The following is a 288,358-nucleotide window of genomic DNA, read 5'->3' on the forward strand; positions in this document are numbered from 1 at the left end:
TAGTGAAATTATTGCTGGCCGTTTCTAAGTAGCCGTGGCTTCCAGCAATATTCTTATTGTCCACATCCCCTGACCCCTTGCATGGTGAGAGGTAGGAATGTGTTTCAGGTACCCATTACTGGAACCAGGCATTTTTGGCCTTTTTTCTTCATAGAAAGATGTGCAAAATGCTCTAATTTATTTTTTATTTTGGAGGGGATGCCCTGACATTCATCAGATCATTGAATACCTAAAAGTTTTACTGATGTGGTGGGTTCCTGAATTTTCATAGGGTGTATCTCCCACCCTTCAGCGTACCTTGCCGTAGCTAGGCCTGCAATGCACTAGCTACCTCTTGCTCATCCAATACAATGTTATCACTATGATGGATCAGTGTAATGTTCTATGGGATGTTTAACCAGTCTAGTTTTTTTTGGACTATATTATGATAATAAATGACAGAAGGTGGGCAAATTGATATAGTCCTCATCCCAGAGTGTCAATATACACTGTTATCTATTTCTGATCCTCTTTTTTGATAGGGATGGAAAATAATGCATTTGCCAGATCAGTAGCTGCATTTCATGTACCCAAGGCCATGTGCACCTGCTCTAACATAGACACTACATCTGGTACAGCAGCTGCATTGGTCTTGGTTGAGTAGCAGTCATTTACCATCATCTTTTAGGATCTGTCTAGTTTTTGCAGGGGCCAGAATGAAATAGAGGTAAGGTTCATCAACCTTGCATTAGGGTATTTTTTATCTGTCATTCTCCCAGGAAGCGATATTGCTTTTGATTTATTGGAACTGGGTTTGAGAGGACTGCAGTTTTAGAAGTTCCCACTTGGCTTTTCGCACAGACCAATGAATTAATGTGGGCAAATGTGCCTTCAATTGTACATTTGAGGACTGTGGAAATGACCATTGGATGTGTCCATGGATCCAGTGGGCTCAGTGTGAGCCATACCTGGGCCAGGCTACCCCCATTTATTACATGGAATCCTTATGTCTTCACTCTAACAAGAGGGCCATGTTGATGCTTTGAGTCTTCAGTAATCAATATCAAGCTAGACATTGTGTTTAACAGACCTCAAAATGTTTGGGTATTCCTGTTTCGTAGGTATACCCATGGCAAATGGCCTCATATGTCTTTGGGGAAGAACTGGAGGGATCATTACTCAGTACACCTGTCATAATATTACAGGGTCCTTCCTCTAAGAGAGCCAACCCCTGGTTCGATTATTAGGTTCCAAGTTTATAAAACTTGCTCATATCTGGAAACTGTGTAAGGAATCATGGCTTTTTATGGGGTGACAACTCTCAGTCTCCTGATTATTCATCCTGGTTTTTTTTCTGATTGAGTAATATCCTTACTGGGTACCCATTAATTTTGTCTTAGGAATGTTAACCCTTAATAGAGAAAAGTGGGATTCTTCTGTAATCTCAGAGGATCACAAATCTTTTCTGAAACATTCTAGTTTCTTTTCTGTGCTTGTTTATAAGATTACCTTTGGGACAAAGACAGGTCACACTGAGTCTAAGTGTTTTCTGAGGATCACTCAGAATTGGGCTTCTTGACTAGGCTCTGGGACAGTCCAACTATTCTGTGCATTCCTGTGCCCATCACCAAAAAAGTCCCTTACTTCATCCTTCTGTTCCTGAGGACGGTGATACTCACGTGGGTCAGTGACAGAAATTTGCTTTGGTGCTGGGGGTGGAGTTTCTGGTGGGAAAGGTAAAAGGTTCAAATACTCTGACTTCTACATAGTTGTTTATTTATTCTCCTCCTTTCTCTTTGACCTACTTTTTACCTGGTTCCATCTCTGCCCTGCAAAGGCCAAGCAGAATCAGATTGGGAGCTCTGGGCAGGACGCTAACCCCCAGAGCCTGGGCTTTGGGGACAAATGTACTCTCTTCTTTCCACTCTTTGCTCAGCCCTCTCACCACTGCAGGGCCAAGACCACTGTGTTGCCGGGAGGAGGGCCAGGAGGCAGACCAGTCTGCCTTTGGTACTGGTTGCTTACACCGCCTAATTTCAAGAATATCAAGTGGTCAACCTCAGCTGGGAGGTTCCACACGAAGCCACAGGCCTGATTGAAGAGGTCACACACTGGCTTCCCAGAGACACTCGCAGCCCACATAAAACAAAAATTAGTTGTCCGTGTTTAAAAATGGAAGATTTCATGTGAAATTCCAGATCTGTTTTCTCCTGAGAAGTAAAATGTCCTGTCAGTGTGGGACTCATATTAGCATGGCACACATTGGCAGAAGGCAAGTCATGGCTCCTCATTCAGATGTTGTCATGGGCTAAATTTGTGCTCACCCCCCACCCCCCAATTTATGTGTTGAAGTCTTAACCACCAGTACCATGGAATATGACTGTATTTGGAGATAAGGTCCTTCAATGAAGTTAAGATGAGGCCCTAAGGTGGGTACTAATCCAATATGACGGGCTCCTTATAAGAAAGAAGAGCAGATGAGGACATGGGCAGCCACAGACAATTATGTGAGGGCACAGCGAAAAGACCGCTTTCTACAAAACAGAGAGGCACCAGGAGAAACCAAATGTCAACTCACTGATCTGGACTTCTAGCCTCCAGAATGGTGAGAAGATAAATTTCTATTCTTTAAGCCACCAGGTTGGGGTACTCTGTTATGGCAGCCCTAGCAAATGAATACAGATGGGAATACTCTCCAGTGGGTTGCGGTTCCCACCACTGCTTTCTGGCCCACTTTGTCCATTTCCATCACCTGTCTGATCCCTGGAGACGTCGTTTGTAACCCATTCCTCACAGGAACAGAGAGGGTGCTTTCCCTGATTGAGATGAAGTGGTCTCCATCTACTTTTCTCATCTTAAAGTTGAGAGATGCTAAATCTTGGCCAACAATCTATACATCTCATCCCAAATAACTCATCTAGATACTTAGGATTCATTTATATTCAAAATGATCTTGGAGAACGTGGTCAAAATTTATCCTTTCTAGACAGGGGATTCTGGGACTTCTGACCAGGTCTGAGACTTAGGAACATGAGCTGGTGTGGAGGAAGGTAAGGGGACTCTCAGGAGGCAGATCATGGAATCAAGGAAAATCTGACATGAGGGCCAAGCAGAGACTCCACATGAAGCATTAATATGAAGAGGCAAGGAAGTATGCTCCCAAACTAGGTCTGAGGCCACAAGGCAGAGCACAGAGATGCACTCAGTGTGCGGGAGCAGAGCAGGGTCTGGAGCGCTGGCCTGAGCCGGAGACAAGCCACCGGGTCTTTGGTAGAGTTGCCTGCGCTTTGCCCATGGGGTGGATGGGAGCTGTTGGATATCCAGGAGAGAGCCATACTGCCCTGTGTTCTCTTCTTTGCTTCTTAGTATAAATGACAAAGTTTCCAGGCCTATATTTGGGAGGCATAAGCCAGTGAAAGTCTGCAAAGTTCACAAAGGGCAGACATCCTCACGTACCCCAGTATCCTAAGACCGCGGCAATCCATACACACAGGAATAACGGGGAACTGGCATTATGGTAATAACGTACACCCCCACCATGTTGCTTTTTTCTAGAATACAATATTTTTATTTTGATACCTTCTCTGAGAAAGAGTAGGGAAATTCCTCCTTCTGAGGTTTCTGCAGGGGTGGTTTGGTTTATGCTAGTGGAGGAAAAGCTGAGCTTTTGAGCAATATGTGGAATAAAGGCCAGCCTTTGACCAAGGTGGAGCAGACCAGGCCAATGATTGTCCTTGTTGCCATTTTATAGATTTATCAGTGCTCATAAAGCAATGTTGGCACCAGGACTTTCTTATTTATGGGGAGAATAAATCATTTTTGTCCTCTCTGCAACATAACTTTATACACTGAAAGACTCCTGGCTCCCCTTAATCTCCTTCCTTACAAACCAAACATAGGCCATCTTATTTGTATTTTCTCATAAGACCTATTTTTCAAAAATTCTATCATTCTCGTTTTCCTCTGAAACTTCTTTGATTGTTCTACATTGATTTTGAAATTTGGAACTCGAAGAAGAATACACTTAATATCCCCACTGGGCTCATCCTCGGTGAAGGCCAAATCAAGAGTAATAAACACATGCCTATTTGACTTTGGAGTGAGGTCCCTGCACCTCGGCCTGACACTCTGTTGGTGCAGGGTCCTCTGTGGACTTGCAGACCATTTATTACCCGTGCTCAGCTGTCCTGAAGTCCCAATTCTCAGCTTGCGCCATATTTGTTCATGTGGGAACCACTTTATTTTTCTTTATTGAGTCTCATTTTATTGATCTGAGCGTAATCTCTAATTCTGAGATATGTTTTATTATTCTCTCTCACACAATAGGCCATCGTTTTCAGTGCCCTGATACTTCATAAAAAATGTTTTGGTCTGACAAGAATCACATCTTTCGAAATTCACAAAATAGAATTCCAAACTATAAAATAAATGTACCAAGTGTCTTATAATCAATCCCCTGGCCATGTTTATTTTATGAAATGAAGCATGTATTTCATAAAATAAATATTAAGATGTATTCTAACACTCCAAAGAAAGAATCACATCTTCCAAGTATATATTAAATTGGCTAAAGAAAAAATGTACTGATTTATTTGCACTTTTAGTGATTATTGAGATCCCACTATGTGCAAGGACATGGAGAATATAATGGGGGATGAGACAAGTCTGCTCTGGCCTGAGGGAGCAGGCTCCTCCTTTCAACTGGCCATGACTGGCGACAGGAAGTGAGCCTATGTTTTCTCCTCTTCTTGGACACAATTCAAATCCAGAGTACTCAGTGCAGTTTGTTCTGTAACTGAGCATAGTGGATTGACTGCTTCCATTAGACAGCCCCTGCTCCATTCTGTCTCCCATATCCACACCCCCTCCCTGTTTGCCTCTCATCTAATGCCTGGGGGGTTTCATTTTGTAACTGGGAGCAGGAAAAAAGATGAGGGAGGTGGAGAAATAACACAGTATTTGTCCCCACTCAGCCCAAGGAACAGGTGCATGCTGAGATTGGGAGGTGGAGGTTAGGGACCTACGGAACCATACAGATTGTGGACATAGCTCAGGTCACAAAGCCTGGCCCGGAGGTGGGAGAAAGGGCCATTCTCCCAGCCACAGGTTGTTCTGAAGCTCTGAAGATTGGACAAGTTGAATCATTATAAGGTAACACCCTTGACGAGGGCTTCAGGTTCTCGTGGTGTGTGGCCATTCGAAGCGTACAGGAGAGGCTAATTATTGCTAACTTTGCTCCCCTCCTGAGAATTCCTAATAAATGTAGAAAATGGAGGTGTGACAACTAGCTTGAAGATTAGATGAGAAGTATTTGAGATAAAAATAGAAGATTCCTAGCTATAGTGGTCTGATTCTCAGGGGGATATAACTAAGGAACAAGGGCCCAGGTGTGTGACCAGCCTATAAGTTTGGAGGTTAACCTGTGGAAAAATGATCTGATGTAATAATATCTTTTTGTATTTTGGTGTATTTTATTTGGAGGGGGAGGCTGATAAATAGATAATTTGAAGGTTATAGTTATATTGCCCTTTAGAAGACTAACTACTCGTGTATCTAATTAAGCAACCTTATTTCAATATTCTTTTCTCAGACTGACTATATAGATCCTTTTATTTGGATGCTTTTTCAATCAGCTCTTTTCTTTCTTCTGGCTTCCTCATTAATAAGCTGACCAAAGCATTCCCACATGCTCAGAAAACACTTGAAGAACTTTGCTTTTGCATATATCAGATCATGGTGAGTGCTGTGGAGAGACATGAGACCACAGGGGGACAGTGGTGGTGGGGTGTGTGACTCTAGTGTGGTCAGAGAAGGCTTCATGGAAAAGGTGAGGGATCGGCCTGCAGGAATCCAGGGGAAGAATGTTCCAAGAAAGGAAAAAGCAAGTAAGCATGTCCTATGCCTGGCATTCTCAATGTACAGCAGGAAGTTCGAGGACGTGCAGGGAGTCCTGTCAGGCTGGCCGATGGAGAGGGAGGAGGAGGACTAGGTGAGATGAGACAGGTGAGGGGTGGAATGTGTTACAGAGCAGAGGGCCTTTTAGGACTTCGGCTTTTATTGGGGGAGATGGAGAGCTTTTGAGCTGAGGTGTGACATGATCTGACTTGTATTTTTAAAGGCTCCCTCTGTGGTCTACAGCAGGGACTACAGGAGAGCAAGGGTAGAAGCAGGGAGACCAATCAAGAGACACAATAATCCACATGAGGGCTGATGGCGTCCCCCAAAGGGTGAGAATGAGCTAGAGTCTCTGTATTTTGGAGGTAAAGTCAAAAGGATTAGGTGGATTGGCTGTGGGATGAGTCCAAGCTGGCCTGACTGGAGGCTTGGTCTACAGAGAGAAAGGGGAACATGGCTGTCCTCGGAGCACAGCTTCGGGACCATGCACCGGAGGCAGAACCGTCTACGCCAGCTCTTCCCCACGGGCTGGAGTTTCTTCTCTACTCTGCGGGAGTTTTTCTGAACCCTGACACAGAAGATAGCAAGCTTTGCATAGTTCAAGTTAGTCATGGTTCCCTCTTCTTGGTGGACAGTCCTCTCCCCTGCTTGTAGCAATTCATAACACCTTTCTCATTCACCTATTTCCAGCGCTGAATATTCTCCTAGTGTCATGGTTTGGATTTGATTATCATTTTTGTTTTAATTTCCCCCTGTACATTGCATTTTCCACATTGTATTATGGGCATATGCGGTGTATTGCACACCGTGCATGTTATTGGACATCTTTTGAGGTATCTTCCCAGGCCACGATCTCCTCCTTCTGGGAAGTGTTTCCCTCAGTCTCGGGTGGGGGCCTTATCTGCCATGTAATTCTTTAGGGTCATCCTGTGTAATCTTTAAAAAAGAAATAATTGCTCCCTAATTTTATCAATTGATAAACCTGCATTTTCTTATGAAGGCTTTGCCTGTCAGTGGGATAAAAGTTCTTACTAATAAATACCCACAAGAACATTGCCTTCATATTAGTAAATATATATATATATTCACATCTGAATTATGTATATCATGTATAACATGCATGTTTATTACACATATTTCTGTTTACACATTTACTTGTTTACGCTGTCAAAATTTAAGATAGGAGTACCACAAATAATTCTCCGTTAGGGTCCTGAACCCTCTCAGTTGCTTGATTTTAGAAGGAGAAAGAAGGCGGGGAGGGGGGGAAACAAGGGGAAGAAACATTTGTTGTTTCACTTATTTATGCATTCATTGGTTGATTTTTATGCACCCTGACCCAGTATGCAACCCGCAACCTTGGTGTATCAGGATGATGCTCTCACCAACTGAGATACCCCTCCAGGGCCCCCTCTCAGTTTTAATACAAGTTCCCACTCAAGTCCTTTTGAGTACTTTATTATCACAAGGGGAGGCTGGACTCACACTAGAGAGATGAGGAGTTGCCAACCTGAGCTCTGTGATTGCTCAGGCACAGGGTGATAATCTCATCTCATCTCTTTTCTTCTTACATTCAAGCTCGGGTTTGTTTCTACTACAGCGATGCCTCCTAAGCTATTTGAGCATGAACCACCAGCCTACCTTGCTAAGTGCTTAACTGAAAGTGACAGAAACGCAGCTGAAACTGACTTAAGCACCAAAGGGAATTCATTGGCTCATGTAACTGAAGTGTCAAGAGCAGCCAAGCTTTAGAAACGGCTGAGCTCAGGCACTCGCATTACATGATTAGGAATCCGTAGCTCTCCATCTCCTGGCCGGTTTCCTCCATGTTCTCAGACAAGCTCTCCTGACCTCAGGAGCCCCCCCAGCTCCAGGCTTCCATCCCACTGGCTGGAAACTTCAGTGAAAGGAGAGCCGAGTCCAGCAACTGGGTCGCACTGCGATGACCTTTGTTCATATTCCCAACACAGTGGACACTGGAACACGATAGCCTTTGCTCTGTGGAATGGGAGTGGGTAAGGAATAGCTGTCTGATAGGAAAGTACCAGGACAAGGGTACCTGGACGCCAGACCACTTCATCAGCAGGTGCCCTCTCTTAGATTGAAATGTCCTTTCTGCTCCCTTGAGCTCTATCCTCAGTGGACAAGCATCTCATATTGGGGCCTGAGTTACCAGTGCCCACTGAATTCCCAACTCGAGACAGAAAGTGCCTTTTTTGAAAGTGAAACAATGAGATTGTTTCTCAAGGAACTTTAAAGAGAATACTTCCTCCTCCACTCCCTTGAATTTAATCTTTTATATTTCCATCAGAAATAATTTCTAGTGTTCTTTCATCTGCAAATAAGCGCTGGTGTTGTCTTTGTCTGCATGTATTATTTATCATTCAATTCATAGTGTGTCTCTTGTCGATCAGCCTGTGGGTGTATGTGCCTGAATTTAAATGAGAATTTATCTGTGTAGTCAAAGAAGTCCTTTAGGAAGTCAGCTCCCAGAAAGATGCTGGGAAGGCAGCGGCTTGGCTTGTGCTGGGCAGGGAGCAGGAAACCTGCTTTGGAGCAGTTGGGTCTACAGGGGGCAGGGAGCCCTTCTCAGCTCTCAGATCTCCAGGCACGTGGATCTGGAAGCACCGAGGGCATTTCACAGACCTCATGCAGCTTCAAGTCAGCCCCTTGAAGAGTTTCTACATTACATGATGGCAGTGCCACAGAGCAGATGGGTACCTTGCATTTCACAACTGATGAGAATTCACTGCCCATTTTGCCCATTCACCTGCTTCCCTCACAAGAGACAACTGCACACACGCGCGTGCGTACACACATGGAGCTGAAACATAGTTCATTCATTCCCTTTAACTCTTAAGTGGTTATAGATTTTCAGTGTGTTGGTAGAAATTATAGGCGCTACTTGCAAAACAATAATTCTTTCCTACATGTAGCCAGTGGCTGAAAATAATTGTTCTCCCCCAGCCTAAAGAGCCAGCGTCCCCATGGCAACAGTTAAACTCTCGGATATAAGTCAGAGTCACAAACACTTTGGAGACCTTTTGCTCACTCAGTGGACCTTGGGCTCAGTTTTGGTCCTCCGGGAAATGTCAGCAGGGTCAGCAGCTAAGGCCCTGGAGCCGCAGGTTGAATGTGGAGGAGAACAACTTGATCTTGATAAATCCCTGAGTGCAGACGTCCCATTCTGGTGCACTTTTAGAGAGATTTTATTAAAAGACTAGATGCTTTTTTTTTTTTTTAAGTTACAAGTTGGGAAATTTCCCTTAGAGTTTTTAAAAAGTCATTTTTAGGCAAATTTTCGCAAAGGGGTTTTTCTTCCTTTTTCTTCCTTTCCCTCTCCAAGTATATTCAACGAGTGATTTAAATAAGAGGCACAGCAGCCGCCAACCTGGAGAGACAAGACTTGAACATGAATAAATACAACATGTGTCACACATGCCAACTGCTGCTGCCCTGTGGCACACATGGGATTCACACAGGTCACTGTGGTCTAATCAACTCGAAGGAATGTCACACAACAATACTGTCCTTTGTGAATCTCATGTAAGAAACGATTCCCACATCAAACAAATCCTTCAAGTGTCCTGTGTTGTGTGTGATCTTAGAGAAGCTGTCCCTATAAACTCCGCTGGAGCCTGTGCTGCATGAGAATTACGACTCCCTCCCCTTCTCCCTTTTGTTTTCCTTCCTCTCCAGTCCCTCCCCTCTTTCATTAGCTTTTTATAGAGTCTCTCTTTAGTCCCTAACTTCATGGTGACTTATGTTCCCTCCTGAGGGGAATATCCTCCCCTTACATTGCACAACCTTGTAGAAATGTGGACCTTAACTTGCAGGTTTCATTACCATTCATTCATTCCCTCCAGCTGGGTGTGGAGTTTCTACACTCTTAATGGAAATCCTCTCTAGGCACTTGAGTTGCTTATTATCCTTTTACTTTTTGGGGACAGAGTTCAAATACAACCTTTTCTTTGCTCCGCAAACACAATTTTTCTTTAATACCAGATGGAGTCCAACTTGGTGCCCCTTCAGAGCCCGCCTCAGATGCGACAGGGCTGTGGTGAATGCAAACCCTGAAGCCAGACTACTTGGGTTTATATTGTCTCCCTGCCACTTACCCTGTGGGTTACTTCAGCGAATCACTGAATCTCTCGATGCCTTCATTTGCTCTTCTTTCAAATGGGGACAGCAGTACTCAGTGTTATGAAAATTAAATGAGTTAAGTGTACACCTGAAACTAATATAAGACTGTATGTCAATCATACTTCAATAAAAAGAAAACTATTCTAAAAAATTAAATGAGTTAACTTATATAAAGCTCTTAGTACTTGGCACTGGGTCAACTACACACGCAGTCTAGCTGTTATCATTGAGAGAGTGGTAAAACAGTGGCTGACATCTGGATGTTTACTAGGAACAAAGCTTTCCTCTAAGGGTTTCATATGAGTTAGCACATCTAATCTGCATACAACCTGATGGAAATATACTACTATTACCTTGGTCTTATGGATGAGACAACTTGTAGACACACGTCACTCAGTCGAAAAGTAACAGAAACAGGTTACTAACCCGGTTCTGCATGGTACTGAAGCACACACCTAAGTACCAGGCTGAGCTGTGAGTATGAGTTTTTGGTTTGTTTTCTTGGCGGTGCCAGGCAGGTGTGGGTAGGAAAAGGCAACCCTTTCAAAGAGACATTTTTGTCTCATGAGTAACTCACTTGGATTTGAGTAACTAATTCTGTGGAGATCACGTTGAACCAACAAGGTTCCAGTTGGACCCCTTCCCGAACATCTCGGTGAGCACACACCTCTCAGAGTCTCAGGAGATGATACGTGGCCTGGGGAAAGCTGGGCCCACTTCAGAGACGGATTCAACGCTGGATAAAGGAACGGGCGTTGGCAGTGACGAGGGGCACCTGAGTGGGCTTCTCCTCCTTGAAAACACCATCCCTAATAGGTCAATAATAAACTGATAAAACTACTATTTATTAAAACATATTAAAATATATTTATTAACTTACTGTAATTATTCTGGTTGTCACGTTGGAGAGAGCTAAAAAGTTGCGTCTAGGACACAATTCTGATGAGAGCAAGAAGGGGCAGTGGGGGAGGCCATCCGGGGGGGAGGCCGTCCGGGGGGGGGAGGCCGTCCAGGGCGGAGGCCTGGGCAGCTGGGATTACTTGAGGGTGGCAGGCCCTGGGGTTGTTTGGAAGCTCCAGAATGAAAAAGGTGTCAGTCGAAAGAACTACTGAGGATAACTTTTTTAAAAATTATTTTATTGCTTATTTATTTTCTTATAATTTGGCCTGTGAGGATGGCATTTATTTTACAACTTTGCCTGGATCTGGTCAGGGTAGTCCATTAATGTTCTGGAAACCCACAGCTATTGCCCTCATATGCCGAATCTCAGCTTCACACACAGCATTTATTCTTCGGGAGAATTTAGTACTGGCACTGTGTTTAATTTCACCTTGCTAAAATAACTGCCGTCATTAAAAAAATCTTCCTGTGCATATGGGCTGGGGGAAACCTGAAGCTGCCTTTTGTTCTTCTTCTTTAATGTGCATATTCCATCTGCTGATAACCAAGCCCAGCCTCCTGCCATAAACTGAGCGGAATGCTGTCCAGACAGGAATGTCCCTGTATTTACAAGGTGTCTTCTACAAGGGGCGAGTGCCTACCCCACACCTCCTATGCCGTTTGTGGCTCTGTCTCGATTCACGAAGGAAGCATTTCATTTTCTTTTTCTAATGGAGAATTTTAAAGGATGTCGGCTCCTGCCAAAGCATTTTCGGAGGCAGGGCAATGAAGCAGGTTGGTTTCTGGGCACCGGGCATCTCCCCAACGCCCTGGCTCCATCCTTCTTGGTGAACTGCAGGCATCTCACCTCCGTAGCAGGCGCTCTAGCTGCCATGCTCTGCATTCACCTGTGATTCTGTGAGAATGGCAGGAAGCTGTGTGGCTTCCCCGAGCCTCATTTTCCCCAACTGTCAGAGGAGACTAACAGAAGTCACCGCTTCCCAGGACTCCTGTGAGGATCAAATAACAACACACACAAAGTGTAAGCACTCAATGAATGATGGCCGTGTTATCCCTCGTCTTGTTGGAGCCCTGTCTTGTGTCCTCTTAAGTGTCACAGTTATAAAAAGGTAACTATACTACCCTGGTGTCTTCTAGAATCTTATGAGAGTACTTTATAACCTTTCTTGAACAAACTCCTTGCAAGCTGGTGCTAATTTACGTGTGCCTCTTTTTATTAGCATTAAATTAATGTCTCACACTTGCTCAAACCTAGAATTAAAATTAGAGGCTACATTCACTGCCCTCAGTTATATGAGGAATAAATAAACTTTCCTGAGAGATTTGGAAACTTGCCTAGTTCAAGGTTAATTAGCTTTATTATCTCCGGAGTGTGTGCATAATGGTGCATGGCTCCCACCAACTTAGAAACCTTGTTATTTAAAGACGTTCCAGTGCTTGGGAGGGGGCCCATAGCAGCATATCTTGAAGGGTCAAGGCACCTCGGCTTGTGCTCTGGGCTTGGGGGAGGGTGTGGTCCACCTGACCACAGTGATCAGGGTTTGAACTCCAGGGACAAACCTTCTGTGGGAAGTTTTCAGGACAAAGTGAGCCTTAGCAATAGTAAGAAGGACTCACAAGATAGACTTTGGATGAACCAGTCAAGTAAAGTCTTTGGCATCCATCCTATCTTTATTGGCTACTAGCATTCCAGTTAGAGCAGTTCCAATGGTGGTTCTCTCTGCTGTTCTGGAAGTCAGGGCAGCTAAATGACTCTTTTCAGTAGTGCCTCCCAGGACAAAGCACCTTGAAAAGTTGTCAGTGAGTGCTGTCTCCAGGTCCCTTCTCCCACTGTTTCCTGAGACTTCTCCCATCAGATTTTTGTCCTCACCGCTGCATTCAAACTGCTCTTGTCAAGATGGAGTGAGCTCCACGTTGCTAAACCCAGTGATCTGAGATCTCATTTTATTGGACCTTTCAATGCATTTGACACAGTCGACAACTCTCTGCTGTTTCAGAAACGTCCTTTGCTTGTTTCTCAGAAGCCTTCCAGTTTTCCTCTGTCCTCTCCTTCTCTGTTTCCTTTGCTGATTTCTCCCAATATCCCGGACCTCTAAACACTGGAGGGCCCCATGTTTTGGACATCTTTTTCTGCAAGCATTCCCCAGGTGGTTCAGTATCAAGACAGCAAATACTGCCCGCATGCTGATGAGGCATAGATCTATACTTTCAGCTTGTAGCTCTTCCCAGACTCATAGGAAATTGCTTGTGCAATATCTTCTCTCGGATCTTTGTGGTAGGCTGAATAATGGCTCCAGAAAGATATCACGTCCTAGTGCCTGTCACCTATGTATGTTACCTTTAAATGGCAAAGGGGCCCGGCCAGTGAGGCCCAGGTTGTGGGTCCAATCCCTAGTGAGGGGCATGCAGGAGGTGGCCAATTGATGTTCTCTCTCATCGATGTTTCTATCTCTTTCTCCTTCTCCTTTCCTCTCTCTCTAAAATCAATAAAGAAAAAAAATTTTTTTTTTTAAATGGCAAAGGGGACTTTGCAGATGTGATTATGTTAAGGATCTTGAGATGAAGAGATGACCCTGGTTCATCTGGTTGGACCCTAAATGCAATCACATGTAACCTTAACAGAGAGGCATAGAGAGATCTGACACACAGATGGGGAGAAGACAAGATGACCAGAGGCGGAGATTGAAGTGATTCGTCCACAAGCCAAGGAATGCCAGCAGCCATCAGGAGCTGAAAGCCCCCAGAGGGGATATGGCCCTTCTGACACTTTGATCTCAACCCAGTGAAACTGATTTGGACTTCTGGCCTCTAGAATTGTGAGAAAATGCACTTTTGTTGTTTTTAGCCATCGAGTTTGTGGTAATTTCTTATAGCAGCCATAGAAAACCAATACCATACCCAACAGGTGTCTCAAACCCTATGCACCCAGAACCACACTCCCAAGATTCCTTGCAAACCTGCTCTTCCCATAGCATTCCCAGTCGCAGAAAAATGAAAACGGTTCTTCTAGTTGCTCAGGCCAAAAACCCTAGAATTATCCATAACTCCTCTCTTTCTTATTTTACCTCTGATGTAGTGAATCCTGCTTGCTTTACCTTTAAAATATATCCAGAATCACCATCATTGTCACTAACATTCTGGCCAAGCCACTGTCATTTCTTGTTCGAGTGAAAAAGCCTCTAACTTGCTTCCTTGGGTTCTCCCTGGCCCCTGACCCAGGCAAGAAGAGCCCACGCAACACAGATCCTTCCTATGCCTGCCATGGCCCTGACAGCAGAAGCGAAGTTCTTCTTATGACTTCAAGGCCTGCTCTGACTTGGCCCTGTTAGCTCCCTCACTTCATCTCCATCTCGTACTCCTCACCCTCTCTCAGTCCATCCACCATTGCCTTCTTCCTGTTCTTTGAATACTCCTGCCACAGAGCATTTGCACTTACTGTTGCTTCTCCCTGGAATGCTCTTCTCCCACATATCTGATGGCTCACTTCTTTTAGGTATTTCAAATGCCATCTTCTCAATTAGACCTCCCTGATATGCTAGCTAAAATTGCACCCCCAATGTAGATCATTATACATACCCCTACTTCATTTTCTTTTTTGCGTTTATGACTCTCTGACATAGTGTATATTTTACTTGTTTATTGTGTTGACTGTCTTTCTCTCTCACAAAAATATGAATTCTATGAAGGCATAGATTTTTGTTTTAGTTCTATCCATTGCCATATCCCTAATGCCTAAAACAGCACCTAGCACATAGTAAGTGCTCAATAAATATTTGTTGAGTGACTGATCAAATGAATTTCCTGGTTATCATTTTGGCCAGGAGAATGTACATATTTATGCTTTCCCAAAGTACCTGTGCAACCCATATACATTTAAATTAAGGTTCATTAATGACCTAACAGCAGTCATCCACCAGTTAGTAAGTGGCAGAGCTAGAACTGAACCCAGTTCTGTGCTGTTGACACCAAAACATGCTATGTCCTATGCATGGACAGAGTACAGTAAAAATGGTGGTGGTGAGGGTGGGGTGGGGTACTAAATACTTGGACTATGATAGTTACAGTTATTGCCATTATATTGTACTCAGGGTATTATTTGCCCTCATTTTTATGTCAAAAAAACAAAAACAAAAACAAAAACAAAAAAACCCACAAAGCAAAACATAGAAGAATAAAACTAGAAGATGTTTTACAAGTTTTATAATAATATCTGCATGCTTTCTTTTACTATTTTATTGTACTTCTGGCATTTTTGATGTTTCTTTTCTGAGATTTTAGGATGTTACATTGAAATGCCCTGGAGTAAAAGGCAGGGGTGGGTGGGCATGATTCTCTCTACCCCATGACTGGCCTGAAGGCCAGTGCCTTATTTTTGCATGAATTAATCAGTAAATAATTATTGAGCCCTCCTATTGTGCTTGGTGGTGCGTCTGGGCACTGGAGTAACCTATGGCCACGTCAGACATAGATGTACCCTCAGCGCTCAGCCGTTAGTAAACAATGTGGACGGACGCTGTGCAGGGGAGCGCGGCAGGTCAAGGAAGTCCCAGGTCAACAACTACGCAAGGAAGGTGGTGCTGAAGAACCAACTTTTAATGTGAGCCAACATCAAGTCAATTTATGAAAAATCCTGAATTTATTTCCGTATCATAAAGGAAACAATACTGCTATTATATGCATATAGCATTTAGAGTGCGTTCCTATTACGGAACAATGAAAAAAATTAAAAGGAGAAGGAGTGAGGTAAAATCAGAATTAACTACGTCCTCAGAATGTGACCTCATTTGGAAACATGGCTGTTGGCAGGTGTTGCTTTTCTGTGTCTCTTGAATTGTGCTTTTCTGTGTCAAGTCTCTCCTACCTTCACCCCTAGCAACCTACATGATGGTTGGTGTCAAAGATCAAGTGGAAAACAAGTCACTGGTCAGTTAACAGTTACACGGGCAGCACCAGGAGTCTTGTTTCTGCTCAGGGCAGGTCCATGTTCCAAACACCAGAAATCACTCTTTCCACCACACTCTCCCTTTCTACCATTTTACTGAAGGGCACAGTGGTACAGCGCATGCTACCCAGCACCGCGCTCTCGGCGGAGAGAGTGCGAGAAGCCTGGCAAGAGGCCAAAACAGGTGCCAATGGACAGAGGAGGGGCAGCCAAGACAGGAGAGAAACCTGAGGACATCAAACAAATTTTCATTAGTTCCCAAATGATCAAGGGGTGGAATTGTGTCTCATATCCCAGTGCATACCATCACCTGAACTTGCGTGTTTAGAGATCTCTAAGTCAGCTGTATTGGCAACATGCATGTGGTTCTCATTCCAATGTACTGGTCCAGTCTCCTCCTAGCAAATACTTTGGGTATGTCCTTGATTAAAGAACCTTCCCTGCTGTCACCCTATCTAATAATTCAAATCTATTCAGGGGTCAGAGTGGCAAAATTCAGATAGCCACACTCCTTCCAGAATGGAGCTTACCCAAGACGTACTTCATTCAGTCTGAGCCTATTACATGTTACATCCTCATTACACAGAGGAGCTGTGTCTGGGTTTTTAATGCCCATAGCACCAAACATTGTACATGGCGGGCATTAAATAAATATACAAAAATCAGTATGTTAAAATATGTTGAATTCAATTACATATACTAACATTATCAGCAAACCCTGCATGTTTTGGGCAGGGATTTTCAGTCACCCTGTTCTATTTAGGTCCACAGGGCTACCCAGGCCTATGCATTCTGACTGCCTAACCACATCTTACTGTGCTTGGATACTTGCAACCATGCGCTTGCAAAAGCAGTCGACTCTACTGAAGTCACAAGTGATATAAGACCACCCAGGTTAATGTTGGGAAATGGCCACCAGAGTAGCAGACCTGTCATTGGTGAAGCAGGGTGAGCTGAGATTACCCTTCCTTTATGTAGACGAGGGCATGTACCAAAAGCAGCTGTCATAGGAAGTCACATTCCAACTGGAGTTACATTGGATCTGTCATCTTTAGAGGCAAGGCATTAGATACGCAGAGTAAACATCCCCACTTAAAGGACACAGCAATAGGTGTAGATTTTAGTTCTTCGTGAAAGGGTCAGAGGACTACCACCCTCCCAGCAGGAGCTTTTAGTATCATGTGTCTGGGTTGGGAATTCCCAAGTGGTAGGGTGGTTACTGTCCTCCAAAAGGCAAAATCAGAAGATCTGAGCTTCAATCTGCCTTTGTCTCTCCTCCCTCTTCTTCCTTATCCCCTCCCGATTGCACCCAGCCCTCAGAACTCATTTTACAAAAGTGTGGCTTGTGAGGGAGTAATGGGCTTTGGATTTGAATTAATGTATATATCTAGAAGTCTCTGTTGGGAACTCCTTCCTTTATACTGGCCAAATGAGGTGCAAACCACCTGCTGTGACTGAGAACTTGGGATGCAGAGAGGCCACAGGCTTACACCGGTGTTACAGGGTTGTTCAGTCACAAAGAGAACACGAAAGCATGGGGCCTTCATGGAAAGGCCTAGCTTCCTACCGCTTGAGTCTCATACTGAGGGCAAGGGAAGGACTATTGTAGAAATGCCTTGCTGTTTTTAACTGCTCTGAGATTAAGAGCAGTTAAGACAAATTTAAGGGAAAGAAATTTAAGGGAACTATGGCCAGAATCATGCTACCCGTTGTGTGTGACAGGCTCCACTCGCCACTGCCCTCTTGGACAACCCTTCCCGCCAGGACTCATTGCAGAAAACTGGTCCTTTAAGACAATGACCTTGGCCCAAGTAGACTTTCTTGTTATTATGTTTGAATTATTAAGGTTGGGCTAGTACACAAAGTGGAAGTGTCCCTAGGACTGGTCTGAGGGTCAGATAAATGTGCCATGGTTTATGTTCAGAAAGAAGGCAGGAGGAGTGGTAGGAGAGAACTCCCAGATGACCACAGTTTTATTCCAGAGGGATTCAGATGAGCTCTTCTCTGCTGAAGTTTGCTCGGAAGCATCCTCCATGAATTAGTCCACTTTTCATCTGAAAGATATTCCTGTTTAAGATTCAGAGACCATCTGATTTACTCCTTACTATACAGATTTCTACACCTTCTATGTCTTTGATGAGCAAGATGAGCAAGCTATACTAGAAAGGATTTTAGGGTTAGGAAGGCACAAGGAATCACGGCCTCGAAGACTTAGTGGTCAGTATGGACTGTCCTTCAGAGAAGTGGCCTGTTCAGCAGGGATGCAGCTGGTGTGTTGGTGAATCTGCCTCCCAAGCCTCCATGTTCTCTGAGGCTGCTATTCCTGGGGCCATTCTTGGATGGGAGGAGAACTTGGCAATCACAGTGGCTTCTTTCCTCTTTCACACATAATTTCTCTGTTATTCAGTAATTAGTGGGGAGTGCTCATTAGCAAGCACTGTTCTCTTGCAGCTCTCCTGTTTCCAAGTGATCACACTGATTCGGGGAGCCAAAAGTCACTGTCTTTAGGAAAAGGTTAGACCTCTATCCATCCATGATCTGAAAATAATTTTACAAAGATCTAAATATCATACTTTGTGTTTTGACACATTGACACCCAGGACTCATTGATTTAGAGAAGATGACTGTGTCCTGGGTCTGGGATAATATGCTCATTTAAAATCATCCATGCATGCATGCATTCAGTAGATTTTGATATCTTCCGTGCCTCCAGATTATAATTAAAGCTTCTGACCTAACCTCCTCCCTCTTCAGGCTGTTTTGTAATATGGCCCCGTCCTATTTATCTGATCCTATTTCCCATTCAGATATAACCTCTTTCCCTGTCTACACACAAGGGTATATCACAGTGTTCTGCAGCAAATCAGCATGCAGTGTTGGTTATCGGCCAAGCCAGTACCCATGATACTTATTATTGGTCCTCATCACATCACCTTACCATGAGAACACCAAGATCGTCAATAAGTGTTTGGCTCATTGGCTCATCTGTGGAGCCACAATCTTTGAACATTCGTAATACCATCCACACGGAATATCTTGAGCTGCCTGGTGCAGCAGAAAAGAGATATTTTGAGAAATAAGAATCTAGGGCAGTTTCTGCTTTGAATTTGGGACCAAAGCTAATTTAAAGGGCTGCCAGGAATCTGGAACCACTTTGTTGCCTGGAAGTTGTTGACGAAAGCACGAAGAAGAGTGTTTCCTTTTTCTTGAGGCCAGTTTATAACATCCTGGAAACAGTCCTTGGCCCATCGGTCTCTCCTCTCTGTTCTCAAATGCTTTCGTTGGGCCCCGCATCCTTTTCGCTGGGCTGTCCTCTCCCCCAGACTGAAATCAACCTCATTACTTTCCTTTAAGTGTTGCCCGTTTTCCCACCCTCATATTTAGGCCAGCGTCTTTAAGCTTCTCCTTTCTTCTGGCTTCTGGAATTCATTACCATCCTTTCCCTCTTCTCCAGAGAGGACCTAAAATCTCACCAACATCAAAACTATCCTCCTCCAAAGGATTTATTAAGTGACTTTCTGCATGCCGGGCTGGGCAGAGCACCAAGTGAGTCCATGCCCCTCGAGTGTGCCGTCCTTCCATAAACACCATCAGGGATGGATGCTCGGGGCTTTGGGTCAGTTAATAAATACTTCTTTTTCCCCCCTTTATTCTTTCTTTTGCATTATTCTTATTTTTTGTCTGTAAAATGGGATTAAAATAAGTTACCTCAAAGAGCTGTTTAGAGAAATAAATAAGGTAATTTACCCAAAAGTCCTCTGACAACGGCAAGCTCCATGTACATGCTTGTTATCTCCATCGCCTGGCTTAATGCCTGGTACCTTGGGTTCTTCGTAATTGTTTCTTGAAAGATTCAGTGAATGAATGAGCATAGGAAATAGTTAATAATGTTGTAATAACTATGTATGGTACCTGCTAGGTACTGGAAATATCAAGGGGAACACTTTGTAAAATATATGTTTGTCTAACCACTATGCTGTACCCCTGAAATTAATACAATATAACAATGTAGACTGTAATTTTTAAAAATTTAACTTAATAAAATTAATTGAAAAAAATTGCCTCTGTTACGGAAAAAAATCATATTCTCTGCACTGTGCTTAGCATCAGGTTGGGAAGAAGCTACACACACTCATGAAATAGCATGAGAACAATGTATGACATTGCCTCACTAATTGAGATGATCTTCTGGGGCAACAGTCATTATCTGGAACATTGTTAAAAACCAGTGCCCCCAGGTCAGCCAAAAAAATGTCCCTAAACACATGCACCAAAGTGCATGCACTTTATTCATTAAGAAGGTCTTCAAAGAGAATCTATTTATTCTTAGGATGTTGTTCATTCTCCTAACAAACATGCTTCTCTGGGGTCCCGGCCTCACAGCAACATTTTAGAATAAATGAAAGGCAGAATTTATCGTGGGCCCTAGAGGTATCACTGTGACACTGCCTACTGTCATAACTGATGTTTTTAATAATGATAATTTGTGATCCAGTAAAGTCTAAAGTACATTTAGTATCCTCTGAAATCATCTGTTAAATAATACATTTTAGAAATGTTAGAAGAAATTTACTTTTTTTTTTTCCTCACCCAAGGACACTTTTGCATTTATTTTCAGATAGAGTGGGAGGGAGAGAGGGAGGAAGAGAGAGAAACATCAATGTGAGAGAGACAGATTGAGTGGCTGCCACCCACATGACCCCAACCAGGGCCAGTGATAAACTGCAACGGAGGTACGTGCCCTTAATGGGAACCGAACCCGGGACTCTCTGATCTGCGGGCTGACGCTCTAACTGCTGAGCCAAACCAGCCAGGGTGAGAAGAAATCTGTATACTTAAAATATTAATGCCAGTGGTCAGAAAGATGCAGAGTGAGTGTAGCGTGAGGGTCACCAGATGCTGAAGGATGCTGTCCAGGTTAGACGCACAGTGCTGAGAAGAGCAAGCGGAGGCTGTTCATGGTGACTGCCTCCTACAGCAGAGGATTTGGGCAGTAACAGCAGATGTGGTATCAGGTGCCTTACTCTGTGCTCAGTGATATGCTAAGTGCTTTTTATCTGCATTAACACATTAAATCCTCACAAGTCTATGAGGTAGCCTTGCTAGTACCATCCTTTCGCAGATGAAGGAACTGAGACACAGAGAGGTGAGGTAACTTGGCCAAGGCCACACAACAGTGAAAGGAGGCGAGTCTGGCCCCCATCTCCATGCAACTCATCATTGTGCTAATTGCTTCCCCAGGTTTTTTTTAGACTTTTTTTTTTTTTTTTAATCCTCACCCGAGGACATTTTTCCATTTTTTGTTCAGATAGAGTGGGAGGGAGAGAGAGGGAGAGAGAGAGAGAGAGAGAGAGAGAGAGAGAGAGAGAGAGAGAGAGAAACATCGATATGAAAGGGACACATTGATTGGCTGCCTCCCACATGACCCCACCAGGGCCAGGGCCAGGGACAAACTGCAACCGAGGTATGTGCCTTTAGTGGGAAGCGAACCCGGGTCTCTCTGGACCGCAGGCCGACGCTCTAACTGCTGAGCCAAACCGGCCAGGGCACCCCAGGTTTTTAAAGAGAAGAATAAGCCCAGCCAGTGTGGCTCAGTGGTTGAGCACTGACCCATAAACCAAGAGGTCACCAGTTCAATTCCTGGTCAGGGCACATGCCCAGGTTGTGGGCCAAATCCCCAGTGGGGGGCATGCAGGAGGCGGCCAATCGATGCTCTCTCTCATTGATGTTTCTAGCTCTCTCTCCCTCTCCCTTCCTCTCTAAAATCAATAAAGAAGAAAAAATAAAATAAAGAGAAGAACAAAATTCATTGAAAAGGAGAAGAGAAACAGGAATGATACACTGAGTGGGGATAATGAAGAAAAATGAATGATTAGAATGGTACTTGAAAATAGTGAGATCAGAGAAAAGCTGCCATTTATTTTTCTTTGTTAAAGAAATGTCCACGAAAAAAAAAAAGGTGTGGTTTAGGGAATTGTCTGAATGACGCATTTGAAGAGTCTATCATTCAAAAACAGGCCACATCCTATATCGTGGGGGTGACTATAATTTCATAAAGCTCTTGTTTGCGTTGTTTGTGTGTGCGTGTGAGTTGGAATGTGAAGGAAAATATTTTTCTCACTGAGAGTTACAGTCCAGAGACTTTGCAAGCCCTCAGTGGAGTGTGGTGACCACCAGGACGGAGCTAGCTGGAGTGGGCCAGCAATGAGGACCAGAGTTGCTGTCTCATTGTCCCTCAGCCTCTTATGACCTAATAGTTCCATCTATGTTGCCTGCTCATATTTCCAAAGGGAGGGACCATCGTGACTGACCTGCTTGGGGAGCATCCAGAGAGCAGTTACCTTCACGAGGGGCCCTCCTTGGAGCCTGTTTCCTCAGGTAGAGCATAAGAAGATGATGCAGGCAGTAAACAAACACAGACCAAGCGCCTCCCGAGTGGAGGGCCCTGTGCTAGGCACCTGGCGTTCTGTCAATTGTAGTTTAACAAGTACGTGTGTGATGTAAATTTTAAAACCAGCAGAGAGAAAAATGTGTTTTGAAACAGGAGAAAGGAAATGAAGTCCTTCCCCTGGATATCTCTGTAGCTGGACAAGCTTTCGTCTAAGTGTTGGCTTTCACTCTGTTTTCATTTCCAGTGGATACGCTTCGAGTTGGCACACAAATTCAATGTGCGAATGACGTGGGAGTGGAGAAAGTTGCATTGCCATTTCTCTTCTTAAAATTAACAGTGGAATCCTTATGAGAGCAGTGTAGGCTCCGGAATGCGCCACGCACAGCTCTCCAACGGCATAATTAGGGAGTTCTCCATAATAAAATAGTCCTCATTCTTGCCAAAATTGGTACCCCCTCCTCCGCAGCCTCCTCTGAGAGGCAGCTGGCAGACAGTTGCTCTGCAGGTTTCTCTAGGTCCTAGAATTTTGCTGTCAACATGGTAACCACATCCTGGCCATTAGGGCTTCTCAGGTGAGGGTTGCAGATGGGCCTGCCTGCTCTGCAGTCCTTTTGCCCTTAGCTTCCTGACTATTCTGAATCACCATGGATACCTCAGTGATCTGCAATATGTGAACACACTCCCAGGCATGGTCAGTCCCCACTGGCTCACTGCTACCTTGATAGGGAAGAGCCTTTTACACAAACATAGTCATCATGGGAGCTTGTTAGAAATGCAGAATCTCGGGCCCCACACCAGTCCTGCTGGATCAGAATCGGCATCTCAACAAGACCCACCTCCCCCAGGTGATTCGTGTGCACACAGAAGTTCGAGGAGCTCTGGGGTGGACAGGTGCGAGCGAGCAGGTCAGAGCAGCTCAGGAGGCAGCCTAGATTTCTGTACAGAGTCTCGGCCAACAAACAAACTGATCATCCAGTCAATACCTACCTTTCTATGAGACATCTACCACATTTACCATGATAACCAGTATGCATGATTACCTCAGGGAGAGTCAGAGTAATAAAAAAGTGCAGTCCTTGGTTTTCCCAAGTGAAAACTTCCCTCATCGTGGTTGCAGGATCCAAGGCGACCATTTGGCCCAGGAGGGCAGTCAAGTGGGAGGCATCTGGTAATTCTGTGCTCCCAGCAGATGCAGAAGTTGGAATCGGCTCAGGCTCTGCAGTTTACCGATTGTGACCACATCATGTTGTGTGGTCAGTGCTGGCCGTAGAGGGAAACTGATTTTGATGAAGGTAGGCACTGCGTCCAGTTGTGGCTTAACACCTGTTCAAAAAATCCATCAACCAGAAGTTTGTAGTGATGGAAGGTTATAAAACCACTCCTCAGGGATACACCCATGGCATATTTAAAGTGTTCAAGTTCTTTTTTTTTTTTTATCCTCACCCGAGGACACTTTTTCATTCTTTGTTCAGATAGAGCAGGAGGGAGAGAGAGAGAGAGAGAGAGAGAGAGAGAGAGAGAGAGAGAGAGAGAAACATCGATGTGAAAGGGACACATCGAGTGGCTGCCACCCACACGACCAACCAGGGCCGGGGACAAACTGCAACCAAGGTACATGCCCTTAGTGGGAACCGAACCCGGGTCTCTCCGGACCACAAGCCGACGCTTTAACCGCTGAGCCAAACCGGCCAGGGCTAAAGTGTTCAAGTTCTTAAAGCCATGTTTGACCTTCATTTTCCTACTGTCCCAATGTACACCATGCCTCCAGGTTATTAATTCTTCTAGAAATGCTTTTACATTCACTTCTTCCCCTCACTTCCTGTGCTAGACTTATATTCTAGCCTCTTATAGCTTCTGGTTATAAACAGCTGTTAGGTGACTTTCTTGTTTCCAAAATATTTCCCCAAACGCATTTTGAAAATTCCTTTAGCTGCCCTGGCTGGTTAGGCTCAGCGGTTAGAGCGTTGGCCTGCGGTCCAGAGAGACCCGGGTTCGGTTCCCGCTAAGGGCACGTACCTCGGTTGCAGTTTGTCCCCGGCCCTGGTTGGTTGTGCGGGTGGCAACCACTCGATGTGTCCCTTTCACGTTGAGAGAGGAAGAGAGAGAAAGAGAAACATCGATGTGAAAGGAACACATAGAGTGGCTGCCACCCAGGGCCGAGGACAAACTGCAACCGAGGTACGTGCCCTTAGCGGGAATCAAACCCGGGTCTCTCTGTACTGCAGGCCGACGCTCCAACCGCTGAGCCAAACCGGCCAGGGCCCGCAACCCTTTTATACAGTTCCTCATGTTGTAGTGACCCCCAACCATAAAATTATTTTTGTTGCTATTTCATTACTGTAATTTTGCTACTATTGTGAATCACCATAAAAAATATGTGTTTTCTGATGGTCGTAGGCAACCCCTGTGAAAGGGTTGTTTGACCCCCAAAGGAGTCATGACCCACAGGTTGAGAACCGCAGATCTAGATTGTTACACATTTATACTTTCAGGCTGACTATGGAAAAAAAGATTTTAAAAAATCATCTCATTGGGAAAATTAGCTATGACCTTATGAGGAAGCTTTGTATTTGTATACACTTGGTATTCTCACACCGCTGTATTCAGGCTGGCCCTCTCAGGGCCCTCACACCACGCCCACCCTTTCACAGCCCACCCCACTCTTTCCTGTGGTTAGGCTCTGCTTCATGCTGCCTTTTCTGCTCTGTTGCATCAAAATCTTACTAATTCTTTAAGCTCTTCAAGGAAGGTACCACTTCCTCCACAAAGACCCCTTACCTTTAGTATCCTCTCTTACTATTCTTTCATTTTTCAAGTGAAATTAGATTCCAAAATGGTGGCAGAGTGAATGGAATCTACACAGACTGTCTCCCAGGACAAAACTGGAATTACAACTAAAATAAAGACAAATAATTGGGAAAAAGCAACAGAAAAGCAGCTAGAGAGGACCACATAACAGGGACATTGAATCAAGCCTGGTTGGTTTGCGGAGGCACGAGATGGGTGCTGGGAGCCCACGAGCAGCAGTCTTAGCTGTGAGCAGCGCCTTCGGGTTAAAATCCCAAGCCAGCTCTACAGCGCAGAGGGCTGGGATGGAGCACTAAATTAACCACAGCCACTCACCATGAACTCTGGCAGAGGGAGGGCAGACTGGACTGGAACTGTGTGGGGACACTCAGGAGTTGGAGGGTGCTCAGAGCTTTTGTTGAGTTGTGGCCACACAGGACTATGGCCAACTTGCTCCTTCCTGGAGCTCTGGGGAGAAGCAGCAGCCCCACCCTCAGAGATTTAACCCCACCCAACTGGGCCAGAGAAATGCAAATTGAGGTTCATTAACAACCAGCATCTGCCCCATCCTCTGGATATCCTCTTACTCTGAACACCTGAGGGAGTTTTTTTATTCAACTGAGAACCCAAGGCTCTTCAAGTAACCGAGACTAATAGCCTCCAGGCAAAAAGTTAGAGGATAACTGAACCTTTCCTGGGCTTGAAAATCTACCCAGGAAAGTAAGACTTGACAGTGGTGTTTAACGTGGGTCCTCCCACGCTCATCTAAACCCAGTAGAGGGAGCCACAAACAGCAGAACACCAACACCTACAGAGAAAATTTGGCAGGCTTCAAAACCCACTGAGACAGCTAAAATGGTGAAACAAAGACACAAATCCCAAATGAAAGAACAAGAGACCTCTACCGAAGATGAGATAAATGAAATGCAGTTAAGCAAGTTATCAGAGGTACAGTTCAGAGCCATGATCTTGATAAAGCACAACAGCATGAGTAAGGACCGCAACACCATGAGAAAATATATAAAAGCATTGAAAACCAACCAAGTATAAATGAAGAATGACATAGCAGAAATAAAAAAAACACATTGGAAGGACTAACCAGCAGAGTAGAAGAAGCTGAGGACTAGATCAGTGAATTAGAAGACAGGGTGGAAAAAAATCAACCAATCAGAATAACAAAAGGAAAAAAACAATTAAAAAACAGGAAGACAGCTTAAGAGAACTGTGGGACAACTGAAAACGTAATAACATTCGCATCATAGGAGTCTCCGAAGAAGAAGAAAATAAGCAAGGGCTAGAGAATATATTTGAAGAAATAGTGACAGAAAACTTTCCTAACTTGGTGAAGAAAGAAGGCATTCAAGTTCAAGAAGCACAGAGAGCCCCAAATAAGAAGAACCCTAACAGGCCCACACCAAGACACATAGTAATTAAAATGCCAAAAATTAATGACAAAGAGAGAATCCTAAAAGCAGCAATAGATAAGCAACAGGTTACCTACAAAGGAACCCTCTTAAGGCTCTCAGCTGACTTCTCAACAGAAACACTACAGGCCAGAAGAGAATGGCATGAAGTAATCAAGGTCATAAAAAACAAGGATCTGAATCCAAGCAAGGCTATCATTCAAAATAGAAGGTCAAATAACGAGCTTCCCAGACAAAAAAAAAAAAAAAGGCTAAGGAAATACATTAGCACCAAACCAGCACTACAAGAAATATTAAAAGGACTGCTGTAATTAGTAGAAGAAATAGGAAGAAAAATATAACCACACTAAACAAAAATGGCAATAAATAAGTACATATCAATAATCACCTTAAGTGTAAATGAATTAAATGTTCCAATAAAAAGACACAGAGCAGCTGTTTGGATAAGAAAGCATGACTCATATATGTGTTGTTTACAAGAGACCCACCTCACAACAAAAGACTCACATACGTTGAAAGTGAAGGGATGGAAAAAAATCTTCCAAGCAAATGAAAAGGAAAGAAAAGATGGGGTAGCAATACTCACATCTGATAAAATAGATTTCAAAATCAAGGCCATAACTGGAGACAAGGAAGGCCACTACATAATATTGAAAGGATCTATCCAACAGGAAGCTATAACCTTGGTAAACATATATACACCCAATATAGGAGCACCCAATAAAAATCTTCTGGAGGACTTCAAAGGAGAAATCAACAGCAATATAATCATAGCAGGGGACTTAAGCACCCCACTGACATCACTGAATAGATCCTCTAGTCAAAATATTAACAAGAAAACAGAGACTTTAAATGATGCACTAGATCAAATGGATTTAATTACACCCTAGGCTGCACAATTCACATTCTTATCAAGTGCACATGGGACATTCTCAAAGATAGACCACATTGTAGGGCACAAACTAAGTCTGTACAAGTTCAAGAAGATTGAAATCATATCAAGCATCTTCTCAGATCACAATGGCATGAAACTAGAAATCAATTGCAACAAGAACATGCAAAGACATTTGAACACATGGAGGCTAAATAGCATGTTATTAAACAATGAATGAGTTACCAAGGAGATCAAGGAAGAAATTAAAAACTTCCTGGAAACCAATGAAAACGAACACACGAAAACACAAAACCTATGGGATGCAGCAAAAGCAGTTCTGAAAGGGAAGTTCATAGCACTACAGGCCTACCTCAAGAAGCATGAAAAATTTCCAATAGACTATCTAACCTCACAACTTAAAGAACTAGAAAGCAAACAAAAGAGCAAGTAGAGAAAAGAAAGAATAAAGATCAGAGCAGAATATATGACTTGGAGACAAAAAACAAAAAACAATTCAAAGGATCAATGAAACAAAGAGCTGGTTCTTTGAAAAGATAAACAAGATCGATGAACTCTTAGCTAGACTCACCAAGAAACAGAGAGAACCCAAATGCACAAAATCAGAAACAAAAGAGAAGTAACAACTACACCACAGAAATACAAAGGATTGTTAACAAATACTGTGAACAATTATACAGCAACCAATTGGACAGTCTAAGTAAAATGGACAAATTCCGAAAAACACATAGTCTCCCAAAACTGAACTGGGAAGAGATAGAAAACTTGAACAGACCAATAACAACTAAGGAAATTGAAGATGTAATCAAGACTCTCTCAGCAAACAAAAGCCTAGGCCCAGACAGCTTTGGGGTGGGGGTGGGGTGGTTATTAAACATTCAAAGAAGAACACCCATTCTCCACAAACTATTTCAAAAACTTCAAGAAGAAGGAACACTTCCAAACTCATTTTATGAGTCCAGCATAATTCTAATTCCCAAACCAGAAAAAGATACTACCAAGAAAGAAAACTACAGACAAATATCCCTGATGAACATAGATGCCAAAATCCTGAACAAAATACTAGCAAATTGAATACAGCAATACATTAAAAAATTATTCACCATGACCAGGTAGGATTCATCCCAGGGATGCAAGGCTGGTACAATATTTGCAAATCAATAAATATGATACACCACATAAACAAAATGAAAGCTAAAAACCATATGATCATATCAATAGACGCTGAAAAAACATTTATCAAAATTCAGCACCCATTTCTGATAAAAACGCTCAGCAATGTGGGAATACAGGGATCATATCTCACATAATAAAGGCCATATATGAAAGACCTACAGCCAACATCATACTCAATGGGCAGAAATTAAAAGCATTTCCCTTAAGAACAGGAACAAGACAAGGATGCCCACTTTCGCCACTCTTATTTAACATAGTACTGGAAGTCTTAGCCATAACAATCAGACAGGAAGAAAAAATAAAAGGGATCCAAATAGGAAAGGAGAAAGTGAAACTGTCATTATTCGCAGATGACAAGATATTATACATAGAAAACCCTAAAGACTTCATCAAAAATCTGCTAGATTTAATAAATAAATTTGGCAAGGTAGCAGGATACAAAATTAACATCAAGAAATCGATGGCATTCTTATACACCAAGAATAAACTCACAGAAAGAGAAACTTAAAAAAAAATCCCATTTACCACTGTGGCAAAAAAATTAAGATACCTAGGAATGAACATAACCAAAGAAATAAAGAACATATTCACAGAAAACTACAGGACATTAAAAAAAAAAAAAATAGAGGAAGATATAAAAAAGTGGAAGCACATACCCTGTTCATGGATTGGAAGGATTAACAACATTAAAATGTCCGTACTACCCAAAGCAATCTATAGATTCAATGCAATCCCCATCAAAATACCAACGACATATTTCACAGAATTAGAACAAATACTTCAAAAGTTTTTGAAACCAAAAAAGACCCCAAATAGCCACAGCAATCTTGAAAAAGAAGGACAAAGCAGGTGGGATCACAATACCGGATATCAAGTTATACTACAAAGCTACTGTAATTAAAACAGCCTGGTACTGGCACAAGAACAGGCATATAGATCAATGGAATAGAACAGAGAACCCAGAAATTGACCCAAAACATTATGCTCAGTTAATATTTGACAAAGGTGGCAAGAGCATACTATGTAGTAAAGACAGCCTTTTTAATAAACGGCATTGGAAAAATCGGACAGCTACATGCAAAAAAACAAAAATGAAACTAGACCATCAACTTACACCATACACAAGAATAAACTCAAGATGCATAAAAGACTTAAATGTGACTTGTGAATCCATAAAAATCATAGAAGAAAATGTAGGCAACAAAATTTCAGATATCATACGCAGCAGAATTTTCACTGATACATCACCTAAGGCAACAGAAACAAAGGAGAAAATGAACACATGGGACTACATCAAACTAAAAAGCTTCTGCACAGCAAAAGAAACCATCAAATGGAGAGGGAGCCCACTGTACAGGAGAGCATAATCGCCAAGGATACATCAGATAAGGGGTTAATTTCCAAAATATATAGAGTGCTCATACAACTCAACAAAAGGAAGACAAAATCCAAATAAAAATGGGCAGAGGACCTAAATAGATACCTCTCCAAAAAGAACATACAAATGGCCAGGAGACATATGAAGAAATGTTCAACGTCACTACTCATCAGAGAGATGGAAATTAAAGCAACTATGATGTATCACCTTGCACCTGCCAGAATGGCTGCCATCAACAAATCATCAAACAACAAGTGTTGGCGAGGGTGTGGAGAAAAGGGGACTCTAGTACACTGCTGGTGGGAATGCAGACTGGTGCAGCCACTATGGAAAACAGTATGGTGTTTCCCCCCAAAATTAAAAATTGAATTGCCATTTGACCCAGTGATCCCACTTCTAGGAATATATCCTAAGAAGTCCGAAACACCAATCAGAAAGAATACATGTAGCCCTATGTTCATAGCAGCACTATTTACAATCACTAAGATTTGGAAATAGCCCAAGTGTCCATCAATAGATTAGTTGATAAAAAAGCTGTGGTACATATACACAATGGAATACTATGCAGCTGTAAGAAAAAAAGATTTCTTATCCTTTGAGACAACATGGAGGGACCTTGAGAGTATCATGCTAAGCGAAATAAGCCAATCAGGGGAAGACAAATACTACATGATCTCGCTTATTTGTGGAATATAATGAACAAGGTGGGCTGATTAACAAAATAAACCCAGAGACATAGAAAGGAGTATGGTTCACCTCAGAGTAGGTGGGCGGGGGGTATGGATGAAATGAACCAAAGAACTTATATGCATGTATGCATAATTAATGGACCTAGACAACAATACTAGGGGGGTGTGAGGGGGGGGTGAGATGGGGAAGAGGGTGTCCAGGAGGGAAAAAGGAGAAACATCTATAACAAAAATAAATTAATAAAAATTGGAAAAATTAATAAATAATAATATGAGAAAAAAATATATATATAATTTTTTTTTTAAAAAGTAAAATAAAATTTTAACAAGACAACTCAATTAAGCACAACTATTCTCTAATTGTTTCATGTACACCAGATACCCAATTCCTACTTCCTAGTACCTGATACAACACTTAGCATAAGGTACTTACCCATAAAACCCTTGTCAGGTGAGTATAACACATCATGATAATGTCAATATTAAAAATATTAGAAAACTTACCCAGGAAAGTTTAAAATTTAAATTATACCCTGCAGCAGTATATTTCAAAGTCTGTTTCCTGAATTTTTTTTTTTTTTTTTTTTAGTTTTTATGGTCAAATTTATGTGGAAAATGTTGTATGCCATATCTTCTTGTTGGGGATGAGCACATGGGCCTGTTAAATAATAAAAAGATCTGAGGAGTCCTAAAAGTAAATAATTCCAGTTGACTTTATTTAGCCCCAATTACTTTATAAAAATACATTTATTTATTTTTTTTGAAAATAGCATCGTTTAGCATCCCTGTGGAATCTGTGTTGTGCAGAAGAGATTCTGGGAACCGTGCCCTGGCAGATGCGAGGTCTGTGTCGGCTCTGAGAACACAGATAGGCCACGGTGCAGAGGGATGGACTCTGCGTGGCAAACGGGCTGATGGCTGCTATCCCCAGACCAGCAGGGGAACTTGGCCGCACGGGCGGGTGGAGAGCAGTTCCAGTCCCAGCACAGGCGGTCAGTAGAAAGAGCAGTGCGAGGTCGAGCTGGCCGTTCACACCAGTGACTCAGTAAAAGCTCTCTCTGGACAGCCAGTCTCAACTCTGGCCGCACATCAGAATCATCAGGGGGAGCATTACAACGTCCTGATGCCTGGAGATGCTGATGCCATTGGTCTGAGGTGGGTCCTGGGCACTGGGATAGTGAAAACAACCCAAGTGATTCTAATTGCAGCCAAAGCTGAGAGTCACTGCTTCAGGGAAATGAAAATGGGAGTACGTAGAATTCTTTTTTTCCTCTATACTCTAGGTTTCGTTTACTGAGTGTATCTGCTATGCCAGAAACTGCTCTGGGAATTTGTCAGCCACTGCTACGCACATAACTATCTGTGTTGCTCACCTGGGAGCCCGAGCCTCCTACTCCAGTTGGGGTCTGAGGACCACAGCACTGACACCACCCCAGAGCTGACCAGAAAAGCAGAATTTCAGGCCCCACCCAGGTCCTGAATCACGATCCCTGCACAATTTTTGTGTTTGAGAAGCTGTGATCTCGTTAGATTGTCCTGTGAAAGCAGCTCCAGTCCACTTAACACCTGTGATCGGGCATGTCTACCCGTGTGGCTGCGTCTTAATTCATTTCAATGTCAAAGGCACATCTCCCCCCAGAAGTCACCTTGGCCTCCTATACTCAGTCCTGCCACCCTGGAGGGTGACTGCCTACCTCCTGAAGGAGCCTCCAGGGTCCTCAAACTGAACTTTTCAAAGACCAGTTAGTCAATATTGTAAGTAAGGCAACCCCAAATTGGGAAAACACACCTAGCTGCTTTCCTCTGATGTGGTCAAAGCAGAAACAACCAGGAATCTATTTTTATTTATATAGATGAAAAACGGTGTCGGAAATGGTTATTTTCTTCTTTGTTTTGGATTAAATAAAGAACAGGGGAACATCAGAAATCAGGCCCTAAGAGATTGGTCAGGCCATCAGCATGAACACTGGCCAGGTCCAGAACTGTCTGCTTATCCAGTTGCTCCTGGGAGCTAAGCAGGAGGAATGAAGACAGGAGTTAAGTAAAACCTCTCACGTGCCAGGGGAACTCTTCACTATAGAGGGTTGTGTTAACACGTCTGACTCCACCATCCCACATGACCCCAATGCCCCATCTATGGCTGTCTTACAGCTTGAGTCAAAGTCTCCCGCTGGGGTGCTTGTTACCTTAACAAAAGGATTTAATTGTGAATTTTCCTCACAATGAAAAACAAACAGACCAAAAAAAGTCTCATACTTTTGTAATGAGAAAATGTTCTGGATCATCAGCCCTGCTCTTTCTTTCTCCGTTACTGTGCTCATGGACAGTCTGTCATTCTGCAGGCGGGGGACAAATGGCTGACCCCTCATTCCACTCTGGTAGGGTGTTGATGCATTGACTCATTAATTGGCTCCCTTATTCACTTGTTCAACAAACACCTTAGGCACTGGGTATACATGCCCTCGTCCACCTAAAATTCAGAGAAGAACCCATCGTGGATAAACAGTTGGAAAAAAGTTTCCAGGAAGAACTTGATGCAAAACTATACTATAATACTTTATCAATGGAGAATACAAATGTATTAATTTAAATGATAAGATTGTCATAAGATGTTCTGGCATGTCCATGTGACAACTTTCATTCTGAAGACAACTTACTCTTCTCCCTCCAGAGTACTTCGCCAGCCTCAGACCTGATACTGGTGACTTGGGAAGCAATGCAGTATGTCTGGTACAGTGTCCTTCTGAAAGAGCGTTCAATTCACCCAGCCCAGGTCACATATTGACACGGTAGCAGCCAAACAGAGAAAAGTGTCATTTGGCAGCCGTCAGCTCCCGGAGTAGGAGATAGGCCCTGTCTCCCACCAGGAGGCATAGTCTGGAAGGTTTATTCTCAAATAAGAAAAGGATGTTAGTGCTGGGCAGCCAAAAACATGGCAAATGTTCACTAAAGATAGTAGCTTTAGGTGGTGTCCCTCTGAGTCCCCCTGTTCATGCCCCTTGCTTGTGGTAAGAGACCGCGGAGAGGTTAGCGCTCCTGGCCTTCTCCACAGGGAAGAGGACATGTTAGGTTTCCAAACAAAATGGTGAACGACTTAGAGCTCTGCTGGATACAGTTACCAGAAACTCAACCCAAATTAGCTAAAGGGAAACAGTAACATTATTTTAATACCCGGGAGGAGTGTGTGTCATGGAGCCCAGGGGCTGATAATTGCTAAGACTTTGGCAGTGACACAAATCCAGTGACTAGAATGCTGCTGGAATTCTGCCCCTGATATTATTGGAATTAATAGGAATATCTGCGGAGCACTTATTATGTCCTTGCATTTATATTTTACAACATCTCAATGAAATCAAAACTAAAATCACTCCTGATCTGCAGAGGAAGAGGTCTGGATAAGGCAGGGTGTGTGACCAGTGCCACATAACCAGTGAGTAAGAGCAGGTGCAGACCCAGAGCTGCTCCTGCCTCCGCGCAGACCACTGTCCTTGCGCTCAGTCCACGGACCCTGAATTTCACATCTGCTGTCCATCAGCCCAGGGTGAGATCACACCTTCCTATGTCCCAAGTCTGGTCTCTCAAAGAAATGACTGTGATTGGCCAGCCGCTGCCATTAGGTTAGGTGCCAGGAGTAGGGTCACCGCAAGCGGCTCTGCCATAACCAAGCAGGAGAGATTTGGGGAGGGGGAGGGGGAGGGGGCGTCAGGGGCAGGTCAATCGTTTCCAGAAAATAAGGGCTGCTCACAGCCAAACAATTGTTAACTACAAATCTCAACCTTGCCTCCTGTGTGACTTTCCATTTTTGCCTTACGTCCAGCAATTTAGAAGTAAATTCAATTTCTAAAGGCAGTGACTAACTCATTCCATGTGTCTAGGAACATCTATTTCTCTGCTCTCTTTTACAGAACTGCTTTCTCCTCCTCCTCCTCCTCCTCCTCCTCCTCCTCCTCCTCCTCCTCCTCCTTCTTCTTCTTCTATTATTATTAAACTTTTCAATTTTCCTAGTTCATGTTGTGCTTGATTTTTTGGAAGGAAGTGAGGTATAAATCATAGCTTAATAGAGAAAATGACTACAGAGTTGTGTTGTTCAACATGCTAGCCCCCAGCCATGTATGGCTATTTAAATTTAATTAATTAAAATAAAACAAAATTTAAAATTTATGTCTTACTTGCACTAGCCATATTTTAAGTGTTCAAGAGCAAGCACAATAACTATATATTATGGAGTAAATAATTTTCATCATCACAGAGCATTCTACTGGGCAGAGTTGCTGCAGAGGCCTTCCACAATGGTGTGAACTGTCTTCTGAAATAATGAGCTCCCCAAAGGAAACGGGCTCTGACCTGGAATGCCCTCCAACTCCCAGGGGCTGTGAGCTCCTGTTCTCTTTCCCACCGCTGTGCTTCCTGCTCACCACGTTTTTACTTGCTTCATATTTGTTTTCTCAAAGCCCCCATCGCATCACAGAAAAACTTGAGATACTTGTTTTCTATAGTAAAAAAAAAAAAAAAAAAGGTATGCAACTGTAATAGGCATTTTTGGGGCTGGAGGGACATTTGTTGCTGATACTGAAAATTTAATGCACTTGCTTAATTAGAGGTGGGACTGAAGCAATGTATGAACTGCAAATGCTGGTTAATAAAATGAAATGTTTAGATGTGGAAATGCTTCAACAGCCCAACAGCAGAAACCCCATGTTCCGCCCCTCCTCTTTTTATAACTGTCCAGAAAAGACAGAATATTCTTGATCAAAGCCACTTTGAATCTTTAACATTACCTTATCCCCATTAGAACAAAACTTATTTCCGTGTAGTGCCAATCCAAAACTCTACCACTCCTTGGTTCTGAGGAGTTGGTGAGCATGAGAGGGTGTAGTTGTCACTGTTTACAGTGAAATTTTCCTTGGAGTGGGAGCGGAAAGAGGCGCTTCTTTGGAAGCAGCTAGGAAGTGAGGGAGAGATTCCCTCCATGACGGACAGGTCAGAGGTCTTGTGATGGTGTGAGCATCTCACTATTCCTTCCTTGGCTGTGTGCTGGGGAGATGGCAGGACGTCCTTAGGGCTGACCCTGGTCAGAGAGATTGGACTCCACATCTCACCAGGACCTCCCAAGTCACCAATGATTCCCATGCCCAAAGAGAGGTACAGGAATAGCAGAGGTTCCAACCTAAAGGAACCATGGGGTCAGGGACAATGCGGCTCCTGGGCTGCAGGAACCTGGAACCCTGACACAAGCCAGGATGGAGCAGTTTTCCAATAATGATTAAGATTCAACTGCCCATGAGCTCAGTAGAAGTGGGACCTGGAGTCACATTTAACTTAATTTTTTTTTTTTTTTATCCTCACCCGAGGATATTTTTCCATTTTTTGTACAGATAGAGTGGGAGGGAGAGAGAGGAAGGAGAGAGAGAGAGAAACATTGACGTGAAGGGACACATGGAGTGGCTGCCACCCGCACGACCAACCAGGGCCGGGGACAAACTGCAACCGAAGTACGTGCCCTTAGCGGGAACCGAACCCGGGTCTCTCCGGACCGCAGGCCGACGCTCTAACGGCTGAGCCAAACTGGCCAGGGCACATTTAACTTAATTTAAGGAATTCTAAAAATATATATATTCCTGTGCACCTGAGTTTCAAAACTAAAACTCTTGTTTGCTACAATTGGATATAGCAAGTTTGGACATAAAATCTGAGGGGCTAGTGAGGACAATGTCTGTGTGACTGGCCCAGGTCACTGGTGGCATGCCAGCAGCCAGCATCCAGGACTGAAGAGTTGCTTTCCACACTCTGAAATGTTGACTCACTTTGGGGATGGGCCTCATCAACTGTCAGCCCCAGTGAGTGTGAGAGTGAGCTCAGTTTTGTTCTGCGAGGTCAAAGTTAGGATGGCCCATGATTTAGCAATTGATTCCATTATATTGCCTGTGGATTTGGCTAAGTGGTGGATTTGTACATATTTGTATTGGTTTTTTGAAAAATGATAATTACTTTTCTGAATTCAAGTAGAAGCTCTCTAATTGGCCACATTAACTAACTCTCCATTTTGTGTGTGAAATATACTGATTGTAATGGACTGGATGTTTATATTCCTAAAAATTCATTTGTTGAAACCATCACCCCCAATATGATGATTCTAGGGATCCCAGAGAGTTCTCTTGTCCTCTTTTCAACAAATGAGAGTACAGAGAAAAGACTGTCTTTGAACCAGGAGGTGGGCTCTCACCAGAACCTGACCATGACTCTGATCTCAGATTTTCAGTCTTCAGAACTGTGAGAAATACATTTCTTTTGCATATAACTCACCCAGTCTATGGTTCTCTTACAGCAGCCAAAGCTAAGACACCGAAGCCCATAGCCCACTGAGGCTGGTGGCTGCTACCACAGGAGACTAGTGTTGTTTGCTTTCCTAAGTGTTCATTTCACTTGATTGTATTTTGATAATTACACAATTTGACCAAATAGTATTAAAACCAGTGATACCCAAGTACACAAAGAAAGAGGGATGTGTTACCGTTGAAAATCAGGTGAAATGCTTGGGAAAGACTCAATGAAGGAAAGTCACTTTAAAAGGTGTTGTTGAATTATATTTGATGGTTATCAATCTAAAAGGATTCTTGAGTCAAGAAGCTTTGCACTGTCTTTAAAGTTTAATTTCACTAAGGAAACCCAATGAAACAACAGAGGATGCATTATGTGTGTGGTGTGTAAAGAAAGAGAATGATACAGCACTCTAATAGGAAAATCCATATTCAAAGAAGAGATATTGACCTAATAAAAGGATTGGTGAGTGAGCATACATTTTAAGTTCCCTGTTACAATAAAATGTTTGCGGTATCTCTGTATCTTTTGTGTGATTCCTTTTTTGTTTGAATGGATTATCGCCCTCTGCTGGCCAGGAGGGAGGGATGCCACCCATGGATCCCATGGAATCCCCACCCAGGGTTTAGCTTCAGAGCATCGATTTATTTTGTTAGGATGTGCAGATTTACAGTTACACTGCAGGCTGAAAATGTACCCATGGTTAAATCAATATAATGAAATTATTTTACATCCAAAGTATTTTCATCTATTTATATAAGAATGTTTTATGATTGGGTGATGAACATCCTCACCCCACCCCACACTATTTTATTGTCTTTTAATTACACTCGGTAATATTTTTAAATAGATGTGGATTTGAAAAGGTCGTGGATTTCAAAAGGACAGCTGCTATTCTTTGGTGCCGTTATTCACAATGACAATGTGAAATAAAAATGATTCTGACTATTGAAAGGTCCGATCTTTCTATGAATGAACGAAACAATGTGTGCAGCAGAGAGTGCTCTCACATCAAAGGGCTTCGCAGAGACGGAAAGCATCTCGGAGCGACGCTCCCGAGGCTGCAGGAGACGGCGAGATGGCGGCGGCTCCTCCCACCTCTGCGGCAGCGTCACAATCAATAATGCAGGGCTCTGCGGCAGAACCGCTTTTCTTCCCGAGCGCCGGCGCCGGGAAGGGAAGGCCGGTGCGCTAGTCCATTGCGCCACCTAGAGTCCGCCTGTGTTCACTGTAGGTTGGATCGGGAAAGTCAGAAACTGCAATCTAGATTGTGCAGTGGGGCAACCCTTAGCCCCCTAAAGTAGATCTAATGTGAAAAGGCAGAGAAAAGGTGAGTGAAATGTTTATTCATTTTCCTGTAAAATGAATCATTTTAAGGCTAGAAACTCCAAGGGCCACTCATGTAAAGTAAATAAAAATTATCAAGTACCTGCCAGTCATTTTGTGGGGACCAAGGCTATACCAACAGGTCTCATGGTCTCCACTGTCATGTGACCCAGTCTAGTGGGGGAAATCCAGATATACATATGCCCAGTTAAATTGAGTTTCAGGTTAACAACAAATTATCTTTTAGTGTACGTATGTCTGCTATATACTAAAAAATTTAACTAGGCATCTTATCCTTACCATTATCACTTTTTTATTGATTTCTAGAGAGAGAAAGGGAGAAGAAGAGAGAGTGAGAAACATCGATGAGAGAGAACATCGACTGGCCGCCTCCTGCATGCCCCCCACTGGGGATCTGGCCTACAACCTGGGCATGTGCTTTGACCGGGAATCAAACCAGTGACCTCTTGGTGCATGGGTCGACAATCAACCACTGAGCCACATTGGCCAGGCCCATTATCGTTTTTATTAGCTAAACCAGGTAATCCTCCATGGAGACGCATGATTGCAGTATAGGTTTTACAAGGCCCAGCGGTGGTGCACAAAGGGCTTGAGGAACTTTGCTGGGGTGCTGGTTGAAAGAATCCTCCCAGGATGGTTCACAGGACCACAGACCAGTGGGCAGGGTTCCCCTGGTAGAACAGCACAAGCCAAGGCAAGAGGCTGGGGAACTCACAGCATAGCAGTGCTGTGCCGCTAGAGCGCAGGGGTGAGGAGGGGAGAGGTCCAAGGGGAGGTCGCTTCATCACACAGGACCTTCTACCATGCCACCCAGGAGCTGGATTTTATTCCACATTCAAGGGGGAGTGAAAGAAAGGTTTTGAATAGGAGGGGGATGTCAGGTTTGTGTCAAAGGAAGATGAATCTGGCAGCAGTGTCGAGGACTGGAGAGGTGAAGCAGCCTGGAGGTGGGGCGACCTGGAGGAGACTGTCCAAGGTCAGTGAGCTCCTAACTAGCAGAGCTTGGATGTAAACTGGGTCCTTCTGGCTCCAAGTCCAGCATGCTTGTTACCCTGCCAAGGGCCTGTCCATCTGATCAGATTATGCTTCACACATGCCATCATTTCTAAGATCAGGAACGACACAACACATTATGCATGCTTCTCCTTCCCTGAAAGATGAACTCCACCCACATTTAGAAATACAGAAAATACCTTGTCCTCCTCTTCTCTCCCTTCCTGCTTCTCCCGTGGCTGTTCTCAGCGCCTGCATCTGATTAACTCAGCCCTCTTTCCCACACAGGGCTCCCCCTGCAAACCAGACTAACAGGGCCAAGTGACAAACTGAATTAGACCCCTCTGAGGTATTTGGCCTTGTTTTCCTTGGGCCACAGCCTGACTTTTTGATGCCCTGGGAATGAGGGCACCTGTTTCTTTTCAAGGAGACTCTGTTGTGAGGCCCACGCAGATGGCAGGGCCGGGCGTTCGCGGTTGTCAGGGGCTGCTCGTTCTTGGACCTGGTTCACTGAACGCTGGCTGGGAGGCCACGCAGAGCTGGCAGCTCCTCCAGCCCTCCCTCTGAAGTGGGGCATTGGCAGCCTGAGCACGCACAGTGCCGCCCCTCGGAGAAGCGCAGGTGCTGGTACACTAGGCGTGTGTGCGTTCCTGGAGGAAGAAGAGAGGATGCACCTACGCTCTCACGCCTGTAGCACAAACATCACGTCGCGGTCTTGAGGCTAGAGCTTTGTAAAAAAAAAATTGGAGATGTATTTAACGGAAGATACACATAGAGGAAAAAGGTAAGTGAAAAGTGCAATACTTGGTAATAGAAAACGGGCACAGAAGGATGTGTTGGATAAATAAATGGATGCAAAATTAGAGACACGCTTGGCTCTGGTAGTTATGGGGTGATTTTAAAGGAGTCATTTAAAATCACCAACAAGCTTTTATTGAACAGCTGCCACGCAAACGTCCTTCAGCACTGCTGGGCCTGCAGTAACCACCGGGCTGCGAGAATCCCGGGTTCTCAGCGATCTGGTTGCAGGCCCTGATGGAAGCCAGAGCCAGCGTTGATGGGACAGAGGGCCCCAGCGCTGGTTTTGGTTCTGATGCTGTGATTTTGTTTTTTCCCAGGGGAGAGCATACACTCAAAGAGAATGGTGATTTTGTGAAACTTACGGTATTTTGTAGCAAGTAGAACTGTGACTCCACAAATTCAAGAGTATAAGAAATATCTATTTCTTCTCATTAAAGTGAAAATTATAATTAATTAATTTTTAATTAAAATAAAAGGTAAAATGAAATCTTGCTCTGAGCCATCCTCCCCCATCTCCATCTGCAGATACATTTATTCTAAGCTCTCCTTGGTGCATTCCCCCTGATACCACCCTCAACACCATCAGAGGTTGAACCATAACCCAGGAGGCCTTGCTGGTGCCCAGGAAAGGGCCAGGCCTCTCTGGTCTTTACTTTCTGCCCACACCCTGACAGACATGTGAGCAAGAACCAAAGGCTTTGCATGCACACAGGGTCCCTCGGGCACTTGCCACTGCTGAACCCTGGCACTGGGTCGGTTTCCTGGGAGTACTTGGGCATGCTGGTCCCTCTAGGCTTTGCTACTGCCATGGGGACAGCTGAGTGTCCAGTCCTCACTCAGCCACGCCTTCACTCACTAACTCCTCCTCTTGGCTACCTCACATTCCCTCCCCTCTCTGCTCTCCCAGCATCACCTTTTCAGTGAGATCCGTTTCCCTAAAAGACAAGAGAAAGCATGCCAGCAGCTTCCTTTTTCTGCTTAGAGGATGGATGGAGGGAAATGTAAAAGGCCTCACTACTTAAGATTGAAGAAGGGAGCAGGAGGAAGAAAAACCCTGAGAACACAATGCAGATTAGTAACATAAATCACCCTGCTACAGAGCGTGAAGTAAACGGTAGACCCTGCAGGAGGCAGCAGAGCCTGGGGATTAAAGTGCTTAGAATCTTGGTTCTCCTTCCTGTCCATGTGGCCTTGCCTCAGTTCCCTCATTAATAAAACAAAGATGGTAGTAACAGTCATGCCTGGCGGTGTTGCTGTGAGGTTCCAATGAGGCAACACAGACACAGCACGTAGCGCCATGGAGGGGCTGTTATCACTACAGCACCCGTCTCGGGGATGCAGACAACCACCCTCCCTCATAGCACACCCTCAGGGCATCAGGACACCAACACTGTCCGTCTCTTCTCAGGGCAAGCAATACCTCTGTCTCTACAACCAATAAGAGGAAAAGAAGGAAAAGGGGCCAGAAAAGGCAACCTCGTCTTGTGCTAAGTGCGCTGATAGAAGGGGTGGCTTCTGATCTCTGCTCCAAATGGCCGATCCAACCAGGAGGGGGGATGTTCTGGCTGTGAGGATGTTCCTCACAGAGTGACTTCAGGAATCTGTGGGAAGGGCAGTGGGATGTGCCCTTTGCAGGGAGCTCGGCACCATCAGAGGTGGGCACTTGGCCAGTGGAAAGAGCGCTAGACCAGTAGTCCTTGCCACCTCTGCCACTGGCTTCCTCTCTCAACTCTCTGTGACGTTTCCTCATAGATGTCCTCTGTGGCCCCTCATCTCAACTAGTTCCTATATGTCTTTCTCTCTCACAGTTTCTCGTTCTTTATTATTAGCCTTTATTCAATTTACTTCTTGGTGTCTTTGTTCATGTCTTCTCACCCAGTAGATTACATAGCTCTAGAGGGCAGGGATTAAGTGTTTTATTGACCAAGTACAATCACTTAACTTCAAGTTTTTAATCTGTTAAATGAAGGAGGTAATACTGCCTTTGCCTACCTCACTGAGCTGTGAAATTAAAAAAAAAGATAATACATATGAAACTTCCTTGTAAATCATAAAACATGATGTAAATATTAGTTATGCTCAGTACCATGTCTATCTGAAGGTACCCCAACAAGCTGAACACTTGTGAAATGAGCTCCTCTGCAGATGAGCTTCTGTTAAGTGAGGTTGCGGAGGACAGTGCTGAGAACAGGAGGCGCACTGAGGACGCTCGTGTTGTCCAGTCAAAGATGGCAGTCCAGCCTCCGAAAGTATCACGCGCACGTGGCCCCCCCGCCCTGGGCTTGGGGTGGTTTAATGAGAGCACGCCTATGGCTGGAGATGCCTAAACACGCGTGACAGCAAACAACCCAGCAATTCTGTGCCCTGGGGGAGGTTTTACAAGTTGGTTCTCAGCTAAGATGGTCCTTTTCTGCCACGAGGCGAGGATGGTGGGTATGACACCTCCCCCTGCCTGTGGCACAGACAAAGCAGAGGGAGGGAAGCTGTTCCCAGGACAGAGGCTGCTGCTCGTTTCCCAGAGAGCGAGGAGAGCAGCGTGCATCTCCTCAGTTCAGATGGTGCACCGATGTGTGCAGCCTCACATTTGGAACAGCGAGGGCTGGCAGGAGGGACGCAGGTGATGAAGACACGAGTCCGGGGCTGAGACGCTTCTGCGTTTGATGGACCAGCAAGGAAGTGAGAAATGATCCATCCTCGTGAACAGGGTGGTGCCTGAATCGCAGAGGCTGGGAACCTAACAGTCAAATGGTGTTAAACCAGAAAGAAATTGATCAGATTGGATCAAAACAGACACATTTTGCTTCATTAGGCCATTCTTGGGTTTTATCCTATTTAATAGGGAGGCAGGATGCGGAGTTGACACCATAAAACTACACTGGATAGTCTTTGTTGTTTGGTCTGTATAATCATGGTTTAATTAACAACGTAGTTAGCTGCCTAAAGTGTGTTTGCCTGTTTTGTGGAGTCGTTGGCTCCCCAAGGACCCCAGATTCCCTGTTGTTGGCAGAAAGCCCAGTTTTCCCCAGACCCTCGGCACAGGCCTGAGGGAGCTTTTCTTACTGTCTTTATACAGCCAACTGCCTGGGACAGAAACAAAGGTGGGCAGTGTGTCCAGGAGAGCTCAGGTAACAGGAAAAGGTATGATGGGTAACAGGTCAAAGGGAGAGAAATAGGTGCTGGGAGGGGGTGGAAAGGGACCAGAAACTCGATCCACAAGAAGACAAAGTCCTATCACAGATGTACATCAAGATGCTCGAACGAGAAGCAAGGTTGCCTAAGTGGGGTGAGCAAAGGTCGCACATGGCTAGACACAGGAGAAGATGGGGTGGCCCACATGCCAGGGAGGAGAGAATTAGAAGGAGAAGGGGTACAAATCTGTCATAAATTTTTAAAAATCCTAATTTATTAAATGAACGGTTGCTATTAGCATATTGTTTTATCTTAGCCCCCAAAAGAGTGGGGTTAACTTTACTCCTAGCTATCTTGGGACTGTGGCCACAGAAAGGGGACTTTCTCAGGCCAGGTTCTATAGGTGCCCCCCTTCCTGTTCTATCTACATTTCCATCTGGTGTGAGAAATGTGCTGGGATAAAGGTGGGTCCAGGGCACTGGGGGGCAGCAGGGGGAGAATCAGAAGCTGGAGGAGTCAGGGAAGTTTGGAAACCTGCTGTTGATGTGAGGGGAGAACCTGGAGCAGGCGCTGTGGGCAGGGGCCAGGCGGCACCCAGTGCTGGAGGGCACGGGGGTGGGGGTGGGGGGCAGGGCAGGGCAAACCCAGACCCCGGAGGCTGCGGGTAAGGAAGCTGGAAGCATCCTCACCATTCGCCCACAAGCAGACTCTGATCCGTAGGAACAGGTAGAACCTTCACTGAAAGAAAAGTCACCTTTGTCCCGGGAGGAAAATGCTCCTGCCCTCATGACACTCCAGGAGCAGAGGCAAATATGAGAAGAGTCCTATGAAAACAAACAAGGTATTAGAGCAGATGTGTGAAGGGAGCGGAGCCTGAGAGCATGGGCCGGGCAGCAGCGGGGAGGTGGAGGCGCGCAGTCCTCCTGCCGGGGAGACAGAGGGGAGCTTTGTGCGGCCGCCCCAGGGCCTGGCCCCATCTCTGGTCCTGCCGCAGTCCTGGGAACATGCAGGGGCTCCTCCTCCGCACCTTTCTCCTCGCGGCTCTGGCGCAGGTGAGCTCTCTCCCCTTCCTCCTTCCCTTCGGGAGACTCCAGCAGCTCTTATTTTTTTCAGATCAAAAACAGGAAAGAAGAAGATGGGGGAAGAGGAGAGGGTAAATGCCTCATGAGAAATAGGGAGCCATTTTCCTCTCCAAATAAAGTTCTGTTTCGGTTTATTAGCTTCAGCAAAGAAGTGGAAAACATTTCTCCCTTTCAGGTAATGGCACTTAATTCGACTTTCGATATGTTTGAACAGCTCCAAAACTTGAGCCATGTAGATGTTTTTGTTGGAATATAACACACAGCGCGCACGGGGAGGCCGCGGCCCTGCGGCGCGGTGGGGTGAACCATGCTGCTTCATGTGGGCTCCAGGCGCGGCTCAGCTTCCCGTGGCTGTGTGCAGAACGGGCAGGGAGCCACTGGAAAAAATGATTTTGATCACTTTCTTCAGTATAGTCTGTTCTTGTTTAAAAGGAGCACTTTGGAACAAACATTTATCTTTTGAAAACATTCTATGACTTTGTCTCTTCTCAACCCATGTGTTTCTCACTTGTCATGAAAGGGAATCAGTCCATCGAGACTTTGGAATATTTCAAGCAACAGACCAAAGGGAAGTTTAATTTAGTATGACCAATTCATTGCCTTCGTGTTATTTAATACGAAGATTAAAACAGGGTGAATTGCTTGTGGGTTTATTTACATAGTGACGGTTTGTGCTTGGGCAGAAGACAGAGCTTTTGAAATCTGGTGATTTAGCAAACAGACGTCTGTGATTTAACACTTGACTGGGGTGGTAAGGAGAAGATGTACCTCAGAAAACAAGGGGTTGAAAATCATTATATTACATAGGGAGAGATTTAAGATCTGAAAGGCATCATGACGAGCATCTCAGTGGTAGTTTGTCCAGTGGCAGCGTTCTGAAAAGGGGCACATTCTCCAGCAGTGAGATGGGCTACCTGTCTCCCACCCCACCATTCTTGAGAAAAGTACTGCCGTTACTGTGGATTGAGAGCTACAACACAGATGTAGCCCAAACAAAAAACAAAAACAAATGTAAAGAGGTGTTATAGACAGAGCAAGAGGGAAGTATTATTTTGCTATTATAAATTTTTGATGGCTCTGATGATACCTACCATTTATTGAACATCTCTTCTGTGCCAACCACTCTGCTAGGTACTTTAGTCGTTGTCTCAATCCTCAAGCTAACCTGATAGGGTGGTTATTATTAATCCCATTTTACAGAGGAGGACTGAGGCTCAAAGATTAAATAAATGGGAGAAGTTATCTGAGATCACAGAGCTCTCCCGAAGCTCAGCTTTGCTGTCAACTCTCCTTCTACTGCCCCTTCTGATGACTGTGGTTTTGAGATTTTCATTTTGAAAACAACCAATGCCTGAAGAGAAAAAAAATATACAGTTCTCTATATTTACCCACATATTTGTCATTTCCGAGACTTTATTTTTCCCTGTATTTCTGAATTACTATCTATTGTCATTTCCCTTCAGACTGAAGCTCTTCCTTTAGCATCTCTTGCAAGGTAGGCATGTTCGCAAACATTTCTCAGTTTTTGTTTATCTGGAAATGTCTTTGATTTCATCTTCATTTTTGAAAGGTAGTTTCACTGGAGACAGAATTCCAGGGTGACAGTTATTTTATTTTTTTTCTTTCAGTATTGTCTCTGGGCATTTTGTTCTTCTTTTCTTCCTCCTCCTCCTCCTTTATTTTATTTTATTTTATTTCTTTGTTAAAGACAATTGTGTGTGTGTGTGTGTGTGTGTGTGTGTGTGTGTGTGTATTTTACGGCAGTTTTAAGGTCACAGAAAATTTGAGAGGAAAGTACAGAGATTTTGCATATACCCCCTGCCTGTACACATACATAGTCTTCCCCACTATTAACATCCCCCCACAATCAACATTCCCCCCAACTATCAACACCCTCCCACTAACAAATCCTCCCACTATTAACATCCCCCCATAATCAACATTCCCCCCACTATCAACATGCCCCCCCACTATCATCATCCCCACTATCAACATTTCCCCACCACATTTATTATAACTGATAAGCCTACATTGATACATCATTACCCAAAGCCCACAGTTATTTAGGGTTCACTTTTGGTGGTGTACATCCTGTAGGTTTAGACAAATGATTAATGACATATATGCACCATTATAGTATTATACAGAGTATTTTCACTGCCCCCAAATCCTCTGTGCTTCACCTATTTACCCCTTCCCTCAACCTCTGGCAATCACTGATCTTTTTACTGTCCCCATAGTTTTGCCCTTTCCAGAATGTCATTTAGTTGGAATCATACCATATGTAGAATTTTCAGGTTGGCTTCTTTCACTTAGTAATATGCATGTTTTTTTTCATGGCTTGATAGCTCATTTCTTTTTAGCACTGAATAATATTCCATTGGCTAGCTGTACCACAGTTTATCCTACTGAAGGACACCTTGGTCTTCTTTTGATGAGAAGTCAGATCTCATTCTTATTATTCTCTTGTATATAATGCTTTCCTTTTCTCAGGCTGCTTTCAAGATTTTCTCTCTATCCTTGGTTTTCAGTAGTGTTACGTTGTGTCCTCAGAGATTATATAGAAATGTTTCAAGACTGGAAAGACAAACAGGTGTTCCCAGGTGGGCAGTTTGAGGAATGGGCTTTTCATTAAAAGGAGCAATATGAAGAAAACCATACAGGAGAAAACCAACTAGTGAGTCCAGTAAGCTGCAAGTCATAGGAGGAGAGTGCATTGAGAGCTAAGGCTAGAGAGAAAGGCATGCACCGGCATAGACAGGGCTTTAGAGACCATTCTCAGAAGTTTGGACTATATGCGTAGACAGTGAGGAACCGCTGATGGGCTTTAGGGAGAGGAATAGTAAAATCAGATATGCTTTCTTTTCTTTTCTTTTCTTTTTTTATTTAATTAATTATTTTTGTTACAGATGTTTCTCCTTTCCCCCCCACTGATTCCCCCCCTCCTCCTCTCTCCCTACCCTGTCCCCAGCTTTGTTGTCCATGCCCACTGTTCATGCATACATGCATGTAAGTTCTGTGGTTTATCTCTCCCCCACCACCCCCTCTTCTGGGGATTATCAGTCTGTACCCCACTTTTACATCTCTGGGACTACCCCGTTCCTCAGACTGTTATGTGATATTTGTTTTTTTCTGCTTGGCTTGTTTCACTTAGGAAAATACTCTCCAGATCCCCCCACGTCATCACAAAGGATAAGAGATCTTTCTTTCTTACAGCTGCGTAGTACTCCATTGTGTATATGTACCACTGCTTTTTTATCCATTTGTCTACTGATGGACATTTGGGCTATTTCCAGATCTTAGCTATTGTAAATAGTGCTGCTATGAACATGGGGGTACATATATTCTTCCTGATTGGTGTGTCAGGCTTCTTAGGTTATAGTCCTAGAAGTGGGATCACTGGGTCAAATGGAAGTTCAATTTTTAATTTTTTGAGGTAACACCATATTGTTTTCTATAGTGGCTGCACCAGTCTGCACTCCCACCAGCAGTGTACTAGAGTCCCCTTTTCTCCACACCCTCGCCAACACTTGTTGTTTGATGATTTGTTGTTGGTGGCCATTCTGACAGTTGTGAGGTGATACCTCATTGTTGTTTAAATTTGCATCTCTCTGTAAAATCAGATATGCTTTTAAAGAGCTCCCTCTAGCAGCGATGTGGCAGATTTATCTTAGAACTTATTCTTGAGATAGATCAGTTAAGAACTTATTGCAACAGTACTTAGTAGCAGTAAAAATGGGGGAAGAGTGAGAAGTTCTAGGGATAGGAGGACAATAAGCAGGATTCGTTACTGAATGGTTATGGGAGGTGAGGGAGAGGAAGATGACCTGGATGACTCTCAGCTCCCTAACTCTAAACTTGGGAGAAGCTGTCTGGGGGTGGAAGAGGGGATGATAAGTTTTGGACATGAGTTTTTCCTGTAGGATAGTCCAGTGGAGATGTCCAGGAGACAGTCAGCTACGTGGGTCTAGACCTCAGTGGAGAAATCCTGGATGAAAATTTAGTTTCGAAGCTTGCACAGGGTGGAAATTGAAGGCAAGGGCGGTGGACAAGATTGCCAGGAGACAGTGTGCAGAGTGAAAAAAGCAATACGTTAAGGTCATGAAACACCAATAAATCTAAATCTAGATCGAATTCAGGGTAACAGGAGCCTGCAAAGGATATTGTAAGGTCGGCGGGCTCCGAGGAGTCACATGACTCCGGAGAAAGAGGTGGCCCGAGGAGAAATCAAAACCTAACTTAGGACTTTCTAGCCTACCCGAATGCAGCTGATGCAGAATCACCCACCTTACCCCTCGACCAATCAAATACCTCCCTCTCTTTGTTCCTTTACCTCCTCTATAAAACATTCCTGGGCGGACAAAACAGCATGACTTCCTTGGCCCGAACCCTGGACCAGCGAACCTCGCCCAGGAGTGCTCCAATAAAACGTTCTTGCGGATCTGTTTCTCTTTCTTCCTCAGCGAGAAACTTTACAGATATTCAGAAAGTTTTTTGAGAGGCAGAGGTAGAACTGGTAGGGCCTGGTGTCATGAAAGCCATGAACAGAGAAAATAAAATACAAAAGTGGAGAAGGGAGTAGAAATAGTGAGGCTAGAAATAGGGAGTGCCTACTTCTCAAGTTTGCACAGGGTCTGCCATGGTCCCTAGGGACTCTCAGCCAGGCTTCTGTTCATGGAGTCTCTGGGTCCTCCCCTTGCCCCCTCTCTAAGGCATTTGACTCTTTAATCCTCATCTCTTTCATTAGGACATAAACATCTTTGAGGGGATCATTATCGTGGTTATCACACAGAGATAATAACTACACCTTACTGTTGTTGTAAAGATTAAATGATATAAACATGTAAGGTACTTGGCATACAGACAAGTTCCATGCTCTTTCATTCAATACATATTTGTTACCAACAACAAGACAGACATTAGGCAAAGAGCTTGCCCCAAGAAGCCAAAATTCTTGATGTGTGGCTCAGAAAATAAACAATTAAAATATATAGGTAATGAAATAGGTAGTTAGAAGGTCCCTGGGGAAAAGGCTAGGGTAGAGTGTTATTTTATGAAGGGTGGTCAAGAAGGGCCTCACTGATACATTTGAACACAGTTAAAGGAAGGAAAGAGAGAGCTAGGAAGATATCTGGGGGAAGGACATAGCTGGAATAGTCCAAGAACAAGGAGGCCAGTGTGGCTGGAGTGAAGCCAGCGATGGGGTGAGTGGTTGTGGGCAAAGTAAAACGGAGTGGAGACAAGAGGCCACAGGGCCTTGGAGGGTAGTTAGGATTTTACATTGAAATGGAAAGCCACAAGCAAGGAATGACATGAATTGAGGTATGATTGACATGTAAAAAGATGTACGTATTTAATGTATACAATTTGATGATTTTGGGGATAAGTATATACTTGTAAAACAATCACCACCATCAAGGCCATAAACATATCTATCACCTCCCAAAGTCTCCTCTGTCCCCTTTATTATTAATTTTATGTGTGTGGTAAGAACATTTAACATAAGCTCTCTCTCTTAGCAAACTTTAAGTATACAATACTGCATTGTTAGTGACAGGCACTATGCTATGTAGATCTCCAGAACTTATTTATCCTGCATAACTAAAACTTCATCCCCTCTGACTATCTATCACCTTCCCATTTCCTGCACCTCAGATGCTGGCAACCACGATTCTACTCTTAGCTTCTGAGTTTGACTATTTTAGATTCTACATATAAGTGAGATTATACAGTATTTGTCTTTCTGTATGTGCCTTATTTCACTTAGATAATGTCCTTCAGACCCATTCATGATGTTGATTTTCTTCTCTTTTAAGGCTGAATAATATTGCATTTTATGTATATATCACATTTTCTTTATTTATTCATACATGAATGGACATTTAGGTTTCCATATTTTGGCTATTGTGAATAATGCTGCAATGAACATGGAAATACAGAGTACAGGTATCTCTTTGCGATCCTGATTTCAATTTCTTTGGATAATACCCATAGTGAAATCTTGGATCACATGATAGTTCTATTTTTAGTTGTTTTTTGAGGAAGCTCCATATTATTTTCTGTAATGGCTGTACCAATTTATATTCCCACCAACAGTATATCAGGGTTTTCTTTTCTCTACATACTAACACTTACCTATTTACCTTTTTTTTTTTTTTAATTAATAGTCATCCTAACAGGTGTGAGGTGATATCTTGGTGTGGTTTTGATTGACATTTCCCTGATGATTAGTTGATTACATTTTCATGTATTGAAGTCCATTTGTGTGTCTTCTTTATAGTAATGTCTATTCAGATCCATTGCCCATTTTTAATTGGTTTATTATTTTTTGCCATTGAGTTGTATGAATTCCTGATATATTAGATATATAGTTTGCAAATATTTTCTCCCTTTATGTAGGTTGCCCTTTCATTTGTTGTTTATTTCCTTTGCTGTGTAGAGCTTTTTAATTTGATGTAATTTCACTTATTTATTTTTGCTCGTCTAAAAAAAAGAACAACACTTCTGGGTGGAGAATATAGAAGACAAAAGGGGAACACGAAGAATCTTTAGGAGCCTATTATAATCTAAGTGAAAAATAATGGTGGCTTGGGTCACTGTGGTAGCAGTGGGGTTATTAAGAAATAATTAGAGCGGGTATATTTTGAAGATATAATTAACAGGATATACTGATGAGTTTGGAAGAGTAAAGAATGACCTAACTCCAAGGTATTTTGGAAAAATGAAATTGGCATTTGCTCAGATAGGGGTGTGTGGAAGAGTAGATTGGAAGGGAAATTGGGAGCTTGTTTTTGGTCATGTTAAATTTGCTGTGCCTATCAAACATCTAAGTGGAGATCTGTGAGGCAGGCAGTTTGAGTCAGTTCAGAAGAGAGGTCAGGGTGGGCGATAGCAGATATGGTTAGGGGACTCCGATGTTTAGAAATGAAGAGGATGAGAAGAAACCAGCAGAGGAGCCTGGGAAGGAGCAGTCAGTGAGACAGGAGGAGTGAGAAAGTGATGTGCTGGGAGCTGAGTGAAGATTTAGGGTGACGGTGACTGTGTCAAATACTGAGATGTTATTATCATCATTCACCGCACTGTGTTCTACCAATCTGGGGGACATCTATTTCTATCAAACCTCTGAAACTGGTTTGCGGAATCACTTCTAACTTCCTCTTTATTATCAAATGAAGTTCTGCGGCAGGGCACAGGGCCCTGGGCTGTTAGCTGTGGCTCCCGAAGGAAGGCCTGGAGAAGTGTCAGAAGTGCATCGCCGTCAACAGTTCTGTCACTGGCCCTGTACGTGCCCTCGGAAGCCCAGCTGCCCTCCTGGAGTGAGTTTGGTGAGGGATGGCTGTGGATGCTGTAAAATCTGTGCCAAGCAACCGGGGGACATCTGCAATGAAGCTGACCTCTGCGACCCACACAAAGGGCTGTACTGTGACTACTCAGCAGACAGGCCTAGGTACGAGACTGGAGTGTGTGCATGTAAGTGTCTTCTTCTGGACCTGCTGGATATTTTTTCTGCAACTGTTAATTTGGAATAATCAGCTAACTGTAAGGTGGTTTTGGTTTTCACGCACCAACGGGACCGGCTTTGTCATTTTAGACAACATGTGAAATTAACAGATGTTTACACACGTTCAGAAACTAGTTACTTTAATTGTATTGAAATGATCTTGCAGTTCTTCTCAGGTAATTGCTTTTAATGATTAAAATACAAGAAATTATGTAAATGGAGTCTGATTTCTTAAAGTGCCACAAAATGACAGCTTTTGTTATAGTGCCAGAAGACTCTGAATTCAGCCTTTTCTATAACTAAAAAGTAATCTTGCTTAAAATGTAAGGTTGTGTATCTAGTATTCAGACATACTGCTTTAATCTCAGCCTTCCCAAGTAACCATCGGGTTACTGCACTTCTTACTGGAGCAGATTTGTAGAAAAGAAGGAAGGGACACCCCAAATCATAACCTGATCCTCAGCTTTACGGGTCTTAGCTCTGGAGTCTGATTGAGACCATCTAAACCTACAACATCTTGACAGTAATTCAGGATGTCGACTTACTTAGGGTTAAGAAATAAGATTTCTAAGGGAGAAGAAATATTCACCTTAGCTGGACAGTTTAGTCACTGTAGAAAAAAGCCCAAGTGGGAAGACAAACGACTCCCAGAACTTTGGTCACGAGCATGGAATGAGAGCACATCTTAAGAGACAGGCTGAATGTATAGAGCCATTTGAGTCTGACCGCCTGATGCCCCTGTCGGCTCTATGTTATATTAGTTAAGATGTAGGCTGTGGGTTCAAATCTGAACTCTATCTGCTGGGTGACCTTGATCATGTTTAACCTCTCTGTGCTTCAGTTACATGATTATTTACTTCCTACCTTATAGAGTTGCTAGGAAGATCAAATGAGAATAATGATACAAAACCCAAAACACCTAGCCCAATATCTGATATGCAGCAGACTCTCAAAAATGTTAGTTACTACTCGTGGAAACTTGACAGGGAAAACATGACCTATCAGACTCTGGCATTCAGGATACCTCTTTCTTCCAAACAGCACTGGGTAAGTTATTTAATTAACCTAACAAACATTTTGTGACCAGCAGCTGGGAACACAGAGGGTGGGGTGGGGTGGGGTGGGGGAAGATTCAGGCCCGGCCCTCACAGAGTCCAAGTTTATTATCTCAGACAAATCTTTCCACAAATAATTTCACATACTGTGATGGATATTTTAACAGAGCATAGCCATGAGGTTGGGCATGGGGATGAGCTATAACTAGGCTCACAAACTATGGCTCTGATCAATGATATCGATAAATGTTTTTTTTAAATTTTTTGTCCAAGGATCCCTTTAGTCTTAGAAATTAAAGAGGAGACCCAAAGAGCTTCTGCTTGAATTATCTTTACTGGTATTTAATAGATTAGAAATTTAAACATTTTGCTAATTTATTTGAAAATAACAAAAACAGCTCTGGCTGGTTTGGCTCAGTGGTTTAGAGCATGGCCCAGTGACTGAAGAGGTGCGGGTTTGATTCCCCAGTCAAGGGCACAAACCTCGGTTGCAGGTTTGGTCCCTGGCCCCAAGGCAACCAACTGATGTCTCTTTCTCACATGGATGCTTCTCTTTCTCCCTTCCCCCATCCCCCCACATTCTATGTGAAAATCAATGGAAAAATATCCTCTGAGTGAGGATTTTTTAAAAAGTGTAAATTAATAGGAATATATATAATTTATGAAAAAAATTATTTTCCATGACAAAGAAACATTTAGTGAGAAGAGTGGGATTGTTTTACATTTTTGCAAATCTAATGGCTAGCTTAACAGAAGATAGCTAGATTCTCCCATCTGCGTGTGCTTCCAGTCTATGGCTACCTGATGTTTTGGATGAAATATATGAAGGGAATCCAGCCTCACACAGATATATTATTGGAAAAGGAAGAAATATATATTTTAATTCTCACCCGAGGACTTTTTTTTTTTTTTTTTGCATTTATCTTCAGATAGAGCAGGAGGGAGAGGGAGAGGAAGAGAAAGAGAGAGAAACATTGATGTGAGAGAGACACATCGAGCGTCTGCCACCCACACGACCCCAACTGGAGCTGGGGACAAACTGCAACCAAGGTACATGCCCTTAGCTGGAAATGAACCCAGGACCCTCTGGTCCTCGGGCTGACGTTCTAACCGCTGAATCATACTGGCCAGGGCAAGGGAAAAATATTTTAACAGTATTTTCAGATAATTGTGAATATTAATTTTTAATATTATATTAAAACTTGAAAAGTGGTAGTTTCTTAAAAATTAGCTACATCATGGAATCTGAAACCACATCAGTGAATCACCTCAGAGTCAGTCTGTGACATTAAAATACATTGGTCCGTCCAAGACCTGCTGGGAATGGGTCTTTTGCTCATGCATAATTCTGTACTGGGCATTGGTTATTTGGAAAATGTCAGTTTGGAACAATGGGTTATATAGATGTTCCAAATGATACACGTAATTATATATTTTAAAAATCACATAATCTTAATTTTATCAGTAAAGTCTATATATTGGGTAGCTATAAAATTCTGAGAAGTAAATACAAGTTTTTAAAAATTCTAATTTTGCTTGAAAGCTTGAATTCTATCATTGGCAATAAATACTGTCAGTTGTTTTCCTTGACGTGACAGCCTCACTTTGCTGATTTTCAAGAAAATGTCTGCTGAATACCCAGTCTGAATGAGCACAGATTGTCTGTCAGTCATTTCTTCAGGTGAAATTCCCACTAAAAGTGGTTAGTTTGGCCCACAACTCAGACAGCAGCATAGGTGCTTTCCCTAAGATGACTATTGTACTTGGTACAATGCCTACAGAGATGTTCTGTGTATACTTCCTATTTTGTCACAAAAAAAATATTAAAATGACATGTATTCGATGGTTAAGATTTAATGACATTTGCAATATTTACTGTGTCATCAAGGACATTCTTAAGTAAAAGTAGCTTTTTTTTTTTTTTTTATCCTCACCCGAGGATATTTTTCCATTTTTTGTACAGATAGAGTATGGGAGGGAGAGAGACAGAGAAACATCGACGTGAAGGGACACATCGAGTGGCTGCCACCCGCACGACCAACCAGGGCCGGGGACAAACTGCAACCGAAGTACGTGCCCTTAGTGGGAACCGAACCCGGTTCTCTCCGGACCGCAGGCCGACGCTCTAACCACTGAGCCAAACCGGCCAGGGCTAAAAGTAGCTTTTTTTTTATTGTTCAAGTGCATTTATGTACAAGTGCAGGCAAGGAAAAATACAGTGATTAGTGCACTTAGTGTGAATATCAACAGAGTGAAAACATCAGTCACAGCGCAGTACTACTCTGAGAGTTCTCACCCTGCAGATCATCTGAAAGGGCCTCAGGCATTGCCTCAGTGTGCGTGGGCTACACGCTGAAAACTGCCCATCCAGGTCAAGAATCTCACTCCGAGCAAGTGAACGTTTCCTTTAGTTCTCTTAACAAAAAAATCAGTTACCATGCAGCACTGTAGTTAAACCAATTATAATTGTTTTAGCTATTCACATGTCTTAACTTCCTAAGAATATATCCTAGCCTGTGGCTGGACACCTGGGAAACCTCAGTCTCACCAGCCCTCCGCTCATCTCTCAGATTTACAATCTTGATCTCACTGCTATACTCATAGTGATTTTTTATTAACTTTACTCCAGAACAGGGCCCGTACTTGGGTCTTAATTCTAGAAGAGACCATTTGAGGCTGAGAGCCTACAGTGTAAGGATAATGTCTCATTTTCACCTTTTACAGATGCTGTGAAGGAGGTTCCAAATGGGGTCCGAGAAACCGAGAACTATGCTTTGTAAAGGAGATAGCTGTTTCCCCTATGGCTTGTACTGGGAGGGCTAGACTATCAATCACGGCTTCTTTGGTGATTCTGCTTTCTTCTTTTTTCAGACCTTGTAGCTGTGGGATGCGAGTTCAACAGGGTACATTATCATAACGGCCAAATGTTCCAGCCTAACCCCCTGTTTAGCTGCCTCTGTGTGAGCGGGGCCATTGGATGCACACCTCTGTTCATACCAAAGCTGGCTGACAGCCACTGTGTTGGGGCTAAAGGTGGAAAGAAATCAGATCAACCCAACTGTGGCCTGGGACCATTACAACAGCAGCTCTCAACAGCCCACAAAACAATGCCAGGTGCTCATAAGTAGAACTGTTTTTCATGTATGACCTTACAGCTTTACTTCACATTCCTTTTATCGGTCCTAGGTACTCAGTAAGTACTTCCTGATTGGCGGTCAGTGTGATTTAGTGAGTGTGCTATCAGTCTCTGTTTCAGGCAGGTATGTTCTAAGTATCTGAAAAGGAAAGTTTGTAATGTTTTTGTTTTTTTTCCAATAAAATATTCTAGTTTTAAAAAGCTCTACTAGGTCAAGAAAACTCTTACTCTGCTTATTCCCACTCAACCTCTTCTCAGGAAAACTGACCAAATGTTCATATGTTCTCTGGAAAAACTTTTATTTGTATTGTTATATCATGGGCAAGAAGTGTGAACCATCCAGTTCCAAAAAATTTCCAAGGCGACTTTTCTAGATGAGAAAAGCAGAAATGGATGGCTACTGATGAAAAATATTTGAGGACATGTTTTCAATTTATAAATGTTACTTCTAAAAATAGGCAACTACTGATTTAAAAATTTTCTAGGCTTGCTTAAGTAGGTTGCCCAGGTATGTATGTAGTCAGGAACATGTAATGAGATTCTCTGTTTCTCATCTTGAACACCTGGCCATTTAGTGTCGGTATATTCACAAACTTGGTGTTCTGGTCGGCTCTAAGATAGCATCTTATTTCAATGCTGGGGTATTTTGGGGATGGGAGTTTCGAAAGCACCAGCAGATGAAGCACAGATAAGGAAGGACTTAGAAAGTGCAAAACTGACGGCTGGTTACTAGTCACATAAGGGCTTTTATCCAGAAATCAGCACCTTTTTCTTATTTAGAGCTTAGTGAATGAAAGGAGCCAAGGAAATATTTATGCTAAAAACTCCTAAGTTCACTTATATTATGTGGATATTTAATAAAAGCAACTCTAACCAGAGAAATGAATTTTAGAAATTTAAAAACCATCTATATGAAAAGAACATCCTCAGGGATTCCAATTATGCTCATTAATTTGAAAAATATTTAATAGGCTGTAGTAAATTTGCATTTAGCATACATAGTTATGTATGCATGACACTACTAGTGCTCTCAAAGTTCTAAAATTATAAGCTAAATTATTCTGTTTCAGAAAGTACAAGAACAGTTGGTTTTCTGCATTGTGTCTGAGCGACTCGATACAAGTTCTTAGAACCTTTTTGGAGAGAGCCCACCTTAGAGCAGCAATTTGCCACAAGTACAGACCTTTGGATAGACTTCAAGCTGGTCACATTGGTAGAGTGAGCAGTTTCAGTGGATTCGCTTGGAGCCGGGTTGGAGGTGTCAGAGAGTCACTCTTAGTGGTTAGTGCTTTGATACAAAAACAAAAGAAAACAAAAAACCTTGAGAAAATCTCTCTGGTGATTGAGTGCTGGACCTAGATCTGTCAAAGGAAGTGTATGTTCTAATACCTCTCCTCTGCTTAGCTGTGAAACTATACTTGGGGGCCCAAACAGGAGTTTGGCTTTTAAAATTAAGCACAGTGACAAACACCCACTTTAAAGTATAATTGTGATAGTTCTTTATATACATAGTTAATTCCAGGTGGTTTATGATTAGACTCTAGCTTTTGCTTGGTCAGTCTGAAGCATGCAATGACATGATGCCCCATGCTTTTCTCCACTGCTTCACCAAACACTAAACTTTTACTTTAAAAATCTCTTCTCGTTTTCTTGCTTTTTAACGAATGTTAAGCACATTCCTGAACTGCAGCTCTTGGCTGAACTTTAAGTGGGGTGATCAGCAATACAATACCTAACCTACCTTTATTTATTGCAGATGCGTGCCAGGCTTTTAATTTGCTTCCTGCATTGAGGTCTTTAAACTGTTGTCTACCTGCCAGGTATCTTCGCGTTTCTGCTTCCTCTGCCTCAGTTCTGTGTGCAGTTGCAAGATGCCATTGTAATAACACCAGAAACAGTATCACAGTATCATTTTATTCAAAGATAGCACATACTTCCGTGACTGGTGTTTCCTATCAAGAAGGCATTTGGAGGGGGTGTCTTTTTCAAGTTTGAAATTTACAATTTGAAATAATGTAGCCAGAATTTTGCAGTGTTCAACTGCAAACTCACATCACAACTTTATTCCCAAAACATCTATTTTAGGATGCATATTAACCTTCAGAAAATGCTTTGAGACAATAAACCAATCTATAGTTTGCTTAAAATCAACCAAGGTCCAGGTTCATTCATGAGTAGAACATGAAGCTCCCAATAGATTTGCAAGGAGATGGAAGAATATTATGCCCTCTTTATATTTTTTATATTCTCACTATTCACCCCCCCTCCTTTGTTTCTCCTAAGGAACAGGCAGTGGAGGGGGCTCAATCTATCTACACACACACCCACCCATCCATAAATTCATCCATCCGTTCATTCTGCATGTCTTCCTATAAGTGATTTGAAATGGCTAGCCAATGGAGAGAATACCATAGGCCTCACACCACAGAGAATGAATAAAATAGATTACACATTTGCCATGACTTAGCATATGAGTATTTAGATTAGTTTAGTGTAATGTATTTTCTAAAAGACAAGATTAAAATAAGTGGAGGAAAAATACCAAGAGTTTACTTCTCAAATATAACTTTTATATTTTAACATATGAAATTTAACATTAAAAGCACATCATTCTGATTGATATCTTCAATTCCCTAATCCTACTAATGCCTATTTCAGTGTCTGTTGGCAATATCAAGCATGAGGCAAGAACCAGAGAAAAGGCAGATATCCATCAGAACATAAGCTTTGGCACCCAGAGGATGGGCTAAGCAGAAAGAAGCAAATGGGTATATCTACTCAGTTTTTCAAAGTTAAAGAGTTTTACTTCCTAAAAAATTGGACTTTAACACTTGATTGAAAAGTAATTTGGAGAGTGGGAGAATGATGAATTATATCATAAGCTTATTTTATCCTGAGTTACATTATATAAAAATAGAGGTTCAGAACTATTAACTATTATTAGCTTAAAATATTTAAAAATTATTTATCTACATGAGTACATATATATGAGTACATTTATTTTAGCTTTTAGGAATCTCCCACTTACTTGGAAAAGAAGATGTCTTGTGCAAGCAACAAAGTGGACCCCTTGCTCCAGAACATGTGGGATGGGAATTTCTAATAGGGTAACCAATGAAAATAACAACTGTCAAATGAGAAAAGAGAAAAGACTGTGTTATATTCAGCCTTGTGACAGTACTATATTAAAGACAGTCAAGGTAAGTTTAATTAGATTTAACTTCATTATAATTCACTATTAATTCTGAAAAATATGTGTAGGTGTATGTGTTTTGGAGGGATGAATAGTGTTTGGTTTTCATAAAAATAAAATCACTTTATTAAAACTCTTAAAGTCAAACTATCTCAGCAGAAAGCAGGTCTTAACTCTAACTGCACTTTGTGGGGGTAATTGTACCAAGCAGAGAGGTAATATTAACCTGTTAGATACTCTAACAGCTTAATAGTGTGGATCATGATCAGCCTGAATTGCTATGGAGCAGCAGGGAGGGAGAGAGACATCAATGTGACAGACAAATCAATTGGTTGCCTCCTGCATGCACCCTGACCAAAGTCGGGGATCAAACTTACAACCCAGGACATAATGTTGTTTTTGTTTTAATATATTTTTTTCTCTTTATTGATTTGAGAGGTAGAGGAAGGGAGAGAGAGAGATATAAACATAGAAAGAGAACATTGATTGGCTGCCTCCTGCCTGCCCCCCACTGGGGATTGGGCCCACAACCTGGGCATGTGCCCTGACTGGGAATCGAACTGGCACCCTCTTGGTGCATGGGTCAACACTCAACCAGTGAGCCACACCGTCCAGGCCATAATGTTGTTTTTTAAGAGTAGATCCTTTTTAGATTCTAACTTTTTTTTCTATACTAATTTTATGTAGTGAAATCAAAATGAATGAAAGATTTTGGTTGTTACATAATTATGAAAACAGACTTTATAGACATCATGGAGGTTTTGATCTTAGTTATATATAATCCACTTGGAGGGGAAACCACACCATTTCCAAAATGCTTTGTGCTTAGATTTGTCAGACGACAATGATAAAATGTTCTAAGATTATTTGTTATAGACTTGGTCCTACTTCTAGAACTATACAAGATGATTGTCTCAAGAGTAATTTTTACAAATGCTACAAAACCCTTCTCATCCCCAAATTATTCACTATTAGAAGTTAATAACTCAATTTTAAAGGGATTAAGATGTTTATTCACGTATTCATCCACTCAAAATGGTCTGAGTTGTGTAAGCGAATTTGCTAATTATAAGTAAACAAACATTTAATAATACATGGCTCTTGATAGTAAATGAAACAGATGTTCATTTATTGTGGAAGTAGGTAAAAGGCAGATAGCAAAAATTATTGGGGAGTGATTCCTGTAACATGATGGAGTAAGAACAGGGAGGACAGCCTGGCAAGTGTGGCTCAGTGGTCGGAGTGTCGGCCTGCGGACCAGAGAGTCCCGGGTTTGGTTCCCACTAGGGGCATGTACCGAAAAAATTGTTCTGTTTAGTATCACTTCTCTAAACTATTATAATCAAATGTAAAGAATGGCTTCTTAATGTTATGTATCTTTTTAGATCCCCAAAGGAAAAACGTGTCAACCTACCTTTCAACTCTTCAAAGCTGAAAAATTCGTCTTTTCTGGATGTTCAAGCACTCAGAGTTATAAACCCACTTTCTGTGGAATATGTTTGGATAAGAGATGCTGTGTTCCTAATAAGTCTAAAATGATTACCATTCAATTTGATTGCCCAGGTGAAGGGTCATTTAAATGGAAGATGCTGTGGATCACATCTTGTGTATGTCAGAGAAACTGCAGAGATCCAGGAGATATATTTTCTGAACTCAAGATTCTATAAAGCCAAGCACATGGGGGACAACTTAAGGTTAGTCAATCATGTCATTACATCAGAAAGTTAGCATGGTTTTAAAAAGGTGGTAAAACTACCTTACTGGTTTAAAATAGTAAGAATGCCTAGCTATTCTCAGATGACTATATTTAAGGCATTAGATTTTAAAATGGTTCTCCTACAAATATATGTAAATTTTGAAAACCTTAAAATTGAACCTTTACTTTAAAATGTATCTTGCAATTATATATACACAGATACTTTGTTACACCTACATTTTCCATATATAATGGAAAAACGACAGAATTTATAAGGAAACAGTTTATTCTATAAAATAATCTGGAATACTTTGCTGAAGATGTGTAAAAAGCATTTTAAAACTTTATTTGCACTTTGATAATGCAGCCTAGATTTCATTTAGATGGTAATCATTATAGAGTGAGCGAGATTCTAGATTAATTCTTAAATAGGAATAAGGTTAAACTGTAAACATATTTATAATTTCCACTGCCCTATCCTGACTAAGATTTCTTTGGGAAGGAGAAGATGGAATTTCACTGGCTGCTGTTGACCATTGTAATTTAAAGTTTTATACCAAATACCACAAAAACCAAAATTTCCAAGATAAAGACCAAGAGCAGTATCCTCACTCTGAAAATGAAAGGAACTTAAAAAATGTAACACTAAAGAAAGTACACAACAAATTATGTCAGTCTGAATATAATTTGTTCTTAAAAATTATTTCCTGAAATGATAAATCCACATATGGATTTGAAATATAAATTATAATTAAAGATAAATAAATGTTAAAGATTATAACTGGAGATGATAGTAACTAGAACACGTTCAACTAGACTATGACAGCCATTTACTGTAAAGTTTAGATGACAGCAAGCTTTATAATGTCTGTAAAAATGGTGACAAGCAAAAACAATAACAAGTAGCAATGTTTAAAAATATGGACTTTTATTATTACAAAATCAATTAGTTTGATAAAAAAGCATTATACTTAAAAATAATTTAATACAAATACATATTAAAATAAATGTAAATTGTGAGTCTTTTGAATGCAAACAAGGTTATCAAAAGAAGGAACAAAACTTCATCAGTTGTAATAAAACCTATCCCTGAAGTCAGTGAACATTCCACTAACTTCAGAAATATTTATACTGTGGTCTTCAACACCCTGTACTTATTTTTAAAGAATCAGAGGAATTTAAACAATATTAAAACATCAATTATAAGTAAATATAAAAATATAGCTGTATAAAATTTTTATTGAAGACTTGATTCTCATTGTATAAATGCCTAAATATGAGTATAAACCAAGCAAAATGCTGAAGAACTCTATTCTCTCACTTTTAGAAAAAGGGAATTTTCTGAAGAAAATGTTTGAAGTTAAGGTACTAGGACTTGACTAATTTCACATACTGGTATTATCAACATGGTGATTTAATGGAACTACTCTTTCAAACAAAAATATTTCCTATATGAGAAACACAAACTGGGCTTTCTGAATCACAAAAATTCTGAAGCAGAAAAGTAAGATGACAAAGAACAATGTGAAGTTCAGAAAAGTAAAAGCATTTTGGGTTCTGTTTACACAGCCACGCTCAGTCGAGGTAAGTCTTCCACAGGCATGCTTTGTGTGGCGTCCAGCTGGCTGTATTCCTGTATGAGTGCTGACAATGAAGACACGGCTTCTGTGAAACAGCTGTCCTCCATCCCTTCAATTTGCAGATAGTGATGAAGATGAGCCTGTAAATTAAAAAATGGAATAATGTTAACTATTTGCAAGAAATACAATACATGCAACTATAATGTAAACATTCTTTATTATAATGATAGTGCACTCAGCTTTACAAGAGGAATGAGAACTCAAATCTGATGAACTCATGAGATGTCTCATTGAGTAGCCCGAGGAAGCCTCTGTCCTTAAGTTATAATCAGTATAATGAATACAGCAGACAGGACCACCCTGATTTGTAATTGTATAATTCTTGGGAATACATCTTAAATAGCCAAAATAAACACACGCAGTTACCAAGGTTTACTGATAATTACCTTTTTCTTGTAAAGCCTCATGAATCTTTCTCTCAGTTCCATGAAGGTAGGCTTCACACATGTGTTATTTGCTAAAGCTAGCAATGAATGGGAATGGCCCACAGGAGGTACTGAACACAGGCTGGTCTTCCAGCCTTCTTGATTCCAGGAGACAAAGCGGAGAGAAGGTTTTAATCTGAGATACAAAAACTCAGGGTAAGAATTAAGGTACTAAAAATTTCTGCCATAATAAAAAGCCCACATTAGTTAAACTAGGACATTACTGCATTACTGATAGTACCATTAGTTTATAATGTAAGTTATCTATTTTTTACTATTAGGAGTATGGTGGTACAGTCTGACAGGGAACTAAGGGACATTTAGTAAAAGGACATTAGATTAGATGTAATGGTGATTAAAAAAGCTAAAAACACATTCCTTAACATTAAAAATCTAGAAATGAAAATAAATGAAAGTATTATAATTTTCTTTACTTTGTAATTCAAGAGAGTATTTTTTCTAAAAATAGAATTGATAGAAGTTAATAACTAAGTAGTAAAACATATTAGAAGTAGTGTAGTGTGGCAGTGATGGTAATAAACATAAGTTAAATTTTCTGAACACTTTCAGGAAATAAAACATATACCATTTAGTACTTGTAAATAGCAACTCTGTTCTACTAATTTTATTTTATATTTGAGGACAATAAGGCTCAGCGAGGCTAAGTAGCTTGCTCAAGGTCACACTTTACTTAAATGGCAATGCTAAAATTTGAAGAGAGAATATCCTAACTACCGTGCTACACTGTCACAAGCAGTACACATAACAAATTATCTTGAAAAAGTATACAATCAAACCTTTCAATATTTCTGCGAAGATCTGAAATCTGGACATTTCCTCTAACCATGAGGGCACAGGCGAGGTAGAGACTATGTTTGGGGTTGGCCCGAATTAGCTGGTGATCTTTACTAAAGGCATCTGAAAACATTTGATCCAACCTAGAACAATGAGAGTCACTGTTTACACAAAATATTACATCTTTCTTCTATGTATAACTATAAAATGAAAAGATAGTCATCTATATAGGTAAATAAATTTTAAACACAAATATTTTCTAAATGTCCACTCTAATTTTCTCAAAGCAACCTTTATGGAATACAAGAACAGAAGAAATCTTTTTTTTTTTTTTTTAGAATAAAAAACTTCTGCAACATATTGGTGGTTTTAGGTAACTACAAAATGTTAACTATCATTAGTGGGCTCTATGAAGTACTGATTTCAGAAGCTTGTGTCATTATTACTTATTTCATTATACTCATCATAGTATCAGAACTATAAAAACTAATGAAAAGCCTACAACTTTAAGAGAAAATTACTTTGTCACTGTAAAATATATCATAAATTAGTTAGGGATAATCAAGAGGAAACTACCAAAGAACAATGTCAGGCTCTCCTATAAAAGATGAAATGCTATAGTAGTGGTTCCTGAAAAGGGAGACTTAAGTGAAGTAAGTCTTTTAACTTCATTCTTTAATCCTTTAAAGAGGGAAAGATAAGGGTGACTGACAAAGTTTATATCTAACAGTACACAGCCTTATAGGCCCTTAATCTGTTCCCACTTAATTCAATACAAATATAATTAGGTTCCTTAGCTAACTCTAGCCAGGGCTATGTGTGCTGAATCTGCAGAAAGGCTGGGAAGAGCTACAGAAATCACACTATGCTGCCTATTCATTCAACAGATATTTACTAAATGCCTACTATGTGCCAGGCATGATTCTAAGTGCAAGAGACCCAGCAGTGAACACCAACAAAAACTTCCCACTCTAATGGAGCCTATATTCTATCCTGATTATCCTACATCAAAAAGGATAGAGGACTCCCTTAGGAGACGGTGAGCGTTGGGGGATTCATGACTCCTCTGCTACTATACTCAAAATTTTGGTGGGCCTGTGCTTTCCGGAATTTTTATGGAGTCAAGGAAACCCAGAAAAGGTTAAGAATTGCTAAACAAGTGGTCAAACTCATTCTTTACTTATCCTTTGCCACTAAATATAAAAACTAGTAAGCAAGTATTTATAATTGTTGGGACACTTACCTTTATTTACATCAGAAATATGAAATTTCAAAAAACGTCCAGACTCATGTGCTCATTGTTTTCATTTGATAAAAATGAACTAGGCACAGAACTAACATTTATTATTTAATATACCCAATAGGCGTTTGAGGTAGGTGCCAACTCTCATTTTTACAGATGAGAAAAACTAAAAGAGAAGTAGGAGCAAATTTGCTACCTAGTGAGAGAATTAGGATTCAGACTTCAAAGTATGTCAAACTTCAAAGCCCTTAATTCTTATACCTTGATTCATTTTCATAAACTTAAAAATTTAGTTATTAGATTTGATTTCAAATAGTTCAATATTGATAGTTTTTAAACAATGACTTCTAAATAAAGAAGCATTCATATAATGGAAAAATGGCTGTCATTAAGTGTATTTTATATACTTCTCACAAAGAAAATGATATAAAGAAATAGTTACTATATAATTTTTTTCTTAAATTTTTTTTTTTTTAAAAGGTAATGCAAGTTCTCAAGAAATTGGAATAAAGTTACTTCAGCTTACCTTCGAGGAGGAATGTTAACATCTGCCAGTGTATACAGAGGTGTTAGGCTTGACATCAGATAATGCAGTTGAGGAAAAGGAACTAAATTCATGATGATTTCATTAAGGTCCATATTAAGGGATCCTTCAAACCTAGCAGAACTAAAACATTAACATAAAGCATGAGAAAAAATTTTAATTTTAAAATTATATGCTTTAAATGTAGCTTGATTTATTCAGCAGGGATTTTATTACATCCTTTCATCCTGTTCTTCATAGAGGATATACACTCTTTTTCCCTCTGTATTAGTAAAATTTAGTATCATAAACATGAGATATATAAAGATAATTAAAATATAACATAAAATCGATAACAATTCTTATTTCTGGCTTATCTGAAGTGTAACCAACACATTATTATTAGAGCTGCTTATTACATATATAAAAATATCTTTTTTTTTTTTTTGTTCAGGTAGAGTGGGAGGGAGAGAGAGGAACAGAGAGAGAGAGAGAGAAACATCGATGCGAAAGGAACACATTGAGTGGCTGCCACCCGCACAACCGACCAGGGCTGGGGACAAACTGCAACCGAGGTACGCGCCCTTAGCGGGAACCGAATTGGGTCTCTCGGGACCGCAGGCCGACGCTCTAACCGCTGAGCCAAACCGGCCAGGGCATAAAAATATCTTAAAACAGAGTTAAGATGGAGTCAAACAGATATAGATCAATAATTATTTATTTATCCTATAAGCTTTATTAAATTCCACTGCTTAATAAGCTCTATAATTTGAAATATAATAATGCCAAAGCAACCTTTTAGATCAAAGTCAAGGAAATATTTTCAATCAGCTAATGAGAAATTTATAGATTAGCTGGTTTTAAAGATTAAGACATTCTATAGCAAAAAAAATATTTACTTTTGTATCCCCAAGTGTTTCTCAAGTATACTATCACAAAACCTTTTATTATTTTAACACCTATTAATATTCCATGAAATAGACCTGGGGAAATGCTCCTTTGGAATTATAGAAATTAAAATTCTGGTATATTACTCCAAGATTTGAAACTACTAGAAAAATATAATAAAAACAAAATAAGCTCCGACAAAGTAGATAGAATAACTAAAAAAAAAAATTATTACAAACATCAGTAGAAGTACCATGAAATTTTTAAACTGTCCTTATGTATATACCACCCTTAGGATTACCTTGTTAGGTTGAGTAGCAAATTTGCCACGATGTTGTTCATTGCATCAAAGGGCTTTTCCTGTCGCTTTTTAAAAGTCCCAGCATTTGAAGTAACCAGACTCTTCGGCTTTACAGCTGTACCCAACTTTCCAGAATTCACCACGAGGTCAATTTTGCTAATGATGTCAAATAAAGACTTTTAAGAGAGAAATATTGGGAGAGAAGCTATTAAAAAGAGTGGACATAGATGACATTCTATCAGGAAAGAAAGAAGAGAAAAACAACTTAAACTTATTTTTTCTCTTAACTGGGAAGGCTGAAAAGTAAAGAATGTTTCATATAAACATATAAGCATAACACAGGAATGACTGTATTTACATGCAATATGTCCATAAATTACACTGTCATTTCTTACTTGGTTGTCAATGGGCAACACACAGTCTGCATGCTCGTTAAGTTCCTTCATTGCCAAGATGCTATTATATGGTGAAGTAATGACATCATCTTCAGCAGAAGGATAAATCGAAGTCACAAATCTGTATACTTCTGGGAATTCATCCGCAAGCACCTTTAAAAGAAATGTGCCAAGTCCAGATCCTGTTCCTGAGGATTAAATTTCAAAAAGAAAACACAGATGGTTCAGAATATAATTGTGAGAAACTTGGAATTTTATGTTTTTTTTGTAGAAATATATATTAAGAACTTTTAATTGCAACTTATTCTTGTGATTACATATTAGCTCATTTAATTTCAGATAAAGAAATGAAGACAACATGAGTATTGAGGCTTAAAGTTCTGAATTCAATCTGGCTCTTACTATGAGGTCGGGGGGGCTTTCTATAGTTCACTCTTTTTCACATTTAAGTTACATCTGTATGATTGATGTCAAAAGAACTGACTGAAGGATAAAAAATTCAATTGAGACAGCATTCAGTCTACACTTGATATTAAGGAACTTAAAAAAATGAAATTATCTTAACATCTTTGGCTCAGCTGGTTATACTGCTGTCTCCATATGCCAAGGTTAATCCTTGGTCAGGGCACAGACAAGAATCAATCAATGAAGGCATAAATAAGTGGAACAACAAATCGATGTCTGTCTGTCTGTCTCTCCCCTCTCCCTCTCTTTCTCTAAAAAGCTATTAAAATTAATTTTTTAAAAAGGCGACGATGTTAAAAATACTAGATGAAAGTGAGGGAGATTTCTTTTTTGTTAATCTTTAGTGAGAAGGACTTTCCAATCATTATACAAAACCAAAGCTATTAAAGACAAAAGTTTTTATTCCATGAAAAATAAAGAAAACTTCTATACATATATAAAAAACCCATAAACTAATAAGAAGGCAAACTAAGAAAAAAAATCTTCAACACAAATGATGGAGAACTAAATTTCTTTAATAAAGTGGTCTCACAAATCAACAACCAAAAAAATAAGAATGCACTAGAAAAATGGGCTAAGTATATAAATATTTAATTCAAAATAAACCAAGTGAAAAAAAGGATATGAAAATGCTCAACCTATCTTCTAATTAAAGAAATCCAATTTAAAACAATTGAATTTTGAACATATATTTATGTCTCATAATATTCAGTGTTGGTGATAGTGTTGGGGATAAACTTTTACAAATTGTTGCTAATAATATGAGTTGGTGCAATAATGTAAGAAGATATTTAGTAATCAATCAAAATTTACAATGTACATGTTCTCTGGTCTCACTGTCCTTTCTAGGAATACTGCCTACAGCCATAGTAGCACAGGTGAAGAGAGATGTGTGTACCAGATGTTCACTGGGGATTGATTGTTTATAATAACTAAACACCGTAAACAATGTAACATCCATCACTAAGGATTGACTTTAAAAATTATTGCCTATTTACACAATTGAAATCTATGAGACAACTGATTATATAAAAACATTTGGGAAAAATATAAAGTGGAAAAATTACAGAATAATATGTATTGATTGCTATGATCTTGCTTATGCACACACATGCACACGCACACACACACACACACACACACTTTTAATAGGCAGAGAAAATGTCTGGAAGGATGACATTGGCAAACTTAATTACCTGTGAGGAGAGACTGGGGATTAAATGTGGGAAAGGAGACTTTAATTTTTAACTTTCAGTATTGTTTAAATTATTTTTGTTCTTTTCAGTGAATTATGAATTACAATCTGAGATTTTGAGTAATAAAGGGATTAAAAGGCACCATAATGAACTATAAAGGAAACTGTTTTTTAAAAAACTTACTCCAAGTTGCATGTTAATTATACCAGTAGAAAGAAAATTTGTTTAATTATTATGATGGTCTTTTACAGGCACGGTTACACAGCAATTATGACTTTTATTTTAAAATGCTATCACACTGAACAATAAATATGTATAAAAATCTGCTGAATATAACTCTTAATCTCAAATTGGAGAAAAAAATGTAGCAAATTTTCTTTTAAAATTGGCTAATACTATTATGAAATTAACAGGTTATGATCTGTTTCTATTTCTTGGAACAGGGAAGCAAAATACTTCACTTGCAAGGTACAGGCTCCCCTGGGGAAAGAGAGCAATGCAGACTATTTATTCTAGGTCAGGGTGATTAATTACCACTCAAGAAATGATTAAAGGAGCTGATTAAAATGATTTCTTTTACTTATTTCTCTTATTGAACACAACAAAGGTTTGAAGGTGATTAGAGAAAGGATTCTAATATAGTGTGTGTGTGTGTGTGTGTATCTCACCTGAGGATATGTTTGATTTTAGAAAGGTAGGGAGAGAGGAAGTGAGGGAGAGAGGGAGAGAAACATTGATCGGTTGTCCCCCTTCCATGACCTGACCAAGATTGAACCCGAAACCTAGGCATGTGTCCTGACTGGGAATCAAAACCACAACCTTTTGGTATATAGGATGACACTTCAATCAACTGAGCAATCTGGCTGAGGTAGATTCTGATATTCTTTTATAAGCATACCTATGAACATGAAAATACTTAACTCTAGCTAGTACAAGGGACTGCACACAAGCAAACTCTTAGGAGCAAGTCAGCATTCCCTAAAAGCTCATATATACTGAAATGTAGCTAGGAATATTGTAGAAGAAACTAAAGGTAGAAGAAAAAAATTTCAGATTCCATTCCATTGACTCTTAAAAGGATTTATTTATTTTTAAATGGTAATAGTGATACACTTTGATAAACAGTTAAGATAAAAAGCAGTTATGTACATACATAGTACTCTTAATAGTACTATTTTATGAAGCATAGAACTGAAAACAAGACTAATGTTTGCAAATGAATTCCCACTTACACTTTCACATTGTTATAGGCAAATGAATGAATAACTTTACCTCCTCCCATGGAATGTATTATAAAAAAACACTGCAAACAATCACAGTGCTCTGCCGACTTTCTGAGTTTCTCTAAAATCTGTTCTTGATAAAGACTGCCAAAAACTTTGTGCCCCACAGCCCTGAAAAAAAAGAATATAGATTAAAAAAAATTCCTTGCATTTATTATTTCAAGATTTCTGATCTAAATGAAAAAATTATAAAAAAATTGAAAAAGTATTTTTACTGTCTTAAGTAAATCCTATCCCTGTTTCTTATCAACAATACACCTCAGACACTAGGTAGAAAATTTAGTAAATAATATATATGTAGATATATAGATATATATATTCCTCAGTATCCTGTTAAGATAGATCATTATCAATAGATATTAAACTATGGTATTCTAAATTTATCTTTTCTTATGTTTTTCTTAAAGTATAATTACAACAAAACAAGATTTCAAGTAAACTCTAATTGCAGTGAATTTTATATATTCAAAAGCAGAATGTGGTGAAATGGAAAGACAAAAAAGTTTAAACTATTTTGGTTTAAAATATGAGAAAAACATTAGTCACATAATGCTATTAGATGAAACAACATAGTACAAACATATTCATGGGGATCTGTAAGGCTTTTTACCTGTCCAAGTTTGCAAGTTCACTATGATGAATTAAAAAGTAATCATGATTTCCCCAGAACACGCAGTCAGATACAACTCAAAAGTTACAGAATAAGTTATTCAACAATTAAAGTCAGTTGGGTGGTCAGGTGTATTCACTTATTTAGTGATTGGGTCTCCCAAAATCACTCTCCCAGAATACAAAATTCAAATTCATGCTTTATTAAAATTATACATCACTACATATCACATTATGAACCTGAGGGATTGACTGCAAATAATTAAAATAACAAGTATTATTAGATTTGCAAACAGAGAAGAGCTACTTAATTTTTTTAAAGTAAATTTAAAAAATTTTTTTAACTGATATTTAGAGAGAGAGGAAGGGGGAGAGAGCGAGAGAAAGAAAGAAAGAAACATTGATGTGAGAGGGAAACATCAACTGGCTGCTTCCTGCATGCCCACTACTGGGTATTGAGCCAGTGACCCAGGTACATACCCTAACTGGGGCAACCTTTTGATGCACAGGTTGACATCCAACCAACTGAGCCACACTGGCCAAGGCTCAGTGTAAGTTGTTAAATGATCACTGTTGGAGCTTTTTCCCCACTAAGGAGAAGCAACCATTATAATTTAAAGGCTAAACAGAGCCTCAGGCTGAACTTAAATGCTGGGACACTGGTCTGGCTTACATCTCTGTATCAATTCTATTAAATCTGAAGAACTTGATAGAGTAAAATAACATAGGTAAGAGAACAGTTTAAAAAAATACTTAAAACTTTTGTCACTATTTAGTATTATGCAAGAATCAATTTACAAGAAATTTAGTAAATCAATTTTTCATGATTCATTTTTTTCTTAGAAAACATGAGAAAGAACTAGGGTATCTGTGGCTTCTAAGAATTATGAAACACCATCATTTATCAAAGATGATGGCTGAAAGCCCTAGAGCTAGATATGGCAGCAGGACCTATTTGATTTCCTGTCAGCAGGACCTATTTGAATGAAGAAAAGATTGCTCATATTTTTCAGATGACATTTCCACTTTCATGTTCAGCATATTCTCACCAATTATTCCCTGAGCCAGAAATATCAGTGATGAGCTGCTTGCTATCAAATACATCTCTCAAAGGTCCCTGCAGAATTTCATTTACTACCCCTTCCTCCATGTCAATCAAGACAGCCTGAGAAAGAAATAAAATGGAATTAACGTTTCTTTAGTCATTCTGTAAGTAAAAATAATTTATGAGCTAAAAGTTACATTGTTCTTTTTATAACTTAAGCTTAACCAAATCTTTATTTAATCTTTATGTAGACTCTGATATAAGAATTAAAAAATAATTCACTCTGCTTAAAAGGTGGACTCCAATAAAAAATGGATTCTAAACTCTTAACCTACTTCAAATTACCAAGTGGGGGGGGGGAAGGGATTAAATAATCCTGTCAATTGATTTTCCAACTATTCTTTTATTCATGTGTCCATGTCACCATAAATTTCTTGAGAGCAAGGTCTCAGAAATCTAGACGGCAACCTCAACCACAGAAAATTCTCAGCACAGGGTACATTAATGCATTTGCTCACTAGAAGCAACCATGCTGCTCTTTGTGAATCACAGCCAAAAAAATGTCCAATTCAAGCCAGTAGACTTACTATTACGTACAAAGCCAAAGCACTAGATAGATATCAAAGATGACAACAGGGTCCCTCCACCAAGTAACTCACAATCTAATTCATTACCACAAACTTTACTGACATAGGAGATAATCTCTATTATTAACACCAGAATATGCCCTGGCCAGTTTTGCTCAACGGTTAGAGCATCGGCCTGTGGATCAGAGAGTCCTGGGTTTGGTTCCCGCTAAGGGCACGTACCTCGGTTGCAGTTTGTCCCCAGTTGGGGTCATGTGGGTGGCAACCCCTTGATGTGTCTCTTTCACGTCAATGTTTCTCTCTCTCTCTTCCCCCCTCTCTCCCTCCTGCTCTATCTGAAGATAGTCAATGATTGGTTGCAGCTTCCCTCCATAGCACTTTTTTTCAAACAGTATTTGAAAAAACTGCGATAGAGTGAAGCCGCGAAAGTCTAAGTGCCAAGTGGCAAGGGACGACTGTATAAATAAAGAATCCTACTTTGGGGATATTCATTTATCACGGCAGAGTCTGGAAATGATTAACCGTGATAAATGAGGGCTGACTGTAAATGCAAAAATGTCCTCGGGTGAGGATTAAAAAAAAAAAAAAAGAACACCAGAATATAAAACATAAAATTAACTATGGAAAGAAACAGAGAAGACTAGAAGCAAAATGTAAGCAGGGTTAACTTGGCAGCAGGATTATATACCCCCACTGTCTTATGTTTGATTGCCGTATTTTCTATAGTGAGGGAAAAGAGTGGAAAAGTTAAATAGAGCAAAGCTGAAAAAAAAATTCTGAAATAACCTTAGGGTACAGTATAAAGTTATTAATCCATTCAGTGTCACAAGAAAGTGCTTGTTTTATGGGGTTAAGTTCTTGTGACCATGTAATGTTAAGCACTTACTACATATGCCACTGTTCTAAGTGTTTATATGTATCATCCCATTTAAGCCTCTCAACCCTGTATGTAGGTACTGCAATTATCCCTACTTTACACATTGAGGAAACTGAGGCCTGGTAAGTTACATAACCTGGCTATGATCATCCAGCTAGTAAGTGGTAGAGCTGAGATTCAAACCTGGCTAGCCTGGGTGCAGAATACTGACTCTTAACTCCCGAACTATATGCTCCTACCATCTTATTGAAGGGAGACAGTCAAGTTTGATGTTTATAGACAACTGACCCCAGTGGAGTTACAATTTGTGAATTCAGTTGTTTATGTTGTTAAAATGAACTATGCTATTATAAGCTGGCAATTAAAACAGTATTACACAGTATATTAGAAACATATTTTAACGTATAATAGCATGATCCAGTGTTATATGCAGTATTATACACAGTATTATAGCAGTATATTAGAAAGAGTAAAGCCCTGGCCAGTGCAGTTCAGTTGGTGAGTCCCATGCATTGAGAAGTCAATGGTTTGATTCCCAGTCAGGGCGCATGCCCAGGTTGCAGGCTCGATCCCCAGTAGGGCATGTGCAGGAGGCAGCTGACAGATGTTTTTCTCCTTCTCCCCCTCTCTCTAAAACAAAACAAAAATCTCCCCAAAAAACCATTAAAAAAAAGACTATAAAATTATGTTTACAAATGTGTTCCTTTACATACAGCAACAAATATACATATATTCTACATAGACAAGACCATACAGAATTATTTACTAGTAATTTTAGGGATTTTTAAGAATATGCAATTTTTACTACCTACTGGTCTTGTTTCAAAATAGATTTATTGAAATGATTTGTAGAACATTAAACTTTTTTTTGGTTTGAAGAAAAACCATTTAGTTACTGTCTCCAAAATGGTGAATCAGATTAAACATGTTTAAATTGTATTCTCCGTTTCCCTGCAATATGGCGAAAGCAGCAGCAAGCAGAAAACTGACATTTGAGCACCTCCCTCAGGTCAGTTTTGATAGCACTGTCAGTCACTTGGCATTAGAACCTTGACACGGTGTATAACTCTTCCAATTTCTCCTTAGTCACATCAGGCCTTTGATTTGTTTTTTCTCTTGGAAATTAATTGAAATTAGAAGAAATTATTCTGGGTTCCTCACATACCAACATCTGGTATCACAACTGTTTCAGGATTTGATGTTCATTATCTTCTTCCAGAGCCACCTGGTGATAGCTTTCTGGCCTTTGAGCTTTCCCTTAATTGTAATATAGAATTTACAAATTTCTGAGTATTTGTCTATTAACTTCTGATACCAGACACAGTAGAGGGATTCAACCACAGAATTATCCTAGTAGCTTAGACTCTTAGTGATCAAAGCCATATAATACCAAGACTCCTAAGGAGAAATGAGAGTACTTTCTAAGGCATATCAAATGCTACAGAAACACAGATTTATTCTTTTCCAGTAGTGTTTCCTTCATCTTGCCTACTGATACAGTGGTGGAAAAGAGCTCAAATTGGGAGTGGTCTAGGAAATGTCAACATTTCTTTTTCTATGTGTAAGATTTGGATTGGGACATGAGCAATGTCTATGGCATGGAGTATATCAAGTGTTAATCAATTATCCTAATGGCCTACAAGCACATGGTTGCTATTCTAAATTCTGTTTTCTAAGGATATCGAAGATCAGATACAAAATGGTTCCCAGGTACCACAACACTATTGCTCTTCACTCTTTCGGCCAGTACTCCAGGTCTGATCCTTATCATCTCAATCACTCCCACAGCATCTACACTGCCATTTTTTGTTAAAGTCAAAGGTTACTGATCAATTGGAGAAAGCATTTTGTTGCAGACAATCACAGAAGAGAAGTGTTGTTGAAATGGCATTACGACTAATATGGGCTACTACCTCAGAATATTTTTGTTCAGGTCTTACATGGTTATGGTACTTATTCACTATAATGTGACTGAACCCATTTTTTTGTAAAAGGAATAAATCTTCCATTATCTTCAAATGACAAATTAAATTGCATTAGTATGTATTTCAGGCTTAGAGTTAAGAAAGATCCTATCACTTATCTAGATGTGTATTTCCCTTGAAAGATTCAGGAAAAAAATGGCAAATATGCAGTGTTTTTTACTTTAAGCACAAAATATTCCCCCTAGTTTCAGATAGACACAAATGTCTGTTTAATTACATTTATATTAAATATGGCTTAGTAAATAGTTTTTTAATTTGAAAAGTTAAATTTAAATTGTCATGATAGTTACAGAGTATAGTTATTTTATTATTTTGTTCTTTTAAATATGTTTTGTTGATTTGAGAGAGAGAGGGGGAGAGAGAGAGAGAAATACTAGTTGGCTGCCTCCCGAATGCTCCCTACTGGGGATGGAGCCCACAACCTGGGCATGTGCCCCAACCGGAAATCTAACTGGCAACCTCTTAGTGCATGGGACAATGCTCAACCGAGCCACACTAGCCAGGGAAGAAATATAGTTATTTTAAAAACACATGAGATATAAGAATCCATGTGTATATATCTTACCCGTGCTTTTAAAGAACAAATTTTCCCCTTGGAAATACTGCCACCATCACCAACCACTCTGAAAGATAAAAAATAATTTAAAAAATCATAAGCTCTTCCATGGCTATTGGTGCTGTCAGGTAATAAAGTGAACTTGCATTTATATAATAAAGCTACTTACAAGCCAGGTGAGACAGACACAAAAGATAACAAAGGAGCCACCATTCCTAATCTTCTCCATTGTCTACCTCCCATTAGGCTAAAAGAGTGAGGTACTTATTTCCCTGGCTTTCTTTGTAGTGAGTGCTGGCCATGTAATCCAGTTCTGGCTAATGAGATAAGAGAGAGGTTATTTTGGGAAGCTTTTCTGATAAAAGGAACCAGATGCAGTTGGTGCCAATTCTTGTTTTCCTACCTTGAACATGAATGTGGATGTGATTCCATTTCACAGTTATGAAGTAATAAACCTGAAGACAACAAGTCAACACACTAAGGATAATGAAATGATAGACAGTATCTTTGGTCTTTAAGGTACTACTCTGAAACTAGAACATCCAATTTCCTGATTTATTTGTATCTGAGACTACTGGATACCTTTATTGCTTAAGCCATCATCAATGAGGTTTCCTATTATAGCTATCTATACACATATCAACAAATGTACTAGTTATATACCATTGACTATCTAAGGGTGTTCCTAGAATTTCATGTTGAACAGTTATCAAAGTAAATAATCTAGGACCAAACAGTGAATGAGTCAACATAGTTTACAAAAGAAAGAATATATGAGGGGAAAATAATTGAGCAGAAAATGCTATAGGTTAAAGGTTGGTAAACTGCAGTGCTCTGACCAAATCTGAGCAGCTACTTGTTCTCTTGGTTTTATTGGAACACAACCACACTCGTTTGTTTATGTGCTACCTGCATTCACACTGTAATGACAGAGTTGAATAGATGTGACACAGACCATATAAGGTCTGCAAAACCTAAAATATTTACTATCTGGTCCTTTACAGAAAAGGTTTGCCAATCCCTGATATAGGTAAATTCCTATCATGCTGTTAAAAAGGTATGATCATCTCCTCAAATAGATAGTATATGAAGAAGTTGTCTTGTTTTCAAAAAATTTTTTTATCCTCACTGGAGGACATTTTTCCATTTTTTTGTTCAGATAGAGTGGGAGGGAGAGAGAAAGACAGAAACATTGACGTGAAAGGGACACTTGGAGTGGTGGCCACCCGCACGACCCAACCAGGGCCGGGAACAAACTGCAACCGAAGTACGTGCCCTTAGCGGGGACTGAACCCGGGTCTCTCTGGACTGCAGGCCAACGCTCTAACTGCTAAACCAAACCGGCTAGGGCCAAAATAATTTTTTTATACTAACTTATGGAACAGATGCTACATGTGTTGATAGGACATGGGAAGAACAAGATGCCAAGCCCCTTCTCCCCAAACCTGATACTGGGGAAATAAGAATGCGCTCAGGTTAAATTATTAAACTGATTACAGTATAGTTATGTGAAGTCACCTTATTAAGAGGGAATAGCTCCCAGGCTGAGTCTCAACTATGTAATACCCAATGAAAAGACTGGCCATCAAGAATAGAGGAAATGGGAGTAGAAATTTAGTTAGAAGTACCTAAAAGAAAGTATTACAAAGGCAAATTTGAGTCAACTTTGAGTCTCTTAATTGTATTTAGGGGAAAGGATGTTCTAGTTTACAAACAAGACAGAATCTAGTCTATGTGATAGATAGATCCATATAATGAAGATAAATGACACCAGCCATTAGGGTAAGCTACTGAACGTCTCTTGGTCTGATTCTATGGTCACCAAGCAACCTTCTATTACTTAGCTTTTCAGGTAGATTTCCTATAGAAGACAATGTATTTTTGAAGGGAAATGAGTGTCTAGTCTTCTTGAGTTATAGTTTCTACAGTCAACTGACAAAATGACTTTTTGCTTTTAGTTTTCAAGGTGTCAACAAGGTCTCTGAGTTTGCAAGCCTAAGTGTCAGACTGAAATCCACCAAGAAGTAAAGACTATTTAGTCTTCCCCAAGAGATAACAGCCTCAAACACCTAACCAACTAATTCAAATTAGAACTGGAATTTTTATTGAATAAGATTAAAACTGGATTTTAAGTATGTATTTTTCAATTCAAGCCCACCACAGTTTAGCTTGAATTGTTTTGAAAATGCATGAACTGAATAATTTAACATTAAAAGCTTATAGAAAAACCTTGAATGTCAAATTACTCTTTCAAATAAAAGATTACTTGATTATATATACCCTTTATTAAATAAACAAAGGTAATCTGACAATTGCTTTTCTCCCTTTCAGCACAGTCTATTCATAGAGCAAGTATTCCTGACCACAAATAACAGAAATTTAAACAATATATTTTCTTTCAAAAGTCAGCCGTTATTGGATGCATCAACAAGATACCCTAAGAGCATTTTCAGCATTCCTTTAAGGGGAACTTTACAGGTCAAGTTAAAAGAAGGTATATTAAAGGTTCTTTTTATTTAGTTTTAAAAGAAAACCCGTTGTCCTACTCTGAAGAATAAGAGAATATTAATTACATGAGAATAGTGAAAAATATGCTTCTAATGAGAAAAACAAACCAAAAAGCCAGGCAACTTCTTTACAGTTAACGGTTTTTATTGTCCTTTGAAGAATTCTCTTCCAATCTGTTGACATGAAAAGTAATCATTATGCTATGTGACAGACTTTACTCTCATCTTACCTGGTATCCACATTTCTAAAGAAGCTGCTTATTGCCTCATCATAAATTCCTTTCTAAAAAGAGAAAAAACATACACAGCACTTGGTTAAGTTTTGCCTTTTCCCCAAATGAAGTCCTTTCAATTTAATAGTCCCCAAATACTGTAATAGCTGGTATGTGGCTATGATAAGAAAAAGTAAATCATCACAAAATGCTTCGATTGAGTCCTCCAATCTGGGGAAGGGCCAATGCCCTGAGACCTATGGGTAAGTTCAAGGAAGGGTGCTCAAGTCTCCACAGGCCTGTAGAGTCAAATGAGAGCTTTCTCTGAATTCTTGGTGGTCATTTAAAAAGCCGACTGGTTAAATCAAGGAATGAACTACTACACGTGACCTATTTTACAAAATATTTTCACATATGCTATCTTATTGGTCTTCACAAGAATCCTGATAAAGATGAGACCCTGAGAAGGAGGGGAAACTTAAGACCAAGGTCTATGGCCAGTTTCGTTTGATCCATTATGTCTAACGCCAATTTACGTTTAAAAACGTAAATCTCTACTGACAAGATCCCGTACAACGTATATCGGCCAGAGAACGGCTCAGGGGAGCACACCCTGCTCCCCGGTCGGAAGGGCCTGGTGACAGGTGAGGGCCCCCCGGGGGGCGGGGCCGGTACCTGGTTGACCGCGGCGTGCTCCCTCAGCGCCAAGTCCCAGAAGCAGCAGCCGACCTGGTTTCCGCACTGGCCCACTGCGATCAGGGGGAGGAAGGAAAGGGAACAGACATTAGGCGGCTGACAAGGCCCTGGGCTCCGTGCCGACAGGGTTCTCCTGCCCCCGGAACAGCTTACCCTGCACGACCACCGACTGGGTCATGCTGCAGCGCGGCCCGCCCAGGGCCCTCCGGAGCCCGCGCCTGCTTTCTACTCCCCCGCCCACTGACCGCTCCGAGGGGCGGGGCGACCGTAAGTCACGCTGCCGCCGTAAGTCGCTGCCGTCGCTACGCTCTTTCTAGGTTCTGGCTAAGAGTTTCCGTCAAAAGGCTGCCAAGTGCGCCTGCGTCTCACTGTTACCATGGCGACTGTGCCTCGGAACCTCAGATCCTAGCTGCCTGGTCAACATCTTTTAGCTTCGGCAACACCCAAGGCCAGGGTAACTGGCGGGTAATTAGGCTTTGGAGTGGGATTTTAAGCCTTGTGTCGTTAGACTGTTAGTGGGCCCTCCTTAGAGGTGTAGTCTTCGTTCACAGCCTCAACACCTGGGCGATGGGTCAAATTCCGTTTATTCGGATTCCTCGGGACGCTGCGTTAGTGTCTCTATCCAACAAGCCCTTTGTTGTCATAGAAAACGAAGAATGTCGATGAGCACAAAGAAACCTCAGAGCCACTGGCGTGGCAAGGTGCAACGGAAGCGAGGTGGTCCTGCACTTGGACAAAATGGCCTTGAGTCACCCAACGGGTTGTGGAAGCCGTTTGCTTGCACCCTGAACTGCTAGGCCCTCTGGAGGATTCAAAAGAAATTAAGACATAGATCCCCAATTTCCAGAAACGTACAGTCTAGTAGAAGATACACACGAAATGCTCAAGTTATTGTGAGTTAAAATATTGTGTAATGCTGACTGTAAGTGCAATAGGATTCAGTGGCCGGGTAAATTGAAGGCTGATGGAAGAAATGAAATTAAAACTAGGCATCTGATTATGTACAGTGTTTAGATGGGAGAAAGGAGGAAAAGGTTGAAAATCAGGCATACCTTAAAATTACCAACTCCTTAAAATTGTCAAACATTGAATATTTTAAACCCTTATTGATCACCTTAGACCAGATTTTAATGAACAACTCAAGCACTTTGTAAATGAAATTATTATTTTTCACAAGAGTTCGGAGGAGTAAAGGAGAAACATCTGTAACAAAAATGAATTAATTAAAAAAAATAGTTTTGGGGAGCTACAAAATTCTAGGAAGATGTCTCCATTAAAAAAAGTTAAATTATATGTGCAATTAATGTGCGGTAATAGGAACACCTGATTCTTCCACCCAGACAAATAGTAGTTTTTATTACTTTTTTCTGATAGTGGTAAGTTTGAAGTTGCAGTGGGTGGTTCACTGTGCTGAGGCTTTTCCACATTTTCATTTGGATGTTTTTCATCTTAGTACTTATATCTCTTGGGATTAATAGGCAACTTTTTTTTTTTTTATCCTCACCCGAGGACATTTTTTCATTTTTTGTTCAGATAGAGTGGGAGGGAGAGAGAGGAAGGGAGAGAGAGAAACATCGACGTGAAAGGGACACATCGAGTGGTTGCCACCCGCACAACCTAACCAGGGCCGGGGACAAACTGCAACCAAGCTACCTGCCCTTAGTGGGAACCGAACCCGGGTCTCTCTGAAGCGCAAGCAGAAGCTCCAACTGCTGAGCCAAACTGGTAGGGCTTAATAGGCAACTTTTAATCAATTGTTTGCGATTGCTGGATTTTACTCTTAACCACTTATTAGTGAGAATGGAGTCAGTGGTGGAGGTATAGTCTGGAATGCCCAACACTTCACTTCAGATCCTGATGTTGAAGTCCCAATGTCTGGGGCTTCCAAAATTTGCAAAGTTTGGTCTAGTTTGTAGACAATGATGTTTGTGGGTGTGCGTCAGTGAACTATGGTTCCAACTTCTCTGGTATTCTGGTCTCTACAGAGCTCTACTGTACCCCTCATGCAGTGTTTCTGTCCCAGTCATTATTCCCCAGAGGTCATACATGGGAACAAAGTTAAATTAAGAAAGTCTTAACAAATCTCATTAATAACTTCATTCTGGAGAGAATAAGACTGAGAGGCAATTCTGCTTAAGAGGCAAGGCAGAACCTTACATACCACCACTTCAGGACCTCAGTAGAAGCAGAAAATATTTTTAGATACAGTTTATATTTTCCAGGAGTCCACATTGAAGTCAGGAATGTGAGCATATCCTGGAGTTGAATACACTCCTAATTAGATGGCTTGAGACCTCATTTAAGATATTCAACATACTCTCAGAAGATCAAGCAGAACCTAAGTCATTCTGGAAAGCTACACACAGCTCTAGTGGAATTCTCTCTAATACAGTTCCTTTGATACAAACACAATGAAAAGGAAAATATAACTTATCTTTCACACTTCAGCTGTAAGTGGAAGAATAGGTTTAGGATAAGTGGAAAATAAGTCAAGGAGAATTTACTCACATTATAACAGAGTATGACAGATTGAATTATTATTCTGAATTCTTCACTCTTTCCTTCTGCACACTGTGCAGAAGGCTCCTGGTATGGTAGAGTAGGTAGAGTATACATCTTTGCCTCATTGACTCTGGGCTTGGTCATATGGCTTTCTTTGGCCAATGGAATGATGTCAGGTATGAAACTACAAGGGGTTTTACATGTGTTTTCATGCTTTGGCCTCTTAGGCTTTGCTGTTATTCCTAAGAAAAACTGCCTCAGGTGGTTGCTGTTTCCAAAATGATGAAGACATGTGGATCATATTTGAATTTGAATATCAGTTGAGATGTGGAGTCCTGTTTATCCTAGTCAAAGCTAGGTGAGGCAAATGGAGATCAGCTAACCAGGAGACTATCATAGTCTTATGAGCAAGAAAAATATTTTTGGTTGAAGCTGTGAGATTTTTGGATTATTGGAGCAGTGGTTAACTGACAAACCAAAAGAACAGATTGGGCAGAATTTCATGTTAAATATGAGCAAGAGAAAAAAAAAATCATTGAGAATTATTCAAACTACTGTAAAAAGAAGCAAGGAAAGAAGGAAGGATGGGAGGAAGGAAAGTAGCATCCAAAAGATGGATGAAATGACCAGGATAAAATCTAAGTGGGAAAAAAATTCATCACAGCCCTGGCCGGTTTGGCTCAGCTGTTAGAGCGTCGGCCTGCAGTCCTGAGAGACCCGGGTTCGGTTCCCACTAAGGGCATGTACTTCGGTTGCAGTTTGTCCCCGGCCCTGGTTGGTTGTGCGGGTGGCAGCCACTCGATGTGTTCCTTTCACATCGATGTTTCTCTCTCTCTCTCTCTCTGTTCCTCTCTCTACTTGAACAACAACAACAAAAAAAGGAAAAATGTCCTCGGGTGAGGATAAAAAAAAAAAATTCATCACATATTCTTTGTGCTTTACGGAAAATTAATAATGAATTTAATAATAAAGGGACTTAAAGATGCTAGCAATGTATTGAGGAGACAAGAGGGCTAAGTCTTGTCTGTTTTGTTTATGACTATTATCATTAGTACCTAGAACTTTGCCTGGTATTCTAGAGGTAGTCAATAAATATTTGATGAGTAAATGAACCAAAATGGAGATAAAAGAGCAAAGGAAATTAACTGAAGGCCAAAACACCTCAAAGGACTAGTGAATAATTAGAAGTATGAAGAAGCAGACTAGAGAGCTGAAATTCAAATTATTGATGTAGAGGAAAGGCTTAAAAATAAAAGCATAGTGAGGCAAAAGACAAAGATATTAAATCTCTTAGAAGACAGTATATATGAAAGAGACAGATATAGTTCAATGTAAGATTAATAAGTGCCCCTGAAATAGAGAACACAGCAAATGGAAGAAGAAATGTCCTTACAATTATATATATATATAATATATATATAATAATATACATATATAATATATATAATTATATATATAATATAATTTTATATATATATAAAATTATAGGTTAAAAGAATATACTGTATTCTATGGAAAATTTTCTATAGAACAGTCAACACTAAGGTACATATCCTGGTTAAGTTACTTGATTTTCAGAATAAAGATTTTTTTTTTAGGTATCCAGGCAAGAAACAAAGGGGCAGGGACGTGTAGGAAAAAAAACAATTAGACTTCTTTAGACTCTATAGCACATTCAGTACTGGAGGATATTGAAAAAATGTTACAAAGTTGTGAGGGAGAATAAAATGTGTTCCAAGAAAATTATACTTTTATAGCTTTTCGAGTTATCATTAAAATATTATTTTAATTTCTGGGTACTCTGCATTTTTATTCCTGCTTGCACACTGCATTTCTGAGCCTATCTCTTTTAATGAACTATAGAAATGATCCCTGAAAGTATAGACTTCTGAGCCTATCTGTTTTACATATATCTTGACAAATACAATAGCAGCAATTAAAATGTTATTAACATTCTTCCAACCTCTTCACCTAACTTTAAAGTTCATCAATAAACCATCTATCTACCTTCTAAGTTATCATAGTTTTCCAAGGGTTTTTCTAATAGGGTTGCCACTGAACAACATAGATACCTAACTATCCTTTCAGCTTCCAAGAACAATTTCCTTGTCACTTTCTGCTTAACCACTTGCTCAAGTGACTTATATTTTAGGTTTTTGTTATGGCAGTACCTAAGTCTAGACTTAAGTCTGTATGAGTCAGGATAAATTTTGATACATTGTGGTAACCACCAAACACCAAATCTCAGTGGTCTAAAACAAAAAATGTTTATTTTTTTGCACATGACATGTGTCCATTCAGAGTGTGGGATATCTGACAGCTATGTTTTATGTTATTTTTAATTTTGGCACATAAGTTACTGAGCTACCACTATTTGTTTCATTACTGGTTTTTGTGGCAGGAAGGTCTTGTATTGCATGTAATGGCTGCTGTTAATTCACTGGCCCAAACTGGTCACATGGGCTCCAAATAATTATAAAGTGGCTAGGAATTGCAATTTCTGGAAGACAGAAATCCAGAAATACTTGATGAGCATTTGCAAGTACATCACAAGCATTCTCACAAATGGCATTAGAATATCTTATCTGTGGTAGGTAGCCTCCAAGATGGCACCCAATGATCTCTGCCTCTATTTTTGTGTAATTCCCTCCCCTTGAGTCTAGGCTGGACCTAGTGATCTCTTTGTAATACATAGAGCCCAAACACAGCCCCATAGCTACCCTGATTAGAGAAACAGGGTTGAGAATTTGGGGGGAATAAGGCAGCTGGAATTTGCAAGGCAGAGTGCTAGAAATGAATGAGTATAAAGAGAAAGCTCTGGAGGTCTTCAGGGGATTCTTCATGAGCCTTAAACTAAGTATTGATCAATACAAGCATGTTTGGAAACTACCCAAGACTGAGGAAAGAATGACTAGAAAGAAGCAGGCAGAACAATTCCTGGGGTTCACATAGGGATGAGACTAGTTTACATTCTCAATATCTTGAGTGGAGGAACCTTGTAAAATATATGGGGGCATTGAGTTGAATACACAGAAGGGTATTGCCTCAGTAGTGGAGACAAATAAGCTACAGATAAAAGACTATTCTTATCTAGCCTAACAAAGCATGAAATCAACTTTAAAGGACAGAGCTATTTTTAAATAACTGTGTTCCAGAATAAAACTTGAAAGTACTTAGAGGACTAAAAATAAAAATCCAGCATTCAACAGTATAAAATTTACAATATCTGGCATAAAATAAAAAGTTGAAAGATATGCAAAGATTTGGAAAAATACACTCCATAATGAGATTTTAAAAGTCAGTCTGTAATAACAAACCAATAAATGGCACACATGAAAGAATTGTTAGACAAGAACATTAAAACAACTTATATATATGCTTTTTATATTCAAGAAAGTAGAAGGAAGCATAAAAAGATTAAGAAGAAGCATATAAAAGATACAAGTTAGACTTCTAGAAATAAGAAATACAGTGTATGAGATGAAAAATACACTGGATGGAATTAAGAGCAGATTAGACATTGCAAAAGACAAAAGTAGTTAAAGACATTGCAATAGAAACTATCCAAAATAAAACAAAGAACAAAATAATAATAAAAATGAGGTGCAGTGAGCTGTGGGACAACTTCAAGCAGCTTTTTGTACATGTAATTGGAGTTCTAGAAGGAGCAAGCAAGCAGTACTTGAAAAGGTCATGGCTGAAAATTTCCAAATGTGACAAAAATTATGAACTCACCAAAAAGACCCACTATGTATAGAACAAAGCTAAGAATAACAGTAGACTTTCCTGTTGGAAACAATACAAGCCAGAAAACAGTGGAGCAAAATCTTTGAAGTACTTAACAGGAAACAAAACTGTTGACTTAGGATTCTATAGCCCCAAATATATTGTTCAGAAATGAAGATGAAATAAAAACTATACAAAATCTGAATGAATTAATTACCAGGAGACCAGAACTGTTAAATGAAAACCTTCAGATAAAGTAAAATGCTGTTGGATGGAAATCTGGACCTACTTAAGGGGATGAAGAAAATTGAAAATGATCAATATGTGGGCAAATATTAAAGACTTTTAATGTTTTTAAATAAGGTGCTTAAAAAAACTAATGTGGGGTTTATGATATAGGTAGAAGTAAAATATATGACAAAACAATTCAAAAATAATAGGGTGTAATAGGGTGGAGGAGGGAAAATGGACTATACTCTTGCAAGTTTTTTTTTATTGTATGTGAAGTGGTGTATTGTTATTGAAGGCAGACTGAGTTTTAAATAAATACTGTGAACCCTAAAGTAATCAAAACCAAACCAAAGCAAAGCAAAACCCGAAGATTGTATAGCAATAAACTAGTAATGGAGATAAAATAGATTCATAGAATATACTCAGTTGTTTCAAAAGAACAGAATAATAAGAAAAAATGAATTGATGGCATAAATAGAATACAAATGGCAAGAGAACAGATTTAAATTTAATCTTGTCTATCACCTTAAGTGTAAATAATCAAAACATTTGATTCATTAGAAGTCAGAGATCATCAGAATAGATAAACACAGCAAAACTCAACTATATGCTGTTTATAAAAAAAGCCACTTTGACTATAAAGACCAAGTAGGTTAAAAGTAAAAAGATTGGAAAAGATACATGATATTAACACTAATAAATAAAAAATACCTATATAAATTTCAGACAAAGCATATTTCAGAGCAAAGAATATTACTAAGGATAGAGAAGGATATTTTATAGTAGACCTTTCAATTCATTAAGAGGACTTAACACTGCTCCTTTTCTGTATCTCATGAATCAGTATCCTGAGGATTGAAAGATTATTCTTGGGCTTATGAGAATTAAAGGGAATCTTTAGAATTTCACTGTCTTTTGGCCCCATCATTTATACTTAACTTATTTATTTTTCTGTGAAGGTATGCTGGAGAGTCAAGTTCATTTGTATTCTGGAAAGTTTCATGATTAAGGCTACTGTTTGGTTTGTTTCATGGCATCATCCACACTAACAAAAGAAACTTGGTACAACTTGTGCCAAATAAACTAGTAAAAAAAGCAAACAACAAAATGATAAGTTAGAGGAATTAAAGAATAATCCACATGTAGAGACTTTAGTTTGTGGTTTAATGATATATTGATCCCTAGAAGTGAAATCATGCCTCAACACTCTAATTTCAAGAACTATGCAAAAAAGATGAGAGAACATGCTAATTTAATTTTTGTATCTCAGACATTGTCCTTATTATATAAGATTTTAATTCTTCAAAACAATTCTTTAGAAGGAATTAATACTATTTTACAGACAAACTTTTAGTGACTTGCTCACAGTCTCAGAGTTAACATGGTCTTAACATTCAAAACTAATTCCTTATGCCAAAACCCATTCTTTTCCCACTGCTGCCTTCCCTAAAAAAGTAAACCATTAAAAAATTTTCCCATCCAAAGGATCAGATATTTAGGTCCTAATGACCTAACAATGGCTAGCAATTACTTCAATTTGTCTGACTATGACACAAAATGGTTTTTCTAAGCTAAAATTGTGATCATCTATTCACTGATAGCACCCTAGTAAGAAAAAGAAGATAGAGGTAAGATTGTTATCTAAAATCAACTTAATTTTGTAAAATGCCAATTTCTTGTAATATAATCATGAAAATAGAGCAGTGGGAACTTAGCATAAAATGTAGGTAATTAAAAAAGATTTTCATTAAATGTAAAAATGCTTACATTTAATAGTTCAGTGATCAACTATGAATCTTTTTTTTATGAAAAAAAAAAAGATTAACTGAAGACTCAAGCTCTGTCTTAAGGGTTAAACTTAAGTATTACATTCAGTAAGATTACTGTAGATATAGATATAGATGGAAGTCCAAAAGATACATTTCAGCTTGTCGCTGGAGCTATGGATCGAGACATTTTATTCTTTAGCAGGTAGAAAACTATGTGGAAGAATCTCTGATGTCATAATTTGTGGGTGTCACTGGGACAGTTGATCATCATTCCTTTGGCAAAGATGTTATGAATAGAGGAGAACCTCAGGGTCCATGGTACAGAATTGAGAGAACAGTACAAGATGTATTCTTTCTTTCTCAACTATCATTATTGCAATCATTTGAGAATTTCAAGGCTCTTTTGAGGAAACAGGAAAGAAGAGGTTGTCCAGGCATTAGAGAGAGCTGCAAAGAATCATCCATAGTAAGAGTTATAGAGAAATTTGTAAATGTGTAGTTTGAGGTCATTGGAGTGGGATGAGGATATAGGTAGATTGGATTTATAATATGTGTAATTAGTTAAGGGAAAGTCTGGAAGATAAAGATAGGAAGGAAAATGGTTATAAAGTGAGATTCTTTGTTTAGATTGATTAGTCTGTAGGTCTAAAATAGGTATAGATAAATTTATTCACAGATTAAAATATTATATAATGTTAGAAAATAAGGCAGTGACAACAGGAATAAACCTTCAAACAAAGTTTAGAGACACTTAATTTTTAGCTAAGTTTCAGCTTGTTGCTGGAGCTATGGATTGTGACATTTTATTATTTAACAGGTAGGAAACTATGTAAAAGAATCTTCTAATGTCATAATTTCCGGGTGTCACTGGAACACTTGATCCTCCTTCCTTTGGTGATTCCAGGCTTCTATGGAAGGTCAGTAGAAGCAATTGATTTACTCACCTCTACAATAATCAGACTCGGCCTATTTTGGTAAGTCTATGTAGCCTTGATCAAATTAGCTAAAATTTAATACCTATATAAGACAGTTATACTAAATCATAGATTTTACCAACTTGTCATTGAGTATAAACATTTTTTTCCTTGGTTAATTGACACACAGGCTATAAAAAACATTATATAATAATCAAATTCCTAAGTTTTATTAACTTAGTTTTATTATTACCACAGTAAACATTTACTTTTTTAAGCAAAGAATACTGAACCAGGTATAAGAAACAATTGTAAGACTTTTTTTTATTTTTTCTGTCTTTTGTTGAAGATGTGCAGATTTGTACAAGAAGAGTTGTTAATTACCCACTGTGTGCCAAGCACTGTTCTAGGTATTAAGGAGCCAGTCAGTGGTGACAAAGACAGACATGGAATGGGATGGGGTTATAATGATTAAACAAAAACACTTACAGAAAATTAGGGTACATGTTCTCAACAGAAGGCGATCTCCCCACCTTCCTTCTCCATTAGACGGCATTTGGCAATCTCTGGAAACATTTTTGAATGTCACAAGTTTTGGAGAGGGGTGCTATTGGTATGTAGTGGATGGAGGCCTTGGATGCTGCAAAGCTTCCTACAATGCTCAGGACTGTCTCCTCCCTCCCCAACAAATATTATCTGGCCCCAAAGTCAATAGTGTCACAGGGGAGATATCCTGAATGAGAGTGATGACAACTGTTACAAAGCAGAAATCAGGAGAGTTATGCAAACTTATATTATGGGAGGGGTTATAGAAGGCTCCTCTGAGAAAGTGAAATATAGATTCAGACTTAATGAATGAGTTGGCTCTGACAAGTAAAGAGTGGGAGCATTGGGTGGGGAAGAGTTCCAAGTAGAGGCAAGAGTAGGCAGTAAGGAGCTTATTTTATTTAGCTCTCTGTGTGTATTTTTATGTGTTTATATGTGTATGTACATTTTATATATACAGTACATTATATATGTACATACATATTTAATAATGCTCAGTATCACCCACTGAATAATAATAGTTAACATTTATTGAGCACTACCTATGTATTAGGTATGCCACTTTACATGTATTATCTTATTTAATCTTCACTACTACCCTGGAAGTAGATTCTATTATTATTCCCAATTTATACTTGGAAAGCATACTTGAATAAGTACCTTGCCTAAGATCACATAGTCAATCTAACTCTCCCAAGACACTTTTCTTAACTAATGCACTGTAAATATAGAGAGGCAGGTGGGAATGAATGATAACCATGAACAGAAGGGCTAGCTGAAGATACCATGGTGATGTGAAACTCAGCTGTACTTCAAAGGAAGACAAGGGCTTAGATAGAATGACAGTGGGAGGTAGGGGCTCAATCTTGTTGATTGCAATAACCATAACGGCAAAATGAATTTTACTTTCACACAGCAGAAACGGACTTCAGTTTTGTTAACCATAGGACAGAGTTTACTTTTATCACCTAGTAGCTGTTCTGTATTTGTTGTAAGACTTAACATTTTATGTAAGGAAGAGTTGTATGATATCTATACACTTTTCTAGATACTGTATTTTAAAATGTCATTTTCAGAATGTTGGAATATGCCTGTAAAATAATAACATTAAACATTCTAAACAACTATTTGAAGACAATCCCTCCATCCATTATATACCTTTCTAATCTAGATTTTCAGTGAATTATGCCTTTTTGGTTTGGGACCCAGCTACGGAGGTTTCCAGTAGAAGGAGGAGATTCTACAATTGGGCTGGAACATGGGCTGAGCTCTGGTGCTGCCTGTAACGGGAAAGAGATATCACCAACCAGGTAAAGCCTTCTTATCCTGACAACTGAGGAAATGTGTAATGGCTGTCATAGATACAAGCTTTAGCTGATGATCAATATTAGCAAGAAAAAAAGTCCAAGAACATTGCTGTTATTAAATTAGTATTAATAGATCTCAGGTTTTCTTAGCATGAGTCTGCATATTATACCTCTATAAGTCTTAATGATAGGACAATTCTTCTTTTTTTAAAAAATAAACTTTTAGTTGTTTTTTTTTTGTTGGTCATAGTTTCAAGATTAGGTAACTTTTTTTTTTTTTTTTTATCCTCACCTGAGGACATTTTTGCATTCAACTTCAGATAGAGCGGGAGGAAGAGAGGAAGGAAGAGAGAGAGAGAAACATCAATGTGAGAGACACACATTGACTGGCTGCCACCCACACGACCCCAATCGAGGCCAGGGACAAACTGCAACCAAGGTACATGCCCTTTGTGGGAACTGAACCTGGGTCTCTCTGGACCGTGGACCGATGCTCTAACTGCTGAGCCAAACTGGCCAGGGCAAGATTAGGTAACTTTCAATTAAACAAGCACATCTTTAGTGCTGTTATGTTCTTGGCATGAGGCTAAAAATATTAACAGTCAGAGCTCAGATTTAGTGTCACTTTGACTTTGGCAGAGGGTGATATAGAGTATGAAGTGATGTCATTTGCTTTTTTATTCAGGCAACTCCGAAGATGCCATGGAAGTCATTGCCTGACAATAACTGATGTTCCCATCAATGTCTATGCAACAATGAGAAAGCTACCAGCACAAAGCAGCAAGGAAATGCATCCTAAATAGCATCGTTGAGTCTTTTGTCGAGGTTGACTAGGTCAAGGGTCATGGGGCAGTATCATCTTATGATCTGGTAAACAAATAAAAGTGGCACCTTTGGATGATGACAATAGTTGAAATATTACTTTCAGTAGGAAAAGACAGAAATGTAGTCTATAAAACATGTGTAGTTATAAGCTACCAGTTATTTTTGATAAAAGACAATAATATTTCACAATTAAAAAGTACCTTAGAGATCTTTCTCACAGTGGATCATTAATAATAATTTAGGTTGCTTATTCCACTGTGATTATCAACCAAGAAGGGCCCATTCTAAATGCTTAATGTGTTTTAGGCCTGTTTCCTTTGTTTACATTTGAGTTGCTCTTTAGCTGAATCTTTTCACTTGAATATCCTAAGCCAATTTCTGGCTTGATATCTTTGGATAATACTCTGCCCAGGAATAATTATATGGGGTGAGAAATGGAGCTCAGTGGATTTTGTATTTTGGAAGAATACCCCAAACCAAAGAAAGTTCTTAGTCCCTGGTTAATCTGCAAAGCATATAAAGTGCTTGCATATGGGAGCTCAGGTTATTGGTTAAATTTCTTATAATAGGTGAAGGCTATGGTTCTAACCCCATTTTTTTTTTCAGGAAAAATTATAGCCCACCATCACACTGTACCTCAAGTCCCAGCCTATCTTGAAATTGTCTATAATTGGTATTGAGAAACTTCAGATGGATCTTTTTGTTTGATTAGACTTAAGGGTCAGCTTTGAGGTATAGGCAAGCTTTCCATGTTTTCTTTTTCTTCTTGCAATAGTCCTAAGAAACTCAGTCTGATTTCTTTTCCTCATGATGTTTGCCACCATCCATCCCATGAAATTGTCTTCTACGAAAAACAGACTTTAGCATCAGGTACAGTTCCTCTAGTTTCTTGTCTACCTTGCTGCGCCTGAAGGTATACTCATAAGCTTTTTAAAATAAAAGTTTTATTAGTTTATAATTACATCAATGTAGATGCATGTGTATTACATGAGGTGAAAAAAGAAAAACTGAAAGGGATTTATGGAGAAATTCTGAGAGTTTTATATATTATATAATAATAAAATATGTAATAATATATTTTATATGTATAAACTAGAAAAATTCACACAGTGCTCAGAGGTGTTTGAATTCCAGTCAGTCAGAGTGGAAAGACCTTGTTCAACATGTTGGGCATTGAGTAGCAAGGCCTCAGAGAAGTCATGCCTTGAAGGAGGTCTAAACTAGCACTAGATTAAAAGTTAATGTTTGCCAACTTTAATAGAGCTTAAACATGAAATTTGAGAGAAGCAAGGTGATCCCTAAGTGACATAATTATCTGCCAAATAAAAATGTATTATTCCTGAAAGAAAAAGAACAAAATCCAGAAAAGAAATTACCCAAGGCTAGGGAAAGAATAACAGGACAGGAGAAAGGAGTGAGTGATGAAAAATTTCTCAGAGCTCATACAAGGCAGGGAATAATTTATATTTAAACCATTGTGGAAAGATGTTTTAATACATGGAACATTGAGTAGAGGGTCCTCAGCAAGATATTATTTCAGCAGGGTTGGCTGTGGGGTTGGGAGATAGGAATAGCTTTAGACTGAAGGCAGTTCTGGACCTGTGCTAATAAGCCTTAAGGGCAAAATTTGAAAGGATCAAGCTATTTCCAAGTAACTGAACTGCATCCAATGAGGGGGATAAAACACCCTCAAAATGTAAAGAACTACAATAAAATCCAGCACCAAAAATGTAAAATTCACAATGATCAGCATCCAAATAAGAATTACCATGTAGCCCGGTCAGTGTGGCTCACTGGTTGAGCATTAACCCACATACCAAGAGGTTGCCGGTTCAGTTCTTGGTCGGGGCACATGCCCAGGTTTTGGGCCTGATCCCCAGTGAGGGGCATGCTGGAGGCAGCCAGTCGATGTTCTCTCTCATTGATGTTTCTATCTCTCTCTCTCCCTCTCCTTTCCTCTCTTTTTAAAAATTAATAATGGAAAACAAATTTAATGAAAAAAATTACCATGTATGAAAAAAAGAAAGGTCTATGCAATTTAAAGTCAAGAGAATCAGTCAATAGAAACAGACTCAGAATGACAGCTGATAGCATTAAGAGATAAGCTACCACAAATAGTCTAGTATTGAATAAAAGCATAACTATGATAAATAAGGAAATGGAATGTATAAAAAGGACCCAAGTTGAACTTCTAGAGGTGAAAAATACAGTATCTGAAATGAACATGTAAACTGAATGGGATTAAAAACAGATTAGATACTGGAGAAAAAAAGATTAGTGAACTTGAAGACATAGTTATACAAATGATCTAAAATAAAATACAAAAATGGGCTGGGAAAAAAAAGCATACATTTTGTATTTCAATATGAGGCAGTCTGACACATAGAGTGGGGCAAAAGTAGGTTTACAGTTGTGAGTATGTAAAAAGAATTTATTCTTTATTAGTTATTGTATTGTTTTCCATACAAACAACTGTAAACCTACTTTGGCCTACCCTTTATGTCAGTGGCTTCCCAGAAGGAGGAGGATAAAAGACTAAGAAAAAGATTTTAAAAAATAATGGCTGAATCTTTTCATATTTGATGAAAACTACAAACTCACAGATCCAAGTAGCTTAACTAACCCTAAAGAAAAGAAACATGCAGAAAACAAAACAAACAAAAGCCATATAATGAAATGATCTGAAAACCAGTGATAAAGAGACAATCTTAGAACCAGAGAAAAATAACATTCAGAGGAACAAAAATAAGAATGAAAGCATACTTTTCATCAGAAAACATGCAAGCAAAAGGGCAATGGAACCATATCTTTAAAAGTATCAAATACTGTGAAGACAAGACTTTTCAGGCCCAAAAATGTTGAAGTAGTGATATTCATAATAGACAAGAAGATTTTAGGCCAAGGAATACCACCAAGAATAAAGAGAGACATTTCATAATGATAAAGGAGTTATAACAATCTTAAATATTATGCAGAGCTTCAAAGTACATGAATCAAAAACGATGAAATTGAAAAGAGAAATAACTCCATATTTACAGTGTAAGAGTTCAACATCTTTCAGCAGCTGGTAGAAGAACAACAGTATGACAGAAAACTGAACATTCTATTCAAGGACACATGGGAATTTACCAAGAATAGACCATATGTATGGAACAAAACTTGTCTGAATGAATTGAAAAACAGGCAAAGTATGTAGAGTATGCAAAGTATGTTTCATAACAAATTAGAAATCAATAACAAGAAAATATCTGGGGAATCTCCAAATATTAGAATACCAAATGACACACTTCCAAATAAACCATGAATAAAAGAAGAAATGACAGAAGAAATTAGAAAATATTTTGAACTGAGTGAAAATGCAAACACAACATATCAAAATGCTTGGGGTGCAGTTTAGTAGTGCTTAGAAAGCATTAAATTTTTCACTAGAAAAAAACATCTGAAGCTAATGATCTAAGCTTTTACCTTAAAAAAGCAGGAATGATGAACAAACGAAACCCAAAATAGCAGAAAGAAAGAAATAATGAAAGTCAGACCAGAAATCAATGAAATAAAAGACAGATAAATAGTAGAGAAAATCGGTGAAACCAAAAGCTGATTCTTCACAAAGATCAATAAAATTACAAACCTCTCGACAGGATTATCAGAAAAAAAGACACAAATTACTGGTATTAGGAATGAGAGTAGGAACATTACTACAGATTATAGACTTTAAAAGGATAAATGAGTTTTTTTGTTTTGCATTTACAAGGATGAATTTTTTAGTCTTCTAAAGCTTCTGCCTTGAATAAATGCTTACCCACGTTTCTTATGTTCCTAGATACAATCTCTCTGCAAGGGACTATTATAAACAGGTCTTAAGGGAAACCCTGTGGCATTCTTTTATCCTTTTTCTCCAGGTTGACATCAGCTCATTAATCAGCGGCCTTAGGACATGATCATTTGAAAACATGTTCTGTTGAGATAGCCAGTTTAGCTCACTGTAAATTCACTATGTCTGGCTGGGCTTGTGGAGGGACTCATTGCTGAGCAGCCACCATCACTACACTTTAGAAATTTCTTGAAGGGATCAACTGTTGCTTCTGACTGGTAGTGTCACGCTACATTCCTCTTATACATGTGCCTCTCTGTCCCATGCTTTGGCAGATCGTATATGGCTCTCATCTCTCAATCTCAGCTGGCCTCTGCCCATCCCATCCTGCCCCCTAGCAGTGTCATCTGGAAATGGTGTCCTCTGGTGTCAGGTTTATAAACTAAGTGGCTTTATCCATGGTAACTAACCTTCCCGACTTTTTGGGACTTCACAGGACTTTAAAGCTTACCAAAGACTTGAGGAAATGCTTCCGTATTGCTGATGGGCTGCACCATCCCCCCCCCTTCTCCCACATCCTCAGGTAAATCAGAGATCTCTGGGGCTCAGGGGAACCCATCTGGAGAAGTCAATATTAGTTTTTCTTTTCCTCAGACTCCCAGATACTTTGGAAGTGATTGCCTTGGGAGGTGAGGTGAAGGGGTAACTTTTACGAAAACTCTGCTTTCCTGAAATTCACTCAACAAATATTTATTGAGCATATAGCTACATATCAGGCACCATTCTAGGCTCTTACTACACAGTGCATAAGACAGAGAAAAATTTGTGGAGCTTACATCCTGGACAGTTCCTCCTTCTATTGTCTTTCTAGTCTCTTTATGTAGACTCTCTCTCTCTCTCTCTCTCTCTCTCTCTCTCTCTCTCTCTCTCTGTGGTGTTGGGGGCATTATGATGTTACATTGCTGGTTGTGCTGGAATGGCTTTTCTGAGTTAGTCCTAATGGAGTAGGAATTGGCTCCACACCTCAAAGTTTACTGTATTTATTGTTTTATGGCCCCAGCTATAGGCTGTAGCCACCAACTGATGGAAACAGGAAAGACTACTTGACAACCTATACTACCATGTTACAGACAAGGTTATGGGGGCCCAGAGAACAAATATATCCCAGTATCTTCTGAAATATGCCCCCCTACTCCTAGACACTTTGGGCTGAAAATTGAGGTGGCTTATATTAGATAAGGGGCAGGTTGATATATTCTCCTAGGTTTACAGAATGGAAGACATTGAGTTTTAAAAAATGCATGTCAATACATGCATGTGGTAAGCATTTAAAACCATGCTTTCAGACAGTTTCATTTTGGCTTTGGCTTTTACTGCTAAGTGCGTGACTCCTTCCATGCTTCCCAGTTCAGAAGTTGAAGAGAAAATATTTAATTGTTGGAATTCATCTCCTCATACCACCAGATAATGGGGTGTTGTTTTGCTGGGAATCTATAGGATGGTTCCCTTGTCTAAACAGCTGTGGCCATGAGAGGAGGAGGTGGCCCAGCCCGGAGAGGGCTGCTGCTTTGTGCTAGGGCTATGGGATGCCTCTTCCCTTTTGAAGGGGCTCTGAACTAGCAGGCATCAGGAAAACAAATGGTCAAAATTACTATTTCTCTATATGAAGTTCTGATATCCTATGCTTAACTAAAAGAAAAAAGTTTTTTCTCCCTAGAAGCTGGAGGAGATGGGGGGTCCCAGCTAAGAATTACATCAAGCCCTTATACATGGTAAATTTGAAGTTTCAGAAGGTCATTGTGTAGTAAGAGGAATATGGATCAATAAATTCTCATTTACCAAGCATAAGGATGTGAATTACTAACTGCGAATTTCTTCATAAATTTTGGAGAAGGTAAAAAACTTTCTGTGGTTTTAGTTTGTGTATATGTGGGTCTGTGTGCATGTCTGCTGGAGCTACTGAAGATCCAGACAGGTCTGCAGCTTGACTAGTTTAGTTTACTCTGTGCTACTGCTGAGCATGGGGGGATATAGGGGCCCTCCAGGATGCCTCAGGAAACTCTTTCGGAAAAGAAAATGGTAGGTGGTTTTAGAGCCACTTCTTCCTGCTTGGGTCTTAATGAGGGACTATTGTTGAGGGTTCAGTGTTTTTTTAAGCCCTGTACCAGTTAAGGTCCTAGACTCTTGGAGTCAGAGTTTTTAGCCCAGAAGTCATATATAGCTTTCAGGTTTTGTTTGGTCAGCCTGATGTTTTCCTGTTGTGGTTGCTGTGGCTTTAATTTAGGTACCAATTACAAAATCAGGCCATTTCATCCTCCCACCCCACCCCCACCCCACTCATTTCACCTTTCCAGCTTCTTTTGGGAAATCAGGCCCTTCAACACTTGTGTTCTTTCATGGTGACAGTCAGCTGAGTTGAGCACCTGCTGTGCTTCTAGATGAGCCATGGCAAGTGCCCTATTGATTCTCCCAGTCTGACTCCACCAGCTTTGCTCCTTTATGGCCCTCCTCTGGCTGTATAGGCATTTGGATTTGTGATTCCAGCTTTACAGACCAGCTGAGAGTTGACCTGAGGCAGATAGTCCTCCGGAAGCAGAAAGCAAAGGGTTAATCATGCTGCCCCTCATTCGAATCCTGGCTCTTCAGTGTCTCTTCAGTGTAGCTGAATGTCTGCTGACAAGTTACCCCGCTGTTCCAAGTCTCCGATTTCTCATCTGCAAATGCTGCCATACAGGATTAGTGTGATGATGAAATGAAATTGACTTTAGCTTATCATGGGGCCTGGTACTTAGCAAGTCCTCTGTGAACTGATATTGGCTATTTTTTATTGATATCTTCAACATTATTGTTAATGTACTTGAGACAGAAGGGTAGCAGGGGGATTTAAGTATACATATATAACATTTTCAAGGTAAGAGATTATTTTATTCCTTTAGTAATTCCTCAAAATATTTTATCCCCTCCTCTGGCCCCAGGTTATTTTTTCCCCATATTTTTTTAATCCTATTGATATGAGGGCCTATTTTCTCATATTTCTTTTCAAGTTTGATTATCTATTCACATATAATTATTTTATTTCAGTTCTGTGTTTTAACATCCCATCAGCTATTCAAGACTATTTTTGTTTTTCTAGGCATTATTAATATATATACCAAAAAAAGATTATATACTTTAGAAGTAAGACTAGTTGTGTTACAGATGTGTGGGGAAAAACTTTTTGTAAAAAAACATTTATACTTTTAAATTAAATTCATTATGTGTCCTCCTCTCTGCTGCAACACCCCCCAGGATTCCCGTAGAACGCAGTAGTAATACCCCACAGAAGCCTCCCCTATGTACAGTTTTATTTTTATTTTAGAGAAATAAGGGAAAAGGTAGTTTGTTTAATTCCTTTTCTCTTATCTAGAAAAATTAAATTATACTTTAATTTTTCTAATAATTTGTTAGAAATTTACTTTATTAAAGCTTATAACTGCTATAAACTTAAAATATTCTTGTTATACTGATAGAACAAACAAAGTGCTAAAAGCAAATCTGTCATATAATTTTAGATTTATGTAAATCAGTAAATCTTTCTAGGATAAAGAAAAGTATGGCAAAGATATTTTGGTATAGATTGAAAGTTATCTTCTACAAAAGAAAGATGAATCTGAGAATCTAGCCACACTTTAAAAATGCATGCCATGCCCAGCTGGTATGGCTCAGTGGTTAAGTATTGACCCATGCACCAAGAGGTTGCCAGTTCGATTCCTGATCAGGGCACATGCTCAGGTTGTGGGCCAAATCCCCATTGGAGGGCATGCAGGAGGCAGCCAATCGATGTTCTCTCTCATCAATGTTTCCATCTTTTTCTCTCTCTCCCTACTCTCTCTCTAAAATCAATAAAGAAAAAAAAAAAAAATGTGTGCCAGTGTTTATTTAGTTCCTTCTATTTTATTAGAAACAGCAACAGTAATTTCACCAGCAGGAAATAATACAAGTAAATTTGACACTCCTTCCATTGTTGTACATTGCAGACATTTCAGATCCAAGGTAAGAATCCAGATGAGAAATAATAAACATCCAGTCCCTGATGATTCATGTAAGTCCTGCTCAACCGGCTGGAAGCTTCCACAGGAGGGTGAGCTGCTGTTCCTCCTGGCTGGCTTTTGTTTCTCTCAGTGCTCTAAAGAACTTTGTACTTGGGTATCTTTGCTCTGCCGTGTCAGGCTGCGGGACAGGAGTTGATGCTTACAGCACCGCTCACCAGGGCTGCCTTACTGAAGCTCACTGGGCGCCCATCAATCACAAAGTGCCGGATGCAGCCTGTGAAGGGTCTGCCGGGGGCCAAGTGTGGTGTCAGTAGAGACTCTGAGAAAGAAAAAAAATCAAAGATTGCAATTGAGGCATTCCAAGACTAGATATTACTTCATGCTTAAAAAACAAAAACAAGCCCTGGCCGGTTTGGCTCAGCGGTTAGAGCGTCAGCCTGCGGTCCTGAGAGACCCGGGTTCGGTTCCCGCTAAGGGCGCGTACCTCGGTTGCAGTTTGTCCCCGGCCCTGGTCGGTTGTGCGGGTGGCAGCCACTCGATGTGTTCCTTTCACGTCAATGTTTCTCTCTCTCTCTCTCTGTTCCTCTCTCTCCCTCCCACTCTACCTGAACAAAAAAATGGAAAAATGTCCTCGGGTGAGGATAAAAAACAAAAAACAAAAAAAACCCCAAAAAACCAAAACAGTAATTGCTCACATCAAAATGGTTTACATGTAAAAAATGGAATATAGTTATTTTACTAATATTCTCAGGAACATAATCTGCTTCTGAAGTAATACAAACGTAGTAATTATAAAGTTTTGCCATGTTTTCCACGGTCAAATTTCTAAGTATTTTTTAGCTGTCTTCCAAGGCTGAAATTTGCCACTTGCATGTAAAGCCTCAGCACTGAAATTTCCAAATCTACCTGTGCTTTTTGGAGTTAATTTTACGTGAGCCTCACTTATTTTGTGTGTTTTGCTGAGAAGAGGGGGAGACATTTTAGCTTCCATACTATTTTTGGACTTGGTTAATGTTTCTATTTAATTTGTATCATTGTTCACCCTTAAGCCTCCACATTTCTGCCAAGCTCATAAAATATAATGAGAAAATGAATTCAAATAAACCAAATTTTAATTTTTCTGAGCTCAGGGTTTAAGAACTATAAATAGGATAATGATAACTCACTTAGGCTTTGTGTGGTCATAGGTGCCCTACAGTATGCCAGGAAAACTTTCTTATCTTAATGAGAGATCTAGAAGAAGAAGCCTTATGCTTATTAATTGTACAGACACAATGAAATGTGTTGGGAAGAGAGAAGCAATATAATTTAAAGATCTCAGAAATATGAAATTAAAATCCATTTAGTCAAAGCTTATTATTATGTACAAATAGCTATGTGAGCAGTAGCAGATAAAAGATGCAAAAACACTTAGAAATCAGTAAGCCAGAAAGGAACATAAGACAGCAAATTAAACATCAAGCAGCTGTAATAAGTTTTCTAAGCAATGTAGATTAAGAATATGCAGAAACTTTGTACTGAAAATAAATCATGGAAATAGCATTTCATATTTAGAATGATAATTATAAAGTTTTAGATTTGAAAGGGCCTGAAAGATCAATTTCCTTTTTCTCTAGATTAGTATGACTATATATATTCTTTAAGCCTGCTCAGTGTATATCATCAGAATAAAAATGAGTGAACAGGAAAGACTATAAGGGTAGAAACATGTATTTCTTCTGCCCATTTTGGAGACTAGTTGTAGAACATGGATTTTGATTCTGCCCAAGCTTCCCACTTTTTAGTTCATGGAGGACGTCATCTAGAGGAAATAATTCATACAGAAATTATGGTGTGTAAAATTTCCGACACAATCTACTGTAGGTAATGACAATGAAGTGCTTCAGAATACTAAGGTATTGATTAATAAAATCAATACATGATTTTAAGAGTGAATATTCCTCAGGTTGAGAGCTTGGCTATATACAGAATAATGCAGAATTTTCAGTAGAGGAATGAGTGGTCAAATTGTGAGTGTGTGTGAGTGTGGGTGTGCGCACGCGCACAGACTATATTAACTTAAAATATTTTACTTCTAATTTTGATTTTTAAATTATCATTTAGTAAAGTTGACTTATTTTAGTGCATATTTCACTGAATTTTGATTCATTAACCTTTTATTAATAGAAATAATGTCACCAGGGTCCTATGTGGTATAAAATAACAGTTTGGGATTCCAAGAGAATTCAGTTCTTATAGGGGTTGTACTTGTGCCTAATTTCCTTCAGTTATTTTGTTTCATGTCCCATTTTCTTATGCAATTTTGGTGGAATTAATCTTGAACCACTTAAAACGATGCAATTAATGACATTCAGCTTATATTATAACTGCTTTTGTTCTAGGTTTGCTGACATGATTCTTAGAGGGAATTAAAAACTGTGGGCTGGTGGTTACCCCCTATCCTCCCCGTTGCCTTGCCTGCTAGTTCCTGTGTGTTAGCTCATTAGCTAAAACTTGCTATTCACCTAGCCAGGTAGCTCAGTTGGTTACAGTGTCATCCTGATATGCCAAGGTTATAGGTTCGATCCCTGGTCAGGGCACATATAAAAATCAAACAATAAATGCATAAACAAGTGGAACAACAAATTGGTGTTTCTCTCTCTCTCTCTCTCTCCCTAAAAATCAATAAAAAATAAATAAAATTTATGATTCATTGTATGTCTCAGGCTGAGTTTGGCTTCAGGTGCATCTTGCCCACCCAGTCTGTGAAGCTCAGCAACTGTTGCAGTGACAGGTGATGGTGGTAGGTAATGTTGGCACCAGACTCTAAAGACTAACAAAAGTCAAAGAGACCATATTTGTTTGCATGATATAGTAAGCACTTTGGGTGCAGAGTAACAAATATAACTTCCATGAGGGAGGGTCATGCTTGTTTTGTCCATCTCCTGGAACCTAGCACAGTTCTTAATAGACTCTCAATAAATATTTGTAGTGTGTTGAATGAAGTCATCTTCCTGTGTACTATTTATTTAGTTTCAATGACATTCTGTGATAAGTGCTTAATGGGTATGCATAGCACATTCTAGGGAGAGAGGGGCATGTCTATACAAGTAGAATTCTGAGCTGAGTCCTAAAGGTCGACAAGGAGTTACACTGGGGGAAGAGTGAGAGAAGTTGTTTCTTGAAAAGGTACTAGGGAAGGAAAGGAAGAAAAACATTTTCCAGAAACGAAGGCCCTGTGCATGTGTGCAAAAGCCCCTGGAGCAAAGAGAGCATCATTGTACATTCAGGGGACTGCAAGCCCCAGAAGGTGTGGGGAGACCCCAGAGGCAGGGCCAAGAAGGGGCCACATGATCAAGGACCTTGTGTACTATGCTCAACTTGATCCTGTAGGACCTTGGGAAATTTAAAATATTTTTAACTATAATGTGATTTCTAGAAAGAAAGCAATGTGAAGAAATGTAAGAGAAGATGTGACACATATTCTGCATGGTGGGTGCATGATTCCCTTTCAGAATGGAAACCAGAGCAGGAGGAGAGAACTTGGGAATGGAGATGGGAAGGGATAGGGAAAATAAGGGAGAGGAAGGGTTACTTTCTGGGTGTCCCAAATATTTCTTTTATTATTGAGTTACTGTCATTGTCAGTACTAGTGTTCGAAAAATTTACATTTTACAAAGCAGAGGAGAGTTATTACTATATTAGGAATACCCAAAGTCAGATGCATAATTTTGTCTGTGCTTTCTCGTTCTCTTACTTAAAGCATTATTTACCTTTACATGGGTCAATCTAAAATAATCTAGTTAGGAGGCAAGGAAAAATGTTTAATTCCAGATGTAAAAGCTTGGTTATTTTTTTATATCCTTCTCTCCAGCTATAGAGCATTCATTTTTTCTAAGCTAGTGAAATGTGTGAAAACAAACATATTCAATAAAAGGCCAAGGTCCCCGCTTCTGAGGTGTAAAACAATTGTGGGGTGTCCATCTGTGTCCTTTCACCGTCCTGGATTATACACCATTCTTGGAAGATGACATGGGCAATGTTACTGATGATGGTCACAGAATTGCATCTGTGAGTCTCTCCTAGGAAATGCCACTACATAGGAACAACAGAACTTAAGGTCTGCAGCATCTGTAAACTTCAGCCTAATTCTGGACAGGGAGAACTGTGTATTCTCTTCTTTCTCATTAAGCAGGAAAGCAGTTATCTGCAAACTTTTAGTCCTCCAAGGTTCTCAGATCCTAGAGCAGTATTAGAAAGTAAGTTTTCTTTGTGTTAGAGATAAAATAGTGTTTCACTGTGTGTATGTGAGGAGCTATGGAAAGAGAAAAGAAAAATATTACAAATATGGCAGAGGGAGAGTAATATCTACTGGTCAGAAGGCTGGGGTCTAGTTCTTAGGTGTTACTTTGTTGTGATTCTTGTATGAGGAGTCACAGTTGTCAGTATAATTTTTTCTATGAAAGGACATTGTATAGACGATCCTGAGAGCTATTAAGTGACCTGTGGAAACACATGGCTCTGTTCTTAATACTATAACAACACTGATGAGAACTTACTGTTTTTTGCATTTGGAACTTGTCCTTTTAAACAACTCTTACCTGGAACACCTCCAACAAACACAGGCTCTCTGTGATCAACTGACTTTGGATTCAGGGGTCCAACCACATGGTTTACTTCAGAGTCTACATCCAACTGAACCACATTTGAATCTCCAATAACTAAAATACAAGGCAAAGACTGGTCATAGGTGGCACTGGAGTGATTCATTTTCAAATGAACTAATTTATAACAGCAATAGATTTTATTCAGAATAAATCCCACACTATCTTTTAGATCATTGAAAACACCAATGTCTAACTAAGCAATCATTGTGATATTTTCCTTCGTAAAGGAGGATATTTAAGATACTCTTTTCATATAAATATTTAAGAATACTTAAGGTACTGCCATGTTTTTGTCCAATAAGTAATGCATTATTTGAAAAACTCCCCAAGACAATTTTGGCAGCATTTATATTTTCAAATACATGTGGATTAAATATAAATCTTTTAGTACAGCAACATTTGATTCTCTTCTTGGCTACTTCTAGATTCTCATCATCTGTTCCATCATACAAGTTACAGTATAAGTTCTGCCAAATGTCATCCCACCGGTGGGTGTGTAGACACACTTTACAAAGGAGACCCAGGACCTCTTCTCACCTGTAATTCTGTGCCATCGGCCATCACAGAGCTTCTGCTTGGGTGTTACTGAGGTGGAAAAGTTTCTAACGCCATTGTTGACTTTCACTGTCACCTGCAAAAGACAGGATACATTGCATAAATTTCATTATATAAATTTCTTCTCATGCGTGTAAAACTAAATTTCTTAAATAACTCCCAGGGAAGCAACACTTGAATAAACATCTACACATGCTTTGCAATTTGAACACAAGGGGTCACTCTGCAGTAGGCTAAGAAATAGTTTAAACTGAATGCTCCAAGGAGAGAGAACAAAATAATGACAGGAGGAATGGGGAAGAGAATATGATAATAGATATGATAAAATCTTTAATTTTTAAAGATTTATACAAAGCAATTATGGTATTGGTGAAGAGCATGGACTTTGGAGCCAGACTGCCTGGGTTCACATATCAATGCTCCCACTTACTCCAGGCCTGTTTTGTCATTTGTAAAACAAGGGTGATGGTGTTAATAGCCGCACACAGAACTACTGGGGGATTGAGTGAGCTAATCCATATGGAGCATTTAGAATAGTACCTCACACAACAGTAAATACATGTGAGGATTCGTTGTATTATTATACAGTTTAATAGGATATATCAGAACTCAAAAACCAGTTATATCAAGTTAGGGACACCAATAAAATATGTTGCATTTACATTTGAATAATCTCATGGATGTTCTTTAGTAATATTTTAGAATAAAAGTTGTGTTTAATTATAACAATTTATAACATTTCTAGCTTTGAAAATACATGTATGTATGTATGTATATGCATCTGGTATACATAGAGCATAGATACGTGTTTTAGTGTTGTCAGTTTTGATAGCTGGGTATGTTTGCTGCTTCCATTTGTTGTAAAAAAAAAAGGTCCAATTCTTTTGTTAAAACATTTTAATTATATGGTTATTGTTGATGATTAAAAAAACACACACTATGCCACATTTTTATGGCTCTTTGTTCTAATCGAATCAATCCCAGCATATAAATGTGAATCTAAGTATTGCCTGCATCTAAATTTCATGTTATAGCTTCCCTGTTTTTTTTTTTTTTTTAATCTCCCAGTTAGGAGAGATTGATGAAACCATTCTGTAAAATAAATCTACTTTAGATCTAGAATCCAAGGTCACAGGAAACAGACTATTAAAACAATTTTTAACACACTACCTGCCCATTTTTCATGTGAACATTTAGGTACTCCCCATTGACACTGTGACCGTGAACAAGGGTTCCAGAACTGCTCCTGGGACGGATTTCAAACCCAATCTCAAACTTCAATCCAATGTTGAAAGACTCATCTGTGGAGAGAAATACTAGTAGATCTCAAGACACAACCTCAATTTTGTAACTATGATGTGATTAACAAAAAAATTTTTTTCTTTATTGATTTTAGAGAGAGAGAAAGGGAGAGGGAGAGAGAGATAGAAACATAGACGGGAGAGAACATTAACTGGCCACCTCCTGCATGCCCCCCACTGGGGATTTGGCCCACAACCGGGACATATGCCCTGACCGGGAATTGAACCGGTGACCTTTTGGTGCACGGGTCGATGCTCAACCACTGAGCCACACTGGCTGGGCTCTATGGTGTGATTTTGTAATAATATCCTTTTGTACCTGTTTTTTTTTTTTTTTAGTAGATAAATAGAAAGTGGCTTTTCCATGTCAAATGCACTGTGGAAATCTCTGGGGGACTGAGATACTGGCACATCATTCTTGTGGGGTGTGGGGTGGGGACAGCATGCTGAAAATATGCTATGGCTGTGGAAGCTCAGGGGAGGAGGAACTGATTCCAGCTAGCAGGTCCACTTAGTATTTCTAAAGTAGGAAGGAGGCGAGGGGACAACGGGTGCAGAGGCTGGAATGCTCGCAGAGGCTGCAGAGGCGGCGTGGCTGCACTGTCCCGTGAAGGGAGGAGGAGGCAGGGCGAGTGTGGAAGGGCTCGCGTGCACAAGGAAGGAAGTTAGGCTTGATTTTGAATTCACTGAATGATAAAACTGACTTGATGAGATCCATATTACAAAACAATTCTTAAACATATAGACGATAACTGATGTCAGTGCTGCAGAGCATTTTATAGGAAAGAGGCAGATCAGCCAAAGCAGTTAGGAGCTGCTACTGCGGTGCTGAAAGAAAACGACTTCCTCTGGAGAATAGCTGCGTTCACTCCCCGAGACGCACTGCCAACTGGGCACCTGAATAATGTGCACTTGATGTGTCTTCTTATAAATCACTTTTTAATTTTTCCTGCTATTAGCAGTTAATGTCTGTGGAGAACATAAATTGTGCAGGTGGCTATGCATTTTCAGCTGTCCATGTGTCTGAGTTCTTATCACTGACATTTACGGAAGGGCTGCAAAATGTGAGTGTGGGTGTTTAGTGAGGAAAAAGGAAAAGAAAGTAAAATCATGGTCTGGACAAAGAGAGGAAATGTTCCCTCTGGTCTTTCTATTGGATGTGGTGATGGTGTAAGAACGTATCTTTGGCTGCATTGGAATATCTTCTTTATTCAGGGGATGCAAACTAAGTGTCTTGAGAGCAGGGAACATGAGGGACATTTTATACCTCTCTGCTATCCTCTTTCCCAGTACCTGCCCGGCTGCCCACACCTGATGGTTGCAGTAAAGAATGTTTGTTGGAATGTATTAGATGGTGACTGTGTGTAGTCTATTAAGCTTCTATTTATTTTCAGAACTATTATGTTCCATCACCTGGCAGAGGGATTGTCATACTGGAAGTATTCAATAAAAACTGTTGAATGAGAGAGAGTAATAGTCAAGGAGAATAAAAATTCAGAAATAAAATTTCTGAAGGTTAGTGTTGTCTGCTGGTATGGCAAGGCCAGGGGAGGAAGTGGACCTTTCTTTAGTAGGGACAATGGGTCCTGCTATGAAGGAGCAGAGGAAGACCTAGAGAGCAAGGGGGCCAAGAGCCGGCGTGTATCAGACCACAGAGAAGCATAGGACATTCTAAAGGAGCCAAGATGGTCTACGTTTGGAGGTTTGGCAGCTGTGGAGAAGCTCTGGTCAGGGAAAGCAAACGGATGGGCAGGGGTGTCTAGTTTGGAGTGGCAGGAAGGGAGAAATGGTCCTTGTGAAAGGAGGCCATTTTCTAGGGCTGAGTGAGTTTGGCCTTCTGAAGTTTTAACTCTCAGCCCCGATATTCCTGTTAGCCACTTCTAAGAAAGAAGTACTGCATGATCCACGTTTCATCATAAGTCATTGTTACCTAGAACTGCATATCCTCCTTCTGTTGAGAAGTATGTTCCTGTCTCCATTGGACCTTCAAAACAAGGAGTCACACTAAACGTCTGGAAAGCAGAGGTGATGGAGGCCCCGTTGAGCTGGAGGTTGCTGAGGCAGCCACTGAAACTGTGGACCGAGTTTACCTGCGAGAAGAGCACAGTTCTTAAAGTCCATTTTCTCAACCAGAGGGAATCAAAACGAAGGAATTTGAGTCTCGAGAGAAACCAAGTAATCCTTTATTTATCTTAGCTCTCTGAATGGCCAGTCGTTTTCCAGGTAGTTGCTTTTTAACTAGTTCTTTGAAGCTGGAATTTTGTACTTGATAAGGTCAGCCTACAGTAGTTAAGTTATGAAAATTTTTACATGTACCATGACCAAATAAATTGCAACTATGGTCTTCAAACTGAATATTAGAAATATCCTAGTCTGTTTTCCTTCAAGAATGATAGCTATGTTCAAGATGACCTAATGCTGATAAGGGTTAGCAAAGTTCTTAACTGTTAAATCCACTATGGTTAAATAAACAACAGAAAGCTTGTGTTTCTGGCTTCATCAGCTGTTTTTGTGGTTGAACATTTATCATACCACAGGGCATGAAACTTGGGCCATTTAGATAACTGATTTCACACAAAAGAGGTTGTCATAAAATTGTGGTTACTTACCTAAAATCTAATTAAACACAAATCTCTCCCCCCTTTTTTGCTTTATCCACACATGTTAATGAATCTTAGAAATGTATTAACTCTGTGTTAAAGTCATATCTATATTTATGTAAGAAAAAGTTAGTCTTTTAATGCATTCCCTTTATTGCTAAATGGTTTAAGTACTATATTTTAAACTTTTAAGTTATAAAAATAACATGTTTCTTACTATACCCTTACTTCTCCTCAGGGGTAACCATATTTCCTTGCACATTTACAAATTGTGTGTGTATGTGTTAAAGAAACAAAAATGAGATCATAGTTTACATAATTGCCTGAAAGGTTTTTTTTCACTCAATAATGCATAATGGAATGATTTCCCTTTTTTTCCTTTTTACGCTATAAGTATGGGTACTTGCTGATAAATAAGCATCTTCTTGAGACATAAACTTTCATGGCAGTTTGTACCTCTGAAACTTTTTTGATCTCACCTCTACCTAGAATCGAAAGATCACTCCTGACTTTGTAATGCCACAGGGTGGACACATATCCCATAGGACAACATGCACTTTGATGTCCCATCTTCAGCTGAACTACAGTTTCACTCTGGCCAGTTTCTTAACCATAAAATAAGGACTGGATTAAATGATCTTCCAGCTCTAAAGGTCGATGACTCCACAAGTCACAATCTGGCTTACCTGGACATTTTTCACAGCTCTCCCAGGGGCTACACCTCCCAAATAAATAGGACCTTTGATTTTCCAGACAGCTGTAGTAGGAGGAAGCCTTTCTTCTAGGACTCGAAGACCATCAATTATCAGTCGGCCACTGCTCTTTTCCCGAACAAATATCACCTGGATGGCGAGAAGGAAAATAGCACATTTCAGGGACATTCCAAGACTAGGGGAAAGGCTATGCTTCCTCTCCCCACAACTTTAGTATTGCAATACTGTGGAAAATCTGCAGAAGTCCTTTAGAAAAACTGGTCCTTCTCTGAGGGTCAGGAGTTTGCCTCTTGCTTTAAAGCTCAATCGAAAATTATAGGCTTAACTTCCAAATACAGCTTACATTTAGCGGAGTTCTCTATGAAGCTCTTCCTAGTTGGCCAGCCCACATGCTGTCTCCTAAATTTACTGAATTTATTTTAAGGCAGCTTGTACTGCTTACTCTTTCTATTACATACACACTGCCTTGCTTCAATGTTCAGGTAGTTCTCCCTGTTATATCCTGTCTCTTAACCTGTTAACCGAGCAGGACGTATAAATACGTCAAACGTTGCATACAGTGAAAAGGGAATTCTCCGGGAATTCCCCGGTTAACAAGTTAACAGATAAACTCCTTATTTTGTATCTTCCACAGTTCAGTCCAAAAAAGACATTCAGCAATTGTTGAAAATTTAGAATATTATAGGCAGTAGAGAAAAAAAAAGTGGAAAATCATTAGAAACCAAACTTCAGTTTATGTTGGCCATTGATTCTTTGGTTAAAATAATTGCATCAAAACAAAAAAGTTGATCTGTCAAAAAACATTATACTCAGCCTGTATCTCTTTTAAAACAGTCTGCTTCAGGATTTTTATAAGAAATTAATAAAAGTTTTTGAACTTGAACTCTGAGCAAATATAAACAAGTTTAAAATAGATGTTTCTAGAGAAACCAATAGTGGGGCATTAATTAGTATCAGTCCATTTACCAGTGGTGAATCATTGCTGATAATAATATTCAACTTACATCATGCCACAATCCATCACTGTATTTCTCTTGGCTTCTAATCTTCAGTTTCTTGTGGCCAACATTAAACATAAAAACCAAGCGGCCATGGGCTAAGAATAGAGTCATGAAGTCATTTTCTTCTTGATCTGAGACATAGAAAATCATTCCATGGGAGGAACGTGTTTTCAGACGAATGGAAAATTGAGATCTGGTAAATGAAATGAAAAAAGTTGTCACCTGTAAAATAAGACTGAGGGTAATCTCTAACTTCCTGAAGCAAGTCAGGGTAAGGGAGAATAAATAAATAGCCATTCTATCTATTCCCAAGCAGCATTACTTCTAATGATCCCTTAGCATTAGTGAATATTGGGTAAGCAATGTTAGTTCAAAATGTAAATCCTTCTCCATTTCCTCATACAACAGTGATATATTCCACGTTTAAGGAAGTGTTGTTTCAGTTAAAGATCATATCATGCTTTGCTTTAAAAACGTGGTCGCAATTAGTTTGGCAAAAATTCTGTGTTAAGGAAGCTTATTCATGTGGACAAAATACTAGTAATTAATATGTATGTTGAAATTTGCATAGAAACAATATGACTTGTGTACTATCTAAAATACAAATTCAATTATTTTCCCAGTAAAAATTAATCGGTGGATGTCACATGTTAAACACAGCCATCAAAGTGTGTGGAAGTTAAAACTTTGTAGAAATTGAGCTCCAGGCCGTATATAAGATGCATTTATTAAGCTAACTTCTAAATTCTTCCTGAAGAATACAAAAATACCGATTTTGCCTATTAGGCAAACAGCAAATGAGAAGGTATTAGGGGTTTCTTACTGAAAGCACTAAGTGTCTGAAAAAGCTGTAAAAGAATATTTGGGTGCTAACACTTTAAAAGAAATCTTTCATAAGACTGAATAACCTGAAGATTTGTAAAATACCAGGAAGAGATGAGGGGCTTCAGAGATAGTTTGAAGGCTAATGAAGATTATCATCTTTTGCCTATGATCATTCCTCTCTGTGCCACCTTAATCATATTTTTTTTTATCATCAAAATAAATACTAAATAGTACATGATTTATACTTTCCAATAAATTCCATTCTCTGTGACCTTCTTCCCAAAAGTAAGGTGCATAAAACAGCATTCTAGGAATTTGCTGTGTCTTTTCAAAGGAAAAGGCAACCAGAGGGAGGAAGATGGGGCCAATTTCAAGGACTCGTCAACCTTGATATCACCTTCCCTCCCCCATACAAACTGCTTCAGATTGTAAATAGAAATGCTTCTCAACTGCTGGAAGCTTCGTAAGGAAAGACACTGAAGATACAAATAGGCAAATAAGGATGAAGCCCAGTCATGGTATTAAGTTTCTGGAGGGATAGTGTGTTACTTTACTTTTCACCAAAATCTTCTTTTAAGTGTTCAAACTCTTGGCGGCTGTTGGCTGTCCCCCCGTAGTGATAGGCGTGCTCTATCGCTCTAGGGCTGTCGGAAAGGTGGCAGTGGGAATCTCTCCGAGCATTCTTCTCTAGGAATTTCAGGCCCACAGGATCCTTTGAAGGCGCATCTTTATTTTTCTCTCCCTGTAAAAATAGGAAATAAATTATGTTAAGAGATAAAAGTGACATACTGGTAGCAAAAATTCATTTGCTATTTCCTTATCAACAAGAGCAATACTAATTGAATAATTAAAGTGTGTATGATTTGTGCATTTCCCTTTAATGAAATGGTTGCTCTCCACTGTCCGCAAATGACAGCAGGGGCTGCAGCAGTCACAGCAACAAACAACAACATAGTATGTTAACAAATTCAAAATTCTAGTCTGTGATAGTAAAACAGAGTTAAACTGAACCTACAGGGATGACACTCTGCCATTTAAATTAAATGCACATTTTAACCAATGGTGAAAACAAAAGTTGGCAGTAGAATAACCCTAAAGAATCAATCAATAAAATCCACAGATTATAGGTGACAATATCACTTTAACAAAAACATTATTACTTCCATGCACTGTGTAAAAAGTTAAAATACTTAGCAACATCTTCAGACTATTTAAGAGTATCTTTGGTGACAATAGCCAACTTTTATGTGACAGGATACAGGACAATTTAAAAATTATCTTGTGCTCTTAAAATTTGCACTGCTGGCCCTGGCCAGTTTGGCTCAGCAGTTAGAGCGTCGGCCTGAGGTCCAGAGAGACCGAGGTTCGGTTCCCGCTAAGGGCGCATACCTCGGTTGCAGTGTGCCCTGGCCCTGGTTGGTGGTGTGGGTGGCAGCCACTCGATGTGTCCCTTTCATGTCGATGTTTCTCTCTCTCTCCTTCTCTCTCTCCCACTCTATCTGAACAAAATAAAAAAATAAAAAAAATTTAGAGTTGAACTATAGTCTACTAATTAATGGTTATTTAGTCTTACTTTTTGGAGCAAAAGTAAATGCAACAAAATCTGATCATTCAGGCATTGATTCATTTATTCAAGCAAGTTGTTATTGATTACCTAATAGGTAGAAGTGAAGGAGAAAGAAATCAATGTTTCTGTAAGCCTTCCACGAGAAGTGTGTGGTGGGGAACAGAGAGGTGAGTGAGAAATGTTTTCTGTATTTTAAGAAACTGAAAATCTATTTGAAGGAATATACACATAAATAACAAATTGGAAGACAGATTGGTGCCAGATAGAAGGAACCTTAGATGACTTGTTAGAGGTTAGGGTTTTTTTTTTTTTTTTGTGTGTGTGTGTGTGTGATGAGGCGCCACATAGGTTTTAAAAGCCTGATTTGACCCACTTAGGAAGAAAGTTTGCAACAAAGGACGAGCAATGGGAGAAGAAATGTTTGGTGGTAGGGGAATTGGAGAACACAGCAGGAGGCGGGATGAGATACAGGATTAGAAAACAATCCTGGTTCCGAATTATTGAATGAACACACACCTTTAGTTTCCATCCTTTCCTAATTCCCATCAAAATGTCAGAAGAACTATACACATTAAAATAAATCCATTGTAGTCCTGGAAATCTAGGAGGGTATCTACTAGAAGAAAAAAGCAGTGTAAAAATTTCCAGAAGATATAATACAGATTGGACAGATTGACAATAACATCTTAATCTTGTATGGGCAAAAGAGAAGACCTCCCCTCCAAATCAGTGCTTCAAGTAAAAGCCAGAATTACGCTCTAAATGCAAGTGCGGTGGGCAGGGGTCAACCAGCTGTGCCGGTGCTCTGTGCTGAGAACAGTTCTGAGTCTGGTTCTGGCAGAGGAGACTCTCACATGGTGGGCAGAGCAGAGAGAGTGGGGTGGTGCTCAGACACTCACCTGTCCCAAAGAAAAGCCCACCTGGCTCTACCACCCCCCCTTTCCTTCCTCACATAGAAGTCAGGACCTGATTCACTGTTACAGAAGCAAGGTTTCTCTCTTGGATGGAGAAAATACAGTTACCAGTGCTTTTTGGCCCTGGCCTTCACCTAAAAATAATCGCCTTTAGCTTCCAGTCATGAGTAGGCAGAAGGGGATGAAGTGGGGTTTCAGGGAAACTTCTCCTCTAACATATCTTGGGAAATTTCCCCAAACTCCATGCTGTATTCCAACCCTAGAGGAGCAACGTGCCTTATAATGGGAGATGTGATCACTTTTGTCTCATCAAAGGGCACAGGAAATGCTTTGCATTGGGGGTGAGATGTTGGTGAGGGATTAGGGGTTTTCTCCACTTCTGGCTATTCCTCATTCTCTCCATTCCTTTGGAGATGATCTCACTCTTTCTCGGTCAGTGCATCCACTCAACTATGGGAAGAGAGCAACAGCAATAAGACTGTTGGACCATGACAGTCTCAGTTTATTAACCCTGCCTTTCTCTGCTTCGATGTGAAAATATATGACCTAGGATCTGGCTTTTGTCTGCTACAAAAATTAATAAACTCTGATATCTTTATACATGGCAACCAAATACTATAAATCCTCTGTGGATATATGCTCTGAATCTTAATGGTAATGAAAAAAGAGAAGTTACAATTTAATTAATTACTTCACTACCATATAACACAGAGACTCAGTCTATTATCCTAAAATGGCTAGGTGTGTGGAGATCCTCACCGAACCCCATTAGACTCTGACTTTACCAATGTAACTTACTTCTCTGAGGGTCTATTTAAATTTTTTTTGTTCTTTACTGATTTTAGAGAGAGAGGAAGGGAGAGGGAGAAAGAGATAGAAACATTGATGAGAGAGAACATTGATTGCCTGCCTCCTGCATGCCCCCCACTGGGGATCGGGCCCACAACCTGGGCATGTGCCCTGACCGGGAATTGAACTGGCGACCTCTTGGTGCATGGGTCGACGCTCAACCACTGAGCCACACTGGTTGGGCTCTCTGAGGGTCTATTAATTGCAATCCAACTGGTGGTACCAATTTCAATTTAGCAATGTTATTTCGTTTCAGTAACAGCCAAACTAGTTAAGTCACTTTTAAAAAAAGAAGGCAATGTATCATAAGGCCATGAGAATATCTTAAGAACACAGTCCAAGAGAAGATAGTATAGTAGGGTCCTACCATGGGCAAGGATCAGGAATTAGAAAGCTAGGAAGAATCAAGGCACTCCTTTTCTGCATGTTCCTGGTATCTCAGCTTTGTTTTTCTCAGAGTGTCTATTATCATTCTTCTTTCTCAGCTTTCCGCCTTCTTCTCCCTCTATTTAAAGCAACTTTCTTTCTCTGTGCATGGTTAACACAGAGCTTTTATTTTTATTTTATTTTATTTTTTTATCCTCACCCGAGGACATTTTTTGTTCAGTGGGAGGGAGAGAGAGGAAGAGAGAGAGAGAGAGAGAAACATCGATGTGAAAGGGACACCTCGAGTGGCTGCCACCTGCACGACCGACCAGGGCCGGGGACAAACTGCAACCGAGGTACATGCCCTTAGCGGGGAACCGAACCCGGGTCTCTCGGGACCGCAGGCTGATGCTCTAACCGCTGAGCCAAACCGGCCAGGGCAACACAGAGCTTTTAGATTTACATGTTTTCTGTTCAATGACCAGCCCAGACTAGTCTCTTTGGGTTCTGAGTTTTCAAGAAGAGAACACGATGGCCCAGCTTAGTTGACATGATCTACCCTGGTCCAATCATCTATATCAAGGTAGATGAGGTCACATAGTTGAGATACTGGGACTCCCTAGTAAGTAGGGAGTGAGTTCTCAGAGAAGGGAGTAGATACTCAGAATGATGTCTATTACAATGTACAGAATGTTTATTATCACATTAAATACCAAGTGAGAAGATACCTTCCCAATTAAATTTGAACACAAAAATTACAAAAAAATTTCAGGCTTTACCACATAGGTGGTAAAGACATGTACTCTTGTATACTCATGAAGAAATATAAAATCATTTTACCTTTTGGGAAGTAATTTGCTTTGACCCAGTAATTCTGCCTCTAGGAACATATCCTAAAAATTTACTCAGCAATATGATCAAAGACTAATGATCTTCATCTATAAAAGAGAGGAAACTGGAAACAACTGAAAGTCTATTCATGGTTAAATGAATTATACGAATGCATAAAATGAAATATTAGGAAGTTATTGTGGAGATAAGTTATTCAGCCTTGATAAAAATTTAAACCAGAAGCCACAAGTTTTTCTTGGTAGCTATTTAAGAAGCTATTGATACAAGAGTAAATACAAGAGAAGATTAGCAAACACTGACATTCTAATTACAAAAAAATAAAAGTGAAATCTATAGTGATTCTGTATCTTATTATAAAGTTGAGTTTCTAAGACATTTTACCATAAAGGCTAAGATATAATTATAATATTGAAAAGTTTGTGTTAATAGTTCTAAGAGCTGTTGATTGTAAATTTGAGACTATGAATGTTTGTTTAGGAAACTACATTTGATAGACAGCTTCATACAGAAAACTGTATTTAGTTAAAGGGATAACCGGTGTTTGCTTTAGAAGGCTGGTCTTCCTTTTCAGCCAATGATATTAGCTTGTTGTCTATGATCCACTGACCAGGGTTCAAGTCCCAGCTAAAAAACTCTCAGGATAAACATTTTAGTATCAATATGTAAAGGTCCCAGAAAGATCCCATCAGAATTTAGTAGTCTCCTCTGACAAAAATCCGCTAGAAAAATCCTTCATAAAAATCAATGAAATTAGCCCTGGCCGGTTTGGCTCAGTGGTTAGAGTGTCCGCCTGCGAACCAGAGAGACCAGGGTTTGGTTTCCACTAAGGGCACGTACCTTGGTTGCAGTTTGACCTCAGACTTGATTGGGGTCGTGTGGGTGGCAACCAGTCAATGTTTCTCTCTTTCTCTTCTTCCCGCTCTCTCTCCCCCTCTATCTGAAAATAAATGCAAAAAAAAAAAAAAAAAAAAAAAAAAAAAATAGATGTCTTTGGGTGAGGATAAAAAAAAAAAAATCAATGAAATTATTTCTCCACCTGAATCACTTTAAAAGGTCTTCCAGGTGAATGAAATTCCGGAAGGGATTCTGAAAAACTTCTGATCTTATTATATATGAACAACATTATTACCACTGATAAAGAAATCATATGTGAACAAAGGGAGGTTTCATGGGGATTCTAAAAAGTGTTTCATATAAGCTGAAATATATAGTCAGTGAAAAACCATCAGAAGTGAAAAGTTGGTGGGGTGCTTCCCTCCAATGATGGTTCAAACACCAGCCTTGGAAAGAAATCAGTTTTCTCCTGAAAAGATGCTCAACCTCACTAGCATTCAAGAACATGCAAATTAAAACCACAATGAAATGCCATGCTTGTCAATTAAATTGACTAAATAATAAAAATTTGACCATATCCAGTGTTAGCAATTGTGAGAAACAAATGGTTCTTTCAAATGCTATTTGTGAGAGTGTAAATCAGTATTGTGAGTGCATATTCCCTTAATGTAAGCAATTTCTCTTTTAGGAATTGACTTCCAGAAACACTCACAAGACTTTATAGAAATAACAGCTCACGTTTACTGAATGTTTATTCTATGCCAGTCATTGTGTTAGGAGCATTTCACACATTGATTTATTTAATTCTTATAACAACTCTATCATGCAGATAGCTAAATATTTATTGGACACCTATTATGTGTATTACTCAAAACAAAGGAGCTTGCATTCTAGCAGAGAAGACAGACAATACATAATAAACATAATAAATAAAGTATATAATCAATTAAAGTGTGACAAGTAGTATGGAAAAAAGAAGAACTTAAAAAAGGAAAAAGAAATCAATAGTACCATAGAAGGCAAGAGGAAGGCTGTAGTATGAAGTAGGGTTAAAGTAGGCCTCACTGAGTAGATGTGAGCTGAGCAATCCTAGAAAGAGGAGTTGTCTGTGCAGATATTTGGGGAAAGAGTGGTCTAGGCAGAAGGAAAGCTCAAGGAAAGACCTCAAGGTTGGAGGTAGTCCATTCTAGGAATAGCCAGGAGCTCAGTGTGGGGAGAAGAGCATGTAAGGGAAAGGGGCCTGGATAATACAAGGCCTCTTATGACATTGTAGGGATCAGAAACTTTAATAATTTCCATGATTGTGACAAAAGCCTGAGATTGTTACACAAAATCAAATGATACTAGAGAATGACAGTACCGATAATATGATATATACAAATTGTTAAGTATGGAGCAATTTTAACCATGCTATTGAAAAGTAGTTGGAAGTACGAGTAAAAGCTGATTCAAACTGTTTCTTTAGGAACAAGAATTGATGCAACAAAGCCAGTGAATTGGAATATCTGCTACTACAAGCATCTTATCCTTCATAGGTACAACTGCAAATTAGAGTAAATCCTATAAAGCATCAGTGTCCAAAGTTGTGTGTGTGGAATACAAGGGCAACTGGGAACCTGGCGCAGCATTATCTTTTACCTTTCTGTTCTGACTTGTTTTAGGCTTTGAGGAATTTTTTCCTTTTTTGTGAAGGAGCAACAATGGCGAAGATTCAATGGGACACTCATGAAGGGAAATGTGGACCTTTTCGGAATACCGCTGGAAATCCTCGACCTCCACATCTCTGTCCAACCTGTTTGTAACAAAGGAGGAAAAAGCCTTGAAAATATTGTTCAGAATTACGTGATGAAAACTATGGAAGTCAGAGAACTTCAGTGATTAGAAATTTTTTTGGGGGGTGTGTAATGGGTCTTTATCCATCAACCAGTATCTTAATCAGAATCCTTTAAATGATCATTCAACTAATTAATTAATAACTTTGTGCCTGCTACCAGCACATTCTGACAGGTAAACATCATTTCCCTCACCACACTCTGGATAATTGGGGCCGCCTCTGTATCACTTAATTTGTCTTAAATTCCTCCCGTGCTTGTTCTCGTATTTAGCAAGCCCTCATTGTCTTTGTTAAGGACCTAGATTAATGGATTTGTTTAAAGTTATGCATTAAATTAAGAACACTTTCTTAAACCTCTAACAAGGATTTGGGTATGTTGTTCTGTACAATATCATCAATAAGCAGCACAGAAATAATCCCATCTAATATTTATAGCTTGCTGTATGCCAGGTGCTTTATGCACATTATCTTATTTAATCCTCATAACAAGCTAACCAGACAGGCACTATAATTACCTGCATTTTGCAGGTGAAGAAACAAAAGGCTTAGTTTGCCAAGGTCATACAGAAATTAAAGGGCAAGAAAATCTGACGACAAACTCAAGTATGTCAAGTAGCTCAAGCACATGCAAGCTTCTAATTACTACCCTATGCCTCAGATAAATTCCACAGTTTTGTTTTAATAATGTAAATATTTTCATTATCAACTTCATCTTCTTTACCAACCATGCAGATTTATAAAAAATGAAAAGACGATACCTGGTAAAGTAGGCATTACTTATACAGCCGGTGAAATTAGCATACTGGGGAGTGATGGGTGAGCCACCGAAGTAAAACTTCTTTTCATCTGCTTGTGTGGGTTCCACTTTCCCTTTGGTAGGGTTCTTACTCCCAAGTCTGCTTTTATCTAATATCAGTTCATATCTGTGAAGAAAGAAGTTTCTTTACACCACACAGCTAACGTTCTACCTTGCTTTCCATTCTAGGCTGCAGGTTTTCTTGTGGAATTGAAAGGGGACATTTGGTTAATAAAAGGACGATACTTTTCTATACTCTTTATGAGGCTTATGATAGAATAATTGACTATTTCCATACTCAGAAAAGACCCTCCAAACTGTGATTGGGATTCAAACCCATAAATCAAGAAGTTAAGATGATTCGTCATTAGCATTGTTTTTTGTTTGTTTGTTTTTCCTTTTTGGTGGAAAAAAAATGGGGTATACCTTCTTCATGGTGATTACTTAAACATGTTTGTGGGAGATCATTTTCATTGCAAGGACATTGAATGGTTTTGATCCTGATTGGAAATGGAGTCCAGAAAAGGCCTGTTAATGTTTTCCTTTGAAGGAAGTGGACATAGAATAGGAGCAGTCTACAACAGGTTCATGTCTTATCCCAGAAAGCTTCTTACGGAGAAGAAGTTCAGTATTGCATATTATAAAGATGAAGTTAGAGATTTTAAAATGTGGCCATAAATGCAGCATTCTCAATTGCCAAATTTAAAACTAAATACAACCAATATTTGCTGAGCTCCTTCTGTATGCAGAACACAGCCCTCCACTGAATAAGTACTATGCTTAGTCACTTACCTCAAGGTGATTATAGCCTATGGTTTTACCGGGGTGGGGAAACTAGTTATATTTTTGCTAAATAATTTTATAGTGACTTATTTTGCATGTCTTGAAAATTAAGAGCAATTTTTTTTTTTTTTAAAGGAAGTAGCTCTTTCCACCATTTTTTTTTTTTTTTTTTACACTAGAAAAGTAATAGGATAGCTTATTATTCATAGTGGTCATTTGATAGAATTATGCCCTACAAATAAAGTTATTGCACGAAAAGAATATATAGTGAGGAGCTGTACCTTGTGGGTGAGACAGAGGTAATGACTAAGTGAGACAGCCCGTCATTATACTGCTTATCTGCCGACTGCACCTTGATGCCCTTTACGTTCATGATTACAGAGCCATTGTCCAAAGAAACGGAGAACACATCGGACTGAAATGCAAGCACAGGTGTTTAAGTAGGGAGCTAGGCATCCAAAAGATGAACATGCTTTCAACGTTTACTTAATGTTTTTGTTCAAAGGAAAACGCTGTGTGAAAGAAGTTGGTTTGTAAATACTTTCTATGAATAACAACAAAAGCAAAATATTTGATTGCTTGTATTGCCTATAAAATTAGACACATGTCATTGGAAGAAGAAATTTCCTATATTTAGAACTAAAAGTGTCTGGTGATTTTGTCATGTTGAGAGTTGCCTATTCCATCATGTCTCACTTTTAATCCCTTTGGAAAAGGCAATATTTGAGTCTCCTTGGGGATGTGACTAGATGACCGGGCAAAAGTTAATTTGCTAGTTTGACTTTTTAAATATTTCACTTTTCATGTAAAGAGGCAAAAGAAAAAAACTTTTTAAAAAGCAAGTTAATATTTTTTTCTGAATTTGCTTTTTGTTTGTCTTAAATTATTGGCAAAATGATGATCTCTTCCCTTATATGGGCACCAAACTCTACAGTTAGCCCAGCACCTAACTACTTTTTGGGGACCAAAAGTGCTATTTAATTAACTATACTAATCTGAGGCAGGTTAGGTGACAGAGGTCCTACAAAGCACTTTGGGTAAATGGTCACAGATACTACTGATTTCAATTCAATTCAATATAAATGTGATAGATACAAAGTAATAAGTATGAAGAGTGAAAGCTGCTGTCATAAATTACATTGTGACCTGGTCCATCAGTGTGTCTATTGGTAATGACCTCTTCAAGGATAAATCAGTTGAATCTTAGGATCACTAAACCTCTACAGATCTTATTTTATTCTTGAAATAAAATATCTTTAAGCTTAGCTCAAGTGTTCTGCAGCAGAAAGAGAGAAGTATATTATTTTTACTATTTTATAAATTAAAACACACACATATATATATTTTTTATCCTCACCTGAGGACATTTCTGCATTCATCTTCAGATAGAGCGGGAGGGAGAGAGGGAGGAAGAGAGAGAGAGAAACATTGATGTGAGAGAGACACATCAAGTGGTTGCCACCCACACAACCCCAACTGGGGCTGGGTACAAACTGCAACCGAGGTATGTGCCCTTAGCGGGAACCGAACCTGGGACTCTCTGGTCCACAGGCCGACGCTCTAACTGCTGAGCCAAACCGGCCAGGGCCATATATTTGTTCTTAACATCTAGTAGCTCTTAACATTTTCTGTGCCACGGACTCCTTTGGCATTTTGGTGATACATATGGACTCCTTCATAAAATAATGTTTTAATATGCATAAAACAAAATGTATAGGAACACAAAGGAAAGCAATTACATTAAAACACAGTTTCAATATATTAAAACAATAAATCTGTGATACAGTAATATATGTACTACTTTATTAAGGAATTAAATAATAGAATCTAGAAGCAGATTTAATAACTACCGTAATTTAGAAGCAGCAATGAGAAAAAATAATATTTTGAGATATCTGTGATAACTTAAGTGTGAAATGAAAAATACTCATGTTTTCTATTAATAAAAAGTTATAGGTAATGCTAATATTATTGTGATTTGTTGCCAACCTTCACAATTGAAGAAAATGCTAAATTTTAGAGAAAATATAGATGCAATTTTTCCCCACCCAGGTCTACAATCCCCTGAATTCTTTTCATGAACCCCCAAGGACTGGGTTTATGAATTCCAGGTTAAGCACCTCTGGTGTACAATATTTTGTAAAAATAATTTTCCTTTATTAATATTAGAGAGAGAGAAGAAGGGAGACAGAGAGACAGAGAGAGACAGAGAGAGAGAGAGAAAGAGAGACATTGATGACAGAGAACATCGAACTGCCGACTCCTGCATGTCCCTACTGGGGATTTGGACCACAACCTGGGCATGTGCCTTGATCGAGAATCGAACTGGCAACCTCTTGGTGCATGGGTCGATGCTCAACCACTGGGCCATACTAGCCGGGCTATATAATAGTTTATAAAACATCTAAAATGAGGCATTCTGTGTATGTACATATGAGTCAAAATGAATCTGAATAAAAAATTACTATGAATGTATTTTTAAAAGAAATTTTAATAGACAAAACAATTATCACAAAGAAGTTTCCTCAGGAGAAAAAAAATACCTACCCCTGAAGCATAATAGAATAGTAACCCATTTGGCTGTAATGTTTGGAAATTAAAACCTCCTTCAAAGCCATCAAAGAAAGACATTTTCTGAGTTGAAGCAATGAAACTCTGTCCATTGAAATACGCTCTGCGAGATATCTGTGTACCAAAAAAAGTAAATTTAGTGTTTGTGATAATCATCAAAGGCTTAAAATGTGAATTTCTCACATACCAAAGGAGGTCTTGTCTGCTAGGTCTATATTAATAGTTTTTTTAAACTTCTGGTTTATACTGGAATTCAGGCATGTTAACCTTCCTTCTGTGTACCTCTACAGTGGTTCTCAGCCTTCCTACTGCTGCGACCCTTTAATACATGTCCTCATGTTGTGGTGACCCCCAGCCATAAAATTATTTTTGTTGTTACTTCATAACTGTAATTTTGCTACTGTTATGTCTTAGGCCACCCCTGTGAAAGGGTCGTTAGACCCCCCAAAGGGATTGTGACCCACAGGTTGAGAACCACTGCAACAGAAGTGGTTTCAACGTCACTTCCTGTACCCTGAGTGAGTAACTTAACAGATAGGGTTCCAACGTCACTTCCTCTACCCTGAGTGAGTAAGTTAACAGATGGAGTTTCAATGTCACTTCCTGTACCCTGAGTGAGTAAGTTAACAGATGTGGTTTCAACGTCATTTCCTCTACCCTGAGTTAGTAAGTTAACAGATGGGGTTTCAACGTCACTTCCTCTGCCCTGAGTGAGTAACTATGCTCACACAGCCTCTCTGGGCGTTGGAAGGTCGTCCATGGGAAACCAAGGCAACTGGACAGTCACAGAGGAACCCCACAAGCCGTCCTGGCTTAATGATTCCTAGAATTACAAAGAAGCTGAAAAGAGTTTTATAGCTTTTAAGAGTGATAAGTTTTCTTCTATTTATTGTTTATTATTATTAAAAAGCTTTTGATTGTTTAGTACTTACAAGAGAGTCTTCTGGACACCCATAACCAAGTCCGAGGGTTTCCGTCTGCTCTAACAAGTTGAAATCTTTCTTTTGGAACTGGAAACCCTTCATGCATCCTCTGAAGTTGATATCTAGGGGAAGGTGTGCTCTTAGAGTCCTGGAAAAAAAATTAGTCTTCAATAATATAGTCATGATGATGATGCTACCCTACAAAGGTGGACTGTGCAATTTAATTTTATTTATAATCATTTATAACTGACTTATTTAAAGTAAAAAAAAAAAAGGTCAATTCTTGGCAATTTCACATGGTGCAAGCTATAAAAGTAAACTAAGAAACATTAATTAATTTTTTTAATTGATATTTTTAAAGAGAGAGAAAAGGAGACAGAGAAACATAGATGTGAGAGAGAAACATCCATAGGCTGCCTCCTGCACACCCTCTACTGAGGATCAATCCCACAACCTGGGCATGTGCCCTGACTGTGAATCATACTGGAACCTCTCAGTGCATGGAACAATGCTCAATCCTCTGCTGAGCCACACTGGCTGCGTGGTTTTTGTTTTTTAAAATATTACATTGTGGCCTTATCTCAGAGCATTCAGAATTTCTGGAGTGGTCATGGACAGTGGTGTTTATAAAAACTCTCTAGATCATTCTAAAGAGAATCAGGGTTGAGAATCACTGGACTTGAATAACCTAAAGTTGTCTCTCTCAGTCTTAATCGTCTTGGATGCTACGAATTGAATGTAATAAGAGACAGTGAATTTTTGAATGCATTCGAATAACGTTTCACCATACGTAATTCATAACCCCTTGGATAAGCATAAACTTTTTACCCTAAGATGCTATTTCAGAATTCAGGTAAGATTAAATTAAGACAAAAAAATAAAAAATAAAAAATAAAGGGACATAATTAAAGAAACCTATAGATCACATCTAGTAGATACTAATTTAAAAGCATCATAAGGATGGGCTGCAGAAGGCCCAAAGGTGCATAAATGTGTGTGCATGGACTTGTGCGCATGTGTAGAAGTAGCAAGTGGGGGAGCTTAAACCTTTTACTAGATCTATCCTGGGTGTTGAATACTCAGCCCAGTACATTGCTAGGAACAAATAACCACTCCACAAAGAAAATGTACCTGGATTGTAAGATTTCTGGGGGAGCCCCTCCAATGTATATGTCTGTAAAAGGTATTTTCATCTTTTCATTGTCCATGCTCTTGACGTGTCGTCTGTCAACTACCAAAATCATTTTCTTGTCATTGTGGTAAATGATTGAGATCTGCGAGAAATAATATGTAGTAAGTCTTGATCACTGTTTAACAATCAACTTTTGAAGACTACGGTATATTTTAATTATTCTGGTTAAAACAGTTGGATTTCCACGTTCCTATGCTTGTTCACAGAATGGGGAATAGATTTTACTTTCTTCCTCAGAGACATAAAATTTCTTACTTATAAATGTAGAAGTTCACATTTTCTGGAGAAGGATTTCCATGTGGAGAAAGAGCTAGCCCAGGAAAAATCTGTCACGAGACCAATTGATTTCGTTGGTCCCTTTGAGGGGGTTTGACAAAACAGGTATCTTCTGGATCCCAGACTGCATATTACCAGCTGTTATTTTGTGGTGATATAGTGAGAAGCCTTAATAAATCTATGAAAATGCTAGTCAAAGAAATAGTTAAACAATCTTTTATTGTAAACCATCCTCATGAAGGTGGGTTCTCTTTATAAGAAATCTGTGTTAGTATTTTCTAAGTTCTGGATAAATGGTTTAAATAGAGATTATTTACTTATATTTGCTCTTTTTTACACTTAGTGGGGCTCAAAGGATAAGAAAACAAATAGCTGTATATCCAAACTCTGGCATTTCCAACAAATGTATAGAAGGATGCTATAGGAGTGTCACTGTAATCAAGATATTGAGCATAACAGGAGCCTTTTGGTTAATGAAGCAGCTAAAATGAATCTTTTAGTGATTCCTTTTTTTTTTTCTTAGAAAGGTCAATACAAAAGAAACATCTATTTTTTTAAAAAGCAGATGTTGTCCTGGGGTTAAGTAGATGGGAGTCCTTCAGTCGGTCTTTAGGTGTTCAGTTTAATTTCTTTCCCACTTATCTCCATTGAACATCTGCTTAGATCAATAGATTAAGTTCAAACAAAACCAAGTCAAACAGAAAAACTACCCAAATTGCAATGATTTGTACCTCATGATATTTTGCATCATTAATACGAGCTTTCTTCAAAGTGTCTTCAAGATGCACATGCCCATTGCTAAATCCAAAGTCATAGAACACATGCAGGTAACCATTGCGCATTTCCAGACTGAAAAACATACTCTGTGGAGAGAAGGAAGTTATAAGATGTGAACATCTGGTATTACAAAAGTGTAGACTGAGCTGAATTTGAGAAATAGCACTGTATTTTTATTACTGAAATTCTTTGAAGACCAAAGATGTCTCATGAAATTCTTAAAATTACAACTACATCCACATCAGCAATTATGTTTCATATTAACAAACCAAAATGTTAAAATTTATATATACAATTTAAAACAACTATCTTCTTGTTTTTCTAAATTTACTCTATGAATTAATAAAATTTCATGTTTAGATTATTGACCTTTAAAAAATTTTGAAAACAGAGTATTATAGACCATATGTATTCAACTGCTTTTTCTGTAGGAAACTTTTGAAAATTGTAACAAGCCAATATGTGATTGCATTTCATTTTAAGAGGAACATTAAATATCACATTTGTGATATTAAAATTTAATTCCAAGGTATGCCAAAAAGAACCTTAAATAATTATCAGCAAATATGGATATAAAAAAGAAGACTGTCTTTTGTTATTATGAAGTACTGGATTTATGTAAATAAATATAAAATTATTATGCACTTGGACCCCATGATGTTCAAGAACCAGAGTAATTATGTAACACTCAAGTAATTTATTGGTCAGGCTTGCTTGTTTCAGAAGATGGTTCATAGATATAAGAATTCAATAGATTTAAAAAAGAAAGTATTATAGCCCTGACCAGTTTGGCTCAGCAGTTAGAGCATCGGCCTGTGGACCAAAGAGTTACAGGTTAAATTCTGGTCAAGGGCACATACCCCTGTTGCAGTTCCATTCCTCCACCCTGGTTGGGGTTGTGTGGGAGGCAACTAATTGATGTGTCTCTCTCACATTGATCTCTCCCTCCCTCCCTCTCTCTCTATCTGAAAATCAATGGAAAAATATCCTCAGGAAAGGATTTAAAAGAAAAAAAGAAGGTATTATATAAATTTCCTATTTTACAGAAAGTAATATTCTGAGTGGAGTTTTTATACTTCTGAGAATGTGGAAAACAATCCAGTGGGAGATAGAAAATATTTCTACTTCTATCTATGCTCATTTATAAACTCTAAAATAGAAAGAGAAACTAACTTTTCATATTTAATACATGGATTGACCCTGGGCCTTCATTTTGTCCTTTGGATGGATTTTCATGGGATTCACATGTTATATATATGAGGCCTTAAGTGAAGTGCCACACTTGAAGGCTGACAGTGGCCCCTCACCCATTTCTTTGCTCTTAGCATTTGCAATTCATTGCAGTGTGCTTGGTTGCATGGATTAATGGGTGAGGCATCTTAAATAATAAAATATTTACAATGATTTTTTATAAAGATTCAGTGAAGGACAATATTTTGAGACACATAGACATTTGCAGATTATGTCCTGCAAATGATTAAAAATGTTGTCAAGTTTAAAGAGAGTTACTACACATTTTTCTTTAGAAAATAAATTACTCTAAATTTGTTGACCTTTATTTGTGATGACAAATGTCTTTTCAGTAGTATGAAACCTATTAGCTATTAAAAAAATACTTGATCTGTCATTTCAAGGTAGGTGTATTATAACAATGGATGAGAAAGTACATTTGTTTTGAAGGAGGTTATACACTGGAGAGATGGTTTTTAAAAATGTGTTTGGAAAATTTTCTATTGTTATGTGAACTTGTTGATGAACACAATGAAAGTGTACTTCCTATGAAATATCTCATATCTGTACTATGAAATCACTTCTGGAAAGAAATTTCTAACCTGTTTAAAAATCTTTCAAATGAAGATTCCCAGTGGTCTTAAACTCTTTAGTTAAAGTATACAAAATGACACAGTAACTGGTTAGCTTGCAAGACTGACATTAGGAAAGCCAGAACTGTAACAGAGAAATTTCAAAGACAACTTTTGCCAGTTGGTGAATGAGATTGAAAAATGGTGTCATGATTTATTAAGCAATGCCAAAGATATACTTCTTACAGTTTTATTTTTATGAGGTATCTTGTCTAGTTATGACAGCCAATAAAACTTAATATTGAAATAAACTGAACTTTGGACAAGACTTTTGAATCATTCTATCACAAAAAGTTTAATGAGACTTTAAAAAATACTTAAGCATATTTAAGTACATTGTTCTAACAATGTTATTAACAATACTTCTTATATCATTACCAATAAAAATAATTTTATTTGATTTAATCTTTATGATGACATTGATTTTTATTCAATATTATCTTTACAGAAATTGTCTTTTATTCCCTTCCCAGTTTTAAGTATTATATCCATATATGCCATATGTACATCATTAATAAATAAATAAATGTATATATAAATGTATATATGTGTACAGAGCAAACATGCAAACTTTTTTTGTTTTTACTAATTATGGCATATGATTTAAAAACTCAGTGTTAAATTTCCCTAGACACACTGCTTTTCCTAGCTCTTGGCACTGATTTTTCTCAAAATTCCTTCAGTATATTAAAGTGGATATATTTAATATACATCCAAAAGTGTAGTGCAGAGAAATGCATTTCAGGGCTCCTTTTACTTATTGTTGATCACTTCCCTGCAGAAAATAATCCAATTTTGATTTCTAAACTAAAGGTTCAGTTTAATGACACGACACAACCTTGGAAGGTACCTACAAACATTCATAACAGAAAGTACAGAAAATAAAGGAGAAGATGCAGGACTTATTTTTACTCACTCCATTGACCATCAGGAGCACAAGTCCATTGTCAGCTGGTGTTCGAACTTCTATGTCAAAACGAGTCACCTGACCAAATTTTCCTCTCCTGGTGATATCCCTCACCACGGCATAACTAGAGCCATCAAAGAAATAGCTGGCAGCCCGACTCTGAGTGAAGGCCAGTTTATCTCTGAAATAAAAATCCAAGGGTCATATAAACATTACAATGTTATGCTTCTCAAGTGAGGCCCTGTTAGCTCATGTCTTGACATCTTCCTTGGATCTTCAAGCATTTAAATGAAGTCATGGTGTCTGTATGGGCAACACAAAGAGGCATTTATAGGTTATGTTAAATTAATTGTATTTAATGGATATCTTCTCTACCCTATGTGCTAAGACAACAGAAGTCTCTAGGGAAACTCAGTCACTGGAATCTTAAATCAAAGCTGCAAACAACTTGCTTAGCACTTCTTATAATTGTTCATGTTCATCCATGGTAGAGAAAAATCTGAAAAGTGTTTTGCAGGCATGACTATTATGCAGTTTCCAAACTGGTTTTCCCAAAGAAAAGATTGAGAACCTGAATATTGACCCACACTTGTCTCACCTGTTGCTCCTGTATGGCTATCAAAGTCTTTGGTACTCTTAATACTTTCTTACCTGGCACAGGGCACCGATTTGGAGGTATCCATATTGTAGATGTGCTTAAAGTTGTACAAGCTGATTACATCATTATTCAAAGTGGCCAACTCCAGGCAGCCAACGTACCCAGGCAGGTTTAAACTGGCAGGAAGCTGTGCAACAGACAAAGCAAAGTCCACTGTCCCAGGATTACATCTCACCCAGATGGCACAGAACAGGCAATGAAACAGCTAGCAGATCCAGGAGATCTACCCATTGGTAAAGGTATCTTCCTGGCCCAGAGTTTGTGTCTACTCTATGCCAAATCATTTAGATAATCATTTTTCAGTTGTACGTATCTTAGCAGAGAGGGTGGGATTTATTGAGCATATACTATGTGCCAGTCACCCACTGGGCAGTGAATTCATGACCAAAATCAACCCTTACACCAGCTCTGTGATGTTGTTGTTCTGTCATCTTATAAAGAGAAAGTAATTCTCAGGCTCAATAATGTGCCTATAACTAACAAATAACTTCTGGAATTGAATCCTAGACTGATTCCATATCTGTACTTGCCTTTCATCAGTTCTCACACTTCCCCCTAGGTCCCACCCCCTCCTTCATATTTTATTTTATGCTTATATCAGTTGAGATAACTAAGTTTTTGAAACTGTCATCTGTGAACCTGAAGACTAGATACAAACCCACAAGGTACAGATACTCCTACAGCAGGTGGGGGTAATATTAATTATATATGCAAGTATCAGAATGAAATGAATTGCTGTTCCAGTGTTAGCTATAGCTTGAATGCATCTGACACTATGAAAATGTGGGTATCAGAGACCAGATTTATATACTAGATTTATAGATCCTGGTTCAGAATCCTGCTACCCACTGAGCTAAGCTCTTTCTTAAAATATCAAGATTTCTATCCCATCCCCAAATTACTGTAGGTCTTATGAGTTTTTTAAAATAATCATTGCAGATTTGCAGTAAGTCAAAATATAGAAATGTAGCTGGAGAGCTTACCCTGAAGTTTGAAGGCACACCACCAACATAAAACACAGTGTCCTCAGGGTCCAGATCCAACAAGGAGTCATCCCCCGCAAATTCTCCCTTTTTAATAAACTTCTCCTCTGCAGTGCTACTGAGACTTGGGACTGTTAAAAACACCTTTCCATGTTTTCCTATCCTGTTGAGATAAATAATTTTTACTCTTTATTAGCCTGATTTATAGAAAATGCATTTTTAATGTCACAATGTCAGTGTTTCCTTGTCACAGAATTAGTGATTTGAGCATTTATAGAATGTCAGCAATCAGTGGTAAGGACCAGAAAAAAGACATTTCATCTCAGAATTAATTCATGGATAGGCCAGATAAAAAGATCTAATAATTGGATTGGTTTTTTAAAATGATGACTATTTTCTAATCTTCTGTTTTTCACTAAGGTATTTGGGAAGGAGTATAGGAATAGTGAAAGAAAGAGGAGGAAGAATAGATGGAAGAAATGCTGCTTACAACATCCACAGGAAGACTGAGTGGGGTGTGTGTGTGTGTCTTATAAAATGTGCACACAGCCCTGTGTCATGGATTCACTTTACCTTTCAATCTTGATGATGCTGAAGTAAGCAGGCCATGAACTGACAGGCTTGGAGTCCAGCGGAATCTCTACATCCTTAGTTCCCAAATTATAAACATACACCAGGTTATCGTTTTTGATTGCCAGACCCATATACTCTTTTTTGGCCTGAAATGTCAAGAAGTTGCTTAAATAAAATCCACATGATTGAACATCACCTTTTGTTTTCATCTCTTTAAAAGACAAGCAATTCCAGTGCTTGGCGGTGTCCAGGTACATCTGGTCTGATTTACAGTGAAAGTTCCTGTTAGACGGGGCAGCACCTCTTCCTTTCCAGCTTCCCTGTGGCTGCATCAGTCTGCTACCCCCCGGGCTTGTCCAAGTGCATCTGGACAGGGAGGCAAGCAACTGCAGGCTGTGGACACCTGATGGCTGCCAGGAGAGTGCTAACCTTGTTTAGTTAACAGGGGCTATACAGCAGCCTGCCGATACCCATTGCTACGCATCTTCAGTAATAGGCCTCTGTATTCTGAAGGTCTTTGAAATGCTTCATTCAGACTCCTCAAAGTTAGCAGTATGAGGCTTTTATGAAGCAAGCCCAGACATATCCCATACAGAGGAATGCTTGCCTTTAAATCACTGCTTTAGTCCTGGATCTATACCTCTCGAGTTACTAGCATGGGAATTTGGGAGTTGGCATAGGCAACTTTGTTGTAAGGCAAAGAAAAAGCACCTATTTTTCCTTTTAACATTACTTCCTCCTTTTAAGAAGTACTAATTGGTAGTTACAAAATAATCACAAGGATGTAAAGTCAAGCATAGGGAATATAGTCGATAATATTGTGCTATGTATGGTGCCAGGTGGGTACTGGAAATAATGTGGGGAACACTTTGTAAAGTATGATTGTCTAACCACTATGCTGTACACCTGAAACTAATACAAAAATAATATTGAATGTAAACTGTAATTGAAAAAAAAATGCTAACAAAAAGTATATAAATAAAACCTCACACTCTTACGTTTTTGCTTCCGAGGTATAGGATAAACTGATCTGCAGTCCCAGCCAGTTCTGGCTGCTTCACAGAAGGAGGTTTCATGTACAGGCTCAGGGATGTGAAGGTCCTCAAGTCATCAATACTGGTTTTAGGGTGCACTTCGACGGCAGACTGGCCATCAAACATCATGGAGACTTGGATCTGGAGTTACAAAATTATTCCATTAAAATTATGCTGCAGGAATGGGCAGAGTGCTTTCCTATGGTTCTCAGTGGGCCTCCTCGTTTCTGATGGGGTCTCTGAGCTCTCCTATCCTCCATGCCTTTGTTTACTGATGTCCTCACCTCGTTGGAGAAAGGATTTAAGGCAGATTGTAATATACTAGTTTAAGTTTAAAGTGGGGTGACAAAGTAAATCTAAGAATGAGGATGCATATGAATTCCACAATGAACTACATACTTGGTTGGGGTGAACTAAGCAGCTTGAAGGGATACTTAGTTGTACAATTCACAAGATCTATAAGATTAATCTTGGCTACTAATCTTGGGTACAAGTACAGATAGGAATTTCTCCCAGGGCCTTCAGAAGAGGAGCATGGGGCAAGGTTGTGAGTAACATCCTCGACCACATCTGAACAGGTAGGAAGGGTTGAGACCCAAGTCTGAAGTCTGAAACAAGGGCTTGAAACCTGACTCTGCCACTTACTAGCTATGTAATCACAAACAAGTCACTTAACCTGTGGTTTCTTCATCTGTAAAATGAAGACAGTAAATTTGTTGTGAGAGTGAAATAAGACGGTAATTATAAAATGTGTTCCTGTGTCTGGTTCTATCATTATAATAATTCTAATGATGAGTTCATTAATATTTTTCTTATAATGATTCTCAGAAACGCACCACAACAAAGCACAATTCAGTAAATGCATTTCTAAGGGGCCCAGGATGATATGCTAAATGGGTCTGATTTGAGGTGATTTCTGGCGTATTCAGAAATGGATAGCTTGTGTACATTCATGCCATTTATGCAAATATTTCTGAATAATTGGATGTATGTATGTCAATTAATGAAGATTGATTTGGTTAACACTGATGGTGAGTGAGCTCAAGGTTATATTCCCAGGTGTCTGGAGTGCAGCTGTGTTGCCAATTGGGTAAACATCAATACATGTTAATAAACAATCAAGCAGTGTGTAGGATTAATGTAAAAACCGAGCGTCGGAGAAGGCTGTATTATCTGCACAGAAAGCATCTCACTTTAAGGGGCCTAGCGAGTTCCAAAGTCATGATCAAGACTCTCTTTAGAAAATAGTTTTAGGTGCTCAAGGCCCCCCAAATCTACTCCATATGAGTAAAATTATGAGAAAGCACTCATGGAAAACTTAGCTTAGGAAATGCCATTTCTTGACGATAAACCTTTTTAAAAATGTTCTCCAAGGTATCTAAAAGAGGTGATTTGTGGTGTGGAAACAATTACCATATATCATTTAAAAGTTGGGTACATTTACCGATTGTTACCTCCCTCATTACAAAATAGTTGATTTCCGGCTCTTATTTCTGTCAGTAATTCAGGCCAATAGTCTGTTCAGGCCAATTCTCAATTGAGAAAATAAAATCAGTTAATTTGGTTGTAAAAAATGCTGCTGGCCTATAAATCAATAAAGAACAAATTAAAAAGAAGGCCAAGAACAAGCTTGTTTTACACATTGCAAATGTTAATTGTTGTGTTGAGATGTATTCCTCCCAAAGCTGGGGCCAGTTATGGTGCTGCAGTGTGGCTTCTGTCTAAGCATCTCAGAATAGGTCTCTGTTGAGGTTATTCAGTGTAGCTGGTATGTGATTCCTCAGCTAAGCCTGTGGAGGGGTTATAAAAAGCTTCAAATCCTCTGTGTTGTATCAGAAAATTATTTGAAGAGATAGATGGGCAAGATTATTCCATATAGCAATTGCACTAAAACAACTGTTAAAATAATGAATCATGAACAACAATAATTATAATAATAACCGAGTCTTTTACTGTGGTTGGCTTTACTTGGTTGCTTTTGCTCTATGAGCTTTGTCGATTGGGTTAAGTTTGTGGTCCTAAATCTTGGCTACACATTAGAATCACTAGGGAGCTTTAAGAAAATATAGGTGCTGGACTCTTTCTCTCCAGAGCCTGATATAGTGCTTTGAGCTTGGAACTAAGAAAATGTTTAGCTTTCAAAGCTCTTCATGTGATTCTGATGAACAGAGGGAGCTGAGAACTAGGGAGCTGGATACCACAGGAGACAGGTTCCAGGCTCTGGAAGCTGCTTTTGTTGTTCTCATTGTCACTGAGTGACTGATGCTGATGACTCTTTTCATGGGTTACCTTGCTGGCGACACTTCTGGTCTGAGCAATGAGTGCTCGGATCCTCTGGATGCTAGCAGACACGTTGCTTGCAGGCCGCTTCTGCTCAACTGTACGAAGCTGATCCAACAGCTGAGGAACAACCTCTGTCAGATTTCTTACTGCAGTTAATAAAAATTAATAACTTGAGTAAATATCTCATTATTAACTACATTACAGGAATCAGGGGAAGAGATAAATACATGGTTACTTCTGGTAGAACTATAAGAAATTCTTTTTAATCCTGAAAAACGAATAGCTAAGCCCGAGGCATAATCAATTTCTATTTTGTGACACTTATAGCACATGCTGATTTATAAATGTATGCAGAACAAGCTGACCTATAAAGTACATGCCTAAAGGGCAGGATCCACAACAAATGTGCAGACGCTCCTTTCACCACACAACACAGGTTCTGCTTCCACTTCTACTATAACTGATAGAAGAGCTTTAAAAACGCTGGGCAAGTCCGGCTTGTGTGGCTCAGTGGTTGAGTGCCAACCTATGTACCAAGAGGTCGCCGGTTTGATTCCTGGTGAGGGCACATGCCCAGGTTGTGGGCCTGATCCCTAGTGGGGGGCATGCAGGAGGCGGCCAATCGATGTTCTCTCTCATCGATGTTCTCTCTCATCAATGTTCTTTCTCATTGATGTTTCTATTTCTCACTCTCCCTTCCTCTCTCTCTAAAATCAAGAAAGGAAAAAAAAAATGCTGGCAAAAGGAGGTGGAAACGTTGTTTTCCAGGACGCTCATTCATACCTCACACTGCTGCCTCAACGGTCCCAGCAGAGGTCGAGGTAGATGGAGGAGACAAGGGAGCACCTAGAAGAGTGGCAGTTGTGCCAGGGTGTGCGTGGGCAGCTGTGGGCCAAGGACCCAGGCAAGGGTGATGATACAAGCAGATCATACTGACTTTTTAGGTTCTGTTTTGTTTATGTTTTTTGATGTACAGCATAAACATAGAAAAGAACATGCATCATAAAGCTGCAGCCTGATGGGAGAAACCCCAAACACGGAGAGTGGCATCACTCGCCAAAGTCTCATGAACTGCAGCAGTGGTTCTCACATGGGGTCCCCAGATCCATGGTGTCCGCTTTACCAGGGAACTTGTTAGAAATGCAAATAACTTGGCCCTGTCCCAAACCTACTGAATCAGGAACTCAGGGAGTAGGGCTCAGATGATTCGGATGCACACTAGTGTTTGAGAAGCAATGGGCTAGAGAATGAAGATCTTGTGGATGTTTTTCCACCTAGAGTCAGGGCCATGGTCATTGAGCATTATTAACAGCTGGATAAAAGCAAGCCTTTTACTGAAATGAAACTAAACTCAGATTGAGGAGAATATGTCAGTGAAGACCAAGGAAATATCTCTTTTCTGCACTAAGGAAATAAGGTGCTTCTCCAGCATGAAGAAAGGAATTATATACAATAATAGCAATTATCAGTTTATTGCATTGATTAGTACAGAAGTAAATAGTTCTTGTTTGGATCACTGACCACAATAGCCATTTTATAATATAATAATCTTTAAAAATTGGAGGTAATAAAGTACATTTAAAGTATTACATTAAATTTTGATTATGGAAATGTATATGACAGGGTTCCCCTGCCTTCAGCTCTCGCAGAGAAAGGAAGCCATCTTATCTGAGCGTCTTTATAAAGTATCTTAAATTATGGTATGCCCTTTCACTTACTTGGTTTTGAGCCACAAAATACTGTTTGAGCAAAACACAGTAACTTGAAACAATTTCAATTTAGTGCTAGTTCTGGATGCTTACTGAAATCACTGATAGAACTACAAACAGAGGGGAAAATTTAACATAGATTGAGCAAATATTCCTGAGGCAATATCTTTGTAAATGTAAATGTTGAATGTCATATTGGCAAGTCTTTATTTATTTTATTTTTATTGTTGACACTATTACAGATGTCTCCCATTTCCCCCACTTTGCCCACCTCCACCCAGTGCCAACCCCCTGCCCACCCCGGCCTTCACCACACTGTTGTCTGTCCATGGGCTATGCATATATGTTCTTTGGCTAATCTTTCATTCAGTCCCTCCACCCAACTCTTCCCTCTCTGAGATCTGTCAGTCTGTTCCATGTATCCATTTGTGTAGGCAGCTCTTTCAAAGATCAAGTTTTTAAAAGCAATTGAGTGGTTACATGAAAGAACTCATGACTATATACTTAAAAGATGAACATAAAAGAGCTAGCTTCCTGTTATGGGAATGGATATTTGTGACTTGGCATCAAATTTCTAGTGATCATCTATGGATTAATAAAGTTGTTACTTAATTCAGATGAAAGTAAAGGTAATATGGTCTGCAAAACCATGGATGATTAAAAAACTTAAAGATACATAAAACACAAAACCATGTTTGAGAATAGAAAGTTCTAGTCATGATGAAGACATAAATTAAGAGGTATGGAGAGACAATTAAAAAATATGAGACTGGCCCTGGCCGGTTTTGCTCAATGGTTAGAGCATCGGCCTGCGGTCTAGAGAGACCCGGGATCGGTTCCCGCTAAGGGCACGTACGTCGGTTGCAGTTTGTCCCCGGCCCTGGTTGATCGTACTGGTGGTAGCCACTCTATGTGTCCCTTTAACATCGATGTTTCTCTCTCTCTCTCTCTCTCTCTCTCTCTCTCTCTCTCTCTCTCTGTGTTCCTCTCCCTCCCTCCCACTCTACCTAAACAAAAGATGGAAAAATGTCCTCGGGTGAGGATAAAAAAATATATATATATGAGACTGGAAGAAAGAAAATTTCTCAAGTAATGTGTGATTTTAACATCTATGTGTAACTAAATGGATTAGGTAGGCATCTAAATATTTCCTGTTCACTGCTATCAATTTGTGTTCAAGTTGGCCAACGAACTGTCCTTAATGAGAAGCTTCAGTGATGCTTGGCCAGAATCAGCACTTGTTAGTAATAACCTGCTTTTCTGGGATAAGGACAAAGTAATGCTGTTTAGTATTGTAATATAGTAAATTTTTTTTCCTAAAAGCAAGATTGTGAAGATTATTTACTCTCACATGTGATTGACCTTCTTCCTGAAACGATCAGGCTTACATTGATAAAAACAGGTGCTGCTGTATTTTACATAGAAAATAATCATGACTCCTAACCAATTCATTTAGTGTTTATGTGAACTCTATCTATCTATCTATCTATCTATCTATCTATCTATCTATCTATCTATCTATCTATTTCATATGTACACACATATATTGATAGATAAACAGAGCAAAAGTTTTTCTCCTTATCTAAGCGAACTTGTATGGTATTCCATTCTGAAATCCAAATGAAGAAAATCGCTTTTTCACAAACTATGTGTGGCCAATTCCCCAACTGGATGCAAACTGAGAAATTTGTAAGTGATACCTGCATTTCTGGCAGAGTCCACTGCAGTGTTGTAAGCAGAAGAGTCAAAACTTTGCAGATTCTGTGACCAGGTGGTTAGATTGTCAGCCATCGGGGCAGTAGCCTGCTGGACTCCCATCGTTGTCTTGTTTGCTTCCTCAGTGATCAGCTTGGACTGACCGAGGCGCTGCTGAGCGTCACCTTCACACAGAGCACAAGGACACTCACTTTGCAGAGAAGCAGGACATTTGTTGGGAACATTATCATCCATTTATTCACTGGGTGAAACAGACTTTAAATTTTGAGCTTTTAAGCTAAACTAAGATCTTTAAATCTTTGTTAATGATGGTGTAAGTTGGGTTCACAGGAATATTGTAAGCAGTATTAATAAGTAAGCTTGAAAGACTCAAGTCTCATTAAAATCATGTAATACACTTAAAACATTTTTCAATTAGAGGTAATTAAAAAAAAAGTAATTAGTATTTCTTTAGGTTAGAGACCTGGTGAGAAAGCCACAGACAATTCATATGAGAGTTAACTCATAAAATGTTTATGTTGGATATTCAGTGTAAATATCACTTTCTTCTATGTGCAAAAATTTTTGCCATAAAGAATGATACCCCAGTATAAAAGTAAATTGGTAAAGAAAGGTATTTTTGATAAGAAAAGTAAGTTTCAAAAGAGCATATACAGCCCTGGCCAGTTTGGCTCAGCGGTTAGAGCGTCGGCCTGCGGTCCCGAGAGACCCGGGTTCGGTTCCCGCTGAGGGCACGTACTTCGGTTGCAGTTTGTCCCCGGCCCTGGTTGGTCGTGCGGGTGGCAGCCACTCGATGTGTCCCTTCACGTCGATGTTTCTCTCTCTCTCTTCCTTCCTCTCTCTCCCTCCCACTCTGTCTGTGCAAAAAATGGAAAAGTGTCCTCAGGTGAGGATTAAAAAAAAAAAAAAAAAAAAAAAAGAGCATATACAGTGAAATTAAACTTTTATTAAAAATCTATGTATTTAAAGTAAAAATATGTTTAAAAACAGAGTGTTTTTTTCCTAGGCAATGAGATTATAAAATATTTTTCTTCTCTTGTTCTTTCTTCTTATCTCTAGTTTTTAAATTTTTCTAAAATGCTCATGTATTATTTCTGCAATAAAAACAATAAAAAATCACTCAGGTGAGGTTGTAGCTTTAATTTATTTTTTAACTATAGAAGTGTTTTTATTTATTTTTTCTTTTCTATTAATTTATTTTTGTTACAGCTGTTTCTCCTTTTTTCCCCATTGACACCCTCCTCCCCATCCCCAGCTTTGTTGTCCATGTCCATCGGTGGGAAGAGATAAACCACAGAGCTTTAATTTTTTTTTAAAGTGGAAAAACATTGAATTCAACCTTCTGAACTCTGGTGAAAGTAGCGTTGAATCCTGGGTCTGCTTCTTTTTTGGAATTGTGCCCTTTGGAGCAATTTCCTAACCTTGACAAGCCTCGGGATACTTTCCCATGGGAGATAATGTGTGTAAAGCACAGCCAGGGCCTCGCACGCGGTAGCTGTGACGGTGCTGAGGCTGGGACTCTCGGTGGGACACCCCCGGCAGGGCTTTGGTGTGCTAGAGCCCTGCAGCTGGGTTTGCTGTGTGCAGTCGAGCAACCACACCCAGCGCTCACGTTTTAGCGCTCACTGTGCCGGGGAAGTGATCTGTTTCCAATCACGTCTTCCTAACATACCACTGTAGTCTCAGATGGGGCAAGATGCGTGCTCTTGCTTCTCTCCTTGCTTCCCTGTAAGAATGATGTGGCAGCTGCTTACGTTTGGGGCCAGAGAAATCCATAAACCATAATAGGGCATATTTATTAATGAAGAAGGATGGTCACGACAAAGTAAGTTATTGAACAATATGTAAAAGCAGTATGATTCTATAAACACACACACACACACACACACACACACACACACACACACACACACACAATTGGAGGAAAATTCTCTCAAATTTAATTGTCAGCCTTAGATGGTGTGGTTTTCCAGAATGTGTGTGTGTGTGTGTGTGTGTGTGTGTGTATAATGAACATAGTTTCTTTTGTCATCAGAAAACAATATTTATTTATAAAAAGGTTGATAAGCAAGGAATACTTCCTCAAAGGTTTATCTTAATACCAGTGAACAAACAGATGAGGCGTATGTTCTGTCTGTGATCCTTACCTCTTTCTGTGGCTTGTAGTTGCTTAATGGCATCATTTAATCTGCTTTTAAGGGCACTCTTTCTTGCTACAGCTCCACCCACACGCCTGCTGGTGTCAGCCACTGCCTCATCATTGTCTGTGGAGAAGAAGCCGAAAAAACTACCAGTGGGGCCAGGATGCCAGGAATTCTCCATTTCAACACGAAAAATTCTGATTTGTACCATGGAGTCATCTGCAATATTCTGAATATGGCATGAGCATAGGACACCAGTTCTGGAAAGCGGCATTTTAATTAAGAGGTACAGGATTGCAGAAAACGTGTACACTGCTTGAAAATGATTTCAGATGTCATCCAGAGACTCATGACAGGTGAAGAGATAATGGCTAATTTCTTTGAAAAATATAGCACCTAGCAGCACAATTGATAAACAGCTGAAAAGATCCATCTATATTTATGGTGATTGCTGGTTATGTAAGAATAATTCTTTTATTTATTTATTTATTTATTTATTTTAATCCTCACCAGAGGATATTTTTCCATTTTTTGTACAGATAGAGTGGGAGGGAGAGAGAGGAAGGGAGAGAGAGAGAGAAACATCGACGTGAAGGGACACATCGAGTGGCTGCCACCCGCACGACCAACCAGGGCTGGGGACAAACTGCAACCGAAGTACGTGCCCTTAGCGGGAACCGAACCCGGGTCTCTCCGGACCGCAGGCCGACGCTCTAACCGCTGAGCCAAACTGGCCAGGGCTAATTCTTTTATTTTCGAAATTGTTTTAACACAATTTTAATTGATACACAGCATACATCTCGGAAAGGGCACACATTATAAATGCACACCTTGCCCGGCTGGTGTCGCTCAGTGGTTGAGTGTTGACCCACGCACCAAGAGGTTACCAGTTCCAGTCAGAGCACATGCCTAGGTTGTGGGCCAAATCCCCAGTGGGGAGCATGCAGGAGGCGGCCAATCGATGTTCTCTCTCATCAATGTTTCTATCTCTCTCTCCCTCTCTCTTCCTCTCTCTCTCAAGTCAATAAAGAAAAAAAAATTAAAAATAAAATAAAATAAAATAACTGCACACCTTGATGAATTTTTGCAAATCAAGAACAAAATATAACCAGTGTCCAGGTCAAGAACGCGGAGTGTTCTTAGCACCCTTACAGTTTCCTGGGACTTCTGTGGTTACCCAAAGATGACGACTATTCTGAATTCTACAACTGTTAGTTGTGTCTGTTTTTAAATTTTATTAAAAAAAATAATACTGTATTTTAAATATTTTTTATATCTCTGTTTTAATTTCTATAGACTTTATTCTTGATACTTGGTAATTTAAGTCTTCCATCTTTGTTATTATTCTTCAAAATTGTGCTGGCTATTCTTACCCCCTCCTCCACACACACATTTCCACAGAAATGCTAGAGTTATTCTACATATAGTGTTGGTACTTTAATTGGTATTATATTGAATCTATAGATAAATTTTGCTGAACTGTCATTTTTACAGAATTGAGTCTTAATTCAGTTTTAATTACTCTTCTTTAGATCTAAATTCTCATTTTGATCTTTATTTATTTAGAACTTCTTTAATTTCTTTCAGTAGTGTATTACAGTTTACTTGTAGAAATCCTAGCATCTTTCATCAGATTTATTGCTAGGTATTTTATGCTATTGCAAATGATGCTATTTAAAAAAGTTAATTTCTAATTAGTATACATAGAACTAAACTGGATTTTACACATTGAATTTATAATGTGGGGCTTCCCAGTCTTGCTTTCATCTTTGGTGGGAAAGCTTTCAAAATTTCAGTATTAATTTGCTGAATATTATTGTATTATTATTTATTGAATTATGAAAGCTTAAGTCTATGCCTAGTTTGCTATGAGTTTTTTTATATGTTTTTATTGATTTTTTTAAAAGAGAGAGGAAGGGAGAGAGAAATATCGATGTGAGAGAGATACATCTATCGACTGTCTCCTGCACGTCCCCCTACAGGGGGTCAAGCCCATAACCCCAGCACGTGTCCTGACCAGGAATCAAACCTGGACCTCTCAGTCTATGGGACAATGCTCAATCCACTGAGCCACACTGGCCAGGCATGAGTTTTTTAAAAAACATGAATGGGTATTGAATTTTGTTAAATAATTTTCCTGCATGTAGTGAGATAATCATATAAATTTTGTTCTGTATTTTGTGAGTGTGGTGAATTACTATTAATGTTTTAAATGGTAAACTATCCTTGAAATCTGAAATAAAATTAACTTGGTCATGTATAACCATTTTTATGTATGCTAGATATGATTTGCTAATATCTCGATCAGGATTTTCATATCTCTTTATGAGAGAATTTGGCATATAACTTTCATTTTTGATAATGTCCTTGTCAGATTTTGGTATCTACATTTTGTTTGCTTCATGGAGCAAATCTGAGAGTCTTTCCTCTTTTTCTATTTTCTAGAAAAATTTATATATGAATGGTGTTATTTCTTCTTTAAAAGTTTGGAGGAATCCATTGATGCCTTGAGGTTTCTTTGTGGGAAGAAAATTACTGATTAAATTTATTATAGCCCTGGCCAGTTTGGCTCAGCGGTTAGAGCATTGGCCTGCGGTTCAGAGAGACCCAGGTTCGGTTCCCGTTAAGGGCGTGTACCTTGGTTGCAGTTTGTCCCCAGCCCTGGTTGGTCGTGCGGGTGACAGCCACTTGATGTGTCCCTTTCACATGGATGTTTCTCTCTCTCTCCTCCTGCTCTGTCTGAACAAAAAGTGTAAAAATGTCCTCGGGTGAGGATAAAAAAAAAAAATTTATTATAAATATGTATGTACACACAGTCTATCAGATTTTCTATTTTTTTCTTGTTTCAGTTTTGATAGTCTTTTTCTTATAAAATTATTCTTGAAAGTGTCCTTGTAGCATAGTCCCTAAACTAGGTTATCTTGGACAAATCCAAACAAGTCAGGACATAACAACCTGCCATCTCAACTGAAGGATCAGCTTCTCCAAAATATTGGGTTTATCTTTGTTTACTTTACAAAGCGTCAAGGAATTAATGCTTCTTGATAAACAGAAAAATATTTTTTCCGTTCCCATTATATGCTTTTTTAAAATTTGCTGTGGGTTTGTAAATATGTACTCTACCATGGTGTACTTATTTTTTAAAAATTATAGTCTGGTATGCTTGGTTTATTGTTCAGTTTATCTTTTTTCCCACACGTGAATAATGGGTATACAATGGGTGGTGCTTAGTTGATCCTGTCACCAAGTACAATGTAACTAAAGTACAAGCATTTCTTTCTTATTTCCTCTGGGCAGTGCCAAGAATTTTCCAGAATTCAAGGAGGGGTTTAAACATGCTTTGTAGTTGCACTCTCTCTCCCTCTTTTGACTTCACTTTTTGAATATTGCGGTACAAAAAACCTTTTTCTTCTCTTTCTTTTGGGTCTTGTGACTACAAACAACACTGGCTGATATACTGAGAAAGGATGTATTTAACTCTAGATTTGGAGCTCTTGATAAAAATAGGAGAAAAAAATCTATTTTGGGCTGGATGTTTATAAGAAGAAACGTTTCATAAAAAGTGTGTTCTATTTGGAACTTATTATTTTACATAAACATTTTTTTTTAATTTTACAAATGAAGTCAATAGAATCTTTCTTTAAATAGCTGCTTCCCTAGTTTATTATAAATTGCTAACTATTTCACAATGAATAGAAGGAAGAAAATGAAGATGATTGACCATTGACAGTCATTTGGATATAAATTAACAGTAATCTGAAATTATAATGTAACTCAGTAGATGAATATGGCTCAACTTGAAATTTAAATTTATATCACAAACATGTGTATTGTTTAAAGGGAGACAAGTTCTTAGCCACACAGTCCTAACTTCCCTTCAGTGTCCCTTTTACAAATAAAAAAATGAAGGGGTTTAACCAAACAAGATCATGAAATAGGTGACAAAATCTACAATATATTCAAGAAGATTGATACAGAGAGATTTATCTATATAAAAAAGATGGAAATTTGAAGAGATATAATTCCCAAAATAGAAAAATTGCTTTAATGAGGTTCAATAACTCAATAAGCACAGGATTGAGAAAATACCTTGCAAATTATCAAGGAGAATAAAGGATTTAAGTCATTGAATCATGAAGATCTGCATATTCTGGTTCTTATATCACATGAAACAAAAACAATACATAGATACATTTACTTAAAAATATTTTACTATTGCCCTGGCCGGTTTGGCTCAGCGGTTAGAGCATCGACCTGCGGTCCAGAGAGACCCAGGTTCGGTTCTCGCCAGGAGCCAGTACCTCCGTTGCAGTTTGTCCCCAGCCCTAGCTGGTCATGCGGGTGGCAACCACTCTATGTGTCCCTTTCACGTCGATGTTTCTCCCTCTCTCTCTCTTCCTCCCACTCTATCTGAACAAAAAACGAAAAAGTGTCCTCGGGTGAGGATGATAAAAACAAAAACAAAACAAAACAATTTTACTATTAATCAAATTCTTTACTGTGGCTACTCTAATTCTTTTCTAAAGAGTATATTCAAGACTGCACTTATATAATTACTTAGAATCGCAAAACTTAATAGCATTTTTATTGCCTTTGTTTATCCAAAGACAAAATAATGCTTAGTTTATGATAATTAAATAGTTAAATGTTCTGCTTATAAAAAACAAATGCATTTATTTTCCATGTATTTCTTTGTTAACATAAAAAAGCACAGTTAGACTTGAGATTAATTGCTCTGATAAAATTACACAAAGTTTTCAGTTTCAAGCTTGGCCTTTGTTTTTAGGTGGTAATTAGAAGTTAGCTAGATAATGGATTTCCAATCTCATTAGTCAATGCTCAAATATCCTTAGAAATGAATTCATTACCTCAGAGATGAATAGGGTTCAGTGAAATTCTTATTCAATTCAATTGTTTTTAAGAGTAACTTGCAAGATTCAAAATTGACTAAAATGATTCACTCTCATTTTCTCCTCCCTCTCCCACTCCTGGGGGTACTTGCATCAGCAGATGTAAACACCAGCCTTTGAAAATGCTTCCTTCCCCATGGTCATTAAGCTTGTCCTAACTACAGTAAACTTGAAAAACACAAACTACAAGAAAGAGCAAATAACCAAAGGCTTTGTGGTACCCTGTCCTCCCAACCCTCACAGTGATGACCTTAATGGGTCATCATTGGTGAAATTTTTAGGAACCTTCTGAATTGTCCAAGAAAGAATAAATATGTGCTTTCTAGTTTTAGCGTTAAGTGTGTTTTATGGCATCATTTCTCTAGAAATGGGTATTTATAGTAAGTTTCTATTAATTAGTCTATTTGATTAGCAAGAATATCCACCACATGTTTTACTATATAATAGGTGTTTTTTTAAAAAAATGTATTTTTTTTTTTTTCAGAGAGAGTAAGGGAGAGATAGAAACATGGATGGGAAAGAGAAACATGGATCACCTGCCTCTTGCATGCCCCCTAGTGGGGATTGAGCCTGCAACCCAGGCATATGCCCTGATGGAATCGAATAGGACCTCTCTCTCAGTCCATGGGATGATGCTCAATCCACTGAACCACACTGGCCAGGCAAAAGGTTTTATATATTTATTTATTTTTACCCACAATTTATTTTAAAATATCTAATCTTTGCTTTGTTACACCTTGACTCTGAGCAGGAGCCATTAGTGTATTATTCAGTTGAAATATCACTTATTCTTTAATCCTAGAATTTTGAAATCTGTCTACATGCAGAAATATTGTTTGAAAGGGGGAAAGCGTTATAAACCAGAAGGAGGCTGGGAAAGTGGAGATACTTACTGGAATCTGCCCTTGTTTGCAGTTGTCTGGCTTGAATGAGGAGGTTCTCACTTTCATCTTTATGGTAGATGATTTGAGTGTCGATCCCACTCACAGCCTACAAAGGAATTGAGTGGAGAGAGTAAGAATGAATGCAGAAGAGCTATTCATGACTTTAGAATTTAGATGATGCAGTTTATCTGCTAAATATCAAACAAAATTCATATAGCTTCATTTTCATGGTTCACCTTTGAAGTTCAAAGGTGAACATGAGACAATAATGTCCTCAGTGTTTTCAGAATAAAAGTTTTTTGAGGAAAATTCAGTGAACCAAGAATAGTGCCTGGCTGAGTCACCACCAAAGTGTTTGTTGTGTAGAAGCCATCAGCAAACAAGTTTTGAGTTAAAAAAATCAAAAAGTGAAAGAGATTAAAAAGTAAAAGTTGCCAGTTATAAAAATAGTCACAGAGATGTAAAGTATAGTATTGGGAATATAGTCAATAATATTGTAATAACCATGCATGATGCCAGGTGGGTACTGGACTTAGGGCTGATCACTTCATAAGGTATATAAATGTCTAATCAATATGTTACATACCAAAACGAATATAATATTGTATGTTAACTTTAATTGGGAAATAAATTTAAAAAAAAAGAAAAAAATATGAATGTCTGCATAAAACATATTCTCTATCACCAGGAACTAGTCTTAAATATGTTTTATTCAGGGATCGTGTCTTCAACAAACTGACATTTGCTGTCTGGAGTAGGGCACATCTTGAAGAACTTGCACTATTGAAACATTCATAACATAAATAAAATGGTCTTTTCTTAGTTCTGCTCTTTCTGCCATTTGTATTACATTGGAAGATCAAGAGATGACATTAGAAAACTGAAAAGTCATATCTTGGAAAAGGCAACATAAAATGAACTTCAAAATAAGTGAATACTCACATCGTAAATTTGGTCAGTGATGTTCAAAGCCAATTCTGCTGTATCGTTGGCTTCACTAACATAATTGGCAATATTTTCATAGACATTTGAAGCATCCAAAGCCTTCTGAACCAGCCCATTCATATCTGAACTGTGTAAATTCCTGTTAATGAACAAACTTGTCATTATTTTTCCATCTTGCCTCTTGGGAAACAGGACCATTTTTAGGGCTTGACTGGAATATTTTCAGGACCACAGACACTTCCTGTTCAAAGTCACCTGGCTCGACAATGTTTTCCTAACTCCTTTCCTAGAGGCTCATCTCCTCTGAATTCCTCTGCCTTTGGTGACTCCAAAACCAGCTCCTTTTGACTTCATAGCAGCTGCTTGCCTGGCAGTAGCCATAGGAAAAGGAAATGATGATTTAACAACAGCCTTCTACACCTCTTTAAGTAAAGGTTTATGTGGTGGTGGTCAGGCAGAGGGATGACCCCAAAATCATCCCCATCTACTACTTACCCAGATCAACAATGCTCTCTCCCTTTCCATTAAAGAAACCAAGGCTCTCAGCGGGGGTGTGCAAACTCAGCATGGTGTTAGGTATCAGCTGGTTTTACTATTTATTCAACTTTATTTTCCTCTCTTCTTATATGGCCCTATTTCTTTTACATAATAGATCATATATTTCCTTAACGAGGGGAATGACATGCGTGGAGCATTTATGTGCAGATACTGAGTTAGTGCTGTTCCATATATTATGTCTTTATTACTCACCACATTCATTACCAGAATATCATGTTCCCTTTTCACAGAAGCAAGTACAGCTCCGAGAGAGGGGACATGGCTTGCCAGGGCACACATCGGTAAGGTTTGTCTCACTCCTGAGGCCCAGCTGCCCCTTACTCACACATCTCCATTCATACTCACCCCACCTCTGTCCGATACAACACATTCTCTGCCTTTGCCCCTTTCTGGCCTCTGTAAGGTTCATCTAATATTTATTGAGTATTTGTCACACACCGGACACTCACACAGGTGTTGATAACAGGATATGCCTCAGAGGATTATTGATGTGAGGTACAGCAGGGGCAAAATATGTGAAATGATTGGTACCCTGCCTGGCACCCGGTAAACATCATGCTTTATTTTTATACCTTAGGTATTTCCTGAACCGGAATTTCAAACTAGTCAATCATTCATTTTATTGACAAATACTTCCTAACATGGCCACCCCCTTTCTGCAGTTCATACTCAGTTATTTGTCCCAATTTTGCTTAGTTATAAACCCACCACTTCTACCTTTTTTTCTTAGTTCCAAACACTGGTGAGTAGTATCTATTAATCCCTCAGTAACTTCCAGAATATTCTCTGTTACCAGGTATATGAGACTGCAGATCCCATGCTGGCTCATCTCTTCAAATGCCCTAACCCACTGAGCTCAGTCAATTGCTCCTCTGTCCAGTTTCAGTTCTTATATGCTCTCTAAGGCCCAGAGTGACTGCCTCTGTATTTCCTTGGCTACTTTCTTCTGTTTTGTTCAAGTCCATCATTATTCTGACTCCTCTGCAGCAGGGCTTACTTATCCATGAGGAAGAGTAGGGGCCCACAAAAATGTTTGCATATAAGTTTTTTAATCAGGACAAAAAAAGAGGGTAATGATTACATTAATTTTTATAATAAGGCAGTCATGACATATATTTTTAACGTTTTACGGAGGAAGGGGCCCACAGAGGCAAAAGTACTCAGGGCCCATGAAAGACATGCAGCCCTGCTCTGCAGAGGTAATTCTGATCTTGCCACTTCTTCCTCCCCTCAACCCCTTGTTCTTAGAAATGGCCCCGAAAGTAAAACCTGCAGAAGTTTTTTTTTTTTTTTAAAGATGAAAGAAATAATGTTTTACAAATATTTATTAATATTTTAGTATTTTGCTGGTTAGAGTGACAAGATGTCACCAAAGAGCTTGAAACAAAGCCTTTGTTACTTGTTTTTATTACTAAGCACAAAACAGGTACTACATCACTATACAAAATAAAATGTGCTTTTGAAATGGATGCTTCTTGATGAATCATGTTGATCTCTTCTTCGAGGTACAACATGCAAATCATTGGGCACCCGGATAGAGGTTGAGGAATGTTCACATTTTGAATAAAATATGTCTATAAATTTGGATGGTTCCCTGCATATATTTAGTCAGAAATATCCTAAACACAAAAGGGACTTCAGGGTGATTTCAGGTAAACCATGTGATAACTTAGAATCCTGATAGAACACTGTTCGTTGCAGAGTGACATTTAGAGAAGATGTGTGCTGGGATCCCAGTCAGTATGGTGGTTATTACACTGAGCAAAGAATTTGAAAAGTGCCATGGGAGGATCTCAAAAATAATATTCTACCAATACAGCATATCATCCAAAGCAGTATTTTGTTTGTTTGTTTATCTCATCCCTCCCCGACCCCTCACCTCCTGCCCCTCTCCTCTGAGGTTTGACAGTATGAACCATATTCTTTTCTATGTCTTTGGGTTTGTTTTGTTGATCAGCTTTTTTTGTTCATTATATTCCACAAATAAGTGAGATCATGTGGTATTTCTCTTTCTCTGATTGGCTTAGTTCGCTTAGCATGATACTCTTCAGAACCCTCCATGTCATCTCAAAGGATACAAGATCTTTCTTTCTTACAGCTACATAATGTTCCATTGTGTGTATGTACCATACTTTTTTATCCACTCACCTACTGATGGACACTTGGGCTGTTTCCAGATCTTAGCTATCGTAAATAGTGCTACTATAAACATAGGGGTACATATATTCTTTCTGATTGGTGTTTCAGGCTTCCAAAATAGTATTTTATCCAAGCTCCATTTTATTGCCTTTTTTTTTTTTGGCAATCAGGAATAAAAAAGTGATTTAAGTTTTGAACAGAAGTATACTATTGGTTCTTATTTTGTTCCTGACTTTTACTGATTCTCGTTTCTAATTGCCAGATTTGCAGTCCTTTCTCTATAATTCTCATTATTTATCTATTATTTCAAGGTCATGAGTTCACTTCCAATCTTTCAGTACATTTCAATTAACATTAATTGAGTGCCCAAGGGGTGCATGACTCTTTTCTAAATACTATGAGAAAAATTGTTCATTGATTTTTCTTTTAACAGGTGTCGAAATCAATAGATCCTGTTGGGCATTGTGCAGTGTTGAGAATATTTACTTGAAGTCAGTTGTATTGCCAAGTTCCAACCAGCTTTACTTAAGACACTGAAGTGTGGAAAGCTAATGCTGCCTATGAAATAAAGAGGCAATGATGGTAGATTTAGACCTCATAAAGGGATCTGATTTATTTGACAATAATTTTTGCAACAGTTACGCCTCTAAGCAAAATGCATTAGGTCATCCTATTAATAACTGTGAAACAGAACCCCTCACCCAAAACACAGGTCTAAGATCTGACAAGTTTTTGTTAACTGAAAAATTGTCTCCCCAAAGCAATTATAATAAAAAATGATTGGTTCTCAGACTGGCCATCAATAAACAAATAGAAAAGCAAACCCAACCCTCAAACCAACCTGCTAACACTTAATCCCAGTAACTCTGGCATACAGAATTGAATAAAAATAAGTTAATTAGCCCATGTAGATATTTGCATTTCTAAAACCAGGATATTACCTGCTAAGTTCATTAGCCTCTTGTTGAAGGTTGTATGCATGGTCAACAGCTTCTTGGACTAAACTATGACTGAGGTTAGTTAGGTTGGATAGCTTTCCTTGTAGTTCATTTCTGGCTCCATCTATTTCAGCATAAATCCCTGAGGCGTTCTAAAGAAATTATTTGGGAAAAAAAAATGAGTTGGATTAAAAAAAACAAACCTTAAAACATTTTTCCTAGGGAGCATCAGAAGATAATCTCTATTATTCCTCATTATGATGTTTAGTAAATTTCAGGCCAGGTGTACCTGAGCCTACAATAAATAGATATTTATCTATTTCTCTTGCATCTTCAACTACTTCTTCTCTACTGATTGCTTCCCTAGCATTCAGACATACTCTGCCATCTCTGATCTGAAAATAAAACACAACTAAACAAAAGAAAGTTAGCTTCTGTGACATTGCTCTCTCCTAGTTGGTCTCTTATTTTCTGGTCAGAAAAGAGACCTTAAAAGCTGGTGTTCCTCAGCCCTTTTCTCCATGAGAAATCTAACTCCTCTCTCTCAGCCCAGTCTTTTAGTCTTCCCATTCCTTCTCTGCTATCCTGCAGGAACGCTGATCTTTCTATTAAAGAAATCTGATTATGTTATTTCCCTATTTAAAATCAGCCATTGTTTTGCGGGTACAAATCCAATGCCTTAGCATGTCTTCATCAGCTGACCCCTCCTCTCACACCAATTTCACTTCTCGCCACTCCTCACCTTACTACACCCTATGGTCCAAACTTGAGCAACTAATTGTGGTTTTAATGCTCCAGAATTTTCCTGGCCCCTGTGTCCTTGCACATACTATTTTCCCTGTATGTGGAATACTGGTCCCTTCTTTCTGTCTGATCCATCTGGAAAAATTCAATTTATCCTTCCAAATTCAGCTCAAATATCATGTCCTTTGTGCAGCTATCCCTAACCTCTACAGGGTGAGTTCAGTACATTAATCCTCACCTGAGGGTATTTTTTCCATTGATTTTTAGAGAGAGTGAAAGGGAGGAAGGGAGGAAAAGGAGAGAGAGAAATATTGATGTGAGAGAGACACATCAGTTGGTTGCCTGCCACACAGGCCCTGACTGGGGCTAGGAATTGAAGCTGCAACCCAGGTATGTGCCCTTGACTGGAAATTGAACCTATGACCCTTCGATGAATGGGCTGACGCTCTAACAATTGAGCAACACAGGCCAGGGCAAGAAGGAACTCTTACCCTTTGAGACAGCATGGATGAACCTGGAGAGTATTATGCTACCGAAATAAGCCAATCAGAGCAAGACAAGTACCACGTGATCACACTTATATGTTGAATCTAAAGAACAAAATAAACTGACGAACAAAACAGAACCAAAGGCATGGATAAATGGAACAGAGTGACAGATCTCAGAGGGGAGGAGGGTGGAAGTACAAGAAGAGATCAACCAATGAGTATATATGCACATATGCATAGCCCACGGACACAGACAATAATGTGGTGAAGGCCTAGGAGGGGTGGGGTCTGGGTGGAGAGAGGCAAAGGAGGAGAAAATGGGGGACAGCTGTGATAGAGTCAATAATAAAATACTACTACTAATACTACTACTACTACTACTACTACTACTACTACTAAAAAGAGTCCTGGCTGGTTTGGCTCAGGAGAATCGCCCTGTGGACCAAAGAGTCGCAGGTTCAGTTCCGGTCAAGGGCATGTACCTCAGTTGCAGTTTGGTCCCCGCCCTGATCGGGGTCATGCTGGAGGCAGCCAGTTAATGTGTCTCTCTCACACCGATATTTCTCTCTTTCTTCTCTCCCTCCCGGCCTCTCATTCTATCTGAAGATAAATGGAAAAAGTATCCTTGGGTGAGGATTAAAAAAATAACAAAGAATTTGTGATTGTGCTACAAACCACTCTGAGTTCTTACTTGAAAACGTCAATTAAGCATTTGGATGTAAGAGTTTGAAACTCTGTGAAGGTATCAGAGTCAGAGGTATAAATTGTGACATAATGCATATAATTGATTTTTAAAGTCATGCAATTCAATGGGATTAACTAGGGAGAGAGTATAAATAGCAAGGAGGGCCCAGGACTGAGTACTGAGCCATGCATCATCCAGAGCAGGGATCAACTGCACCCAATGCCAAGTACGGCCCGAAGCCTGTTTTTATATAGCTCCTGACTAAGAACATTTTTTTACATTTTTAAGGAGTTGTAATGAATAAAACGAACAAAAACCAAGAAAAGAATCAGGGAGAGCAGTTGTATGTGGCCTGCAGAGCCTAAAATGTTTACCACAGAGAGGACGTGCAGCAGTGAAGCCAGCAAGAAAGGCTGGGAAGGAATGGCCAATGAGGTGGGAGGAGAGCAGGTGAGTGGGGTACTGGAGGAGCCAGGACAGGATCTTTAAATAAGGAGGGAGGGTTAACAATGTGAGGCTGAGGATGCTGAGAAGAGAGATGCAACCATGGTTCGGCTATGCTCAGGTTGCTGGTGACTTGGTCAAGCACAGCCTCGGTGGAGTGGCATGGACGCCCATTTGGAGTGGGTTGAGTACAGTAGACAGTGTGGAACTGGGGCAGGGATGCAAACGGCAACTGGAAATGACTTGAGGTCTTTTGCTCTGAGGCTGAGAATAGCAATGAGGAGGAAATTAGAGGGGAATTTATATGCATATATGTAGAACCAATGGACACAGACAATAGTATGGGGAAGGCGAGAGGGGGACAGGAGTTGGGAGGAGCAGGTCAATGAGAGAAAAAAGGGGGGACATCTGTAATACTTTCAACAATAAAGATAAATTTTAAAAAAATTCTAAGCTTGACAGCAGGTTCTAAATTCCTGCCCTATTTAATAGGCTTACATATAGTAAGCATTCAAATGTTTGAGCAAAGAATTATTATTATTATTACTATTATTATTATTTCAGCTATCTCCAAATCATGAAATAAAAGACCAGAAGTATAAAATATGTACATAATAGTAGAACATGTCTGTATGTTGGCAGTAATGATCCAGTGAAGAATAAGAACTGGGTGAATCAGAAGAGAGACAGAGAGACAGACTGCTTTCAGGAGCCATACCCTGTTACTCTGTTTTCAAGGTGAGGAAAGATAGGATTAGAAAACAGGTGGAGAAATGGGGCTTTGATGGGAGAAGAGACACTTTTACTATTTATTACAGGAAGGAAAGTAGACATCTGGATACAGATGCACGTGCACTGGTAGACTTGGGGAGGAATTACGAGGGGATTTCTCTTTGTTCTTAATCTTTAGTGAAGCATGAAGCAAATTCACCAGCCAGACTTATAGAAGAGGATGTGGTTTTCACACCAGTCATGTTAGCTGCCCTAATATGGTCACGGTGCTGGGGGTACTTGAGTTTATTGGGAGATATGGGGTTATAATTCTCAGGTGAGTACAGTAGGGGCATAGTATGGAAGTTAAGGGTGTTTGCAAAGAATAATTATGTTGATAATTTTAGCTGCTTAAGGAGGAAAGAGAGGATATGAGAAGATAACTGAAGTGAAGGTCTCCACGTGGCCAGAAAATTGTTGGAGTGGGCATTCTAGAGTGAGTGAGAGAAAAGATGGTACTCAAGGAGGGAGGTGCTTGAAACTGGGATTTGGGAGGAGGTACTGTTATTGATGACAAGACCTGGGTATGGCCATAAGAGGGATAACAAAGGTGGACCGGAGGAATAGCTTGTTTAACAGGAATTCAAGGAGCTGGAGGTCTGAGAGCCGGTGAGCTCATCCATCTGGATTTTGATCTAAGGACGGTGATGGGAGTAGGGATGGAGAGGAAGACCCGGAGCTTGGTGCTGAGAGAATGAGATGGTAATCAGATGACTTTAAAATGATATCCTTTCAAAGGTAATAAAATGAGCTAAGAGTAATTTGGTGATGGCTTGGTTCACTGCATTTAATTGGAAACTTTCTACTTTGAGAAGTATGACATTTATTGATTTTGACTGCCAGCTTTATTAAACACACAACTTATGAGTAAAGAATGAGTAGGATGGACCTAGAGCTGCACTTTCAACAGAACTTTCTGTGATGCTCTCTGTGCTGTGCACTATAGTAGCCACTACACACACGTGGCGCTATTGAGCACTTGAACTGTGGCTAATGTGACTAAGAAAATACAATGTTAATTTAATTTAAAATCATTTAAATTTAAATTTAAGTAGCCATATATGGTCAGTGGCCACTGTTCAATGAGAGAAACTAAAAAATTCAGTCACCTGATTTTATTTTTATAATGCCAGCTAACTTGATAGGTTCGAATTGGATTAAATTATTTTGTGACGCTGAGCTGCTGTTTTAATCTGCTATCAATGCAAACACAAACAAGTCACATGTGTTCTTACCTTTATTATATCATCAAGTTCTGCAAGGGTCAGACGGGGCATTACCAGAGAGTCCAAAGATGTCCTCAGGGAGGCGTTCACCGCATCCATGTGTCCCCTCACTTTTTCATGTTGTTTCTATAGAAAGAAAGAGCAAAAGACAAAGAATAAAAGACGGCTTTAGAGAAAGCATCAGGGACAGTGGTCAACGTCAACTCATTGTCTTTGTACCCACACAGATCTGGGTTCCAATCTCAGCCCCACCACCTAATTGCTGTGCAAATTTGGGGAATTCTACCCTTTGAATGCTCAGTTTTCTCATTTATGGTATGAAGATAACAAAAGGAAGCATCTTTGGAGTTTTGAAGTATGTAATTGTGAATATTACTTAAAATATCATCATCTCAGAGTTAACACTTGACTCTTCTTCGTCAGTGTAAAGTGGAACCATGAACATAGGGTTGAATGTAGGCTCTCTATATGCAATAATTGGAAAATGAACTGATTCAAAAGTATTTATCATAGCACAAATAACTCATTTGAGTAGGAATAAAGCATATACGAAACAATCTTAATGTCCTTTAGGAGATTTAAAACAGCTTTATTATCAAATCATGACATTGTGACCTTGCTTTCTCCCACTCTGAGCTTATTATGGTAGGTGCTCAGAATTTTTGAGGAGCTGCTATTATATTTTTGATGAATGCTTTAATTTCCACCTTCACTATGGGGCAGGGATGTTGTGATTCTGAAGAAATACTATGGAGCTTCAAATGAGTTCCGAGTTTGAAAGCAACACATAATGAAACTTTGCGAAGAAAAAGTAAAAGACTCATTTTACAGTCTGAGTAAAAAATGAGTTAAAGTTACTTTAGAAACAGTAATTTAAGTTGGGGTTGAAATATATAAGCTATGATATAATCTAGGATATTCTAGAAATAATTACAGAAGCCCAGATACAGCAGGACATACATTAAAACTTAAGTTCATCTTAATGTCTTTTTTGCTTCCTGAAGTCTTTCCTGATTTAGTGGAAAGGAAGATGGAGTTCATCTTCTCCAAATATGTTGCCACAGGGGAAGATAAAGCTCTAGGGACAAGAAAGAATCCCATTTGCACATCTCTTAATGCAAGAACATTAAAAAAAATCAATTTCCCCTCAATATCTATCAAGCTTAATACAGTGTGACTATCTGGGGTTAATTATTCTTATCTCCACAAGGAGTAATTATACAGCTCTGCACAAAAGCAATATTTCAAAGTATATAAGAATGGGAGGCGAAAAATGTTGGTATTATTTAGCTCTCTCAGAGCAGTTGTATTTTTACAGAGTCTGAGAAATGACCCCATCCGGAAACCCTTGAGTCTGGGTTGCCTTTAGGGACAATGCTAACACCCTGAGGTACTCAGCCCTGCATGGTAAGTTCATTTGCAGTAGTTGGAAAATGATATGCTTCAAGTTAGAGAGTTTCCCTCACTTATTATATGTAACATTAGATAGAATGAATAAAATTAGCTTTGAAACAAAGATATTCCCATGGAAAGATGGTCAACTTGAACAAAAGAAAGTTTTGGAATCAAATAATTATGAAAATGCCGTAATTAGCACTATTCTGCATGCCAGTATCCATTTCACAAATAAAAAAAAAAGTTTCTCAATCTTTAAAAATGATAGAAACAGTCCTGGAAAGGCAGAGCTTTGGCTTATGAGGTTCTCTAAACAGTGCTTTTAAAGAGTATTTAACCTACTTTTGAAATACAGAATTTTATATCCTTATATCCATCTGATAAAGATTCTTATCATGCTGCTACCCTTTGGCATTGGGAGTAGGATAGGAAATAAATACATAATTATTCATTCTGTGGCTACTTGATACACATCAAAATGCTTTTTTTTTTTTTGGTGTTGTAATGAAGACTGGTATTTGGGGGTTATGATAACTGGTGAAATTAAAATACTTAGGCTGAGTAGGCGAGGCAGGTCCATTAACAGATGCCACAATACAGGACGAGATGGGCACAAGCAGTGCTATGAGATTGCTGAAGATGAGCTCCTGCTAATCTGGGAGGGTGGGGTCAGCCTCCTTGAACAGGTGATACCTGGGGTTATCCAGGTAAGGAAGAAAAGAAATCTGCTTTTCAGGCATATGGCATTATTGCTAGTGAGACTGTCTGCACTGAACATGGGAAGCAGGCAAATGGCAAGAGGCAGGGCTGAGGAGGCTGGCGCGGGCCCATGGGAGAACATGAGAAACATGGGAGAACATGTGAAGCCATGTGAAACAGCATGGACTATCCCACAGAACAGTGTCTTTCACATGTTTTTAACCATGACCCACAGTAAAAAATGCACTTTATGTTGCAATCCAATAAACATACATAAGTAAAATAGAAATGTGATGAAGCCGTTCCTTACTCTAGGTTATGTACGTGGATATTTTCTATTCTATTTTACTTCTTTTTTCCTCCCCTTTAAAAAAATGCTGGTTACAGCACTCAAAACTTATTTTATGATTCACTGGGTCAGTGGTTTCCAACCGGTGTGCCGAATAAGGTGCACTGGTGTGCTGCAAGAATTTTTGAAACATACAACACCTGGCTATTTGGTCAGGGGCACTGACCTCTTTTCCCTTAGACTGTCAAATAAAAAAATGACAGCAGCCAACACAAATATATATATATATTTGTCAGATCAGCAAAAAAATAATATATTTCTGGTGTGCCACGGAATTTCAGTAATTAGTTTATGTGTGCCATGAGATGAAAAAGGCTGAAAATCGCTGTGCTAAATGGTTCACAAGCTGGAGTGTCCATGGCACTGCCATAGGTGATAAGGAGAAAATGAAGGCTTTTAGTAGAGCAAAAAGTAGTCGTGATTAGGTGGGCCGCTCTGGCCGGATGGGGAGGATGGGTTGGAAGGGAGTAAAAATGCAGGAGAGAGAGGAGGAAGCTATCTTTATTGAGAAATGAAGTCCCAAACTAGAGAGGTAGAGAAATAGAAAAGAGAAAAGAGAGGTAAAAATATTCCTATGGTAAAATTGGCAGGATCCTGTGGTTGACTAGATGTGGGAGGTGGGAAAGGGGAAATTCAAGAATAAGGATGAGTCCCAGTAATGCTCTTGAAATCTACTTGAAGAAATTATTATTTTGTGTTGTAATATTGTTGCGTAAAATAATCATGCATTTGCTTAACAAAGAATGGTATCTTCACCACTATTATTCTAAAAAATATTGGCTAAGGGATAGCTGTAATTAGAAAACGGTGGTGATAAGAGTAATTTACTTTTATTTAGGGCATTTTCTAAGGACTTACTGAGAGATAGTGGTGACTGAAAATCAGGGTAGAGATCCTAATTTAAGTCAATTTTGCCAATCATAAAAATAAACATAACTAAGTTAATGAGTTTGCTCACAGCTGTTTCCTATTTTTTCACTCTAATATTTACAATACGTCCAAAGATGCATGTCTTCTTATCACATGACTCCTCTCGACGGTGGTGATTGTGAGTGCATGCATTGCTTGGCCCTGGATGGGTGGGTGTACACAAATCCTGGACCTATAAGGATAACTGCCTTTTGCAAGCTCAGGCACATCTGGAATTTTCCTCACCTCTTTGTCTTTGCGTGACCTCGGCTTGAATTAGACTCCCTATGTCTGCAGCTGCTGGGCAGCCTGGCTGTGAGACTTATCATGCTTTTCCAAACACTACACACATCCTTACAGGAACATGATCCTGGGTTGCTTTGGTGCTCTGGTGCTCTCAGTATAAAGAAAAGTTAGGTAAAGGAATAGTGCAATACTTAGTTACTTGCAAGAGCAACACATGCATACCTGGCGGACCTAAGCACCAAGAACGACTGCATTCTTATCAACGCAAAAGCTAAACAATTCTAATGGTTTCAACTTGATTTTAGTTGTATACATTTGCATTAACAAATTACAGTGGCAAAAAATGTGCAAACATTTAAAAATATAAATATTTAGCCCTGGCCAGTTTGTTTGGCTCAGCGTTTAGAGTGTCAGCCCTCAGACTAAAGGGTCACAAGTTTGATTCCTAGTCAAGGGCTCGTAACTGGGTTCTGGGTTCAATCCCTGGCCCCAGTTGGGGTTCTGCTGGAAGGAACCAATTGATGTATCTCTCTCACATAGATGTTTCTTTCTCTCTCTCTCACTCTCTCTCTTTCTCCCTCTCTCTCCTTCCCTCCCTCCCTTCCTTCCACTCTATCTAAAAATTGATGAAAAAATATCCTTGGGTGAGGATTAACAAAATAAATGAATAAATAAGTAAAATAAAATAAAAATATAAATATTTAAATGTGCCAGTATTTTAAAATATTGTGTACCAACGGTACCCTTTTGGCATAAATTTGTGTTATTTATGTCTGAAATGTATTTACAGTTAGAGTGTCCACTGTACCTCATGGTCCCGTTGCCTGGCTGCTGTGGCTCTGTTCATATCTTCTGCATCCCTGATATGGTCAAGGGCCTGGTCAAGTGATTCCTGGAGGTCTGACAACTTAGCATTGTAGTCATCCAGCTGCTCCAGGACCACAGGAAACAGAGAGCGGGTATCATTGTGCCGCCGCTGCCAACTCTCAGCCTGGCTCAACACTGGGAAGAAAAATAACATGGAAACTCAGTCTGGACTTCTCCTGTCTCCTCCCATTCCATCCAGCATTCAGCAAAGATGCAAACTTGTCAGGCTATTCCACCTTTAGCAATAGAGATTGACAGGGCTATTCACAAAATAAACCCAAGTTTTATATTTGAAGTAAAAAAAAAAAAAATGCTATTTCATAGGGTTTGACAGCCCCTGGATGGCAGTCAGTCAAAAGACAGGTTTGATTAGCTTTCCTATTGAGATTATGTTTTATGTGGAAACCTTGTCATTATGCTGTGTTCAGTATTACCCAGATTTCTGATTTTACCATACAAAGGGGATTTATTAAAGTAACCAATATTATTGTCTTTTACTGACAAATGATGTTTATAACCATTCATTTTCTGTATTCTCTCCAGGCAACCATTTTTAGTTAGTTAGCTCCTTTAGGGCAAACCTAAATCATCATTTTGGGTGAAAAGATTAAATGGCAATGTTATATGCTTAAACTTTGTGTGTGTCTTAGTTCCATAATCCAAGTTACATACATTAACTATGTGCCTTAATTCCATTTTTCCTCTAGGTAATATCAGGCTGTCTTGCTCAGGTTTTGTATTTTCTTTGGTCACCATGAGCAGATGACACAAGTTCATGGTTGAGTAAAGAAAGTGGTTGAAATGCCTTCACTAGCTAGAAGGTGACTAGGTGAGAGATGTGACTGGGCCCATTGCCCCAGGGCAGTCTTGTTAAATTCCAAGATGGGCAGCTTCATCTTGACTCAGAAATGGGGCCTGAGACTCTACTTTAGTTTAACGATTTCTATCACTTTATATGTTTGCTATCATAATATGCCTTTATGATAAGAATATTTCTCTTCTAGAGTGTTCACATTAAGTGTTTGCAGAAATTGATAGGGACAGTTGCCGAAAAATGATCTAGTGCAGGTGTTCCTCATCCTTTCTATGCTACAGGACCCTTTATAATCTAGTAAAACCCTCAGATCCCTTCTTATAATGTTCATTAAAATGCATAAAATCAAATACCTAGAATTAAAAAGGAAGCCAATATATTAAAAAACAAGTTGGTAATATAATAATATATGTGCTTCTTTATTAATGCAATAAATAATAAGATTTAGAGGCAGGTCTAATAACTACTATAATTGTGAATTATTGATAAACTTAATGTTTTGAAATAATAGCAACAGCTAAAATATGATATGTAAACCTGTGGTTTCTTTTGTTGATTGTGTAGATTAAAATGGCACAAATGCTTTGCAATTCTTCCCATCAAGAGTGGAGTCTATTTCCTTACCCCTTGAATCTGGGCTTGTCTTGACCAATGGACTAGATATGGCATTGTTGGATTCCAAGGCTAGGTCTAAAGAGACTTTACACTTTCCATTCTTGCCCTCTTGGAAAGCAGCAACAAGCCTAGGCTAGCTTCCTTGAACATAAGACATGGAGGAAGAAAGCCAGCCATCTCAGCTGAGGCCCTGGACACATGAGTGAGCTCAACCATGCCACATGGAGCAGAGATGAGCTGTCCAGGTTGAGTCTAGCCCAGTTGCCAACCCATGAAATCATGAGCAAATAAATGGTTATTGTTTTAAATGAATATTTTTGGATGGATTATTAGATAGTAATTGAAAACTGATATAGAGACCAACTTAGAGTTTCCCTATTGCTACTGTGATTTGATGTCTACATGCATCATTAAAGGAAATGTTAAATTCCCATTGAGATTAAAAGTCATTCATGAACCTCAGAACATGAATGTTGATGAGCTTGTAGCTTTATTGGCTTCTTAACATAATTTTCCTTACTGTAATTCTGGGAATTGGTTCCCATTAGCCTTCCTTCCCCTGCTTCATTTGTTTTCACCAACTGCTAAGTCCCTATTTATTCTCTTCAAGAGTAAAAATTCTATAGATTCCTTGTCCAACTTCAGTTGTTTTTCAAAAGCTTAAGGTTAGGCCTGGATCTAAAAATTGTGGTCACATAGTCAAGGGGTGCTGAATGATTGCCCAAGGCCACATGTAAGTTCTAAATAGCCCTGAATATTGCGAATTGATTGTTTTGACTAAATGTTGCCCGGTGTCTCAGTGTCCTTTCCTGGACCCACAGAGAAAGCAGACATGTGCCGGGCTATAGGAGTTGAATACCTACATTCATGAGCTTCATCTGCCTCTTCATCGGCGAGCTCTCGGTGAGTGAAGAATGGCGGCCGGCTTCTGATCTCCTCCAGCATCTTCTGGGCCAGCACCAGCTTCTCAGAGATTTCCTCAGGGCTAAGCTCCTGCTCCTCCCCATAATAGAGCATCTTATTGTTGATCTCTGAAAAGAAGGACACAATGAGAGAAGGCAGGAGGGAGAGAGGACTGGGCATTTTACAGTGATGGCATTGAAAACACTGGCAAGTGTGGGCAAAGGGCAGGGCTGGTCCTAATGTGGAAAGAGACTCACTGAAAGACAGTATATTGATGTCCACACTGCAAATACTCATGCCAGCACCTGAGTTCAACATTTATTTCAGGGAGAAGTAAAACCTGAGAAAATTACTCCTCTTTGCTTCCCATTTAGTGTCTTCAGAATGGGAAAGGGATTAATACAAAGCCTACCCTGATTTCATGGAAACCTGTGTCTGGTTTTTGTAGTGATTAAAAAATGTTAATATTTAAGGCATGCAAATCTGGGGTCTTTGATCAACCTTTTATATAAAATACATAACTTGGAGAATATATTCTGAGGTATCTTCTGTCATATATAGGATGCATTGGATATATTAATTGTACTTTATTTTTTAACTTAATTTAATTTTTTATCCTCATCTGAGGACATTTTTGCATTTATCTTCAGATAGAGCGGGAGGGAGAGAGGAAGGAAGAGAGAGAGAAACATCGACATGAGAGAGACACATTGAGTGGTTGCCACCCACACGACCCCAACCGGGGCCAGGGACAAACCACAACCAAGGTATGTGCCCTTAGCGGGAACAGAACCCAGGACTCTCTGGTCCGTGGGCCAACACTCTAACCGCTGAGCCAAACGGCCAGGGCATTAATTGTACTTTAACCAAGGATTTATCAAGGCTTTAAGCCAAATTAAGAGCATACTATGGCTGTTCAAGTGAGTCTTTCAGATTGTTCTACAGACTAAATGTAATATAAAGGTTTGTGAATATTTTAGCAATTATTTGCCCTCTGTAGTCTGACTGTTTGTCAAGATTGTGCCATTTTGACTCTGGGTCATTTTACCCCATGTCCAAAAGTAGGATGGAGAATTTTAGAACTGGAGGGGCTGCTGAGGTTCAGATGGATTAGCTGAGTTGTCAAAATACCAGCAGAGCTGAATGGTTCTCTGACTCCCTGTTTCCACTACATATGACCAGATGAAAGTTATATAAGGGCCAGCTTATCCTATAGCAGCTCTGGGAGGAAGCATTTTATCTTCCTGGCATAAATGAAATTGTGTGCCTGTGGTTTACTGTGATCTATGCAGTTGGCCAGACAAACACAGGTGTCAAATAAATTATACCAAATAAGGGCTTGTATTTTATATGGCTAACAGCTTGAAGGTCACCAGCCGTTATTTTAGAGATGGCTGGGAACACAATGACACACGAGTGGTGTAGTGCAGCATCCTGAACTGCGAAGGAAGGAAGATAAATGAGGAAAGAGGTTTGGATGCTAGAAATGTTACTGAGAAAGTTATGGGGACACCAAGATATGCTTAAAAAAACTTATGAAGGGATTAAGCATTCACTTTTCAAGAAAGTCTAAAACACTAACCCCTGAAATAAAATAAATATAGATTCCCCTTTCCCCCCATAGAATTAGCACTAACAAAGCTAAATTCTTTGGTGTTTTGATAAAAAAATATTGAATTTATAATTTTGGTTTGTTTTATTTTAGCCACTTCTAACAGCGATTAGAAAAAGGAAATGTAAACAATAGCATTTTTGCCTCTGGTCTTCGGAGACTGCTCATACATTATTATAAAAAGGTAAAACCTGATGGAAATGATGGTTTCCCATTTACATTCTTTTGTAATTTTTTCATCTTTTTTTCTAAGCTGAAAGCAACGATTTTCAACCAGTATGCCACACGGCACACTGGTGTGCCTCAGAATTTTTAAAACATACAAAACCTACTTAGTTAGGGGCACTGACCTCTTTTCCCTTTAGACCGTCAAATAGAAAGATGACAACAATAACCTTTTTTTAAGTCAGATTGGCAAAAAATATAATGTATTTTTTGGTATGCTGCAGAATTTTAGTATTCAGTTTATGTGTGTCATGAGATGAAAAAAGTTAAAAATCGCTGCCTTAAAGGGTTAAATAAGAGGGCTTGGGAGCTTTCCTGATGAAAAACTTTAGAATAAAATTTTGAGTTACAAAAGCAAAGGTAAATTATTTTCTCTGAGGTAAATTATTTTCTCTGAATGGCTGAGTAGGATGCTGGCTTTACTTGCTACCTTGAGGGACATTTATTTCTTAATTAGATGAGGTCAGCTAATCTAGGTTCAATCTCACTTTTAGAACAAATCAATAGCAACTCTAACATGTTAGAGGAAAATTATGTTTTATTGGTAGATGCAAAAGCATTCAGTAATGAGGGCGGGAGTGGGAAGTGTTTGAAATATATGCCATTTGTTTTCATTGTGCATTATAGGCACCGAAGGAAATAGCAAATGATTAATTTTGACTCAATATATCTATTTTCTTGGAATATGCTCCCTTTACCTCAGTATGAAGATATGAATCTCCCACAGTGGGTCCCTTTATTGCCTTTGTGCCCTGAAATGCACTTGGTATTGTCATATAGCTCTTAATATATAGAATAATAAAAACTATGAAAAGACACATGTACTGTTTCCTAGCAGACTGTATGTAACCAAGGAATTTCTCTTTATCTTAGAACAAACAAAATAGCCTATTTTCTGTTGGTAAATGAAGGCTGGTTTTCAATGCACTATCAAGACAGTCTTTAAAATGCAGCCTGTACTTACCAGAGGTTAGAGCACAAATAAGTGAACCTTCAAGGGGGAAGGTAAAATCTACCCCAAAGCTTTAGAGCAAAGAAATCTCTCTCACTCTCCCCTCCCTGCTTTTCATCTGGGTTGGGGACAAGAGCATTTTGCCTGCTTGGTTCTTGGGAAAGAGCATCGGAATAGCTCAGGACGATAACTTGGGTTAGCACTCAGTTTACTGCCAACTCTAAAGGCAGTTTTTTTTTTTTTTTTTCCCTGCAAATAACCAGGAAAAACATGAATCCTATTCCACTGTTGCATTTTAGAGACACCGTAGCAGGCGATTTCCTCTGCCTAAAAGATATTCTGGCATTCCACTTCTGTAAAAGGCCTGGGAAGTGAGTGATTCTGTACATTTATTCTTGTAAACATTCAGACTGTAAGGACAAGTGCTCAGAAATCACAGATAAACTTGAGAAGCAGACCTTATATACGTTCAAACCTATAACACTCTAACAACCATTCTTGGCTCAATCATAAGCACCAACGGCAGCTGTTATTTTTTTATTGTTGTTAATAACAGGAATGATTCCTTGACGTCAAGCTGAACCGAAAGAGGATATATTTACCTTGGATTTTATCCCTCATGTCATGGGCTTGCTCTACAAGCTGAGTTGCGTGGTTAATGGTATCCATGCTTTCCTTCTGAGCCAGTTGGCTCTTTCTTGAGGCTTGACCTTCCTGTAAATAATCCGTGTAAATACCAGATTAAATTTACGAGAAGGGAATGTTGTATATGTTGATATGGGGGTAGGTGGGCATAATGTATTTCATAAACATAAATTTCCCTGACACATGAAAGTTCTATATCATATAAAATGGTCCCAGAAACTGTGCATGAAGGCTGATGGGATGCTCAGCTTTAGGATTACAGAATGCTATAAAATCAGACGCCATTCCCATGCTATCAGTCAGTTCAATCCAAACCACCCAGCTTTCATAGGTAATTTACTCTTTGAATTTTGACTGTATCTCAAGATGCCAGACTAGGACATTTTCCATGTGTGCTGAGCAGTTTGACACTGTGCTGACTACTGAGCTTAAAGCTTCAAAGGGAAATTTGTTGAGAAAGTAGGCAGATCTTGAAATGCTCCGTGCATCCCGTGGCTCCTGGGTGGTCCAACCACTGAATGACCACAGAAATTCAAAGGATTATGCTCGCTGGGCTAAATACCGTTTTCAGTGCTGCACTCCAGATTCCCATCGACAGTGATGGCCCTTGAGTACAAATAACTGTTCAAGCAGATTTGGCTCAGAGTGAATGGCGCTCTCCTCTGAGAAGCTGACTCCATTCTCTCGACGTGGGAGCTTCCGTTTCAGAGTTCCTACAAAGTATTTGTTAAATCCCAACTCAAATGTGGCTTCTGAAGAAAGGATGTGTGGGGGTGCATGTGTATATTTCTGTGTGTGGAAAGACAGAAACTGATCTAAGAAATGGTTCAAGGCCAGAACACTGGCCTGTATGCAAGGCATGGGGGATGCTGCTTCCCTTTGGCATCAGAAAGACTGACTCATGGGTTATATTTGAGAGGAGAATTCCTTCAGTTTGGCACTTGGTAGATGCCCCTTGCTTCATCTGGTGTGTTTGTTGTTGTGGTAGTTGTTGTTGGCTCAGCTCTGTCACAAAGGGCTACAGAACCTGAATGGACTGCAGGCTGATTTTCCACACGAAGCGCTGGTAGACTCAATGCACAGTTTCCCCAGGACCCGGAAGTAGCCATTTCAGACTTCTCTCTTCCCCCCAGTGTTTTAGCCAGAGGATTATACCAGGACTTTACCTGGAGTGTAAATGATGCAGAAATAGCATCATAGCAAACATAAGCCCTAGAGGCTTTTCATAGGGCAAGTGTGAAATCCCCTCCCCACAGAGCTCCCTGTGCAGCAGCAGGCCGCCGTCAGTCCCTTCCAGAGGACACTGCACTCTGAGTCAGTGCGGCCTTCACCCAATTCCCGTCTTCCTCTTGGCTTGTTCTAATGCTGTCCAGTGACTCAAAATTTGTGGTCACTTTAAAATTAGATGATGCAGAAAATAAGATGAATATTATTCTTGATGCTACCTCTCCCCACTTCTTAAAAATATGAACACAGCCATTTAAAACATTACAAAAATTTAACAAGTTGATTTTTGATCTAGTTTAACTTGAGTTCTATTTGCACAGCACAGCATCATATCTTTGACTTTGGCTTCCTCCTTCAAAGGAAAATGCTACTGTTATTAATGTGTTCATCTAATTTATTATGGAAACTTTGAATTGAAGTAATGAAAGACAGCTGGAAGATGTCTCTCTAACAAAACCTCTTCTTTCTGACAAACACCAGAGGGCGCTAATTTATATTTAACAAAGGAGAGGCAAAGAGGAACTTCCATTGCTTTAAGTTGCAAAATTACCGGCTATAATATATAGTAATGCCTTATGTGAATGTTATTTTTTCTGTAATTTTGTTTATGAAAGAAAACTAATGATATGAACATATGGTAAAACAGGTGTACCTTGCTTTAAGAAAAGCTGAAATTAAAAAATTATCTCACAACCATAAATCAGTTAATGGTTTACCCTGCAAATGGAGTAATCATTTACTCACCTAACCAGTGACTTCTTCTTGTAGGGATTCGATATAAAAAGTGGTAAGAAGTTTTTTGTCATAAAGTGCATAAAGAGTAATATACCTAGAGTACTAATTTTAAAAAAATCAACTTAAGTGAGGATGATAATCAAATCTATCTAGGGTGATCAAATATTTTATTGTTTAAATGGGGACACTACTGAGAGGGAAAGGGGGAATTTTAGATAATCACTCTGAGAGACAAGTATAAACAGGAACATTCTTGAAGAAAACAACAGTAGGAATATTTGTGTGCCATTTCAGAATCTATACAGTGATATCTACTTCTGTGGGTCTGCCTCCCTCCTTAACATTAAGACTTCCAAATACCTTCCCAGCCTTGATCTCTTCCCTGGGCAACAGACTCAATCAAATCTCTTAACTGCCTCCTGGGCATTCATAGATACCTCATCCTTAAAATGTCCAGGGTAATTCATTCTGTAGTTTTAGTCTTGGTTATCCATTTCTCCAAGCCAGAGCTCTCCTCTTTGTTTATTCTCATATCCAATTGATCACCAAATTGTTTTTATTCCACTTTTCTTTCTGGCCCCCTTTCTATTCCCCACTTCCACAGTCTCAGCTGATCCCTGTTCACAGCAATTCTTTTCAAACGAAGACAAGGTAGCAATAACCACTCCTGTTCAGATGACTGTGGCAGTCTCCTAATTTGTATCCCTGTCTTCAGAGTCTTTACTCACCAATCTGTCATCCTTACTGAGGAGGAATGTTTCTGAAATTCCAAATCTGATCAGCTCATTGTTCTAAGTAAATACTTCAATGTTTTCCAAAGTCCGCAGGATGAAATTCATATGTTCCTAGCATGGTGGCTAAGGTTCTTCATGATCTGGCCTCTGAGAACTTCTTTAGCGTATCTCCTGCTCCTTGACTTACAGTTAATCTTCGATAAGGCCAAAGCCAAAGTTCTTCTAGTCTCAAGAATACAATGTGTTGTTTTACGTCTTTCTGCTTTGTGGTAATATTCCCTTTCTTGGAAGTACTTGATAAACTCCTAGTCATTCTTCAATGCACAGGTCAATGCTCATCGTCTCTGAGAAGCCTTCCCTAAAGGACCCCTGCTGAAACAGTTATTGTTTCCTTAGAGTTCTCTCTTTAGGCTATATCATGCCTCAGTTATTGAATGCTGTTATATATATTTTTTACATGTCTCTTTTTCCTACTAGACTGTGAGCTCTTTGAGAGCAGGGGTCTTATCTATTCATTTCAGTGTATCTATCGCCTAGCACTATAAATAACTGTTATATACCAAGTATTACGTGGAATTGAAACATTTTTATTTTTTGTCCTGCCTTTTTGTCAGGATCAGAAATGAGGCTTAGATGCTTTTGATGTGTGGAGGTGACCTACTTTCCTTCCATTCCTAAAGATTTCTTTTCATCAAATGTATGGGCATCCTTTAGGGGGTTCCCAGGACAAAACCAGTAACTTCAGGTTAATGTAATTGTAAGATTTGGGTCACAAGAGATTCATTCTGCCAGATAATTTGCATATAGAAGTATTTTCAAGTTCAAGAGGGAACATCAATGTGATTTTTATCATTGTGGAAAACTACAGTGAAATCTTTCACTCCAAAGCCAAATATTACTTTCTTGATAGAAAGCTTTCTAAGACAAAGCTTTTCTTATATCCTTTTCGGAATCAATTATGGACTCTTCTAGACTAAGGGCTTGAGAATGCTTGAGAAGTCCTTATGACAGCCCTGGCCAGTTTGGCTCAGCAGTTGAGTGTCAGCCTGAGGAGCAGAGAGTCCCGGGTTCTGTTCCCGCTAGGGGTACGTACCACAAAAAGAAGAAGAAGAAGAAGAAGAAGAAGAAGAAGAAGAAGTCCTTTTGACAAAGGCCAGAGCCACTGATTTTGAAGTATTTCAGCAGGTTCTTGTACCATCAGGACTGTTCTAGTCAGAAGGACATTATTTTCAGTAAGAATCGATAGAAACAGCTGGGTGAATATTCCAGTAGCTTTATCACCATCTTCTGAATTGGTGGTATGTTCTTGTTGTCCTGAAGCCTTTTCTACTAGGATGTTACTTTCAAGCTTGCATTATTTCTCCCTATGAAAGCCTGCATTTAACTTATATTGAAAGTAGAAAAATTATACAACAAAATGATCTATAACTCTGTGTCTGAGCTGTGGGAAGAACGAATCTTGGTGAAAACGTTTCTTCAAGAATTGAGACACTTCTGGCAAGTTCCAACCATGATACCAAAATGAAATCATAATGAACTTTTCACAGAGATTTCTTTCTTTCTTAGTATCTCCTTTGAAACTTAAGAGATCTTGCTGCTTTTCAAATGCTGGTAGTTGGATTAATATGCAACACTACATGGGAAGCAAGTACCATTTTCATGTACATTTCAAAGTAGTTGAATATTCCAAGGGTCTAATTAGAGTAATTAACATTTTTAAGAGTATAAGCTCTTAAAAGTTGAAGAGCTGCAAGGTCAAAGGAGATTATCAGAGTTACTTTAACCTTTATTTTAGGAGAAAATGAGAATTGTTTTTGAAAAGCACTCCAACAGTTTATGCTAAATACCATTATAGGAAAGCAGAAATTCCAGAGTACTCTGAGCAACACTAATGGAACATAACAAGGAAAAAAAAGTGTTAAACATTATAATATGTTAAATAGGGTGTCATGTGGCTTAGTTGTATTTTTTTTTTTTATCACTATGGAGGATGGATAGTTTTCCATTGGGCTCCTGGGAAGTGTATTTAATAGTCTCTCACATTGATTGTGCTCAAGTTTAAATGCTTTTCTTGTTAATTTCTGAGAGCTTTTACAAGTCACGTTTCCCTTAATATTTTTCTTAGTCTTGTTGACTTTTTCATGTATTCAGTTGTTTTACTGGGTATTTGAAATTTTATCTTGTCAAATCTATTATATCATTTTATCGAAATTCTTTATTCTGTATTTATTTGTTTATTTATTTATTTATTTTTTCTTTATAGAATTATACACAAGGTTTATGAAAACACATTAGTCTATTAACAGGTGGTATATTTAACTTAGTATGTTAGCTTTCTACTGCTGCATAACTTATATTTATTATCTCTCAGTTTCCATGGGTAAAGAGTCTGGGCCATGCTTAGTTGGGTTTTCTGTTCAAGATCTCACAAGGCTACAATCATGGTGTCATCATGATAGCACTGGGGTCTTATCTGTGGCTTGGGTCCTCTTCCAACCTTATGCTGTATTTAAATATATTGTTATTTCCTCCCAATTTCAAATAAATATTTAGTTCGGTTTTCTTGTGACTTTGAGATTAAAACTCAAGTCTTCAATGTGCCAGGAACTTTTTTTCCTGCCAAAGTGCAAAATTGCTTTCTCAGCACAATTCATCTTCTTTCCTTTTATTATTTAATGCGTCCTTTAGCAAACATTTACATTTTGTATGCTATATAGTAAAGCTTATTTCTGGGTGCTCTATAGCTCTCAGTCAGAAAATGCTAAGGCAAACAGCTGAACAACTATCCTAATTGAAACATATATCAACCATATTAACCAGTAGCTAGTATAAAATAAAGTTCCCTATAAAACACAGTTTTTCAAGGAAACCAGTCAAAATGGGAGGAAATAGTAGAGATGAGTATACTTTTGATTTATTTTAAGATACTTGAGTCACTGCATATTTTCTGAGCTGTGTTAAGCTTCAGTTGTTTGTGACTAGCTAGGCTCATACGAGCTGAATCCTTTCTCTGAAGGCAGTCCCAGAAACTGAATACATACCCTTCCAGCTAAGTCGTCCAGGTCAGACAGAAGGCTTTTCATTGTATTCTCAGCATTGTTGATTTGTATCTTTCTTAGGATATACTGGTTTTCTCTTTCTGACAATTTTGTCTGTGGAAAAAAATAATTTGAAAATATTCAGTAGATGTGCACACCGGGTATGTAAAAATAAACACGAAACTCTTCCCATGTTGGAGGACTCAGAGTAGAATGTGAGCCTCTGTTCACAAAATAGTGGGGTCTGTAGGCTCTTGCAGCCTGGTGTGAAGGTTGGGGTCTGCATGAGAGTTCTCAGGACCCTAGGGGCTAAAATTCTTTGAGCTTTGCTCATCAGGCAGAGACCCTGGCCTGGGCTGTGCTGGCCATGGGGAAAGGGCATCTTTTTCTAATTTGCACAAATGCACAATATAGACTGATGGTGGCCTTGGGTGTTCTGAGCTCTAAAATATCAGTTTTAAAAGATTTTGGAAGAAATCATCATCCCACAGAGATGAATGTAAATGGAATTTAGAAATTTGATTTTTTCTTTTAAGAAGAGCAGTTCTCTTTATTTTAGGCCATTTACCCCTTTCTTTCCCATTTTTGAGGAGTTTGGTCCAAATATGGCTTTATTCAGATTTCTCTGGAGTAAGCCCATCAACCTTTGCACTGACTTCCCGTCAGCTATCATTCTACCTCTTTAAGTCAGGCTGCTGGGCAAGAGGATTCAAGTAGTGTCAAGAGGCCTGCATCTGGGTGACTCCTCTGAGAATTAGTACTTTCATGTGTCCAAACATATGAGTTTGGACAAGAACAATTTTTCAGTTTGGAATAGAATGCTCACTAGGATTCCATCCAGCTGTACAAATTTGTGATTTTTGTTTTGTTTTGCATTTTACATATTTGACCAATTGCTGTGCATGGCATTTGCACCTCCAAATGTAGAGTACTTGCTATGCTAGGTACTGTTCTAACTGCTTTCCACATATCAACTCACTGAATTCTCTCAACAATCCATGAGATGGTTCAATAGTTTTCCTCAATTCCAGATGACAAAACTGAAGAATAAAGAGGTTAAATAACTTACCTAAGATTACATAGCTAATAAGTGTCAGAACTGGCACTTGAATGCAAACGATCTAAATTCAAAGTTTATGTTCTTAACTATTCTACTAAATTGTGTAAATAAAAGTGTGATGTATTAATTGTATTGTCCTTTAGCTAATTATTATTGTTTTTTTTTTGTTTTGTTTTTTTTTTAATATCTGTTGTTTGTGATAGAAGCCCATGATTCAGAGGAGAGAAATAAAACCATTTCTTAAAGCTTCAATATACAGGCACCGTTAGTCTGTTGCCTGCCTTTAACTTGTTTATTAGAGATTAACCACTAGACCTGTGAGGTGAAACAGAGCATGTGAGTATGTTGTGTGAGTGTGGGAAAATGACTAGAAATATGACAGTGAGAAGGAAAGGTAAGGGTAAGAGACAGAGATAGAGATAAAAATGGAGACAGAGATAGAGATAAAAATGGAGAGAGAGAGAGAGAGAGAGAGAGAGAGAGAGAGAGAAAGAGAGAGAGAAGTTTCTAAAGAAACTCCTCAAAACATTGCAGATTGAGGGTAGAGTAATGGTATGTCTGTGGTAATTACTTGAATGACAAATGTACAGCTTCACCAAGGAAATAAGAGTGTTTAGCGTCCCTCAATAGTTCACTACATAGATACTAGTTTTTTAGTCATTTTTTTTTCTGTGTTAACCTTTTTATAGATGGCAGCTTTTGGTTTAGGCTGAGGCCCATGCTTACAACTAACTTGATATAATTTCCTATGTCTAACCATTTGTAGTAGCCACGAGACTCAGATACCGAAACTGATAGGAGTTACTAGGGGTGACTCTGTGAAACCAGAATGAAAACGCGCAGAAGTACAATATTTCTGCATACTTTGAGGAGGTAGATGGTGGAGTTCATTTCATTCACGTGTCTATGAGCAGCTGCACCAGAGGACACACTCAGCAGACCAGACTTGCTTTCTTCAATGGAGACCGCAGCTAACCGAAGGTCATCCGTCAGATCCCAGATGCACTTATCACAGCCTGGAGGTAGAATGCACATGTCATTTCTTCAAAATCAAAAATCAATTGGAAGCATGCTTCTTTAAGGATATCACCATATGCAGTTCCTTAGTCACTACTATTCTCATTTTTGTTTCTTGAGGTGCTATCCTGTGCTACAAAACTAGACCTTATACTCAAAGTGGAGTAGAGCCCAAGAAGAGCCAAACTGTACATCAAGTACTATCCCCACTTAAAAGATAACAAAAAGCAAACAACACATGCAATAGGGAAAGTAGGTTAACATGAATCCTAAGTGTGAACTGAGACAGAAAGAAAGCATGAAAGGGCCAGCCATCTGGGTTGGGTAGGTAAGGAGAAGCCTTGTCCACTTTTTTTCAGTAGTGGACAGCCCTCTGGGATGACTCTCTTCATGTCAGGCTTTGGGCTTTTGTTTGGTGCCCACTGGTGAAGACAGCTATTTGCTAGGCACCCCTTCTTTCCTATCATCTTTTCTAATCTTCGTTCAGGTTCTAGAACCTCTTACTCCGTGGCCTCACCCCAGGGGTGACTAACTCAGCACCTCCCCATGGCCTGACCTCCTGTCTGATGAGGTTGTTGCAATTTCTCATTGCTCCTTGCATTTCACATTTGAGTTCCTTTGACCACTGTCATTATTCCCCAGGGACCCCAATGCCTCCTAGAGCACATTCACAAGTATACTCTTAGAAACATTCCTGTTCTCAATCTCTCTCTGTCAGATTATACTCTCTTCTGGAGAACTGGTAAATGAACACAAAAGTGTTAATAGTTGTTAATATGTTAATTTGTTACTTGAAGTTTAACATGGTCTTACTCATATCCACTCTCAGAGGAACATCAGGCTGGAGGGGAAAATGAATAGGGCCAGGCAGGTATCTTGATGTCCTTAAAGTGACCTTGCTAAGGGGACCACCTAGGTATCCATGTATAAACTTTACCCTGCTTGTGCCTCACATTCTGTGCCATCTTCTAAAATGTAATTCATTGGTAAGATTAATCTCTTGGGTCCAGAGGGACTCAGAGGTCGAGATACTTTTGTTTGAGGGAGGGAATACCTGATGTTAAAAATATGTTAATAATATTTAAATCACTCTACTTAAAGGTAAATACTAGTTACTTTTTTTTTTTTATATTAAATGTATTGGAATGTATTGATTCATAGGGTCATTTAGGTTTTAGGTTTACATTTCTATGAGATATAATATATATATTGCATTGTGTGTCTACCACTCAAAGTCAAATCATCTTCTAACACCATATATTTGGCCTCCTTTACTCTTTAGTACCCTCCATCCAGTTCCCTCTAGTAACCACCATGTTGTTGTCTGTCTGTGTCTGTGAGTTTCAGTTTTATATCCCACAAAGGAGTACAATCATATGGTTCTTAGCTTTCCCTGACTGCCTTATTTCGCTTAGCACAATATTCCAAGATCCATCCATGTTGTTGCAAATGACAGTATTTTATCTTTTCTTATGGCTGAGTAGTATTCCATTGTATATATGTACCACATCTTCTTTATCCAATCCTCATCAAAGGATGCTTTGGTTGTATCTATGTCTTGGCCACAATGAATAATGCTGCAATGAGCATAGGGGTGCATATATCTTTGGGAATAAATGTTTTCGAGTTTTTTGGGTAGATATTTAGAAGAGGGATTGCTGGGTCGTATGGAAACTCTATCCTTGATTTTTTTTTAGGAACCCCCATATTGTTTTCCATAGTGGCTGTACCACTTTACATTCCCACCAACAGTGAATAAGAATTCTTTATACTCTGCAACCTCTCAAACACTTGTTATTACCTGTTTTGTCGATCATAGTCACTCTTATAGGTGTAAGATGGTATCTCATTATATTTTTGATTTGCATTTCTCAGTAGCTAGTGAAGTTGATCACCTTTTCATATATCTGTTGGTCATTTGTATGTCTACTTGGGAGAGGTGTCTGTTCAGGCCCTCTGCCCATTTTTTAATTGGCTTGTTTGTTTGTTTGGTGTTGAACTGTACGAGCTCTTTATATATTTTGGACATTAACTGCTTGTTGGAGCTGTTGTTTGCAAATATCATCTCCCATTCGGTTGGTTGCCTTCTTATTTTGTTGTAGGTTTGTTTTGCTGTGCAGAAGCTTCTTAGTTTGATATAGTCCCATTAGTTTATATTTTGCCTTTACTTCCCTTGATTTTGGGGTTGAATTCATAAAATGTTTTCTACAACCAAGGTCCATAAGTTTAGTACTTATGTTTTCTTCTATGTACTTTATTGTTTCAGGTCTTTGATCCATTTTGATTTAATTTTTGTACAAGGGGAAAAGCTATAATCTAGTTTCATTCTTTTGCATGTGGCTTTCCAATTCTCCCAGTACCATTTATTGAAGAAGCTTTCTTTTCTCCATTGTGTGTTTTTGGCCTCTTGGTCAAAAATTATTTGTCTGTGTACCTGTGGTTTTATTTCTGAGCTCTCAATTCTGTTCCACTGGTCTGTGTGTCTGTTCTTCTGCCAATACCATGCTGCTTTGATTTTCATATCTCTGTAGTATAATTCGAAGTCAGGTAGTGTGATACCTCCAGCTTCAGGGTATTTTGTGGTTTCATACAACTCTGACAATTTTTTGCTCTATTTCTTTAAAAAATGACATTGGGATTTTGATGGGGATTGCATTAATTCTATATAGTGCTTTGGGTAATATGGCCATTTTAACTATGTTACTTCTTCCAATCCATGAACACAGACTATCTTTCCATTTCATTGTGTCTTTTGCAATCTTTTTAAATAATGCTTTGTAGTTTTCAGTATAGAGGGTCTTCACATCCTTTGTTAAGTTTATTCCTAGGTATTTTGCTCTTTTTGTTGTAGTTGCAAAAGAAATTTTTTTCATTTCTTTTTTTGAAGTTTCATTGTTAGTATATAGAAAAGCAGTGGATTTTTATATATTGATTTTGTATCCTGCAACTTTACTGTATTTGTTTATTGGTTCAAATAGTTTTTTGGTAGTGTTTTTAGGGTTTTCTATATATAGAATCATGTCATCTGCAAAAAGTGACACTTTTATTTCTTCCCAATTTGGATGCCTTTTATTTCTTTTTCTTGCCTGATTTCTCTGGCTAGGACTTCTATAACTGTGTTAAACAAAAGTGGTGAGAGTGGGCATCCTTGTCTTGTTCCTGATTTTAGAGGAAAAGCTTTCAGTTTTTCACCATAGTATACTATTGGCTGAGTGTTTGTCATATATGGCCTTTATTATGTTGAGGCACTTCTGTACCGATTTTATTGAGTGTTTTAATCATAAATGGATGTTGTATCTTATCAAATGCCTTTTCTGCATCTATTAATAAGATCATATGATTTTTATTCTTTGTTTTGTTAATGTGGTGTAGTACATCGATCAATTGACATATGTTTAATCCTCCTTGTGCCTCTGGAATAAACCCACTTGATCATGGTGTTATTATTTTTTAATGTATTGTATTTGATTTGCTAGTATTTTGTTTAGGGCTTTTGCATCTATATTCATCAGAGATGTTGGTCTGTAGTTTTCTTTTCCAGTGTTATACTTGCCAAGTTTTGGTATCAGGGTTATGCTGGCCTCATAAAATGCATTAGGAAGTATTGCCTTTTCTTCAGTTTTTTTGGGAGAGTTAGCTACTTTCTTGATAGAAGGCTTTCTAAAGCAAAGCTTTTCTTAAATCTTTCTAAGAATCAATCAGGGACTATTTTAGACTAAGGGCTTGAAGGATGCTTGAAAAGTCATTAAGACCAGTTGTGGGAATTTGTTTTGAAATGTTTCAGCAGGTCCTTGCACCATAAGGACCACTCATGATTTGATTGATACGAGTGACAGAAAAATCCAGGAAATGAAGACAGCAGCTTCTTTTCATAAGGCCTAAATATTTTACTTCTGGTGCCACTTCAGATTTGGAGTGATTTGGGAAAAGCCACTGAAATCTCTTGGTATCTCAGTTTTCCCAGAGTTGTAAAGCATCATATCTGGTGACCTGAAGAGAAAAAGGAGCTAAGATAAATTCTGTCATTAGGAATTGCATTTCTGAATTTGCCTTTACCTACTAGGTAAGATGCTAAACTCAAGACCTGATAAGATACGTTTTGTAAAGTAGAACTGTTTAAATGTAAATCACCTATTTGCAAATTAGAATCAAGAAAACAACTGAATGCTTTTTGTTTGGGGTACATTTGGTTGAGGCACAGACAGGGTTAAAGCCAGGGGTGAAACTCCTGGGCAGTTTCTAGAGAGAGGGTATCGCATAGCTCTGCTAATCCTACACCTGCAGCACATTAGAAAGAGGGGTTAGTCAATCATGTACTGTTATTTTTACTTATGGTTGGGCAGTCCGTGCCTGTAGGGGGTTCAAAACCTTCTTCCAAGCATTCTCCGGTTACACTGTCACATGGGCCTCCCCCACAACTGCACACTGTGGGAAACAAAAACAAGAGATTAGGGATTCATTTCTTAGGGCTTAAACTATGGCAATGTACTCACGGTTTCTAGAAATGTTGGTATATAATTACTCACTGGGGATTAATTATAGTCTCTGATATAGAGATTGTGCCCCTCACTCAATTAAGCCCCAGCCCAGTGAGATTTTCAAAGATGACCCTCAGGCAAAAGCAAATTTAATTTTTCTAGGACTCCTCTCCCAATTTTGGGGGGATTCTAACATAACTGCTTCAGTCCAGAAAGATCCTGGTAAATTTCACAAGATACAAGATCATCATGGAGCTCATTCATTATTCAATTGGAATCTGAAAGCCAGCCTTGCATTGCAGACTGATTCTCCAGTTTAATCCAACTGCGGGGTTGATCATTGCCAGGTGTGAGGGAGGAGCAGTCCAGTGAGGAGGCCCAAGAGCAAATCTTGGCTTCCACAGTGCTTGACCCTTGGCAAGGCTGACTCTAAACCTCCAAATGATAGCTATCAGTGTGATGGCTCGGAATAATGTCGTGGAAAAAATTAGGGACATATTTACATAAATTTAGAGAGCCCATTATTCATCTACTGAGGGTTTTCAAGAAAGTCATTTGGAAAAAACAAAAACAAAATCCCCATTTTATCAGACTGTTCATTTTCCACTGAGTTTCAGAGTAGAACTTAATTTGTAATATTTAAAAAGAAATTTCTAAACTATCCATGCCAACAATAAGCTGAAATAGAATTGTGAATTTTCCCCACCTCTTAACTTTCTTTAAAGAAAAACCATAAAAAATTTAACTTTCAGGGGAAATGCATTTATCACATTTCAGCTGCTTAATGTTTCACAAAATATAGATTTATTAAATAATTCGGCAAGATTATGCTTTATTGCTTTCAACATTAGCTTCTTTTCAAAGAGTGATCTGCTTCTACCTAGTTTAAGTTGAGTAAATATTTTGAGAATCAGAACATTCATCAATGTCTAAAGCATTGGTTTTGCCAGCTCTCTCTCTTTTTTTAAAATTTTTACCCAAGGATATGTTTTTATTGATTTTATTTTTTTTTTAGGAAAGAGAGAGAAACATCTATGTGAGAGAGAAACATTAATCAGTCGCCTACCGTATGTACCCCCACTAGATTGAACCTACAACCTAGGTGTATGCCTTGACCAGAAATTGAACCTACAACCTTTTGGTGTACGGGATGACACTTCAACCAACTGAGTCACTGGCCAGGGCTACCAGCACTCCTTCTGATGCCTGCTTTTCGTGTTCAGTTTGGCTGGACACAGAGCTCTCTCCTTGTATCATTTTCAGTATTAAGCCTCTGTGTACTTTGTTTTCTTGTAGACATGTTTACTTCTATTGTGACTTGTGCACATGACATGTGTTTCCTTCTCAATATTAAACTTTTCACTTAAAAATCTTTTTTAAGTGAAAAAAGATTCCCACTGATAGCCAACAGATTAGAAAGAGATTTTTTGTTGTTGTTGATCATCACCCAAGGATATTTTCCACACCCCTTCAGTCCATGGGCCGACATTCTAACAGCTGAGTCAAGCTGGTCAAGGGCATGTCCCTGGGTTGCAGGTTTGATCCCCAACCCTGGTCAGGGTTGTGTAGGAGGCAACCAATTGAATGTGTTTCTCTCTTTCTCTCTTTCTCTCTCTCTCTCTCCCTCCTTCCCTTTCACTCTATCTAAAAATCAGTGGGAAAATATCCTTGGGTGATGGTCAACACAACAAAAAATCTCTTTCTAATCTGTTGGCTATCAGTGGGACTTTTTTGATGAGAGGATTTCCAATAGGAGTGTGCCACCAGAGTACAATACCGCTTCCTCCCCTCAAAGTCATGAAAGAGTAAGAAACATTCAGTCTCAAACTTCCTTTATTCCTAGAGGAAGGCAATTTAGCTTTACCTCTGATGAGCTTCACTCTATGTGGCCAATGGATTACAAAAATTATGAATAAAATGAATATATTTTAGTCTAACTGAAGTCAATCTTGTACTCTACCTGGGACATTTGCTCTGACCATTTGAGGAAACTGGGGCATGATTAAGCTCTACTTGCTCACCTATTTCACTGAAATGTCAGTTTTACCAAACATAACTGAAAAACGGGATTTAGTTTCCAAAACAAGAAAGTGATGTGAACCATGAAAGTTTTCATTCAGAATTCTGGCCAATCATAGGCTATCCCTGGAAGTCTGATTTTATTCTTTGATCAAAGTTGGAGGGATATAAGAGAGTAAGGCAAAAGTTCATTTGTGTCAGTGTCTCATGGTTCATGAGCTAAGTGACATTCATAGTCTTGATAATATCTACCCCTGATGAATTTGGGATGCATCTTACTTGTGATATTTTCCCAAGGTAAATTCATCTAAATCCAGTATACACATTGGCCAGATGGCTGTCTTAGGAGTTACAGTACTGTACCTGCACAGTTCTTGGCTATCCTGGCATCCCCATAGTAGCCAGGAGCGCAGCGTTCACACTTGAATCCAGTGGTGTTACGTAAGCAATTCCTACACTGGCCAGTGACCTCATCACAATCTTCAAAAATCAGGTTAGGATCTGAATTTCCACTGCAGTCACATTTCTTACAGGTGTTTCCAATAAGCAAGGGGTTTCCATAGTAACCAGGAGCACATCTGCAGGGAAATCATATGTTAAAAATTTAGCTGACAACTGGGAGGTAGGCCACACAGGCCTGGCATTCTGAGGTTGAGAGGCTACTTTGGTTTTCCAGGCTCACATAGCCAGGAAGTCACAGTGCAAGACCCAGACCTTCTGACCCTCATGTTGTTTCCTTCACTCCACCCTGGACCACACTGCTGCTGCTATAAATGAATGAGTGAACTCATCCAACAGAGGGACAATTCATGTTGATATTATGCAAGGCTCAGAGAGACAGGAAGAGGAAAAACACATAGCCTATACACTGAAAGAACAGGAAACAAGTTAAGCATAATTATACATAATATTGTGAACTCTAGAAATCTGGGTCTACGATAAAGATGAGAATGAATTTAAGTCGCACATAACCTACAAAGAGATGTCCCCAAGAGAAAATGTTTAATGAATTTTGTTATTCATGCTCATTCATGTCTTTGAAGCTTTAATTTATAGCCCTCTGGTCCCCAAGCCAGCATAAATCATTCCTTTATGAAACGTGGTTGGATTGGATTTGTAACCTTTGTTACAGTTCACCAAACAGAGAATATTAGACTCGGGCTCACTGGAATGGCACTCAGATCTGCCACCTTATGTGCAGCTGGGAATGAAAAGACTTGCTCAAGCTCACAGAAGTCAGATGCCAGTTATTTTCTTTTCTCTGTTTAATTCCACTACATTTGATCTCTATAGGTTGTCCCCTGGTCAGGACAATCCCAGAGTGCACAGTTTGGCAAGGCCAGCAAAGGTTGGATGGATTTCAGTCACCACTCTCCACCTGGGCTAGGCTGGGTCATGAAGGGCTCAGCCAGCATGACCATAGGAACCAGCTGTGCCCCCATAACAAATGCAGTTAAGTGCCTGGCCTCTGTAGGCTCAGAGATCTAAAACATTCAGAAGAATGGCTGCCTAGGCTCCAACTCTGTTTATCTGTGGTACTCTCAGCTCTGCCCTCTGCTCTGCCTCCATGTTGCCTTCCCTCAGTCACAAGATGGCTGTCAGAACTAAGAGCATGACCTGCTCTTCATTCACCTGCAAATGAAAAGAATGCCTCCCCATAACCCTCAAACAAGAGGCCTCAGCTGCACTCCAATGGAATCACTCCTGAGTCGATCCATTTTGAACAGGACAACGCCAGGCACTGATTGGCTCAGGTTTAGGTTATCTGAACAATTCACTACAGCAAGGTAGAAAGTGATTTATAGCAGTGTTTCTCAACAAAAGTATCATGAGCATTTGGACCAGGATACTTCTTAGCTGTGTGATCGTGGTGCATCTCTCTGCAGTACATTTGGCATGTCTGGCACCACCCATCATTTGTCAGCTGTGCACTCCAGTTGTTGGGGTGACTGAAGGCACCCACATTAGTCATATCCAGACACTCCTGCATCTGGAAGGCCGGAGAGACTGAATAGGCTGTAACACACCGGGGAGGGGTGGTTTCTTAAAAGCAAAGTCCAGTCCTATTAGGAAGATGGGAAATGTGAACAAATTCCGGGAAAGCAAACCACAAATATTTACTACACTTTTTTTCTAGGTGGGAAAGAAGATAAAAGGAAGAACATATTTTGGTAATAGGTTCAGGGGCAACTCTGCCAAATGTACTGCAGTGAGATGCACCCTGAGCACACAGCTAAGAATTATCCTGGTCCAAATGCTCATGATACTTTTGTTGAGAAACACTGGTATAAATCACCTTCCGCCTTGCTGTAGGGAATTGTTCACATAACCTAAACCCGAGCCGATCAGAGCCAGGCATTGAAGTGTAGCTAAGGGCTCTTGTTTGAAGGTTCTGCCTTTCTCTATTTTCCCCTAAGGTGCCCTGTGGGCCAGCAGAGGCCCTGCTGTGAGTGGTGGGATTGCGGGCGCCAGTGAAGAGCCAGCTGCTGTTTGGAGCCTGTCAACTGTTGCCAGATTGCAGCCTTGCGGGGATGAAAGACCTGTGATGCCAGATCTTCCTATTTTTAAAGAAAAAAGTTAAAATTTGGATTTATATTGGCTTCAGATTGAAGGATGGAATGGGGAGACCGAGGTGGGGTGTGGAGGGCCTGGGCCAGGGCATTGCCCTTGAGAATAGAAGGAAGGGAGGACTTTCCAAGGAAATCAGTAAGGCCTGGCCAGTAGTAGTCAGACACCACCTTTATCAAATAATAAAATCATGATTCAGAACATTTGAAAAACAGAGAAATTAAAAAAAAAAATCACACCTGCAATCCCAAGTCCCTAATGGAATCATTGCTCAACATTTTAGTACCATCTTCTGGCCTTTATTCGTGTCCCAGTTTTATGGTATAGTTGCAATGATGGTGTGTGTTCAATCTTTACACCCTTGACTTACCTTGTATCCCATAGCTTCACTTAGATGAGTTTAATATTCTCAATCACATATCAGAATCTCAATCACAGTGGAAACCTACTTTAAATTACTTTGAGTTTCAAGAATATATTTTGGTGATAGGTTCAAGAGCAACTCTGAAGTCACAGTCTAAACTTCAAACCTACAGATTTTACAGACTCACATAGCTAGGTTTCTTACTCATAAGTCCCTAAAACCCCCTACTTTTACAGATAAAAAAACTAGAGTATGGAGAAGCTAAATGATTTGTTCATTGTTACAGGGCTCAAAGCTATTATGGGACTCCAAATTTAATTCTCACTCTACTCCACAACTCTGGAATTAATAAACTAAGTGATTAATCAGTTAATGATTACAGCAATTGATAGTTAAATGATATCAATGCACCCAATTCCTAACTTCAAAGAGGCAGCAAGAAAAGCTATAAAAGGATTAGCAGTTGGATTCAGAGTCAGTATTAAAGTTCTGGTCCCCAACAGATTAGCCCCATTTGTTTTTTCTTCCATAACCTCATTTCTTTTTTTTATTAATTAATTAGTTTATTTTTGTTACAGATGTTTCTCCTTTACCCCCACTGATAACCCCTCCTCCTCCCTCCCTGCCCTGTCCCAGCTTTGTCCATGTCTATTGTTCATGCATACATGCATATAAATTCTGTGGTTTATCTCTTCCCCACCACACCCTCTTCTGGGGATTGTCAGTCTGTATCCCACTTCGACGTCTATGGGACTACCCCATTCTTCAGACTGTTATGGTCATTATATTCCACAAATAAGTGAGATCATATGATACTTGTCTTTCTCTGTTTGCCTTGTTTCACTTGGGATAATACTTTCTAGGTCCCTCCATGTCGTCTCAAAGGATAAGAGATCTTTCTTACAGCTGCATAGTACTCCATTGTGTATATGTACCACAGCTTTTTTATCCATTCATCTACTGATGGACATTTGGGCTGTTTCCAGATCTTAGCTATTGTAAATAGTGCTGCTACAAACATGGGGGTACATATATTCTTTCTGATTGGTGTTTCAGGCTTCTCAGGGTATATTCCTAGAAGTGGGATCACTGGGTCAAATGAAAGTTCAAATTTTAATTTTTTGAGGTAACACCATATTGTTTTCCATAGTGGCTGCACCAGTCTGCATTCCCACCAGCAGTGTACTAGAGTCCCCTTTTCTTCACACCCTCGCCAGCACTTGTTGTTGGCGGCCATTCTGACAGGTGTGAGGTGATACCTCATTGTTGTTTTAATTTGCATCTCTCTGATGATTAGTGATGATGAGCATTTCTTCATATGTCTCTTAGCCATTTGTATGTCCTGTTTGGAGAGGTGTCTATTTAGTTCCGCTGCCCATTTTTTAATTGGGTTCTTTGTCTTCCTTTTGTAGAGTTGTATGAACACTCTCTATATATTGGAAATTAACCCCTTATCTGATATTAACATTGGCAATTATGCTCTCCCATATATAGTGGGTTGCCTTTCCCTTTTGGTGATTGTTGCTTTTGCTGTGCAGAAGCTTTTGAGTTTGATGTAGTCCCATGTGTTCATTTTCTCCTTTGCTTCTGTTGCCTTAGGTTACATATCAGTGAAAATTCTGCTGCATATGATGTCTGAAATTTTGTTGCCTACATTTTCTTCTAGGATTTTTATGGATTCATGAGTCACATTTAAGTCTTTTATCCATTTTGAGTTTATTCTTGTGTATGGTGTAAGTTGATGGTCTAGTTTCATTTTTTTGGCATGTAACTGTCCAATTTTCCCAACACCATTTATTAAAGAGGCTGTCCTTACTCCACTGTATGCTCTTGCCACCTTTGTCAAATATTAATTGAGCATATTGCCTTGGGTTCATTTCTGAGTTCTCATGAAAGAACTGGTCTATATGCCTGTTCTTGTGCCAGTACTAGGCTGTTTTGATTACAGTGGCTTTGTAGTATAACCTGAAATCTGGTAATGTGATCCCTCCAACTTTGTTCGTCTTTTTCAAGATTGCTGTGGCTATTCGAGGTCTTTTTGGTTTAATATGAACTTTTGAAGTATTTGTTCTAGTTCTGTGAAGTATGTCGTTTGTATTTTGATGGGGATTGCATTGAATCTACAGATTGCTTTGGGTAGTATGGACATTTTAATGATGTTAATTCTTCCAATCCATGAACAACATAACCTCATTTCTAATTTTATTAGTGACTTGATTCACTCAGGGGAAATGAAAAAACTGTGGAATATGAAATTTGTCATTTCAGTTAGTGATTATATTATTGGGGCAACATGGAAAACAAAAGAGTGATTTGTGGAAATCAAACTAAATTTTTACCAATAATTATTGTTTTGGGAATTTTTGGAGCTTTTTTTCCTGTCCTTGGCTTTTCTCTGAGGGACATACAGGTGCCAGTGAATGCCTCTATCAAGGATGCCAAAACTCACAGGTGGCACAGAAGGCTTTCTCTGTAGCTGTCATTGGGACTAAATCAGATGAAGAGAAAACAGTGCCTGTTGCATAGTAGGTGCCATATAAATGCCCTCTACTTCTCTACCACTGAGCCACACTGGCTGCGCTACATGGTGCCTTTTAAAGGAACATTAAAAATGTTGTTGTTTTAGTATAAACAACAACAACAAAAGTATTACTAAAACAGATATAACTGAGTTCCTACCATGGGCCAGGTACTGTGATGGATGAAAAATGACTGAAGAAATAAATAAGATGCTACCTCTGTTGAAAAACTCACAGTTTAATATTACAAACTTTTCAAAAATTGTGTGATTTTGGACCAACATCTTAACTTCCTCGTATCTCACTTTTTTCCTCAGTAAAAGGATAAAAATGGATCTCACAGAATTTTTTTTTAGGCTTAAATGCATCAGTGTATATGAAGTGCTCACCACAGTGCTCACAACAGTGCCTAACAGTAAGCACTTGTTAAATGTTTGTTATTATTTGTATCATTATCATCATAATACAACGTGGTAAGCTTCACAGTAGACCTAGTGGATCTGGGGAGCAGCAGGTCTAACATGTGGACTTTAAACTGTGGGAAAGGTGGGAAAGGACTCTGGGAAGCAGCCAGGGGCCAGAGCAGGCAAAGAAACATTGACCCTACTGTGAAGACAAGTGTGTTTGAGCTGTGTTACATGATACAGTAAGAGGCTCATGTTTTATGCTTTAGACAAGGGTTTCTCCAACTTGGATGTGGCATGAGTCCCTGTGAAACAAAAAGCATTTTTTTTTTTTATCCTCACCCGAGGACATTTTTTCATATTTTGTTCAAATAGAGTGGGAGGGAGAGAGATAAACATCGATGTGAAAGAGACTCATCGAGTAGTTGCCACCTGCACGACCCAACCAGGGCCGGGGACAAACTGCAACCGAGGTACATGTCCTTAGCGGGAACCAAACCTGGGTCTCTCTGGACCGCCGGCCGATGCTCTAACCACTGAGCAACCAGCCAGGGCCAAAAAGCATTTTTATAGAATACCTCTTCCAGTGTTCATTTCAATTATCTTTAATATATAAATATTTCAAACATAAGTGGGAACTTTTTATGTCTGTGGCTTTTAAACATCTTGAAAACCAAGATGAATTTTCTAAATAAAACACAAAACTGTAAAATTAATCAAATTCAAATTAAAAGTATTAATTCAAGACAACAGTTGATGTCTTGTTGCAAGTGACTAGCCACTTGTAATATGACACACTACAGGACTGAGTGCAGCATGCACGCCGTCATGTGCTGTGTGATGACGTCATGCCATTTGGCCTCCAGTTGACGATCATGTTACTGACACGCCATTGGCTGTTATTTTCTCCTCAGCTCTGAGGAAGATCTCCTTTTATTGTAAAATGACACAGAAAGTCCAGAACATGTTCAATTAACATTTTAAAATCAAGAATATCATTTAAATTAAATGCAAAATTAATATTCACTGAGAATCCATAAAATTCCACCAATATTTTAAAGGATACCAGGGTCCTTGAGCCGCAGTTGGAGCAACACTGATTTTTATTATGCGAGTGTGGTACTGAAGGTGACATACAGCAGTAGTTCACAAAGCGAGAGGACTGGTGACAGAATCCAATGAGCGGTCAAAATACGGGTGTCCAGGCCTCACCCCTAGAGGTCCTTTTCCATGCAGCAGGGATGGAAAGGTTTTGAGGCAGGCTCAGAAACCCAAAGGTTTTCAGGAGATACTTACACACAGTCAGGTTTGAAAACCATCCCTTGATTAAATAATCTCTAAGTACAAGCGCACCCTAAGTGTTCTTGGTTTGGACTCATTTTTATTTTTGTTTGAAACTGATACCCATACAAATCAGCTGCATATTTTGAAAAGATCTTGTAGACAAATCCAAGTTCACAAATACATTGAGAGCATAGATTAGACGGGATTTAACTGGGACAACTTCACAGCTTGGCTGTTAAACTCAAAACAGAAACCCCCTCTCAGGTCCAGAGTCAAACATAAATCAAAAGCAGCTGAGACCACCTTTTTTTTTTTTGCATTTATCTTCACACAGAGAGGGAGGGGGATGGGGGGAAGAGAGAGAGAAACATTGATGTGACAGAAACACACCGACCGGCCGCCACCCACACGACCCCAACCAGGGCCAGGGACAAACTGCAACAGAGGTACGTGCCCTTAGCGGGAACAGAACCCGGGACTCTCTGGTCTGCAGGACAACGCTCTAACCACTGGGCAAACTGGCCAGAGCTGAAATCACCTCACCTTTTTTTCTGATGATCCAGCAACTCCATGGGAAAGAAATTGCTCCTTCCACTACACTCTTGAATAATCTTTGCTTGGTTTCCTTTTTAATTTTTAATTTAATTAACTTATTTATTTTTGTTACAGATGTTTCTCCCTTTTCTCCCACTGATACTAGGTTTCCTATTTAGCGTTTTCTTTTTCCTGCCTTGTAATGGATGGTTTTCAGGTTTGTCGCCTCCCCTAGCTTTGACTCTCACCTAGGATAATAAATCATGTCTCAGATGTTTCTGCATCTCTATCCATTCTGTCAAACTGCTGTGTGGTCATTTCCATTTTTAAGGGGAATTCCCCTGGATTGCAAGGTAAAGTTTTGATGTAAAAGACCTTAGTACATTCTCTTTAGAACTGTGGGGTGTGAGGGAAGGTGGAAAGAGAAGGGGGGGAGAAGAGAAAGTTGCTCAGAGTGATCCTGCCCTGTTGTAGGTGACAGGCCTTAGAAGGGACATTGCTCTCAGCATCTTCCCAGGTGTGGCCTCCTGTGTAAGGGAATTTGGTACTAGATTGACAATTTTTCTCCTGCATATCAGAGACTCATCTAATTCATTAATTGTCAACATTTAAAATAGGAAGACATTTGGGAAAAGCAGTATGGGGACAGGGAAAGAGTCCAGAGTTTTTTTAAATCCTCACCAGAGGATATATATATATTTATTGACTTATTCTTTAGAGAGAGAGGAAAAGGGGTAGGGGGTGAGAAACATCAATGTGAAAGAGAAACATCAATCAGTTGCCCCCCCCCCCCCAACCATATGCATGCCCCAACTTGGGATCAAACCAGCAACAGCAACCTAAGTATGTGCCCTGACTGGGAATGGAAGCCCCACCTTTTGGTGTACTGGACGACACTCCAGTCAACTGAGCCATCTGGCCTGAGCAAGAGTCCAGAGTGTTAAGCCGAACTACAAATCCTGGTTTCCCCACATAGCAATAATGTGACTTCAGACAAGACCCATCACCTCCCTTACCCTCTGTTTCCTCGTCTACCAAATGACAAAATACAACCTCCTGTCAGAGTGGTCATGAGGCTGAGAGATGAGGAATGTAAAGTAATGCGTTCACAGGACACCATCAATAGAGGGCATTATTCACTCCAAAGCCACACTTTCTAGCTAAGGAAACTGAGATTCAGGGAAATGAGCCAGCATGTCCCAGACACACATTATGCCAGTGGTGGAAACTGGACAATGGCCACAAAGACTCATACTGTCACCAGTTAGTTTTTACTGAGCCTTTATTAAGTGCCAGGTGCCATACTTAAAACTTGACAGTATCACCTCACAATAGTCTTATAAGGTGGATGTTTTCATTTTCTCCATTCTGGAAATGCGGAAATAACTTACAGGTGAAAATAACTTGCCCAGGGGGATCACAAAGGGCTAGAGATGGGATACAAACTCAGCCAGGCTATCTGCTTCCACTTTCCAAACTAGCGCCTCTTCTCCATCCTATTCATCCAGGTCCATCATAAGTACCAAATCCGACCCAGCCTTACTGGGTAATGGCAGGTCCCAGGAACCACTGATATGGGCTGGGGAATTTATCATCCAAGATCCTACATTTCAGGTGGGCATGCTGTCCTATGCCAGGTCCCCCATGATTGCAGATAGAACCGTTAGCTGCACCCTTGTGTGATTTTGCAGGCCTGAGCTCTGGGGGCTGAGATTACTTCATTTCTGGGAGGCCTTGCATTAAATTAGCAGGGACCTATTTAAGGCCATTAGTTCCCCTCACAGGAGCCATTGAACACCCATTCTCTGGTAATACAGCTCAATCCTTATCAGAATAAACTGAGTTTAACCTCAGACACTGGCAAGAAGAAAACTCCATCCCTGGCTGATTAACAACCCTCTCAGACCACAAACTGAGCCAGAAAATGAGTTAATCAAGTGCCTCATATTCCTGGGTCTCCAAGTAAGGAAATACAGAATGAGTGTGTCACCAACATTTATCAACCAAAGGTTATATGATCCTCTGTAAAGAATGAAATTCACACGGGCCCTCAGCTTTTACTTTCCCTCTTCCTTTATAGCAAAAAAAGGGGAAAAAAATCCCACAATCCTATAGGGAAAGAATTATCCACATTTTATACATTTAATAATCATAATAGCAATGACCTCCAAGTATAGAGATTTTCTCTGTGCTAGACATTGTGGCTTTTCATAAAAGAATTGCAGAACTACTTTTTGAAAGATGGAGGGTGTTTTCTTTGGAAGTGGGATGGCTTATAGTTTAAGATTTACGTTTTGATCTCGAGGCTGAGGGAGTCCCATTCAGGGTGGCCGGGAGTGTGCTATTGTGAGGTGAGCACACTGTAGAAGCAGGACTAGCTGTTACACTGGTCCTTCCTGACCCTTCCTCTGTCTCTGTGGCACCACATATCATTTTGCTGCCTAAACACAATGATGAGGCCCATGTTAATGGCATTTCTGTTGAAAATTAGAAAACCACTCAATGACATTATTTTAGTGAAAGCCATTTTACTATAGAAAACTGTGAGCAGCTGACAGGTGGGGAGAATGGGAAATGTCTTGCCAGGAAATCATTAGTGGGAAGCCTCTTATCCTTAGTTGCCAAGGCCTTTCTTAATTGAGCAGAGCCAGAGCAACTAAAAAAAAAAAGACTTAGGTGTAAATACCGAACAGGGATTCAGAAAATACAAACTGTCATGGAATTTGTTTGTTTTTCAGGGGAAGAACAAGTTAAACAATAGATTTGTGCTTTTCTCAATGTATTTTAATGGATTGCTCTGATAGAAGACTTATTTTTCCATTTTCAATTTTATTTCAGTGCATTTCAATGTATTTTCAATTTATTGCTCTAATAGAGAGTTGGACTTACTTTTTATTTACCGAGGAAGACTCACTCTCCATTATTTGTGCTATAGGTTCTCAATGATGGAGAGAGAAGGGAGTGTCACCAAAACCATCCAGACAGTGTTTTTAAAATACACAAACTCACCTCTTCTTTCCATGTCCCTTTACCCAGCGTGGCCCTGGCCTGGGCCCCTAGGAAACATACTGTATATTAGTATCTGGGGCATGGGATTAGGAAAGCCTCCCATGGGGTTCTGAAATGCTATCCCCTACTCCTTCCTCTCAACCATCCACTTCAGGGTCTGTCGAAGGGGAGCAAGGCAGAGCTTATGAGTGCAAGAAACAGAAAGCCTCCTTTGACCCACACAGAAGATAGTACATTTTATTAGCCTACCTTTCACAGTTAGGTCCAGCATAGTTTTCTTTACAAATACACCGAACAGCTCCGCTCTTCCTGTAGCAGGATTCTGCAAAACTAGAATTGCAAGGGAATATTAGAACTCAGTTACATAAATCACCGAAGAGATCATCTTCAAATGGGTGTGGTCATTTGCTTTATTGAAATCAAATCCTTTTTCTTTCGGGAAAGTTTAGACCAGCAGGTTCAGACAGAAAATGCCACTCCATTTGTGAAACCGTTTTTCAGGTTTACCTTACTTATTTTTTCATAGAGGCATTTCATTATTTTTACTTGAAGCAGTGGAAATTTCAGAAAACCATGTATGTATGTCTAAAACACACATTTCAAAGGCAGATAAAATAGCCAAATTGTGCCTGCAATGTTAGATTTATATGAGAATTTCCTCTGACTCCCATCACGTTCAGCATATAAATGGAAAGTTCCCCTTTCTTTCTTCCCTTGATCTCTTCCACTCTTCAAGGTTCTAAGCCAATTCTAAACTATGCTCTATGATCTTCACAGAACCTTACTTTTTTTTAATGTGTACTGTGAAGATTGGGATTAAAAGATGGAAGGACTGGTTTAGTTTATCGAAGTCACAAAGCAAGTCCTCAAGCAACAGGTCCCTCAGCAAAAGGGCTCTAGTCCATGGACCCCCTCTTTTAATTCTTCATCTTCTTTTTTTTTTTTAAGATAATAAAAATTAGGATCTTCAGAAAAGTAATAAAAATATTTAGTTCAGCAGAATAAATAACCAACTTAATTATTAAGGCAGGGAAAGTGAAATATTACTTTGCACATGTTTGGAAAATTCTACATTGACACATGAACCCACCCATCTGAGGTAGGTATGAAAAGTTTTAAAGACTCTTAAATTAGTTTTGGTCTAGGTACTATACAATCAATGGAGCATATTTGCTGTTCTCTCATTCTTGCATGTAAAAGCAATTTTACCCTAATGGGCTTTTGGAGGAAAGAGAATGGATGTATTTCCTTTCTTTAAAGACATTTATAAAATCAAGTCAGAAAATAATATGTGCCTCCCAGTGAAAGGTAATACCTATAATTTATTTTCTCTAGCAGTTTGATTAAAAACATTCCCATGAAATTACATTTCTTTGGCCTGTACTCTATATTTTGCTTATTCTTATTCCTTAGCCTACTTAAAGGAACACCCTAGGTTAAGAGTTCAGAACATGAACAAAAACCTCACGCATGTTTCTTTGAAGATATTTCTCCCAGCAGCCTGCCTACTGCTGGAAGGACTGAAACATCTGCCAGTGTCTGAAGTCGTCTGCCTTGAGCTAACGTCCTGCTGTTTCAAACAGATGACATTTTCCTTAATTGGAGCCATTACCATAGTCTGGCCAACCCCAAAAATAAATAAATGAATTCTGTGCAAATGGTCCTTGGGAATATCTGCGTGACCATTGGTTTCTGTAGTGGGAGACTCAGAGGCAACACCAGCCACTGAGGGTTCCTTTTTTGTTTTCCATCAGCATTGATTGTTTGTATTTTTCTCAGAGGAATGTCTGTCTTGGCCAGGGAAATGAAAACACGGCGCCTTTCTCAGCCCGCGCTAACAACGATGGCGCCCTTTCCGAGAGGAAAGAAGCCGTTTGCTTTTGGAAAACCCTCAGGGAACTTAAAGAAAAATAGACTCGGCACTGTTTGTTTGCTAAACCCCCTCAGACATTATTTCCTTGCTTTCTGATGTGGCTATTGTAACTAGAAATCCAAACCCTGGGTCAGTAGGCTCAAATAGCAGATCTCTGAAAGTATAATTTAGATTCCATACTTGGTGCCTTTCTGAGCTCAAATCAAAGTCCTGGTAGTTTCGTTTTTACAGAAGTAGAAATATGAATTTCTAAAAAGCTGAAAGAAGCAACGGTGTATTTGATGTTTGATAACATGTTTGATTAGTGCTTGAGATCAATTAACTAAGTCAATAATAAGGCCAGATCAAAGGCTAGAACTTCATAGGGTCCAGGCAAATTTATCCTGTTTTATGATCACAAACTACCTCTGCAATCCCATTTTTGTTGCCAGTTTTTTCCCCCAAGGGATTCAGGAAGTAGAACTATTGCCACTACAAAGAAAGCAGGTCTCTCACACCCTTCCCCATTCCTCCACATTCCACATATGTTCTTTACTCATAGGTGGTGTCTTTTTGCTTTTGTGTTAATTTTCAGAAGGATTTTCAACCTCAAATCCGTACTTGGAGACTTCAGTTTTCATGTCTGTGAACAAGTTCCTAATTGCAGAGCACATTTCCCATTTCCTAAGACCTTCAATTGCTCTTTGAAACTGGGATACACACACACACACACACACACACACACACACACACACAGAGAGAGAGAGAGAGAGAGAGAGAGACACACACACACACACATGGGTGGAAATGATGATCCTTGATGCCTATGGACATTTTTTCTTTTTCAAGGTAAAAAGGTGATTACCCAATTGGCAAGTTTCTGATTCAGTTATTTAAAAGAATTAACAGCCTTCAGAATAGCTTTTTAATCAATTGAAATACTGGATAATCTTGCCTCAAAGAGACGGGTCATTTGCTGTAGGAGTTTCATAATACTGCTGTATTTTGACCTATCTTAATGAAAGCAGGACTTTTTGACTGTTTCATTTACTGATGTGACCAGCAACTGGTACTGGTTGGCACATAAGTGCTCGATAGATATCTGTTGATTGCATGTAGACAGAACTACTCAGTCCATAGAAATGAGGTTCCAAAAGTCTTTTATTTCAAGACATTAATGTCAGATCATTTAGATTAAAAAATCTTGTCATAGGAATGGGATAAAAAGTCAGCCTGGTGGGTTTGGCTCAGCGGTCAGAGCATTGGCCCGTGGACCAAAGAGTCTCGGGTTTGATTCCTGGTCAAGGGCGTAGGCTGCGGTTTGGTCCCTGAAGACAACAAATCAATGTGTTTCTCTCACGTGGATCTCTCTCTCTCCCCTTCCCTCTCTCCCTCCCTCCCATTCTATCTGAAGATAAATGGAAAAAATATCCTTGGGTGAGGATTTCCAACAAAAAAAAACATGCAAAAGTCAGACAATACAATTAGCATTTGAGACTGCCTTTCTAATTCATCTGTTAATTTCTAAAGAAACTGCAGCTCAAAGCTTATAAACCTGTTTTGAGTAGTTAATGCTATATAACATCTTTGTTTACATGGGCAAATGAGTAAAATCTGTTCTTAGGAAGTTAGAGGTAACTATATTTATCAACATAGTAAGAGAGTAACATGTGAAACATGTCATCAGATATGGTTAAGACTAATGTTTGAGAACAGAATATTAATGAACAATAAAACAATATACCTAGATGAGGTGAAGAGAGCTCATAAATCAGGACACATTTGAATGGAAATAACAGAACATTTAATGTTGGAGTTTTCTACTCTTACTCTCAATACCATCCATTTTGTACACATAATTAATACCATCAGACATGAAAAATCACAAAGCAAGGGCTTAGGCAGTTTAATGATTTCTAAAGAAAGATGAGGCTATAAAATATCTGACTTCTTCACTGACTGTCAGACCCTCAGAGGATTTGAACAAATCACAAGCTATGAGGTAAAATGTTATTGGATATTGGTATTCAATTAAGGTAAAAAAATTAGGCAGATATTTTGATTGTCATCTTTTTTTAAGAAAGTGTATGTGTGTGGCAGGTATTTAGGCCTTTTTAGTTATTTTATATGCATTGTTTAATCTTAAATTTTTTTTTTCTTTACTGATTTTAGAGAGAAAGGAAGGGAGAGGGAGAGAGAGATAGAAACATCATTGAGAGAGAACATTGATTGGCCACCTCCTGCATGCCCCCCAGAATTGGCCCACAACCTTGGCATGTGCCCTGACCAGGAATCAAACTGGTGACCTCTTGGTACATGGGTCGATGCTCAGTCACTGAGCTAAACCAGCTGGACTTTTTACTTTACTCTTCACAATAGCTAGCAACTAAATATTACATCCAAACCCTTAGAACAGTGCCTGACATAGAGTAAGCAGAATATAAATGTTAGAAAAAATATTAAGTATGTGTTTACTAAAGCCAACATCAACCATAGACCTTTTCATGGATAAGGTATTAACCCAAATGGTCCACACATTATCCTAGTCCAACACTATGAGGCAAATCTTGATACCAACTTTGATTTACTAAGGAAAAACTTGAGATCCAGAGCCGCTAAAGGAATCAATGAATGGAACAAAGATCTGAATCTAGTCTCCTTGACCCCAAATCCCATGGAAAATGAGACTTTATCTGAGATCATACAGCCATTATTGACCAGAGCACAAATATTAACCTACTTTTATTACTCTGTCTACTTGAAGTATAATAATAATAATAATAATAATATATTTTTGTTTGTTTGTTTGTTTATATCCGGGGTTCTTAGCACAGAACTCCTAAAATCCTTAGAATTTCAAGACCGTCTTTTGTCATTCATAATAAATTTCTTTCAACCATATCAGAGTTCCTGATAATGAAGTGACTCTCTTTTTTAAAAAAAAAAAATTAATTAATTTTTGTTACAGATGTTTCTCCTTTCCCCCCCAGACACCCTCCTCCCTATCCTGCCCCCCCCCCACCCCAAGCATTGTTGTCTATGTCCATTGGTTACACATATATGCAAAGTGACTCTTGATGAGCTCCTGCATAGCTTCTGGAGGGAGGCTGGTCTGCCAGAGGAACCAACCACACAATTAGAGGGTTGATACTTTCAACCCCATCCCTCCCCAAACCTCAAAGGAGGGGAGAGGAGCTACAGATTGAATTTAATCACCAATCATCTAATCAATCATGACTATGTAATGAAACTTCAATAAAGCTCTTCAGCAGCAAGGGTTGAGGAGCTTCTGGGCTGGTGAACACAATGATATTCTGAAAAGGTGGTATCCCTGGAGAGTAAGTACACAGAAGCTCTGGTCCTTCCCATCTCCTGATCCATACCCTGTCCCACAAATCTTTTCTGTTGGGCTGTTTTTCAGTTGTACCCCTTATAATAAAACTTGATTTTCTGAGTTCTGTGAGTCTTTCTAGAGAATTACTGAACCTAAGTGGGGTTGAGAGGGAGCCCTTAATTTTTAGTTAGCTGGAAAGAAATGTGAAAAGGCTGGTTTCTGAAGTGGGACTGAGCCCTTAACCTCTGGGGTTTGCACTAACTCTGGGTAGTTAATGTCAGAATGGAATTGATTGTAGAACACTAATTTGGTATCAGAGAACTGAAGAATTGGTTGATATTTGGAAAACCAAACACCACTACACCATTTTAATTCTATATTTTGTCATTTTTAAGCCATTAAAATGGCTAGTTGTGACTTTACTACTGGATTTATACAAATTAGGTACCTGAAAAAAAAATCCATTATTTCTATTAAGATGTATGTCTATTCTCTTTAACTTCTCACTTAGGTCAAAACATAGCCAGTGGTGAAAATTCATTTTCTTGGAGATCTTTTATGAAGTGATTAGCCTAAAGCATGCATTCTGCTTGTGTTATAATTCTGATTGAAAAGCTCATTTGGCTGCAACATGTAGGGAAATACCTGCTCTGTCAGAGTCGAAAGAAACACTACTACTGAAAATATTGGATTATAATTAATCTGTTGGCATTACCAGTTGTGATCTCTCTAGGTCAGATGGTAGCCAAGAATAAAGGAGACTAGCTTTGCTTATAAAACTTGGGAGACTTTATTAACTTTGTGATGCATCCCAATATTTTGGGAATGGAGTCATCACCTGTACTGCAAATGCTTAAGCTTCCCTGAAAGTGTGTTTAGGCTAGAGACCTTTCCTGTATCTTTTCCAGTCTCACCTCAACATGAATTACTCAGTTTTGAGTATGAAAAAATATTAGAACTCTGGATAGAGACACAAAAGGAGGAGTAATAAGCAGTAGAACACACCATCTTCTCTCAGGACTTACTTGGCCATGTATGGTAGAGGACAGGGGCAGGGCTGGCAGAACCGGGGGGGTCCCCTGATGGAATCTCCGATATAACCATCTAGACATTTCTCACAGTGCTCTCCTGTCGTATTCCGCTGGCAGTGCTGTAAGATCAAAGACAGGTAAATTGACAAGGACACAAAAGAAATTTTATAGACATAAATCTGGAAATCAAGTGTTACTTCTAGCAAAGGGAATGTCAGGTTTGACAGAATAGATGGTATACAATAGTCTTTGTCATCACAAAGAAGCCACATTGTCCCAGTCAGTGCTAGAAAGTACACACAATGATGCACGACTTCATCCTGGATTTCTGTGCGTACATTAGCAGCCTGATACTCTCTTTAGAGTTTGTGTGCTTATTTCAATTCAGAATGATAATCAGAATGATAAAAATCTGGATGTTGTAGAAGTGTCAGCTTACAAACTTGGAATGAATATGAAATAAAAAAATAAAATTTTCCTGGTGCTCACAATTGTGGAAACAATTTAAGGATTTATGGACTTGGAAGAACAAAATGTGTCATACTGAAGCATAAATGGAGTAGAAGGTAGATAAAGAATATTCTGCTAATGGGTTAGTGTCATGGATAGTGACATGAAATAAATAATAAGCTGGTTTATTTGTATGGTTTATCCATTTGTTGTGAGGGTAATTAGAAAAAACACACACACACAAAACAGACTGATTCTTCTGCCTAGATGCCTGTTCATCATTCAGGATCTTTTTACCTGGTCTCAGAACTTCCAGGAATTCCTCCCCGATGCTCTCCTGCTGCTGTCACTACCCACAATGTATTGTTATCACTGTACTGCTGTCAACTTGAATGGAGTAGGTATTCATAGCTTTTTGCCCAGTTGATGAATTGACTTCTGACTAGTACTCCATAAGAGATAGTGATGCTAGTTCACTGGTAGTTTTCTCCAACTGGACTGGCCTGGCTTGCACAAAGGAATGCCGTTAACATTATGATATCTTCATCTTTCATTCACCAGAGTGTTTAAAGGTTGAATAGGGTTAGAATCAGAATGCCATTGGAAAGACACTCTCTTGTTTAAACAATTCCCTTAGTAAAACGTATGCACAGAGCTTCAACAAACCAACTTTTCCCAAACAGTGCTCTATGAGGAAGCTTGGGGAAAGCAAGATGGAGCCATAGGAGGCTGAACTCTGAACTCTTGTCTTTATGTTCTATGTTGAGGTTGAAAATAAAGTAATAGCAAGGCCCTGCTGTAAATATTTTACATAGATTAATTTAATTCTCACAATAATTCTAAGGAAAGTTATATCCCTCCCCTATTTTACATATGAAGAGATAGACGCACAGAGAAGTTAAGTACATTTCCCAGTGTCATGCAGTTGGTGGGTGGCAAAAGTGACATTCAAGTTTAGGCAATCTGGCTCCAGAGGCTAGGCTGCTCATTCCCACATTATACTGCTTCTCCAGTGTGTTAGAGAAGAGGCTCCTTTCCCAGGGTCCCCAAATGACTGCATGAGAAGGTGTCAGACTATTTTGTGAATAGTTTGGGCTTCAAAGAAACTCTGAAAAATAAAGTCTGATGTGCAGACAACATGATGTTAGCATAGTTCCCTCACAGTTCTTAGTATTGTGTCTTGTGCTAAGTCAGTTGTCAGGAAAAAATGAAAGAAAGAGAGGCAAAGGTTGAATTAGTCAATTGGTGTCTGGAGCAAATAAAGGAAATTAACATGCACCCAAAGCCAGCCAAAAACTAGTAGCAATCTCTTATCCCAGGGAAAACCAATGAGCCTTGCCCAACTACTGGGAATCTAAGCCATAAGCAATCTGGCAGGGCTACTTGTAGACTGGGGTCAAATTTGTCTGAGTCCTTGTTGGACAGATGAAGCCCATCTGTGCAGGCCATTCTTCACGCCTGGAAAGCCTATTAAGCTGCAAAATGAGCTAATTCCCAATTATGTCCCCTTATGGCTCAACAGATGCTTTGGATTCCTTGTCAGGGCTCTATTTCTGCCATGGCAGCCACGGGGAGCAATTACCCTCAAGGGCAAAGCCGCCAAATCTCTCCAAGCTCTAAATGCTCAGAGTGCAAGCTGACTCTCCTCATCTGCCTCCTTTTAAAGGGTTTGTAATGAAATTCCCTAAAAGGCATTGATGCACTGTCCGGGACATGAACAGAGAGAGTACTGGAAAACAGGACTAGCACTTCCATTTTCTAGTTGGTTGACTCTGAACATGTCACTTGACTTTTCTGGGTCTCTATTCTCTATCTGTAAAGTGAGGGGGTAGACTAGATGGCCTATAAGCTTTCCTGTAGCTCTGAAAGTCTTTTACTACGATATTGCAAATATCCCATTACCTTTAATGCTCTGCCATATAAAAAAAAACCCCAGCAAACAAAAATGACAACAATCAGTAAGTAGGTTGTTGGAGGGGAAGAGTTATTTTTAAATAAAACTGACCTCACTTAAAAATGAAAAAGTGCCCTGGCCGGTTTGGCTCAGCAGTTAGAGCATCAGCCTGCGGTCCGGAGAGACCCGGATTCGGTTCCCGCTAAGGGCATGTACCTCGGTTGCAGTTTGTCCCCGGCCCTGGTTGGTCGTGCGGGTGGCAGCCACTCGATGTGTCCCTTTCACATCGATGTTTCCTTCTCTCTCTCTTCCCCTCTCTCCCTCCCACTCTGTCTGTACAAAAAATGGAAAAATGTCCTCGGATGAGGATTAAAAAAAAAAAAAAAATGAAAAAGTATTCTGAATCTTTGGCCAATGGTTAAGAAAGTTACTCTCTAGACAATTGATTGCAGCTTAGCATTATGAATGACATTTGGATCCCAGCTGTGTCTACTTTGCATGAAAAGTGGTGTCCCTTACTGACTTGGCCACAGCATAATGTAGGAAGAAGGCCTGAAGGATCAGGTTAGCCTTGGTATGGTTTGTCACATGCTTTGTGCAAGACTATAGTCTATCTAGATCCATGTTTCTTGAAGTATGCCTAGGGAGATGAAGACTATTTTCATAATAATACTAAGATTTTATTTACTTTGGCACTCTAGTTTTCTCATGTGTGTAAGGTGGACTTCTCCTGAGGCTACAAAACAGGAGCTATCACCACAGATTGATGCAGAAGCAAATATGAGCTCTAACTGCCTTCCATTAAGTCAGACATTAAATATATTTTCAGTTTGTAAATTGACATCCAATGGATCTATTAGTGTTGCTTTCCAATAAATTAATACAAAAACACTATTTACATTTTTCAGTTTTAAATTTCTAATACAGAAAATATAGATAGATAGATAATCCACATTAACAAAAGCCATTTGGCAACCTGAATAATTCTTATGAGTGTAAAGGGCTTATGAGACTGAAAAGTTTGAGAAATGCTGCTTTGTCTAGATCCATGCTTCTCAAACTTTAGTGTGCACACAGATATCCTGGGCATCTTGTGAAAATGCAGGTTCTGATGACAGAACTCTGGGCTGTGGCCTGGGTGTCAGCATTTCTAACAAGTTTCCAAGCATTGTCAGTACTTCTGGCCTAGGTTGTACTTTGAGAAGCAAGTGTCTGGCTAGCATTGAACCTGAGCCTGAGTCTGAAGCATAACAGACAGTAAGTACCTCTTCCGGAAGTAGCAACCCAAGTGTCTCATAAATTAAAAAATTAAGGTTTTTTCATTTAAGTTGGCTATTTTATCAACCAATTTATTCAGTCACTTAACAAACATGGATTAAGCTGATATCCTGACAGGTAATGAGCTGTGACTGTTACCAAAATGAAGAAAAGCTGGTTCTTTTCTTTCTTCAGCTCACAGACTTGTGAAGGAAACAGAGAGATGAACAGGAATAAGAGAGTGCTTGTGCTCTGACTGAGGTATGCATTATGTACATTCCTGCTGAAGGACAAAGAGGAGGGAAAGGTTCTAGCTTTTCCTGAGAAAGGTGGAGAAGCTTAATAGAGGGAGTGACATTTGTAGGACTTGGAGGTTGAGCAAGAACTGCCAGGCAGAGAACAGGGGAGCACAAGTTCCCGCACAGAGTGCGAGACGCAGAGTGTGTTTCGATGGTGGTGAGAAGCTCAGTGGGGATGGAATAAAAACTCCTGAAGAATTTTAGAAAGGCGAATGCCTTGATTAGATTGTGTTTTTGAAAGGTGTCTCCATTGCTAGTGAGGAAGACACATCAGGGAAAGACTCTGGAGTGGGCATTCCTACCACCAGCCATCTAATTCCTTCTGCCCCTAATTCCTTCCTCATGCCTCCTCGGTAGCTTTCCCAGAGACTCTACCACATCCACTAGAGTTGCCTGGCTTTTGGGCCCCTGCCTACCAGACTCAGCTGAGAACCATGACCTACATGTTCCAGTTCTGATAAAATGCAAGGTGGCCTTTTGGAAAGATACCCAATTCATGTTGAATTTCATGAGTTAAGCCACTTTTCACTTAGCCACATTTCTGCATTTGATAAGTTAGCATTTCTCTTGTAAAATTTTTTCAAAGTTTTTTTGATATATCCAAAAATGGTAACATAGCTTTGTCTACTCTATATTTTACTGTCAAATGGTTTAGTTCCTTAAAAACCAGTCTGTAAAATATGAGGTCAAATTGAAATTGGACATTGAAATGGAAGAAGAATTAGAAACAAATGAGGGAGAACAAGGTAGAGGCATTATGAGCCTTTAAAATAAAAGCAAAATAAAATGAAATAAGAGAAGGTCTTTAATTTTTAGTTGCTCATGGAAGATGGAAGACATGAGTTAGGCCAGGTGAACTATAACAACTGACTGAAAGTCAGTGCCCACGGTGAGCTGCAAGGAAGTGTTCATGTGGAGCCCTTGCTTCTTCTCTTGCTCCCTGACAACTGAGAATGAGCTGGAACTACAGAGCAGGAGCCAAGAAATTGGCCCTGATTGACCAGATGGCTGGAATAGAGATACCAAAGGAAACAGACAAATATGAGTTTGATTCCAGTATGACACCATAGATAATGTATTTGCTAACTAAATGTCAACATATTTTTTTTTTTTTATATTGCAAGCCTCTTCTGCTCCCTCATTTGTGCTTAAACACAAATTACATTTTTTTGTCCTTCTAACTTTAATTTATAAGAATATGTTTTTGCTCTGGGGAATAAGATAGTGGTTACTTTTCCCTTTGACTCTCATCTACAGTATATATCTGTATTGTTTTGTTAGTGTTTTTTTTTTTACATTGACCACATATTACTTTAACTAGGAGGAAAAATGTATTTCCCTCCAGGTAGGGTGGGATGAATAGGATGGCTATTCCTTCTCACTTTTTTCCAATGTTCTGTCTTGAAACAAAGTACTTGTAGAAAGGCAACTTCCCCAAGTGTGCATAAAAACGTTTCACCCTTAGCACATCCCCAAATGTTATTAGAACCATGTATGTACCAGGTGCTATGAAGTAATCCCATGATGACTGTCCCCTTCAGAAGCTTATGTCTAGTTGGAGAAAAACTATGATAGCTCTTATTCTGACAATGTCATTGTCAGTAAGAGTGGCTTTGTCATAGCTCTCCATAGGCACTGGCAGGAGGAACTTATTCCCTTTAATTTGTCTTCCATCTTATTTAAAAATTTTTTTATTGACTTTAGAGAGAGAGGAAGGGAGAGGGAGAGAGAGATGGAAACATCAATAAGAGAGAACATCACTTGGCTGCCTCTTGAATGCCCCCCACTGGGGATCTGGCCCAACCTGCGCATGTGCCCTGACTGGGAATTGAACCAGCGACCTCTTGGTGCATGGGTCAACACTCAACCACTGAGCCACACCAGCCAGGCTGTCTCCCATTCTTATTGAGTGCCGAACAGTAGCTGATGGACTTGTCAGTCCTTATTGACTTATGTTTTAATGAACCAGAAAACAAAGAGCCTTTAATTAGTGAAACTATCAGAGCTGTACATTATTAGTTCAAGTGCATCCATGGGATTTTCTTTTCAAATGCCACTGGGATTAAAATAACAGGAAACCGGAGATGGAAGCATTAGAAAGGGGTAGATTTTGGCAGCTGCAAGGGCCTACACTGCCACAGAGGACATCCTGGATGGAGATGGGGGAGGGGAAAACAGAAACACCAGGACTAACAAACACTACAAAGACAGCAACAGTTAGGTTAGTGTTTGCCACTTAATTCTCTCTGTCCCTGGGAAAATGGCAGCTGCTAGGTTTAAAATAAATGAAAATGTTCTAACTTGCATCTTAATGTCAACCACGAGTCAAGTAACACCTTCATGTACACACCTTGGAGCTCACTTATAATCAAAATGATCTGCTTAAAAGAACAATTATGTTAATTTTAAGGTAAATAGGTATAGTTAATTTAGTATTCTTATATTTAATGCAAAAATACTCTTGCAGTTTTGGAAAGCCTCTTTTGCCTCAGAGGAACTTGAAGAACATAATTTTCCTGCTATGTAGCATAGTTTATGAAGAAAAACATGACCTTAGGGCACAAGTCTTTAAAAATGTCTCCTATGGCTTTTACAGAAGCTATTTCCGGTAAATTTTGCAGTTCCCGTTTTCACTAAGTTGTCAGTCCACTCAGTGAAAATGGGGAATATGTAACAAGTCGGGTTTTTTTTTTTTTTTTTGCTAGAAGGTGTCTAAGTCTTATTCATAAATCTCTATCATATTTCACTGAACAGTCTACTAGAGAATTCATTTCAGTTAAGAAAAGAAGGTCTTCTCAGGGCTTGATCACAGAATGACAAAGACCACAAGGCTCAAGCTTTCATTTTACTAGCAATTTGGTTCAAACCTAATTTTATTTTTTTAATTTTGATTTATAGACCTGACTGCCTTATAGGTTGTAAAATAGCCTATGAAACAACTGTTTTATTCTCTCAATTTACGTGGAGCGAAGCCAAACATATGGCAAACTATACTATTCCAGAAGAATTTGGATGGGTGATTTCCTCCAATGTGTGTTACTTTCCATCTCTCATTGGCCCACAACAGGAAGCCGGCTGCAGAGGGTGGTGAGGCAGTTACCCCGAGGGGCAGGTGCACATTCAGATACACACCTTGGTGGCCACTTACATTCATAGGCAGTTTATATGGGGTGTTTTACAGGAAAAGGTGAAGGGTAAAAAAAAGATCTTGATTAGCAGTTTGTTCCTAGGTAGCTCCAACGTTTAGGAAGAATATTTTATTCCCACCCAAGATGCAAAGGGCCAATGAAATATGTGAGAAGTGCCCCGACCTACCACACAGAGTCCAGAGCCGTCCAGGCAGTCGTGGGAATTCCCGTTACAGTCACAGGGCAAACATTCTCCTGACTGGGCGAGAAAGAACCCAGCACCACATATCTGAAACAGACCCAACAAAAGCATTTTCATTATGGAAAACATCAATTTTGGTCAATATTTTCTGAGAAGAATAAGAGGAGATGATTAAGAAATCATCTAAATATTTCTTCCCAAAACATACTAAAATATATATACTACTGTTCAATGCTAGGTGATGTACATTCAATTTTCTTTGTTACACATTTTTCCTCGCTTTGCCGGAAAATAGGAATAACTTGAACAGTGTCCCGTCATTGTAAGAAAGAATAAGAAAACTTTAGATAACAGTAAGAGAGAAGAAATGTTCTAGTGTTTTCTTCCAAAACTAAACAGAAAACACAACCATGACGATTAGGGTGAGGAATCACATCCTGCTCCCTATAAAAACTTGTGGTTTCAGAAATTATTGGCTATGGTGTAACAACTCAGAGCTGTGTCTTTTCATAAGCTTTGGTTCTTAACATTTTTTATCTTTTCAGATCTTAAAAATTTCAAGGGCAGGTCCTGTATGGATGCTGTTCATGTATTTCATTTAATCCTCATAACTCGGCGAGGGACATGTTATTGTCCTTCATTCGAGTGATAAGATAATTAGACCCAGAGGTGCTGAGAGGACTGTGGCAATGTTCAACCAACTTGCAATGCGCTTGTCCATCTGCTCAACAATGAATCACACTCCTCAAATGTCACTAGTGCTCCAGCGGAGAAACTGTGAGATTGTTCCTGGTTTATGCAGTTGGTTTATAGATATGTATTTTATGTTTCTTTGGAATGTCTTGATGATATAAGGCAGCAATGGCCCTATAGATCTGGAAGTCTACTCCTTGTCCAGCAGACAAATTTACTTCTAAAGAATTCCAGGCAGATAAGAATCTGGGTTGTTATCACAAACTTACAAAGTAGGAGATTTCACATCACTCCCCCCCCCCCCCCCCCCATTGACTCATTGTAGATTGTACTGTCTTGGCTACCAGGAAATTTTTCATTATATCTGGCTGGAGTCCCTCTGACTGCTATGCAAACCCATTTCCTCTTACTTTTTTTTTCTGTAAAGAAGAAAAAAATTCCTAGACACCATTTGCAGTATGAAAACACCACCAGTTAGTATCCTAAAACTAAAACGTAATATATTCCATTTGGAAAAAGTTTAATAGAGTATGAGGACATTAGCCCATGAAGAAAAGGTAAAGAAATACAATTTTGCTGAGAGAAAGTAAGGCTGAGAGAGAACAAATTTATAATTTATGATGGAGAGTTTGTGGTTGATAGTAAGCCTTTGTTTCAGTTTCCACTAGAGACCAAAAAGGAAAGGTGCTAAAATTGCAGCTGGAAGCATTTAATTTAGACCATCCAATTTCACATTTTTGACTGTTGTTTCAAAATATAAAAACACAGGTTTTCATTGTTATGTAGTATACATACATACATATATATATATTTTTTTCTGAATTTTATTTTAAAATATACTCTGGTTATGAGACATAAAATCAATTTGATGATGTTAACTGTGTTTCTTCTTGCAGTTTGACATTAAGAGGGTTTTAATGATAAGAGAAATGGATAAAAGTAGTAAGGAGATTTGGATTAGTCATCTCAGTAACTGCCAAACGAGTGGTTTTCGAACTCTCTGACCATGTTACAGACGTCTGGGGAGCTTCTGAGTCAGTAATTCTAGTGGTAAAGCCAAAAAATCTGTATTTTTTAAATAAAATATTGTATTCAAATACTTATTTTAATTAATTCTCCTCCCCCAGCTTTACTGAGATATAATTGACATATAACATTTTGTAAAGTTAAGATGTACAATGTTTTGATTTGATACATGTATATATTGCAAAATGACAAAATGATTACCATCACAGCATTAGCTAACATCTCTATCATGTCACATAATCATCATTTTTTTGTTGTTTTGAGAACAATTAAGATTTATTCTCTTATCAACTTTTAAGTATATAATACAGCATTATCAACTGTAATCATGGGGCTGTACATTATATACCCAGAACTTGTTAATTTTATAACTGGAAGTTTGTACACTTTGACTACCTCTCCTCATTTCGTACCCCCGTCACCCCACCTCCAAGCCTCTGTAAGCACCATTCTGGTGTCTTCTATGAGTTCCAATCAGTGGGGCAGAGATTGGAGGTGCATTTGTGGGAGAGTCTGTCAGTGAAGCCTGGAAACAGTACATGAGATCTACTTATACCATCAACTACAATAAGGACCATCAACAACTTTGGCCCAAGGAATCAAATTTCAGTAAAGTTGTTTTAAATTGATATTATTTCTAGTCTTTTAGGCATTCCTGCAGCTCTTCTTTCTGAAGAAGACAAAGAAAATTAAAACTTGCCCTGAATAAATCATTTTGAATATGACAATGACTAATCCTTTATATCCTTGAGGCTCTGGCTAAATCAAGACTCGTTTTTTTTTTTTTTTTTTAAATTAAATTTTCACAATATAGAAAAAACAAACAAAAAGAAACAAAAAAATAGTAAAATTTGTATTTTAGAATAACTTTTGTTTATAAAATATTACAAAGGGTCTGGTTTATTTTTGGGTTTGTTTTGTTTTGTTTTACTGACCCTAGAGGACAATCTGGAAGAATGTGGGACACTTCTGGCTTGTCATGGGGGGGGGCATGCTGGGCAAAGTGAAGTGGATGAGAGACCCACACAATACAGAATTATCCTTTATCCTGCAAGATTTGGAATGTCCAACAGGATATTCCTGTAGATTAAAAGCCTGTTTCTCTGAACCCACAACCTAACTTCATTTTTCATGTTAAACACAAAATGTTCTTATAAACTTTCAATATGCAGTGCATTTTCTAAGTGCACAACCAGGTACATCGAGGGAAAATTATTTGGTTCTGCATCCTATCTCAATATGCAAGTGCTAGAGCGTGACTATAGGAGACAGAGCCTGGCAATTTGTCAAGAATACAACAGGTACAAATGGATGCTGATGCAGGTGTGTTGAACCAGTGACTCCAATACCACCAGCACTTTTGGTGTGAGTGATATAAGTTTTCCAACATGTAAATTAACTCAATGAAATTCTGAATAAAACAAAAAGATCTGTATTTTTGAAAGTCCTTCTGAGATTCCGGTGATCGACTTGGAAGGACTGCTACCAAGCATCACTCTCAGTGCCTTGTACCTGTTAATTGCTCAGTGAATGCTTGTGATTTGAATAGTTTGGATTAGGACAGGAAACCTGAGGCATATGTGCTATTGGAAACCAATGGTTTATACTGCTAATCCACCCACTGCTCGCTGCTTGTGCTGGATTTAGTCTCCAATGTTTTTCAACACAGTCCAGGCAGCCACTGGGTATCCTGGACTGTGTGCAAGATGAAATCTTTATGTTATGCCAAGTTTAGGAGGAGAATTCACTCTGAGAATCTGTGGTTATCTACTTATCCACTCCCCAGGCTCAGGGCTTGTGTGAAGGATGACGAGGCTCCAGTCTCTCATGCTGCAGGAGACAGGAAAAAAAAGGAAGGCAAGGATAAGGTTGTATGAAGTGGTCATTTGGCCTCCTGCTGAGAGGGTGAGTTTGAGGGGTGGAGACCTGGCCAACTCCTTTCCTGCTGGGTTTTGTACATCTGAAAAGATTATATTTTCTAATTCACCTATCCAGAGGGGAGACACCCTTTTAAAATTCACATAAAGGCACCATATAGGCTAATGGAAACCCTTGTCATAGGAGCTTCTGATGCCCTTAGTAGAGCCTATGTAGTTGGATGCCTTGGACCTTGTGAGGGAGGAAGAAACTTTTCTCTGCACATCTTGGTTCTTTTGGCTTGTCTAATAATCAAATTGACATAAGACAGATTTTTTAAAAATTTGTTTTTTCTTTTATTGATTTTAGAGAGTGAGGAAGTGAGAGGGAAAGATAGAAATATCGATGAGAGAGAATGTCAATTGGCCGCCTCCTGCATGGCCCCCACTGGGGATCTGGCCCACAACCTGGGAGTGTCCCTGACCAGGAATCAAACCAGTGACCTCTTGGTGCACGGGTCCACAATTAACCACTGAGTCACACCAGCTGGACAACATGCGACCGTTTAATGAGAAAATAACAAAATTTAATTGCATTCATACATATGGAAACTCCACATACACAAGAGATTTAGAGACCCTACATACATGAGAGCTTCAAAGACAGAAAGGGAAAATGGAGTAATAATGATGTTACCTTAGGATGAGGTAAGAGCCTTGGGGCTTAAAAGGGAAGGAAGGTCATGTGCAGGATGTTCAGTAATTAGAAGTTTGCCCTGCCCCATAGAGAAGCCATAAAGGTTCTTGCTGGTGATAAATCTTTGTAGGGATAAAGTTCATAATTTAAATTCTTTAAGGGAAGGGTAAAATTTTGTCATGAGCTTGCAGTATCTTGATTGCCTGCAGCTCAAAAGAATTTACATGCCAAAGTGTCACATTTGGGAAGGTCTGTTCTGAACCCCTATAACCTTGTGCTGTAGAACTTGAGGGTCTTCCTTAGAGTGGTAAATTGTTAAGTGGTTCAAGAAAGTTTGAGTATTCTCAAGGAAGAGCTGTTTAAGTTTGTTTCTTTTATGTAGAAATGACATCATCCCCCCCCCCCCCCGAAAGTTCTGTTAATTTTTACTGAATCTCTTCTTGAAATTCTATAGGAACTGGTAAAATTGACCTTTGTTATATTACTTAAAAGGTAGATATTTTCAAGAATAAAAGCAGAGACCTTTTTTTTTTAAAGTTTTCCTCCTAGTTAACAATCTCTTTGCTAAGTAATTCTAAGACCTGTGTTTTTTAGGGACTGGCGAAAGCTGAATAGTTTTCTCACAAAGAAGATAGTGTCTGTCTGCTTTATTTTGGAATAGTCTTAAGAATTTACTAAATAAAGATTTATATATATATATCTTATATCTATCTATCTATCTATCTATTAGATAATATATATATGTGTATATATATGAGCAAGATAAAAAGTCTTACTATCAGTTTTAGATGCCACAGTCCAAAGCAGGTTGAAATGGATAAACAATATAAAATCTCTTCTTTAAACCCCAGAAAAAGAAATCTTAAAAAGTAGATGTATACTTAAAATATATAAAGTTATTAATATATTGTTATAATATAAAATATATAAAGTTATTAAACCATTGAATATAAATATTTACTTTTTAAACTATTTCAGCCAAATTGTCATTTTGACCAATTAACTTCTTTTCACTTAGTCATTTTATAGACCTTTTACAGTTCTCCATTACTAAGCCACTTTGTTATTACAGCTTGCCTTCTGTCTAACGCTAACACTGGATTAATCAATAACATTTACTTCTGCTTTTGAAGAATAAGAGTGAAAATTGCCATTTGGTTACTTGGTTATGATTAGTGTAATGTCTGGCGTGCAGCAAAAATCAATGTATGTGTACTTGGCTAATTTTACATTTGTAGCAATTAGAACTAGATGGAACTTTTAGGAGTAAATTAGTGTGGCATTCCCATGTGCCACTTATATTAAAAGGAACTGAGAATGACAATATATGTTGATATCATTCCAGGGTCCATCATGCAATCATATTGTTAATTATCTCATTAGCTATAATAAAGTAAGGTTGTTTTGTAACAAAGAGAATAACATTTACATAGCTGATTGATCACATCTGTCCTCTTTTGAAGAAGTCCCCTTGAGAACACTAGACTTAAACCAGTAATAATGTTATTGTATTGAACATTTTTATACTTTCTTAAAATTCTTAAATTGTGCTCTTTTAAAGTATAGTTCAGTATGCATCCTTTGTTGTAGCAAACACTAAAAGTCAGGTGGGGAAATTAAATAAAGTGAGTACCAAACTAAGCAATACCAATTTAGATAGAAAACTTTCACAAAAATCTCTGTTTTCCAAACATTGTCACAGAGGAGCTAATTAACTGGCCACAAGCCACTACTTTTGCATAGACACTAAATTTCCAAGAGTTTTGGAATTTCTGTTAAAATGCCTGATTGACTAAATAATTTAAATGCTCTAGTAAATTCTCTAGAAATCTAAGGTCCCCAATCACCCATTGAAACAAACGAGCTAATAAGTGACAATGGCAAAAATTGACCAGATTTAGAAATTTGAAGCTGTCCCTAGGGGTGTGAGATGCATTTGGAGATCTCTGAGTAGGTACTGGTATCCCAGAAACTCAGATCCGAATCTCCAGCTTCAACAAACAGCAATGAATTAAAAAAAGATTCCATTACAAAGAGCATACTCTACAGTCCTGGTGCCTATTCTAATAGGATTTGACCTATAATTAGAAAAGATATTTGCATTGTGTCTTCAACCAAGTATCTACAAACATTACAAATATTGACTCATCTTGCTTTCTGAGTTAGACTTCCAGAATTTTTATTCATCAACTTTTGCTTTAATTTATGAGGCTCAATGTGAAAAGCATTGAAGAATAAAACTTCTCCAAGTTCATTCAATTGTATTCGAGTTATTGCTACCTTCCAAATTAGCATTTTTCAAATTTGACAGCACACATTCAATTATCTTTCATTTTTGAGCTTAGGTTTTTGTGTGTATATGATGAATTCATTTTCTCTTGTTTCCAGGAAATCATTTTCGCTCTAGTTTTAATGAATTCCACTTTTTGTTTTATTAAATGAGTCAGCTTAAAATGTAGTCATCTTAATATTAAATATTATGTTCAGTTGGGAGTTAAAGCTTTGTGCCTTAACTCAGAGCCCACAGGTCCTGCACAATGCTGACTTCCATCTGCTTAAAAGTTGGGCAGACTTAAGGAGGTAGTATCCCGAATCTTACAGTAGGGACCGAAAGTTCAATTTAATATACTCAAAACATCAATTTAGCCTTTGCTGAGGAGAGTGACTTCTGAGAACATAAGCATTTAATACATGGGTAGGCATCTCGCAGGCCATTTTTTCTGTGTTTATAAAAATGAAAGCTAAGGTGCCTGGGATGCAAAGCGGTCCTGAATCAAGCTACTGATAACTTTGGCTCTATATTTTTTATGTAGGGATTAACAAGCCCTGCTTGTTCATATAGAAAGTTGTTCTCAAAGTGCCAAAATCAATTTAATTATGCAAGGTGCTCCAGTTAACAGTTGGCTTCTTGACTCATTTTACTTGACTATGGAGAGAATTACCCATCTATCCTCCCTAGGGTCTTTTAAGCTCTTCTTTGCGCAATTGAAATTCCCCACATTTCAATAGGCAAAGTGAAATTTTAGATTTTGACAGGGGTTTCATCATAGCTTGATTAGGAAAGTGGTTTCAACATTCCTCAGAGGTTTATCCAGTTCAAAGGTATTTCTTCTTAGGATTGGCATAGTAAAGCTAGGGCATCAGCGCAACACACACTGCCGTGCCAGTTTCTCCCAGTTGGTTTTTGGAGCTTCCTTTGTGCTTACTGCTCGGCATTCACGTCTGCCCTGCCTTTGGTCAGCTTGCAAAACACTCCAGCTCTCAGTTTAATCACCACGTGAAATAGAGACAATGATTCAGGTCCTGAGGAATTCTGAGGAGTACAGAGCTGTTAAGCCAGGTCCCTTCATTTTGAAAAACAGAGAGATATTTATCACAGCCTTTACATTGTGTTTGTGTGGACGTCCCTCAGCGCGTTTCACGGGCCTTGTGCATATTTCCTCAGGCATGGAAACCAGCGCTCCACTCGAAGATCTCAGAGAACTGCTCTCGAACCCTGCCCTTGATCAAATGCTTATTTGGACTATCGCTACCAACAGCCGCAGCCTGTGATGAAGTACTTACCACAATTGCTAATAAATAGCTCTCTTTAGTTGTATAAGTAAAAGGATCAAACGAGAACGTTTAGAGCCTGAAAGCTGTAAAGACTTTCCTTGTGAGATGTTGGAATTGGGATGGTTATGTTCACGAAGTCTGATGAAAATATTTAAAATTTTCTCCTTGAAAAGTTACTTAAAAACACTTAAGTTGCTCCTTTATAGGAGCGATTGCCACTTATATAACATGGGGCTTTAGTGGTGCCCTTTTTCCTGGGAAAAAAAAAAAATCTCCTGCTAACATCTGGTTTTTTGCTCCAGATCCTCACACTGCCTCCTGTAACTGGCTTGTTCTTTTCACTCCTCGCCTTCCAAGCTATGTTTACACAACATTGCCTCTGCCAGATTTTTTTTTTTTTTTTTTTTATATTTGAAAACTGACTCAGTTTTATTTAATTTACTAGTGTAAATGCCCTGGACACATTTCCAAGAAAGGAAGAGATGCAGACCACAAAGGCTAGCTATTATAATGAATAGAGAGAAGTGATTTCAGAGCTACGGCCTTTTGGGGATTTGATATGACTCCTTAACCACTTAGAGCAGGAATCAATGTTGTGAGGTGACAGATATCTTTGTCATCTTTGTCTGGGTTTTTATGAATAATAACAGCTAATATTTATTGACAGCCACCGGGCACTGGGTTAAGTGCTTTTTACAGACATTGCAATTTGGTCATGACCATTTAATGGCCTATACTCTTGCAAATATCTGCCTAATTCCCTTTCCCATTTACTGGAAGTTGAGAGGTTTAATTGTTTATACACTGACAATGGCTTGTCTTGAGTGTGCCCAGGAAAAGCAGCAGTGCTTCCTTGGGTGGGGTTAGGGTTAGGGTGCTCCATCAGTTTCCATTAGTAGATGTATCTGCTTCTGTCCTGTGGAGCCCACAGGTACCTCAGTGCTACCCTTACCACTCAAGATGCAAAGCAGAAAGTGAGTGGCAGGACATGTCTGTTTCCTTATACTCTCCCTTGGGGGTTTATGCACCACCGAAGAAATGCTGTTGTGGATTAGCAAGAAAGGAGAAATGCATCTCAAACCTCTACTGCACCTACTCATCCTCAGGAGATAATCTTGCTTCCTCTTTTAATGAAAAAATAAAAGGTATTGGATGGAAAAATATCTCACTCTCTCTCTCTCTTCTTCTCAAAAGTCATCTGGACTCATCCTAATGTCCTCTGTCCACCTAAGAGAAGGTAGTGCGTCTCATTTTAGGAAAGACTAACTCTCTCTCTGTGCTTTGGGTACCATATACCTGTGGCCTGCAGACCCTGTTTCATCACCTAGCCTCCCTGCCTCACACACCATCCATCTCTTTGAACCCACAGGGATGAGAAGAGACAGAGTACAATTAGTTGCTGGATCCTGTGTTGGACGAGCCTTGACTTAGGTCCCCTGGGCTCAGATTCTAAAGAACACCTTCCCTCAGCTCTGCCTACCCTTTGTTTCCTTCCTTTCTAGCCTAGCTAAGCTTCTTTTTTAAAAAAGATTCTCACCTCAGCATATGTTTATTGATTTTTTATTTTTTTAAGACAGAGAGGAAGGGGTGGGGAGAGAGAAACATCGATTGGTTGGCTCCCATATGTGTGCCGACCAGGATTGAACCCGAAACCTTGGTATGTGCCCTAAGGGAAATTGAACCCACAACTTTTTTGGTGTACTGGACGATGCTCCATTCAGCTGAGCCTCCCAGCTGGGCCTGGCCAAGCTTCTTGAGTGAAAATTCAGTCACACTGGCTGCGCTCCGTTCATGCCAACCTGTGCCTCTATCCATCATAGGGCTTCTGCCTCCGTTGTGCCACTGGAGCTGCCCTGGCAGACGCTTGGCGGATGTCTTTGTGGCTTGGCCTTTCCAATTTACGTTATCATGCCAGTACTTAACATTGTTGAAATTCCCTCCATAAAATTCCCCCTCTTCTTTGTTTCTAGGACAAAGCCCATCTTGGGTTTTCCTCCTGCTTATCTTTCTCAGTATTTTTTTTTGCTGGGCGGGGGGAGTTGTGGGGATGGAAGGGAGAATCGTTCCTCTTTCTCTGTTGTCCCTCTTGGTGTTCTCCAAGAGAATATCCTTGTTCCTCTTTTCTCCACATACGTTTTGTGTACACACTTCGTGATGTCAAATTCTCCCTCAGTTTCACCCTCCATTTGTCCTCTGGGGACTCCCAAATCTCTCTGTGTACCTCTGATCTTGCTCTTTTATGCCCACTCTTGTTTCCAGTTCCTGTTTAGTTAGACAAGTCCATCTCCAATTCTACCGGCAAGTGGAATGGAGTGTGTCCCACACTGACCTTATTATATTCTTTCCCCAATCTACTTTCTCCTTATGTTATATCTCAGTTAGTGATAAAGATTGTAGAACACAGAAGGAAAAGTAATAGCTTAATACTTTTAAATTACATTAATGTATTTTTTATTAATGTAGTTTTGGGAAATAGTTTTAAAAGAGTGAACCCTGCAAAGATCAGAGAATCGTTTGCACATAGAAGACAAAATTTAAGTACTCAAGTTCTGTGTCTTCCATTTCACAGTCATGATGCTATCATTGCTTATTTCAAATCTATGGTTTTCAAATGGTAGAGTTTTAAGTTAGAAATAACCTCACACAATTCTGAACTGTTATAAATTTACTCTCTAAACTGATACCTCTATCTGTGTTGGGGTGCACTGGAGGACTAAATGTTTGTTGAATTAATTTCTGTGTAGAATAAAATGTTTATTAAATGTCAAGTAATCAGAATGTGCAAATTTGAGCTTACATATTTTTTATATTACTAAAATCAATGGTAACCACAGCAACTGCTTAGAACTTAGACAACAAAAGATTTTTCAGGGAGGAGAATTTTGTCACTGACATTGTTTAGAATTGCTGGCAAGGGGTGTTAATAAAAAGCAGACTGAGGTTTAGTAAGTTGTATTATTGGTTTTAAAGTCCTACACACAATGTGTATCCATCTAGTTTGGACTGTTGTCACGCTTTCTAAACTGGCACCTCATAGAGTTTACACTCCACTTATGAGATATTTACCAAGATAATACTTCCTCCTTGTTCACAATACCAGTTTAGTTCAGGATAATGGTGTTTCACTTGTAGATTGTTATAATTGCCTCCACTCCATTCTCTTGGTCATCAGACTTTTCTTCCTTCCAGTCTAATCTTTATTACCAAAAAATGAAAAACACCTATCATCTTTTCTGCTTCACATCTCTATTGGCTCTTCATTCATTGATCACATGACTACATAAAATTCCTTTGCATGACATACAAGGCTCCTCTTTTATAATCCAACCCCAGCCCATCTTTTTAGGGTCAACTGCTACTCCCTCTGCTCTAATGAAGTCACCTATCCTCACCCCTTGCACCACCCAAATACACTGTTATCTTTACCACCTTGACTACACACTTTCACAGAGATGCACGGTGTCTTGTCCCCTCCAACACCTATAAATCCTTCCCTCAGTCTTAGACTCACTTGCACACCCCTGTGCTCACATGCACTTTATTCATATCTCATTAGAGCATATGGAACATGCTATTACAAGTTTTAATTCACACATGCATTTAAAGAAAAGTGTATCCATCTAGTTTGGATACATTTAAAGAAAAGTGTAAAAAAAATAATGGGAATCTAAGAAATCAGGCCATTTAAGGGTAAAGGAGAACAATGAGATTAAAGAATGTTATATAGACTTCAATTATATTGGCAATATTTTATTTCTTAAGTTACATGGAGGGGATAAAATGCTTATGAAAGAAAGAAAGAAAGAAGAAGAAAGAAAGAAAGAGAAAGAAAGAAGAAAGGAAGAAAGAAAGAAAAGAAGAAGAAGAAGAAAAGGAAACATACGATTCCACTGAGGTTGGCTGGATATTGGATTTTCATGTCTAGACCTGGTGAGGTCTCTAAAACACCCTATCTAGGAAGTGACTAATGTGGTCTTGACAATAGATTCAGATGCTTGTATATAATTTCCCCAACTTCCTTGTTATTCACTTTATGTATCATTATCATTGCACACAGTTAAAAAAATAAGCAAGAGAACATTCCTTTCTTAATTTGTTCTTCCTTTGTTTTTCACCTTACAGTGAGCAGCGACCTCATCCCCTGTGGAAGACTTTCCCATGTCTGTATGTGTTTCAGTTAAAGCATTTATCAGGCTACCTGTGTAACCTGGAGGACTTTGGGGGCACTTATTTATTCTAGCTGGGACTTACTAATTTAAGGCAAAAGTAAAAGATTCTCAAAGTAGTTCCCAATACTCCCATTCCAATATCTGAGAAACTGAAATGTTAAAATTCAAGTCAGAGGGTTTATAGGCTAGATTTCTGTTTTAAGAGGGGAGTTGGGGTCCAAACTCAGAGAGTCCTGTCTCCTCAGGGACCAAGGCAGGTAATAATGGGAGCCCCAAGCATCCCTGGTTAGACTGGCAGAACATGGCAGAGTGACCCACAAGCTCAGGTTAAAGGTTGTCCTCTCCAGCTGGGCTGCAACTGAAAAGGGGGGACAGGGAAAGATTGTGCAATGATTCAAACCAAATGAAGCTGAATTGTGGAATTTAAGATTTTTTTCTCATAGTTTGCTAAATATTTTTGGTATAATGTCTTCTTCATTATTCTCTTACATAAAAGTAAAATAATTTGGAATTGAAACAGCTGGTTGCAACAGATGCTTTGGAAAGTGTTCCCCCACCAGAAAAGAAATGAAAAAAGCCATGGATTTCGAAAGAGGAGTTGTCATTGACCAAGTCAATCAGTCCGTCAGGGGCCCAGCAGGAAAGAGAATCCACCTCAGAGGGCTCAAATAAAGAGAAGGAAAATAGAGAATAAATGGCTGGTTTGCAGAAGCCTGGGCAGGTTAAACCAGCAAGGAGTGAAGAGGTAATGGGAACAAAGATCTATCGCTCCTGGGTCTCAAGGAGTGAAGAAACTTGTTACACTACCCCAGGAAGAGGCCATAGCTATAGAGGAGAGGCTGCCTTGGGAACTACAGTATTGGAGAGGTTACAGCAAGGCATAGCTGAGGCAGAGAGGGAACAGGGCAGAACTGCCCACCTCTCCCTTTTCCTCCTTTCTGGCTCAGCAAGAGAGCCTGAGTGCAGCAGTCTACAGGGGTTGGCCTCTGGAGAAGGAGCAAGGATGGTAGGCAAACTGAGCTGAAATCTAGGGAAAATGCACGAGGTCGGTGCAGAGTAACCAGCACACCCTCATTCCCAGGGGTGTGGCAGGAGGGTGTACCCAAGACACAGTAGGAAATAATTGACCTGCCAACTCTTTATCTGGGGACTATTCAAATGGTCCAGTAGATATGTGAAAGGACATCTAGTTGACCTCAGACAGTCCTAGGGTAAGTCCTCTTTCAAATAATCAAATTGCTTTCACCAAATCTTTGAAGGCTTTTTAAAAAATGTTAATTTACCAATTAGGATTGTTTTAAAGCTTGAAACAGAAGCAGTCAGCCTTTGCTAGAAACTTATAAAAGATGATACCAGATATTCCTGTGGCTGTGTGGATGGAGCTAGAATTAGGCCAAAAGTATAGGATTATTTACATCATGCTTCTTTTTAATCATAACTTCCATGTGGCCCCACTCCTCCGGGTCTTTGTTGGTGGAGAGCAGTGCATCTTCTTCGTGTTTTTTGCCTCCTCAGAGAGCCCTGTTCTTTAGCCTTCCTCAGGCATAAGACCCCAAAACAGGCAAAACCATAACCATACCCATTATCTCCTCCAGCATCCTGAACTAAACTTTACATTTCATTTAAATTTAATCAGCTCTTGGGAGATAACTATTCTTTGTTGAAGTGAAAAGGTCTTTTTAGTTGTAATTATTCCAAACATTAATTTGGTGGTGACAACAGAATTTTAAGTGCTTTCATTAGGGGCCATAGTCAGGACAAAGCATGGATATATATGTCTCTTACAAGACATATTTCTGGAATAGTTTGTAAGGGGCTAAAAAGAACCAACAAATTGAATTATATCCATCTGGGGATGGAAATTTCAGGATCTAAGGATGGATTGCACTTCACATATTTGGACTCTTCTATCATAATTTATAACAATTTTCAAAAAGTGACATATTTCCCCTGTTCAGTTGACATAGCATATTTTCAGGGAATCTAAATAGATAAGGGTTTATATCCAAAGGTGGGATCACTTTTAAAAAAAGTCAATTTTATGACATTCTTATACACCAATGATGAACTCACAGAAAGAGAAACTAAAAAAACAATCCCATTGTGGCAAAAAATTTAAGATACCTAGGAATAAACTTAACCAAGAAATAAAGGACCTATTTGCAGAAAACTATAGGTCATTGAAAAAAGAAATAGAGGAAGATATAAAAAAGTGGAAGCACATACCTTGTTCATGGATTGGAAGAATCAACATCATTAAAATGTCCATATTACCCAAAGCAATCTATAGATTCAATGCAATCCCCATCAAAATACCAACAACATACTTTACAGAACTAGAACAAATACTTCAAAAGTTCATATGGAACCAAAAAAGATCCCGAATCGCCACAGCAATCTTGAAAAAGAAGAACAAAGTTGAAGGGATCACATTACCAGATTTCAGGTTCTACTACAGAGCCACTGTAATCAAAACAGCCTGGTACTGGCACAAGAACAGGCATATAGACCAGTGGAACAGAATAGAGAACCCAGAAATGGACCCAAGGCAATATGCTCAATTAATATTTGACAAAGGTGGCAAGAGCATACAGTGGAGTCGAGACAGTCTCTTTAATAAATGGTGTTGGGGAAATTGGACAGCTACATGCAAAAAAATGAAACTAGACCATCAACTTATACCATACACAAGAATAAACTCAAAATGGATAAAAGACTTAAATGTGACTCATGAATCCACAAAAATCCTAGAAGAAAATGTAGGCAACAAAATTTCAGACATCATATGCAGCAGAATTTTCACTGGTACATCACCTAAGGCAATAGAAACAAAGGAGAAAATGAACACATGGGACTACATCAAACTCAAAACTTCTGCAGAGTAAAAGATACAATCATCAAAATGGAAAGGCAATCCACTGTAAGGGAGAGCATAATTGCCAATGATATATCAGATAAAGAGTTAATTTCCAAAATATATAGAGTGTTCATACAACTCAACAAAAGGAAGACAAAGAACTTAATTAAAAAATGGGCAGAGGAACTAAATAGACACCTCTCCAAACAGGACATACAAATGGCTAAGAGACATATGAAGAAATGCTCAATATCACTAATCATCAGAGAGATGCAAATTAAAACAACAATGAGGTATCACCTCATGCCTGTCAGAATGGCCACCAACAAATCATCAAACAACAAGTGTTGGAGAGGGTGTGGAGAAAAGGGGACTCTAGTGCACTGCTGGTGGGAATGCAGACTGGTGCAGCCACTTTGGAAAACAATATGGTGCTACCTCAAAAAATTAAAATTTGAACTTCCATTTGACCCAGTGATCACACTTCTAGGAATATACCCTAAGAAGCCTGAAACACCAATCAGAAAGAATATACCCCCATGTTTGTAGCAGCACTATTTACAATAGCTAAGATCTGGAAACAGCCCAAGTGTCCATCAGTAGACGAATGGATAAAAAAGCTGTGGTACATATACACAATGGAGTACTATGCAGCTGTAAGAAAGAATGATCTCTTATCCTTTGAGACTACATGGAGGGACCTGGAAAGTATCATCCTAAGTGAAACAAGCCAAACAGAGAAAGACAAGTATCATATGATCTCACTTATTTGTGGAATATGATGAACATAACAGTCTGAGGAATGGGGTAGTCCCATAGACATGGAAGTGGGGTACAGACTGACAATCCCCAGAAGTGGGGATGGTGGGGGAGAGATAAACCACAGAACTTATATGCATGTATGCATGAACAATGGACATGGACAACAAAGCTGGGGACAGGGCGAGGAGGGAGGGAGGAGGGGTATCACTGGGGGAAAAGGAGAAACATCTGTAACAAAAATAAATAAATAAATTAAAAAGATAATAAAATAAAAAAATCAATTTTGATAGGTTTCTCAATATAATGTGGCAAATTATTGTTAAATCAAGGAAATTAAGAGCATTTCATAGGCGAGGTAAAACTGCCTTTCAAACTCTTCTTTTTCTTATTCTTTTAACACTTTACAAATCCTTTTTCTATCCCCTGCCCCAGTAACACATACCTTGAGGTATTTTTTTAAAAAAATTTTACCCCAAATTGTCAGAATATGATGAAAATCTACTCTTTGGCATTTTAAGAAATGCACAGATGTGTACCTATGTTCAAGTCTCCACTTGTCAACTATGCATCTGTCAGCCATTCAATAAATATTTGTTGAATGAATGAATCAATTTCTCCTCCAAATCTGCCTGCATTTAGGATACCCCCAGCTTCTAGACCTTGCTGATTTATCTCCCAAGTACACTGATGGGGTGCACTACAATCTAGTCCTTATAGCAGTTATAATTCCCTGGAACTACATGCTTTGAAGACAACTGGAGCAGTAGAAAACATGAGATCATCTGGGTTCTAGTTCCAGCTCGACCACTGTTGTCTTTTCCCAGGTTATTTAAGTCTCGGCCTCAGTTTCCCTTTTTGAAAAGATAGAAGTGATCACCATATAATCTCCTGGAGGAGTTGTGAGGATTCACTAATGCTGTGTGTTTAAAGTTTAGCAGTAGGGCAAGGAAGGGCTTCAGTAGCTGTTAGCTTCTTCCCTTCCTTTTGGATGTGTCTGTGTGAGCTTCAACTCTTTTTTTCTTATGGCACACAGCTTCACCACGACCCCTGAGGTTATTGTCTTATTGTCTTTCTTCCTGAGAAGACTTATGCCAAAATAACAGAAACTAAATTTGTCACTATATCCTCAGTGCCTTGCATAGCAGGTGCTTAATGAATATGTATTTGAATGTATCTTGGCATTACGGAATCACAGGATTCCAGAGTTGGCCAGGATCTTAGTGGTTACCTTGTCTAACCCCTCATTTTAAATTTTAGAAAACTGAGCCGTAGAGAAGGGACTTACCAAAAGTCACTTGCATAGCGTAGGTTAATGTCACCCTAAGTGCTTCTTCCACAAAACTACACTTTTTGATGATGAAGGAGAAGAAAATGATGTTGAGAACTGTAGGGATTGTGTTGTAGCTCATACGTCTTCTGGGGCTGCAAACAGGCACACCTTCTACCCTGCCTTTCCCAGGCACATCTGGGATAAAAGTAAACTCTGCTCAGGGTTATCAGATTTACCAAGAATCTTATTAAAATTATTCCATTAGTACCATCTCCCCTTTTTCACAGATGAATGCTATCACCATCATCATCAAAAGATCTTAATACCACTCCCCAGGCTCGGAGGTAAGGACATGGTAGTGGGCTGGGGTGAAGAAGTGGAGGTGGACAAAGGGAGAGGAAACATGTTTAAGCCTTGCCAGGTTTGCTCTGTGTGTGTGGCTCAGTCAAGACAGCCAGCATTGCCCCTTAGCCCTCAGTCACTGATTTGGCATATAGAAATTATTCTTCATTTAAATATAATAATTTATAGCTGGTGTTTCCATTTTTAACAGTTCCTGTGTAGGGAAAATAGAAATAGACTGCAAAGCAAGTAATATAGATTACTCATCGGAGAAGGCAACCCTTTTTGGAAGCTGTGCATGACATCCAGCTGTGTTCCTGATACCTCCTTTGTTCCACTGAGGGATCTGACAGAGTCTTGGGAAAGGATGCCCCTTTGTGTGATATACACCAGCATGTGTGCAGGTGTTTCCCCTTATGAATCAGAAGCAGCTGTCTGGTTAGGCAGAATGTATGACAGCTTGACATATGTCTGGTCCCACCTAACAGGAAAACTATGACCCATAAATTGTACTCATAAAATACCATCACTGCAATTTTGACTGAGCCATGAAACTAACACCTTCATCCTTCAACACTGAGGGAGGCTAGATCCCACAGTGGGATGGTGACAGACTCGAAACAGGAAGGTGCGCTGACCCTCCATGCTGCCATGGGTGTATTTTACGAGACACATTTTATGAGGCAAATGACAATGAGACTCTGCTCCAAGTGTTCTTACTCATAAAACACGAGCACTGGAATTCATTAAACAATATTTTATAGCTTTACTATGCTTTAAACACCTAAAAGCCTCAGAAGAACAAATCTTCAGACCAAGATCAACATTTGAGTGGTAGTCTGTTCAGGAGCTCTGTTGACAGGGCCATTTTCAAATAGTTCATAAACAAACACATCAAGCACCAACTGCTTACAGAATGGAAAGCAGAGTTACCATCCCGAACATTTAACTCCTTAATTTGGGAAACCAATTTAAAAAAAAAGCTTTTCCAAAAAGTGGTAAATCTATACTAACAATTTTTTTTCTAAATCTTCACCCAAGGATATTTTTCCATTTATCTTCAGATAGAGTGGGAGGGAGAGCGAGAGAGAGAGAGACAGAGAGAGAGAGAGAGAGAGAGAGAGAGAGAGAGAGAGAGAGGCATCGATGTGAGAAAGACACATCAACATGATTGCCTCCTGCACGACCCCAACCAGGGCCAGAGACTGAACCGCAACCGAGTCATATGCTTTTGACCGAATTGAACCCGTGACTCCTTGGTCCACAGGCTGACTCTCTAACTGCTGAGCCAAAGTGGCCAGGGCTATGCCAATAAATTTTAAACTACAAAATCATGAACTATTCATAAGCTACTTCTATGTTTTTTTAGAACATGAATGATATTGGCATAGAATTTCCATTCTTTTCTTGTTATTTGGAATCATTTTCTGTGATTTTTCTACCCAATTTCCCTCCGCTAAGATTTCATTTTGTGATTCTGGCAAAATACTACTTAATTTACATCTTTATTTCATTTAGTTTTACATTTATGAATGGCATAAATAATCTGCACATTTCTTTTTAGTAAAAATTCTGGAGGGTTTCAGAATCACTTTATAATCTGATATTAACCATCTGTAGCTTTTAAGTACCCCCCCATAACTGTTGTGATCCAGATAGTTATTGTGCTATCGAGTGTTTATAAAAGTAAAGCGAAAGTACACACACTAAAGTGAAAAGAAAATGACTGCAAAGGAGATGGCAATGCCCTGAGTGCTACAAATTATTCTATGCACTGCCATTTTAATGACAACAAAATAATACACATTTATGAAAGGAAATGGATGGGGAAAGCTGAGAATGTTTGATTTAAAGCAATTCTGTTATCTGTCATTTGAGGGGGGAAAATTGTGCTGATTTTAAAACAATACTCTAGTTACAGATGTTTCCAGACCCCTTCCCTGATCCAAGGAAACAAAATACCATTCAGCAACAAGCCCAGATTTAGAGATGGGGCTTGTTCCAATATAAACATTTCTTAGCTAGACCTTCTCCGTGAAAGTGCATAGTCAATTTTTCCATATACAGTGGGAAAGACAACACTTTTAGCTTAAAAGGCATTCTGGCCTGCAGTGCAGAGCTCCTGGATTGAACAGTTTAGGAACATCGTGGTTCTCTATTGCTGTCAAGATGAATGCTGATTTGCTCATCAGAATTACACGACAGGATTATGTCCCAGTGTATACATGTTACAAACAGAATACTCAGAGCTATTTTGGCTTTCAGGTATACCCGAGGCTTGGTTTAGGGTGTGGCACAAAGAAGGCATTCAACAAATGACTGAGGAATGCATACATCATTATTATTATTATTTTTATCCTCCCCCAAGGATATTTTTCTATTCAGAAAGAGTGGGAGGGAGAGAGAGGGAGAGAGAGAGAGAGAGAGAGAGAGAGAGAGAGAGAGAGAGAGAGAGAAACATGGACGTGAAAGGGACACATTGAGTGGGAGAGAAAGAGACAGAGAGAGAAAGAGACAGAGAGAGAAACATGGACGTGAAAGGGACACATTGAGTGGCTGCCTCCTGCATTCCGGGGACAAACTGCAACTGAGGTACGTGCACTTAGCGGGAACCGAACCCGGGTCTCTCTGGACCGCAGGCTGACGCTCTAACAGCTGACTGGCCGCGTATGTTATTTTTTAAGCACCTATGATCCCAAAGTCACTTGTCCAGGCAATATGGGGAATCAGAAACTGAATTATGGACACTATGGGCCTCCAGGAGTTTAGTAGGGGCATTTAGGTGTATGTATAATACGAGATAGAAAGTTCTAAGGATCATAATATAAGAGAGAGACGGAGAAATGCTGGAAGAGTGAACAAGGATAGGTCACTTTTAGCATGAAGGGTGAAGAATGGTTCTTTGAAGGAGGTGGCATTTGTGCAGGAGTTTCTGGAAGGAGGAAACTTAAGCTGAAGGTCCAGAAAGCATAGGGCATTTTTTTAGTCACTCCTAAGGTACATTCCTGCTGTCGTTCAATTACATCCTTCGCTCCTGGTAATCTCCTTCATTAAAGGTACCAGATGGACCTACTTCTTTCCTACTTGGGGGGATTTTCTTTGGAAGGATTTGTTTAATATCAGCAATTGTGACATCTTTAGCAATCCTCTGGCTTACAGCATACTCATGAGGAGATACCCCTCTCTATACTTTGTAGATAATGTTGAAGACACGCCCTAATCCCTGGAATAACTGTTAAGTATGTCCAGAGCCGCATTAGTTCTTTGTGGCCGCTAGGATTTATGAGTGACTGTCACATGGCTCAAATGTGGTGACTGCGAGGTGGGTGGGGGGTGGGGTGTGGAGAGAGTATATGGGGGATAAAAAGTAATGGAAAAACATGATAAAATAAAAAATTTCAAAAAAATGTTAGGAATTTTGGAATCAACAATAATTTCCAAGTTATAATTAATGCACAGGAAGAATGTCATTCAACTATAAAAAGACAGTATTTTTATTTTATCCTCTTTTATTCTGCTATCTAACATATGTTGTCCAAGGTGAGATGGGCAAAGGAATGGGGGCAGAAAAACTTAGTTTTGTGGCTCTCTTAGTAGCTACAACATTGATTTTATTGACTTAGAACCTACCAAGAATTAAAGCAAGAACCTGGTACTTGGTTTTCAATATTCAACGGCCAACAACCCAGTTACTGAACAGCTGAAATAGAGCAAAAAAAACATTTAAAGCTTATATTTCTGTTTTTTCCTTAAAAAAAAATTTTTTTTTTAATTCTTAGGTGATTTGAACTAAGCTCATAGGAAATTCATATTGACTCATGACTTTGAAGAGAAAGTACATTTTCTAGATGAACATGAACTTATGTTAGCAGATTTTAAAAAAGATTGTAATCAGAGGAAAATCAAAACAATTTGGATAATCTGAGATGAAGATATAATGTCTTAAAACTAAAAAAAGTATCCAACACTTTTTAGTTTTCAATAACAGAATGGAAGAGCAGACAAAGTATATGTTCTACAGAAAAAAAAAAAATCAATAAAATGCTTATTTCCACTGAACATTTTGATAGAGTGCAGATCCCAAAACAGGTCACAGGAAAAATGTACTTCATCTGCCAAAATAATCACAAATACTCTTTGAGAGTAGAAAGAGCCTAGCCCTTTAATAAAACCCAGAAATTTTAAGCACCTTACAAAAAGTATTCTCCTTCTCTCATAGAGATTATTACTCTGATCTTATAAAGATATTTGTATCCCCTTACATACAGTGTTATTCTCACCATACTGAGGTTCCTCCTCACATTGGGGACGAGTGGAGAGAACAGGGAATGATGGTGCCATTTTGAAAATGAATCATTGAGTGAGCAGGTTAGAGCTGTCCTGCCTTCCAGAGACCTTCCTATTCGGTTGACCATAAGCGAGCTGCCCTAACCGCTGAAATCTTTCTTCTTTTTATTTATTTATTTATTTATTTATTTATTTAATTAAATGTAATTAAAAAAAATTTTTTTTTTTTTTTTTGGGTACGTGCCCCTAGTGGGAACCGAACCCGGGAGTCTCTGGTCCACAGGCTGACGCTCCACCCGCTGAGCCAAACGGGCAGGAAAATCCCTCTTATTTGTTATCCTCTATTAGACGCAGGATACATCTAAGCAGATGATATTCATGGGTTGGTCCCTGGATTTTACCAAGTATAGTTTTGCTGGAAATTGGCAGATTTTCTTTGAGAAGCAAGTATTATGTATTTTCTTGCTGTTAGAAGAGTTGGAGGATGTGGCTTTGAAATCAGCAGTGAAAAAGCTGCATGAATGCAATGGATATGCTGAGACTCAGGATTGTTATCAGCTGGTTGGGAAGGTTTTAGTGGGATGTAACTGCCAGAGCCGGCCACTGTGGTGCTGACATGTGCTTCATGTTCTTCACTAATTTCTCATGTTGCAATTCCTTTGCTACATGATAGAAAAGTTTCATAATGCCATATGAAAACCTGAAAGATAACTGTACGTAGGCAAATAACAGACATGATGTGATTGAGGAATTTTTAAAATTAGTTCTTCCTATTGTTTTAAAACAAAAGCATCATTGTTCATTTTTGAAATAGTTCTTTTTTTTTTTCTTTCTTCCTTTTAAGATCCAGGATGTGCTGTTTATTTTTACATGACCAACAGAAAACTCTAGCAGGAAATTCTTAAGTCTTATTGCACTTGAAAGCTTTCTCTCTGAGTGTACGTGCCGAAAGCATCATTAAAGGGGTCAATAGCCAGATGGGGACAAAGCAAACTCCTTGAAATAAAAGAAAAGGCATGAATGATGTGGTCATAAGTTAAATTCAAAATCGGGATAAACCTAATGACGAAAAGGCTAAGAAAACTTCTAATAGTTTAGTATTTAAATTATTTCGGACTCAGGCACAGATGGTGACGTATAACATCTCAAGAAGGTAAACATGGATATGTTCGTCCGATCCAGCTGTTCAACATCCCAACACACAGATCGCCAGATGTTCCTCACCCCATCACTTGTTCTGCCTCCCTGCTATGATCAGAAAGGCACGCGGACTGTTCCGAGAGCCCGGGAACGCGGCTCTGCTTCCAGTTCTAAAAACCTTGAGGAAGTGACTTAACTTCTGGCTCTGGTTTTCTCCTCTTTCAGTGACATCTATGGCATCATGATTTCTAGGCTCTTCCCACACTAACATTCAAGAATTCTGGAAAACTTCCTGCTGCCTCAGTAAGGTTACGTGCTCGGAGACTTCAGGCAAATGATTGAACAGCTCCATGTTTTTATAAATTAGATTAGTGACCACCTGGTTTGTAAGATGGTTGAGAGAAATACAGGTAGAAATATGCAGAATAGACCTTGTAATCCATGGAAGTTTTATAAGTATTAACATTATTTTTCAGCTGGGTTAATAGTTACTGCAAATTCCAATTCTTGGCAGTTGTGAATAACATTTGTCCAATATCAGTAGCTTTGTAAACGCTAAATGCTTCGAGCTACAGGTTGAAACATAAAGGAAGCTTTCCTAATCCATCAAAAGATCAGTTCTCCCTCGGTGTTCTGCATTTACGTCCTAAAGCCAAATAAAACAAGGTGCAGCTTGCCTTTGTGACACCGGGAAACACTTCAGGTGTTACTTTTTTTTTTATTCAAATGAAAAAGTAAAGGTAAAGTACAGTTTTTAGTATTAATTTTCTCCCTTTTAATAGACATAGCATTTATAGTGGAGGCATTTTGGCTTTTGGAAATAAAGGACCACAGATTGCTGTAATTCTGTATTGAGGGAGGAGAGAGAAAGACTAGGAACAATCTTTATTAGCTCAAGGTGCAGGTAAGAAACTGTGGTTTAAGTTTTAGGATAAGATGAATGTCATGGTGATGGACTAATTGTCTTAGAATAATAAGAACCAAGCAAATATCTGACCACTGTTTATGAGGACCAAAACATACCAGTTGTCTGGTCTACCTACTACCACCCTATCCTTGTCCCAAAGTTCCTTTGTTGTTTTGCTCAGCACTCCCAGATAATAACTGAGACAAAAATGAATTTCCTTATTTCCTAGGAAAGGACCAAAAATATCCTCAGACAGGAAACAGGAAGCATAAAAATATCTCTCAGGAGAGCACCAATTGTTTAGAGACTGCTGGCTCGTGTTTGGAGCTGCCACAGAGAAGCTCAGAGCATCCGCAGCTCTGGGTTATCAGCACCATGTACTGGCCCTGAGGCAGTGTCTGTATTCTGTGAAATTGCCTTGGAGGCACTGATTTAAACAAGATTTTGAGTAACATTTTGGAGACCTTTCATGATTTAGAATATCAATGTGGGAGCTCCCAGAATAATGGTTCTCAAATATTTTAGAGCAGAGAAACCACCCCCCTACCCCAGTGAAATATCGTGTGGAATTCATGTATAAAACAAATATTAAAAGATGCTCTGGTAGAAGGAAGCAGAGCCCCAACTTCCTGGTGCTCAGCCTCTCTCACCACAAGTTATACCTGAGGCATTTCCATGATACCTGAGTTTAAAAGCCACTGATTTAGTAGGTCTTATGTTAAAATTTCTCTGAAGAGAGTTTTTTCCCCCATGATGTAATATATTTCTACAAACACCTTGACTTCTCCATCATCTTTGCTCTCCAAATATATGGCAAACCATCCTGACAGCATCTCTGCAATGACTCCAGTATGTACTTTCCTTTCCAGAACTCGGCCACAATCCAAATTCAGGGCCTTCTCTCTCTTCTGGAAAATTACTCATGCACAGCACAGGTCACCCTGATGGGAGGCTCTCTGGCTCTCTGCTGCCTACTGCCCAATCCACCCAACAGCCTGTTTCCAGATTAATGTTGATGCAGAACAATTCCCACTGACTTTCTTTTCTGCTCTGAAATCTTCAGTGGCTCCCTGTTGTCCAGTCCCACTAATTGAGACTACATGCTGTTCTAGAAGAAATCCTATGTCTTTTGTCTTTACTAATCCAGTCTGCTCAGCTTAAATATTTCTCAGTCTAAAGATTCAAATCAAATGCCACTTCTCCCATAAAGTCACCTGTGAACTTTCCACCAGGAGTAAAATGTCCTTCTAAATCCTCTTAAAGTTTTTTTTTATAACATATCAATTTAGTTTTAGTACATTACTAGTGCACTTGTTTTATCTCTTTGTTCATGCTTATTCTTTGTAGAATACCTGGCACTTGCTTTAAAAAGATAGTGGGCACCTTTTTTTAAAATAAGAGAATATATTGATGCTGATCAATCAAGTATCCCTGGATACCTAAGGAATACAAAATGACGATATAGGGCCCAACACACTATTTTCCATATTTTAAAATATCTAATTAGAATTAATTAGGATATACTGTTTAAAACAAGTACAACTAAAATGAAATGCTAAATTTTGTTTGTTTTTACTTTTGACAGAAGTTACAGAATGAGAACACTGAATATCTTATTTTACCAGAAGGTCTCTTTTGCAGTTATAAATTACTTTGCCTCATTAAAAAAATGAGTTATTGCTCAACATACTTTACTTGGTAGGCATAGACTCAATTATGCTCCCCACCCCAACCCAGTTTCTATGTGTCTAATGCCCAATGCATTTGGAGATAGGGCCTGTATGGAAAGAATAAAGGTTAAGTGATGTCATAGGGTAAGGCCTTATTCTGATAAAACTGGTGTCATTATAACAGAAAGAGACACCAGAGATTTCTTTCCCTCTCCGTACCTGCACAGAAGAAAGACCAGGTAAGGACTCAGAGAGAAGATAGCTATCTACAAGTCAGGAGGAGAGCAGTCACCAGAAATCAACCCTGAGGGCACCTTGATCTTGAATTTCTAATCTCCAGAACTGTGAGAATACAAATTTCTGTTGTTTAAGCTTCCTAGCCTGTGGTATTTTATTATGACAGCCCTGGCAAACTAATATAGTAGGCAACATATTTCAAAACATTAGGCTAGAGCAATAGAAGAAATAGTAGATTCTTGAGCATGAACATTTGGGGAATCGCTACTGTAATGCATCCCCCCTCCCAGGTTAACAGTGGACTTCACGAGTGACCAGTGCTACTGCAGCTGATCGCCTGGTCCAGGAGGGTGGAGCCTCCCTGGGTCTGATCCACAAGGAATCACCCAAGCCTCTCAGCTCTCAGCTCTCAGTCATTAGTGCTGAATGAACAACACTTATTCAGGCATATTGTTTTATCGAGTGCTTGAAAATTTCTAAGGAAGGAGTTTGCCTCTGTTTCATTTAGATCTGAGAAATCTTTTCTGTTGCTCAACTCTCTTTCTTTTCATTCATTTATAGAAAAAATTAAAAATAAACTCTTTCTAAACCTTCAGTTTTCCTATGATTGACATACTCTGTCTGATGGTTTCCCCTGAGGTTCTGCTTGTACTACATTTCAAATTCTTTTCTTATCCTTCTATCAAGTTTTTTTAAGTAGTAAGTCCCTAAAGTAAACTCAGGATTCCATTGACATCACTAATGCTGAGCACTCATTTAAATGTTCTTCACAGATTCCTCAGCTGCTAAAACCACTCTGGCATTCCTAGATGATACTGGGGACTCTTGTTATCTGAGATAGTCTAAGGCACTCTGAGATAAAAACATAGATGTTAAGAGGGTCATTATAGGACAACATTTAAGAGGTTGGAAACAGATTTCCAAAATTGTGACCTTGGGTAAGTTATGACTCATCTGTAAAATGGTACTAAATAGTGTCTTCCTCATTATGGTATGAGAATAAATGAGTTAATAATACACAAAGTGCTGAGAACAATGCCTCAGTCACAGCAAGTGCTAATCAAGAGTTTAGGAATGAAAGCTACAAGGATCTTCAAAGAAATTAGCCAGTTAGCTGTCCTGAATGGGTTCAAGGATAGCTCTTGCCCTTTAAGGCTGTTATAAAACAGCACAGGCCCTCTCAGGGCGGAGGCTCATCAAGGAGACCGGGAGGCCGCCAGGAGAACGGCCAGGCCTCCCCTGGCGCAGGCCGAGGCACGGACCTCGACTTCGGAGCGGTTTGGTGCAGATCTCAGTCCCTCTAGAAGAGTATGGTACCAGCTGGAGGAATAGCCTGAGCAATGTTCCTTGTGAGGAACTAGCGCTTCCCTATCTCTTGACATTATCTTTCTAGTCTAGGACCACAGACCACACGCCTCACTCCCTGCAGACACATTAACCTGAATTAGAAAGCCTCCCTTGTTAGCAAGAAAAACATTGCAATCTCTCGTTTTCTGAAGAGTCCGAGCAACACTCTGTTTTCAAGCAGATCCCACAAATATTTTCTTCCCCCGCCTCCCCTCCCCTCAAGGACACAGGGTCTCCAGAGGTTGTATTTCTAGGTTATGGGTGTTGGGAAACAGGAAGGAGTAGGAACCCTTCCCTATCATTTCATGCTTTCCTTAAAACCCCTCTGAGCACCTGTTATGTACAGGCCGGTAAGTAATATAACCTTTCAACTTCTTCTCTCTCTATATATATATATATATATATATATATATATATATATATATATTTTTTTTTTTTTTTTTTTTAAATTCTAAAATGTAACTTGCCAGGTCAGGGACTAGTACCTGGGCGAACCTGTGAGCCCCTCACTAGCCTCACATAGCCTTGATTTGGCTTTCTATTGTAGGCCTCCCTATAACTACAGTATATCCCCAAAGCGTCCCATTTCTGGATTCTCAATTTCTTGTGATTCCGTTAAAATCAAGCCCAGCTGCATTTCAGAGGCGAGCGCTTCTCATACTGTAATATGCACATGAACAACCTGGGGATCTGGTGAGAACGAGATTCAGATTCTGGGGTGGAAGCTGAGAGTCTGCATCTGAACACATGCCTTGTGCTGCTGATGCTGCTGTCCTTGGGCCACACTTCGAGGCTTGATGATTTATCCTCCTTTTCCCCGAAGCCGGAAACAACCAGGGCATTTGTGCACCAGGGCAGGTCCCCTCACTTACTGACAATTCTGACACCCAGGAAGGTCCCTGAAAAGATTTGCTTCTAAATGTTGCATTCTGTCCAATCTAGAGCAGATGATCAAGTTAGGTTTCCTCTTTATTTCATCATGAAGACTCAGTTGACAGCTCTACTGTGTACACTATAATGCAGTGATTTTAGTGGGTGTATATGATGAACCAATGATTCATCACCAGCCTTCCCTTCCTTTGGCACTGCATGAAAATATAGCCTCCTCTCTGAAACTTTTGTCATGTGCCACTTAGCTGTTAGGAGGTGCATTGACCTGAGGCCCCTCTCAGTAGTTCTCCATGTCCCTTGCTTCTGCCATTGTCATCCTTCCTGTTTCTCTGTGTGGAGTCATCCTGATGGTCTGGAAGGGGCAGGTGACAGCACCTAGGAACCCTGGTGTGGGAGACTACCAACATTCATTGGACACACTTAGGTGTCTGCAGCTAATGCTGTCTGGAAGCTTCTTGGTGACGCACCCTGGAAAGGCTCATGTCTGTGGCTGGGCCAGGGCTCCGGCCTGCAAACCATCCTGAGCCCTGCACCTGGGGTTGTGAGGAAGCAGGAAAAGGATTCCATGGAAACAGCCCCACCACCCCCTCCAATTCAACCTCTTTCCCGCAGGCTCCAGACTCCCAACTAGGGGTCTAACTAGGACAACAGCTGTGACTCTGAGTGTTCCTCCTCCTTACGCCAGCTTCCCCTTAATTAGTATAAATTTTGATCGGTTTCTTAGACAATTATAGAACTTTATTGCTAGGAGTAACCTTTTGTTTTATTTCATTCTGTTCTTTTTAATCTGTAGAAATTGAGGCCCTGCCAAGTTTCCTTTAACTGGTGAGGGTGATCTGGTTGTTAGTGACATGGCCAAGAACCAGAATAGTTTGTTCCAGACTGACAGTGCAGCGCGTGTCCCCACGCCACTCCATTCTGTGGGACTCACTACTGCTGAGTCCGCTTAAGGATAAATAAAAGCAATAAAAAGTAAAGTGGATAATAGTATATTAGAAGCAAACAATTTTTCATATGAAATATATATATATATTTCATGTATATATGTGTGTGTGTATATATATATTTACTTAATTACCTCAGTTCTAAAGCGAAGGATGAGAAGATAAAGCTGGAAGTCAGAGGACATTTCCTGCCACTGCTGCTAATGAGCTTTGTGTCCTTGAGTGAAGAACCCCAACCCCCTCCTCAGACTCAGTTTCCTCACATACAAAATGAAGGGGTTGAATCTCTAAACATCCTTTCTAGATCAAACATTCTATGATCTCTTTGATCTCGCGGCTCACACTGAGAGGTACAGTAGAGTTATACATCCAGTGAAAACCGCCCCCTGGCTCTGCATTCCAACAGGTCCCCTTTATGCCGAATTCTGTGCTGCAGTAGGGGCTTTAGGACGTGTCTCTTATGAAGGCCATTGCAAGGTGTCTACTGGCACTGATCATGGCAGACAACAATTCCAAGGGAACAAAAAAGAATGAGGCATTTAATCATGCACCACAGAGGGACACTGGTCCATCTGCAGGCATTCAGACTCTGTTCCGTCTTCAAATAACAGGCATCTAGCACCTTACCTGTGACCTGAGGATTGACAGAATCACAGATGACAGAACTACTCTGATGCTCCCAGGACTCATGTCATATCAGCAGGAAGGGAGGTTACACTTAGCTTGTCAAATGGTATCACTGTTGGTCAAGGGAATCACACACCTTGCGGCTGTGAAGCATCAAGGCACCGAGGACTCACTCCGCTGTGCACGAAGAGGCCAGCCATGATCTGAAGCCCAAGACTCTAAATATGTGCTCTGGCTTTTTCGATTCTAGATGATTCTACAGCCCTAGCAACCGACACTATGAGGCTCATTAGACATTTCCCTTGCCTTCTGCTGGTGTCTACATTATGCATTCCTTTGGGCCAACATTCAGCTTTACAGAGCTGCTTAATTCAGTATGCTATGCTGCAGTTCACTTTGTAAACAGACAACTGTACTGCATGTAACAGTCACGTTTGAGGTGAGTTTTAGTAAGAACAGCTTTGAACTCTGCACTCCCTGATTTCCATTAAAGCAATCATGCCACTGCATCTACTGAAGGCCATAATCTCAAACTAAATATTAATACACAAAATCTGCACTATGCTCAAGGGTCCTTTTAACTGTGGTGCCCAGCATGGATTAGTAGATCTAGGCTGCAAGAGACTTGTGCTCATGCATCTGTTATTGTTAGGGGGTTTCTCCAACTCATCAGTTCTCATGCAGTCATAAATGGAGATATTTCACTCTATTTAGGTAAACACTAGCTTGCTGGCTTCCACCAAAATATGCCACACAAACTAAGAAAGTCCTGGAAGTGAAAAGAGGGTCCTAGTGCATATTACTAAAAGTACATCTGATCACCCCTCTCTCCTTTTGTTTTTTAAACAGAATTTGTTTCTTTATGTATTTTTTTCTTTATGCAGAGGATTTGGGTTTGTATATGAACATTTTCCCACTACCACTCAGCCTTGGAATGCTGTTTCCCAAGTTTCTCATGAAAAAGTGTGATTCAGAGCCCAACTGCTGGCAGCTGAATTTCATTAAGACTTTGATGGGAAACTTAAGTTGGAATTACAAACATCTGTGGTTAAACTTCCCTTTAGTAAAGCATTTCCCAGAATTTAACTTTACCACATTAGGAGCAGAAGGAGAAACAGTTGAAAAAAAAAATAAAATGCTGCTCTTTGGCAAATGCTGAAGTAGATATTTAAATATTCTTCTGTGTGGTCACTGTATCTTGATGAACTAGCAGATTTGCTTGTTTTAGAAAACAAATAAGTAGTTGTTTGCAAATGTTAAGATTTGTAACGCAAAGCGTGTGTTGGCAATCTGATTTTAATGGTTTCTAATCGATCAAATGTCTCAAAATTATGTCTGGCCATCATTATGTGTATATAATTACTTTGAGCAAGGAAAACCCCCTACAGGAGAGGAGGGTTTGGGGTATTATATACTTCAAGAAACTGGGACAAGTCAGGGTTGAGAACTTAATTGTAAAAGGAAGAAAAGGTTATAGTCCATGTCATATCAAAGATACTGAATTTTGTTTGTTTGTTTTTAGATTTTTGGGACTCAGAAAAACTCCTTCATTTTTTAAAACTGCTCAGATCATCTTATTGCTGGGGAAGGGCTATACTCAAATAACCATTAGGAATACACTGATTATAAAAACTAAACTACAGCCTTTTTCTTCTCCAATGTTGGATAATCAGCAAATTTGTAAGTATAAATTAAGAGTAATCAAATTTACAGTATAAATACAAATTTAGATAAAAAAGGACTGATACAAATCTTAACTTGCAGACAGATTAAAACGAAGTAGAAGAAAGAGGTGCGGTGAGAGGAACAAAAGAGAGAGAGACCTGAGGGCAGACTTTGAGTTAGGCACCTTATGTATATATTATTTCACTTAAATTTCACAGTATTGCAAAGCAAATACACTTCTGTTCATTTTACAATCAAACAGAGTCTCTGAAAGATGAACAGATTTGCTCAAAGTCAACAGCTATAAAGTAGTGGAGCTGGGTTCATAGTACATTTGTCTGGCTAGATGCCCATGTTGTGCCTTTGATGAAAGGTGAATTTAAAATGTTTTAATTCAGAGACTGCAAATAAACAGCCCTCAGGCTGAATTGGGCCATCAGATGTACTTCCCACAGAGCATTTTTTAAAAATTGAGTCAACAGTTTCACCTAAGAATTCAGATTCTGTCTCCTCTTGAAAAAACAGAAGACCTGGCAACATGGAGAGGTGGCTGCCCCCTGGAAGGGGCACCCCTTCCTCTCCTGTTGCTTCAGCGCCAACACTCACAGGCTGAGTTCCTTTCACCGCCCAGTTAGTTTTTGCTTGGTCTCTAGAAGAATTTGAGTTTTATAACTTTCTCTGGACCATGTGACTAGCAAGTCCACTTCTGGGTGCATACCCAAAGAACTGAAAGCAGGGATTCAAACAAACATGTGCACGCTAATGTTCAGAGCAGCACTATTCACAGTAGCCAAACGGTGGAAACAACCCAAATGTCCATTGATAGGTACACAGATAAACACATGTCATATATACAGACAATTAAATATTGTTCAACCTTAAAAGAAATAAAATTTGGACACATGCCAAAACATGGATGAGTCTTGAAGATACTGTATTAGGTGAAATAAAGCACACAAAGGACAACTATTGGCCCCAAAAGACAAATATTATAGATTCCACTTATATGAGGTACTTAGAGTTGACAAATCCATAGAGATAGAAAGTGCAATAGTGGTTGCCAGGGCCTGGGAGTAGGGGTTAATAAAAAGTTACAATCAGTTTGGGAAGATGAAAAAACTTTTGGAGATGAATGGTAGTGATGGTTGCATAACAATGTGAATGTATCTATTGCCACTTAAAATGATCAAAATGATAAATTTCATGTTATGTATACTTTATGACAACGAAAACTCCTTCTTTTGGTTAAATCGGAGAACTCTGTAACTATAGCAAAGCTATTTTTTATTTTCCAGGAATTTTATAATAAATTCTGTAACATAAAACCATGTATGTGTTGCTGTAGGTGGTTTTATTTTGAATTCTTTACCTCTTAATCTAAATTAGGAGCTTCTAATGTAGACTGTAGCATCATACGGAGGAAACATATTGGAACATGCTTATAAAAGGAAAATAAGATACAAGAAAATCCTATAGCTAGAAATCTATCTATCTATCTATCTATCTATCTATCTATCTATCTATCTATCATCTATCTATCCATCCATCCATCCATCTGAGAGACCCAGTGATACACTGTGAAGAGAATGGAATTTGGAAACCCCGGTGCCAATTAGCACAAGTCTTTTGCAGACTAGACCAGTAATCCATGCTGTATACTGTCAATTTGCTTATCTGTAAAATGGGTATAATATTTACTATTAAGTATTAAATAAGATAATGCATGTAGGTCATGGGACATAGTAGAAATTTATTAAGTGTTAATTATTTCTTTTTCTATGAGTAATAGTTTAAAAAGTAGTTAAAAGATGGGGCAGGAAGGGAAGGTATCTCAATTCTTTGGTTTTAAAATTTTATGCTACTCATCTAGCAAGCAGTACACAAATGGTCTTTGAATGGCATTTTGTATATCTTCATTTTAAGAAATTCTAATACTTTGACTAAAATTATGTATGCAGAGAGTTCTATTTACCTACCTTTTCTTGCACAGTGGAAATTACTCTCATAAACTCCTTTGAAGTTGAGTTACCTACTAGGTAGTTTGCCAGGGCAAATGTTCTATGCATCAGTTTCCATGTTTGCAAAATGAGAAAACAACTATATCAGTTCCATTAAGTTGTCATGAGGGTTAAAGGAAATAACTCGTGGAAATCGCTTAGATCAGTGTCTGGCACGTGGTAAATAATTAATGAGTGTGAGTTACAAGCCATGCTATTATTATTACTACTACCATGACTATATTCAGTTCTTCTAAAATAATGTTTCCAGGAAACTTCCCTGGTGTTTGGTAAGTAGGTGATGGTACCCTACTAGTCTATCTCAAGAGTAATAGTTTTCTCATGCTACCATCATGGCACTTGTAAGGTTGTAGACACTCTTACAGAACGTTGATTCTTTCTGCTTTATATAGTGGCTATGTATATATTTTTATTTCATAGAATGCTTATTCTTTGAGAGTAGGGATGTGACTCTGCCTTCTTTCTATCCCTCCTGGTATCTACTTTATTTGTCTATATGTGGTAAAGGTTCAAACCTGCTCATGGGATGAGTATTAAGTAAATGAAATAATGACTACATATAGGGGATTGAATGACCTAATTGCTCTGTTGAATAGCAGCGTAGAATGTTGGCTCAGGCCAGTGAATGGAGGTCGTAGTATGATCCTACATGTCCTTTTTCAAAGTAAGGGACCAAGATAAGTAAAAGGAAAGAAGACTCTGAAAGAGATCTAAACTATCTTTTAGTAAACATTCTGCAATCCTTTGGTAGCAATCCTATGTGCTGGAGAATGGGCATTGCATATCAACAGTGGAAAGAGACCAGAGGAGAAGTCCCTCAGAATGTCTAATTCATGGGCTTTTTTTTTAGTTGGTAAGTTTGTTCAGTGGGGGCTACATTGGTACATGTGGCTCATGTACCAATAGATTTTCTTGAAGGGAAGCCAAAACAGCAATACCCAGTCAAGTTACCAGGAGATAAATTCTAGTTTTCCTTCTCTCAGGAAAGTTTGCTTATATTGTCAGTTAGATCCCTTATTTTCTCAATTATCTACCAAAGGCAGTAACAGCACCGTGGCCCTCCAACCGCCTCCCACCTTGCCCTTCCAGCAGAGTCCCCACACTCATCCTTTGAGTCTCTATGTAGCTTCTCTCCAGCTGTGCAGTGTACAGACCTCTAGCCTAGTGTTCTTGACCTTGTTTAACTCCTGCTTCTTTTTGATAGACCAGAATGTCACTCCTTCCAAGGACACTCTGAAAACCTCTCCTTGGGAACTGTTCCCATCTCCACCCCTACAGTTTTTTTCCACATCCCTATGATCAAAAAGACTTTTGCTTAGTTTCACTTGCTATAGTGCTCATGACAAAATAAAGACTTTCTTTTCTTAAATGTGAAATATCAGAATACCAAATATACCTTTTGAAACTGCCAAGTTTCCCACCTACTAAGAATCACTGCTTTCACCATTAACTAAGCAATAATGGACTCAGTGAATTGCTTGTAAAGTAGAAGGTAGTAACAGCTTCCCAATAAGCACAGGTTTATCCCTGGGTGCTCTTTTTTTCAAATTCTTTGCATCCTGAGGGAGAGCTGGGGCTTGTTTTGAAAGGAAAGAAGAGACCTTTCTCCTTGGATAGTGCTCACCACCCTCTTATTCAATGCATCGTTCCTGTATGTGTTCCCCTAACTTCACGGTGCACCACAGTGTGCTGCAGTCCATGGCACAGGCTGAAGACCCAGGGCTGGGGAGGACACAGCCCTGCTGTTGAGGAGCTTGGGAGCCTTAGGAAGTCCTTCAGATAAGTGCTTCCCACTGCTGCATGTTGGCTTTAGTACTTTTCTTCCTTCCCTTTGAAGGAGAATTAAGGAATAACTATTTGTATAAATCCAATTCAAATAAAGTGAATGTATATTTAGAATACCCTTCCATCCATATCTCCACCCTCTCATGAATAATTGATTATATGTATCTGTGTTCTCTTTCTCTCTGTGTAGATTTAAATACAACCTCCTGAACCAATTCAGTAGGGCGGTTGTACCGTGTTGTTAAATCTCCGGAATGTATTTAGTTTAAGGTTTCTGTACTGGCTATAAAGAGCATGGGAAACCCAATGGTAGGGGCATTGGGATCCTGTGGGACTGCAGGCTAACTGGAGGCATTATGTGAAACTATGCAGTGGGAACGTGATTACGCCAACCCCACCCTTTCTACATCACATACTTTGACCTGCCTGGAATGACTAATGGTTTCTTTCTCTTTCCCTAAACCCAAGGCCTCAACTGGTATCCCAAATCCATGAGACTCAGACAGTATTACAAATTTAATTCACCCTAGGCCATTCTTTCTGGCTGGAAGAATACAGACAGAGATATAGTAGCAATATTAAGTAAAACAGCACCATAAAAATAAAGTTCTGAAAAATATTACCAGGTGTTTCTTTTTATCCAATCATCCATGTATTTTACAATAATAATAACAACACTTAGGATGTATAAAGCATTTATACTATGTCAGGCACTGTGTTAAGCACTCTATATATTTTATCTAATTTTTAAACAATAACTGTATGGAATGTGAAGTAGACATTAATAATTCCTCTAAGCTTCAATTTCTTTATCTGCAACTTGTGTATCTATAATTTAGGTAAGAAGCAGATAAGTTTAAATTTGAACTTGGGATCATTAGACTACAAAGCCTGCAAGTAAACACTGGTGTACCCCCTTCCTATTATTTTACTGAACACGTGGGTATACAAGAAACTGCCCAGGGTCTTAACAATAAATATAAATTCCCTAAAAATCTAATAATTATTTTGTTATGTTTTATGGGAAGAAAGTTATGTATGTCTGTCTCTTTAAAATTAGCAGACAAGCCCTGGCCGGTTTGGCTCAGCGGTTAGAGCATCAGCCTGCGGTCCTGAGAGACCCGGGTTCGGTTCCCGCTAAGGGCATGTACCTTGGTTGTAGTTTGTCCCCGGCCCTGGTCGGTTGTGCGGGTGGCAGCCACTCGATGTGTCCCTTTCACATCGATGTTTCTCTCTCTCTCTCTCTTCCTCTCTCTCCCTCCCACTCTACCTGAACAAAAAAAAAAAATGTCCTCGGGTGAGGATAAAAAAATAAAAATTAGCAGACAAAAATACAGGATGCCCAGATAAATTTGAATTTCAGATATACACTGAACAATTTTTTAGTTTAAATACATCTCATGCAATATTTGAAACAAATCAAAAATCTATTTGTTGTTTACCTGAAATTCAAATTTAATCAAGCAGCTTGCATTTTTTTTTTCTGGCAAATCTCTTGTTAAGTCAAGCATTTCATACATGAACTTTGCATGCTGGAAGCAACAGGTGGAGACATTGCCTTCCGAGGTAAATTCCAAGCCTGTAGAGAAGGGATGCCTTCCCAGGAGACTGATGGGCCCCATGTCCTAGTGCTAAAGTGATCAGAAGCTCTGCCCCCTTTCTCATGGAGGTTGCATTTTGCACCACAATAGGGAGTTGGTATGTTCTATTCCTACCCACTCCCTTTTTTGGGTGTGGGTAGGGCTCTCTCTGGAGAAGAATCATCTTCATGCACCTTATTTAACAGTAATAATAACTACGGTTACATTAACAATTGGTAGTTAATAGCAATAATCCAGACTTCCATGCTGTTAGAATTGGTGTGAATCCACATAACAGCTTTGTTTCTATTGCTGCTGTAACCATAGCTATAGGGTATGTGTGTGTTTTGTTAGGTCAATTGCTTCTTCCTTTCCCATGAACTTAGGTGACTTCATTTTCCTCTTACTTAGCATCTCCACACCCTGGACATGCTGTTGTCTGTCTCCACTCAGGGGCTCTTTAATTACTTACTCTGAGTTCATCTTCCTTTACCCGGTTTCTACTCTTTGCTTATGCTTTCAATATAAAAGCTATTGTAAGGCACTTCAATAAACAGCAACTCTGAAAAAACATATCTTTTGGCATAGGGCTCCACTTCCACTGTAAGTCTTGTTTCTAAAATATAAGGGCTCAGGTCTATTTAAGGTTTCTGCTCTGCAGTTCCCTAGGCTTCTTCAGTGTTCCATCATCTTCCTCACCCCTTCTCTCTCGGTGGCAGAGGATCCTGATTAGTGTGGGACCAAAGGATTGGCCCTGCCCTGTAGTTCCCACTGTCCTAACCTGACAGAAGAGCAGGAAGCCAGTGCAAGGCACATGCAGTAAGTGCTGTGGACGGACCAAAATAACTCTACTGGGCATCCAAGTGGCAGAAAGTCCGGGAGGTGCCACTGCAGCCCCAGGTGACGGTCCAGCAGACTGACTCCCTCGGAGTAGGCTGGGCATACGCACTTTTGCTAGTCTGAACGATGACACCTTCCAAAGCCTCAACGCTCAACTCACAACGCCCAAATCCAACTTCAAAAGCAAACTCTTTATTTCAAGTTTCTGAACGGACCGAATCCAGGTGAAACTCAAGGCGAACCAGGGAGGAAAAGAAGCGGGGGAAGGAGGGGGACAGGGACGGGCGCGGCGCACACAGCCCGCGGGGCGCAGGTGCCCAGCAGGGTGACAATGGCAGGAACACTGTACCTCTGCAGGAGGCGGAGGCCTCCCGGGAGCCACACGCCGCTCGCTGGTCTCAGGCGGGTCTTGTCTGCCAACCGCTGAGCTCCCTTCAATGTCAAAAGGGAAAGCGTTGTCCCCTTGCGCCGCGCGGGAGCCGGCAGCGCCCCAGAGGAGCCACAGACGCAGGACTGAGCACCAGGCTGAGCTCAGAGCCATCTGTCCGCTGACGTCCAGAGAGGTTTTCAGGGGTTCGGCCACCGCCTGTCCTCCTTGGGACCCTCCGTGGTGCAGAGGTGCTCGCTTACTTTACCTTCTCTGTCTTTGCAATATCCAGACGTGGAAACCCAAGGCAGCTCAGGGAGCAACTTAGTAAAAAAGGGGAAAAAAGGGAGAGTGAGAGAGTAAGGGAGAGTCTCTCTCTCTCTCTCTCTCTCTCTCTCTCTCTCTCTCTCTCTCTCCCCCTCCCTCCCTTCCTCCCACCCTCTTTCCCTCCTCCCTCCCTCTTTTTCTCTCCTCTCTTTCCCTACGGTTTGCCTCTCACTTTTTTTTTTTTTTTTTTTACCCTCTCTCTCTTCCCAGAGGTTCTGGCTGAAGAACATACAGATGGATGGAACTCAAAGCTGAGCATCAAAAGGCAGACTGAATTGGGCGAGCCGCCTGCGCTGCCACCTCCTGTCCCCGGCGGGTCTGGACTGAGGGCTGCGCTGTCCTGGCTTCCTTCCCACACCCATTCTCACCACTCCCTTTTTACCTTTTACTTCCAAGCCCTCCCCCTCCAAGCTGGCCTTTCACACACCAGGGTCGGCTTCCCTTGAGGCCTTCCCTCCCCTCTCAGTTTGGAGCCTCTCCAAGGAACCCAGATGAATATTCAGCCTTTTCGATTGTTTCCTCACATATCTTAGTTATTTAAGCCAAGGTACCCGGATGTCTTATCTATGTTTATATAGATCTTTTATGTACACCCCCTGCCCCCCACCAAGTTTGCAGGAAAGTGGGTGGAAAAGGGATTCTGGGGGCAGGAGCCAGAGGAAGGTGATTTCAGATGGCAGAGGGGAAGGACACCCACTTTCCTGTGCAAGGTTTCTGGTTTTTTAGAGGTGGGCTGCTGCACTCTGTGTGCTAATATCTTCTCTGGAGTCTGACTGGCTACCCCTCTTCCTCCTGACAGTCCTCACCCAGAGGGCTTGGGAGAATATCTTTCACTGCAGCACTGGAAAATGACTTCATTAATCAAATGCATGAACTTTTATTTACAAAGAACATCTTGTTTTAGTCCTAAAGAGGTGCTTTGTAAGGGGACCAGAACAAGGCTTGCAGTGTATAAGCCTGTCAAATATACAGCCCACAGCCCCGACCTCTTCCTCTTGGCCTGTAATCTCATTCTTACCACATCTGTCTGAGCCCCGTAACCTTTCCAAGACTTTGGGGAAAAATTGGTCTCCAATTATGTTGGGGTACCCCCATGGATGGGTCAGTTGCCACTACAGCTGATAGGTATCTCTACTTACATTGGCTTCATAATGGAGCTTTAAACATTCCCACAAGACACAAACATGACTTATAAAAGATCAGATGAGACAACCATAAAATGCCACCCAAGTAAGTTTCTAGGTGTTTGAAACCACCCACAACTATGCAATAAAGTATTTTCACAAAACCTAATCATTGGCTCTATTTTATAGAACAACAGTCATTTTATCTAAGGATGAAGGAAACAACTATTTATTTTGTACCAACTATATGTCAGATACTTTGCATATGTTATTGTTAGCCTCAGAAGAAGAAAGAGAAGTTCTGAGGTACTAGGACATTTGCCCAAGGTCACACAGCTGGGAGAAAGCTGAGATGAGGTTTGAACCCGGACATCACTGACTCCAAACTATCTTTCACTTCTATACTGCTTGAAACTAGCAAAATAAAAGCCGTGAATTCGGAGGAAGGAGAGATGGCACTCCCAGTTTTTAGTATCTTCTATGTGACCACAAATTTGCATAAATTATCTCATTTCATTTTATCTTCACTATAATCCCATGAGATAGGTGTTGTTATGTGTATTTGGTAAGTGGTAAAAGTACTACTAGAACCCAGGTAAATTTGATGCTCAAGTCACTGGTTTTAAATGACAAAATGGTGTCATATAAAATTGTCAAAGCTGGAACAAAAGTTTTTATATATCCCAAAATATTTGCAATGTTTTTATTGAAAGATATAAAAATAGTATTGCGACAAACCAGTTAGCCAAATTATGATAGTTTTCTTCCATATAAACTGGTTAACCAACTTAATTAAGTGAAAAAACTTAAATATATGTTTGGTTTGGTTGTAAGAAACGTCCAAACCTGTAGAAAATTTTTGTGAGTTTATTTGAGCCAAACTGGTGACAATTTCTGGGAAGCAAAAATCTCAGCGGATTCAGAAAATGCTCTGAGTAATGGCAGCCTTGCAGCTTATTTTGTACATTAGAATCAAAGAAAGAGATTTAAGAAAAGTTTCATGATATCCATTGGTGGCTGATTAATGGCACTGGAGAAAGTAAGGTGGGTTAATCTCTGGGATTGAATAAAAAGTAAAATGGAGAGACACATACTTCTTTTACATTGGTAGGTATAGGATAGTTAATAACATATACATCACATAGAGATGGCATTTGGGAAATAAAATAACAGTGAAAGTATCTGGAAAAGATTATCCTGACATTTCAAAAGTATGTTATCTTAGATATAAAAAGACAATAGACAGGCTCACCTAGTTAAGATTGACCTTTGTTGCCCTGGCCAGTTTGGCTCAGCGGTTAGAGCGTCGGCCTGCGGTCCGGAGAGACCCGGGTTCGGTTCCCGCTAAGGGCACGTACTTCGGTTGCAGTTTGTCCCCGGCCCTGGTTGGTCGTGCGGGTGGCAGCCACTCGATGTGTCCCTTCACGTCGATGTTTCTCTCTCTCTCTCCCTTCCCCTCTCTCCCTCCCACTCTATCTGTACAAAAAATGGAAAAATATCCTCGGGTGAGGATTAAAAACAAAACAAGCAAACAAAAAGATTGACCTTTGTCAAGGAGGCTGCAGGCCTAGGATGTGACTACCTGCCTTGACTGGTTTTCAATTAGGAATTTTTATTTCAGACCATCCTATGTGGTTACTTTGTTTCTGAGTTAGTAGGGCTCACCAGGCAGGCCTCCCCTGAGCATGTCAGGTTTAGTATGTGGCTCCTTTTTCATCACAGTTGGTTCTTTGTGAAACTTGTTGGCTAGACTCTGAAGAGAGAAACTAATTCTCAATGATCCTGCCCCACTCCCACTTTAAAAGAACTTTAAGTAATAATGATGATGATAATACATGTATGCATCATATTCTGACTTCAGATACAGACCTCTTCAGTACACAAAATTTGTTCCCATTTGTTTTCTGAAGGACTATGTCCTGTTCTTCATTAACTGTCAATTAATCACACACTTTTTTATTTGACCCAGGGCCTCCTCTCCCTGCTTACCAGGTGCTGCTCAGGTTATATGAGAGGCTTGGGCAATGTGCGTAGGAGTGTATTTATCCAAGACCTATGGACTTCTTATTTTTTATTAAATATGTGCTTCTAACTCTTCCTCCTCATTTTCTCCTTGCAGATACTATCATTATTTTTGAAGGAAAAGAGCATAATACACGGGAACATGGGTTTATATGAAATAATAAATCTTAGATCTGCTTACAGAAGTTCTGGGACCTTGAGACATAACTTAGCTTCTATGAATGTCAGTTTCCTCATCTGTAAAATTGGTATAATGGTACCTCTTTCATTGAGTCAATTATGAATAGTAAATGAAATAATAGAAATAAAATGTTAACACAGTTTGGCATAGAGTCAGTGCTCAATATACAGTCTTTAACTATATGGTATTTTAAAGTCTTTAAAAAAGAACAGAATAACTATTTTTAAAAAGAAAAAATAGCCATGTTTATTTATTCCGTGGCTTGGGTAACTTCCCATCTGCTGAAAATAGCCTTTCGTATTTCTGGCTGCTACGTGGCCTTCCCTGTGCTAACCATGAAAGAGGCAGTCACGGATCACAGAGTAATAGGGCAGGCAGGCGAGGAGAGAGCATGGAGGGCCACCCCAGACCATCAAAGGCCTGAGTGTGGGAAGATTTTATTCTTGCTAAAACTACAACTGGGGAGTGTCTCCAGTGTGGCTGCTTTTTTATCATGACCCTCCCTCTCTTTCCTGAGGTTGGGGCGGGGAAGTCACCCAGTACTTTCAGGCCCATTTTCTCCTTTGGGACTCCCACCTACTCCAGGACCGAAAGAGTCTGCTCCCTCATCCCCAATGCACAGAAAAGAGCACTGCAGTTCAGAGAGGCTGAGAGGTTAAATTAACGGACACTAAGCCAGTTTATGTGAAACAAGGGCCCCGCATCTTCTGACTCCCAAACCAATGCTTTTTCTGCTAGGCCAAGTTATTTTTAGTTTTGGCAGCAACAGATCTGGTGGTTTGAAGTCTTTATTAAAAGAAGGTTCTGGAATTCCCTTCTGAGCTTCCCAGTGCAGTTATCAGTAGATAAATATCAAGCCTGCCCATTTTCTTCAGCACATGGTTGTTGGGCCTGTCCACAGCGTCCAGGAATCAGTGAGGGTGTTGTTAACGCATCCCATGTGCCCTTTAGAAATAGAAAGTCATGTGAGATCTATTTTGGATGTTTAGGTGGACATAATTAGACAGAGGATTGCTGAGGGGGTTGTTGTGTATTAGGGACAACAATGTTGTGATGAGACTGGCCAGAGAGGCAGGCGGGATTGATTTCTGCGTGAGGTCTCTAGTTGATAATCAAACGGCAGGAAGGTAAGGTAGACGACAGGGTCTCCTTTTCTGCTCATACTCCTCTCCTCTCAGGTGGAGCTTCTCCCCTGTGAAGGACTCTGGTGGAAATTCAGGCTACCTGAGGGGAGCAGCAGCAAGGGTGCTGGGTGAGGGGGGGGGGGGGCTGCCTAACAGCTGTTCTTCTGCTCATTAGTTTCTCAGGCTTTTTGTTCAGGATGTGGGTAGCATGTAGCTGGGTATGCTTCCTCTCCTGCTATGAAACTTGTCACAGCCTTTTTGGCTTTTAGCATGTCCTCCCTGCATCATTTCCATCCATCCATCCATCCATCCATCCATCCATCCATCCATCCATCCATCTGTTTGTTTATTTAATCAGTTTTTATTGAACACATCATGGCAGGTTAGATGCTGAGGGTAAAATGATAAACATCACTATCCTAACTCTCAAGGAGTTAAAAGTCTGGGACAGACCGTAAATAGACCCTGTAAAGAATGCAAAGTGATTAACAGGAGTTCAAAGGGAAAGTCCAGACATGCTGCTTATAAACGTACAGAACAAACCCTTTACCTGGACTCGTGAGGGGGAGTCACGAAAAGTTCTAGAAAAAGGGGGTAACTGTGCTGTGTCCTGTCTGATGGGAGGAGGGTCAAAAGGGTGCTCCAGGAGGGAACTGCTTATGCAGAGGGACCCAGTGCCACAGGAGGGGTGCGGGAGCCATGTGATTCCCAGATGCTCTCTGACTGTTCGCAGTGCGCAGCGGTGCCTTCAGGGCCGGGTGACCGAATCTTTTGAGAAGAAAGGGCTTCCCGGCCTCCTACTGGTCTCAGTACTGCTCTGAGTTCCAGGCACCTGTGCATCAGAGGATCCCCCCCAAAATCCAAATCTGAATACTGGGGAGCTAGTCACACTCATATTTACCTCCTGAACAAAACCCTGAGAAAACTAATGGCAGGAAAAGCAAGGCTTTAAAATAAAAAATATATATATAGTAAATTTTATTGTGGTAAGAACATTTAATACAAGATAAATCTTCTTAGTTGGTTTTGAAGTGCACAATACGGTATTTTTACCTACAGGCACAATGTTGCAGCGAAGAACAACTTCTCGGTGGTCCCCACCCTCACCCAGCGCCCTTGCTGCTGCTCCTCCTCCGCAGCCGGAACTTCTGCTCTGCCCAAGCGGAGCAGAGTCAGAGCAGAAGAGACACCCTCTCCTTACCTCCCTTCCACCTGATCGTAAGTTAGAGACCCCACGGCAGGAGGTGGGGGTGGGAGGTGGTGGTGGTGGGGGTGTTGCTCCTGGTGCTTCTCTGACCAATCTCATTGTAAAATTGTTGTCACCTTTCAAATTTTTGAAGTGAAGACATTTAAGCCCAGGCATGACATGATCATATTTGTATTTAAAGAATTTAAAATGTACCAGGTATTATAATAATAGTAAAACCGAAATTCTGGATATCATAAAAGGAAGAAATAATGGTCACAAGAAGTCATACCACTGTGTGGCAGTGACTTCCAACACTAAAAGTGTTTGGGTGTAAATACCCCCAGACTTCAGTTACATTAATATAAGTATGTTCCATCTATTCTAATATATATATATATATATCTATATATATATATATATATATATATATAGAGAGAGAGAGAGAGAGAGAGTATGTGTATTTTATATATGTTCATTTTATGTATTCCATCTATTATTTTCTTAGAAAACATGAATCAAAGTACCTAATATTTTACACTTTTCCTCCAGGTCAATGTAACCCCAATATGTTACTGCGAATAGCTCTCAACATTCTGATTTGCACTTTGAGAGGACCCTCTGGTGTGGAGGGGACTGGACAGGAGTGCAGCACTGTGAGGCCAGTAAGAGTCTGGGAGGCCCTTTCTCCTCACACTGTCTGTGTAGACCCCAAGGTCAGGGACCATGCCTATGAAGGACGTGGGTGGGGGGGCTCAAAGAGTGTTTGGGAATAATAGTTGCAATGAGGACATCCCAATCCATGTGTTTCAGACTGATGGAGAAAGGGGTGAAACAAACGAAAGAAAGAGAGTGGTCCTAACTAAAATTACTGATGGCCTCAGCTATGGCATCCCTCTGGTCTGCTAGGATACTTACTTAATCAAACTAAAGGAAAATGATTGATGATTAGTGGTAATGTAACCATCAGAGAACAGAGGTGTCAACATGCATTAACTCAGTGATGAAATTAAGATAAAACAGGAGCTCCTGGAATTGATAATGAAACGATACATTTAAGGGCAACGTTCAACAAAGGGTGGCTTAGAAACTGGCTTAGAAACAGCATCACCAAGGGAAGAGAAGGTTCGTTGAGAGAAGGGTTAAGAGTAGACTTGTCACCATCATGGGTGTGTAAGCAGAATGGAGGGTTAAAATGTCTAACCTGCTTTGTGTAGGGGGCGGTGGAAACTAGTCTGTAAGATTCTAACTCAAAAGTGCTATGGCTTGGCTCTGCATCCCCTGAATTGTCCTCTAGAAAATACATGCTCACTGGACATGCTTACTTCAGGAAATCAACCGATTTTAGGAAAAAAAAAATTGATGTAGGGAGAGCATAACAATAAAAATACCTTGAATTTGTAACAGTGCTTTACAGTTTGGAGTTAAAGTACATACAGTTATTTCCCCTCTAATAAGTGAGAAACTGCTGTGGTTCTAAAGGTTCAAATGTATAGCTTCAGACCTTTCGAAGAAAGATTCTCAAGTCATTGTTAACCGCATCCCTTTGGTGGCCCCCGGATATTTAACAATCTAAATGAGATTTATTATTCATCATCTATTTCTAATGTTTACTTTGCAATCATCACTGTTCTAGACTTTGTGAATACAGCAAAGAAGAAATCAAACAAAAATGTATGCCTCCACTGTTTATGTTCTAATTGAGGCAAGGGTAGGAAAGAGAGAATAAATAGTCAAGCAAGAGGAGTATGCAGCATGTCAAATGGTAAGTTCCATGGGGAAAATAAAGCAGGGGAAGAGGGATAGAGAGTGAAGCCTGCAGGGGATGACTGGTTCTTGCCTTGTTGAAGAAGAGGCTAGAATGAACTGATGGAGGGATAGGGTAGTTGGAGATAAAGTTAGAAAGGTAGGGGCCTCGGTGGTTAAATTATGTAGGAACATTGAGATAATTACTAAGACCTTGGCATTTGCCCTGAGTGAGATGGAAAGTATCTGGAGGGCTCTGTTCAGAGGAGTGACATGATCTGACGCAATTTGTCTGCAATATGAAGAATAGACTGTGTTTCAGACTGATGACACACAAAATTGATGTAGGGAGAGCACAACAATGAAAGGAAAGAGATAAGGGAGGAAGCAGGAAGACCACTTAGAGGTTCCTGCAATATTATAAGTGAGACATGATGGTGGATTGGTCCAGCATATTGGCATCAGATGTGAAAAGCCATCAAATTCTGGATTTACTTTGAATGTAGAACCAATGAGATTTGCTGGGTGTGGGGATTGAGAGTAGAAAGTACTGAAGGCGGATGTCCATGTTTTTGGCCTGAACAAACTTGAGCGGTGGATTTACCATTACTAGAATGAGAAGGACCTCAAGGAAAGAGCAAGTTGTGAGGAATGGAGACAATCAAGAGTTAGCTTTGGACAAGTTTTTTTTTTTTTTTTTTGAGCTTCTTCTTAGATCAGATATGTACATTGTATTTCTTACTTTAAAAAAAAAACAAACTTGATTTGGAAACATTGTATATCCATACTACATAATGCATAATGCACAAACTGTCATTTTACTGGGGTCTGCAATATGCAAGGTACTGTGGATAATACTATGGATAATACTATGGGAGAGCCTTATAATCTAGTAAGGGAGATTTATAACATGTAGGTAACAGCAATGCCTACAATTCAACTTGGTGTTCAAGATAGGCATATGTCCATTGCACTTGGGGGTAGAAACAGGAAAAGATCCCGTTGAGCTCAATAAGAAAAGAAAGTATTATGTGTATATTGGAGCCGGATCTCCACACAGGTACAGGAATTAGGTATGGGAAGACAGGGGGGGTGGCCTGGGAGAGGGAATTTCAGGCAGATGGAACTGCATTGACACAGGTGTATGAGGGCAAACACAGGTGTATTTAGGCAAGGACAAGGGCAGATTGGCTGAAGCATTGTGCAAAGTTCATTTGGGTGAATAATGGGAGATAGTATGACATAGGTAGGTGTGGTCCTGATTACTTTATTGTTTACTACTAGAAGAGAGAGAGAGGATCACAGGGGAATTAGGAAGGATTAATTGAATAACCATGTGGAGGGTGCATTGGGGTGGAGAGACTGGAGCCAGGGGGACCAGCTGGAGATGGTTACAATAACAGTCTAGGCCTCAGGTGACAAACACAGACTATGAACTGTCACTATGTCCTTGAACATGACTTCCCATCCCTGGGGCAATACAGATGCAACACATACATCTCAATTTGTAAAAACAATATTTACTTGAAGCTGAAGTGAGTTTTCGCTTCAATAGGGTCATCCCCTGCTCTTGGAGGGGAAGGATAGGCTGATACTCGTGTTTCTCAGCCAACGCATACTGTAAGGAGTTTACCAGCCACAGCACGCTGCCAGCGGCAGGCGTCGTCACGGTAAGTCCTACGAGAGAGCGTCTGTCCGTCACACATTTTATCATTTAGTGAAGTTCATGAATCACTGGCCCTGGGTCTACTTTGACTATTTTGACTACTTCTAAATAATCCCCTAGTTGTTCTCTGTCTCTCCGTTTTCCTTTCTTTTCTTCTTTATTTTGTCCTCATTTGTTCTCTCAAGAGTTTCCACTCTGACTTTAATGATGTTCATCTCCAGCTAAGTGCATATATCTTTTCTTTATTTCATAAAAAGACATGCTTTCTATTAAACCATCTCCTAAGGCCTCTTTTATTTTTAATAATTAAATAGAAATAGGTGTGTATATACATATACATGTGTAAAAACTAACAGTTACGGTATTTGGGATTGTAACCCATGCAGTTTCTTACTAACCCATAAACATAGGTTCTCACCTTTAAATACAGTCAGATTTCTCTATGGGAATTTCTAGACTAATTCTCACCCTGACACCACTGGGACCTAGAAGTGCTGATGAAAACTAGGGGACTTGGAGAGAGCTCTTGGTAGCTACTCTTATTCTCCATGGAACATTCACCCTTCCTCCACGCAGGGCCTGTGCTAGGGTCTCTGCTGAGATCGTTATTACTGGTAATTTCCATATTATTGCTGTTGTTATATGACTAATATGTTCTAGACAAAACTAGAAGACAGAGAGATAAGTTAATGATAATAAAATTAATATAATTCTCTGTTATCTATAGCATAACCCAGTATTTTTCACTTTTCTTTCAATCATTTTAATATGCAGAGCTGTGATTTAATTGCAGATGCTTTATTGTCAATGCAGTATTTAATAACTGTTTACATTTCTCACAGAGGCTGCTACCCAGTCTATCACATGGTTATGGTCTCATTATCAACCTAAGACAAGAGTGAGCCCTTTATTACAGGTCCCATCTTAATCCTTGGCATCATCCAGGTAATTCATGGCCCCAACTACTCTGTCCTTCATTACTTGGCTCTTTCAGTCCACAGTGATTTTAGTATGAATCATGTCCTTAATTGACTCAGTTCTCTATTTCAATTTCATTTGTAGACTCAGACATAGTAAAACTTGCGAGGATTTAGTACCTAGATGTGAGTCCAGGGGACTAGACCATAATTTAAGGGACAATGTCCTGTCTGGTATTCTCAGGGACTCAAATTCAGGCTCCAGTTACCAAAGGTTTTTAGTACTCTGGCATTTTACATTGGTCTTCATTTTTATCCTTTTAAATATGTAGATGCTGTCACCTACATTGTCCCAAATAATTCTGACAACTCTGTGGAGTGAGCATCATCATCCAAATTAAAGCTGAAATAGACAGCAACATTAGAAAGTAGCAGACCATGACCTAAAGGCTGATCTTCAAGTTCTTAGCCTGGCATGATTTCTTCTCATTACACCTAGATTGTGAAGTCATTAGTCTGTGACATTTTTACTTGTACATAGCTGTAAGACATACTTGTAAGGCATAGCTGAGCCACAAAGATATAAAAAGAGCAGTATTCAAGATTGCTGTTTACCAGATTTTGAGATGTACTTCACTTACTATTACTCTTAAATTAATACATATTAGAAAACAAAATACCAATGGCAACAATTGATTATGGGATAGGAGGAAGGAAAGAACATGTTTGGAGAGAGACATTTGATTTGTTAAACAACTGAACAAAAATGAAGGCTTCTTCTCTCTCTTTCTTTACTAAGTAGGATACGTGAGCACAGACAGTTTAAGAATTGGACTTGTATTATAAGAGAAGAGATGTCCAGGGTGAATATGATTATGTACCAAAGACTTTGAAAAAAGTATTTCTTTCAGCTGGCTACTGAAGATGGGCCCTATGACATTTCTGTGTTTAATACAGATGTATAGCCTTTGGGAACGGTTTAGTGTGATTTTTAACCCGGTGTTCTGATGACTGATGACCATCAGTTCCATGGAGGGCCTGGGAAAGAGCACAAGGAAGAGACAGGACATCTGGTGTTCTTATCTCGGGGCTGCCCCTGGGCCAGTCACAACCTTGAGCTAGTCTCTTAAGCAATCTGGCCTTCAAGCTTTTCTTCTATAAAATGAAAAGTGAGACAAGATGAGTCTAGGGTCCCATTCATCTTGAAGGTGCTCATGTTCTAGGAAAGAAAGAATCCCCAGACACTCTGACTGTTCTGGCCCTGGCCAGGAGCAGATGGATGGTTTAGGAAGCAACACCCAGAGGACTATTCCATGGCCTCCCCTGCTGGAATACTTAAACCCAGTGTCCGGTAATTTGTGCCTGAAGCTATATATTAGGTGCCTTAGGAAAACCTGTGGATTTGTCATGTAACAAATCAAATGTAACAAAGGGAAGAGAAATTGAATTATTATTTTAAACTCTGCCAGATACAGAACTGGAGCCCAGGAAAAAAAAAAAAAAAATGCTGCTGAAAACCACAACAGGAAAATAATTTGGAAATATGTCTCCGGTCCTTGATTCAACCTCCTATGATACAGCTCTTCACTGGCTCTTCCTGGGGCAATAGGCCATCAAACCATGCAGTGCTGGAGATAGAAAAAGGCCAGGCAAATGTCACAGTTCATTGCCACAGGAAATTGTGACCCTACTGGCAGAAAAAGGTAGTCACTCCCAGCCTTTAGGTGACCTGCAGGGCCATTCAAAAAATATTTATTGAGTTATAATGTTCAAAAAACTGAATTTTATTCATTTGCTTTAGCCCCTATTTTTTCTTAGCTGTGAATCATTTTATCCTTGCTCTTTGTGGAGATGCTAAATGTGTAGATACAATTGTTAAAAAGCAAAAGGGCAAACTATGACAAGATGTTTATGAAGTTTGTAAGCCTAAGGCCAAGTGTATGCACAAGACTGACTGAGCTGGGTAGAACAAGGAACATCTGCTTGTATGCAGGATGCTGAGGAACATGGGGAATTAATGTTATGAAATTTGAGTTATGAATTCCTTATTTACTCACAGGTTTTATGTAATCTATTACATAGACCAAATACAACTCAGTCTTCATGAAAAATGTTCTTATTTAACCCCAAAAGAAAAGAGCACGGAATCTGAGACCATTAGGAAGCTTTGAGTAGCACACATGGCTAAAGCAGGACACAGGCAAACTCAACCCTTCTGATCTACATGTGATGCAGACATGTGGATAAAGGGAAAAGAAATTTAAAAATAAAAAGCAAAAGGCCAGAAGCATTAAAACACAAAGCAACCACAGAGAAATCAGAACATTGTCTGTGTCTTCTGTCTCCCTAGCTCCACCCCTTTTAATAACGTAAACAGTTGCCTCTGATCACTTCTTGGACAATAACATATGCTCTGGTTTATCCCCAACCCTGGCAAATCTCTTACTGCCTCATGGCTGGACACCATGGCAGGACATCAATCTGGGAGAAATCAGTTCGAGCTGGGCAAAAGGCATAGAACAGCAGGGTGTCCAGCAGACTGGTCAAGCGTCTGAGCTTCTATTCCAGAAACAACTGCCAAGATGTTTAGGCTTAATCAACCACTGCCTTAATAAAGGGCTGAGACTGCAGCTAAAACCTGCTCAAAATAGTAGGTCAGGATTCATCTGGCAAATCTGGGAACCAGCAGACATTTTAATTCACTGATGTTATTTCATGCTTTATTAAGCCAGTGAGTTCTGCCTTTACAATTGGAGCAGCACCTCAATTTGCTCCCTTAATCATATCATTAGCACAGCTATGATTCTTTGAATGAAAGTGGTACAACCAAGTGGCCTGTCACTCATCGGAGTCAGTCAGTCTAAAGGCCATTCTTTCAATCATCAGTGCAACAGTCAGTCCACCGTTTTGTTGCCATTTTCCTAAGCTCAAAATTTTTCTCATTAGCTGACGAGTTCCAGCTCCTCATTCTGTTTATTTATTTATTTATTGTTGTGAAACACTTTTTGCCTCTCAGGACTTGTCACCATCTCCCCTTACCAACGTGCCTATTCGGCACCTGTTTGTCTTTTTCTTTGCTCCAGGTCACAAGGTACCTGACATTAACATGAAATACCACAGTATAATGCAGACTCTACATCACAGCTCCTTCCTTGTCAGGGTCCTCAGAAATGCCTGGCAATCCGTTGATTCACCTGTTTCGAATCCTTTTTTTGCATATTTTTAGAAGCTGTAGCTCTGGACTGACACCATCACTCATACACCTGTGTGTTCTTTGGCAAAGCCTTTTGTCTAGTGGCTGGACTGAATGGTCTTCCATGTCTCCCTGGCTCTAAACCAGAGCCCATGTTCTGAGCCTTCCCCACCTTCATCAGATGCCAGTCTGTCACCCCTGCTCTCACTCATGGATGACACAAAATTGAGCTCCCTAGTTTTTCCTCCTTTATGTAACTTTACCATCATACACTATTGTCTTTCAGGAGAAGGGGGCTTGACCCTCACCAATACTAACTCATCGTTCTGCACTCTTTTTTCCTTTTCTTTAGTAATGTTATATTTTTTATTGACACAGTGAAATTAGCAAGAATGCTTATAAAATGAATGCTTATAAAAATTTAAGAATACAGAAGTAATTAGAATAAAAGCAGATTTATTTCTTTTCAGCCACTTCCCATCCAATCTTGTTCCCCAAAGATAACTACTTTAATTTGCTGATTTTTCCAGAAATTTTTTCTATGTATATACAAACATATATATATATACAAACCAAATACATAAATACATAAAACAAACGTGATTTTTTTCACATTATACATGTTATTCTGAAACAAGTTTTTAAAATTCAACTTTCCAGTTTGGCCGGTGTGGCTCAGTGGTTGAGCATTGACCCATGCACCAAGAGGTCGCCAGTTCAATTCCCGGTCAGGGCACATGCCCAGGTTGTGGGCCCGATTCACAGTGTGGGGCATGCAAAAGGTGGCCAGTTGATGTTCTTTCTCATTGATGTTTCTATCTATTTCTCCCTCTTACTTTCTTTCTCTCTAAAATCAATAAAGGAAAAAAAATTTTTTTTTTTTTTTTTTATCCTCACCTGAGGACATTTTTCCTTTTTTTGTTCAGATAGAGCGGGAGGGAGAGAGAGGAAGAGAGAGAGAGAGAAACATCGATGCAAAGGGACACATCGAGTGGCTGCCACCCACACGACCAACCAGGGCCGGGGACAAACTGCCACCGAGGTACGTGCCCTTAGCGGGAACCGAACCCGGGTCTCTCTGTACTGCAGGCCGACGCTCCAACCGCTGAGCCAAACCGGCCAGGGCAGAAAAATTTTTTTTTAAATTAATAAATAAAATTCAACATTCTATTCAACAACTATTTATTGAGCACCTACGATGGGTCAAGCTCTATGGTACACATGGGTATACAAGGGTAAAGAAAACAAAAAAACAGGCATGGTTCTTGCCCCAACAGAGCTTATGGTGCAGTGGAAAAATATTTTGAGTTTAATTCCATTTCCGTATATACATATTTTCTCATTGTTTCTAACATCTGTATTATAATCTGTGAAAGAGGTCTACCATGATTTATTTAAATGTTCCTTTGTTGAAGGACACTTGGGTTCTCCATATTCTTCTATTATAAGTAATATTATAATGAATATTCTAGTATATGTGCACTAGTTTTTCTGTGGAGCAGAATTGTATTAGTGAAATTGCTGGGTTGAAGGATATACACATTTAAATTTTTGATAGATATTGTTACATTGCTCTCTAAAAAAACTAGATCAATTTATCTTCTGCCAATAACAACCAGACTCCTGACCTCAGTTCTAGCTCCCTTTTTACTTAATCACTTCCTTGGTCTACAAAAAAGCTTAGGTTGTCTTATATCCTAAACATGCAAATATTCCTTCTATTCTGCTGTTTCTTGTTATCAATCTATCTTTTTCATTCTCTTCATCACTGACATGCAAAATCAGTGCTTATGGTCATCACTTCCTCTGTACTCTCTCAACTCTTAAACCTTTTCATAAATTTTAGTTTCTCACCAGAATGTCCCAATGTTTTCTGCAAAGCTCCTAGTCACCTCAAATCACTACATTCAATGAGCTTATCTGGAGTCTTAGTCTTTTAAACCTCTGGGTAGCTTTTGATTTCTTTATGAAGACTGTCTCCTCTTCTGGCTTCTAAAGGAACACACAAAACATAGGAAGGAAATGAGCAGACAGAGGGAAAGAAGTGGGTCAGATGGAGAAAATTAATATTTATTCTTTATTGATTTTAGAGAGAGGAAGGGAAAGGGAGAGACATAGAAACATCAAAGAGAGAGAACATTGATTGGCCACCTCCTGCATGCCCCCCACTGGGGATCTGGCCCACAACCTGGGCATGTGCCCTGACCGGGAATCAAACCGGTGACCTCTTGGTGCATGGATTGATGCTCAGCTACTGAGCCACACTGGCCCAGTGGATGGTGAACTTCTATAATAAAAACCCTGGTCATCAAACAATGAAAATAACCCAAAGGTCTTCTTTATGAGGACAGAGATATATGCAAATATTAAAAGATCTCCATCTGAAAAGGATAAGAGAACACACAAACAAAATTGGTATTTAAAGTAGTAAGTTCACAGCTATTCCCGAATCTGCACTCTCCAGAAGACTAGTTTGAAGAGCCCAGAGGCTGACTCTGCATTTCCTATTGCTCACTGGAAGCCCACCCACATCCATTTTGGGTGTGTCGGTAGCCCTGACACCACGCCACTTCAATGGGTTCTGCACATGCTCTCTGCGAAGCATGCTAGAGATAAAGAATGACATGAACAAGAGCAAGTTTCGTTATTCCCCCGTGCAATATTCCCCCCGCTGAGGATTAACTGTGCCTTTCTCGTTTGGGATCAAATCAAATCCAAGTCTTTAAAAGCATCTTAGTTTCTGAATATATTTCTAGATTGGTTTTTAGAGTCAGCACATTATGTAACAATCTAAGAAATAGGTATTTTGCACAGTTCAAGGTAGAGAAGATGAGGTGACCTTTTACCTCTCTCTACAGTTTATGAGAGGGAGGTTAAGGCAGCCAGAGCGGTACTCTAAAACTCTGGAGAGAAGTGTTCCTACCAAAATAAAGGGGGAAAGTAGAGCAGGATAAAGAGGACTGTGAAGTCCTGGCCATGTCTCTCTCCACCCTGTGCTGCTCCATCCTCTGGGGAGGCTATTATAAAGCCCTGAGGCGACAGGCGCTGCCACCTACAGAGACAGCAGCTGCTCTTGCACAGAGCATGGACTTCCACGATTTGGGAGTAAAGTGACATCTTTTCTCTCTCCACCCAGATGAAATCATTTCCTTTTACCATCCTCCAGCTTAGTTCTTATGGAAGAGAGGAGTTGAGGTTATAAAAGAGAAAGGGAGGAAAGGGCAAGGAAGAACAGCCAGCCTGTAAACATGCCAGGGGTTCCTATGTGAGCGCGAAGGAAAACTCACACTTGCAGAAAGACAATGGTACTTAAAGGCCTGAACTGGCCACAGTGATGAGTACACTTTCCCCATGTTTGTCGAGCCAGATCCTGGAAAGATAACATGCCATTCCCTGAAAGGAATCCTCTTAATTAGCTATATTTTGCTTTTTTCTTTTCAGAGATTATTAGGGCTTTATAATAGCAAAATCTTGTTTGGAGTTAACAGGCAATTTTCAAAGTCATATTAAATCATGGGGTGGAGAACATACTCCCTAATCCTCATAAACTTGCAAAAACGGAAAATGGCAAGCTTTGCCTTTTCCCCACAGCACATGCAATTTGAAAAATAGCATGAAGACTGCATCCAAACCCTCTGCCCTGAAAATGGCATAGCAACCTGAAGAATGAGTGTATGCACCAACATATGTTGTTGGCTGTCTTAATAAAAGGCTGTTTTCATAGTATGGTGTTATTTCTTCAAGTCACATTCAATATTTTTGGTTACCAGAGGACAACAAGGGGGAAAAACAAGACACCTTTAGGGCTGAGGATGAAGACTCAACAACTGTTGGGGGTGAGGGAAGAGGGTAAGTGTGGGGCAGGGGTGGGGTGGGGAAGATAGTTTGAAATTTGTTGCTCCTCTGACTGTCTAATTTTCGAGATGGATGGGGAAGAGACAAAATGCAGGACTTTGGAGAAGACCAGTGCCTCAATGTTGGCAGTGATTTGGAAGATATTTTTATTTATTCTCATATTCAATGCCCCATTAACCAAGGGGCCAAAGTTGGGTGAACTTGGACGAACAGCAGAAGAGAAAGACCCTCAGGCCGTCCCCAGGGAAGTATTAGGGCTGGCCTCTCAGAGAGTTATCTTTTGAAAATGGCGGTCAAGAATAGAATGACTATTGACTTAAGATATTTAATAAGGACATGGTAAAATCTCTTAATGTTATATTTAAGTTCTGGCTTCTTACCACACACACACACACTCTTCTGCAGTTCAATTCTGGTTAAGAGAGAGTTTTATTTTTCATTTTGTTACACAATGTGGCAAAGATGAATAGCTTGAGAAGCTGGCCAGTGGGGACTTTTTGATGTCCCCTTCCAGTAGAGTTCCAAGGCTTCAAAGGATTTGCAGATTGCTGACAGGAAAAAAAAAAGGTCATTAGTGGAGAATAATAATTTTTAACCATACTTACTACATGTTCAAAGATTAATACTCTTTTCACTTCATCTTTATCCCTGTCAACGTGGTTTAGACTGTAAATAGGTTGAGGGCAGCAGCGGTGACCGTATTTCTAAGATAGGCCTGATTTCAGAGGTTCTGCCCTGTGGTCCCCTGAATTACCCACAAACTGACCACAAGATCTATCCCATTGCTATGCCATCTACATGGCCTCATATCCAGCAAGGTGCTTAATTAAAGCTTTGTGGTGTGGACAAAAAGGGGCCACACACTATACCTGGTAAGCTCAGAGGAGGTCTGCATGGCAGGCCCTACAAACTCAGAGACCTAAATTAACCACAGGGTGGTCTGAAGTGAAAACTTTCTTGCTAAAAGTGAGTCATGGCAGGTAGTGATGTGCTAGGCCCCTATCTTTCTCGACAAAGGTCAATCGTTGCTGCAACTGAGCCTGGCTACTGTCTTTCAGCATCTATGATAACATGCCTTTGGAATGTTGGGGTAGTTTCCTTTTTCCAGACCCCTCAGGACACAATCACTGCACCAGAGCAGAAACCACAAAACCCCTTATTATTATTGGGTATCGTGTTAATTGTTAACTATCCTGTAACCACCAATGTAAAAGAAGTATTTGTCTCTTCATTTTACTTCTTATCCGATCTCAGAGATTGTCTGCAGTCCGTTGCTTTCTCTTGCCTCGCCATTCAATCACCAATGGATGTCGTGTTACCCTCCTTATCCCTCCTCTTTTCATTGTGATGCATAAAATAAGGTATAAAACTGCCATTTTCTGGAGCATTTTCTCAATCCATTGAGACTTTGCTTCCCAGCAATTGTCATCAGTTTGGTTCAAATAAACTCATAAAAATTCTTACAGGTTTGGACATTTCGTATGTGGACAGCAGTGCTGGTAGTGGCAAGTCAATGGTGACATCCAGGTAGGGGTCTCCTGCTGCAGAATTGCTCCCATGAGTGGACACCATGGTTTCATTGTTCCCAGAGATCCAGAGGAAGGAGAAAAGTCCCTTCATGGGATCTGGAATAATTTATTTTTTTATTTTTTTATTGTGAGCCTGGACAGTTTTGCTCGATAAAGTGAAATTTACCTCAGTGTTGGCAGTGACTGTACAAATGTCTTATTTTCAGGAAATGATCTGTAGTTCATAAATTTTGCCAAAACATGAATAAAGTTAAAATATCCCTAAGTGAACTTAAACTCATTTTGGAACAATGAAGCTCCCCTGTGAGATGAAACTGACTTAAGAAAAAAAGTTATACTTTGAAAATTAAATTTTGTTTTATTTTTCTCTTTAGTTTTCTTTTCTTTTTTGGAAGGGATGGAGAGAGAGAGACACATCGATCAGTTGTCTCTCACATGCTCCCTGACCTGGGCTGGGGATTGAACCTTCAACCCAGGTATGTGCCCTTGACCAAGAATTGAACCCTTAACTCTGCTGCGTGGGCCAATGCTCTAACCACTAAGCTATACTAGCCAGGGCCCTCTTGAGTTTTCTTGATACATTTTTCTCAGCAATTCATTTGAAGTATGTGTCTCCTTTGGGTCCCATAAAGTACTGTGGTAATTTCAGCGATTTAAAGTGATTCCACTGGGATCTTATGTTTTAATCCACACTGTCCCCTCCTGATACACACACGACTGGGAGGAGAGCTTCTCTGAGTTGCGGAGGGACATCTGTGGACGCCAGCAGCACAGCTGACCTGTATTTGAAAAGTGAATTGTTAGTGTCATTTAGGGAGCAGAGTAATTTCTTCCATCAGAAATGAACACTTGGATTAAGAGATAGTACTTAGTTCCCACCAAAGTTAGGGCCTGAAATAAGTGCCTGAAGCAAATCTCTTGACCCTTAAATTGAGGCCAACCACCCCAGGGCAGGCTCAGAACTTTAAAAAATGCTGTTAATATGGTTTAATGATGTGAGGGCTATTTCCAATTGAATCTTCAAAAGCCCTTCAAGCTGCAATTAGCATTTCCTGTTTGCTTAAGAACAGTGACTTAACCCCTTCACACTCACTGACTCTTATTTATTGCTATTACTTTATGAGAGAAAGCAATATAATTACAGCATCTGAACATTCAATGTTAATGTTTATTCCTTTCCCTTCCTGCTCCAGCCACACCAAAGGTCTTAATAATTTTCTGAACAAGACGTCATTTTATTGTTAGCTTTTAAGCACGCTCTTTTCCTTTAGATAAACCTCTATCCTTTTCTCTGCCTCTCTTTGCCTGGCTAATTACGATTTATCCTTCAAGTCTCAAGCTACATCTACTGCCTCTGTACCTGGGTGGGGTGCCACTCCAGTGAGCCCCCTGAACTCCTGTTCTATTTCATCCTCTTGCAAATTTTTACTTGTCTGCCAGGACCTTCCACCACTGCACCATAAGCTATTCTCTCCAGTGTCTGGTACACACGCAGTACTCAATATTTGTTGGATGGGTGAATAAATGAAGAATAGAGGAATGAACAAATAACTAAGTCACTTTGTAATTCGTGGAAATACAGTGTCTTTCAAATATTGTGTATCAGGATCATTTGGAGTACTTGCTAAAAATGCACATCTCAGGTTCTAACTGCAGAGATTTTGCATAAAACATAGTGATATATGTGACAAGCTACAAATAATTTGTTACCACCAGAGCTTAAAATGGGAGACAGAAAGTGGAGGTTGATGAGGCTTGAGAAGTATGCAGGGAGTAAGATCTGGAGGAGCCCGACGATGGGATTGGCTTTTATCTGCAGTACAGGTTATACGAAGCCAGCAAAGGTCTTTCAGTATGATTAGATGTTTGGTGTCTATGTAGTAATTAGATTCCATACTGGTTTGCAACATTGGCTGCATATTAACAAATAAGTAATGATACCTGGGTGTACCCTAAAAGATTTGGACTTAATTGGCCTGAGGTATGGTCTGGGCTTTCAGATAGTTTTATAATCCAAGGTGAGTCTATGTAAAGTCAATGCTGAGAGCTATCAAAATGCAAGAGAAAATTTGTCCATATAATTTGGAGATCAATCCACTCTTTTGCAACATCTCTTAAAGTGCAGTTATGGACTGAGAAAATCAAATTAAAAACCACAGTGAAATATCACCACACATCTACCAGAATGGCTAAAATAAAACAATAGTAGTAAACGTAAATACTAGAGAGCACACAGAGCAACTGGATCTCTCCTGTATAGCTGGTGGGACTGTATGGCAATTTCTTATAAACCATGCAACCACCATACAACGCAGTATTTGTACTCTTGGGCATTTAATCCAGAGAAATGGGAACAGAAAATAACAAAAAAACTTATATATGAATGTTCATAGCAGCTTTAATTATAATAGCCCCAAACTGGAAACAAACCAAATTTCTTTTAATGGGTAAATGGTTAAACAGACCTTGGTATGTATATACCATGGAATGTTGCTCAGCAATAAAAAGGGAAAAAAACCTCTTGACACCTGAGACAATTTGGATGGCTCTTAAAGGCATTATGTTTAGTGAAAAAAAAAAAAAAGCCAATTTCAAAAAGTTATAAACTATCTGATTCTACTTATATAATATTATTGAAATTAAAAAGCAATAGAAATGAAGAACAGATTAGTGGTTGCCAGAGGACAGAAATAAGGAGAGTGTGATTACAAAGAGGTAGCCTGAGGGATTTTTTTTGTGATGATGAAATAGTTCTCTATCCTGATTGTTGTGGTGGTTACACAAATCTATACACGAGATTAACTTGTATAGAACTACATGCACACACAAACCCGCGCACACACACACACAGAAAATGAGTGGGAGGTAAAAAGTGCTGAAAACTAAATATGATATTGTACTACAGTCATATAAGATGGCACCATGGAAGCTGGTTAAAGGGTTCATGGAATTCCATGTACTATTTTTGCAACTTCCTGTGTGTCTACAATTATTTCAAAATTTTAAAAAATCATAATTATGTATCATTATTCATTATTTATATAAAATATAAATTTTATGATTTATATTTTAATTTCTTAGCTAGATTAGATATTTAAGTAGAATAACAGTGTTTCATAATTGTCCTAATTCAATTCAATGCAGTTAAACTCAATTCATTTCAATAAATATTTGAGGGCCTACTAAATGCAAAATTGAGGTTTAATCTTCTCAGCCTTAGTATTATATTGTCCATATAGCCTAGCACAGTCACTTGTCCACAGTAAGATCTCAAAAAATACTATCACTTGGCTGACCTTTTAAATTTTTTATGGTGATGTGGGATAGGTCTCTTATTTATATTAGTGCTGCATTTTATTTACTTTGTTTTCTTTCTCTGAAAAGATGAAGCATATATGTAAGGAAAACATATTTTCCAAATTAGTTTCTGTTATTTACATTTTGAAGCCATAGGACTGATGAAATTATTTATATGCCCCATAAAATTATTTCAGATTTGAAGTTGTAAGTATGTTTTGAGTACATTATTTTACATTAAAAGATATATATTTCTACTTTTACCTTGAAATAAGGACAAAATAGCTTAGGCTACCAAATGACATTGTTTTCTTTCTTTCTTTCTTTTTTTTTTAATCACCAAGCTTAAATTTGTGGGGAGGAGGGCAATTTTCTTAATGTTTTCTACTTGGTTCAACATTGCCAGACAGCAATTACAAGCTAAATATCATTTCAGTAAATGAGAAATTCTTGTTTTCATGTCGTGATTGGCTTTATTGCACGAGAAGGTTAATTGGGAGGCTTCTCCAGCTTATCTGGGTAATGAGCAGCTGCAGTAAATTATACTTCCCTGCACCCCCACATCATTTCAACCGAACAGCACCCAAACATTAAACTGCACCGCAGACCCTGGTTGCAATTGTTTCTGCGGGAGCATTACAGGAAGCCGGAGGGAAACACAAAGCCTGAGAGGAAACGTTCAAATTTGCAGTGGTTGCCCCCTCCCCTACTACCACTGAAGCTGTAGGATTTGACTACATGTGTTTTAATGTACTGTATGTACTTGACTAGATTTTTATACCACATAAGTGGTGCCACCCATTGCAAAAATGTGCTGGCCTAATACAATGGCACTAAATGGCAATTTTTTTGTATCACCAGCATAAGAACAACGTTGCTGATTTCAGTAGCAAAGAGAAAGGATGCCTCTGACTGCTTTGAATAGCTTATAACGAGCTTTGCTTGTCTTATGGTATCTTTAATAACAACAGCTAATATGTTTGAACACTTATTACAGGCCAAGTATTGCCCTAAGTATTTCACATGTATTATCTCAGCTAATCCACTCCATAGTGCTAGGATAGAACTATTAAGCATATGTTAGAGATGATGCCCAGAGCACTTACGAAGCTTGTCTAGGGTCACCAAACCAATAAGTATTCAAGCCTGGACTCTATTGCATCCAGGCCCATTTTCCCTCAAAGATTCATGCTCATCCTAATAGGTAGGTTAACAGAGAATGCTGTATAGGGAACTCATTGAGAGGAGGTTGACTGATAGAGAAGTTATTAGGACAGCAGATATTTTCTAGTTTTCCATTGAGCAGCTCACCAAGTGGAAACCAGTACTCTCAGTGGTTATCTACATGCATGTTTGACATGGCCTGCTTTATACTGTGCTGTACGATGATGCTGCAGCGTTTGTTAGGGAGACAAAGTTTTCAGGTAAAAGCAACTCTCCTAGTAATAAAGGAAGAGCGTGTCAATAATGCTTTAGATGGAAGATGCATGTGCACCTCTGGGTCCCTCTGGCTTCTCCTTATTCAAGGCTCCTCTTCCCCACACCCACCATTTTGGCCTCTTCTACATAGTTTGCTTTTAGGGGCTTAGTAAATAGTTTTCATCCCCTCTGTTTTTAAAATGGTCCCTTTTATCTCTCTTATCTTTTCAGCAAGTAAGTACAAAAATAGGTTAAGAGGGAGTCAGGCAGACCTGGGTTCAGATCCCAGCAGACACTTACTGACCCATGTTTTGGTCAAGTCATTTTCCTGGAGCCTCAATTTCCTCATCTGCAAAATGTGAGTAACAATGACACAACGTTTTTGGGTTGTTGTGAGAGTCAAATGAGATGATTCATGTAAAATCTTATTCTTGGCAAGTGGAAGTACTCAAAGTCAGTCATAAATGATTGTCAACAACACAACTCCCCTCATTTCCAATCCATCATACCTGCTCTTTCCATAATTTGGAATTCCATTTTTCTTCACTAATCTCTGAGCTTACTTAGGCTCAAATATACTATTTGGCAATCATGAAGACCATGTACGTGTAGTTCTATACAATTTCAAACTTACATAGCTCTGTATTCTAGTTGCCAAGCACTGTAACAACCACTACTTTTAAAATTTTTTCTTCTCTGATATATTATTTAGCACCTGTGTAAACCTATGCAGCTGTGCTCAGCTATGTATAAATATTTGCTTATGTGCTTCTATTACATTTATTTATGTGTACAGCCAGTTGCTCTATTAAATTATAAACTCCTCAGGGCCAAGGGCCACACTTTCTTCTGCAATTGGTTTGAGTGTCGTTCTAAGAATAGCTTCCAGGAAGATTGGAATTTCAACATATACTGCTACTTTAATAAGATGTTAATGACAAGTTTCCAAACATTATGTCCTTATCTAAAGAATTATTATTTTTTAATGTTAGCAATAGCCACTATTCTATAGAAATGTCAACTTGAGGGCCTTTAGTTGGTGACTCCAACATTTGAAACATTTAAAAGATTAAAAGAACACATCTACAATTTGAGAAAAAATAGTCAATAATAAAGAAAAAAAAGGGGGTTTCGTATGTTACTTTCACAAAAAATTTAGATCATGTTTCTTTTGATCAGTGAAGTAATTGATGCATTGGATTAAGAAAATATCGAGTAATGCACGATAATCATCATAATAATAGCTGTACTTCTAGAGCACTTGGTAGATTGGAGGTGCCTTGCTGAGAGCTTGGCCTGTCCTGCATTCGGTCTTCCTGGCACTCCCTTGAGTAGGCGCCGGCGTTCCTCCCCATTTCTCTTACAAGGGAACTAAGGTTAAGAAAGGTTTACCCAACGTCCAGGATGCAGCTAAAAAGTAATGGAGCCAGGCCATATTAATCACTGAACTCTACTGCCTCCTTCAAAAGGGAAAAAGCTTTACAGATGAGCTATAAAGATAATTACAATGTTCCTCTTTTCTTCTTCCACAAAACCACCCCTTTCCTGACTGCCCCTCAAAGGGAAGGAAATTCTATCAATATATTCATAATTAAGCTTGCTTAGTGTAGATAAATGACAACAGCAGGGGTTACGGGTGATTTGCAAGGAAAACTTAGGAAAAAAAGTCTTTCCCTGGTTGTTTGCTTTCCTATGTCCCTGCTCTCCGACACTGCTTGCTGGTGACGTCCTCAGGGAGTTTGGTCCTGCCAGAGGGAGGCGTTAGGGAACATGCCTCACTGCCTTTCAAGAGGAAAGACAGGAAAGACATTTTGCTTTCTGTCTCCTTTACTCTTATCTTCTCCCTTTTCCCTCCTCAGCTCTATTCTTTTGGAATAAATCACAGCTGACTTCACCCAGGCGTTCGGTAACCTGAGCCTTCCCAGGAAACTGTCTGAGAACGCTGGCTCTGAACACACACACCACATGCAGCTGCCTGGGCCTGGCTCCCTGGCAGCCTCACAGCTCCCCGCCTGCTCCTCCTGGTTCTCAGGACCCCGCAATTCCAGAGCTAGCCTCTGGGCCTGCACGGAAAGCATGTTCTCATAATAAAAACATCGAGTTGATTTCTTCCAACTTCAAGCATTCTGTGAGGCTCTCAGCCTTGAGCTGTAGGGGATCCAAGAACCTCTCAGTGGAGTCAGGACCATGCTGTGGCTGATTTATGGAAGAAGTCTTACATTTGTTCTGTTTTACAACAAGAGAGAACAGAGAGAGCTTCCAAGTCATAGCAACTTGCTATTTTCTATAATGTGACAATGGAGGGCAGGGGCGATATATAAGGATGCTAATGATGCTTAAATGTCAGGCTCCTCAAATACCTGGCTTCTAACAGGGGCTCTGCTACACTTACATTCATAACTGTGTTTCGTGTTCTGGTGCTTTAAAAAGGCCTCCCAAATTGTGTACTCTTCAGGCCACTCAAAATCTGGTTCTATCCCTGGTCGAGTGACTTTTTGATTACTAGTTCTACACCATGTTTGACTTAAGAAATTCAAATCTTTGAAGGTTAAATATGAAAAAGTACAAATAATATGAGCAACTAACATTTCTTGAGACTTTACATGGATTAGGCACTGTTTTAAGCATTTTTCTTGTATTAACTCCTTAAATCTTTACATCAATCCTAAGCAGTAAGGTCCATTATTAGCCCGTTTTTAGGATGGGGATACTGATGCTACATAATACCCCAGGGGTCCAGCTAGTAAGTGCCGAGGATAGGGTCTGAGCCCAGGCACTCCGAATCTAGAGCCTGTGCTTCTAGCTGCTGTGCTGACGTGAACTGAGAGTTTCCATCTTATTTCTGGTTCTTTTGATGTCTTTGTTATCTTCACTAAGTCGATAAATTTCCTTTCGCCTTCGTCTACTCATCAAAACATTTTATCTCTGCTTTCCAGAGATGAAAATGGATTTACAGTGGTTTAATATAGGAGAATAATCAAAGAATGTGCAAAATGTTCTCCGACAGAAAGCCAAAGAAGACAGTGATTTGCTACTTGGCAACAGAACTTGGGTTGGGACTCAAGACTGTTTCTCCCTCCTCACCATGAAGGCTCTACTACAGAACATGCTTACTTTGTCATAGGTATAGAGTACAGTATAATATGTTTGGTATAGCATAGTAGTATGCTAACTACAGAATATAGAATAGAATTTTTATATGCATTCAAAGTTGAATTTAAACAAGTGTTTTTATTTTAGTTAAAAATTTTTAAAAATTTAATTGTAAATAAGTGTATTTTTGTTCACATCAAAAGAAATTCCAGGTTGTAATACAAAAGGAAATAATTAACTTCTGTGACTAACTTTATTATTTTTTAAAAGAACCATTCAATAAATAAACCACCTATATTTCAGTTCAGTGTTGTTTTCAATACATTCTTCTATAAAATGTAGCATAAATAAATAAGTTGAAGTTGCTTGTTTAAATGAATCTAAAACATTTACTCCCACATGAGGAATGAAATATAAATTTTTCTTTTGAGATTTAGGTGTTTCTCACAGTATTATAGCGGTTAACTAGAGTCCCATCCATACTCAAGGTTCTTACGGATCTGAAACCTACAGAAAACACAATGTATTATTGTTCTTGAACCACTTGTACTGTAAAGAAGGACTGAATTAAAAAATCGTATCACAGGTAAAAAGCACAAAGCTGTGTAACCATGGTTTTCTTCAAGTAATCCCAGAATTTTTAACTGTTGTTCTAATTATGTATGACAACAGCTCCTCCAAACTGTTGTAAGGAAGTACCCTTCTTTATTATTTCTTCTTGCATTTTCCATGTGTAAATTGTGGAGGTTCACAGTGTTTTCTGTCAGCTCTGCCCTCACCTGACCCACATTAAGAACTTCCATTTTCTTCACATTCCGCAGTAATTTCTCACTAGGCCTCTGGGCTATAAAGGACAACGGACTCAACTGGTCCAGTCAGATTGCTGTGAGCCTTTCCACTGCCAACCCTTTGGGCCTTCAGTCTTGCTGGTCTAATAAGAAGAGAAAGAAAAATAAACAATACCTCCATCTAACGTAACTTCTCAAGATACCACACTGTATTTCCGCCTTTTTTCCTCCCTCACATTCTTGGAAGGCAAGCTGACATGTTACTTCAACATCCTTGGCTCTTTCCTTTCTTAAACACCTCTTCACCATTTGTGATGGTGGCCCTGGTGGGCACAGGTCACTGCTCCATTCTCTGAACTCTCTACACTTCTTGCTTTCTAGACCAGTCACACTTGGCTTTCTTCTTAGCTCTCAGACCACTTTTCTCCTTGTTTGTCTTCTTTGCTGATTCTTTTCCCTCTGCCTAAATCTTAAATGTTATCAAAATTTACAACTGTATTTTTTGTTCTTTTCTTCAGCTTTACAAATCACCCCGTCATTTTACCCAATCTATTGGTGTGAACTATATATATATTTTTTTGTACAAGTTCTGCCTCCTGCTTGATCCTGAGTACTGGACAAAAACTTCTTGAACTTCTCCAGCTGTAAGTCCTGAAGTACCTCAAACTCAACATGTCCAAAAGTAATACTACCACCTTCTTTGTAAAAACCCATCTTCTGCTTTGTTCTTTATGGACATTGGTAAATGTCATCACTGTTGATGAATCCATTCCATCTTAAAACATCTTAAAGCTCCTCAACCCCTTCCTCTGCCCCACTTCAATATTCAGCACTCAACCTGGCAACTCTCTTGAAATGCCTCCCAAGTCCATCTACTTTCCTCTGTTGTTACTCTCAATATGTCACATGTCATCTCTTAGCTTAGGTACTTCTATTCACCTAACTAGTGTTTCTGATTTTCACAGCTCCCTTCTGTTCTCCACCACCATGCCACTAGAGTGGTCTTTTAAAATATGAATCTTATTAGGAGATGATTGTTTATAAGCCTACAGTACCTGTGTGTTATTGCTGAGTCATAGTATTGGGATGAGTTGTCTTTTTCTTTTTCACTTGCTCTTATTTTCAACACTGAGCACATGTTACTTGTGTAACAAGGCAAAAATATTTTTATGGGTTTAAAAAGAGCTTACCTAAGAGACTTTGGAATATAAGTTTGGAATGTTACTAGATACCGTAAAGCTTAAAACGACAAAACTATATGTAAACAGTGTACTCCAGTTAGTAAAAAATTTTTTTTTCTTTTTGCATTTATCTTCAGATAGAGTGGGAGGGAGAGAGGGAGGAAATGAGAAAGAGAAACATCAATGTAAGAGAGACACATCGACTGGCTGCCACCCACACAACCCCAACCAAGGTCGAGGACAAACTGCAATGGAGGTAGACGCCCTTAGTGGGAACTGAACCTGGGTCTCTCTGGTCCGCGGGCCGATGCTCTAACCACTGAGTAAAACCGGCCAGGGTCCAGTTGGTAAATTTATTTCCTACAGGATACAGGCTAGTAATTGAAACTACAAGTACAAAAGGACTAAATAAATATGTAAATATGTTGTTGATAATGGGATCCAGGTTTCTTATTGTCAGGGACAGAATTTACAAATAAGGAAGAGGGGAATAAACCCTGTGGTGCAGGCTTGGAGTTGGAAACATCAATATAAACTCATGGTTAGTTCAATATTTGACGAGCTAAATAGATACAAAAATAATTACAAATATGTATGTTTGCATGGGTTAGAATACATGTATTATTTCTTAGCTCTTTTCTTGAACTCCTAGAAGCACTGAAACCCCAGTAAGTAACAAATACACCCATCACCTAGACCTTGGTTTCCTGATGTCATTTTCTAACACAAGGAGAAATGTCTGATTCTAGTCCAGGGTAGGAATAATCCAAGATGAGCCTGGAGCATTTGTAGTGCCAGAAAAAAAAAAAAAGAAAAAGAAAATGCATTGAAAAACAAGATAGAGCATGCCAAAAGGCACAGGAGCCAACCTGAAGGAGCAAGAAATGACCACAGGTAGAATAATTTTGTTAAAAAAAATTGGATTATGATTACAAAAAAAAATCCCTGGTTTCATATGAATATAATGGATTGACTAAACAAACAAATAAATAAATAAGGAAGAAGACAAAAATTTTTCTTAGAGAAGAAGTCCCAATAATAGACATAGACACTACTTTCCTATGCAGGAAATCAGCTTAATTGTCCTTGTCTTCAGTGGAGGCTAGATGTAACGATTCTCTTTTAACAAACTGTTATTAGAAGAGTAGAGAGATGGTCCCTCCCTAGTGGAGAAACCTAGCAGGTGGCTTTTTAACCACATGATCAAAGTTGACATCACCAGTGATAAGTGATTTTGACATTATGTCCTCGATATGATGCAATGAGTGGGATATGTCACCTCTGGGATATTCTTTCCCTCAAATCATGAGAAAACATCGGACAAACTGAAACTGAGGGATGTTCTTTAGCACATGTGGCCAGTACTTTCAAAAGTGTTAGGGTTATAAGAAACAAAAAAAATTATAGGAGGCTAAGGAGACATAATGACTAAATGCAATGTGATCTCCTGAATGGGGTCCTGGAACAGTAACAAGACATTAGTGGAAACACTAGTAAAATCCCAATGAAGTCTGTAGTTTGATTAATGGCAATGTACCAATGTTAATTTCCTAGTTTTGATAAGTGTTCCAAGGGTATGTAAAATGTTAAGATTAGGGGAAGCTGGGTGCAAGGTATATGGGAACTCTACTATTTTAACAACTTTTTTTAAAAAAAAATAAATCAAAGATTATTCCATAGTAAAAGCTAAAAAAGGAAAAAAGAAAAAAAAAAAAAAAAAAGCATGGCTTCCCACTGTCTGTGGAGTGCATATTAACTTGTTTTCAGAAACTAATCTGGAAGTTTTTCAGTTTACATGCCCGGGCCCCACCTGGGAGATTCTGATTCAATAGGACTATTGTGGAGTCAGGGAAGCTGCGTGATTGTGGCATAGAAGAGTCTCACACACTCCAAGTGTTGCAAAATCACTTGTCTACAGAACAAACAGAGTCTCCCTATGATATTTTTCCCATATGGACTTTTAAGTTTTTTATAATAAACAATTGGTCAGGGACCATAGCCAGAACTGCCTTTTACAATTATAATTAAAAAATGTACTGATTAATAAAACATAAATGAGTCTGAGTATTAGGAATATAACTGTAAATTGCGTAGCTTTGCATGCAAAGAACTGCATGAAGCCTGTGCATTTTACTTATAAACATAGTATATTGTAAGTTTGCCATTTGACAGCCATGAGCCCCAAAGCTTATTAAATATTTATGAATGAGGGAATTATTTCCACATCTTTATTTTGCATTCTATTTGCTTTGAAGTGAAAATGTACACATGATACACATCCAGCAGGATTTGCATATGGCCATCTTATACTTGCAAGCTTCTTGTGAAACTGAAACACAAAAGTTATTTCAATAAACAGACCAAACCTAAACCAAGTCGGTCACATGTGGCAGAAAGTTTAAACAAGAAAAAGGTGCTGGTAAAAAATTTTTTGAAAAAAGATAGAAATCAGAGAGAGCACGTAAATTCAATCCTAAGTGTGTGTACATGTCTCTGTGAGGGTAACTGTGCATGAAGCTTCTCACTGAGATCCATGAGTATCTAGACACTCACGAAGAAGTGTCAAGGGTTCCCTAGATTCTCTGAAATTGAAGAAAAATATATGCATATACATTTTCCTAGAGATTCTCAATGAGGATAGTAAGCCAAAAAGAATGAAGGAACACAGACCATGGGTAGTGTTTTGAGAAGGGATAACATACTTTTATAGTAACGACATTATACTTTTAAATTAAAGAACTGAAAAGTGTATATACTGTGGTCTGAGCTCATAATAAGACCTATTTCTATCACAGAGCTTAATTTTTCCCAATAAAGTGTTGAAAAAACAAAACAAAACAAAAAACCTCTTAGAACGTAATGGACATTCCCAGAAAGGATGACCAAAATTGAAGTCAGAGTAAGGATAGGTCATTCATTCATCAATATTTAGAAAGCCCTTACTATGTGCCAGGCACAGTTGTAGGATTTTGGAACATATTAGCTGACAAAACAGACAAATATCTCTTACAGAGTTTGTTTTTAAGTAGGTAAGATAGACAAGAAAGACTAAACAAATTAAGTAGGGTGTTCAAAGGTGATATAAATGCTATAAAAAAGATAAAAAACAGAGCAGACCCTTACCCTGTTTCCCACCCCCAAATGAGGGCTGATATTGCCAACTGGGGGGCAGGAACCTCTTGTATATTAAATAAGGTAAGAGGGTAGCCTCAGTGAAGAGGTGAGATTTGATCAGAGGTTCAAAGGAAGTGAGGGAATTAGCCATGTGGTTCCTGGGGAAGAGCAGTCTAAGCATAGGAAACAGAGCAGAGGTGATGTTTGGGGAGCAGCAAGGAGGCTTCTGGAAGGAATTGAACCAGTGGTCAGGGAGGAGCAGGGTTGGAGGACAGGACAGAGGAGTGAGGAGGCAGTGGGGGCTTTGTAGCCACGGTAAGGACTTGGGTTTTCTCTTTGCATGAAATGGGAGCCACTACAGATATTTTAGCTTGTTTTGTTTTTGCAGATTTATAAGCAGAAACCTTAATGTACCTTTCTCAGAAATTGACAGATCAAGTCAAGACAAAACATGGAAGGCTAAAGGAAATTGACAAACCAAATGAGCATACTAACCATCTCAAAAAGTAGAGAATGTATTTGCATTTGCTTTTCAAACACACAGGAAACAGTTATAAACATTATCCATATATTAGACTGCACATAAAATCTCAATATAGTCAAGAAAGAAGAAACCATACATAGCATGTTATCTCACAACAGTACAACAAAAGCAGACTTTAACATGGATAGAATAACTTTAAAAAAATATGCATTTAGAAATTTAAAAGCACTCTTTCAAACAAGAATTTAACTAGGATATCTCGGTTTAACAAGGATATCAAACCCAATTACAAACTAGGCAACAATCAACGACAAGCAAACACTGCATATTGAAACCTATGTGACATTGTCAATATGCTAACCAGAAGCAGTAAATTGAATTGACAACCTCTTGGGATCTCTGACGTTGAAGTTATGGCATTGATTGGGAAGTAGTGGACTCTGAGAACAGGGATAGGAACATGAAGGTGGATCTAATGCGGCTGAAGAAACAGAACGTCTAAGTTCTACTTACTTTGCCAGTAGAAGCAGCTTTTCCTCTCTGACTCAGGAAACTGGTTGTGCCTGGTGAACCTCCCGCCTGGCCTCCCTTGAGTCGGTTACCCGGCAGGGAATGCTGAGGACTGTAGGGCTTTACCCGGAGGAATAACAAAGCTTATGTTCCAAATTAATACTCTGCCTGTTGTATTGTAAAAGACACTAGACAGCAACAGTGGATACGGGGGACTGTTCAGGAGCCTATTACAGTAATAGGACAGTGACTGGATCCATCTTGGCATAGTGGGGTTGGTGAGAAGTGGTCAGAGTCTTGATACATCCTGAAGGTAAAGCCAGCATCATCTGCTGACTGGTTGCAAAGGGCATGTTGGAGAAAGAGAAGAGCCAAGGATGACTTCGATGTGTGCGTGCGTGCCACCTCCCTGACGGGAGACCTGTTGTTGATGGTCAGGCTGCTGTTCTCTCCCCTCACTCTCGTTCTCCTCAGGCTGAGCCTCCAGGGTGGACGAAGGGAGTGGAGGACACAGAGGCCGAAGTGCGTGCTAGAGCATTGGCTCCCAAGAGCCAGTTGTCCAAAATCAGGAAAACAGTCAGCTGCTTGCTCAGCTGTTGGTAGCCTGAGTTCAGCTATGTTAGGTATATCTACATGACAGAAATTGGCAAAGGCTGAATAAATCAGGACTCTCCCCACTTTGGGTAGCTGTTTTGCCAGCACACTACTGGGTTGGGGAATGGCCTTTGGTGGCTTTGAGCTCTCTAGACTTGTCAGACAGTTCACCTCTCCTGCCCTGGCCTGGAGACTCTCATCATCAGGGACTTCTGATGTGATGGGCAGGGGACGTTGTCCTGTGACAGGACATTCAGAATCTTCTGGTTTTGAGTGATTGCCCCACAGCCCTCCTGTTGTTCAGGGTTCCTTTCTGCTCTGGACAGGATCCTTTCTGGTATCACCTCAGAACAGCATTCCTATTATACTAGCTTTCTATTGATGCATAAAAAATTTACTGGAACCCTGGCCGGTTTGGCTCATCGGTTAGAGCATCAGCCTGCGGTCCAGAGAGACCGGGGTTCGGTTCCCACTAAGGGCATGTACCTAGGTTGCAGTTTGTCTCCAGCCCTGGTTGGGTCGTGTGGGTGGCAGCCACTCGATGTGTCCCTTTCACATCCTTGTTTCTCTCTTCCTCTCTCCCTCCCCCACTCTATCTAAACAAAAAATGGGGAAAAAATCACTGGAAACTTAGTGGCTTAAAACAACATACATTTATTATCTGTTTCCATTGGTCAGGAGTGGGGTCCTCTGCTCAGGGTCTTACAAAGCTGAGATTGAGGTGTCGGATGGGCCTGGGATCCTCTTCCAAGCTCATGTGATTGTTGGCAGAATTCAGTTCTGAGTGGTTGTAGAACTGAGGTCCCTGTTTTCTTGCTTGCCACCAGCCAGGGGCTGTTCTTAGCTCCTAGTAGATAGACATTTGCGGTTTTTTGCCATGTGTCCCTATCAGAGACCCTTTGACAGCATGTCAGCTACTCTTTCAAAGATAGAAAGAGAATCTCTCCAATTTGCAAAGAGGGAGACCTATAATATAATATAATGACAGGAGTGACTATCCCATCCTCTTTGCCTAATCAAGGTAGTAACATCCCATTCCTTTGCCACACAGTGCAACATAATCACAGGAGTGACGGCCAATCACCGTCTCCATCTTCTATCAGCTAGAAGCAAGACACAGGTTCTGCCCACATTCTGTGAGAGGAGATTGTACAGGAATGTGACTCACTGGAGGTCATCTTAAGTTGAATCCACCATACCATCATAGGTTCTAAACCCAACCCCTGAGTTTTATAGACTTTTGACCCATTGTTGATGAAGAGCACAATTTCTTCCCAATGTAGGCTCAGCTTTCTCTGTGTCTTGCTACCCAGGCAGCCTGTTGGCTTTTCTTTCCTTCAGCATTTCCTGGACAGAAGTTAGAGACATGTTTTCTGTGTTCCACTGCAGGCACCACGTGTGAATCCCTCTGATGATCACTTTGAAGTCCATTGTCTTTGGCCTTGAAGCAAAGTAAGTTGAAACTGATCCCGTATGCCTGCCTTTGGGTGGAAAAAGAACTGGTTGTCACAGTGTACTTTCTCCAAAGAATTCCCAACTCTTTTTTTCTCTTTGTATTCTGACTTCTTTGTATAAATTTAATCTCGTTGATGGACTCAAGAGTCTGGTAGAAACTTCAACTTCTCTAACAGGAAGCCAATAGATTACTGTGTAAAATGCATAAAAGAATAGCAACATGTATATATTATTTTTTAAATGTGTCTAACTATTAGAAGAAATAGTTAAACCATGAGAAGTAGGTTACGTTGGAAAGTAGAAATAGGTATGGGCAAAGGTGGCTATTTTTCCTTATTATCTGGGTAGCACTAATTAATTTTTAAAAAATATCTACCTGTATGTTTTGAATTTTAAACAAATAAACTCATTTGGTCTTTGTCCTTTCCTATGCTGTTGGAAATTTTTATTCTTCAGTTTACTTATCTGCTAAGTGAGTACAAAAATACTTTAAAAATAAAGAAATAAGAACTCGGTAAAATGCTCTAAGATCTTCTCAAGAAATATCCTTCAAAATGTTAGTTGTGATGAGCCAATTTGCCATCATCAAACTTTCAAAATGTTGAATCAAATACTCTTGGTCTAAGTAATTTCTCTCCTGAAGTTTTGGTCCATTTGAGACAATTTTGTCTCAGCTGAAAATATATTTGCTGAGCACAAACTTCATTGATGCCTTGTATTTAATATGGCTTAAAGTTGAATTATTGATTGCATATCTGACATTCCTGGAAGTCAATGCTCACTTTCATGTAATACATTCTGTCTAAAATGTTCACCAACATTCCTCATTATACTAGTCATCCACATTAATATCCTAGGTAGGTTATTAACATATAGATATATTGAACATATAAACTGGGCAAGATAGAAAATCAAAGCAAATGCTGAAGTACTGAAAGCAGCATTTGTAGCTGGAAGTAACTGGCAAGTGTAGTATGAAGAAAACTCTCGGTGATCATGAGGGTTAGGCCAAAGTCACAGCAGGGCCAGTCCCTGTAATCAGCAGCTAGGATGGTCAGTGTTCAGGCCGGAGAGGCCCAGCGCTCCAGGAACTCTCTTTTGAGGTGTGTTTCCAACATTTGAAAAAGAAAACTAGAAAGCAGAGGCAGCTCTTCCAATTAAACAATTGTTTATCTATTGTAAAGAGGCCCAGGCCATTTTGTAAAAGTACAACTCTGAAGTTATTTTGGGTAGATAATAGGAGGTTCCAATAGTTTGATGCAGGTGAAGTTTAGCTCCTATCTCACCACTCTGGTATGAGTTGATGATAAAAGAAATTCTCAGAGAATTGTAAGTCACATACAGACATTTGCTACCATTGGTTCTTAAGCAGGGCCAGGCCAGCTTACTCTACCTTTAAAGGCTGTGGAGGTCCTAACTCTGTGTCTTTTACGTGGCAGGGTTAGTTGAGGCAGCACAGTGTCTTCCTGGAGGCAGGATTCTGTTACCCTGAGAGTTGACATTGGGCAAATGGAAGTTTTTGACCTTTCAGCTGCACATAGGATGGGGGCACAGGCCAGAGGTCATGTTGAATTCTTATTCTAGAGTAGGATGTTTCTTGAAACTATTTTATTTGAGCTCTTCCTGTATCTAGAGTGTCATTAATTTAATCATGGAGAGCCCATATCTAATGTCCTTTATGATAATTTTCAACCTCTGGTGTGAATGGAGCAAAGGAAACCTTAAGATTGTGCTGGCTGCTGGAGTCTGGGCCTCCCCACTGAGTACTCATTAACCAGCTTACTGCCCATCCCCGGGGTAGGAATCTGCTCAGGACAGCAGCCTGAGCCTAAGGCTTTACTTTACTTTACTTTATTATTTTAGAAAGAAACACAGACACCATAACAATGCCCACTAGTTGGATTATATACGGTTGCATTTCCTCCTACATATCGGTGCCCCTGGAGCAGGCAAGCACACATTTGAAAACAAGACACTGAAGGGAAGAATATCGCCTCAATCTCTCACATTGGAGCTTGGTGTTTCAGCTGTGAACCGAGGGGAACAGAAATGTTGTTGTTCCACTTCATTCTTCTTCCATCTCTGAAATAAACTTGGCAAATGGACTGCAGGTTCCTGGTCATCACTGAGCTGCCCCCAACCACTGGAAGCTCTTCGTCTTTTCTCAACGGCATTAACAGAAAACTGATGTCTTATACGTGGCATTAGTTCAAACATAACGCCACCTCTCAAGTAAGAGGCATGTTCTTTATTTCATGGCTCCGTCCTCCCAGGGTAGCTCTGAAGGAAGAAATTCATCTCTCTCTCTTCTTCCTTCATCTGTCTTCTCTCTTCTATTGCCTGCATTAAAAAAACACAAAAACATATCTTCCAATAAAATAATGGATTGTTTGGTTCTTGCTATTAAACAGGACTAAGCTACTTCTACAAAGAAAGTTGAATTTTCATTATTCTAGGTTATAAATTCTTCTAGCAATAGCAACTTCTATTGTTTCTGCTATTCACTTAAAATGTTATAAATCTGCAAGCTATCCCTGGCCAGTGTGGCTTAATTGGTTGGGTGTTGTCCCATGAACTGAAAGGTCGAAGGATCAATTCCTGGTCAGGGCACATGCCCAGGTTTTGGGTTCGGTCCCCAGTCAGGGTGCATATAGAAGTTAACTGGTCGATGTTTCTCTCTCTCTCTCTCTAAAATCAATTTAATATCTCTCTCTCTCTCTGTATGTGTGTGTGTGTGTGTATAAAGAATATATATACAGGTGAGAATTAAAAAAAAAATCTACAAGTTATCCCTTGGCCAAACATGTTTCCTCTGGGTGGCACCAGCCCTCTGCTGAGCTTTTTCTTGGTGCCTTTGTCCCTTTCACCAGGTGTCATGGATCCTTAGTTCCTAGGAGCAAACATGTAAAATTACACTCAGGTTGCCTGTGGACATTTGTTTTTTTCATTCATCCATTAAGTATTTATGATTCCACTTGTCAAGGGGTATGAGGGAAGCCCTGGCCAGTTTGGCTCAGCGGTTAGAGCGTCGGCCCATGGACCGGAGAGTCCTGGGTTCGGTTCCCACTAAGGGCACACACTTCGGTTGCAGTTTATCTCCGGCCCCGGTTGGGATTGTGTGGGTGTTAACCAGTTGAAGTGTCTCCCTCACATCGATGTTTCTCTCGCTCGCTTCCTCCCTCTCTCTCTCCTGCTCTATCTGAAGATAAATGCAAAAATGTCCTTGGGTGAGAATAAAAAAAAAATTTAAAAATGAGGAAAATGCATCATTTAACCACAGTGAAATACTCAAAGATGGCTCTTTAACAGTAATGCTTGACTGTTTCTCTGGAGCAAATTGAGAACTGTATCTGTAGAATGACATGTGAATTCCACTTCAAAAAGCCATAGGTTAAGCTATAAACCTAGGGGTTGAATTAACCTTAGCCTCTCTCTCTCCCTTTCTTTCTTCCTCCCTTCCTTTTAAAAAAAAGTCTAGACTGGACTGACAGCTCAATTAAGTGAAGCAAGCAAGCATTTTGCAGACTGGTGCCAACTCGAAATGCATTATATCAAGAAAGGAAAAGCAGACTTTCTATCTGGAAAGCACTGAAGATTGGCCGGGCACAGCATGGACCAGTGCAATAACCGGGATGGACAAGGCATCAAGAATTGGGCCAAACCACCATGTCTCTCCAATGTGCTGTTCGAAAGCATGGACAGAAAATATCTCTGGCTCACAGGGAGGTTATATTGAGTAATAAAGTACAACCCCTGCATAGAGCTCTGTACAGAGCAGGTGCTCAGCAAATACTTGCTGAAGTAATGTTTAACATACATCGCCTCTACAGCACCTTCATCTGACCCAGCAGTGTTTAAGGATCAGATTCTGGGCACCGCCATGCACTGGCTTTCTCAGAGTAGTGTCTCCATACAGGCAAACCTTTTACTTTCCAGTAACATAAAAACTTGCATAAATATTCAGTAACTTGAAGATTTAAGTACGTAAATTCTCAGCATCCTTCCTACCTCTAAACATACCTGCAAATCATTTGCTTTGTTCCTTGGAGATGAATCAAATGTTTTAGCTAGGGGTATGACATTCTCGCTCCCTTTGCTTGTATAGACCTGACCTAACTTAAAAATAAGTGTTTAGTCAAGATGACTTCCCGCTCGACCTTTCTGAAGGTACAGGAACCTGCCCCAGTGGAGTTGTTCACGGCTATAAGTTGGAATGCCTTAGTGTCGGTGAAACTGTTTCCAAGGAAAGTTCTTCCTCATTTACTAGCTGCTCAAAGTGTTAATGACTTTAAACACTTGCCCTCGTGTTCAACAAGTCAACATCTGTGGGAGTGTGGTAGACATTTAGACAGACACGAGCAGAGCAGGGACGATGGGCCAGGTACAGAAGGTCACCAGGGTGGAAAGCCCAAGGCTAACACGGGGCAAAACTGGGAAAACGAGGACCTTGCCCCAAGGGTAACATTTCCTCCCCTAGCATGTCACCGGTCACTTGGTTTGGACCCTCCCCTGACCTTTCCTCCCCTGGTATGTCATGAGTCATGCATGTTAGACCCCTGTAGAGGAGGAGGAATGAACAAAGAGGCGAGAGAATAGCCCTTCCGCACTCAGTCTCCAGGAAAATAAGATTCTGGCCCACATCAAATACATCTCAGTTGTGTTTCAGCTCCAGGTTCAGAAAAGCAGCAAAGTCAGATAAGAGTCACCAAGGCTGATGTCAGGACCAGCTGCATTCACTAATGACCCCCTGCCCCGGTGCCAACCAATCAGTGGAGACCAAGACCCGGAAAGGACACACCTGGAGAGCTGATGCATATTCTATTGAGATCCTCCCCCTGGGACCTCCCCGAAAATCCTTGCCTTTAAAAGCCCTTAGGAATGAAGGACCCAGCACAACTCTTTCTATAGAGGATGCTTGTGCCTTTCTCCACCAACTTCCCCCCCGGTATGTGTTCCTCATCTTTCTCTTTCTGCTAAGCTCCAAGAGCCCTTCTTGGCCTCTGTAACTTGTTTCTTGAGCCCATTCCTTCTACAGCTCACTTCTTTTACCTCTGTTACTTTCTAAGAAAACTTTTTCTTATAGTTTGAGTCTTGGCTCTGAATTATTTCTTAGCTAGAACTCAAGTACCAAGGTTGCTCTACCAAGGTCTGGTCTGACGCCACAGGTCTAACACCTAGTACTGTTTCGCCGTCAACAGGGATAATAGATACAGAGGATACTGGGGAGTGGATTTTACTTTTTCCTTTTAAACCAACACAACATATTGATGTGCTTGTAACTGATGAATGAATTAGGCTTATCATTCAACGCTATGGTTAATTGTATCAGTTTGTAGCATTCACTGGGAAACACTGATGGCTGTGCTTACCCAGTATGGCTATTCCTTCTCATTTTCCTGCAGTCAGCTAGATCAAAGCTGTCAAGGTATGGACAGGTAAGATGATTTATCAAGAACCAGTGGAAGGAGCGTGGTGTTGGTATTTAAACTCATCTCTTATTTGATATTGGGCAAACATATTCCCTGCTCTGATAATTAATTTCTTGATTTTGTAACAGTGTAACATCAAGGCTGAGTAGGATTTTCCTTACGGCCCCAGAATCATCAGTAAGACCTAAGGCTGAGAATGTACCCCAGATTCCTAACCCTAAGAAATACACGTACTGGGATCTGCTATCTCCTTACAGAGCTCACTGAGAAGGATTATTCCAGCAGACTTGGCAATACCACTCCACTATTCCTCCTCACCCCTGATAATAGAAGAAAACTGGGAAGAAGAGCCTTTATGGGGAGTGAAGGGCTCATTTCCACTCTTCATCTTGTGTGTGTACTGACAGATGTCCATGTCCATGCACTCGCATGCTGGGGAAAGGACTATGGCGTGGAGGGGTCACTAGGTTTCTCATTCTCTGCATGGACATGTGCCCCTTTTCAAGACATACTGATATGGCTCCCACATGGATGTGTTGCAGGCCTAGGAACTGGTCACGGAAGTTAGAGTTCGGAGGCAACTGTCTGTGGAGATGAGGCCCCATTTTGTAAGGTACTGCCAGTGTCTACAGTTGTGACTTAAAGGGAGTATGTTGGTGAGGGGGGAAGCCTGTGGAGCCACAGTCCAGCAGGGGATGGTGAGTAAAGGGAAGTATGCCCCAACTCTAGGTGACATATTACAGGGAAGGGGCAGGCATCTACTAAAGACCATGCCCTTGGATGGGAAAAAGGAGAATAATGTGGTGAATTGGACGTAACATTAAATCTTAATCAAATAAAGTGACTAAAACCATGGAGTAGGGCTAAGATGTTGTTGTTGGGGGAGGGGTCTGGTTCTAGCCTCGTTGGGTAGTTACTGGAAGAAAATAAAATGGTTTCATATTCATAGCCTGAGTCCAGACTCTTCAGTGTTCTCCCCTTGCCTTCTGGCCCATTGTTCTTGCTATCCCGTGTCCTCGGTTAAATGTCGCCTCTCTTATAATCCAATACTGTTCAGAACATGTTAAATATTCGACTCTACCTCTCCCATACCTCAGTCATACAAACCTTTGAGATTTGAGTCAGATTTCACCTCTTCTCAGCACTCTCCCTTAAGAACAGTCTCCCAGGCCTGCTTTCTACCCTACCCTTTTTTTTAGTTCCCTCCCTCATTTTGGCATTTTTGGGAATCCAGCCTTGCTTTTCATTCCAATTGACAGCAGCCTCGTTCAGGACCTCATAAACCTTATCTCTGAAGTTGCCACATACTGCCTGGGGAGACCTGGCTGGGCCCTGATGCGTTTGGCAAGCGTTGCACGCGGGCACAGCGCAGCAGGTGCCCAGAGGAATATGTTTTTCCAAGTTGCACCAGGCTCTGTTAGCTCCCCAGGTGTGTGCCTACGAGGACACGAATGCTCAGAGGGAGTATCATTTTCTCAGCCGCATCAAGGTAACCCTGCACTTTTTAACCATTGCTCTCCCCACCCTGATTTCTCTGACTTCGAATTGTCCTGTTTATAGCTGACAGATCAGTTTTTTTAAAAAATCCTCACCCGAGGATATTTTTCTATTTATCTTCAGATAGAGGGGGAGGGAGAGAGAGGGAGAGAGAGAAACATCGACGTGAGAGGGACACATCGACTGGTTGCCTCCCACACGACCCCAACCAGGGCTGGTGATGCCCTTGACTGGAATCAAACCAGCGACTCATTGGTCTGCAGGCTGATGCTCTACCACTGAACCAAACCGGCCAGGGCTCATTTTTTTTTAACCAGAGAAAAGCTTTTTTTTTTTTGTACATAAAACTCACCATCAAGGGCACTGCCTGCATCATACATATCAGATATTGTTGTAGAAGGGCTAAGAAGAGACTCAGCCTGGAAGTGAAATGAAAAAGCTTCCTAGTACCATCATTTTCAAACTTTAATATGTACACAAATCACTGGAGAATCTCATTCAAACATACATTCTGATTCAGAAAGTCTGGGGGGGGGGGGCTGTGACAGTCTGTGTTTTTTTTTTGTTTTTTTTTAATCCTCACCCGAGGGTATTCTTCCATTTTTTGTACAGATAGAATGGGAGGGAGAGAGAGAGAGAGAGAAACATCGACGTGAAGGGACACATCGAGTGGCTGCCACCCGCACGACCAACCAGGGCCGGGGACAAACTGCAACCGAAGTACATGCCCTTAGCGGGAACCGAACCCGGGTCTCTCCGGACCGCAGGCCGACACTCTAACCGCTGAGCCAAACTGGCTAGGGCCAGTCTGTGTTTTTAATGAGTGCTTAGGTGATGCTGATGCTGCTAGTCCAAGAACCACACTTTAAGTGGTGAACAAATCTCGTTTAATCCTCACTGAAGTCCCTAGGGGTTGGGTGTTATTTTTAATCCTACTTATGAATGAAGAAATTAATGGTCAAACTAATTAAATAATTTGTTCAAGGTCACATGTCTTGTAAGTAGAGGAACAGGGACTCAAATTGAGGTCTGCCTGATGCAAGACCTCCTTTTAACCACTAGAGTACATTCCTTCTAGAAGGGTTCGGCAGAAGAGAATGGATTTAAGGAAGAAATTCCATTCAGAATGCTGTCTGCAGAAGAAAGGGCCGAGTCAAGTTCAGTAGAATTTTTTTTTTAATTTAATATTTTTTATAGACTTTTCTCCTCCCCTCCCCTCCCCTCCCCTCCCCCTCCCCTCCCCTCCCCTCCCCTCCCCTCCCCTCCCCTCCCCTCCCCTCCCCTCCCCTCCTCTCCCCTCCCCTCCTCTCCTCTCTAGAGCAAAAGGAAGGGAGAGGGAGAGAAAGATAGAAATATCGATAAGAGAGAACATCGATTGACCACCTCCTGTATGCCCCCCACTGGGGATTGGGCCTACAACATGGGCATGTGCCCTGACTGGGAATTGAACCGGCCACCTCTTGGTGTGTGGGTCGACGCTCAACCACTGAGCCACACCAACTGGACAAGTTGGGTAGATTCTAATGTGGCTTGAAAACTCCACAATAGAATCACCTGCGCATCGTTTACCATGTTTGATGCTGAGGAAATAACTCAAACCAAGTAAGCCCCAGTCTCTGGGGCTGGGATAGAAGTGCCAATGTTTTTTTAAAGCTACCCAGATTTTTCAAAGTAAAGATAATTTTGGCAACCAGTGCTATAGACTATTTGCTTCTAACACTAAAAGGGCAAAAGTCTTTAATTATTTATAAAGAGTCTAAAAAGCATTAAATAATGGCTTGAGGTTTGGAATAGTTCAGAGGGGTTTGGCAAACATCTTTTTGTATAGAGCCAGATAGTAGATAATATATTTTAGGCCATGCAGGCCAATAGACAAACCTGAGGATGTCATATATTTTCTTTTCTTTCCCAACCATTTAAAAATGTGAAAATTGACCAGCTGGTGTGGCTCAGTGGATGGAACGTTATCCTATGGAGTGAGAGGTCCCAGTTTGATTCCCAGGTCAGGGCACATGCCGGGGTTATGGGCTTGATCCCCAGTAGGGGGCGTGCAGGAGGCAGCCAATCCATGTTTCTCTCTCACATCACTGTTTTTATCTTTCCCTTCCATTCTCTAAGAACTCAATAAAAACATATTTTAGAAAAAATAAAAAAATAAAAATGTGAAAATTATTATTAGCTTGTAGGTCATACAAAAATAGGCAGTGAGCTGGATTTGGCCCCTGAGCTGAAGGGGTGAAATTTACTGACTCCTGGTATGATTAATGACATACCTTGTGGAAGCCAATGAAGCCATCAAATGTGTGCATTTAAATAAAAATACATCAGTATTCAAAAGAGTGCTCTACTTGACTGGCAGTAAAACTGGTCTTTGAAAAAATCATTGTACTTTTTAAGGACAAGGTGCAAATCAAACGACAACATTTTGAGGCAAAGCCTACTTTTGCCCACATTCTTCATGATAAATTGAAAATAGCTGGCTAAATATGGACAAATTACAGTCTACTAGAGCAGTGTGCACTATAAATGATTCAAAATACTTTAATTTAAAAATATTTTACAAAAATATAAATAGGATTTTGATTTGATTTGAAAACACCTTGGTGTTTAACCAGATGTGGGTTCTCTCCAGGCCCCAGTTTGTTAGAAGCCTGGTTGCACAGTGCAGCCCGTTTGTTTTTCTGTTTTGCGTGTTTGGACACAGAAATTATAGGCATAAAACTGTAATTTTACAGAAATGCTGCCTGTATCATTGGGTGAATATTCTGAAATACACTAGGAAGGTTATAGAAATCACTCTACTGTCATGAAGCATTTTAAAACTAGACCACCCTGATTAAAAAAAAAAAATATATATATATATATATTTTTTTTTTTTTAGAGAGAGGAAGAGAGAGATAGAAACATCACTGTGAGAGAGAAACATCGCAGGGCTGCCTCCTGCGGGCCCCTCACTGGGGATCGAGCTACCTGGGCATGTGCCCTCATGGGAAATCAAACCAGGACCTCTCAGTCCATGGGAAGACACTGAATCCACTGAGCCACACCAACCGGGATAGCCCATCCTGATCTATTGTATTAATAACTTCAAATAAAGGGTTTCATTCGCAAAAAAAAACACAGAAAACAATTTAAAGAATGGAGCCTTAGTACTTGAGGGTCTAAATATTGTGTTTGTGATTTATTTACAAATGCATAGTTGTTGTTTTTTCTTCTTGTATATAAAAATGTTCAGTTGCTAGCAGAAGTTACCAGAAAATAAAAAGCTCCTCCATTTAGAATCTACCTTGAGAATTCGCCAGGCGTTGAAGGGCGCCCTCTGCTGTTTCTTATATTTATTACAGTGAAATTTGATTTATATTGTGTTGTACCCTTCGTTGAACCTACTCAGGTTTTTAATGTTTCTGTTATGATTGTACATTTCACATAACAAAGAAAACATAAATTCCACAACGCCAGCTGGTATGGTTAATAATCTGTCAATTCTGCCCTCTCTGAACTATTCCATAGCATGGGAACATCTGGCAGTTTCCAATTTCCATGTTAGAGTGGGGTTTTGACCTCTATTTCACTTTCAAATGGGTCTCTTTGGCAGAATAACTCTGCTTTCTCGATTAACTTCACCGTTGACATCCTTTACAGTGCATATGAGGCTTTAAACCTAGTGCTTTAGAAGGTAATTGTGCAGTTCTCAGAGGAAGCTGCACCCCCCCCCCCCCCCCCCCCCGCTCCTTTAATCGTCTTTGTTATTTTCTCCCATCCATGTGCTGTGAATGCTCCTTGAATCTTACTTCATGGGCCTTTAATTAAAAAAAAAAATTCTACATTTGTTGCCTCTGAGGGCTCATCTACTCTCACAATCCCAGTTACCATGTCTACACTGTTCAACTGTGTCATCTCCTGGGCCCTGGAGGGGGAGCAGAGAACAGTGCGTTATGGGGTGCCCACTGCATGAGCACGGAGGTATGTGTGCATATACATATATAATATATGCGAAAAACTATATAACATACAAAGTATTTATTATAAATAATATATGAAATATAAATGTAAAAATGGATATGCAATTTATCTCTTTGCCTCTCTTTGTTTGCTGGCTGGCATCAGACTATCTTCACTCTCTGGGACTCAATTCTTGGGAAGTTTTCAGCATCCATAATTCTGAATTCATTCCTGTGCTTTCTATCCCCACAACCATCATAAAGACCTCATCACTTCACATCTGGACAGTGGTTTTGTCATTGTAATTCTTCTTTCCTGCCTCCAGTATCTTTTCCTGCTATCTGCTCTGCATGAGCTTATCACACCATCTTCCTAAAAAGCACTTCTTCAGTCATTTCCCTTCCCTTTGAAAATACCTGCAGTGATTCTCCATTGCTTAAACTGTCAGGTTTAAATATTTCACCCTGATATTCCAGGCCCTTCAAATTCGGGCTTTACCTCTCCAGCCTAGTACCCTGCTCCTGCAGACGAGCCTCTTGATTGTCTTCCCTTGGTTCCTACACCAGGTCTTGCATTCTTGCCTCCATTCTTTATCATTATGTTCCTGTCTGAAATGTTTTCTTCTTCTCTACTTGCCAAAATACAAATCTCATTTGAAATACTAATATTTCCATTAAATTTTAAGTAATTAGTCAGCCAACATCGATATGACCCTTTCTCAATGACCTGTTCATGACCTATTATTAGTTCCATGCATGCTAGTATTTTATTGTATTTAATTTGATGCTAGCGTGTATTCTCTTGGGAACTCTTAGCTGTTTCTTTAATATACCTTGAGTCACTCACAAGACTCTACATTTCTGAGGATAAAAATGTAGCCTTGTATTTCACACTGAGGTATCACACTGGACTTAGTCAATTACTTAAACTCTCTGAAATTCATTTTCTTCTTCTGTAAAATGGAGGTAATGATATCTCTCTACCTATCTCATTTTGACAGTTGAAGCGAAAATGAAATGATGTGAATAAATGGTTCAAAGCTTTCAAACTCATTTGTTACCACTAATGATGATACATAACTTGCTTTTTTTCTTTTTTTGAGATATCACCTAATATAGGGTCATGGAATTTCTTTCTGAGGATAGAACTATCACCTCCGAAGGCATATCAGATCTGCCAGAGTGAAAGACCAAGGTCTGTATCCTCAACTCAGCTTTATTCTTCCTCCATGAACTTTGAGAGTGTCTCTTCCATTCATGCACAGACTTTCAAATATCAGCCTGTACTTACTGTTTGTACTCCAGCAATCTGGGGTCAGAACTCACAAGTATGCAGAAATTGCTCTCTAAATGTGATCAAAGACATTCTAATTGATCAAATAGCTACTCTGCAGTCCTTATCCTAGACCTCCCTTGAGCATTAGATGCCTTTAAGTAGAGTTGTAAAATAACGTTTGATGTTTCAATGAAAGAGATTGCAACAGAAAAGACAAACCTGACTGCATTATAATGAAGGGCGTCTCTACATCAATAATTTCATAAACAACAAAAAGAGGGCAAACAAAAACTTTGAAACTATTTGCTATGTATTTGACAATCATGCTACTTTTCCTCATATTAAAGTTGATAAATAATATGAAAAAGAATAAACAGCATAATAGGGAAATGGGTAAATATCACCAATGTACAAATCACAGAAGAGAAAATATAAGTATGAAATTTATAATATGTTCAACTTCACCAAAAATCAGTCAGTGGTCAGTTTTAGGTTCTGTCTTTTTTCCTTTCGAAACGTTTTAGAAGTATATTTAACATCTTTTGAATAGGTTTGATTAAAAAAACTTATGCCGTGGCTGGGTGGCTCAGCTGGTTGGTTGGTTAGGGCATCATCCTGTACACCAGAGAGCTTGCTGGTTTGATTTTGGTCAGGGCACATGATTGGGTTACAGGTTTGATTCCCACTCAGGAAGCATATGGGAGGCAACCAACTGATGTTTCTCTCTCATATCAATGTCTCTCTCTCTCTCTTTCTCTCCCCCTTCCTATCTCTAAAATCAATGAACATGTCCTTAGGTGAGGATTAAAATAAATAAATAAAAGAAATAAAAACTTCTTGTTAACCTGTCTGGAGCTCACGTTGAGTCCAAAATGGTGGGTAGAGCTACTATCCCTCATTCAGTAAAGAACGGAATCTAGGAAAGATGGACAAATCGTGTCAGGTCTTGTTGTAATGATGAATGATGGGTTGTTTAGGAAGGCAAAGAACAAGCAGAATCCATTCCTTTTAATATTGTTTTGTGTCAATATTGTAGGTTTGTATCCTTGATTCAGGAATAGATCTTCCCAGGGATGGGTTAGCTGCCAGAAATAAAGACATGTTGCCAAGAACGTTCTTACTGCCTTGACCTCCCCCCCCCCCATTATGTGATCCCATTTATATGAGATGTCCAGAATATTCAAATCCATTGAGCTAGAAAACAGGTTGGTGATTGCCTGTGACTGAGGGGCTGGGCAAAAATGGAGAGTGACAGCCAATGGGTATGGGGTTTTTCTTGGGGGTGATGAAATGTTCTGGAACTACTTGTTGTAATAGTTGCACAACTATGTGAATATCCTAAAAACTACCGTATGCTTCAAATGGACGAAATATATAGTATGCATGTGAATCATATCTCAATAAAGCTGTTATTTAAAAAGTACTATGTAACATAAGTCATTGTAATAGTTCGTTCTAACATATTTATCTGTCCTTTACCACAACCATCATATTGCACCAATGTTTCTCAGTTTCCAGTTCTAAGCTAGAGACAAAAATATACAATACATTTCTTGTGAACTCTTATTTCAGATTTTCTTGGGTAATTTTTTTTACAAAGGAATCTCATCAGGTTTGTTTTGTTGCAAAAAATTACAGGAAAACCCTCTGAACGTTAATGTCTATGACTTGACCATAGAGTAGCACCTGCCTGTGGACTC

The 288,358-nt window shown here is 39.5% G+C and overlaps 4 protein-coding genes and 1 long non-coding RNA gene across 7 annotated transcripts; 2 read left to right on the forward strand and 3 right to left on the reverse strand.

The window, feature by feature from the left end:
• Positions 1-44,188: 44,188 nt before the first annotated feature.
• On the forward strand, positions 44,189-62,468 carry CCN6 (cellular communication network factor 6). 2 transcript variants are annotated; one of them, XM_036248343.1, is made up of 6 exons: positions 44,189-44,236; positions 51,442-51,736; positions 55,694-55,936; positions 58,965-59,158; positions 60,537-60,845; positions 62,417-62,468. In XM_036248343.1, the coding sequence occupies exons 1-5, from the start codon at positions 44,189-44,191 to the stop codon at positions 60,816-60,818; spliced, it is 1,062 nt and encodes a 353-aa protein (XP_036104236.1). In that variant the 3' UTR covers positions 60,819-60,845; positions 62,417-62,468. The 2 variants fall into 2 exon arrangements, with proteins under 2 accessions (XP_036104236.1, XP_036104235.1); XM_036248342.1 differs by lacking the exon at positions 62,417-62,468 and having other exon boundaries at positions 60,537-60,879.
• Positions 55,608-60,808, reverse strand: LOC118621898. Of its 2 annotated transcripts, none has more exons than XR_004957826.1 (5): positions 60,566-60,808; positions 58,987-59,085; positions 57,700-57,812; positions 57,142-57,246; positions 55,608-55,702 (listed from the first exon to the last, which is right to left on the reverse strand). It is a non-coding gene; the product is annotated as an uncharacterized LOC118621898 (long non-coding RNA). The 2 variants fall into 2 exon arrangements; XR_004957827.1 differs by having other exon boundaries at positions 60,695-60,797.
• Positions 61,762-79,303, reverse strand: TUBE1 (tubulin epsilon 1). Its single transcript, XM_036248341.1, has 12 exons — positions 79,229-79,303; positions 79,055-79,128; positions 78,398-78,450; positions 75,670-75,727; positions 71,660-71,775; positions 69,991-70,112; positions 67,058-67,245; positions 66,663-66,838; positions 65,477-65,617; positions 63,710-63,850; positions 62,874-63,048; positions 61,762-62,567 (listed from the first exon to the last, which is right to left on the reverse strand). The coding sequence occupies exons 1-12, from the start codon at positions 79,251-79,253 to the stop codon at positions 62,409-62,411; spliced, it is 1,428 nt and encodes a 475-aa protein (XP_036104234.1). The 5' UTR covers positions 79,254-79,303; the 3' UTR covers positions 61,762-62,408.
• Positions 79,304-88,232: 8,929 nt separating this feature from the next.
• FAM229B (family with sequence similarity 229 member B) lies at positions 88,233-90,873 on the forward strand. Its single transcript, XM_036247687.1, has 3 exons — positions 88,233-88,277; positions 89,935-90,073; positions 90,756-90,873. The coding sequence occupies exons 2-3, from the start codon at positions 89,949-89,951 to the stop codon at positions 90,871-90,873; spliced, it is 243 nt and encodes an 80-aa protein (XP_036103580.1). The 5' UTR covers positions 88,233-88,277; positions 89,935-89,948.
• Positions 90,874-98,654: 7,781 nt separating this feature from the next.
• LAMA4 (laminin subunit alpha 4) lies at positions 98,655-240,018 on the reverse strand. The gene is made up of 38 exons (XM_036249053.1): positions 239,693-240,018; positions 202,164-202,265; positions 194,943-195,067; positions 188,981-189,061; positions 178,413-178,627; positions 175,882-175,977; positions 171,400-171,551; positions 169,479-169,589; positions 163,699-163,810; positions 160,268-160,435; positions 157,917-158,110; positions 153,520-153,636; positions 149,156-149,304; positions 145,515-145,656; positions 144,582-144,678; positions 138,785-138,901; positions 136,622-136,801; positions 133,219-133,358; positions 130,894-131,070; positions 129,896-130,041; positions 129,323-129,485; positions 128,333-128,466; positions 127,691-127,862; positions 124,867-124,998; positions 123,799-123,941; positions 122,677-122,815; positions 121,721-121,858; positions 119,455-119,588; positions 118,353-118,517; positions 117,399-117,552; positions 110,933-111,120; positions 109,557-109,746; positions 108,526-108,681; positions 107,170-107,329; positions 105,109-105,239; positions 103,921-104,014; positions 103,318-103,437; positions 98,655-99,056 (listed from the first exon to the last, which is right to left on the reverse strand). The coding sequence occupies exons 1-38, from the start codon at positions 239,882-239,884 to the stop codon at positions 98,911-98,913; spliced, it is 5,472 nt and encodes a 1,823-aa protein (XP_036104946.1). The 5' UTR covers positions 239,885-240,018; the 3' UTR covers positions 98,655-98,910.
• Positions 240,019-288,358: the final 48,340 nt, after the last annotated feature.

Source organism: Molossus molossus, unplaced genomic scaffold, assembly GCF_014108415.1.
Source record: "Molossus molossus isolate mMolMol1 unplaced genomic scaffold, mMolMol1.p scaffold_m16_p_8, whole genome shotgun sequence".
Classification (NCBI taxonomy): Eukaryota; Metazoa; Chordata; class Mammalia; order Chiroptera; family Molossidae; genus Molossus; species Molossus molossus.

What these genes read in the sequence shown, in the direction of transcription:
- CCN6 (XM_036248343.1), top strand. Translation starts at nt 44,189, where the DNA reads ATGCAGGGGCTCCTCCTCCGCACCTTTCTCCTCGCGGCTCTGGCGCAG. An exon ending in CGAGACTGGAGTGTGTGCAT is followed by an intron (nt 51,737 to 55,693) that starts GTAAGTGTCTTC and finishes TTCTTTTTTCAG; the next exon opens with ACCTTGTAGCTGTGGGATGC. An exon ending in CTATATTAAAGACAGTCAAG is followed by an intron (nt 59,159 to 60,536) that starts GTAAGTTTAATT and finishes GTATCTTTTTAG; the next exon opens with ATCCCCAAAGGAAAAACGTG.
- FAM229B (XM_036247687.1), top strand. Translation starts at nt 89,949, where the DNA reads ATGCCTTTTTGGTTTGGGACCCAGCTACGGAGGTTTCCAGTAGAAGGA. An exon ending in AAAGAGATATCACCAACCAG is followed by an intron (nt 90,074 to 90,755) that starts GTAAAGCCTTCT and finishes TTTTTTATTCAG; the next exon opens with GCAACTCCGAAGATGCCATG.
- LAMA4 (XM_036249053.1), bottom strand. Translation starts at nt 239,884, where the DNA reads ATGGCTCTGAGCTCAGCCTGGTGCTCAGTCCTGCGTCTGTGGCTCCTC. An exon ending in CCTCTACCATACATGGCCAA is followed by an intron (nt 189,062 to 194,942) that starts GTAAGTCCTGAG and finishes TTGCAATTCTAG; the next exon opens with TTTTGCAGAATCCTGCTACA. An exon ending in GTTTGTTGGAGGTGTTCCAG is followed by an intron (nt 99,057 to 103,317) that starts GTAAGAGTTGTT and finishes TTTCTTTCTCAG; the next exon opens with AGTCTCTACTGACACCACAC.
- TUBE1 (XM_036248341.1), bottom strand. Translation starts at nt 79,253, where the DNA reads ATGACCCAGTCGGTGGTCGTGCAGG. An exon ending in TTTGTTCTTTAAAAGCACGG is followed by an intron (nt 71,776 to 75,669) that starts GTAAGATATATA and finishes TTTCTTTCTCAG; the next exon opens with GCTGTCTTGATTGACATGGA. An exon ending in GTTAACATTCCTCCTCGAAG is followed by an intron (nt 63,851 to 65,476) that starts GTAAGCTGAAGT and finishes TCATTGTTCTAG; the next exon opens with GTTGGATCAAATGTTTTCAG.